Consider the following 288,358-nt stretch of genomic DNA (forward strand, 5'->3'; position numbering starts at 1 on the left):
CGACTGCCCTCAGTGCTGGGTGTCGGGGATCACAGCAACCGAGATTCGGCCTGGGAGCAGACCCAGTGACTGGCTATCCTGCAGCAAGAGGAGTGGCACTCCCGCCTGTGGCCAGATTGACAGCTTGGGCTCTGAGGTGAGGGCCCGTGAGGGAGAGGGAGTGTGTGGACAGCAGGGCTGGGCTCCGGTCCCCCCTCCCCCCTTGCACTGGAAGTTGATTGGGAAGAACAAGAAACAGCAGGTGGAGGAGGCAGATGCCATATAACTAATATGCAGGTTGAGAGTGGACATGGGGCCAGTACCGGTGCTCATCCCGGGCCTTGTGCTTCTCCCCCCCGAGCATCATAACTGTCTGCTCCCTGACCTGCGAGGGATCTGTGACCGCAGTTGAGAAGTGCTAAGTAAATAATCAGTGCAATACCTTAACTAAACACCAGAACCAGAGCACCCCAGAAGATCATCAAAATAAGGATCACATCTACACCAAACAAGCAGCCAAGACATGCTCAGTGGCCATTACGCACTGAGAAGGGAGAGGGAAAAGGAAAACTAACAAGCAATGAAGCAGCACCCACATGATACCAGCCAATGCAAACCAGGGTAGGATTTCCCAAAAACCAACAGCCTGTGGAAGGGATGGGTGACCCACGGCAGGCGGTGGCAAGTAGGGAATATCCCCAGTTTTTAAGTACCACACCCCTGCAAACAGAGACAGTAAATGGAGTGGAAGACGGGAGGGAGAAATCTGAACCCACCATGAGGGTTGGGAAAGTACTCAAAGCAGGACACCAGATGAAGCTTGACAGATACACAGTCCCTAAAGAGCTACTGACCCAGGGCGATGCAATGGATCCACCACTGCAAGCTGCGATTGGCCCCATGGCTGAGCAACACCTACGCTGCAAGACGCAAATGGCTGCTATTCAGGGAGTGCGCTCCGGACTTTAGAGCAAAATCAACATCATAAATTCATAACTTACATTAATTAGGGTGGATCTGAGAAATGTAGGGGCCAAAGTTAAAGACATTGAAACCAAAATGGAGATTGTAGAAACCGAAAATACCTCCCTCAAGACATAAGTGACTGAGTGAAAAAAGGACCACATCAGATCTTGTAGCCCGAATTGAGGATGCTGAGGGCAGATCTAGGCGTATTAACATCCGTATCATTGGTGTGCCCGAAAAATTGGCGGGCCCAGCTACAGATCTCTTTGTGGTGAACTTAATATTAAAGCAACTGCAACCCCATGGCCTATCTAAAAAAATTCAGTTGAAAGGGCACACAGGGTGACGGGAGCCCACCAATGGTCGGGGGCTCCCCCTTACCGATCATAGCACAACAATTTCCGAGATCACAACATGATTTTACAAACAGCCCGAAGTACCCCACCAATACAATAAGAGAATGCGAATGTCATGTTCTTTCCCGACATCACTCTCAAAGTCCAAAAGATGCGTTGCTCCTTTCTAGAGGTAAAAAAATATCAGCTACTCCATTCTCTTCCCAACCCAGCTGAGGGTCATAGCCGAGGGGAGGACGTGTTTTTTTGACTCTGTAGAAGCGGCTGGGAGTGGCTGGAAGGCTGGATAGCAATTTTGGGCCCTAAAGCATGAGAACGGCATGAGAGACAGAGGTGAGAGTGTGAGAATGGTAGACAGTGGTGCCTGGCTGACGAGCTGAATAACCGGGGTGGGTCCCCTCAACCAGATGAAACCTAAATGAAGGATGGACTCTTACATCAGGCAAAAAATAAAATAAGCTGGGCAAGACAACATGAAACTTATAGAGACTGGACAGGGGAATGGGGGCCGCTCCTCCTCACTACAAAGTGAGTGCAAATGTTATACAGTGGGTGGAAGCATATTGGGGTGGTGGGCAGTTTGGAGCTGGCTTTGCAGGGAATCAGGGAGGGGGCACAATGTTGGGAACAAGTTATAGTTTATTGTATTGTTTGGTTTACTGCACAAGACACACCATACAAAGAACACACTCCTTACACCCAACAGCCCACCTCAGAGGACTTGGAATAAAAGCGTGAAACAGCTAATCTACAATAATGGACGAACCAACACAGCAAATGCACCATGCACAGGAACATTCTCTATTAGGGCCAACTGAGAAAGCTAGGCTGCAACTTCTGTTGTGGAAAGTCAATGGCATGGGGGACAAAATTAAAAGGGGAATACAATACCTCAAACATCACGCACCCAATGTCATCCTTCTGCAAGAGACACACATTACTGATGAAAATAGCAAAGCACTAGATAGACGAGGATATAAAATGCTGGAACATGAAAGCCACACATCCGGGTCCCGCGGGACAGGAATAATGGTCAGGAAAACTCTGGCATTCCAAGTAAAATCCTCTCGAATAGTTAAGCAGGGGCCGCTATGTAGCAGCATCGGGGGTCCTGGGAGGGAACGCCCATTAACATCATTAGAATATATAGTACGCCTAAACAACAGGCAGTCACAATGACAGAGCTGAGCGAGGTACTCCTCTCCCTCCCTAACTGAAAATTATGCATGGGGGGGACTTTAAACTCACTCTTGATGATACAATTGACTGATGGCCCCGTAGACATTGCTAGTAAACTTTATAACTGTGATGGGTCTTACTGATGTTTGGAGATCCCAAAATGCCGTGGGACAACAATTTACTTTCCACTCAGGGGAACACAGCTCCCTCTCCAGAATAGATTACTTTCTGACCCTGACCCAAGATTTGTTGCATATCTGAGAGATCCAACACCTGCCCAGAGGCATATCAGATCACACACCTCCATGGGTAGTATACAATGGTTTCCCTGCAAGAAAGTGTCGTGCCATGAGGCTTAACCCCTGGTATCTCAAAGTTCCTACCATTAAAAAGGCATTCAAAGTGTCGACTGACCAATACTTAACAGAAAATTATGCCTCAGTAGCCTCCCCAACAATGCTATGGGAGGCGTTCAAGACCGCCATTAGAGGGGCAGGGAGGCTCACTGGTAGTGGGCTACAAACAAGACAAACAAGCTTAAATAGAAGCAACATACATAGAGCAACTTGAGGAGCAGCTCACAGAAGCAGATAACTCAGAGGTGACCCACAGGTTGAAGCTTAAGAGGCAGCAATATTGTGGACTCATGACAGAGGAAGCCAAGACAAAACATAGGGCGACTATTTACTGTATCTTCGAGACTGGAGACAAAACCAGCAAGCTACTTGCATGGCTAGACAAAAAAGAAAAGGCCAACAAGTGGGTATATCAACTACACTTACACAAGGGCAAACTTACAACAGAAAGAATCAAAACATTTGCCAGATGATTGTAGAGAATTCTTAAAAGATATCCTACACCCGATACTTACTGATGAAGAGAGATCCCTCCTCGAGAATGACTTAACACAAGAGGAGATACTGCAGGCAATCAGAAACTTGAAAATGGGCAAGGCGTCAGGAACAAATGGGTTGCCAGTAGACTTATACAAGCTCAATACTTCAAAATTGGCCCCACGTTTATTAAAGCTTTTTGAAGAATGCATGGAGGAGGAGTACTTCCTAGAGTTCAGTGATTTGCCAGAATTATTACCATATATAAAACAGAGATGCCCCTAGGAGATTGTGCCTCCTACAGACCCAACTCACTCCTAAATGCTGAAAACAAGGTTTTAGCTAAACTATTGGCATCCCAACTAATGCAAGTAATCGCTAGGCTAATACACCCTGACCAATAAGGGTTTATGCCAAGTAGAAGCACGGCGTGAAACCTAAGAAGATTGCATGGAGTAATTAGCGGATTAAAACAAATACAGGAAGACGCTGTCATTCTTTCATTGGATGCCCCTATAGCGTTCAATACAGTTGAGTGGCCATATCTCTTCAAAGTGCTTGCAAAATTGGAGTTTGGACCAAAATTCCTCAGCTGGGTTCTACTTCTCTACTCTGAAACCCCTGGCTCAGGTTGCAGTCAATGGGGAGACCTTGCGCGCCGTCCTACTATGTTGCGGCACCTGACCGGGTGGTCCGCTATCCCCTCTCCTCTTTTCCATTGTGTTGGAACCCTTAGCCGCCTAGATACGAACGGAACCCCTGCTGCGGGGCCTCTGATAGCCAGATCTGTGGGAGGACAGGATATTGCTTTATGCAGACAATATACTTTTATGTTTGGCAGAAACGAAACACTCCCTAGCCAGAGTAATAAACATACTTGACAGCTTTGGACACGTGTCTGGATATACGATCAACTGGATGAAATCACTAATGTATATACTAAGTGGCGACCCATCTAAGATGCCTCAAAATTGTGAGATCTGGGTGGTGGCAGAAGGATTTTAATACCTGGGGATATTAACCACAACCGACACCTCCCTAGCGTATAAAATGAATCTCCTTCCACCTTTAGAGAGGCTAAAAACAGATATACAGCATTGGAAATCACTTCCACTAATACTTTTAGGGACAATAGTGCTCTTTAAGATGATGGCACTCCCTCGCTTCTTGTATGCCCTCCAAAATGCAACATATCCAATACCTGCACAATTCTTTAAAACAATAAACTGTATATTGCTAAAGCTCCTGTGGAAGCGGGGTGCCCTTTACATTGATCCCCTGCTCCGTAGGATTTTAGGCTGCAAGGCTATCAAACCAGTAGTCTGTAGGGGCCATGAGACGAAACTTCTGGCATATGCCGATGATTTGGCCATAATAACTACTAAACCAGCTGCGGCATTGATAGCTCTTACGAGTATGGCTACGGACTATGTAAAGCACTCTGGTTATCACCTGAATGAAAATAAAAGTCAAATAGTTTGCACTAACAATATTGTTAGACAGGATGGGAGGTATGTCGATTCAGCAATTTACTTAGGGATTAGGATAACTCCGGCGATTAATTGAATTACAGAAGAGATTTTTGCCCCATTGGTTGCCTCCATCACACAGGAGCTAAAAAGAATAGATACTATCCATCTATCTATAATAGGTTGAGTTAACGTATTGAAGATGACTATGCTCCCTAAAATTGTGTATCTTTTTCGGTCGATCCCGCTTGAGGATTGGATAAAAAATATAGAATCAACATTTTCGAATTGTATTTGGTCTTACGGCAAAATCAGAAGGTCCCTGAGATATCTATCACTCCCACAAGAAAGAGGTGGGCTGGTAGCCCCTAACATCACATTTTACCAGTGGGCTTGCCTATTGAGCCAGATGGCTATATTATTTGATTCCTCTGTTAACCCCACTCAGTCTGCATATGCGATAGGTAATACTCCATCCATTTTTTAATTACTTGTGGGTAGCAATGCTCAGGGTCTATTGCTGCGTCAAATAGAAAGAGGTTATTACAATAGAACTAAGTATAGGGTACTGGATGGAATCTGGAAAATTTGGAAAGCTGTTCAGAAGGTATTGGCAATTCCTAAAATTAACTATTATACGTCATTATGGAATTCTAGTGTTTTCCCACAATTCAGTAATGATAGGATGGGGAATGTGTGGGAACAACGAGGAATTTGAACAGTGGGGGATATATTTGAAATAGATACTGATAATTTAATGACTTTTACCGCTATCCAAGTTAAATTCGGTATTCCATCCAATCATGGGTTTAAGTATCTTCAGATACATCAAACACTGCACAGGGTTAGACCACTTATCCATCCAGGTGGCAAAGTAAAAATGATTGATTATCTTTTAGTAGGTGGAGTCTGAATTAAAATAATCTATAAAGTCTTAATTGACTTGATACAAGATGATATGGATGAATTTGAAACATCTTGGATGGTGAAACTGGGGGATCCTGACTTTGATATAGACAACACATTACAATTAGCAGGTAAAGTACTTGGTTCTACGAATCTAAGAGCACAACAATATAAAGTTCTTTTTAACCTATACTTTACCCCGGGTAAGCTATTTCAATGGGGTAAAAGGGAGGATGATAAGTGTCCAAGATGTCAGGAGGGACCAGCTGATATGATCCATATGTTTTATCGATGTGGAAAAATGAGGGGAATATGTGCTGAGATTGAGAAGTTCTGGGAGGGGCTGCTAGGTATCCATATTAACCTATCCCCTACCCTTATGATATCAGGCTCCGATAATAATCCTGCCCTCAATAGCGATATGAAGGCCTTTGTGTTTATATGTCTGGCAGTCCTTCGGATCTTGGTGATGGCCAGATGGAAGGATAACACTGCACCTACATTTCAGGTGTGGCTAGCTAGGCTGTTAGGCACTCATAACATCGAGACCGCTCTCTATAAAAGAAGAGGAAGGAGGAGTAGGGAGTGGGGAGTGGGGCCTCATTATCTGGGCTCCCCTTGCTATGTGGAGAGAGACCTCTAGTTAGGTTATCTTTGTGTACATATATATATATATGAATTTGCTTCCCTGATGTTATTCTATTTATTATATTAAGTAATTATCAATTATTAATATATCATGTATTTCTGCCGATTATTGGATGCTTAACTAATCATACTTTTTTGTACTGTATTGATGATATGTAATTTTTTTTATTGAATCAATGTGTTTATTGTAATGTACCAGGTATAAGAATAAAGAAAAAAATAAATAAAAAGAAAAGGAATCGGGGTGCAGCATGAATCGCACTTAAGAAACTTACTCTGGGGTGGTACGAGGGAGGAATTGCCCTGCCTGACATGCAAAAGTACTGCTGGGCATCACAATTAACCACAATCAACCATTATGCTGGAGGATGAACCATCGCTCAGGATGGATCGCCTAATGCGCAGCAGGGCAGTTTCCAACGAGCCCTATATGTGACACATCCAAAACCTAAACAACATAACCCGACAACAGTAACAGTTGCCCTCTGGCACAAGACCCACAGAGCACTGGGATGGCAACACAAACTAACGCGGGCCACCTTTCTATAGGACTCAGTGACCCTAGGTGCATTGTGTAGTCACAATGGATTTGGCAAATGGGACCTAATCGGCATATCTAAAATCGGAGACTGGTGGAATCGGGGATTGTGCATTCTTTCGATAACCTCTGACAATAATATAATCTTGCAAGCACAGAGCTTTATCACTATGTACAGATCAGAAATGTGTTACCGACGAACATCCCGTCCGGGGAAGAACGCCAGACTACACCCCACTAGAAGACCATCTGCTTGATGGATATATGATAAGTAAAACAACATTGCTCACATACCAGAAGAATATTAAAAACACACCCAAAACGCTACAACAATTACGAGCAAAGTGGACAAGTGACTTGGGAGACATAGACAACGGGGAGTGGGCAGAAGAATCACCCTTTTTTAGAGCTCTTGCTGTTAAGGCAGGGTTCAGATTGATTCAATTCAAATTATGACATAGGGCCTATTATGCATGCACTACACTGATAAAAATAGAGAGAACCCCAACTGAAAATTTCCACCGTGCATGCAACCAAAAAGGCAACTTCTTTCATATCATATGGGAATGTCTGCTATATAATCCTATTGGGAGGCAGTAGTTAACAGGACTAACGAAATATGGGACACAGCAGCTACCCGACACCAAAATGATGTCTACTAAATATTTGGGAAGAGTTGAAGGTTACTTCGGGGGGGGGGAAATTTGGATGAAATTGGGTTTGACCATGGCTAAAAGTAATATAACTTGTTGCTGGGGGGCAACGGTGGCACCACACCTTGGCGATAGGGAGAATGACATGTATACAAACATGGTAGCAGAAAAAACAGTTTATACGAATGGGGGATGCCCTAAAAAATGGACTGAAATATGGGGTAGATGGAACGACTCCCATGGAGGAATATGCATTCCACCCTTCCTTAAAGCTGGATCCCAGATTGCCAATTGAGTAGCTGGAGGGTATTACGTGCGTTTTCACATAAAGGGTTGTATTCAGCATGTGTATCATCAATACTAAAATTCGCCACTGTGCTGTATATCTCGTGTTTTACTGTAAGTGATCTTTTGATTTGAATAAAAATAATTTTATAAAATAAAAAACATCAAGTTCGAAAACATAATGTGGGAAAGTGTCCATCAGATCAGATTTTTCAGGGCATTCTTTATCGACAAACAATTGAAAGAATCACACTGAGCCTTACTCTTTTGCAGAGAGTGAGAGTACTGTGAATAAATACAATAGTTCTGATGTACAAAGGTAACTTACTTTCTTGAGTAATTATGCAATTTTGAGTAAGTTTACTACTTTTCGGCATTAACAAATAGTATTTTTGTAGGAACTTACCCTTTTGTATTACCTTACCCTTTAGTAGTAAGTTCAGCACTACACATGGCCAACCCCTAGTACCTCAACACCCTCCTATAGAAAATAACGGAAGTAAAGACTTAAAATAAAATCCTATAGCAACAAATAATGAATTAAAAATTGTAAAATAGTTACAAATATGAATGAATATCAATTATTGTTAAAAAGTATAACAACTCAGATATTTATTATTTAGTTATAAAATATGTAATGGCTTATTTTTAATTTAAAACATAATGCATGTTACATATACAATACTTTTAATTAATTCTACACATCACTTTTAATGCTAGTTAATGCACCTTAAAAATACTTTTTTCTACAACTGGAATTTTTTTTTTAATTTAAACTTCAGAAAAAGAATTTTTATTAAATGTAATATAGTTTCATTAACTAAAGTTTTGAATCATAATTAATTTAATAGTGCTGTAGCATGTTTTCTATTTTGTTCTACATTTAAAGTAAATACATAAAATTAATTTACTTTAACATTTAACATAAAAATATTTTAATATTTATTTGTGAGTTGAATTTCTTTTTATATGTTTTGTAAACTTCACCAAATGGAATCTCTACAGTCAGTTTGGGAGGAGAACGCTGCATGGTAAAGTATAGGGAAACTTTAAAAATGTTCAGTATATTTTAAGCATAGACCTCTTTCTTTCCCATCATGTATTTCTCAGTGCATGAGCCCCATGTGGAGTCTGCAAACAAGGGAAAACGTCACCGCCTGCCTGCTTTTATAGCTCACAGCCAGCTGATGAAGACAATGGAAATAACTTGTAAAATGTATGCATTTGTTTATCTCCTTGCACTGAGAAGACTCAAGTGGACTCTGTTGCGTGTCCTTATAATCAATGATTTAGAAAGGAGTTTTTACCATATATATTAATCATGAAGACCCGCAGTGACACAGCCCTTAATGAGAAGGGGCCTTTACTGAATGCTCCTTCCACACCCACGTCCTCAATTAACCAGATTAAATTAAAGGATAGTCCACAATTGATTGATAACATGACGTTTCACAGTCTGTGAACTGCTTGTGCAGGTTTGTTCAGAGGTTTTCATTTTTATTGATATGATGCCTTTGGCTTTACCAAGATCCAACATTGTTTCTCCTAATGTCTGTTGCTGCTGCCAAAGGAATGTCCATTGCCTGCACAGTCCGTTTTAAGACCAAAATGCTAGAGTATAACTTTGAATTTGAATAATTTTGAATATTTGTTACATTTCTTACAATGCAATTCAGAATGTTCTGTCATTGATGGAAGTATTCAGGAGGTCTGCATTTCAGAACAAATATTGGGCTGTACTTGTTTACGCATTTCATCCCAAACTGAAAATGTAATTAAGAGGCAGCCCCTAAAGCTAGTTTTGGTCGGCAGCAGCTAAATGATAAACCTCCTGAGATGCTTAATCATTTTTATAAACACCATAATATTTCTAATGTGCTGATATATTATATATTTTTATTTCTAGATTACGTGTGCCCTGTACAGTTAGATAGCTGCAAAAGGAGTTCAGGGAAGGCTCCTACTTGCGTCCTGTGTTTTGCTGCTCTGTGCCCTGGAGGAGGCTGGGGAGAGGAGATTGGAAACCCACATTGAACGCAAGCAGGGACTCAAAGTTCCAGGAGTCCCTGCCAGAGCAAACGCACCTGGTCTGACATTCTGCTGACAGCCCCGCCCACCGGTCACCACTCGCAACAAAACTCCTCGCCGCACCCGCATCGCAAAAGGAGTTGAGGGAAGGCTCCTACCTGCGTCCTGTGTTTTGCTGCTTCTGTGCCCTGTAGGAGGCTGGGGGGAGGAGATTGGAAACCCACATTGAACGCGAGCAGGGACTCAAAGTTCCAGGAGTCCCTGCCTGACCAAACACACCTGGTCCGGCATTCTACTGACAGCCCCGTCCACACGTGACATAAAACTGGTTCAAGTACCCGCTGCGCGGGAGCGTCCCGGGAGAAGCACGGGACAAGGGCGGGACCATCCAAGGCCGTCAGAGGCTGGAGGAGGCTGGGCAATCCCCTTTGGCCCTCAGGTTCTGGACCCCTCACCTCGCTTGGTGTGACATTAATCGGTGCCTTAAGAAGGAGTAACAGAGGGACTACCGAACTGAACACTGGACCCTCAAAAACTGTAAGCTATAAGAAGAGGGCTTGTGGGGGTCTGTGGTATACGTGTTAATGTGTGGGGGCTGCAGTACTTTTCGGGGAGTGCTTCAATTATAGAATTTGGGGTAGTCACCTGATTGACGAAATATAGCATGGCTAATAAACCAAACACCCGTGCTGCAAAAGCAAAATCAAATGTCCCCCTCACACCAAGGGTTATTATTCAGGATCCCAACTCATTGCCCCCTCCTAACATCCAACCTCTCGCGATCGATCGAATGTTGCGGAAAGCTCCAGGGGCAGTCTCCAACGAAATAGAGCGCACAGAGAGACGACTATCATTAACGCTATTGATTGATCCTTTTACCCTACCTCAGGACACTATCAATGAGAGAATAGTTGTTTCCCCATGCACTAGCCCTGAGTCACTCACCCAGGATATCACTTGAGCACAGTTGCCCACTGATGCTGTCCAGGTGACATCCTTGCCAGATAAGAAAGTCCCCACCAGCAAGAAAAGGAGAGCATGTCAGAAGAATCCAGGCACTAAGAAAACTAAATTAAGGTCAACTATTCCCCAAACTAGATACATAGAAGAAGAGGGTTCTGAAGTCCAAGGGGCCCAACAGCTAGCACCCCCAAACTGGATGGCTCAGGTGGTATTAGATTTACAAAAATCTTTAGAACTATTTATAGTTAGTCAGATCAAACCACTAGCCAGCAGACTGGACAAAATTATAAATGAGTTACATAAGAGGGGAAGGATACCGGGCAGCCCTGTGAACCACAGTGCTATAGGTAGTATTTCCACATCAGACACTAGCCCAGTTCTTCATTCTGCCATACTTCCTGACTGTACTGTCAGTAATTTACAAAGTGTAACACAGGACCCAACATCCCGAGGTTTTCAGATGCAAAGGAAAACTGTACCCCGCCAGGACGGAGGCACTTGTGCCCTAGATAGAGGGTCCAGTATGCCAACACCACAATTGCAAAATAAAAAGCTGCTGATTAATAAAGCACCAGAAATACAACATCCAAGTCAAGAAACCAACTCAAGACTAATTAATTCCCCACTGAGTATAAATCTTCCACCTGAGGCATGCCCCTATGTAGTGGTACTTGGGGGAGTTCCAGAACTAAAGCCAGATCAGAAGGAGTCATACCCTGAACTTAAAAACAAGATGATAGCTTGGCTGAACACGAGCAGACCACTGGCAGGGAACAATAGTGGTGAAATCCTGCATGTCAGAAGGGTGAATTGGATTGGTAGGAAAAGTAAAGACTTGGCGGGTAATTGCATAATTGTGAACTTTAGCGATGTCAGAGTGGTGGAGCACATACTGGCGAATGGATCTTTCCAACCGGCAAGTAACATAAGAACATTGCCTCTGGGATATTTTTATCCCATGCAATGTGCCCCCTACAACCCAAGACCAAACCAGGGGAGACCGGGATGGGCCAAAATGTCTACGGGGTCCGAAGATATCCCTCAAACGAGGCTCTGGTAAAAGAACTAGATGTTTGCAACTGGGTAAACAGATTTGGTCCCCTTATGTCCCTAGAAGATAATGATTGACCACGAATACTAACAGATCATGTAGTGGAGTCAATCAGGAGTGAGGGTGGTAAAACTAGCTCACGGGACAGGCCAGGAAGAGGGCTGAGGGGTATTAAAAATTATGTCTTGCCACAACCCCCTGCAAGTAAAGCACCTCATTTATCAATAAACCTCAATAGGGAGTTCCCCAAGGAGGCTGAAAGTCAACTTACCCCCCTAACACATAGTACTCGAGAAGAGAAGTTGAGGGTAGGATCAGCCTTGCCATCAACACAGATCCCTGGGACACAAATCACACCCCCAAGTATCGAGGAAGGGCTGGGGGTCCAAAGTCAGAGAGATAAAAACCTAGACAGGGCACCACAAGCAGAGGGGGAGATAAAGATATTATCACGGAACATTGCGGGCCTGGCAGGAAAATGTAATAACAATGAATGGAGACAGCACATAAGTGGGTTTCAGATAATTAGCCTACAAGAGACCTGGGCGGTTGACAGTAACCTCCTCCATATGGCAGGGTACAAACACTTTTTTGTGCCAGCTCAAAAATCAAGGTCAGGAAGAGCAATTGGAGATTTATCACTATGTAAAGACCTAAACCTGGAAGGAGTTTGGACCAGTCCATCTTGGTCATCACACACCATCCAGGCGTTAGGTTTCACTAGTCGCGGGCTAGGGTTGACTCTGTTCAATGTATATAATGTGTGAACCACAAAAGGAAATAATCCCACACTAGATTATAGACTTCACCAGGAATTAGCCCATAGAAAAGGGAATTTAGAAACTACTACATTATTAATGGGTGATTTTAACTGTCATTTGTGTCCAACCTGTTCCCCTTGAACGCAGATTGGTCCCGATGTCCTATTGAGAAGGGCCCACACTTTGAACATTCCCCAGAGGGAATAGCCCTTAGTAATTTTGATTTGGTTTGCCTAGAGGAAGATGGGTCCCTTACTTCAACTTTTAAAAGGAGAGGATGTTCCTCTTATATAGATTATATATTAGCATCCAGGCAAGCAAAAAATTGGATCAGCATGGGTGGATTTACTGAAGTGCATTTAGCGACCATAACCCCCTAACCTAAAAACTAATACAGCGAGCCGATCTTTGACACGCTCCCAGGCGGATTGTGAGTTGAAGGTAACTGACCAGGGAAGGCGGCTCAAATGGTCAATTATTGACAGTGAAGCATTCTACAAGGAATTAATGGTAAAAGGGAAAGAACAGATCGACGAATGCTTAGATCCCACGATAGAGGGGAGTAACTTGGTCAAGGCATTTAAGTCAGTGACCAGATTGGTAGATGGCCTACTGAAGACAAAAGCCCCCACGAGGAAAAACATGCAACCAAGGTGGTTTGACAGCAATTGCTCGGGAGGCTTGAGAGAATTAAAATCCAGTTTAAATCTAACCCCAGGGACAACTTAAGAATAATACAGTGCCGACGGACATAAAAACAGGCCCAGAAATAAAGAAAGAGCACTCTTCAAAATGAAGCTTGGGCAGACCTAAGAAAGGCTGGAGAAAGAAGGGACATGACTCAATTTTGGAGGATTGTAAATAACCCATGCTTTCAGGATAGTAACACCCCTGAGATTGGAACGAACATCTTACCAGAGCAGTGGGTATCACATTTTGAGGGATTGTATAATCACAACCAGGACATAGATCTGGAGAGAGGGTGGGCTGAATATGAGGGTGCAGTTATTGAGTTTTCTCCAGCTGAAATCACACAGGGGATCCAGGGACTCACATGCAACAAAGCTCCAGGCCTGATAGCTCACCACCTGACCTGTATCTGAGCAATGTAGATCTCTGGGCTCCCATTCTTACTAGAGTTTTGAATGCAGCTACCCAGTATGGTTTACCTCGCTCCTGGTCGACTGCTGTCATCGTTCCTATCTTCAAGAAGGGCAATAGGGACAATCCGCAATGCTACAGACCAATCTCCCTGATTGACGTCTCAGCCAAAATCCTGGGGTGGGTAATTTTGCAGCGGCTTATGGAATGGACAGATGACCACCACATAATAATGGATATCCAGTATGGCTTTATAACAGGGAGGTCCACAAGCGACCAATGCCTAAATCTTTATTTGCTGGTTTCAAAATATACCAAAACCAGCAATGAAGCAATGTATCGGGAGTTCATGGACCTAACAGCCGCTTTTGACCATGTGAACAGGAAAAAGCTATGGTGCTTGATGAGGAATATGGGAATTGACCCAGGTCTGATTAACATCCTCAGAGAGTTGCATCCGGACACGAAATGCCAAAGTGTGTTATAACACAGAGGAGGGAATACAGAACCATTCCTTTGTACGAGCGGAGTGAAACAGGGTTGCATTCTTGCCCCTTTCTTGTTCTCGCTCTACATCAACAACCTAGAGCAGGCTCTGATTGATCTAAATACAGATTGCCCAAGACTAGGACCATGCCACATACCAGTGCTTTTATACGCGGGTGATGTGGTCCTGCTTGCCCGCACCCCGAGGGGCCTGCAATGCCTAATCGACGGATTTGTTAAATTTATGGCTACCATGGATCTGTCGGTGAACCTGACCAAGTCCTTCGTGATGTTGGCTGGAACTAAACCCTGCAAGAGATTCTCATATACAATAGGGAACCACACACTAGAAAAGGTCCAGTCTTTCTCTTACCTGGGGTTGTTATTTGACGGAGCACTTAAATTCAGATCCGTAGTGGAGGACCGCTGTACAAAACTAATAGCGGAAAATGGGGCCATAGCAAATTTTGGCAGAAGGCTGGGTCGTTGGTCACCAGAACAGGTCATTAACCTTTATAGCTCGATAGGCTGCTCAAAAGTCCTGTACGATTCAGAAATGTGGGGTTATGTTAATGTGGAGCAATTGCAACTGGAGGAAAATACATTTATGCGAAGGATTTTAAAAGTCCATCAGAGTACCCCAGCCGCAATTGTACATAGGGAATTGGGGAGACCTTTCATAGAGGACCAGGTCAAGTTAAGACCAATCATGGCTTGGTTAAAAATCTGGGTAAACCCTGAGGCGGACCTTAGTAGACAAATTTTGAGGGACTGTCTGCACAGGGAGAAAGGTTTACAAATACCATGGTTAAAGTATATCAAGGCTACCTTGGAGGGTATTGACCGGAAGGACCTTTTTATCAACCCCAGTACTATCTCACCCCCTGATAAATTGAAAATTAAAAGAATGCTGTCTGATCAGTGTTCCTCCTAAGAGCAGAAGGAGAGGTGAGCAAATGCACTGTAGTTGCACATAGTTTAACAAAGAACAATGGGGGCATGGAGCCATACCTGTATTTGATGCACAACGCACAGGATAGGTTTTTAATGACTCGTTTTAGGCTTAATTGATTATCTCACATATTGGCTGATCCGCCAGGTTTTACACTGACAATTGAGCAGAAGGGTGCCTGCGGCTGCGACAACCGGTCTCCGCAGGACACCCTTCATTTTGTACTTTTGTGCTCCTTTTTTAAGTATCCTAGGCGTAAATTTCTAGTGGAGATTTTAAAATAAGAGAAGCTTTGTCATGCTAAAACTGCTTTACTCTTTTTGCAGAGAGCAAACGACCCATGGAAACTCTGCTGTATCATGAATTTTATTAAGATTGCAGTGAGGTTAAGAAACACAAGAGGAGAGGGTTAACGATTTGATCACGGAAGAACATATATTTTTTATCTAATTTTATATGTAATCTAGATGCTGTTCAGATGTAATTTAATTATTTTTTAACTTTGTATATATGTGTACTTTTATGATGTTTTTTAATCATCGAATAAAGAACTACTGAACTAAACTGAGCTGCAAGTCACAATGAAAACTGATCAATTATGGTAAGGTGTAAAATGATACACAAACTAAGACTGGAAAATAAACTCTTAGCAATTTAAGATCTATATAGGGGTAGTAATACACCTCTCAGATATTTTCAAGTACAAAGAAGAATTACAAGGAAAAGTGGCCATGATGAATTGTGTAGGATACGTGACATATGGAAAAGTAAACATTATTACGAGGCGAGCCCCATCAGCATCCTAAGAATACTATAGTGTGCTGTCCTTGTGCGCTCCCTGCACGTGGAAATTCCTCAATGTGTTGTCTCGCGCTGCCCGTTGGCGTGCAAGCCGACCTGTGAGTTGACAGTTGAAAATGTGAACAAGGACAGTTGAACGAAGACAGCGCTGTGCTTGCATGCATGGTTGCGTGCCGTCTGTGGGATCTTTACAACTGTTCTTAAATAAATGTACTTACCGACATCTTTAATTCCTGTCATCACTACATCTTTTCATTGTGACGAGCTAGAAGACAAAAGATCCCACAGAGAACCCTCACCGTGGGTGTGAAATTTTTATTAAAACAGACGATTTCTGGAAGACAGCCATGTTACTCCATCTACTCTGCGTGTTTCTGCAGCTGTACATCTCCACTGCAGGAGTATTAGGGTCTTTGCCCACCCTAAGCTACTACCATTGAGCGTGGCTTTTGGTGTACAGGCATACAGCTGAGGAGACATAGCCCGCTGCGTGTACTTCTACATCAACGTTGTATGCCTTTTCCATGGTTTCCCGTCATTCTTCCAGACAGAGGTTGACCTGGATCTGGTCCTTGAGGAGCACCGCCTTCAAGCTAACGGATTTCCTGCCACTCGGAAGGCAACACTGCTGATGCGTCACTGGTGTAGGTCTTCCCTGTGAGGAATGCCTTCCTTCCTCAACATCAATCGTACCCGTCTTCCTGTGAGCGATGGCTCCAGCATCAACAGACGATTGCAATGGTAGTTGCGTCACAATTGCCTTTCCTTCTCTTCTGAGGTGCAGAATCCAAACAACAGGCCAGCTGTCACTTTTTTCTGGCCAGGTGCTTCCTGTGTGCTGTTTTCTCTCCCACATACGGTACAGGCTCCTTTTGGAGTCTTCTTTTTTACTTCTGTCGCTCTTGCTCAGCAGTGTGTGCATCTTTACATGGTGAAATGCACACCTTACTCCTCAATTCAAGGCAACGGTGTGTGCACTCGATCGTCGGTGACACACACACCTTCAGTGACAAACTATTTTGTTTTCACACGGTGCCACGAACACCTTTGTTTCTCTACGAAGTTGTATTGTGTGTGCACTTGCTTACATGGTGACACGCACACCTTATCTTCCTTGAACAATTTAATATTGTATGTACTCATCCTCTGCAACATATATTCAATTTCAGAATTCATTTAGGTCAATTTAATGCTAAATTTCTTCCACACCATGCATAATTGTATGTGTAACCCAGTGTAGTTGGCATTTTTCTGATTATCCCTCCACTAGTCTTCTTTTTTATATTTTGGGTGTACAGTTATCCTTCACCTATTCACTATGCAAGCGGTTCCCCCACCACCCCTGTTTCTAGACTCACCCGGCGAAACACCCATTAAGTGGCGTCATTGGCTCGATGTTTTAAACCTATTTAGGCGCTATAGGAGCACACAGAGTAAGACCCGAATGATAGAAGGTCTTAGTGTTATATTCCCTGGGATTTGAAGGCAGGGCTACTCTCAAACATTTACCTGGTGTTGTTGGGGAAGAAAATGAGGACCTTGATGAATATCAGAGTACTATTAAAAAGTTAGCCTGCAGATATGATGTCAAGCCAAGTATCATAGTATTAAGGCTCAACTTCTTCAAACGTATGAAGAAGAAAGTTGAGGATGTACACACATACATCACTGCCCTTTGAAAAATGATTGCAGATTGTGAATTCAAAACCTTTAGTGAGCAGTTGGTACGAGACCAGTTTATAAGCCATTGTTTGGATAAAAATATTAGACAAAAACTTCCGTCCTTCGAGAATCCCTCTCTTGACGAGTCCATTCACATTTCCAAAAGCATAGAATTTTTACAAGTCTCAGTGAAGGAACTTGAAAACAAAACAGTTGAGGTTGCTACCCCAGTACGTATTACTAACTACAAAAAACGAGAGAAACCTCTCAGAATAGTTTTTTTCGAAGAACAGACATATGCTTTAGGTGGGGTAACCCTGTCCACTCCAAGAACGGCAGACCTTGTTCTGCAAAAAATGTGGTCTGCCAGTCTTGTGAAAAAGAAGGCTATTTTGATAAAGTATGTCAGGGACACAAAAAAGAAAATGTCAGAATAGGGCATGTCAAAGGCAATAGTGACAGTGACAATAAGGGCCCCTTGTCCGAAATCAAAGATATGATTTGTGTGGACATGGACAGTGAGATCAGAACGGGGGATCCCTCAGAATGTGTAGACCCCTATGCCAATATACTAGTAGGAGAAAATAAGTTGCGCCTTCTCGTGGACTCAGGTGCACGTATCACCATGATTTTTGAGTTCCTTTTTACAGCCAATTAGGGTGAAAGACAGTTACTGCCGGCAGATCGTGCTCCTGTGTCCTACAAAGGGCATAAGATTGACTTCCTAGGATATTTTGAAGACATCATGGAGTTTGAAGGTGGGCGAATTCAAGGAAAAATCTATGTAGCCATACCAGTTTTGAAAATCGTAGGGTGGTTCCACCAAGGTTTGTTTGACATGATGTTGTGTCTTGGTGGCAAAGAACAGGTTTTAGCCATTCGAGATTCCACCCAAGTAGAAGAAGCATTGAACAATTTTCCTAAGTATTCTCAGGTGAACTGGGTAGAATAAAAGGATTCAAACATAAAATAAAAGTGATAGACGGTGCTATACACATAAAACACAAGTGGAGAAGCATACTGTTTAGCATCAGAGAGGATTTTGAGAAAGAACTCATGACATTGTGCAAAAGAGGAGTGATCAAACCCGTTCACTCCTTGGATCGGTTATCTCCTTTAGCCTTAGCGCACAAAAATAACGTCGATCTCAGAATTTGCATTGACTTGCGCAGTATAAACAAAGAAATATGGGTTGACTCTCCCCCTCTACCTAACATCTCTGAAATATTGGGCATGGTTGTGGGAGCAAAGTTTTTTTTCCTAAACTCGACCTTGCTTCCACATGTCACCATGTTGAACTCGACAGAGACTCACGCCATCTTACTGCGTTCAACTCACCTTCAGGCATGTTCCAATTCTGTCGTATGCCATTTGGTCTGGCTTCGGCAGCTTCAGTTTTTAAGCGCCTCAAGGTCAATTTTCTTAAAGGGATCAAAAATGTTGCTATCTTCCAAGATGATGTCCTTATACACGCTGTTGACCAGTCAAAAACATGATGAAACATTGCATCAAGTACTATCTACATTTCAAGAGCATGGGGTTATCCTCAAAAGAGACAAATATGTGTTCTTTAAAAGCACTGTTGAATACCTTGGTCACACAATCTCGAGTGCTGCTGTAACACCAAAACCAAGTCTGGTACAAGCCATTTTGGACTTCTCCTCCCAAAGACATAACGGGAGTGAAGTAATTACCAGGATTGACTGAGTTCAATTCTCGTTCCATTCCTGATTACGCCACGAAAGTACGCCCCATCTCCAACTTTTTTAAAACATGAAACTGTTTTTGCGCGGGATGAAGAACGTAGAAATGCTTTTAAATGGCTAAAAACTCAACTCACAATGGTCAAGGCGTTGAAACCTTTTAACCCCTCTATACATTGCACATTAACGGTTGATGCCAGCTATTACGGTCTTGGTGCTGTCCTGACCCAGCAAGTGGGCACCCAAGAACACACAATAGGCTTTGCATCAAGGGTACTGAGAGACTCTACTTGCATGGTGGTGGACCATTGAAAAATGTAAATGTTACCTATGTGGCAGGAATTTCATCCTACAAACGGACCACAAAACCTCTGGTAGCCATCTTAGGGAACACCAGCTATCGCAACACCACGCCAAGCATAGTCAGACTCTCTTCTAAGCTGTCAATTCTGACATTATTCACATCCCAGGTGGGAAAACTGTACACGCTGATGCTCTTTCACACTTGCCTCCCATTTCTAACATGTCAGAGGTTAGCAAAAATCCCAATAGCGATGATGAACATGAGGACACTGTAGTTGCTGGTGTAGAATTATATCACATTTGTTCTGTAAATGAAAATGATTGGCATGCTGCCATGCACAGATATAAAACATTGAATTGTGTAGAAAAATACATTGCTGAATGTTGGTCCAAAGACAAGAGTTTAGATGTTGATGTACAACCTTATGTAAAAATCTGTGATGAATTATCTGTTGAAGATAGGCTTATCTTCAGGCTAGAAAAAATTGTACCTCCCTTTTAGCTAAGGAAAACACTCTCGACCAAAGCTCACAAAGGACACCTGGGCGCTACACTCACCAAACGTAGAGTTTGTGAATACTTATGGTGGCCCCAGATGGACAAAGACATTGACACCTTGGTGCAAGACTGTACCATTTGTGCTGGTAGTGACAAGACCTTACACATTTCTAACCCTCCCTTTACTCCCATTTCCCTTCCTGACAATCCCTGGGAAAAACAAGGTATCAACGTGTTAAGTCCTTACCACATCTTACGCCATAGTCTTGGTTGATATTACTCAAAATGGCTGAAAGTCAAAATTTATAGCCAAAGTTGACTCCAAAAAATCCTCGACTTCATGAAAGAGGTTATTATGCTGGAGGGATTTCCCAAGACAGTTATTTCTGACAATGGAGTGCAGTTTATATCTGCTGATGTTGAAGAATTTCTCAAAGAATCTTCCATCAACCACCTCAAAAGCTCTCTTTATCATCCTCAAACCAACGGGCTAGTAGAGAGACTTAACAGAGTCATTGGGCACTGTATATGGTGGGCTATTTCTCACAACAAAGCTATACCTACGGCTGTAAGAACCATGCAGTGGTTCTACAGAAACATGCCCCACTCATCCACTTGTGTTTCTAATAACAAATTACTTAAAGGCACGAAGACCAGGTCTGATTTTAGACCTGCATGGATGTCTAAGTGGTTCAGACGTAAGGCTTCTGATCACGAGGTTGATGTATTAGTTAGAAACAAAGTTAGTGACATACAATCCAAACGAAAGACTTACTTGAATCAAGGAAAAATGTCTCATACAATAAGTTTGCTGTAGGTGACATGGTGAGAATAAAGAAACAAGGTTTTGTAGGGAAAGGTGACTCTAGGTTCAGCAAACCTGTTTGCATTGATAACATTTGTGGCAGTGATGTACGTGTCAATCAGCGGAATTGCTGGAACATGAACAAGATTGTTAAAGTCAATGACAAGGTTCTCAATAGATTATCCTGCTGCAAGACACAGTGATTTGGGTGTTGTTAATAACCCTCTTGTTTTCCCCAGGAGGAGTGGCAGAGATGTCAGACTACCGACTAGGTTCAGGTAATTTCCTTCTTTTTCTCTCATAATCTCTTCCTCTCTCCCTCTCTTTCCTTCCTTCCTCTTCCGCTTATCATCTTTTCTTCAAGGGAAAGAGATATATGTAGTGTGCTGTCCTCGTGCGCTCCCCGTGCCTGGAAATTCCTCAGTTTGTTATCTCACACTGCCCGTTGGCACGCGAGCCAACCTGTGAGCTGACAGTTGAAAATGTGAACAATGACAGTTGAACGAAGACAGCGCTGTGCTTGCACACATGGTTGCGTGCCGTCTGTGGGATCTTTACAACTGATCTTTAATAAATGTACTTACCGACATTTTTGATTCCTGTCATCACTAAAAATACATTCTCATACAAGTAGTAATAAAAACATCACTCACTCTTGTGTGCACTTTGCGGCATTCCTTTGTTTATCCAGAGCCAACGAAAGAGCCTTCGCCATCTTGTTCCCTTACATGTAGCCCCCAGTTCGTGACAAAGTCCAGCAGCCATGGTGAGAAGTTGTTTTCTATTGCTGTGGGCTGTTATCTGAGCAGAAGAGAATTTTCTATCTGCCCACTTTGGTGGTAATTAATGTAAGCCGATTGTCTGGGTCATTTCTGTCTGATACACCACTGCAAAAGCAACAAGACATTATACAAGTTTGTTTAAACATGGGGCATATGTACAAGCCCCTATCGCCACCACAGCATCGCTTTTTCTGACGTCGTAGTGGCGATAGGGACCTAGCCTTATTTACAAGGCAGCGTTAAGCCTCTTTATGCTGCTTAAAGCTGCCTTGTGTAAATAAGGCCCGTTTCACACTATGGTTAGCATGAGAGGGGTGGGCAACACCCACTGATTCCGACGCTGCCCCCTCTGTACAAAGGCATAGTACATCAGAGGCAGCACCACAATTAAGACCAGGGAATATCTGGTCTTAAGTTGGTGAAACGAGGAGAAATACATTATTTCTCCTTGTTTTTGCTTTTTTCATGTGTGCTGCCATGTGCAGCACACATGGAAAAAGCAAACAGCCATGGATTGATCATGTACAGGAAGGTCCCCCTTTCTGTACATAAACAATCTTTAAAACAAATGACATTTTGTGGCTTTCATGTGTTCTGCAATAAGCAGCACACATAAAAATCACTAAATTGCATTTTAGGAATGTTTATGTAAGGAAGGGACACCTTCCTACACATAAACAATCCACCCCTGCACGCAGGCACCCTTGCACAATGGTGCAAGGGTGCCTGCGTTGGCGCTCAGTTGCTAAACTTAGCACCATTGCAGGGGGAAACGCAAGGCTGCACCACATCCTTGTAAATATGGTGCAGCGTTTCTGAAGTGGCGGAGTGAGGCACTAAGCCATGACGGCTAAAGCCCCACTCCGCCTCTTCCTCGTATGTCTTGTTACATCAGTTTGGTTCAGTTTGCGACAGAAGATATGTAATGGTTATTTTAAACTATATAAGAGAATATCTCTTTCGAGGTGCAAAGTCTTATTTTACAGCATGGTATTACGTGCCTCTCATCAAAGCATTATCTGGCCGGGGGTGAGACGTTGAGTGAAAACAAACTATTCTTTATTAGAAGGGTAACATTTCTATTCCTGTATGTTTCTGTCATTCATGAAGTTGGCCTAGAACTTGTTTTATAGCTGTAACATCATTTTTAACAGGCAAACACAGCAAGTACGAATTAGTTTTGTCTGGATGCATCTTTGGAAAATAGAAAATGAGCATGGTGTTTTTTTGTGTGACCCACATACTTCACGTGAAAACTGCCTACTCCTGCTGTTTTTTAATTATGACCATCTGTTACTCCAGTTATCTATTTCGAAGCAGAAATGTTAAAATCTGGTCTGGTGTTCTTTCATTTGACACGGCAGTTTGTTACAATAACACCTACATACTTTAGAAAACAGATTCACACTCATTTACTTTTCAGTCTATAGGGGCTCCTTTCCACCGCTGATCGCAGAGTGAAGCAGTGTTTTCTATTATATTGCTGTAATAGTGATGTAGAACCAACACGTGTCGCAACAAACATTCGTAACTATTGTTGGAGGTACTGTCCTCTACTCATTATGTCCACAAAAGGCAGCCACTCTGAAACCTTTTCATCCGTTCTAGCATTCTAACCTTTCCCATCATATCAATCATAAACAGCTACACCGCCCCTAAAAATCCAAACAATCAGAAGCAACAGAGCTCATTCTAAATGGACAGTTTTTTGGGTGTGGCAATATTGCCCTAGGAAATTCAGGTACCACCTGCCGCGGTTTACCTCAAGGTTTCCTACCCATTTTGACTACTGCATCCTAAAATGACGAATAACCCAGCAATATTATGGGCCTTTTTTACAAGGAATTAACGCAGCCTGGGACCGCAAGTTATTTGTCTGCTCTGCGCTGTGTTATTTCCATAGCAAAGTGAGGCGTCATATCTACAATGATATGACGGATCCCTTTGCTCTTCCCTGCGCTGGTGCACAATTAGCTGCCATGCGCCAACGCAAGCACCGTGGTACAAGGGTGCCTGCATGAGGGGGATTGCTTTCGTGCAGGGAGGTACACCTTCCTGCATACAAACAGTCACAAAAGGTGAAATGAAAAAATTTCTCCTCGTTGTCCTACCTATGCCTTCACTGGTGAGGCGTAGCATTCTGATGCATTTCCAGGTTTACGACTTCTTATAAATCTGGAAATGTGGCTGAACCCATGGATGTTGCGTGGGGCACACCAGTCCAGTGACAATGTAAACATAGGGGAGAATTAGCAACTATGAAGAGAACCCCACGACTCAGAGACCAGCTGAATAATTTCTACATGATCCCAATGGAAATTGAATTTTATTACACCACTTTACCTCATAGATTTTTAAAGTTCTAGTCTATTAATTTAGGATATTGCTTTCCATGCGTTTTCAAATGATTCAGAGTCACGTGTTATTTATTTTTACTTGTTGGTGGGCTTCTGCTTACATTGGTTATATAAGACGTTTGTGAACAGTTGTGTTGAAGCGATTACCTAATGCACACACCACTAGCAATTTGTTACTCTAAGTTCATCTATAGTGACTTTAATTCTTCCTATGTCTCTACTACTATGTTGGACATTCCAGCACAAATTTACTAACATCATGGTTGGGTCACTTTTTTGGTGTAGCCACAACATAGAATGTATTTTGGGATTTGCTAAGCCGTACACGTCAAGCGTGGTATTTTACACAAAAAGTGATGCTGCATCTTGAGCTGTGTTGCATTACTTTGCATTGGGGAGGTATTACATGAGTGGAACAAGGGTGTTTGTACGTATATACCCATGTAACTTGATGCAAACCTAGATTTACTAAAGCCAGCAAACCTGTGTTTGTGCCAAAATGACGCTCCTACCCAAGGCTTGAATAATGAATCATGCTGAAAGGAATAAGACTCTAAGGATAGTTTTTGCACAGGAAGATATTCATTCCTATACAATAACTTTTCTGACCACGACATAGGCACCCTGGCATTATGGTGCCTGCGTTGGTGCTGGGCTGCCACAAGTGTGCTAGCACAAGGAGAGAATATGGTGCATTTCTGCTATATCCCTTTCACGTAATGCTGTGCAGCAAGTTCCCCTGCTGCATTGCATTGTTTGGAAATGTAGTCAATTTGGGTCTTTATTGACCCTTGTAATGAGCTTTTAACTGAAAAGCCATTAAAGAGTAACGAAAAAACTGTAGGTTATTCTGGCAACAGAAGGTGAATCTGGCAAGAGTGAGAATAGGAAAACCTGCACATTCACTGCAATTTCACCACAACTGACCAAGTTATGGTGTGAAGAGGGTGGCAAATCCTGCTCTAGCATTGAGACTATGAGAGAAAGTGGAATAAACCATTCCCTACATTGGACATTCTGAGACTTAGAATGTTGCTAACAGATTTTCTGCTAGTTACGCTAATACTGTATAACCCAAATCCCTAGATGAATAAGAATATTATACAAGTTCAACAGACATCCGCTCCAGCCAAACGATACCAGTTAGTCCTCTGAAAGTTCTATAACAGAGAATGCAGAAAATGTGGTCATGCGGAAGGGGTGGGTAGTCAGTCACTTTCTTCTTGGTTGTAGAGATATCTGGAATCCTGTTTGGAATGTTGGGTGGGGGAGGGGAACAAATCCATATTCATCTTTTTCACAAGCAGAATTGGAGTGTCAGAAAATGTCATCACCAATACAGTGTAGTGTGGAATGTGCAGTATCCTGACCAATAAGCCAAATAAGAACACATTTTCCTATTGGAGCAGTCTGGCCTACAGAAGCCTTTAAGGATAGTGTGATTTGGGTATTCACAAGTTTGTGTGGGCAAAGAATAATACATGTGTACATCAGAAGATCCGTTGTCAAAAACAAGAAAAGAAGGAAGATGAATAGTTTGGGTCAGTGACAGAGGTGGAATTGACCAGTGGCGGCTCCTCTGCTGAGGTGGAGGAGTGTAGCTCCACTGCTCTGTGAGCTGGTCAAAAAGGAAAAATAAAATGATAATAATGCATTTTTATTATAATTTTATTTCATTGTCCTGGCTCAGCTGGTTAGGGGCGGGGCCGGGCAGTAACAGAGGAAATGGGGGAGGAGTGGTGGCCCTCTCTTATGTGCACATGCCAGTTTTGCCGGCCGTCTGTGCCCAGCCAAACAGTGTGCGCACTTAGCGTGTTCTCCACCAGGCTGTATTGTACAGCCTGGGTGGAGAACATTCACAACCTCCCAGACCCCGTCAGTGCACTGAACCACAGCAGTCAGACCAATCACAATGCTGCTGTAAGGCAGCATTGTGATTGGCTAGGGGAGTCTGAGAGTCTATGTGCTTCCTGCTTTCTGCTTTCTGCTTCCTGTCCTTGAGGTCCTGGAAGTGCCCAAAGAGAACGGAGAGGCAGCAACTGGCCGGCAGGCAAGTGATTTAAAAAAACTATATTTTCATGCCCTCCTCTACCCCACTCCCCTGCTCCACGACTCACCCCCAGTAAGTAGCAGCCGCCACTTGATACGATTCTTTTTGCAATTATTTCTCACTGGGATTACACTAGTCTGTATCAAAAGGTAGTGGCAACACTCCATTGGTCAAGTGTGAAGCACACATATTGCATTATTAGTGTTACAAATCTTTCATGTTCACACTTTGTTAGGTCTTTCATGAAGAATCACCATGAACACAGTAGTATACTGGAGGATGTGCAACACACTCTACCTCAATGCATCTTCTGCTATTAATTCTTGCCCCTACCTGGGAAACAGGCTCTTTGCAAAAATGTAGTGAATACAAATGTATTGCTTGTCTTGAGGATGACCTCAATCAACATCAAAATTAAGTGGATAAAGGAGGAAACATACTGATCGATTAGTGGCTGCAGCAAACAGAGTACAGAGATGTGTATTCTCACAAAGTAGCATTGAGATATTTTATAGGACATGGCCTTGTCGTAGCTCAAATTCTTCCTCATAGGCTCAGCATTAACCCCATAACTGCTGGGCCTCACCCCCTCCCCTCCAGTGCTGAGCCCTTTTAGACTATTTGGGGTGGTTTGTGACTAGGCCTCCATAACCTTTTCCCCCATAAGATACCAATGACAAATGTGCATACTTTTTTCCAACGTCCTGAGAATTTTTTTAGGTACCCAGGCTTTGTGGATTCCCTTGGAAGGGACTGATAAAAGAGGCAAATATCCCTATATTTTGAGTTTTTTTCGAAAAATTGGAAAAAAGTGCTCCAGATAAAAGTCCCCTTTTCCCCCTAAAAATGGTATCAACAAACGGTTTGCTTTTTAAAGACACCATCTTCCCAGCTCTCAGGAACATGCACAGCTGAATAAAAAAACTATTTTTCTATTTCCAATGAATATGTAGACAGAACCAGCAGGGGCTTTTAGGATGCATGATCACTTTGGGTGCCTGTCTGGGCTACACAGAAATTGGCAAAAAATTATTTTGTTTGACGTTAGCAGAGACAGAGTAAGGTTTTGATGGCTCTGGGACCAATGTATTTTGTGGGCCTCTGTTGGGAACATCTTAAAATGTATGATCTCATTTTATTTACTGTTTTAATGCCTTCTTTGGCTGGGTCACTGACTCTGCACAGGCACACTTGTCCAGACTCTAAGGGCCCCATTCACAAAGGTATTATGAGACGAAAGTCTAACTTTACGACTTTTGGTATTCACAAAGGGCATTTACTACTTGTAAATGCCCGCTGTGAAACCCAAAAGTCATAAAGCTAGACTTTTGTGTCAGTTTACCTATGTGAATTTGCCCTGAATGTGTTTCCAACTAATAATCGGGAATAGTAGTGGTGTGTTTTCAATATTGTAATATATCAGCAGCTCAGTAATATTATTGCAAATAGTCTCTGCAACCCACTGCCATTTCTCATATGTGAGGACCTGGTTTGATCGAAATGGAACTTTTTGTATGGATGTTGCATGGTGTTGAAAAACAAACACCATTTCTTTGCAAAGTATCTGTAATAGGCTGCCACACATCACCCTTATTCAAAATGTATTAAAGGAAAATTATGTTTAAAACAATCTATGTTTAAGAATCATTCAAGGTTATCAGTTCAGGAGTGTGTGGAGAACAGAATTGGATCTATCACGGTCCCCCATTAAAGGATGGGGCCCGGGTCTGATCCTACTTTACGCAAGCCTTAAAACGTCTCTGGTCCTTAGTCCAGAACTAGTAAGAACCCAAGCTCACTGGGGCCGCTATGGGACCCATCCGTATGAAATATTTGAGGGTGAGAATATAACACAACAACAACAACCTACTTTAAGGTTACTACTTGTAGGTCACATAGAGGCGGAAATGTACATATTGAGGTCTGGAATAGAATTTTGGAACACTGGGACTGCAGCTTACTCTCTTGCTATTTGAAAGAGTTTTGTCAAAATAATATGCTATTGTGTTCTTGATTTACTGTATTCTGCATAATCATGTAAAGCACTCTGATACCTTTGGGTCTAGATAGAGCTATATTAAATGTATAAATATAAATATATATATTAACAATGCTACCCACTGGAATATCCTATATTCTAAATTTGCCTATATTCTATCCTATGTTCGCCAACAACAGGTTTTTTTGAATGTGATATAAGTATGAGAGTGGTGTACTTCTGACCAATGCTAAAAGGGGAAGGGAGTCCATGAAAACGGCACAAACATGGAATATCCTGTTGGGCAGTATAATGAATTCAGGCTCCTCCTCAATAGTCAGTTTGCCTCCCAGGTGATGGGTATCTGTAGAATACAGTAGGCTTGGGATCCACTGCTAGGCATGGTTTGGGGGGATCTCAGACCAAGCAGGTGGTACAACACCAGATAATGCAGGCGGGGCTCCCCACCCTCGCCTGTACTAGGATTAACGTCACAGATGAACCATGGCGATGCAGTACCTAATTATCCCACACTAGACTAATGCAGACTAGGGGGAGGAGGGAGGGATGATATGGTTATAGGTTGATATCATAGTGAAACAATGGATGTAACTGTAAACTGCAAGATAGTGCATTAAATTGATGGGCACACAAATGCCAAACTAGATGGAACCACCATTACTGTAATGTATTGCTGATTGTTCATGAGGTAAACTCAATAAAGGTATGTTGCAAAAAAAAAATGGGCGTACATGGACATTTTCTAAACAGTCTTCAGCCAAACATATTATGGTCATTTAAATATAATTTTTAAGTGATTGGAAAAATATGAAAGGTAAAAAGTAATCAGTGTCTGTTAGAATTTTAGCAAATATGAATGATAATGTTCAAAGAGTAAAGGCCCAGAGATATGCAAGATTTTTAAGATTGTAATCTGTGGCTGCAGGCTTGCAGTACATGGGATTTACCCTTGGGAGCATAAGGGAAGTTAGATAAAAACAAAGCAGCAGTCAGTCTCATGTTAGAGTCCCCTTTTCCAAGTAGGTGCAGCCCTTTAGGGTGGGCAGGGATACAGGTATGACAACAGTAAGGCAACATAGCCTAACCGATATTGTCAGTTCATAATGCACATTTTATTAACCCTCAGGAGCATGATTGAGAAACATTCTACCACATGCATCAACACAAGGAATTGTGATTCCTAAATAGCGATTCTTAAGCAATCGCTATTTAGGCATCGCAAAGCCTTATGCATGTAGGAATCACAAAATAAATTGTGATTCCCAAACTTTACCTAATAGCGATTCGCAAATTGTGATAAACAAATTTGCTAATTAAAAGCTTTTGATGCATCAGAAAAGGCCTTTTTCCGGTCACAAACAATCCAATTCTGCGAATCGGCCCATTTATGACCGGAAAATGCTTAATGTATGTGGCCCTTTATGTTTTAAGACAGGCTCTATGACACCATAAAAATGTGTACATATCTTATCATATTTATAGTTGTATATTTTTCTGTCCTTAGAATTTGTTTGAAGGGTATTTTTTGCTTATTTTTGTAATAATTTTTGATGACTGTGGTAGGATATGTAGTGTTATGATTGTGGGCATTTTTCAATGTTTTATAAAACTCTAATTGTAAAGTTGTACTTGGTACTCTTTAGAAATGTCCATGCGCACAGGAAATGACACCATTGGTCTTCTCATTGTCTTCCTGTAGAGGTAAGTGACATCACTGGTTTCCCCCTAAACCATCTTTAAAGAAAAAGTCAATCAAGATATCTTCATTCCTCATTTTCCAGCCTCACAGGAAGTAATATCACTGAATTTCACATTATTCATCTTCAAAGAAAGTGACATAATTTTCTGTGTTTTCCTACTCTTCAGGGCATCTCATTGCCTGGGCTTCTCAACAGAGAGAGTAAACATACAAGGGCTTATGTGGCCAGAAAGGGCCTTGGTCCTGGACCTGTGTTCCCCTGAAACCTACAAGGTAAAATATAAATGTATTTCACCCAGCAGCCCCTACTGGCAATCCCCACAATCACTCCAAGACTTAGTCGAAACAAACACTCACATAGCATTCCAAATGTACACAGACCCTTCCTCGTACACATCCTGCTAACTACCACACACCCTCAAACTACTGAAAACACATTCCAACTCCTACTCATTAACACTCGCTCTGCAGTACTTCACAGATCAGACATCATAGACATCATTACCTATCATAAGCTTGACACCTTCTTCATTGCAGAAGCATGGCTCACTGCGACATCTTACTATATTCTTGACATTCTGATTCCCAAAGGCTACAGTAGGGGTGGGTGTAACAGGCTGTTAGAAATAGGGTCTCTAGTTTGCAAAGGTATGGACCCTGTCCAAGTAGGCCTCACAATCATGGTCAATCAATCAATCAATCAATCAATCAATGCATTTATATAGCGCACTACTCACCCAGAGGGTCTCAAGGCGCTAGGGGAGGGGGTCCGCTACTGCTCGAACAGCCAGGTCTTGAGTTGCTTCCTGAAGGCGAGGTGGTCCTGGGTCAGGCGGAGGTGGGTCAGGAGGGAGTTCCATATCTTGGCGGCGAGGTAAGAGAAGGACCGTCCCCCTGTGGTGGCTCTTCGGATGCGGGGGACGGCAGCGAGGGTGTGGCCGGTCGATCGAAGCTGGCGTTTGGGAGCGTAGAAGTTGAGGCGGCTGTTGAGGTATCCTGGGCCTTGGTTGTGTAGGGCTTTGTGTGCGTGGGTGAGGAGTCGGAAGGTGATTTTCTTGTTGACCGGGAGCCAGTGCAGGTCTCTCAGGAGTCCTGAGATGTGGCTGCGACGGGGGATGTCCAGGATGAGACGTGCTGAGGCGTTCTGGATCCGCTGGAGTCTCTTCTGGAGTTTGGCGGTGGTTCCGGCGTAGAGGGAGTTGCCGTAGTCCAGACGGCTGGTGACGAGGGCCTGGGTGACCGTCTTCCTGGTCTCGGTGGGGATCCACCGGAAGATCTTACGTAGTATGCGCAGGATGTTGAAGCATGACGAGGAGACGGCGTTGACTTGTCTGGTCATGGAGAGCGAGGAGTCCAGGATGAAGCCCAGGTTGCGTGCGTGGTCTGTTAGTTTGGGTGCGCTGCCTAGGGCGGGGGGCCACCAGGAGTCGTCCCAGGCGGAGGGTGAGGATCCCAGGATGAGGACTTCCGTCTTGTCTGAGTTCAGTTTCAGGTCCAGGTAAACTAGATACACATTAAAGATCACCTATGATTACCCTCTGGTAGCTTGACACTGAGCAGTCAAGCTTATCTAAAGAGGCAATGAGTAAAGTATTTGTGCTAAAAACACGCACAGTAACACCAGGAAAACACCACAAAGATACTCCACAGAGGATTGGAAAAAATAGACAATAATTTTATGAATGAAACAAGACCACAATAACAAAAAGCCAGTAGGAAGAACCAGGTTTATGAATTTTTGAAGAACAAATCAAAAGGTAGTACTTAGAAGTCAATAGCACTGAGGAATATGTGATGTTACAACATGATCAAAATGATTGCGATATGTAACATCGCAGTTTTTACAACGCAAGTAGTTACAACGACTTGCCCTGGCGGGCACTGGACTTAGGAGTAGTAAGATTTACTATTCCAAAACCAGTCTACGTAGGGTAGGGAAGGTGTTGGAATAGTAAATCTTACTATTCTTTAGGTTCTAGCGCCCTCCAGTGCAAGTCGATGTCACGCTTGTGTTGTAATGGCAGTGTTCTGAATGCATCGCGGTGTAATCACTGCAATGTATAGGATGCTTCCCAGTGCTGAGGTGTTACTTGAGGGCATGCTGGACCAGGGTAAATCCAAAGTTCAGGCTGACTTTGATGGAGGGCAGTTTAGCTACAGGAATCACGCACGTCCCACTTATGGAATGCCTAGAGAGTCTTTTTAATTTTTGCTTAGTCTGCCAAGTGAAAGTATGCACACAGCGCTGTGCTTCATCCAAACACAGCATATCGAAGATAATTAACAAAGGGTGCAACCTTCGTGCACCCAGCTGTAGCACTGCTGAAATGAGGAAAACGATTCTGTGAAGTACGATTTTTCATCCAAGTAAACCAAATTTATCCAAAGTATACCAAATAATGTGCCTCACTTGTATAATCCTTATCTTTACGCTTTATAGAATCACTCCGGAGACAGCTGTCTTGAACCATCGTATTTTATTCTCACATTTTCATATGCCTTCTGTTGCCCATCCAGGCTTTAACATTAGCATATGCGGTCGACTTTACAGCGGACTCTTAAAAACACCCAATGTATTTTCGAACCACTCAGTTCTTTGTCAGGGGTCACTGTAATAGGTTGAAAAAAATGCTAAGCCAACCACTCATTCCCGGATATAAGACAGAAAAAAACTGTGCCTTTAAAAACAGAAAAGAACCCTAAAACTCTTCCTAGGATAAACTCCCCAATACCATCCTTCTATATCCCCTCATGAATCCATGTGCTAATAGCAGTTAAAAAAGAATAAACTTAACAACCCCTCCACGTTCCAAACACACAAAAAACAAAACTGTGCTCATTCTGTAGAAAACCAAAACCATTCATTTTGCATCCCTCCATATTCAAAAGTCGTCACTATTCCACGTCCCCCCATCTGTTCACATGCCAATCAGAACCAAAGTAAACTTCACAAACTAATTACCTCTTAAGAGCTGTGACTGACAATCTGACCTTATTGTGCCTCCTTACGTGTACAAAAACGCTGCCTTTCAGCTTCACTTGGAATCCCTTTTTATAAGTAACTCCCATACGTGTCACCAATCCCAATACATATATTGCTCGTTGAAACAAGGCCTATGACGTGCTCTAACCCGTGCTTACACTTAGGGGCCCATTAGGATGGCGGGCGGATTGCCCCCACCAGTCTGGCGGTACCCGGCGATCCGCCCGCCATCCGCACCAAAATTCCCCCTGCCATATTAGGATGGCGGGGGGGAGCGCGGCAGACGGAAAGACCGTCCGCCGCTTTTCTGCCCCAGTCGCCTTGCGACCGGGGTGGAAAAGGTTTAATATGGTGGCGGTGTCTAGTAGACACCGCCAGCCATATTACGATGGGCTTGTTTAGATGGAATGCGGTCTTCACTTAATGGCGTCCTATTAAATACCGCCATTAAGGAAGACGCCGTAATCGTTGTCGGGCAGACCGGTAGGCTGTTACCGAGGAGCCATACAAATATTGAAAAATTGGTTACAGTGAAGAGACTTCGAAATTATAGTGTTCACCAGAAACATTTCCTATATCTGCCCAGAGACCTGATTACGACGAATTTACACTAAGCACACGTGGTTAGAAACCTTTATCCTTCATATACAACGTGACAATCCACGGACACCCTAACCGGGTTGGAATTATCACCGGTTGAGGGGGAGTGATCTTCTTGCTTATAATTGAAGTAAGCCCTGAAGAGTCGGAGTGTATTATACTCAGACGAAACACGTGTCGGCTGGCGCTGTCTAGTACGAGTATTAAAGCAATGAGAACAACAGACGTCAACTACTCTTTTCTTATGGATTCACAAATTGACATATTATATGTTTGATTGCATGTGTGTGCACAGGTTTTGGTTTCAGATGCAGATGTTGTTTTGTACAATATCCTTTAAGGGGTTGTGAGGGTCACCCCTTTCCTTGTAGCACTACAAATATTAACTCTTTCTATAGTGAATTGTCAGATATATAGCTGAGCGCAATCATTCCCTGAGACATAGAACCCTGTCCTTTGGCATAAAAAAAAGGATTAGTATATAGGCTTCGTTTTGGTCCAGGATTTTTAATGCGTCATCTGTTATGTGGGTCATGGCTAATTCAGTACTGTGCCCTGCAGGGAAGCCTGATTGGAATTGATCAAGCAGGTTAAAGTGGTCTATGTGGTTGCTAAGCTGCATGTGAACACATTTTTCAAGCAGTTTGGCCAAGGTGGGGATGTTGGATATTCGGCGATATTTATTCATGTCTGCCGGGTCCGCTGATGGCTTCTTTAAATGGCGGATACCTGGCCTACTTTAAGGATGTGTGGGATGGTTCCTTGAAGGAGAGCTGTTTATAATCCTAGTCCATAAAGGCCCTAACAATGGAATGACGTTTTTTACGTAGTTGGCTGGGAGAGGGTCTGTGAAGTGGTTGGCGGCATTTAAGGCTGTGAGCATTTTTAGGATAGTTTCTTCTTTGTAAGTGTTGAAGGAGGATGTGTTGTTTTTGAGGTAAAACTTTGCAGAACAGCTAAGAGGGGTCCCTAGCGGGGTCAGTGAGGAGATCATATAAGGGTCTGTGTGGGATAACAGATCGTTTTGCGTGTCTGTCTTTATGTTTTATGTCTTTGTAATGGAAAAGGAGGCAAATTCCTCGGAATTGGGCAGTGTGTATTAACCTGGGGGGATGTTTTTTTTTAGGATCCTCTTCCAGATTTTCGTTCTCGTGGGTTGGAGTGAGAGTAGTTTAACTGATTCATTGATGTAAAAAGTGATTATGTGATGGTCAGACCAGTCACAAGGGAGGATCGATTCAAGCTGGGTGGAGCCCAATTTGGAAATTACTAGATCAAGGGTTGAGCCTTTATCATGGGTGGATCTTTCACAGATTTGGGACAGGTTTAGGTCGGACAAGAAAGCTTTGAGGCTACTGACCTCTGGGTCATCAGGGTCGTGAGGTGTTCGACGAAGGTGAGGTTATCCCCTGGTGGGTGGTAAAATGAATGTAGTGAACATATTGGTTTGTTATTATGAGTGATGTCTGAACACAAGTATTCACAGGAAGAAATAACCGGGAAGTTGGAGTAGTTCACAGAGAGGCTGTTCCCATGAATGCAAGCAATACCACCACCTGACCTGTCAATTCCATCTAGTCTTGTGATGTGATAGTTTGGGGGTACTAGTATGTCGAGGATGGGCGTGGAAGATTCATTGAGCCATGTTTCAGTTACAATTAGAAGGTAAGGTTCATTAGTTAGTATGAGGTCAGCTATATCATCAGCGTGTCTTGAGGCCGACCTAGAGTTTAGCAGAATATATTTTAGCCGGGATTTGGTAGGAGTAGTTTTGGGTTCATATAGAATGGGTACTCACTTGAGGTTGTTTTCAACTTTACCTCTAGAAATATGTCTTGTAGCTCTAGAGGCATTGGCAGTGATGGATTGGATTAAGGATGATTTCTGTGAGTTATCCGTGTATACAATATTAAGGGGTGGAGACTGGAGATCGTAAGAATGGAGTAGGGAAGTTTAATCATTCGATGATAAAGAGTTTTTTCTCCTGACAGGACAGGATTAGACATTGGGATAAGGTACTGTTCTCCACCTAGGGAGCATCTGTTTCGGAGAGCTTGTGCATAGCTGATGTGAGAGATTTGAGTGGTTGATGTGGCGGTATCTCTTAACTTCTACTTCAGCGTGCATGGAGTTTGGTTGTTGCAGAATCAGGTCATGAAGGGATTGGAGGTCCCGTTTGACTTGTTGTAAAGATAGTAGTATCTCATCCATTGTGGAGCAAGGTGTCGGAGTTAAAATGTTCATAGAATAGACTGTAGTTAAGGGAGGAGGGGTTAATCCTTGTGTGGCATCCTGGAGGGAGACGTGATCTGGATCATTGTGTGGTAGTTTTCAGTGTGGTAATCAGTAGGGGGGAGTGGAAAAGAGACATGGGGGTGTAGATGTGTGCTATAGGTGGGAGAATGGGATTCGTGGTGAGGGGAGGGGGAAAGGTGGGAACGCAGGCTGAGCGAGTGTAGGGGTGTCGGGGAGATTGGAACAGAGTTTGTGTTGGAGTTGCTGGGGGTGGAGTGGGAAGTGGGGAGGACAGTGTTATCTCGAGGATGAGTGGAGGTATGGATGTAGAGTAAGGGAGTGGTGGTGGGGGAAGAGGGGGCATGTGGGAAGACTCGGTGCGGGGAAGTAAAGGCATGGGGTGTGATAGTCACGTTGGAAATTTTGGTGGTGCTAGGGGACGAGACAGACTTGGGGAAATGAATGTAGTCCCCCAGGCTGGTAATAAGTGCATGATGACTTCTAAAATCACTGTGAACTGCTGTTTAAAGTAGCATTTAAAAAACAAAATTGATGTTTTGCTCCTGAGCTAATTTACCCTTGTAAAAGTAAGCCATAGTGCTGAAAGAATATGTTTCATTTAAACAACTCAGTGATGCCAGGAGAATAGGGCAATGTAAGTGACTAAATAGCACATACCTTGTTATGCTCAAGGCTCAGAGCATGCAGGTATGTATGAACTCACTTTAATTATCTTCTAGGTTGAGAATTCCCTATGACTGTCTTCTTCTGTGGTTATATAATTGATTCCATGTACCTTTCTCACTTAACACACTTTTTATCATAAAACTAACTAGGTCTTATTTAATACTTTCATCACCCTTATCCCCATCTCTTGTATATGCCTTTCTTGTATCAGATCTTCCTTACTCCCACAAGATGTTTTAATAGTACATGTGAGCCAAGGCCTGTAATGCAACCTGTGCAGACCAACTGCTGAGGGCTGCTTGCAGTTCGATTGCATAGGATCCTGTTCAGGTAGAGTGCCTTTTCATCTCTGTTTTAGGTGCTGTGATCATGTTCCTTGCTCAAAGTTTAATCCTAACCAAGGAAAAATTATAGCCACTTTGAAACAAATAGGGGAATACACTTTTCTTGGTAGATACATTGCCATTTGTAGGTTTCATCTGCACAATGCTTCTGATATGCTTGTGAAATGTACATTAAAAAAAGGTTTGAAAGGACTTGAGGCCTGCCCATTACTTATTCCTACTTATCATTGACTGGTTCCAATGTTTCTCTTGTTTCTTTGCTTCCTATTGTCAGTGCCTCATCCTTTCCTCTGGGTTCTTCTTTGAGCTTTGCCATTTGTCCCTGCCATGGAGCATGTACTAAGTACTGCTTTCTGTGGCCAGTGTTTTTCCAATGGCCACAGGTACTGCTAGGTATCTTTTTATTTTAACTTTTTTAATTGACGTTTTGGGAGAGAACCAGGTCAGCAGAGCTGCTTTAGATCCAGAGAGCCAGGTCAGCAGAGCAGCTCTAGAGCCATAGAAAGCAGGTCAGCAGAGCTGCTTTAGCGGGAGAGAACCAGGTCAGCAGAGCTGTTTCAGAGCCAGAGAACCAAATCAGCAGAGCTGCTCTAGAGTCGGAGAACCAAGTCAGTACAGCTGCTTTAGAGCCATAAAATCAGGTCAACAGAGCGGCTTTGGAAGCAGAGAACCAGGTCAGCAGAGCTGATTTAGAGGGATAGAACCAGGTCAGCAGAGCTGCTCTAGAGCCAGAGAACCAGGTCAGCAGATCTGCTTTAGAGCCATAGAACCAGGTCAGCAGAGCTGTTTTAGAGCCAGAGAACCAAATCAGCAGAGCTGCTCTAGAGTCGGAGAACCAAGTCAGTACAGCTGCTTTAGAGCCATAAAATCAGGTCAACAGAGCGGCTTTGGAAGCAGAGAACCAGGTCAGCAGAGCTGATTTAGAGGGATAGAACCAGGTCAGCAGAGCTGCTTTAGAGCCAGAGAACTAGGTCATCAGAGCTGCTCTAGAGCCAGAGAACCAGGTCAGCAGATCTGCTTTAGAGCCATAGAACCAGGTCAGCAGAGCTGCTTTAGAGCCAGAGAACCAGGTCAGCAGAGATGCTCAAGAGCCTAGGAACCAGGTCAGCAGAGCTGCTCTATAGCCGGAAAACCAGGTAAGCAGAGCTGCTGTAGAGCCAGAGAAACCAGGTCAGTAGAGCAGTTTTAGAGCAAGAGAACCAGGTCAACAGAGCTGCTTTAGAGCCAAAGGACCAGGTTAGCAGAGCTGCTTTAGAGAGAGAGAACCAGGGCAGCAGAACTGCTTTGGAGCCAGAGAACCAGGCCAGTAGAGCTTCTTTAGAGCCAGAGAACCAGACCAGAAGATCTGCTTTAGAGCCAGAGAACCAGGTCATCAGAGCTGCTTTAGAGCCAGAGAACCAGGTCAGCAGAGCTGCCTTAGAGCCAGAGAACCAGGTCAGCAGAGCTGCTCAGAGCCAGAGAACCAAGTCAGTAGAGCTGCTTTAGAGCCATAGAACCAGGCCAGCAGAGCTGCTTTAGAGCCAGGGAACCAGGTGAGCAGAGCTGCTTTAGAGCCTAAGAACCAAGTCAACAGAGCTGCTCTAGAGCCAGAGAACCAGTTCAGCATAGCTGCTGTAGAGCCAAAGAAACCTGGTCAGTGGAGCTGCTTTAGAGCCAGAGAACCAGGTCAGCAGAGCTGCTTTAGAGCCAAATGACCAGGTTAGCAGAGCTGCTTTAGAGAGAGAGAACCATGGCAGCAGAGCTGCTTTGGGGCCTGAGAACCAGGCCAGTAGAGCTGCTTTAGAGCCAGAGAACCAGACCAGAAGATCTGCTTTAGAGCCAGAGAACCAGGTCATCAGAGCTACTTTAGAGCCAGAGAACCAGGTCAGCAGAGCTGCCTTAGAGCCTGAGAACCAGGTCAGCAGAACTGCTCTAGAGCCAGAGAACCAAGTCAGTAGAGCTGCTTTAGAGCCATAGAACCAGGCCAGCAGAGCTGCTTTAGAGCCGGGGAACCAGGTCAGCAGAGCTGCTCTAGAGGGAGAGAACCATTTCAACAGAGCTGCTCTAGAGCCAGAGAACCGGGTCAGCAGAGATGCTTTATAGCCAGAGAACCAGATCAGCAGAGTTGCTCTGTAGCCTAAGAGCTAGGTCAGCAAAGCTGCTCTAGAGCCAGAAAACCAGGTTAGAAGATCTGCTGTAGAGCCAGAAAAAACAGGTCAGCAGAGCTGCTTTAGAGGGAGGGAACCAGGTCAGCAGAGCTGCTCTAGCTGACACTGACTGACTGACGCTGACTGACTGACACTGACTGATTGGCACTGACTGACGCTGATTGACTGACACTGACTGACTGACTGCCTGACACTGATTGACTGACACTGACTGACTGACACTGATTGACTGACACTGACTGACTGACACTGATTGACTGACAATGACCGACTGACACTGACTGACTGACTAACACTGACTGACACTGATTGACTGCCACTGACTGACTGACACTGACTGACACTGATTGACTGACACTGACTGACACTGATTGACTGACTGGCACTGACTCACACTGACTAACACTGACTGGCTCTAACTGATTGGCACTGACTGACTGACACTGACTGACTCTGATTGACTGACACTGATTGACTGACACTGATTGTCTGACACTGACTGACACTTATTGAACGACACTGACTGACACTGATTGACTGACATTGACTGACTGACTGACACTGACTGACTGACACTGACTGGCACTGACTGACTGACACTGACTGACTACTCTGTACTACTCTACTACTTACTCTCTACTACTCTCTACTACTCACTCTCTACTACTACTCTCTACTACTATCTCTCTACTACTCACTCTCTACTACCCTCTACTATTCACTCTCTATTACTCACTCTCTATTACTCTACTCTCTCTCTACTACCCACTCTCTACTACTCACTCTCTACTACTCTCTCTCTACTACTCACTCTCTACTACTCTACTTCTCACTCTCTACTACTCACTCTCTACTACTTGCTCTCTAGTACTCTTTACTACTCACATTCCACTACTCACTCTCTACAACTCACTCTCTACTACTCTCTACTACTCACTCTCCACTACTCACTCTCTACTACTCTATCTCCACTACTCACTCTACTACTCATTCTCTACTACTCTACTACTCTCTACTACTCTCAATACTACTCACTCTCTACTATACACTCCCTACTACTTGCTCTCTACTACTTGCTCTCTACTACTCACTCTGTTACTCGCTTTCTACTACTCTGTACTACTCACTCTTTACTACTCCACTACTCTCTACTACTCACTCTCTACTACTCACTCTCTACTACTCTACTACTCTCTGATGCTCTCTCTCTACTACTCTCTCTCTACTACACACTCTCTATTACTTGCTTTCTACTACTTGCTCTCTACTGCTCACTGTACTACTCACTCTCTACTTACTCTGTACTACTCACTCTATTACTCACTTTCTACTACTCTCTACTACTCACTCTCTACTACTCCACTACTCTCTACTACTCACTCTCTACTACTCAATCTCTACTACTACTCTCTACTACTATCTCTCTACTACTCACTCTCTACTACCCTCTACTATTCACTCTCTATTACTCACTCTCTACTACTCTCTCTCTACTACTCACTCTCTACTACTCACTCTCTACTACTCTCTCTCTACTACTCACTCTCTACTACTCTACTTCTCACTCTCTACTACTCACTCTCTACTACTTGCTCTCTAGTACTCTTTACTACTCACATTCCACTACTCACTCTCTACAACTCACTCTCTACTACTCTCTACTACTCACTCTCCACTACTCACTCTCTACTACTCTATCTCCACTACTCACTCTACTACTCATTCTCTACTACTCTACTACTCTCTACTACTCTCTCTACTACTCACTCTCTACTATACACTCTCTACTACTTGCTCTCTACTACTTGCTCTCTAGTACTCACTCTATTACTCACTTTCTACTACTCTGTACTACTCACTCTTTACTTCTCCACTACTCTCTACTACTCACTCTCTACTACTCACTCTCTACTACTCTACTACTCTCTGATGCTCTCTCTCTACTACTCTCTCTCTACTACACACTCTCTACTACTTGCTCTCTACTACTTGCTCTCTACTGCTCACTGTACTACTCACTCTCTACTTACTCTGTACTACTCACTCTATTACTCACGTTCTACTACTCTCTACTACTCACTCTCTACTACTCCACTACTCTCTACTACTCACTCTCTACTACTCACTCTCTACTACTACTCGTTACTACTATCTCTCTACTACTCACTCTCTACTAGCCTCTACTATTCACACTCTATTACTCACTCTCTACTACTCACTCTCTACTACTCACTCTCTACTACTCTCTCTCTACTACTCACTCTCTACTACTCTACTTCTCACTCTCTACTACTCACTCTCTACTACTTGCTCTCTAGTACTCTTTACTACTCACATTCCACTGCCCACTCTCTACAACTCACTCTCTACTACTCTCTACTACTCACTCTCCATTACTCACTCTCTACTACTCTATCTCCACTACTCACTCTACTACTCATTCTCTACTACTCTACTACTCTCTACTACTCTCTGATGCTCTCTCTCTACTACTCTCTCTCTACTACACACTCTCTACTACTTGCTCTCTACTACTTGCTCTCTACTGCTCACTGTACTACTCACTCTCTACTTACTCTGTACTACTCACTCTATTACTCACGTTCTACTACTCTCTACTACTCACTCTCTACTACTCCACTACTCTCTACTACTCACTCTCTACTACTCACTCTCTACTACTACTCGTTACTACTATCTCTCTACTACTCACTCTCTACTAGCCTCTACTATTCACACTCTATTACTCACTCTCTACTACTCACTCTCTACTACTCACTCTCTACTACTCTCTCTCTACTACTCACTCTCTACTACTCTACTTCTCACTCTCTACTACTCACTCTCTACTACTTGCTCTCTAGTACTCTTTACTACTCACATTCCACTGCCCACTCTCTACAACTCACTCTCTACTACTCTCTACTACTCACTCTCCATTACTCACTCTCTACTACTCTATCTCCACTACTCACTCTACTACTCATTCTCTACTACTCTACTACTCTCTACTACTCTCTCTACTTCTCACTCTCTACTATACACTCTCTACTACTTGCTCTCTACTACTCACTCTATTACTCACTTTCTACTACTCTGTACTACTCACTCTTTACTACTCCACTACTCTCTACTACTCACTCTCTACTACTCACTCTCTACTACTCTACTACTCTCTTATGCTCTCTCTCTACTACTCTCTCTCTACTACACACTCTCTACTACTTGCTCTCTACTACTTGCTCTCTACTGCTCACTGTACTAATCACTCTCTACTTACTCTGTACTACTCACTCTATTACTCACTTTCTACTACTCTCTACTACTCACTCTCTACTACTCCACTACTCTCTACTACTCACTCCATTCACTCTCTACTAATCACTCCCTACTACTCTCTACTACCCACTCTCTACTACTCAATCTAGTACTCCCTCTCTACTACACTCTACTACTCTCTACTACTCACTCTCTTCTCTCTACTCTCTATTACTCAATCTCTACTCTCAACCTCTCTACCTCTATCTACCTCTCTCTCTCTCTACTACTCTCTACCTCTCTACCTCTACCTCTCTACATCTACACCTCTACTTCTCACTCTCTACAACACACTCTATACTACTCTCTACTCACTCGCTACTGCTCACTCTACTTCTCACTCTATACTACACTCTACTACTCTCTACTACTCACTCTCTACTACTCACTCTCTACTACTCTCTACTACTCACTCTCTAGTACTCCTTTCTACTCATCTCTACTACACACTCTTTACTACTCACTTTACTACTCTCTACTACTTACTCTCTGCTACTCTCTCTACTACTCTCTACTACTTACTCTCTACTCTCAATTACTCACTCTCTACTCTCTACCTCTCTACCTTTCTTTCTACTACTCTCTACCTCTCTACTTCTCTACCTCTACCTCTCTACATCTGCACCTCTACACCTCTATCCTCTCCACCTCTCTTTACCTCTTTCTACACACACATATATGCACATATATATGCATTTAAATCTATGTATGTGTATATATACAAACATATATAAATATATATATAATCTATATATCTATATATATACAAATATAAATGCATGCATACATATACATACACATATACATATATGCATACATGATCCAACAGAAATCCCAAATAAGCGTACTCTCAGAAAAAAGCAAACTCAGCAGTGGTAAAGTGTTCGCCTTCGGGTTTAATCACAACGCATTTCGCTTGTGAACGAAGCTTGGTCACGTGAAAGGCAGCTCCAATAGGAGCATTGATATTGAAACATAAGTCAGAAACATGAAAATAGGACTTACATGCTGTAATCATATTGTGTGATGCAATTCAAATACATTGCTTTAGAATGTCCTCGTTTCGATGCACATAATGAAATCACAATAATGATATTAATACTCTTATTGAATATGTCGAACGTATTGCACAAAAATGAGTAAAAATGAAATCCAACATATTGTACAATAAATAATAATTAACTGCAGGTAACCATCATTTTACCCAAATAAGTGTACGTTAAAAGGGGACATGGAGAAAGTAATTAGTGCTAATAATGCACATTCTCTCCGTGTGTGGACCGTTCGAACAATAAAGTTACAAGAGTCTGATGTGAAAAAAAAACTCTGTTTTTGCTGCGATATTGATCTGACACATCAGTATTAAAGAAAATTAATTCGGTTGCAAAGGATATATATCAAGCTGGAATACTTCAGCGCATCAGACACGTGCTGAATATATACTAAATGAATCTAAGTAGAAACTATATGTAATCAAATAAGTGCAGAGAAAACACCTATTGCCAAGGTGGCATAATAATGTCCAAGCGGATAAGGAAGTACATGTGCCAAAAAGGTTGGTGTTCCACTTTGAGGCATGCTATGTATTTCCTAACATGACGCTTAAATATGTTCAAAACACATTACCCCCAAGGTTATGCAGTGACGAAAATACTCATGTGCACATAGAAGAAGAAAAAGGTAGGTGGTCCATGCTGGTGATACCGGTGAATGGACCCCTTCCTTTCTTCCTCTAAGAGAAAAAGAAAAGAAAGAAAAAGAAAGAAAGAAAGTTTGTTAAAACACGTTGTTATCTTTTTACAGTATTAATTTGAGCATACAAAATTCATTAAAATAAATTCTTCGTCAAAACATGGAACAGGACAAAGGTATGTTCAGAAAAAGGCAGAGTAGTTACAGAATGATTTTAGTGTCTTTAAAACAACCTACTGTCAGTACTAGCACCTATATAAGGAGATCAGAAGAAAAAGAGGGGTGGCAAGACAGGGAGAGAAGGAATGAAAATCTGAAAAATCTGTGTATTCAGGACAGTATGCATGTCTTGCTGATTTGCCCTGCACTCCGTACATTGCGGCTTAGATGGCTAAAACCAATATGTCTCCGTCTTGGTATCTCCAATGTGAACATTTTTCTCCAATCACTATATCGGCCTCCTAATGAAATGTTTTGCTTTCATGTTTTTAACTTTTTTAAAGGTTTTTTAGCTATTTATTAATATGTTACTGGAGCGGTCTGACATTACTTCTTGTCGTAGATCTGACATTGTATGTTTATTATATTTCTTTTTACTTAAATGTGTTATTGCATGTTATTTCGTTTTGTTGTGAATTTTATGTGGCCCTCGTTGAGAGCCAAAACATAATAAAATAAAATTGAAATTGAAAAATCTCATGATCACTATCAACATAGAAAGGAGATTGGCCATAGGACATTATTCCTTAAGATGTATTACCAATTCTTCTTCTTGATTTAGACGCACTGGACTCTTAGTTTGAAAGTCGACAATGTATTTTGACTCTCTCTGTCTGAGGGTCAATGCCCCATCGCCACCTCTAGGTTGTTTTTCAATGTGTTCTAAATGCGGTATCTCATATCCCTGATGTTAGAGACATGTTTATCCCTAAAATGTCTGGCCACTGGCTATTTGGGATCAAAATTGGTGATAGCTCTCCCATGTTCCATTATGAGTTTCTTTGCCATGCATGTCGTGCTGCCAATAAACCATGAATGGCATGTGCATATAATGGCATACACAATGAACATGGTACTGCATGTAAGGATTTGGGTAAGGATCTTATTAAATCCATTGTACTTAACCTGTGTTCTGGATGCACTGTTGTTACATGCCTTACAATGGCCGCAAGGGTAAAAACCCTTGAGGCGATGTTGGTATTTTTGAGGATAGATGATAATGACACTAGGAACCAGCATGTCCCTCAGGTTTCTATTCCTCCTAAAAGGAATACTGGGTCTGTCAGGTATGCTGTTACCTATAACGCTGTCGTTCTTGAGAATATTCCAGTTTTTGACCATGATTTTCCTGATATTGTCTGCATCTGTACTGAAGGTTATGATCATTCTGGTCTGCTCATTCACACTTTTATACTCTTGTGTCTCTTTATCACCAATGGCCAAGGATTTCCAGAAGGAGAAACATGGTTTTTTGAATATATATGTATACATATGCATGTTATGTACATGAAAGTTTGAAAAATACTAATAAAAGCAAAGCTAAAAAGCCACCTAATTATAAACAGAATTGCATTACCTTAAATGAGGGCGAGACCTTTTGCATTTTCAATGCTTGTTAACTTTGGTTCCATCAAGAGGGCATTCAGATGTGTCACACATTTGCCATACATTCTGAATGTTAGCACTCTATTTGCTCATTAGATCACTGTAGTAAAGCTACTGCTCACCAGGGAAGTCTGCTGCCGGAATTCAAAGTGAATGTTTCAGTCTGAATGTTAGAATGTTTTAATGAAATAGAAGAGGATTTGAGAAGTCAAAATGTGGCCTAATTTTTCTTTCTGCAGCACTAATCATAATTTCAATGGCAAAATGAAGCTCCTCATTTTGTTCCTTTGCAAATTAAATGTTTTAAGTGTTACCACTTTATTCCAATCAAGATGGCTTCAGGTGTTCCATATTTTTGTCATAAGTAGGACTGTTAGAGCTCTAGCTGTTCTTTAGAACACTCTGGGACATTCTGTCATTGGGCTATACTTGGGCTACCTCTGGGTGATATGTGTGCTACATTTGGGCTCTTTTGTCTTTGGAGGCCATCTTGGGAGACTTATTTGTTCTGAAGTTTCCTAATTTCCTCATTTACTACAGTCTCCTCGGTAGGAAATACTTTCAGTGTTTTACTTTTGTTCCATCAAGAAGGCGTTCAGATGTGTCAAACAATTGCATGAATTCTGAATGTTAGCCAGTCAGTCAGTCAAAAACCTTATTTCGATTTTGAGAAAAATCATAAAAAGTTATAAAAAATACAGAACAGTAAAAAACTAAGGAAATCCACGTGCTGATTTTCTAAAATAGCGACAATCTCCCTGGAACTTCATGATATAATAATAAATATTTAAAAGTGCAAAAACACCATTTTCACAGACCATTTTAAAATTTCATGTCCACAATTAATATTTGTACAGTAAAGTGCAAGTGCAAAGTGCTAAATAAAAACTACAACACTTAAACAAATAATTGTCAACCAGTCGTTTTTTTTACAGCGTATCACCTAAACCCATCCCAAAAACTTTGCAACGGCGATGACAATGGGACCCTCCAGTGATGATTTCAGGATCCTAAAAGCATCGCTACTAGACCTAGTGCCTAAGGTTAGAGAAATGGGTTTCAGCCATCTAGACCTTGGTTCATAATACAAAGGACATACAAAAAAGATATGTAGCTCTGATTCCTTCATATCCTCACAAAAGGGACAGTTACTGCGATTAGTAGTACACCATTTGTTCATGAAAACGTTTGTTGGTTGTTGGTAGCGATCCCACCCTGAACTGATGGTACAGTTTTCTATCCCTTGTGGAAGTAATTAGATCCTAATAGCTCTCGTAGGAGGCCTCATATTTGGCATCAAGAAATGTGTTAGTTAGTGAGGGTTTAATATTGGATGAGAATCGCTTCGAGGCTAACATGTTCGAGTACGCTGCCATAAGTTCAGATTTGGGAGGAAAAGTGCTATCGGCAGGTGCTGACCAAAGATGACTCAAACCCATCTCACAAAATATATTTTTAGCAGACTTTAGCCAAGGAATTTTCCTGGAGAAATCTAGATCTCTTACTTCAAGTAAGGCCGTTGCATTGCATGATAATTCAGGTGTGACCCAAAGCCTCCTCCAATAGGCTATCGGCCTATAATGAGCCACATCACTGATCAACTGACAACCAAGATCCAAATACAAGGGGAGTAACGGTGTAGATTGCGGAAGGCCAATTATAGACCTAAGAAACTTGTTTTGGGCCAACGCCAAGTTGTCTAGATTCGCATAACCCCACAACTCGGCCCCATAAAGAATTGGAACATTAGATTTAGTGTTATAGATTTGCAACAGGGGAGCAATTGGTTTGGTGTAAGATAACCTATGCTCCTTCAAGAGTGCCCCGGGCAATTGCGCATGCTTAATCATGAGCAAGTCTATTTGGGGCTTCCAGGTGATACTTTTATCAATGGTGACTACTAGATATGACAATGTCTCAGTTTGCTCCAATATTCCCCTGTTAATTTTGACTGTACCTACAAGATTCTTTTTGTTTTGTAGGACCATGTATTTGGTTTTGTCCACATTTACAGTGAGATCATAATCCTCACAAAACTCCTCAAACCTCTTGAGTGTTCTTTGAAGTCCCTCCGTAGTCTTCGAAAGAATGATGGTATTGTCTGCAAACATTAGAAGGGGGATTTTGGAGGCGGCTAGGGTTGGTGCATCTGTGGTGAAATTCTCGAAAAACTTCACCACCCCATTCATATAAACTGAGAAAAGGGTTGTAGACAACGCGCGCTCTTGGCGCACGCCCCTTTCAACTGGAAACATATCTGTTATTTTGCCCCGGGTATTCCATCTGACTTGTGCAAAGTTTTCAGTATGTAGCTTGATTAGTAATGCCAAAATATTCAAGGGCATGCCAATCTTCAAAAAGCAACACCACATTTTGTCGTGAGGGACGAGGTCGAACGCCAACTTTAAGTTGACGAATTTCACCCCTCCCTAACACTACGGTGCAGCAATATATTAGGATCACCCTTAGCACCTGGTCTATTGTGCTCATACATGAACGGAACCCCGGCTGAAGGTGGGATAGAATTTTTCGTTCACCCAACCATACCTGGATTCTACCCAAGAGCAGCCTTGCTGTCACCTTTTGGATACAATCTAAGAGGCTTATTGGTCTATAATTCCCAGGTTGGGATTGGTCACCCTTTTTATAAATGGGTAGGATAATTGCACCTGCCCAAGTATCCATTATAGGTGCTCCATCCGCAATGGCATTAGCTAATAGTTGGATATAAGACACCCACCGATCTATATCAAGGAGAAACAAGTCAGCGGGGATAAAGTTGAGCCCCGGCGCCCTTCCTCTTGGCACTAACAGTAAAGCATCTTCCACTTCTTTCTTACTGAAGTGGGGGTGGTGCCGGGAAGAGGCTATTCAAACTGAACATTTGTTTCTCCAGCACTTGCAAACTGTGCTTTAAAATATGAAACTAACTTATCCGGCTCCACGTGGTTCACGGGCACCCTGCTAGATGACCCACTACCCCACTTTCCCAGGTGCCAAAAATTCATCATATGTCTTTCTGAGCAAGCACTGAGAAATTCTGCCAAGTGGTGTTCATCCCAGGCCTTTTTGGAAGAATATTGATTAGCCTTGTATTTTGCCCTGGCTTTGCAAATTCCCTCCCTATCATTTAACCTGACTGCCGCAGCTAGTTCCCTATAAGCAATACGGCAAAGGGAGTTATAACACGGGACAACTTTAAAGCTAAAATTAGTAGAATTAGTCATGGGTTTCTTGTTATTAGTAGTAAAATAAGCTTTAAGCTTAGTGAAGAGGTCGTCATGGACCTTCACCATGGAAGATTTAGACCCTTCCTGATTTACGCAGCTCTCTAACGTACCCAAAGCTATATCGACCAAATTACCTATTTGTTCCATGTGGTCTGTCTTAACCATGACATTTATCCATTTTACCCGCCTACAATTATTAGACAATTCCACCTCATTAGAATCAGAGGGGGGAACACATGTTACCCCAAGCGGCGAAAACACTGTGCAAATAGTCAACAAAAGTGGGTTATGATCGCCTTCTGGACACTCACAGACCACCATATCAATTATATTAGACTAGAACTCAACAGTGATAAAAAAAGTAAATTCTACTAACACGCTGCCCGAAGTTAAAGGTTGGCATGCCTTGTTTGTCAGAGGCGGTTCTCCCATTGGCCGCCCTAACTCCATGTTCCAGGCAGAAAACTTTCATCTGGAGAGCTGCTCTCATCCATCTTTTTATTACAGGAAGGTCTAATGGTGGGATAGACCACTTGACGTGCTCTTCCTCATTAAAATTAATATCATGAAGATAAAGGGGTTTGAAAGTGCAATTAAAATCCCCAGATATTATTCCATGCTTGTCACCTCCATACTGTGTTAAAAAAAGAATCTAATAGAGGCACAGTAGGGGAAGCATTACCGCTATGTATACCCCTAGAGTAAACATTGATTAACAGCAAGTCTGTAGTATGAGCCCGCTGTAACCTAATTATAAGGATGTCCTCTGAATCAATTGGAATTTTTTCAGGCGTAAACATTTCACATTGCCTTATCCATGTTGTCAAGCCGCCTTTCGGTCTACCGCGCTGCCCCTGGTCCGCTAATTTAGACAAATTTAGGTAGGCTGGGTAAAAATTTGGTCCACTGCCCACGTCTCTTGGAAGAACAATATATCTTGTTCCTCAACAAGCTTAGACCATTCTATAGAGGATATTTTCTGGGGTAGCCCCGCAATATTCCATGACAGTAATTTTGTTGCTTTGATATCACCTCCCATAGAGCCATGGTCTTGATGCTGTCTTAGCCCACTTTGCTCTGGTGGGCGGGTAGCCAATTCTTTTGAATGATTCATTACAGATTCCAGGTAGCAACCCGTACCCCCATTACTCACTATTAGAGATTGAAAATTGTCTACAGTATTGATGTTTGCACCACTAGGAGCTCTTACCGCATCCATTCCAACTGTTGAAGGCAGAATAAGAGCAGGCAGAGGGGATGAGGGGAGTCAATCTGTATCTTCCAGATTGGAAAGGTACTCAAATCTGTTTTGTGTTGGCACCATATAATCATAAGTACCTTGTGCCAAAACAGCATCCGGGCACCCCACCCTACCAGCTGGCTGCATGACATTATTGCAGTAAAAGTTACCTGGTGGCAGTATCCCTACTAAAGTGTAGGACCCCTGCTCTGTCCAGGATTGTTTAACTATCTGCGAAGACCCAAAACTCAATACAACACAGTCGCCTCTACAGGATTTCTGTGAGAACCCTACCCAAGGGATCCTGCGTATCATTTTGAACTCCCAAAATAGGTGGGTACCCAGCCCAGTTCTGGAATTCAGTAGATGTATTGCCTTATTCCTGAGTGAAGTCAAATGCTTCCCCTCCCCTAAAGGGAGTACCAGCACATTGGAGAGTATTATTTTATATGGGGTAGCCTCTGGTGGTCGGTGGAGGGGTGCACTGGTACCATCCTGTTCACCCTGTGGATGCCCCTGGGGCAGTAGCCCTACATGTTCCTTCCTCTGAGCAGGCTTAGATGTTACAGTAGGTGTTTTACATAAATGTAAAGATAGTACTGGAGCTGCTATGCTTGTACTACAGCCCAAAGCAGTAAAGGGATCTGGGGCTGGTGCCTTAGAAATGGGTGCAGGTTCTAATGTACTAACACTTTGTCTACTGGGTCAGGGTATAGTCAGAGTGGTAAGGTGTTGTTCTATTTTAGTCAATCTTGAATCAATACCCGTCAACTGCAAAGTTATGGGAATGAGCAGAGCTGTAAATCTCTCTTCTAGCTTAGCTATGATAGTATCTTCCATACCACTAGGCAACAATCTAATACCAGACGAAACATCACCTCCTGGAGAGCATGGAGAGCTCTGAACTGTACATAAACTAGAACTTCCCTTCTTACCCTAAGTAGAACCTCTAGTCTTAGCCACCTTGGTTGCCTGTTGGGTGGTTTGTGGCAGGGCACACGCATTTAATTTTTTACTAGATTTTACACTTTCCCCAGCCTTTGTTAGCACTGGTCTTTTTTGTCGTGTGACTGCCTTATCTCGAAGAGGGTGTGGCACGGGGGTTGTACTAGCTGGTGTTGTATCTGTCTCTGATAGAGAGGATAAGGGTTCTGTGGCTACAGAAAAAACGTGGGTAGGTGACATAACTTCTATGGATGAGAAACCTGGGGAAGGAGCTCTAGGGGGGACACAGCGGGGTTCTAAGGATAGACGCCGTACAGTAATCTCTATCTCATGATTTAAAACAGACTCAGCACGGGTAAGAAAGACATCCAGAGTACCTACTACCCCCGTCCCAGCACCCCCCTTCTGTGTGCCTATTTTCATAGCAATATAAAATAATCACAGTAGGGGTAATTAGAAAAAAGATAATGTTACAACACAACTGTGACTGAACTATAATGAATGCAACTAACAGCAGAACATGGGAGTCCCTGTTGGCAAACGAAAAGAGGATGGCCCTGCCCTGCCTCCAACGGCCGCTGACGGGCACGGGCAGGCCCACCCTTGGCCCGGGCTTCGCCCGGTCAGCGCCCGGGCACGCCCGCGCGTGTCCCCTGCTGCAGAAGCTTTAATGCGCTTAAAAGCGCTGCCTGACTTCCCCGTGACGCATGATCATGCGCCACATGGGGGAGCTGGGAGTTGGAGTATGTGGCAGGTACGGGCGGGAGCAGCAAGTCCACTGGCGGGAACGGGAGTGGCTGGTCCGGTGTCCTCTATGTTGCGGGCAGCAAAGCAGGCAGGTAGCAAGATAAACAAAATTTGTCTGAATGTTAGCACTATAGTTGCTCATTAGATCACTGTAGTAAAGCTACTGCTCACCAGGGAAGTCTGCTGCTGGTATTGAAATTACATGTGTCAGTCTGCATGTCAGAATTTTTGTTAATGAAATAGAAGAGGATTTGAGAAGTCACTCAAAATGTGCCCTAATTATTCTTTCTTCAGCACTAATCATACTTTCAATGGCAACATAAACCCCCTCATTTTGTTCCTTTTTAAATTAAATGTTTTAAGAGTTACCACTTTATTCCAATCAAGATGGCTTCAGGTGTGCTATACTTTTGCCATAAGTCATAAGGCTGTTAGCACTCTAGTTGGTCTTTGGAACACTCTGGGAAGCTGCAGTAGAACACAAAGGAATCAACTGACAGTCTCTGCCCTTGTTGGATGTACATGTTTTACTGAGAATATCAGACTTCATTCTCACATGACTGAGAAAGATAATGTAAATTTTCAGAAAATATGCTCTCAGTTTAGCTTACAGATCACCTTCCAAACCTCTGTTGGAAAATAATTTTCTCACAAACATGATTCAAGATATTCCAGCAGAAGGCTTTTTCACATGGTAAAATCACCTTACAACTAACCCTGGGCAAAGCACTACGCTATGCTTGCGTAGTTTGCAAAGTTTGCGCTACTTTGCACTACGCAAATTGCTGGTAGCACAGTGCAAATGCAGGTAGCATAGTGTAGCGTAGTGCAGTGGTCATTTTTTGCTTGCTCACGGTCCTCAACATCAAGTTGGCGACCGCGAGCAAGTAAAATGACATCAAGGCGAGACTTTTTCCTCGTTCGCGATCAGGAAAATCAAGTTGCCGATCGCGAGCGTGGAAAATAAACCTCCTGGCGAGCTTCTCAAGCAGGGAGGTCAGGTTTCTAATTGCGAGTGGTCGCGTATGCTCGCGACTGCGCATGATGAGAAACTACCAGTCCGCATTGAGAAAGCTGTAGCTCGAGTAAAAATCCACTTGAACAGCAGTAAAAGGAATCTTGCACTGTACAAGATGCCGTTTTCAATGATTGCACAGTGCAGATAAGCATCCGGCACTGTGCAATCATCGCGAACAGCGTACTACGCAGTTCGTATAGTGCTAAGCGTAGCTCGCATAGTGCAAAGTGCACTTTGCGTAGCTTGGCATAGCGTTACTTTGCAAACTACGCCCAGGGTTACTTAGTACACACCACAATTCCTAAAACGAGTATGGTACCATCAACAAATGATTTATAATGTAACTAAATTCTTAAAACCTTCTATTAACTGCAATGCTTTTTAATAAGGTACTATCAAGTATATTGGTCCCAAGATGGCTGAAAACACTTCTTAGATGAATTGCTGACAGCCAATCAGATCTCACGATGAGATGTGTTGTTAGGCTCCGCCGACATATATATGTATATTTTTCCTTTATTATCTAAAAAACTGCTGAACGAATTTACCCCAAAAGGCATGTGTGTGAACCAAGGACTACCTTGTTGCCAAATTTGGTGTAATTCAGTTCAGCAGTTCAGGCTGTATCTGCGATTAAATGTTCCTATGGAAAATTACATGGGAAAAACACGTGTTAGGATCCCTTTTTTCTCGGCCCCCGCTTGACGAATCACCCCCAAACTTTCAGGATATGAGTGGACCGGTGCGCTCCAAGAGTTTTGCAAACTTCGCAAAGATTCGTCAATGGGCGCCAAAGCTATTGCACATAGAATGTTGCAGATTTCCTATGGAAAATAGGTCCTAATTTTAACTACCTAATGGCGACCGCCAGCCGGTCATATATATATATATATATATATATACATATATATATATATATATATATATATATATATATATATATATATATATATATATATATATATATATATATATATATATATATATATATATACCTACTGGCGGTTGCCAGTAGGTATATATAGTTAGGATTTTTTCTCTATGGGATTTTTGAAAATTCTATGTCTAATAACTTTGGCGTTTGTGGACGGAATTGGCTGAAATTGTCAGGAAAATGGAACATTTTGTTTCTGAGCAGCCCCTGACAATTTGGGGGGGTTTCATCAAGGGGGGGCCGAGAAAAAAGGGGGGTCCCAAAACGCGTTTTTCCCATGTTAATTTCCACAGGGCGGTTGGCCTCACTTTTAGCTCGAACGGCTGAATGGATTTGCACCAAACTTGGCAAAATTGTAGGGACTGTTAGCCCGATGTGCCTTTGCTAGGTCTCAATATATGTGCTCCAGCGGATTTTGAGTAATTTAGGTTAAAAAAAAAGATATATATCTGGGCGGAGCCTAACCACACCTCTGATCTGATTGGCTGTCAGCACTTCATCCAAGAAGTGTTGGCAGCCATCTTGGGACCAATATACATGATAGCACCTCATTAAAAAGCATTGTAGTTAATAGAGCGTTTTAGGACTTTAGTTACATTATAAATCATTTGTTGATGGTACCATACTCATTTTAGGAATTGTGGTGGGTTCTAAGGTGATTTTACCATGTGAAAAAACCTTCTGCTGTGATATCATGAATATTGTTTGAAAGAAAACTAATATCTCATGATTTTTCCACAGTGGTTTGGAAGGGGATCTATAAGCTAAACTGAAAGCATATTTTCTGTAAATTCACATTATCTTTCTCAGTCATGTAAAAATGAAGTCTGACATTCTCAGTAAAACATGTACATCCAACAAGGACAGAGACTGTCAGTTGATTCCTTTGTGTTCTACTGCAGCCTCCTAGAGTGTTCTAAAGAACAACTAGAGCGCTAACAGTCCTACTTATTACAAAGGTATGGCACACCTGAAGCCATCTTGATTGGAATAAAGTGGTAACTCTTAAAACATTTAATGTAAAAAGAAACAACATGAGGGGGTATATTTTGCCATAGAAAGTATGATTAGTGCTGCAGAATGAAAAATTAGGGCACATTTTGAGTGACTTCTCAAATCCTTTTCTATTTCATTAAAACATTCTGACATGCAGTCTCCCAAAATGGCCACCAGAGACAAAAGAGCCCAAATGTAGCCCAAATATCACCCAGATGTAGCCCAAGTATAGCCCAATGACAGAATGTCCCAGAGTTTTCTAACGAACAACTAGAGCGCTAACAGTCCTACTTATTACAAAGGTATGGCACACCTGAAGCCATCTTGATTGGAATAAAGTGGTAACTCTTAAAACATTTAATGTAAAAAAAAACAACATGAGGGGGTATTTTTTGCCATAGAAAGTATGATTAGTGCTGCAGAATGAAAAATTAGGGCACATTTTGAGTGACTTCTCAAATCCTTTTCTATTTCATTAAAACATTCTGACATGCAGTCTCCCAAAATGGCCACCAGAGACAAAAGAGCCCAAATGTAGCCCAAATATCACCCAGATGTAGCCCAAGTATAGCCCAATGACAGAATGTCCCAGAGTGTTCTAAAGAACAACTAGAGCGCTAACAGTCCTACTTATTACAAAGGTATAGCACACCTGGAGCCATCGTGATGGGAATAAAGTGGTAACTCTTAAAACATTTAATTTAAAAAGGAACAAAATGAGGGGGTATATTATGCAATAGAAGGTATTATTAGTTCTGCAGAAAGAAAAATTAGGGCACATTTTGAGTGACTTTTCAAATCCTCTTCTATTTCATTAAAAAATTCTGACATGCAGTCTCCCAAAATGGCCACCAGAGACAAAAGAGCCCAAATGTAGCCCAAATATCACCCAGATGTAGCCCAAGTATAGCCCAATGACAGAATGTCCCAGAGTGTTCTAAAGAACAACTAGAGCGCTAACAGTCCTACTTATTACAAAGGTATGGGACACCTGAAGCCATCTTGATTGGAATAAAGTGGTAACTCTTAAAACATTTAATTTAAAAAGGAACACAATGAGGGGGTATATTTTGCCATATGAATTATGATTAGTGCTGCAGAAAGAAAAATTAGTGCTCATTTTGAGTGACTTCTCAAACCCTCTTCAATTTCATTAAAAAATTCTGACATACAGTCTCCCAAGATGGCCACGAGAGACAAAAGCGCCCTAAATGTAGCCCAAATATCACCCAGATGTACCCCAAGTATAGCCCAATGACAGTATGTCCCAGTGTGTTCTAAAGAACAACTAGAGCGCTAACAGTCTTACTTATGACAAAAGTATGGCACACCAGAAGCCATCTTGATTGGAATGAAGTGGTAAGTCTGAAAACACTCAATTTAAAAAGGAACAACATGAGGGGGTTAATTTTGCCATAGAAAGTATGATTAGTGCTTCAGAAAGAAAAATTAGGGATCATTTTGAGTGACTTCTCAAATCCTCTTCTATTTCATTAAAAAAATTCTGACATGCAGACTGAAACATGCACTTTGAATACCAGCAGCAGACGTCCATGGTGAGCAGTAGCTTTACTACAGTGATCTAATGTGCAACTAGAGTGCTAACATTCAGAATTAATGGCAAATGTGTGACACATCTAAATGCCTTCTTGATGGAACCAAAGTAAACAAGCATTGAAAATGCAATAGATCTCGCCCTCGTTTAAGTTAAAGCCATTCTGTTTTTAATGAGGTGGCTTTTTAGCTTTGCTTTTATTAGTGTTTTTTCAACTTTCATGTAAATAACATGCATCTGTATGCATATAAGTATATGTATGCATGCATTTATGTTTGTATTTATATAGATATACAGATGATATATGTTTATATATGTATGTATATATATATTCACTGAAAAAACCATAGGCTATAGACTATATATAGTTAGGAATTAGCATTTACAAAACCTTGAAAATGCACTGAAAAAACCATAGGTTATAGACCATATATAGTTAGGAATTAGCATTTACAAAACCTTGAAAATTCACTGAAAAAACCATAGGTTATAGACCATATATAGTTAGGAATTCGCATTTACAAAACCTTATTTTACTCACACAAAACCATTGAAATTCCATATATAGTTAGTTGCACTAACTATATATCGCGCACCCGCAATCCACTGCTGATGATGTCACATATTACATCATTCATGACATGGTCAGTGACATCACTGATGACATCACTGATGACATCTCAAATGACATCACTGATGACATCACTGATGACATCACTGATGACATCTCATTTGACATTACTGATCACATCACTGATGAAATCATTCATGTGATAATACAATGAACCTCTTCAGACTCTAATATAACCTTAGCTACAATCAGTGTAAACAGACACTCACAGACTGTCACTCATCCATGGGGTTACTCACACACCTAGTCAGTCATGCAAAGAATCAATCACACCTCCATTTCCTCAACTATACAGTTATACAAACTTTACTTATTCAAACATATACTAACACATATTTACTCTCTTATACAATCCCTGATACAAGTTCACAATGATCCATACAGCCACTCACACATTCACTGGCTCTTATGCACAGTTATTTATATATGTCAACTCTCACATGAACTGTGTTTTACATATGTACTTACTTTGGCATGTAGCACTGAGATATCCATTCACTCACCAATACACTCATGCACACAGTCAACCGCCCATACAGCTGTTTCCACATGCACTTTTGAAACCATGCATCTAGTGAATCAACTGCTCACACATCTATGCACAGAGTCATACACCTCCCAGCCACCCACACACACACTCAGTCTCCCATACAAATACTTGGACAACCAATCAATAACCCATATAGTTACTCATATAGCTACTTATCAACACATGCAACAGTTTACAGAACAACAGACATAATGATGCACAAATTAAGACAGTTTAGTCACTAACCCATGCACTCAGTGAGACACATTTAATCACTCACTCATACAGTCAGTCATGCACCTACTAAATCCTTCATCCAGACACTTATACATCCACTCATTCTTCAATATGTAAGACATATTTTAACTTTACAGAAACATACAGTCACTGGATGTTGTCATCAGTGATGTCATCAGTGATGTCATTTGAGATGTCATCAGTGATGTCATCAGTGATGTCACTGACCATGTCATGAATGATGTAATATGTGACATCATCAGCAGTGGATTGCGGGTGCGCGATATATAGTTAGTGCAACTAACTATATATGGAATTTCAATGGTTTTGTGTGAGTAAAATAAGGTTTTGTAAATGCGAATTCCTAACTATATATGGTCTATAACCTATGGTTTTTTCAGTGAATATATATATATATATATACTAGGTATATTGACTATTTTCTACAGCCGCACATGAAATCCCTGAAATCTTACGTACAGGACTCAAGTGATTTCTTGCGTAAACTAGAGGAGATTGTGTGGACACCAGACTTGCTGCTGGGAACATTGGATGTCAGTTCTTTGTACACATGCATAAAGCATAGGGATGGCCTGCATGCATGTGAGTACTATCTTGGCAGCAGGCCAATGGAATCAGCCCATCATACAAAAATGCTTTTGGAAATGCTGTCATTCTGCCTTGAGAACAATTATTTCATGTTCAATGGACAAATGTTCCAACAGGTTCAGGGTGTGGCCATGGGGGCCAGTTTCTCCCCAAGTTACGCGTGCCTGTTCATGGGGTGGTGGGAGGAACTGGTCCTCAGACATAAATTTGAGCATTATTGTACATCTAATATAATCTCATGGCTCCGTTTTATTGATGATCTTTTTATTGTGTGGCATGGCTCTGAAGAAAGCATTTTAACTTTTATACAGGAAATCAATGTGATTGATTTTAACTTGAATTTTACCTCTAGCATAAGCAAGGAATCGGTGACATTCTTAGATGTGCAGGTTTTTTTAATCAAATAATGTTCTTAGTACTACCCTTTTTAGAAAACCAACGGCGGGGAACACTCTTTTACAAGCAACGAGTGCCCATCCACAGCATTTGATCAAATCTATTCCATATGGTGAGATGCTTCGCATCCGCAGTATCTGTAGCAACAATGAAGATATGGTCATTAAGCAAGAAGAAAGTCTAATGAGATTTGTGGATAGGGGTTATAGTACAAAGATAATACAAACCGCCATAAGGAAATCACGGCTGAAAGCAAGAGGAGAATTGTTAAAATATAACCCTAAACCCAGTATAACACAGAATGGAGATGCCAATCCAGTAAGATTGATAATGACGTACTCAAAGCAGGAAAAAGAACTCAGGAGTATTGTCAGGAGAAATTGGCATTTTGTTCAAGATGACCCACTAATTGGGGAATTGATGCCCACTAACCTGTCGATAACCTACCGTAAAGGCTTGAGTATGGGCACTATTCTTTCCAAAAAGAGCCAGGAACATCTGGGTAAAGAACGATGGTGGCCAATTAGTAGGGGCTTCTACAAGTGCCTGGCATGCAAGGCGTGCCAACATGGTGTGAACACTAAGAAATACACTACTGTAATTCCAAAGACTACTAGGGAAATTAAACAACATCTTACCTGTAGGACTGAGTATTGTGTTTACATCTTGGAATGTGATTGTCAACTGAAGTATGCAGGAAGTAGTAAGCTGCAGATCCATAAGAGGATTTTGCAGCACCTACGCACCATAACGAACAAAGATCAAAGCTATCCGGTTGCAAGGCACTTTGAGGCATGTCACAATAGTAGACCTCAGTGCTTAAAATATTATGCAATTGAATCTGGCCCAGCCACAAAAAGAGGGGGTGACAGAGAGGCTTGCATGCGTAGGTTGGAGACTAAATACATTCTGGAGTTCAACTCCAAATGGCCTGGAGGCCTTAATACCACAGAGGACCTCCATACTTACTTATGAATTAGGCCAGGCACACTGTAGTGAGATACATGGTAAATAGACATATATTAACAGCACTTTAGTCAGACCGGAAAGAGGAATTGGACTAATACATTGCACAATTTGCACACTTTGTATTTATACATATTTATATTGTGTAAATCATATTGTTTTTGTTGAAAACATATTTACAATTGCGATGTATACGATAGACATAATTGATTTTAGCCGTCTTTTAGATATTAGGGTAGTTTTATCCAAGTGTCTTTTATGATTGCTGGTTTTAGTTATATCACTGATATCCTTTTTATATTAGGTCGATTTTATAGTGTTGTTGTAATTCGTTTTAACGGCATGATTAATTGGATGCCGGTCTAATGAATTTTAATATACTGTCTATCACACTAAGTACTGTATGAATTTAGTTCATAAAATTAAAATAGATTCTACTGACACTTATGAAAATGTCTTTTTCCTTCTCCCCTAGTCGTTCATCTCCTCATTTTTCCCTCGCTGTCAAGTTTCTGAAATCTCTATGGACCAGTCACTTTGAATAAATTGCACTATAGCACGAGGTCACTTTATAAGCTACTCAATGTATGCTACCCTCGTGGTAATGCATGATATGCAAAATAGGTATATGAGCAAAATACGGTTATATGATGAATGTTGAGATAATGATGATCGTTTAGAATATGCATTGTCAAGTATACCTAGTGACTGGATAACAATTTATAATTGAACATATCTTATGTATAAGTTGATCACTTTATGATTTCATTTATTTAAATGTAACAATAGAATATACTAGTTTTTTTCTTAGTTATGATTTTGAGCACGTATTGGTGAGCACGTATTTTAGTTTGGATTCTAAGATATGTAGTGTCAGAAGGATGAGGATAAAATAACTTAGATATGTTTTGGAGTTTGGAACCAGCATTCATGCAGGTATTATGTAATAGCGCTATGTGATTGTAACACGCTATTTTTTATTCCAAAACACTCTATAGACATTTTTAGTTATAATATGTAAAAATGTCTAAAATTAATATGAAGTTTTTTTGTATTTATACAGCTAGTAATGTAACTATAATTACAAAGCATATGTATTTATACTGATAGTATTTCCTCTATATCCATCAAATGACATGTGACTGCATTTTGCACTTTAAATAGGGCTGAGCATATTGTAACGCCATGTGACCAAGGCTGCTGGGACGGCCGAAACGAGTCATGGCAATCTGTCTGTTTGACAATAAATAATGTATGTTGTTACAAGTTGGTACTTGCCTCGTAATTCACCAAGGTGAGCGCAGCTGCAAGGTATTGCAGATATATATATATTCACTGAAAAAACCATAGGTTTCACACCAGTTATAGTTAGCTGGAAATTTTACTGATATAAAACCATTGAAATTCCCACGTTATAGTTAGATGGACTCACTATAACTTGCGCGTGCAATGCACTGCTGATGACATCACATATTACATCACTCATGACATGGTCAGTGACATCACTCATGACATCACTGATGACACCATCCAGTGAATGTGTGTCTTTCTGAAAAATAAATATATTTTATATATGTATATGTAAAAGTTGATGGAAGAATAAATGTTTAAATAAGTGTCTAAATGGATGGTTTTTAAAAATTGATTGGTTAACTGGCTTAATAAGACATCATCAGCAGTGCATTGCACGCGCAAGTTATAGTGAGTCCATCTAACTATAACATGGGAATTTCAATGGTTTTATATCAGTAAAATTTCCAGCTAACTATAACTGGTGTGAAACCTATGGTTTTTTCAGTGAATTTAATAGGTTTTTTAAATGCTAATTCCTAACTATAACTGGTGTGAAACCTATGGTTTTTTCAGTGAATTTCATAGGTTTTTTAAATGCTAATTCCTTTGTATATCGAGTTTCTAACCTTTTTTTTTTTTTACAATTTGCTGTTTTTTTTAAAGTATTCATGTTTTTTTATATAATTTTTTTCTTTTGCGCTCTGGGTGCGCGCTCCGGGAAGCTTTCATCTAAGCTCTCCGGTAAGCTTTTCCGTGAGCTCATCTGAAAGCGCACCCAGAGCGCAACTGTCGTTCGTGAAAAAAAATATGAATGAAAAGTTAATACTAATGCAAAACATTTCGTACCATACAAATAAAATTAGTTTTTTTTAATAAGGAAAATGATTATGCATTTCTATAAAAGATTGATGACGTCACTTCGGCGCGCAACGTAAGTGCCCTCGGAAGCGCCTACGTTCGCGATGCATAAACGCACGCAAAAGCGCCTATGATCGCGCCACGTTTGCGCCCCGGAAGCGCCTACGATCGCGCTGCGTAACGACACCGGAAGTGCTCCGGAGCGCGCAGCGTAAACACGTCGGGTCATGTGACCCTAAAATAACACTTTTCATTGGTTGCTAACAGTTTTTTTTTACAATGAATGAAATCCCCACCCATTTCCTTCACTTCTTCTTTCACTTTTGTGACTGAAAGACCTGCCTTTTTTGCTGTTCCATATTCCTTGATTAATCATGGCTGCCAGACCATCCAGCAGTGAAGATGACTCCAATGATTTCATTGATGAAGAGCCTCCTCAGCCGAAGGTCAAAGAACATTTCATCTGGAAATTTTTTAAGTTTCCAGCAGACCAGAAGAAGGTGAATGCACCAAAAGTAGAGTGCAGGATCTGCAAACAGGTCCTGTCACGGGGTAACCCCCAAAAAAAATACTCTTTTGGCAACTTCACCATGATTCGCCATGTGGAGAGGAGGCACCCCCAGAATTTTGCCCGGGAAAGTGTCAGGGCTCTGGCACAAGAGGTTCCCAGAGATGGGGCCTCTACATCAACAGGAGGAGCAACTTCTTCTGGGAGAGAACAATCGCAGGAGCAGGTAGCAAACATACAACCTGCATTTAACCATGGGGTCGTCAAATGCAGATACTGCAATCAACTCCTCACCTATGGGGAGCAAAGTGTCCTGCTCATGGTTCGAGCATTGGAGAACCATCGCTGCCCTTCCCACCCCTAATTTTTTTCTTTTCTTTTTGCTCCTGTTGAGCAGTTTCCATTCCCTGTTTTTGTTCCTGTTCAGTTAAAAGAAGAAAACCAAAAGTTCTTTTCAGAACTACCTCCAATTCTCATCAAAGAGCTATATTCTTAAAAAAATGAAGAGTAAGTGAAATATAGTGCATTGATAATTGAAAGGAGAATGAGTAAGAAAGAACAGGATGGTATGAGAGGTGAAAGGAAGTGAAGTAGGAGGAATGAAAGAAGGTGAGTGTTAGAAAAGAAAGTTATGACACAGTGAATAAACTGGAGGCCTCATTTCTGAAAAGTGACGCATCGCTACGTGAAAACAGCGGTGCGTCACTTTTCTGGACGCACTCCTTATGACATTCCAGATATGTCATATTTAATATATGACTAATCAATTCGCAAGGAGTTACAGATATGTCAGTATTTCTGACGTATCTGTAAACACAAAAGTAACGCATTGCAGGAGTGCGTCACAAAAGTGACGCAACTCTAGTAATGTGTCCTTTCACATGGAAAAAGCACCATGTGAAAGGTTTGCTGTGAAGCAGGCGCACGATTTTGGCGCAACAGCATCCTAAAAGTGACGCACTGCGTCATTATTACCAAGCTTTTTGCAAGGAACACCCCCTCTGCATGCATTATACCTGACACTATTTTTTAAAAAGTGACGCATCTAGGTACATGGGTCACTTTTTAAAACTCTGCGCCACATTATATCTGCATCAGGTATAATGTATGCAGAGGGGGCAATCCCTCGCAAAAAGCTTGGTAATAACGACGTACTGAAATCTATGAGATTTCTCTGCATCACTTTTAGGATGCTGTTGCGTCAAAATCTTGCGCCTGCCTCGCGTCACTTTCATGTTTACAGATATGTGAGAAATACTGACGTATCTGTAACTCCTTGCAACATGATTCATCATACATTAAATATGACACATCTGGAATGTCATAAGGACTGTGGACAGAAAAGTGACGCATCACACCAGCAGTGTAATAAAATGTGCCTCGTTGCACTATATTTAAAGGATGCAACAGCATCCTAAAAGTGACGCAGTGAAATCTCAAACATTTCACTGCGTCGCTATTACAAAGCTTTTTGTGGGGGAACACCCCCTCTGCATGCATTATACCTCACGCAGATATAATGTGGCGCTTGATTTTAAAAAGTGACCCATCTACCTAGATACGTCACTTTTTAAATATAACGCAACCATGCACATTTTTTTACACCACTGGTGCGATGCGTCACTTTTCTGTGCGCACTCCTTATGACATTCCAAGTAACGCATTGCTGGAGTGCGTCACAAAAGTGACGCAACTCCAGTAATGCGTCCTTTCAAATGGGGAAAGCAGCATGTGAAAGGTCTTGCCTCAGTCTAACACCTGCTGTAAAGCAGGCACAAGATTTTGACGCAACAGCATCCTAAAAGTGACGCAGTGAAATCTCAAAGATTTCACTGCATCGCTATTACAAAGCTTTTTGCGGGAGAACACCCCCTCTGCATGCATTATACCTGACGCTATTTTTAAAAAGTGACGCATCTAGGTACATGGGTCACTTTTTAAAACTCTGCGCCACATTATATCTGCGTCAGGTATAATGTATGCAAAGGGGGCATTCCCCCGCAAAAAGCTTGGTAATAACGACGTACTGAAATCTATAAGATTTCTCTGCGTCACTTTTAGGATGCTGTTGCGTCAAAATCTTGCACCTGCCTCGCATCACTTTTATGTTTACAGATATGTCAGAAATACTGACGTATCTGTAACTCCTTGCAACATGATTCGTCATACATTAAATATGACACATCTGGAATGTCATAAGGAATGCGCACAGAAAAGTGACGCATAACACCAGCAGTGTAATAAAATGTGCCTCGTTGCACTATATTTAAAAAGTGACGCATCTAGATAGATGCGTCACTTTTTAAATATTGCATAACAATGCGCATTTTTTTACACCGCTGGTGCGTCACAAAAATTGACGCACAGGAGGCGCAAAACTAGCAGCGCAAGGCCTTCATAAATATGGTCCTGGATTTTCCCCGTGCTTCGCCGGTGCGCGTACCATTGCGCTTCCCCCGCGCAAAACGAAAAAAAAAATTTAATGCCCTGCAGGACCCTATTTTAGTCCCTACATAAAACCTAGGGGGTCAGAGGGGGTCTACTCTTCCCCCTTATGGTCATTTGCCCCTTTTTTTTTCAAACCCCTTGTGTCTCGATTTTACCGAGACACAAGATGGCGGCCGCTCCAGACTGTTTAGAATGTTTACAGACACCCAAGAGCCAATCAGCTTTCTGCGCGCAAGTCCCGTGTCGCGCCAGGAGCGCACTCCGGTGCGCGCACCGGAGAGCGCCTATAGATATATATATTTTTTTGAACCTAAATTACTCAAAATCCACTGGAGCACATATCTTGAGACATAGCAAAGGCACATCGGGCTACCAGTCCCTACAATTTTGCCAAGTTTGGTGTAAATCCATTCAGCCGTTCGGGCTAAAAGTGAAATCGACCGCCCTATGGAAATTAACATGGGGAAAATGCGTTTTGGGACCCCCCTTTTATCTCGGCCCCCGCTTGACGTATCCCCCCCAAACTTTCAGGGAAGGACCGGAGATTGACGAGGCCATTTTCAGGAAATTTTCAGGCAGATTCGTCAACCGGTGCCAAAGTTATTCCAAATAGAATTTTGAGATTTAACATTGAAAAAAATCCTAACTATAACTACCTACTGGCGACCGCCAGTAGGTAATATATATATATATATATATATATATATATATATATATATATATATATATATATATATATATATATATATATATATATATATACCTATATACATATCTATCTATATTACCGACTGGCGGTCGCCAGTAGGTATATATAGTTAGGACCTAGTTTCCATAGGAAATCTGCAACATTCTATTGGGAATAACGTTGGCGCCGCTTGTTGAATCTTCGCGAATTTCTCAAAGAAGATGGCCCCTTCTGCTCCGCTTCTTCCCTGAAAGTCTCGGGTAGATTCGTCAAGCGGGGGCCGAGAAAAAAGGGGGGTCCCAAAACGTGTTTTCCCATGTTAATTTCAATAGGACCTTTAGACACAGCTACAGCCGGAACCGCTGAACGGAATTACACCAAATTTGGCAAAATGGTAGAGTCTGATTCGCAGATCACACTTTTGCTTAAATGGTGTAAATCCCTCCAGTAGTTCCTGAGAAAATCAAAAGAGAAAAAATATATATCTATAAGTGCGCACCGTGCGCGCACCTTCCCGTGCACGAGCTGTATGCTGATTGGCTGCCACTGTCTGTCAACACTCCAAAACAGAAATTGATGGCAGCCATCTTGTACCTCGGTAGACTGAGGCACAAGAAAGCAGAAAAACAAACTTGTAGAACTCAAAAGGGGGCAGGGTAGAAGCACCCTGACCCCCTAGGCCTGCTCAGGGGGTCCCACAGCAACAACAACAAAAAAATAATAATTTTCGAAAATTGCGGGGTACGCACACCATGCGCGCACCCCACGATTTTCCCCTAAAAAAAAAAAAAAATGCCTGGGGGGTCCTTGTGGGACCCCCTGAGCAGGCCCAGGGGGTCAGGGTGCTTCTACCTTGCCCCCTTTTTGAGTTCTAAAACTTTCTGAGCAGGAGCTGCATGCTCATTGACTTTCATCACTTCAAACCAGGAAGTGTTGGCAGCCATCTTGTGCTCGGTAGACTGAGGCACAAGAAAGCAGAAAAACAAATGTGTAGAACACAAAAAGGGGGCAGGGTAGAAACACCCTGACCCCCTAGGCCTGCCCAAGTGGTCCCAAAAGGACCCCAAGGCCATTTTTTTTAAACCCTTTTTTTTTCTTCAAATTACCCCCGGGGGGGACAAAATTGCAGGGGCATAGTGATAAAGAAGTGTGGGGGGCCCCAATCCCCCCTACATGCCCCGGGGACCGCTGCCCCCTGGGGAAAAGCAACGCAGCCCCCAGGCGCATAATGGAGGATCATGGTGGGCTAGTTGGCCCCCAATTTAGAACACTCTACGAGGCGCGTTTGCACAGTTTAAGTTGGGGAATTAATTCCTGTTCAATTCAGAGGTCCCCTAGAGGGAACTAGTCCAACAGGTATCTCCAGTAAGCGCCATGGAGCTGCGCTGCAGAGTGTTGGAAAAAGGGAGCGTGCCCTCTGAACACCTGCCTGCAAAAATGTAGTAAATCAGTATAAAAAAATAACAATTAATACATTTAAAAATTGTCATTTAAAAAACCTTTGAAATTCAATGAAAAAACCATAGGTTTCAGGCCTAATATAGTTAGGAATTAGCATTTAAAAAACCATTGAAATTCACAGAAAAAAACATAGGTTTCAGGCCTTATATAGTTAGGATTTAGCATTTAAAAAACCTTTGAAATTCACTGAAAAAACATAGGTTTCAGGCCTTATATAGTTAGGAATTAGCATTTAAAAAAACTTGCAAATTCACTGAAAAAGCCATAGGTTTTAGGCCTTATATAGTTATGAATTAGCATTTAAAAAACCTTTGAAATTCACTGAAAAAACCATAGGTTTCAGGCCTTATATAATTAGGAATTAGCATTTGAAAAACCTTTAAAATTCACTCAAAAAGCTATAAGTTTTAGGGGTGTTATAGTTAGCTGGACATTTCACTCATACAAAACCATTGAAATTGCTCCTATATAGTTAGTTGTACTAACTATATTTCGTGCACCCGCAATCCACTGCTGATGATGTCACATATTACATCATTCATGACATGGTCAGTGACACCACTGATGACATCTCAAATGGCATCACTGATGACATTATACAAACATATTTACTGTTCAAAATCGTATCATTAATAAATAAATATACATATCAGATAGACATTAAAATGGCAAAAGGAGCAACATTCATAACTTCACGAAAGGGAAAACTTTTTCTGTACTACATGGGCTACTCCGATACACAAGAAAAAGTAACTGGAAACAAAACCCATTGGGAATGCAGTAAATATTTATCAAATTATTGCTATGGGAGAGTCACTACAGTAGTAATAAATGTAGTTAATGTCAAAGAACACAACCATCCCCCAATGTGACTGAAATGGAGGTCAGGGATGCTCTAGAAACAATCAGAGCAGCAAGTACCAGCACCCATCAGACCAGTATCCAAACACTAAAAAGCATGGTAACTAGGGTTTCCGTATGTGTCACAGGACAACTACCATCCATCCCCGCTCTAAAAATATTAATCCCCAGAACTAAAAGAGTTACAGATAAAACATCATCCACCCCCCAAAGATTTGCAGAATATAAATATTACTGGAATACACCATCACCCACAAAGATGAAAAATTCTTTCTTCATGACAACAAAAGTCATGAAAAACAAACAACAACTTACAAAAACTCAAATGTGCGAAACGTTGATGGTGGATGGCACATTCAGAATTTGTCCCAAACCTATTTACTAACTATATACCATCCATGGCGAATATGAAGACACTAACATCCCCTTCATATACACACTACTCCCTTATAAACAACACACTACCTACATAGAACTTCTGACAATACTAAAACAAAACACCAACAACTACTTTCCTCAAACAACAATCATTGACTTTGAACAAACAATGATTTAGTCAAATTAAAAAAAATATACCCACACACTGCAATACATGGTTGCTATCACCACTTCAACCAAACTATCTGGAGACACCTCCAAAAATCTACTCTAAGAGGCTCATTATGATGGCAGTGTGTGGCACATCTGCAGTGCTGGCGTTGGCGGCAAATGTCATTTTCCGCACTCCTGCGGCGGTCCCCGAATCTGCCATATTACAAAGGGCAAAGATAGCCCCTTTCCCACCTGCTGCTGACTTTCCGGACCCGCCAGAAATTTCCTTCTGCAACGGTAGCAGAGGGAGCCAATAGAGAAAGACCGCTGTGCAGAATGACGTTACAAACGCTAGACAAATCAGGATGCCTCAAACAGCCCATCAGAGCTCAGTGGAGAAACCATCCACTCGGAGACAGTGGAAGCACTACTGCAGAGAGAGACACTTGAATACCGGGCACCTCCACACGTTCCTGACCACTATGGATCCAGCTCTTAAAGCCCTTCTGCTGCTGTACCGGATCCACTACCAGCATAAAAGACGTTGCCGCGGTCAACACTGCTGGTACATAAATAACACATCTCTGCATGCAACCACAACACACAACTCTTGTCCTAAAATACGGTTCCTGTCTACATCAGATACTCTGGTGGAGACAGGAACATATCTTCCAGTGTACTCACACATGTCCTGCTTTCTAGAAATTGACACCTCCGCATCGGGGTCACCCATCACCTTAGAAATCACTGCAATATCCCTGTCATGTCACCGCAGTGGTGAAGACATGAGAAAAACTGAGCAGAATGTAGTAGACTGGGTCAGTGTCAGGCAAGGGCAGTGTGGGTAGCTGCCCAGAACCCTGCCTTCAACCTACCCACATGGTAACCCAAATCAGTTGGTCACAGCCCACAGCACACTTCCCACATCCATTTCTGCCCAAGCTGTGTGCCCCTGGTGTGCCCCCCTCAATGCACTATTTAGCAGCCAGATATGGCTCAAACTCACAACTCACACATCAAAGGGCAAGGTAAATTGACTAGGAAGGTGGGGTGAAGATGAACACCCTTTATAGAAGGTCAGGGGATGGACAACCCTCCTCCTCACACATGCCTTCCACTCATGTGAATCAAACTGAGTAAATTAAGAAATGAAGAGTCACTACATTTTAACAACAACTGAACTGTTCACACTGAATGTCAAGTCCCTCAGACAGATCCCACACTGAAAGTCTGCCACGTACACATACCACAGGTCAACAGCAATGTATGACAGTATATTGCCTAGCCCAAAGTGGTGGGCTCAGTGCTGGAAACCATGGAGTAAGCCACAAAGCATTTTTACATGACATGCAAGAGGAGAAACATATCACAGTACCCTTAGGATATCAAATTAGACATGGGCGGCACAGTGATTGAAATTAAACTAAAGTTACATCTGTGCAATATCTTAGGGATAGAGCAATGCAAGCTATGCATAGGCACAGGAATGATAGGAAGTGTCAGTAGCCAAACAATGACCAGCCCAACATCTGTGTTAACTACTGTGACGTATATGCCACCAGCACAACACACATGGCTCATTGTCCAGACCCCCCAGGATATAGCGGCATGGATTAGCAAATTTAGCGGCACAAAAATGGAAATTTAGCGGCACAAATATGGAAATTTAGCAGCAATTTTGCGGCATTTTATGTGGCCATTTTTCCTACAACAAACACAGATATCTTCGTTTTTTTAGTTATTTAACAACATGAAGCTATGTATATTTGGTTTCTTTACAATGTAGACACTTTGGGGCAGATTTACAAGCCCCTTGCGCTGCTTTTACGCCGCCGTTGCGCCACTTTTGTGACGCAGCGGCGGCGCAAAAGATGCACCATGGTGCGGGGTATTTACTACGTGACGCATCTCCCAGATGCGTCACGTTGCAAAGCCCTGCGCCAGAAGAGGCGTACCATTGCAGGTCAGTTTGTGTCTTGCAATAGCCTTAGAGCTTGGTGCCACTGTACCTGCTGCACTAATGATGGCTATACCTATCGCCCCTTTTATTAGTAAGCACGTTAAATAGTACAGTGTATTTTGAACACGACCTGATATCCCACCGGATGCCCGTTCGACAGACCTAACCCTTAGCGAAAGAGCAGTCAAAACCGCCAAGTGGTCACTTGTTAAACAGCAATGAACTGCATGTTGGTACTTGTAGTTTCGTTGCAAAATGTCAGCCTGCAAATCGTCTCCGATTTAAAAGCGGGGACTGGTTGAAGTTGACACCCATGACATGGGGCCACTTGACGCCCGTGTTAAATTTCTCGCCTCTAGGATTTTTCCCATGGCTCACTCCCAGGGGGAAATGGTCTGCAATAGGTGAGCTCAACCCTCTGACTTCATCCCTTGTCCAGCGCACCTCTGCAGATACCCCGTCCCGTGTGCGCCTCAGCTCTCTCGGCTGAGTGGTTCTGTCTGTTTATCTTGAGGGACAGACATCTCTGCACGGCGCTCCGTCTTCAAGCCAGCGAATAGGGTGACCAACTGGCATTGGTGCAAATTCAGGACGGTGAGTGTAAAAATTCAGGACAAAAGGACAAAATTCAGGACACAAATTCAGGACAGGAGCTCAAAATTCAGGACAAAACTTCAGGACAATAGGTACGTTTTACAGACACATCAGAGGTCGCGCAATAGTATATAAGTAAGCCCAGCCATTTCCAAACATATTCAACCGTTTGCAAACCTATCCATCATGTATCCTTCCATCTATCATTTCACTCATCCATCCCTTCATCCATCCCCTCATCCATCCTTTCACTCATCTCCATTATCCATCCACCCTTTCACCCTATCCATCTGTACACTTATCCATCCACTCTTCATCCCATCCATCCATTCACTCATCCATTCAGCCATTTACCCGTTCACCAATCCAGCCATCCTTTCACTTACTAATCCTTCCACCCATCCACTATTTTAGTCATCCATCCATCCTCCCTTTCTCTCTCCATCGACCCTTTCACTTAGCCATCCTTCCTTCTATCCATCCTTTCACCCACTTATCATCCATCCATCCATCCATCCATCTGTCCTTCCCCTCATCCATCCATCCTTCCCCTCATCCATCCTTCCTTTCATCCATCATCTATCCTTCCCCTCACCCATCCATCCATCCATCCATCCATACTTCTCCTCATCCATCCATCCTTCATCTCCATCCATCCATCCTTCCCCTCATCCATCCATCCTTCCCCTCCATCCATCCATCCATCTCCTCATCCATCATCCTACCCCTCATCCATCTTTCCCCTCATCCATCATCCAGCTACCCTTCCACCCATACATCCAGCTATTTACATTTTCTCTCCATCCTTCCCCTCTCATCAATCCATCAATCCTCTCTCATTATCCATTTATTCAATCTTTCATTCATCCATTCACCCTTTCACTAATTCATCCAGCCATTCACCCATCCCTTCACTTACTTACTCGCCGACCTTTCCATATTAATTTTGAGCTGAGCCCTTTTGAGAAGAGGCCTATCAAGAACTTCTGGGACTGGGACAGAAGCCACCCAGGGCGGAGACAGGATCCACCACAGGGGGGGGACAAGAGCCATCACAGGTGTAGGTGGACTGGAGCCACAACATGAGGGGACAGGAGCCATCACAGGCGGGGGGTGGACTGGAGCCACCACATGGGGGGACAGGAGCCATCACTGAGGGGAGGGCAGGAGCCATCACAGGAGAGGGAACAGGATCCACCAGGGTGGGCACAGGGGTGGGCATGCAGTATTCTAGTATCATCTTGGGCTCCTCGCCCCCTCCTGCACAAGACAACGAGAAGACAGGCTCTCTGTCCAAAATGCCATCCCCACTGTGATGTACAGTACTTACAGGAGATACTCTAAGAGAACTGATTGAACTGATTGTCCTCCATACTCTGTTAATCAGTGTGGGTGCGATTGTGCCATTTCTGTATTTTCTTAAATTATAGACTGCATGTTTGAAGAACTGAGTTTTGCTTACAATTTAGTGACACTAATTACGCTCTGTGAAGAGAACCACGTGCTGCCTCGGTGTAATCAGGGGTGTAATCTGGCCGAGTCTCGGATGTTTGGGGCCCTGGGTAGAAATGGAATGTGTGAGCCCCCCTCTAAATAGCAGAGACATGACACATTCAGGGCTGTTTGCATGTGAATAGATGTCGCAGCTCCTGAACCTGCAGCCCCTCCCTCTCAGTCACCTTCGAAGCACCTCTTAACAGGTCATCAAGGGCTGGAGGTGTGAGGTTTGCCATCCCGCTCTGACGCTTCAATGCTGCTGAGTATCTGAGGAGCTTTGGTGCAGCATCGGAGACAGAGGCACAGGCGATAGCCACATAAAGCAGACCCCCCAGGATATAGCGAAAAATGACGCGATTTCTACAAAAATGCCAATTTCGCCGGCATTTTTGTAAAAATCGCTGCATTTTTTAAAAAGTGCCGATTTTGCGGCAAATCGCGAAATCGCGATATCCTGGAGGGTCTGATTGTCACACTCCCTGACTGTCAAACCCAAGTAGGACCTTCACACACACCCATCATCTATCCATCTCACACCTCCACATGTGTATGCCACCAGAACAACACACATGGCTCATTGTCACACTTCCTGACTGTCAAAACCAAGTAGGACCTTCACACAAACCCCTCATCTATCAACTTCACACCTCCAGTACTCAACACATTTGAGAAACACACATAAAAGTGCAAATAAGGTCTTGTGAGTTTTCTGACAACCAATGACACACACTGGTATGTATCTACAAATGTCAGAATTCCACTCAGGGATGTCTGAACCAATGCTGATCAAAAACCAATAGCCAAACACAAATATCACAAACAACATCCAAAGAAGTCCAACAAGCTCAGCCCTGTGCAGGCAAACAGTGAAAAGGCAATGTGACCCTAGACCGAACAGGAATACACATAATTTTCACTCTGGACAAATGTACAGACACCATACCCCATCCCAATCAAAAATTACACTATCAAATGCCAATCATGAATACCAACTGTGATCAATAGGACAAATCAGCTAACACAGACATAGACACCACACCAGTTATCAAGTGAGTATGGTGTCAATGTGAAACAGAAGCATGCACATGGATAATCCTAACAAGTGACAGGTAAAATATAGGAGGATATAGCACAAATGTGCACTCAAAAGAAGCTCATGAACAAGAATCCACATTGCTGCATGTTATATTCACACAAGAAATGCACACTACACATTCAACACACATCTGAAAGTATTATAATGCACAAACTACTCTCACATAATGTCATGCAAATAGAACATCACATACACATGCGCCTGTCAGTAGAAATAGCCAACACAGGCAAAACACTGCATCCATCAATAAAAAAAACACAACATATATAGAAATCAAAAAAGGTTCCCAGGGTTCCCACTGATACTTGGTCCTTTTAAACCAACAAAGAAGAAATTGGCACTGAAGCTGAAATATAAAAGTTACATCTTTATTAACCTCAAATGAGTGAGACTACATCACACAGAAGCCTTAGCAACTGAATGAGGCAGTCTGAGGAGTACAGAAAACAGAGGCCTTATATATGCTTAGGGTTGCATAGTAAGCATATGACCAAGGGGCAGTCCTGGCTCATGTAAGCATGCAGAATGACTAATATAGGTATACAATATCGACTTGCTCAACAAAGTGGGAGGAGAACTACTTTTCCATAAAGCAGCAAAAATAGCCTGCCAGTTATACTACAGAAGCAGGTGCATTCTTCTAGTAAGGCCCTTCTGGGAACGTGCGAAGGTGGAAGATGCTGAATATAGTTTGTCACTGGGCAGATTTCAAGAACAATTCACAGAAAGGTAGGACAGAGCACATGGCAAACAAAATGGTTGCCAGAAATACAAAATGGCTTTCACAAAACCGATAAGATAACTTCTAAATACAGGATGGCTTCTGCTAATGCTTACCCATTGCTGCCAATTTACAACTGACGACCGTTTTAGCATTAGCTGAAGACATTCCTATAATCCAGTAGGAACATAGAAAATATGTGCTCATTAATTTTCATAAATTTATCAATATCCTAATTCATTGCTAGGTGGGCATTTTCCATTCTAAACATTTCATTAAGCGGGTACATGGACGAAATAAGCAGGAATATAAAGAGAACACTTCATTGGGTCATAATTAACATACGAATTTCAGGAGAGAGTAATAACCACTATTACAATAGGAATTATCATTTTTCACAATCCTAAGCAAAAGCAAATCCTAAAATCATCTAATAAACATTTTCAGGGCTCCTATGCATCTCAGTGAATATCAATTTCAGTTTCAGAATAGCTAATAGGACATCTCTAATAAAAATGTATTCACTAGACTGTTCCATTTTCGTTTTATGAGAGCTAGAACATCAATTTAATACATTCAAGGAAAGGACAAAGTCACATTTTTCAATTGCTCAGAAAAATGTTTTTCGTGCATAATTAGTATAACTAATGCAAATATTAAAGCGACTAAACATATTGTTACAAAAACAATCCTGGCTCCAAGGGACCAGGAGGACAACACAGGGCTATAGAAATTAGAAAGAAGGGCTGCAAAGGGCTGCTCCTCCTCAAAAATTGTAAAATAAAGGGATACATCATTGACAAGAAAATGAAGAAATCCTTGGGGAAATTGAAGCTGCTGTACAACCAAGCCAGAGGGGAATGTTCTCCCTGTGTCTGTTTGAGCCACACAGGCAGGCTCCAGTTGTTTCACAGTCCAGTTTCAAGGAAAAAGTCTCTTCTTTAAGGATAGGGCAGTCACCCACCAGACAAATGCTCTTAGCGATCCTGCCCAGTGTCTCAGGCACTGCACCCGTTTTCTTCACCTCAATCTAACAGGCACCAGAGACACAGCACCTGTACCCTAATTTCAAGTCCTTCCCTAACTCCTGTATTGCTCTGCTGGCGCACTGCTCCCTCGTTGGGGCAAAACATTGCATTCAGTGTGCTCAGGCACCTCTTGACCAACAAACAAAGGAGCAAACTTGTATTCACTTTGGGACCAGGATTCAAAGGCCTGATGCTAAGATCTCAGAAGCAACCCTTGTTATGAAAAGGGTCACCTCAAGCAAAGCTTCCTCACCATTCTGGTCAGTCTGTTACTCTAGGCTGGGCATCAAATACAATTTCTCTTTTCTGATTTGTGACTCCGTCTTTCGCCCAAGACAGTGGCTTCTGCCTTCACTGAGGTCCTATTTGCCAGCAATGCCCGTGCTGGTTACCTTCATTTTAGCTTCAAGCTGGACTGATGCTGACGCTGACTCCCCAGGCTGAATCCAATGTCCGGGCCCTTCTGGCAATGGTTGTAAAGCAGCAAATAACTATTGGTAGACAGAATAAAAGGTCTTTAGACAAGGCACAGAAACAGTCTATCAACAGAGAGGATAGTTAGAAAATTCTTCCTAGTCTTTGGACGCCCCATATAAGCAAGGCACCCAAGAACCACTGTCATCTATCTATAAGAGAGTAAAAAAAAACACAGCCTTGACCTATTGGCAAGTATAAAAGGAACTCTTTGGTGAACTAACAAGATTAATACATCACCCAATCTCAAGCAGCCAAGGAAGTCTGTATTCATTTTCTAAATTCAGAGTAAAAGAGAAAAAAAACACAGACCTACTCTAAATCCTTACATTGGTGTACTCCTGTGTACTAATCTGAAAACCTTCAAAAAAGGAAATGTTCTACACTTTTGCTAATAAACTTTACATTACCCATCTGTTTTCCCTCTAACTCCCTCTCCTGGCCTTGACTCTCTTCTCCACAGCGCGGGGACACGCCGGGATGGCGTCACCAGGCGCTTTACAAGCCCCTTTATTATTATTATTATTGTACAGGACTGAAGACACTTTTAAAATGATTCTTCTTAATAAAAGCAATTACATACCTACATTGTATGCTTAGGACCATGCTCTCATGTTATAGGAGCAGCAGGAAAATCTATCTAAAACTGCTACTTTAACAGGAGTTCTTATCCATAAAACAACATATTCTTCAAAAAAAAAAAATTCTAACGATCACATGGGCATCTTCCCTGCGATCTACTTTTCATGATCCAAACTTTCAACATCAGCTCTAATAAGGACTGTCAGTTTATTTACACAGACTAGCTAATAAAAAACTAGCAATGCCCTTGCAAAACTACAATATTGGTGTTATCACCTAAGACTTGTAGAACAAAACTACCCACATCTAATTCCCCTTAAAGATCAAAAATAAGGGAACAGCAATCTAGACTACTGATCCTGTCATAATTTCATCAAACAGGATGGGCAGTAATATAACCTATATATTTATTCATTTTATTAATGCTAATAATGTTTAAACAGTATTACTGAATAGCCAATTAAATGTCTCATTGCTATCTCACAGACAATTTAGACAGGCTAAAAAAAATGAGAAAAGAAGAGAGCAACATACATATTACCTAGCCTAATTGGGCATAAACACAGTTATAGGAGGTACATAGCACTTTTGAGAGGGCTAAAAATCCTTTTAGCAAATGTACAAATTTCATTGCCTCGGCTTTTAAGCATTAGTGCTGTAGAAATATGGCAAAGCTTATTTGTTAATCAAAGTTCACATATACCATTATATCATAACCATTATAACATATCCCCCAGTGTACTCACACATGTCCTGCTTGCTAGAAATTGACACCTCTGCTTCGGGGTCACCCATCACCTTAGAAATCACTGCAATATCCCTGTCATGTCACTGCAGTGGGGAAGACATGGAAAAACCTGAGCAGAATGTAGTAGGCAGGGCCAGTGCCAGGCAAAGGCAGTGTGGGTAGCTGCCCAGGGCCCTGCCTTCAACCTACCCACATGGTAACCCAAATCAGTCGGTCTCAGCCCACAGCATGCTTCCCACATCAATTTCTGCCCAAGCTGTGTGCCCCTGATGTGCCCCCCTCAATGCACTATTTAGCAGCAAGATATGACTAAAATTCACAACTCACACATCAAAGGGCAAGGTAAATTGACTAGGAAGGTGGTGGTGAAGATGAACACCTTTTATAGAAGGTCAGGGGATGGACAACCCTCCTCCTCACACATGCCTTCCACTCATGTGAATAAAACTGAGTAAATTAAGAAATGAAGAGTTACTACATTTAACAACCACTGAACTGTTCACACTGCATGCCAAGTCCCTCAGACGGATCCCACACTGAAAGTCTGCCACATACACATACCACAGGTCAACAGCAATGTATGACAATATATTGACTAGCCCAAAGTGGCGTGCACAGTGCTGGAAACCATGGAGTAAGCCACATAGCATTTTTACATGACATGCAAGAGGAGAAACATATCACAGTACCCTTAGGACATCAAATCAGACATGGGCGGCACAGTGATTGAAATTCAACTAAAGTGACATCTGTGCAATATACTAGGGATACAGCAATGCAAGCTATGCATAGGCACAGGAATGACAGGAAGTGTCAGTAGCCAAACAGTGACCATCCCAACATCTGTGGTAACTACTGTGACCTGTATGCCACCAGCACAACACACATGGCTCATTGTCACACTCCCTGACTGTCAAACCCAAGTAGAACCTTCACACACACCCCTCATCTATCCACCTCACACCTCCAGTACTCAACACATTTGAGAAACACACATAAAAGTGCAAATAAGGTCTTGTGAGTTTTCTGACAACCAATGACACACACTGGTATGTATCTACAAATGTCAGAATCCCACTCAGGGATGTCTGAACCAATGCTGATCAAAAACCAATAGCCAAACACAAATATCACAAACAGAATCCAAAGAAGTCCAACAAGCTCAGCCATGTGCAGGCAAACAGTGGATAGGCAATGTGACCCTAGACAGAACAGGAATACACATAATTTTCACTCTGGACAAATGTACAGACACCATTTCCCATCCAAATCAAAAATTACATTATCAAATGCCAATCATGAATACCGACTGTGATCAATAGGACAAATCAGCTAACACAGACATAGACACCACATCAGTTATCCAGTGAGTATGGTGTCAATGTGAAGCACAAGCATGCACATGGATAATCCTGACAAGTGACAGGTAAAATATAGGAGGATATAGCACAAATGTGCACTCAAAAGAAGCTCGTGAACAAGAATCAACATTGCTGCATGTTATATTCACACAAGAAATGCACACTACACATTCAACACACATCTGAAAGTATTATAATGCACAAACTAGTCTCACATAATGTCATGCAAATAGAACATCACACACACATGCGCCTGTCAGTAGAAAGAGCCAACACAGGCAAAACACTGCATCCATCAATAAAAAAAACATATGTAGAAAATCAAAAAAGGTTCCCCGGGGTCCCACTGATACTTGGTCCTTTTAAACCAACAAACAAGAAATTGTCACAGAAGCTGAAATATAAAAGTTACATCTTTATTAACCTCAAATGAGTGAGACTATGTCACACAGAAGCCTTAGCAATTGAATGAGGCAGTCTGAGGAGTACAGAAAACAGAGGCCATATATATGCTTAGGGTTACATAGTAAGCATATGACCAAGGGGCAGTCCTGGCTCATGTAAGCATGCAGAATGACTAATATAGGTATACAAGATCTACTTGCTCAACAAAGTGGGTGGAAAATTACTTTTCCATAAAGCAGCAAAAATAGCCTGACAGTTATACTAGAGAAGCAGGTGTATTCTACTAGCTATGGCCCTCCTGGGATTGTGCGAAGGTGGAAGATGCTGAATATAGTTTGTCTCTAGGCAGATTTCAAGAGCAGTTCACAGAAAGGTAGGACAGAGCACATGGCGAGCACATGGCAAACAAAATGGTTGCAAGAAATACAAAATGGCTTTCACAAAACCGATAAGATAACTTCTAAATACAGGATGGCTTCTGCTAATGCTTACCCATTGTTGCCAATTTACAACTGACGACCGTTTTAGCATTAGCTGAAGACATTCCTATGATCCAGTAAGAACATAAAAAATATGTGCTCATTAATTTTTTCATAAATTTATCAATATCCTAATTCATTGCTAGGTGGGCATTTTCCATTCTAAACATTTCATTAAGCGGGTACATGGACGGAATAAGCAGGAATATAAAGAGAACACATCATTGGGTCATAATTAACATACGAATTGCAGAAGAGAGTAATAACCACTATTACCAAAAGAATTATCATTTTTCACAATCCTAAGCAAAAGCAAATCCTAAAATCATCTAGTAAACATTTTCAGGGCTCCTATGCATTTCAGTGAATATCAATTTCAGTTTCAGAATAGCTAATAGGACATCTCTAATAAAAATGTATTCACTAGACTGTTCCATTTTCTTTTTATGAGAGCTAGAACATCAATTTAATACATTCAAGGAAAGGGCGAAGTCACATTTTTCAATTGCTCAGAAAAATGTTTTTCGTGCATAATAAGTATAACTAATGCAAATATTAAAGCGACTAAACATATTATTACAAAACAATCCTGGCACCAAGGGACCAGGAGGACCACACAGGGCCATAGAAATTAGAAAGAAGGGCTGCAAAGGGCTGCTCCTCCTCAAAAATGGGACGACTAAAGGGATACATCATTGACAAGAAAAATAATAAATGCTTGGGGAAATTGAAGCTGCAGTACAACCAAGCCAGTGGGGAATTTTCTCCAGGTGTCCGTTTGAGCCTCACAGGCAGGCTCTTGTTGTTTCACAGTCCAGTTTCAAGGAAAAAGTCTCTTCTTTCAGGATAGGGCAGTCACCCACCAGGCAAATGCTCTTAGTGATCCTGTCCAGTGTCTCAAGCAGTGCACTTGTTTTCTTCACTTCAATCTAACAGGCACCAGAGACACAGCACATGTACCCTAATTTCAAGTCCTTCTCTAACTCCTGTATTGCTCTGCTGGCGCACTGCTCCTTCATTGGGGCAAAACATTGCATCCAGTGTGCTCAGGCACCTCTTGACCAACAAACAAAGGAGCAAACATGTATTCACTTTGGGACCAGGATTCAAAGGCCTGATGCTAGGATCTCAGAAGCAACCCTTGTTATGAAAGGGGTCACCTCAAGCAAAGCTTCCTCGCCATTCTGGTCAGTCTGTGACTCTCAGCTGGGCATCAAATACAATTTCTCTTTTCTGATTTGTGACCCCGTCTTTCGCCCAAGACAGTGGCTTCTGCCTTCCCTGAGGTCCTAGTTGCCAGCAATGCCCGTGCTGGTTACCTTCATTTTGGCTTCAAGCTGTACTGATGCTGATGCTGACTCCCCAGGCTGAATCCAATGTCCGGGCCCTTCTGGCAATGGTTGTAAAGCAGCAAATAACTATTGATAGACAGAATAAAAGGTCTTTAGACAAGGCACAGAAACAGTCTATCAACAGAGAGGATAGTTAGAAAATACTTCCTAGTCTTGGGACGCCCCACATATTAGCAAGGCACCCAAGAACCACTGTCATCTATCTATGAGAGAGTTAAAAAAACACAGCCTGGACCTATTGGCAAGTATAAAAGGAACTCTTTGGTGAACTAACAAGATTAATACATCACCCAATCTCAAGCAGCCAAGGAAGTCTGTATTCATTTTCTAAATTCAGAGTAAAAGAGAAAAACAACACAGACATACTCTAAATCCTTACATTGGTGTACTCCTGTGTACTAATCTGAAAACCTTCAAAAAAGGAAATGTTCTACACTTTTGCTCATAAACTTTACATTACTTGTACATGACTGAACACACTTTTAAAATGATTTTTCTTAATAAAAGAACTTACATACCTACATTGTATGCTTAGGACCATGCTCTCATGTTATAGGAGCAGCAGGAAAATCTAAAACTGCTACTTTAACAGGAGTTCTTATCTATAAAACAACATATTCTTCAAAACTTTTTTTTTCTAATGATACATGGGCATCTTCTCTGCGTTCTACTTTTCATGATCCAAACTTTGCAACATCAGCTCTAATAAGGACTGTCAGTTTATTTACACAGACTCACTAATAAAAAACTAGCAATGCCCTTGCAAAACTACAATAATGGTGTTATCACCTAAGACTTGTAGAACAAAACTACCCACATCTAATTCCCCTTAAAAATCAAAAATAAAGGAACAGCAATCTAGACCACTGATCCCATCATAATTTCATCAAACAGGATGGGCAGTAATATAACCTATATATTTATTCATTTCATTAATGCTAATAATGTTTAAAACAGTATTACTGAATAGCCAATTAAATGTCTCATTGCTATTTCACAGACAATTTAGACAGGCTACAAAAAATGAAAAAAGAAAAGAGCAACATACATATTACCTAGCCTTAATTGGGCATAAACAAAGTTATAGGAGGTACATAGCACTTTTGAGAGGGCTAAAAATCCTTTTAGCAAATGTACAAATTTCATTGCCTCTGCTTTTGAGCATTAGTACTGTAGAAATATGGCAAAGCGTATTTGTTAATCAAAGTTCACATATACCATTATATCCTTTTCTATCACATGAGTGCATAAAGTGCTTGTTTTTTGCCCAAAAAGGTAAAACTTCTCCTTTTCCCCAGTCCTCTTTCATTACATTTCAGAGGTCAAAATGGTAACGCAGACCTTGCTCTGGGGGCCATGCTATGCTCCTAAATATAGAGCTTACATTTAACTCTTCCCAGCTGTCCTATTCTGTGTGCGAATGCAGCTTTCCCTAATTCAATGTCACAGTTAAAGCAGAAAATTGACCCAGTCCCCTGTTTGTCAGTTCAATAACTTCTTCTGGGTTTTTTATACATATTTTCAACTATAAGCAGTGTGCAGTATACTTTTGCCGTAATATAAAGGTCAGCTAAATGTTTTATACCTAAATGTATGCATTTACTGAAGCCTAAGGCACTTTAAAAGCTACTGTAAATGGAAACAATGCTGTTTAAATAGTGCATTTTACCCAATTTCGACTCTGATATTTGGGGCACTTGAAAATGAATACCCTATAATTTCTTTGCATAATATTCATTATCAGAATGTTCATTACATAGCCCAGGAGTTAGAAATTGAAAATAATCATTTATACCTTTATAAAAATGAGTTTTTTACACCTGCACAGAGTGAAATTCCATATGCAAATATCCTCATTATGCGGTACAACACAACTTAAAATAAATTTTAATGCTAGGATGTCACAGTATGAGTATTAATTTTTATAAATACTTAAAAACGAATTTGAAAACACTTATTTTTTTTAATAATATTTTTTTCATAATTAACCTCTTGCCTGCTAAGGCATTATTAGGGTTCTTATTTAATTTCCATTGAAATCAATGGAAAGTCCATGACGAGTTACCCTTGTCATTAGCAGCCAAGAGGTTAATAAAAACATTTTTTTAAATAAAACCAATCATTTTGATAATTCCTCTTAGAAAAGCAAGCTGCATCCCTTCCCTGTCATATTTATATGCATTCATTCACAAGCCTAAGCACAGAAGCCTAACTTGAAACTTGACAAATATTTGCGCCACTTTTTAAAAGGTCAATTATTTTAACATCAGAACCAGGAATATGCTTATAAAAAAGCTTTAAGAAAAGGAAATCCTTAATTGAAATGTTTTCCTGGTATCTAAAATAATGAACCTAATAGTTGCAACTTTTTAAAACAGCATTCTGAAATGCAGGATTTTACCCCGTGTTGAACTGGCAAAGTCCTGGTTGAGGCAACATTCCTGTTTTTCTCTGGCCTACAATCAAAACATCAGCTGCTGCTAACCAGCAGTTAAAACACACCTGAGTAAAGCTTTTTTTTTAGTGTTGAAATATAAGCACAGTGAGAGTCTATTTAAAACTGAGACATTTCTAGTTCTAAAATGTGTGTGCAGTTCAGCAACATCCAATTTAGTCAGATGATGTGTTTGCCTGTTAATATCTAATACAATGTATCTAAGAAAAATGCTGTAAGTTTATTTATTGCAAAACACAGAATTTTGTTTTAGAGGCCCATTTTATTCCTATTGAATGTGAATTCTAATTTTATCTTTTAAGCATTGGCAGCTTGCACATGTGCATAATTGCTTACTCTATAAATTAAATAGTAACATATAATTATTTAGCATATCATATGGTACATTTCTGGATGTTTATTTAATTTTTATTTAATATCAATTAAATTACATTTTGCATAACAGACTGATGACAACAAAAAAAACACAAACACACATTGAGCTAATTTCAGACATATACAGAAAGGGTCATACACTCAGGACACATAATACAGCACGCTTAAGGCTAGCAATCCTTACACAAAGCGCAATCGCTATTTACCGTCAGAAGTTGCAATGTAACACCACGAACCACATAGACATTTAAACACACAGTTAACCCACAGGTCAACACTTAGGACAGAAACAAAGGACAGCCCACAGACTGTACTTAAACCAAACCATTTGTAAATACTAGCTGTAAGTCATATTTACAAGAAGCGCTTCAAAAGACTGCAAAAACAGCCCAACAAACTGTTTTATTTCCAAGAAGCCAAAATACACTCAATTCACTAGCTTTGGCTGGCAGAAAACCAAAGAATCGCTCCGCATAACTCCATTCATAACATTGCGCAGAAAAAGGATCCTTGTTTGTATTATGTCCATATTTGAATTCCCTGGGGCTACAGAATCACCAAGGAAGAAATATGTTTTTATACCTAAACCTATCTAGCTATTACCTCAAGGGAGCCAACTTATTTAATTAACATCTCACTATGGTACCTCCAAGAAGCAACACATTCTTCGATGTGTGCTTGAAACAGGCATGCCAAAAATATTGCAAATCATGCAAATAATATATAATCAAAGTAGCGCTTAAGGTACTCTTCGTACGTTGCGCCATTCAAACAAAATCAAACAGAGAAAAATCTCATTACCTCCCTACATAAATTGCAATTTACATATTACATACATATCAATCAAAAGTTGGCCAACGCAAATCTAAGCCAGAGTAAGTGTTATTAAACTACCTTACCAAACAAAGGCATCAAAACCAACAGCAAGTGCCGCAGAACGACTTTTACCAAACACATGGTTGTCCAAATTCTAATTGCCAAGTTCTGAATGACCTAACAGTCTTTTTTAGAATACTCACGCCAAAAAGTGGTGACATCATGTGGAGGATCAAAATCAGGAAAATCAGAAATATACTGGGCTGCAGAGACAGAGAATCCTCAGAATCTCCGTGCACAGAGTACCTCCTTAGTAGAGTCCTGTCCTGTCCTCCTCAGTAGATTTCTGTCTCCTGACAAGATCACTCCCTCAGATAGCCACTTCTCTGATGAGGTCCACGTTTGAGCGCAATTTGATGAAATCAAAAAAGGTTCCTAGGGGTCCTACTGATACTTGGTCCTTTTAAACCAACATAAAAGAAATTGGTACAGAAGCTGAAATATAAACGTTACAGCTTTATTAACCTCAAATGAGTGAGAAGACGTCACACAGATGCCTTAGCAACTGAATGAGGCAATCTGAGGAGTACAGAAAACAGAGGCCTTATATATGCTTAGGGTTACATAGTAAGTATATGATCAATGGGCAGTCCTGGCTCATGTAAGCAAGCAAAATGACTAATATGAGTATACAAGATCTACTTGCTCAACAAAGTGGGAGGAGAGTTACTTCTCCATAAAGCAGCAAAAATAGCCTGACAGTTATACCAGAGAAGCAGGTGCATTCTACTACCTAGGCCCTTCTGGGCATGTGCGAAGGTGGAAAATGCTGAATATAGGTTGTCTCTAGGCAGATTTCAAGAGCAGTTAACAGAAAGGTAGGACAGAACACATGGCGAGCACATGCCAAACAAAATGGCTGCCAGAAATACAAAATGGCTTTCACAAAACGGATAAGATACCTTCTAAATACAGGATGGCTTCTGCTAATGCTAACCCATTGCTGCCAATTTAAAATGCATATGCACATACCAATTCATCACATAGCCAACCCAGCTGGACATCAGGGGGATGCGCACCAGGCAAGTACAAGGCAACATATACTGACAGCAGTGCATGCACAGTAAGCAGTGTGTGAACACCAACGAAACCAGTAGCACATAAATCTGAGTGCTCCACCATGAACTTCCACACCACAAATCATCACAGCACGCAGATCAAATCACACTCAGGAGAGTAGCAGTACATCAGCAAACAGACATACAGCTTAGCCATCACCCATAGCTGCACAACTCAGGAAAACCCATATACATACAACATGACTAGAGGACTGTGCTGCTCAAACATATGCACTGCACCTGAGCAACCATGACAGCAATCAAGTAGAAGAAAATATCACATAACTAATTGTGAAACAGTCCTGAGTGGCACATTGGTCCTGTACACAGATCATCCTCCCACAGTATAGTGTCACACTGTGAAGTGGTGGGGAGGGTGGCAAGGCATGGGGTGGAAAACATGAGACAGTAGTGGTGTGTACATCAGTATTGGACAGTTGAGGTGTGTACAGTGCAAAAACACTAAGAGGAGTAACTCACAATGTGCAGGCATCAGAAGTACCTGTAGGGGATGGTATGACTCTTCATACCACATACTATATTTGTCCCAAAAATGAGCCAAGTTACAGCAATCTATAAGAACTCACAAATAATGTCAGTGTGGCTGAGCAGGTCAGCACAGTGAGCACAAATTTAAACAAGACCCATGGCTGATCAACAAAACACAACACAGACACACTCTGCATACTCACAACTGCCAGCGACAACAAGTAGGTGTGTTGGATCTGGAATAATAATAATAAGAAATAATACCACAAATACAAGTCAAGTTTAAATACTTTATTCGACAACATTGTCATAAAAGCATATATCCCTAATCTAAACAGAATAAATACTAATCTAGAATAGTTAAAAAACATATTAAATTCCATACAGTTTGTATTTTGTTGACGAATACCACAATAAAATGTACATTTTATAAAATAGGGTCACAGCACAAAGTTTAAAAAAATGTAAGAATTGATAATCAGATAATTCATTAGAGTTTTAAAGTGCGCGTGCGTATTATCCATGCCCACCCCATATATTTAGCTACAGCAATTGCAAGGTTAGGGGCACTATTTGATTTTAAAATCCTTAAGGCCTCTAGATATTTCCTTGTCCCCAAATTTCTACATGCTGGCTTCAACCATCTATTCCTTGGGGCAGCATATAAAGGGCATACAAATAGAAAATGTGGGATATCCTCTACATGTGTTTTACAGTAAAGACAAGTATTTACATTATCAGGAGACCATTTGACCGTGAAAGCATTTAGGGGTAGAGAGCCAATTCTAAGTTGAAAATACAATTTCCTATCTAGAGGCTTAGAAATCAAGTCCCAGTACTGTTCAAGATTTGGGATCGTTTTAACTTCCAGAAACTGGGATGTCAGCACGGATGGTTGATTAGAAGCCAATGCAGCGTTATTTATCATGTCCCAGTACAATTTTTTCAATGTAGTCTTTGATGGGAAATCATCTGGGTCTGCTGCAGACCACAAGTGTTCAAGATGCAGTTTTTGGAGTAGTTTCCTCACTTCTTTAAGCCAGAGTACTTTATGGAAAGTATCAGAGTTATCAACGTCCGAAAGGGCAGCTGCGTAATGACTCAACTCAGGAGTAGTTTTTATGCGCCTCCAATGTAGGAGGGGACGCAGTCTGACCATATCCTCGCTCTTTTTCCTCCCAAGATCGTAATGAAGTGGGGTCGAGGGGGTACTCTGTGGGACACCAATTATGCGCTGAAGAAATTTATTTTCTGCAACTTTTAAAGTGTTCAAATTGGTGAAGCCCCATAATTCTGATCCATAAAGACATGCACCCAGCACTTTCATACCGTAAATCTCCATTATAGGCTGGATTGGTTTTGTAAATGAAGATTTGTGCTTTTGGGCTATTGCCCCTGCCAGCTGGTTAAATTTTAACACTACAGAATCCATGTGGGATCTCCAGTTCATGTTAGCATTTAGGGAGATCCCTAGGTAGGTAAAAGCATCCACTTCTTCCTAAAAAGCCCCGTTGTGGATAATTTTCCTCTTGAATTTCTTAGTGGGATTCAGATTCATAAATTTAGTCTTTGATGTATTGATTTCCAAGCCCCGAATCCGACAGAAGTCACCAAAAGCGTTTATTGTCTTTTGTAAACCGCTGGGGGTCCGCGAGACCAGCAAGGTGTCATCTGCGAACATTAGTACTGGAACACGCTTCCCATCTAATAGTGGAGCATCCATCGGAAATTGCTTCAAAAAGTCCACTATGCCATTGATGTAGAGAGAGAATAAGGTGGGGGCCAGGACACAGCCCTGTCTCACTCCTCTCTCGACAGGGAAGGATTCCGTAACATCTCCCTGGGCACCCCACCTAATCCGGGCATAGTTGTTCTCATGCATCCTTACAAGCAAAGTTAATAGTTCAGGGCTTATTCCGAGATCCCTTAAAACAACCCAAAGTTTTTGCCGGGGAACTAGATCGAAGGCTGACTTCAGGTCAACGAAAACAGCAAACAGAGGTCCATTTAGCAGGGTTACGTTTTTCCAGTATATAGTTAAAAAGTGGAACACCTGATCGACAGAGCTAGTTAGAGGGCGGAAACCAGCTTGGTACGGGGAGAGGATGTCCTTATCAACTATCCAGGCTTGTATTTTGTTTTGTACCATCCTGCCCATCAGTTTTTGGGCGCAATCGATAAGGCTGATGGGCCTGTAATTACTTGGTAGAGCCTTATACAGTTCTCTGTCAGAACAAAAGATAGCAGAATTTATTGGAGACCGACAAACAATGTAAAGACTGCGCGGCACGGGGACAGACAGCCAGATACTAAATGTCCAATGATGTGACATTTATGACAGCTTTTATAGGCCAAAACCGCAAAGGATGCAGCATCTTAACATACTTAGTACAAATTAACCATAGTTCATTTGACCAATTAGCAAAGACCTAGGCTGTGCTATACTATTTAAGGTCCGAAATATACTGTTGCTAACTACGTGTCCCAATTGGGCAGCTTTTAGGACATTCCACTGTAATGAAATGTATCAGCCTTGGTACCTTTCCAGTTAATGATTGCAACATAATAGAAAGGACCAGAAATATAGCAAAATGTAATATGCTGAAATGTCTGAGCGAGCATCTTCCTTTGTCACGTATCTGTCTTGAGCAAGCCTTGCATTACTAAAGCTGTTTCTCTTAAGCCAAAGAAAGGTACAAGCATCCTGTGTAGTGATTTTTATGTCAACTTAACAGGGCCTAGAAGGTTACAGCATTTGGTATCACATAAAAAGATGGCTTCTACAGGTGTCCCCCAGGAGTGCAAAGACACACCGACATACAGCACAGTGCTCAACCTACAACTCCTACATGTGCCCACAATCTGAAGCACATGTCTGATTATGTAAAAAAACAGGCACTCATTACCCGTATCATACATGTGTGTAGGTGGCATGTGCAAGGTCATATACACTTCAACACTACTGATAATAACAGGCCAATCATACTGTATCAATACTCAAGTGCACACATTCAAATGTACCCATGTGACTATGAAGACAGGCCTACACAAGATGCGTACACATCAACACTGCTGTTCACACATCAAGAAAGATCCCACAAATTTGACGGACCCTGTCCACCCTCCAAGTTATTCTGTGGATAGAAATCACCTCTGTTGTGGTACTGCATCCTAATATGACGTGTGTACAATTTAGCAAACCTGACTATAGAATGATTAGGATAAGAGTAGATCATCCCAAACAACCATCATTGCACCCTCAAGCCTCAGAGTCAAGAAGAACAAATGTGCCTGTCACTTCTGGAAACCTCTGAAAAAGTAAATCAATTAATTGCCAATGTGAAAGTGGCATACAGAGTATGTGTCGCATGAACATATACCCATACATTAAACTTTTTATTTAGCAAGGCCTGCGACAAAGCAGACAACATGATTAACAGTCTTTATTACAATATATCCAGATAGGCATCAAAAGTGCAAAACATCAAGGCCATTCGCCAGTACAAATTTCCAGTATGCACATGTGTGCATGACAAACTGCACAGTAAATGGGCATCAAAAGTACAAAAGAGCAAGGCCATAGGCCAGTACAAATTACTAGTCCACATATGTGTGCATGAGAAACTGCACAGGAAATAGGCATCAGTCAAAAAAGTCAAAATCACCTCAGGATCAAGTCTGTGCGCTGGAGAACATGGCGGCCAGCGAGTAGTTGGTTGCGGGAGCTCCCGTGAGTCAGGAGCAAATACGGAGCCGAAACAGAATTGAAAGCCTTCAGGTAAAATGTGATGGTGGATTTGAATAATGATTAAACACTAATTCTGCAAAGATGCCAAAAATAAACAGGCGAGTGATTTAGAGAAAAGGGGAAAACGCTTACCGGGTTCTGTTGAATTTAGAATCAGGCAGCAGTTCGTGGACTCAATGCGCTGTGTCTTTTTATTCTGGACGGCGTTTGGTCATTTGCTTTCAGCCAGAGGGCCGGTCGCGGCGGAGGTGGCGAGAATACCTGAAACACCGAAGGCAGATGCTACCCGGAGTCAGTCTTGGGAGCCTCTGGAAGTGCAGGACTCATTGTGGTCCAGCGCTGCCCGGGAGATAGGACGCGGCCGGAAATCCACAGCAAAGCTCACAATCCAGGACGGTAGAGGCACGAGCAGCACAGTTGCTGCTCCTGAGCGACATACGAAGCAAGAAAATTTGCTTAAGACAGAGGAGCCGGTGTTGGGGAATGTCACTCATGGACTTGGACCTGAATTGGCTGATGAAGTAAGTATAAATGTAAATCTGGATAATGAGCTGGGGGAACAGGCTTAGCACAGGGGGAATCGGGCAGTCTGGATATTAAAATTGGAGGCAGACCTTCGGATTTGATATCAAGGGGCCAGAATAGGCACACATTTAGAAGTACAAGTTTGAGCTCTGTTAAAGAGGATAATCAAATTCGAGATAGTATAAGGAAACAGCATCCCACTATTGTTAAAAAGGTCCTACCTCCACAAGAAACAGTTGCAACTAGGGGCTGGGTTGTGGCAAATAACAGAAAAACCAAGAAAGTAAAACATCCCCTTCAGAAGCAACATAACCCAAAACGTACCCCCCTCATTAAGGACTTATTTCAATGTTGCACTGAACACATTGCCATAAAAAATCAATAGTCGAAGCACCTATGGCCATCTATGTGCAACCTATGAGCAACCCTACAAAGTTACTTGAATTTCCAGAAGGCCTATTAAGTCTTAACAGGTTCCAAGTACTAGAGAGAAACCTGGACTTACCAACATTACCAGAGGAGCTAATCATAGTACAGTCGATGATGGTGGATGACGCCAATGACGTACAAGAGGATATGCCCTCTTTAAGTGAAAGTCTGGCCTCCCCAGCGAGTCAGCAGATTTATAGCCAGCCTGTGGAGCTGGCCCAAAGGTAGGGGAGCCTCAAAAAGAACGTTCAGTTTCTGATTTTTGGCATATGCTGAATAAAGAAGTTAGAGATATGTTTAAAGTTTCAGGGAAACATCACACGGACATTAAAATGTCCTGTGAAACGATGGAACTTAAGTTGGATTCTTTGGCAGCGAGCACCGCAGCTTTGGAACTTACAGTAGCTGAGTTAGTTTTGCAGACGGATGAAAAACGTAAAAGATATACGGCTAATGAAAGAGAAGGAATTGGGTTTTAAGGATAAATTAGAATTTCTCAAAAACTCTCAAAGGAGGATTCATATCTGTCTGTTAAAAGTTCTGGAGGGAACAGAGGGAGGGAATCTTAAGGAGTTTATTGCAAAGCTAATTAAACAAGCCACCGACATTGATACTTCGGACCAAGATCTGATTGCTGATATACAGCGGGTACATAGAGATCCGTTCAGACTGAACCCTCGGAAAATCTGAGTTTATTTTCAAACCTACAGTTTAAAAGATGAAATTCTAAACAAGGCACTCCAGAAGAACACGTTAAATGCTGACGGAATAATGTTTAAAATAAGATCCGATGTTTCCTCGATAACAGCACCCAGACAGTGGGAGCTGGGAAAATTATTAAAACCTCTCAGAAAACTGGGTGCTACAGCTCAGCTGACATTTCCGGCCTTTTTGAAAGTAATGTATAATAATAAAATGCAGTCATTTAGACGAGTAGAGGATGCAGAGAATGTTCTGCAGTCTATTCATTGGGCACTGAGGTAGTAAGAGATTAATAAGGAAACCCATACATCGTCTCACCTCCACCGCCATACTTTATCAAAGGCTTAAAGGAGTAGATAAAATGAATAGAAGTGCTATATATAAAAGTTTATTTATTTAATGTTTTCCCCCTGTTTTTTCTAAGATCCTATTTAGTAAAAGATGTTTCAATTCCTGACTCAAGGAGGGGGAGCTTCCGAAGGTCAGGGTAGGGCCATAGGAAAGGGAATGTAAATTGATACTTGTATAGCGCACTACTCACCCGCAAGGGTCTCAAGGCGCTTGTACCAATACCGCTGTGGAACCCATCCAGGCTTTCCCTGTGAGGCGTCCACTCCTGGGGACCCCCAAGGTGGAGGCCCGGCATCCTTAGCGTTGAGGGGGCCGTTGTGGAGATTAAGCAAGCTATTGCCCAGAGTTGCAGAGTGGGACTCCATGATTGTAATAGGCACCAAGGCGAGAATTATCAGATCCGTGGAATTTTTGAGCCCAAGACCCGCCGAGGCAGGGAATTGAACCCTGGTCCCGGGCTAGACCTCTGCATCAGGGTCTGCCGCTCTAATCATTGAGCCACACTTCTCCAAGCAGGGGTTCTCCAGGGAAGGGGACACAGGGGAATGAAGGGAGGGTGAGGGCAAGGGCGGGGAACACAGGGTGGGGTGCAGTGGGAGAAAACAAAAAAAATGTCCGATTCGCCAAAGTAAAGCTTTGAAAAGGATTTGTATTTTAGATTTTTAGTTATGGCCCTGATAAGAGAGGAGCATAATATTTTGCTAAAAGTTCTCTCTTGGAACTTAAATGGGTTAAGATCTAAATAGAGGATGGAAAAGATTCTCCAATATTTTAGAGACTCCCCAGAACATATCTTTATACTTCAGGAGAATCATTTCATGGAGAATGAGATGAGATCACTGTGTAAAACCAGGATTTGGGATCAGGAGGTGATATATACTACACAACAAACCCCAACTAAAGGAATGGCAATAATCTTTACAAAAAATCTGTCTATCTCCCTTGAGGGAAGTAAAGTGGATAAGATGGGGAGATGGTCTATATCTAAAATTAAATATCATGCTTACAAATTCACTGTTTCAGGATATTATGGACCAAACATTGATGATCCAGCCCCTTTTAGAGATCTTCTTCCTGAATTATTAACCTCTTGCGTGCTTCCGTCGGCCGTTGGCTGATGGGAGCACTACCTAGCTAGTGCTGCCATCGGCCAACGGCTGATGGGGCCCCGCCCATTTTGAGGAAGTGCCGCACTGCCGCAAATTTGCGGCCACGGCAAAGGGGTTAATGTTTCCAGATCCGTTATTCTTTGCAGGGGACTTCAATGTGGTTTTAGACCCAGCCTTAGACAGGTCAGTGAAAAGCAGAGCAGTTCAGAATAATAAAATAAGATTAACAATTAAAAGCGCTATAAAGCAGCTAGCTTGGTCTGACATTTTGAGAGAAAAGATGGGGAAAAGGAGGGAATTTACTTTCCACAATAAGAAATATGGTCCTAAATCTAGATTAGATCTCTTCTTAGTGAGCCTGGAGGTGAAAAGATGGTTACAAGGTATAAAGCACCTGGGGGACATCTTTCTGACCGATCAGTATATCTAGTTCTCAAGGTCCCACTAAAATTGCCTAACAGAAGATGGACCTTAGACCGTGCCACTCTGTTAGAGCAAGACATAATTGAGGCCTTAATTGCAGAGTCAAAAGCTTTTTTCTCTAATAATATGAAAACTTCCCCATTAGAAGCAGTGTGGGATACCTAAAAAGTCTTATTGGGAGGCCACTTATCATGTTACAGACTGCTAAACAGGAAAAATATAGAGCTGAGGTGGGGTAGATAGAGGGGGAGATTCAGAAGTTAGAACAAAACAATATTGCTCCAAGTAGCTATATGATAGACGATAAAGTCTCAGCAAAGTTGCAATCTTTATAATCTGATTTGGCTGAGGTTATGGACTCAAGGTTAACCACTTCCGTGCCCCGGGCGGCCAGCACTCCCTCCCTGGTGCTACGAACAACTGTTTGGTTGTCGCTGCCCCGCTCACCCATTAGAACGCTGGCACCACAGCGGAATTGCCGCCGCGGTTAAGGCGTTAAAAAAAGATGACAAGCTAGCAGACTTGTCTATTTTGAGTATGGGGAAAGTTGTGGCAAGCTTCTGGCTTGGAAGACCAAGTAAGATATTGCTAGAGGGAACATCAAAGAAGTCAACTCTGATGGGGTGCTTTTAAAGAAACCCACATATATTGAAGAGGCTTTCCAAAAATACTTTGAAGGTGTTTATTGGGAAGATCTAACCGTTCAGGAGTAAACAATCAGGGCCTGGCTAGGTCAAGACCACACAAATAAACTCACAGAGAATGAAGCACTTAATTTAAATAGCCCGATAACTACTAACAAGATTAAAAGAGCACTGGCAGCAGATAAATCTGGTAAAGCTGCTGGGCCAGATAGCCTGCCTGTAGAGCTTCACAACGGTACAAAAGGGGGTGGTGATGGACGGAGCATCTGTACCAATCAAACACTCACACCCAGTCAACAGATCTGGGTTTAATCCATCACCGTTCTTTAGCCCACTCTGCCACCCGAGTTCAGACATGGCCATATGCAAATCAGTCCGACCCTGTGCCTCATGGGAACAGTCCTGCCCGTAACTGCCAAGCCATGCCTTCCCTGGACCGGATTCAAGCTTCCTAGTACCGGTTTCTGGCATTACAGCCATCGTCAGTCAGGCTTGCTTGAATCCAGTGGCAAAGTGAGCAAGGGACTCACGTCTGAGCATACCTTGCCAACTTATGGCAAACAAAGCGGTACAAAAGGGGGTGGTGATGGACGGAGCATCTGAACCAATCAAACACTCACACCCAGTCAACAGCATCACCACCCCCTTTTGGCAAGCCTGGCTGAAGATGGCTGTAATGCCAGAAACCGGTCCTAGGAAGCTTGTTTCCGGTCCAGGGAAGGCATGGCTTGGCAGTTCGGGTTGGACTGTTCCCATGAGGCACAGGGTCAGACTGATTTGCATATGGCCATGTCTGAACTGGGGTGGCAGAGTGGGCTAAAGAACGGTGATGGATTAAACCCAGGTCTGTTGACTGGGTGTGAGTGTTTGATTGGTTCAGATGCTCCGTCCATCACCACCCCCTTTTGTACCGCTTTGTAGAGCTTCATAAGGCACTCATGGAGATTCTTATCTCTGTGATGGAGGAATTATTTTCATATATTTTTTAAAATGGCGGGAACATGCCACGATCCTGGAATGAGGCCACGGGATCAGTGATCCTTAAAACTGCAAAGTCCCCTAGTTTATGTGATTCATATCGCCCCATTTCTCTACTTAAGGTAGATTATAAGATTTTTGTGAAGATTCTAGCAGAGAGGTTAAATCGGGTGATTGGGGGGTTATTGCACAAGGATCAAAAAGGTTTTGTCTGGGGTAGGGGAATTCAAGATCTTATCAATAGCTTGATAGGGGCAATTGACTTAGCAATACTTTATGAAGTACCCCTAGCCATCATCAACTCATATGCCACTAAGGCATTCAATAGAGTTAATTGGGCCTATTTAATATATATGTTGAAAGCATTCAATTTGGGGCAGAATTTCTTTAGAGTAGTTATTTGATTTACCAAACCCCTGTTTCTAGAATATTAGTGAATAGAAACCTGTCTGCGCCCGTAAAAATTCAGTGAGGGACAAGGCAAGGTTACCCACTGTCCCGGCTACTTTTTAATTTATACATTGAGCCACTAGCAGGAAAGATCAGAAGCAACCTTTAAATATCCCCTTTCAAATATTAATCCCGGGAAAGGAAGGTGGCTTTGTATGCTGACGACTTAATAATATAGACAGCAGATCTAAACAACGCAATACCATTAATCTATAAGGAAGCGCAAAAGTTTGGCCATATCTCAGGGTACAAAGGTAATGCAGCCAAGACCGAATGTATGGCCTGGAATTTAGATATTACCTCCTATTCATTGAAAATGAAAATAAGATATTTGGGTATTATGATCACACATAACATTGAAGATATCTTAGATATGAATTTGCACAAAGTTAGCAAAGATATATACAATTTCTTGGTAAATTGGGCTTACCTCCCTTTAATGCTTAGAGGCAGAATTAATTTACTTAAAATGATGGTGTTACCTAAGCTTTTTGTTTTTTTTTCAAAATATCCCCTGGCATTCAAAGAAGAGGGATTAAAAAGACTCCAGGCCAAAATAAAAAAGAACTACAAGGGAGTGTTATCCCTGCCAAATTTAGTTTTTTATGCGTGGATCTTTTCTATAAGGGCCAGCAAAAATACTCTTGAATGAATCAGACAGTTAGGATATTGTTTAATGTTTAAAGCAATGTTGTTAGAGTTAGAGGGAGGAAACCAAGGATATTTATACAAGTTTGGAGACCCAAGATTTTTTTTAAAGGTTCGCCTACGAATCCCAATGAGTTTAGCATCAACATGGTTTAAAGTTAGGAAGCTTCTAAAGATAAGCTACTTCATTGCGATGGCACCCATCTGAGGTGCTCCAGGTTTACCTGAGTGGACCAAAGACGCTCTAGCAATTTCGCTAAATTCTGTGGGTCTACTGAGATGGAAAAAACTTGTACCGGATGGCCTTCTACTTTCTTGGGATTCATTGAAGATATTTACTAACAATAAGTTATCCAGATTTAAATACATGCAAATCAAGAGCTGGCATCAGTCGCTGAGTATGACTGTTGGTAGGTCGAACGAACCAGAATCGAATTTGAGCAAGAAAATCACGAAAAAGAAATAGGCGGTGGCCCTATATTGGGTATTGGTGGACCTGGCTGACAGAGAATTTCAACTTCCAACAGACCTGTGGGGAAAGTTCTTGCCTGGCGTTCAAGTAAAAGATTTATGGCAAGTATCTTGTAGCACAAAGAGGGTACAAAGTTCCCCGGGAAGAGTGACGGAAGAGAGGTGTTTGTGTGCTAGTAAGAGGGGGGAAGTATCTTGTAACATTCTGCATTCTACAGGACATCCTGCAAACCTAAAATGAAATCATATTTTTTGACTTTACAAGGTATACTGGTCTTCCCTTAAATTATCTAAATTTGCGAAGGGTCCAACTCCAACATGCCTGAAATGCCTCCAGCCTAAGGTAGATGTGGTCCATATGTGTTTAAGTTGTCCTATGCTTCACCTCTTTTGGACATCCATAATTAGAGGTATGGAATTAATGTTTGGGTCTGGTATTCAGTTGTGTACAACTGGTATTTTTTGGTTTGTCACCATTTTATGAGTTAATGTCTATAGATAAGAATATATTTTTTTAAATTTTATTAGCACAGAGAGAAATTTGTAAATTTTGGGTTAAGAAAACATCTCCGTCATTAACAGATTGGCTATTATCTATTAAATACAAAATGAATCTCGACAGAGTCTTACTAAAAAAGAAGAGCAAGCAAAAAGATTTTTGGTTACTTTGTACTGCTTGGAGGGGTAACATCTAAAAATAGGGAAAATCTTTCCTTGGACTACGCCTTTATACTGTGATACTCCACCCCTCTGGTTGTTCTGTCGGGCGTCTCAAGAGTGGATCAGAACAAACTAGACATGGGAAAGAGAGGTTCTGTAGTAGAGCACTCTAGCTGGTGCCAATCAAAAGGGGGGCTGCAGAGAAATCTAAATTGCTCTGGTGGTATCTGATGGCGAATGCATACCAAAAATAAAAAAGATTTAAAAAAAAGGAAATGGCCATCAAAAGTACCAAACAGCAAGGCCATTGGCCAGTCCACATTTCTAATCCACACATTTGTGCATGAGAAACTGCACAGGAAATGGCCATCAAAAGTACCAAACAGCAAGGTCATTGGCAAGTCTATATTTCTAGTCTGCACATGTGTGCATGAGAACTTGCACATCAAATGGGTAACACCATCCACTGCTATGGGAATCACCACAGCTCAGGGGTTACATATGGGCAGTTCAGGTACCGCTGTGGGAGGAATGGTGTTGGTAGGAAGACAGGGCTCAATCTTTGGCTTTAAGTTGAACTTGGAGGGGGCTGATTGTCAGGCCAGTTGGAGGACTGGACATGGGAGAAAGAGAACCGGCTGAGGTAGAGGCATCCTTGGCTGTGGGAGCCTGAGGGCTGCTTGGACCAGGTGGAGTGGAGCCACGGGGAGGTGGAGACATGCTGCGTGGAAGCACAGAGGTTGAGGGTAAATGTTGAGGGCTGGGTCTCAACTGTAGGGGATCCCATAGTCTAGTGTCTTGGCTGGAGTGGGAAGTGAGGTGGGCACAACAGCCTCACTCTCCACCAAAGGTGCATCAGGTGCAGGTGGCTCTCCCCGTGAAGATTTTCTGGACCTGGTGGTACGTTTGGTGTGTCCTTGCCTCTTACCCTGCATCCCCTGGGGTCATGGTAAACCCCCCACTTTGCTCTTTTGACTCTGCTTCACAGGGGTGTGGGTGGGAGTTGGCGTTTCAGGTGAATCTGCCTTTGAAATGTGTTTTGGCTTAGTTGTTGCAGGCCCCAGGTTCACAACAGACAGGGCAAGTGTTTGTGGGTCTTTGGGAGCAGGTGTGGGGATGGGAGTGACCTTGGATGATGGTGATTTTGATTAATGTGATGTTGATGCCTGCTTCTAGGCCTGAAGCCCCTGAGTGTCACGTGGTTGGCTTTTGCACTCATGTGTGCCCGTTTTTTTTTGTGGCGATGGTGTCTGTGGTCTGGTATGCTTAGAGTGCTGCTGTTGTGTGCTGCGTGGGGAGGGCTATGGCATGTTGGCACTCTCGTCAGGTGATGCCACTGGCAGAGTCATTGATGAAGGTAAAGGAGCTGGACTGGGAGCTTGTGACTGCTGAATGTCTGCAGTCACTGTGGAGGACAAAGATTGGACAGTTCTGTGCAGGCCACCCACGTCAGAATGAATGCCCTCCATGAATGCAACTACCTGTGCCAACTTCTTGTCATGATCCTGGAAGGCATACAGGAGAGCAGACTGACCCACACACAGCTGGCACAAAATGTCTACAGCCTCCACACTGAGGGCAGCGGGGGAGACAGGGGCACAGGCAGCAGTGCCTAGGGGAAGGAGACTCTACCCTTCCTAGGGCTGCATGATCAGACAGCACTTGTGGGAGCATCCGGGAGGGAGGGCACTTGACGAGGTATGGCGGAAGAAGGGGCAGATCTGGAACTTCCTGTGCCCGCCAACATCGAGGAGTAACCGCTGTTGTGAATCATCCAGGGCACTCCTGTTCCCCTCTGAGGCGCTGGTCCCCTCAGTGTAAGTGAACTCATGTGTAGCAGTCATGCCAGTAGTTTCCCCCCTGGTGTCAGTCCCACGTCCTTCCCTACCCTCAGTAGATGCTGCAAGAGACTCAGACATATGTTCAGTACAGTGCCATACTCACAAAAAACATATGCAAGCAAAGCACAAAACTTTATAATGATACTCCCATGTTGAACTCCTCCATGTACATTCAGCATGTGCTACATGTATGCAATCATCAGGTGATGCATGGAAACATGCATAATTGATAGTAATGCTCCAGGTGGCATTGCCACAGCCAAATAGCTGGCCCTTTGCCTCCTTGTAACCACACATACTATTGTTTGTCAGCATACCAACGTACCTGTAGGTGAGATAGCTATACATCTAACCTTGTTGTCTCTGTCAAACATGGAATCTCTTTAGGGCAACACCACAGATACAAACTCCAAAAAGTCCTTTCATAATGGTTATATCCACCATATTGTGCTTTGCAGCACAACTACAGTTGTACATTGGTGTCAGCTGTGTAGATGTCACAATGTATCTGTTTTACACCGCACACATCTATGAATGCACACTAACATGATGCTCACTGCTGTTCACTGCCAGGTGATGTTTATGACACTCATACTGCAGCATGTCACAAGGCCACATCTCATCTGTCAATGACAAGGGTCATGGTTTTAAACACATGAGAAACCACATGTTGTACAAATGCAGAACAGCTGCACTCAACACTGAGGACACTTAGAAGCCATTGCATCACGCTAGAGACATCACAGAGTTTCGCACTGGCTCACATGTGGGATTCATGCAGTCACTCACACCCAAAGTCACACTTCACACAATACTCACCCCCAACCTGCTGCTGATGGGCCCTCAAGCGTCTATCCAGCTCTGGCCGTGTCACTGCCAAGATGCGGGCCATTAGTGGTCTCATGCTCCTGCGCGCCAACCTGCCACTCCAAGGGAGTACCCCCTGCGTCATCTCTGCCATGTTTTTTGCTCAGCAGGCTGATGTCATCCCACCTCTTGTGACAGTGTGTTTGCCATTGGTTGGAGACACCGAGAACTCGCACCTTGCGTGCAATGGCCCTCCATGTCGCCTTACGCTGATGTACCTGAAGCTGGAGGCATGGGAGTAAAGAAGAGGCAGTTTCAGTGATGCTGTTTTATGTACCACTGTTTGACAGTAAAAGAGCATGAAAATACATAGTAAACTAATACATAAATGTTGAGCAGAGGCCATACAGCATGACACGTAGTACACTTGCATCCAATAATCTCATAGAAATGTATTAATGTATGATGATGGGCACAGTACATGGCCATCTCATAAACATGCAGAATACCAGCACAGTAACCAATGTTAAAATGGCCCTAATCTGTGCTGCGGTATGTGAGTGAGCATGACATACAATACATTGGAAATGATGTGTTGTGGCAGACTCACTAGGTCCAACACTGCACACCCCTCAATGTCCTTGACCAGTGCATGGCTACATGTGTCATGGTGGTCACATTTAGGGCCATGATCTTACATTCTCACACTCTTCTCACAAGGTGTAGTCCTGTCTTGTGCAATCCTCAGGCCTAAGATAGCTCATTGAGAAATAGGGTGGTGGACAGCACATATGTTTCATTCAGTCCATTTAGTGATGGATCCTTGTAACATTGGGCAGTTACTGTGCATGCCAGAGGGACTCACACTGGGGTTAAACGTGAGCCATCAGAGAAATCACATGCATGTACAATATGAGAGGGTAAACAGTGCCTACACATGTGAGATTGAACACATCATGGAATCAATAGAAGGATGACATGACCAGCTCACATGTATCTGATGTGTCATAGGTGAATTACCATGTAGAGTGTTGCACTTTTCTGCATAATGCACATATCATCATAGGGGCAATTTGAAAACTGTACACACATCATTCAGTATCTTCTGGAGAAAATATATTTGTAATGTCACAAATTAGCATGTGAAGACCTAATGGACTATGACATCACATAGCACAGGCAATGTTTGTTCAGACTTCGATTGTCTCAAACCAGCAGTTTAACTGTATGTCTGCTAAAACACTGCATGTTATTCCCATCCTTCAATGCAGTTATAGATCTGTGGAAATACGGCTACACACCACATTGACATGAAGTCAGCATGCTAGCCAGTGTAGCACACATGTACAATACCCAGTCTCTGACCAATGTGTGTTTAATTTTTCTTCAGAAGAGCTGTAGATGTATCCATCTTGCCATCCTTTCCACATACTCAAATGCAATACTTAATAGGCCATGTAGGGAGCATGCTTTAGGCAAAATATGGATGCATGCACATTGACTTGCACTCACAGGCACATACTACTGCAGAGCAACATCATGTGAGCATTCAGAGCACTCTCAAACCTTTACTCAGACACAAACCAGTACATCTGGTGCACCATATAGCCTGCCATACTGTGAAAGTTCCTCGCCCACCAGGACCTCCAGCTCCTCTGTGGTGAAGGGATGGGCCCTGATGTTTTCAGTTTTCGTCATCACAGGGTCAAGAATACAGGAACAGCAGCAGTTGGTGGTGATGAATGGCAGGCAGCAGTGTCTGAATGCAAGTGAAATATGTGGCTCCCTTACAGACATTTATAGACCCCTGGGGTTGTTTCAGTGGTACTCTACTGCTGCAAATGATGTGCCTGATTAGAATTTTTCGATTGTATCAAATAACCGGGACAGTGGTAGCAGACCACGCCTACCGCGAGTTTCAAAATTGTATTGCACTACCGCGATCGCAGTTTCCATTGGCTGCAATGGCATTGGCATAGGTGGTGTCACACTGCGGGGGGGCGGCGGTCACTACCGCAATCCTGCATCTTTCAATTGTACCCAAGCACCAGGCCAGCGGTAGCAGACACGCCTACCGCAGGTTTCAAAATTATATTTCACTAACGCAATTGCGGTTCCCATTGGCTGTAATGCCATTTTCATTGGCGGTGTACCACCGCAGGGTCCTGATGGTCGCTACAGCAATCGTGCAGCTTTCAGTTGTACCCAATGTATGGGCAAGCAATAGCAGAGCACGCCTACCGCGGGCTTCAAAACAGTATGGCACTACCGCAATCACCATTCCTATTGGCTGCAATGGCAGGACATTGGCGGTGGCCAGGCGGTCGCTACCACGATTTGGCATTTTTCAATTGTGGCCAATGACCATGAAGGTGTGGCAGGTACAGCAGCTACATATAAGTCAACTGTGCTGCTGTTGCTAACATGTGCTGTATCACCTATTCCCAGGGCTTGTGACAAAAGTAGGAGTATACAATTTTCCATTCACATAGTCAGATTCTGTTTTGGAAGTAGTCAGTAAGTACATATTGACCACATGTACGACGACATGAGATCAAGGTGTTTTTGCATGTGACTTGTGCATTAAGCAGTTGTTACAGTCCAGTCATTGTTGGCACTGTGTCAGTTAAGATGTAATATGTTTAACACATCTCATAGGGGGAATTAAATTGACATGTGTCCCCTTTCAAATTATGTAGGAGACAACCAAATGTGCATTGTCCATTACAACTGCTGGCGAACATGGAGGATGAGGACTTCATAAGGAAATTCCGTCTGGATTGCCTTACCCTTCAATACCTATGTGCCCAGTTGGAGCCCAATCTGAGGCCTCACAGAACCTATCCAACAGCTTTGACACCAACTGTGAAGGTGATGGCGGCCCTGCATTTTTTTGCAACTGGTTCATTTCAGTACACAGTGGCCGTTGCAGGTCGGATGTCCCAAGCTATGTTCAGCATGGTGTTACGTGATGTCCAGTACGCATTGTTGACCTACAAGGACTGCTACATCCACTTTCCAAGGAGACATGAATTGGCAGATGTGAAGGGTGATTTTTATGATCATGGACACATATCTAATGTAGTTGGAGCCGTTGACTGCACACACGTTGGTCTAGTTCCACCACAGTCACGTTAACACATTTTACCAGAACAGGAAGCAGTTACATTCCATTAATGTGCAAGTGGTATGCCAAGAAGAAATGATTATCTCCCATGTGTGTGGCAAATTCCCCAGTTCTGCACATGACTCCTACATACTGCATAACAGCATCATCACACAATTGATGGCAAATATGCATCCAGAGCGTGCGTGGCTTGTTGGTGAGTATGCACAGTCAAGTAGTGTGCTGTATGTGTGACATGCTGTTCTCAGCTACTGTTTATATTACAAAACTGCTCTGTGTATCTCCCACCTAGGTGACAGTGCGTATCCCAACCATCTTTTGTTGCTGAGCCCACTGAGGAATCCAAGGACCCTGGGTGAAGTCCGCTACAATGATGCATATGGGAGGACACGTTGTGTGGCGGAGCATACTTTTGGGCTTCCGATGTCTAGATTCGGGTGTCTGGACAAGAGCGAAGGAGCACTACTATACTCTCCCTAGAAGGTGTGTCAGATCATAGTTGCATGCTGCATATGCCACAACCTGCTCCTGGATGATGATTAGCAGCAGATGCCCCCTGCAAATCCACACATGCCCCGTGACAATAATGGTGGAGACGATGAAGGTGTTGACGTGTGTCAACAGCTCATTGACAACTACTTCCCTTGTGTATAAGTGACATTGTACAACAGTGACATTGTCTGTTGGCTTTGATGGAGGTGGCAAGTCATAGATTAACTTTTTGACTGCTGGCTGTTGTTGGTCTGTGCTAATGGCTGATGTGTGTGGCACAGGGTATTGTTTTCCATGTATATCATGCCTATGTTGATGTTGTTGCTCATTGTTATGTGAGCTGGTTTTTGTACGGTGTTGACTAGTGGTGTGTTTTTGCTGTGATGGAATCACCTGACAAGTAAATTTCATTCTCTTGTGTCTTTCTAGGTTCCTTCACCCTAACAATGCCACGTCATAATTAGAGCGTGTGGTACATTGGAATCTGAGTTGACATTGTACATACTTTGATAAACATGGAGCTGACACAAAAATATTAGTGTGTAAAGAGTGTTTATTTACAATAAGTATTTGTGACAGAGAAGTGATGGTTTTAAAATTGTGCAAAGTGAATTTCTAAGTTGTCAATGATGGTAAATGAGACAAATAGAGTAGTCGCCACATTGATGTAGTCACACAGTCCAACAGACTCCCGCCATCAACATTGCAATTGGGTAAGGATAGTGAAAAATGTCAATGTTAAGGGGAACACAAGTCCCATCATGGCTGGCTCAGCGACTTGCCTTTGGATGGTGCATTGCCACATGATCCTCCTGCGATGTTTCTTGGATGTCCCCTCCTACGTTTGGTGGGGGGCTCTGCTGCCGGCTCAGCAGTATCTAAGGAGTCATTTTGTTGCAGCTCTGTGGCCACAGCTGAGGTGGTGGGAGTATCAGCAGGTGGGCCACTTGAGGGGGCTTAAGCTGTCATTTGGGCTACATGTCTGTCCATCAGAACACCCACAAGCTGGCCCATGAGGTCCACAAGTTGTCCCATACATGTGCCATGGACCTCAGCAGCAGGCAAGCTCACACAATTCTTCCACAACCTGGCTCATATGTCCCTGGTTCTGTTCATATGCCCCAAGGACTCTTGCGATGATGGCCAGGGCTTCAGTCTCAGTGTCCTTCTGTATTTGTCCCCCAGTTGCCTGCCCTGCTGACACAGACCTGTGGCATGGTCTCTTGATGTACCCACATACTCACCCTGGCATCCTCTGGTTGTGGTGTTGGTAATCACTGCGGCAGAGAGAGTGTTGCAGGCAGCAGTGGGGATGATGGTGGTGGCTGCCGTACAGGTCATTGTAGCAGGGGTCGGCGCTGTTGTTGTTGCTGTGGTGTTGGGTATGGTGGTGGTGGGGACAATGAGGGCCTGAGACTTAGTGTGACCTGGCAGTCCAGAGGGGTAAGATTGTTGCTCTTCATCTGAGAAACGTAGGGAGTCTGCATCTGAGAGTTCATGTTCCAGAGGGAGACAGACTCTGCAGGTTGGTGGGGTTTTCTGCTGCAGTTGCTTGTGGATCTCCTGTTGAACAGAGGTTAAATGGTCATTGAAGTACACTCCACAAGCTTGGTGTTAGACTTTTGGATGTTAGATTTGATACACCAAACACTTTACATTGCAATCACTTGGTATGGCTGAAAGATACTGATTATCATGAAATGATGTTGAGGTACATACATTACTTGTCCATGGTGTGATATGTAAATTGAAACCATGTGCCACGTACATATTGTTTGATTAGAGGGACATGTCATCATCTATCCAACTTGCTGCGCATCGATGTTTGATGATGCATCTTTTTTTGTTTACTCTTCATGGAATCAATTTCAGCAAAGCAAGAACTAGCCATTATAATGTTATACATACCTTTTTCATATTATGTTCTTTACTTTGTTTGCCAGATTGACCATGCATGTTTTGTGTTTATATGGGCATTCATGCTCTGACACCATGGCACTTACACATTGCATTCTGTGCTATGCACAATTGTGCCCTGAATTTCATTCACAAGTGACTTGGTGAATCAAAGTTTTATTTCTGTGACAGTTAAATGCGCTTAGCTGTCTGTACACTAGATATGGCTTTTGGATCTATGCCAAGTTGGCTGACACGTGAGGGCTGGTGTAGTCATATGGCTCCATACATTTTGAAAAGAATGGCAGGATGCATGCATTGACTACCTACCTTTTCGGTGACACAGTGGAGGAAAATTGCTTAAACATGATTATGATTGGGAGAGTGATCCATCCTGCTCAGCTATGGGTCAAGGGGGCCTGGTGGGAGTAGTAGTGCAGGCTTCCCACCCACAAACATCCCTCCCTGTTAAGAAGTCTACCTACCTGTTAGGTGAAGGAGAGCAATGCAATGGCTTCCACATGGTTGTGGGTGGAGGGAGTACTCCATCCTGCTTACCTGAAGGACAAGGGGGCCTGGTGGGAGTTGTAGTGCAGGCTTCCCACCCCAAAACACCCCTCCCTGTTAAGTAAAGGTGAGCAATGCTATGGCTGCCACATGGTTCTGGGTATGGGGAGTGCTCCATCCTGCTCAGCTGTTAGACAAGGAGGCCTGATGAGAGTTATGGTATAGGCTTCCCACTGACATACCCCCCTCCCTGTTACGATGGCTACCTACCTGTTAGGTGAAAGCAAGCAATGAAATGGCTACCACATGGTTGTGGGTGGGGGAGTGCTCCATCCTGCTCAGCTGTGGGACACGGGGGCCTGGTTGGAGTTGTGGTGTAGGCTTCCCACCCACATACCCCCCTCCCTGTTAAGAAGGCTACTTACCTGTTAGGTGCACCTGAGCAGTTCAATGGCTGCCACATGGTTGTGGGTGGGGGAGTGATCCATCCTGTTCAGCCATGGGACAAGGTGCCTGGTGGGAGTTGTAGTACAGGCTTCCCACTCATAAACACCCTACCCTGTTAAGATGGCTACCTACCTGTTAGATGAAGGTGAGCAATGCAATGGCTGCCACAACGTTCTGGTTGTGGGGAGTGCTCCATCCTGCTCAGCTGTGGGACAAGGGGGCCTGGTGGGAGTTCTGGTGCAGGTTTCCCACCCACTAACACACCTCCCTGATAAGATGTTTACCTACCTGTTAGGTGAAGGTGAACAATGCAATGGCAGCCACGTGGTTGTAGATGTGGTGAGTGCTACATCCTGCTCAGCTGTGGGACAAGGGGGCCTAGTGGGAATTGTGGTGCAGGTTTCCCACCCTCATAACCTCTCCCTGTTAGGATGGCTTTCTACCTGTTAGATGAAGGTGCGCAATGCAATGGCTGCCACATGGTTGTGGGTGCTGTTAGGTTTGAAATTCTTATTCCTGCAATGCACTTGTTCCATGCTCCATTCGGTTAGCAGTTTGTGTCTAAATAGATGCCATTTGTATTTGCAACCCACTGAGTTATCCACGTAATGTGCAGGCTTCAGTTAGCAAGTGTGACTCAATTTTGCATTTCGGAATCCCAATTACACTGCTTAGTCAGTGCCTGAACTAGGCCTCATTACTCGTATTGTTTGCCTCAGCAGAACACTGTATTTCATTATTATTTTCTCTTTCTGTTCAATGCTGTTTCTTGACTAACTAATGAATAGGCCATTCTGCTCTTGCATACCTATCAGAGTGTGTAGCTCTGCTCCCACGTTAAGAGATGCTGAGGCCCAGCACAGCAACCTTGAGTTGGCAATAACATGTACCCATATGGAAGGTGGTAGCGTATCCCTCTGTGCCCTCTTTGTTCATGTTTGGCCCAGACTGGTAACTTTCCACTGTGGGCGTGGTTGGAGGCTGTGTGGAAGATTCATTACATGTTGTAGTCCGTTGGAGCGCTAGTCCCTCGGCAGACATCTTAGGGTGCAGGTCAGGATAGACTCCTCTGCAGAGTAATGCTAATAAAATGTATGTTTGTATTCTCTACTGTCTGACCGACTCTTCATTCTTGGGAAGGCAGAGCAGGTGGTTGTAAGTTCGTACCCGAACAGGGACCGCGCAAGGGGACTCCACTCACACAAAAATGGGTTGCAGGGTCGGGTTGCATGCGGTCGGTCGGGCAGATTGGGGTACACCACATGATTGAGCTTGGTTCTCGCAGCCCATCTAATCTGGCAACTCCTTATCTATTGGTCACTGGCTGGGATCCTGAGAAGGCGAAACCTTCGTTAGTGGAGAATAATTTGACTCAACCTGAGTCCACCAGGTGAGCGATTTGATTCTTGGAAAAATGGCGTCATTCTTGAAAAGCACAAGCCTACAGGCTGTGTCCTGATGCAGTCTCCTGGCTGTCTTGGTGCAGTTTTCAGACTGTCTTGCTAGAATGGCACAAGCCGGCGGCAGTCTCTTGGTACGGTCTTTTGGGCTGTCTTGATTTGAAATTGGTGGGTCTGCAGACCCTTTTAAAAGACAGAGTGTTTGCAAACAATCTGCCAGGCCAATTAAAAATGTGGTCTTCTCTTGGAAAGGTCTGGTGCTAGAGCCTGTCTTCTTGAACTTGGTACAGTCTCCGGATTGTCTTCTTGTCTTGGTGCAGTCCTGGGACTGTTTTGTTCTGATGCAGTCTCCAGGCTAACTTATGGTTTGATTGTTGTGTTTGGGTGCTATGAGGTTTGTGGACCGACATCGGTGGTGGTGCTTGTGTAATTTGTGTTTGAATGAGTAGCAACTGTGCTCTGCGTGTGGAGGTAAGGATGCCTTGCCTCAGCAAGCTTTGTTGTGAGGGTTTTGTTTGACACGGTATGAGGGCCATCTTTGGGAAAAGTACTTGCAATCCTTTTGCCAGGCAAAATGATGAGTGTGGCCCCTTCTTTGAAATGTCTGGAATTAGCTTTATTTGGTCTCTTGTTGTCATTGTGCTCTGCAAATGCCAGTTGAAAGGAGGTTACCTGGCGCCTCCTGACGACACTTTAAATTTTGAAGCATGAAAAAACAATAAATAAATAAAAATCTGGTTTGATCAGAACTACTAGCAAGAATGTACATTTGTTTTGACATAGGAAGAATACAACATGAGATGAATGTAAGGAAGGGATGTGCATTAAGGGGCTGATTCCGATCTCGCTGGGAGAAGGCTCCGTCCGACTCGGATCTGGAGGGCTTTCTGACTGACTCGTGCTCGGGGGCTCGGAGCGCTCAAGTGTGATGCAAACAAGCGCTGATGGACACGGGTCGCTCGGAGTCCCATTGAAGTTGATGGGAGCCTGTTGTACGACGCGTACATAAGCTCCCATTGACGAAAAAGGTACTTTGCACACAGTGGCGCTCCCTGTAGTGGGGACGTGTCTGTGCCACCCACACCATACATGCATGTGTAGGGAGACTCTTGGCTCCCCCCTGTGACTGACTCGTATGACTATGGGTGAAGTGGTATTTGGCGCAGACCACCCAAAGTCCGCTTCCCGGAGCCTTTAGGTGTCGGAGGCTCAGACTCGATCCGGCTGTCCAAATCATGTATCGTACTGGCTAGGTCGGAATCTGCCTCCATTGCATGGCATGGCTTCCAAACGAGACGTAAGGAGAGGTTCGGACCCGGAAACGATTCAGTCGGCATTTTCGCATTTCTCGCATTGTACTTCCTCGCTCGCACAGCTGTACGAGTCGGTCAGAAAACACACTTATGGCTCGTACTTTTTCCAGCCAGATCACGTTCAGCGCGCTTCTGAGTGAGATCAGAATCAGCCCCTTAGTGTTGGGACGATTCAAGGTAATGTATATTTATGCTGAACAGACACGCATTCTAAAGGTGAAATAAGGAGATGTGAAATACACGCTCATAATTCAGTAGCACTGAATGTGTTTGGTATTTCTCCATGGAAAGGGGGGAGGCGGGAGTTCTGGAAAGGAAAAAGTGCTGCAAGGAAGCAGACAGAGACGTAGAAAGATGGGAGAGGCAGTCTATGTTAGATTTCTTTTTTTTTAAAACATGGCTGACGGAGGTTCACAGAGGCGTAATATGATGGAAAGGAATTTGGGCTTGTTGGGATGTTTCAGTCTGATGATGCTCAATTATTTAATTATTGATCAATTTGTGTATATGGAGGTGGATTTGACTTCATTACAGAATGTGCCTTAATTTGAAGAAGAATGTGTTGTGACAATTTAAAGTGGTGTATGTTTGTGCTACTAGGAATAAAATACCCGTTCATGATTTATATGCATAAGGTTTGCTGTTTGGTCTTGAAGATATAAACAGAATTTCTCTAGCTGGCAGGATTATACAGCCTCATCTGGTTTGGGCTGGATATACAGAGCAACAGACAGAGCTATGAGACGCGAAGGAAATAAGTTTGAAAGTCATATGGATTTAGAAGGGTTTGCTTAGAAAAGGAGTTCACAGGGAAGGAAAGAGAGTTACAATGTGTTGTTTCACAAGCAGAAATACAAGGTGTATTATCAAAGTTGTTAGGGTTTTAAAAGGAAAAATTACGAAATAAGTTTTAGAAAGGGTTGCAGCAACAATTGTTTGTGACTCAGGCCTGAAAGGAAAATATTTGTTTTGCAAATTAAAAGGAGTATATTGGCTTTTACTGTTACATATTTAACATAGCACAGTGTTACGAGTGTTCTGGTAGGTTTTTCAGAACATTAGTTGTAGCATATGTTTTGCACTCTCTTGCTCTGATTATTGGTTCTTTTTACAGTGGATTTCTGTTCTAGTTAATGTTTAATTGTGGTGAGCATGTGATGGGTTTGGCATCCTACTACTTCTGCTCTCAGCCAGGTGAATATGTGATCATGGGCCTTAATCTAAGTAGTGAATGGTGTTTGCCCCCCCCCCCAGTTTGTGGGCAATAGGCGATGTAGTGCTGGGATTCCTAAAAATGTCACTGGCCTTGTTGTGAATATTACAGGATTTGGTTGAGAAAGGTGTTGGTGAACAGATGGCTGGTAGATAGTAATAGTCCAATTCTTAAAATTCTGTGATTGGTTGGTTGGTTGGTGCGAAGTTCATAAAAAGTTGGTTTTCCCACATTCTGCCATTCTAACCATTGATATGCCTTGGTAATGGTTCCTTCTGCTGCTCAATGTTTTTCTGTCACAATACATTCTTTGGAGGTACGAATTATTTCAATAATAGGTCTTTGCCTTGATTTCATATAGACTGGCATGGTTTTAGCTGACTTTTTGCCTCTACCTACTATGTTTTTGATGCTGGCTGGATTTAGTTTTTGCTGGTTCAGATGCTTTAGGCATTTTGCCACTGCTGATCAGTGTCACAGTGCAAGTACTTTCTGTGTAAATGGATATTGTGTTCGGTTCTCCCAGATTGGCATATTTGCTTTACTGATATATCCTAGTGAAGTGCATTGATTGTGCCTTGGCTGGTAAATAAATAGCTACCAGTAGGCTTGCGGCGGTGATTGTGCCACCCACATGATTAGTCTGGAAAAGATGCCTCAGGTCTCCCACTGCAGTGCCTGTATGCAGTTTGTACATAGGACACCCCTATGGTAGGTCCATGGTACCATCCTAGGCAGGGTGCAGCGTATGTGACAGGTAGGATATGTACTGGTGTCTGTAACATGCCCTTATAGTGACATAGTGCCCATTTTGTTTTTCACTATTAAAATGCTATCTTGCTAATAGGACAGAATGGAAAACGTGGTGTAAAATTTTACAAGCATATCCTCCCATAGGGATAAGGTAGACAATTGGAGTCTGGTATCTCTGGACTCAGAATTTGATAACACATATTTTAGTAAGGATGGGTTTTAGAGTCTGTGTATGCAACAGGCACTTTAAGGAAGTGGCTATTTTTTATTTTTTCAATATTTGTGTGTTTTCTGCCTGATTGTGGATTGACTGTTTGGGTTCAGTGTGACAGAAACTGAGGATGTGCATTTGGTGTTGTGTCTTTTTGTGGTGTTTTTTGCTGTGCACTGTAAGTGTTGAATATAAATACTTGACACATTGTCTTTGCGATAAGACTATTCGCTCGTGCCCAGCTCCAAAAGGGGGTGAGTAGGTGTCATCTAAAGTGTGTGTTCAACTTATGCTGACTGGAGGAAAGGGTCCCTATTTGGACAAAGGTACCTACCTTTGCCCACTAGAGACATTTGTTTTAACAAATTGTTCTTATCTTTATTTTTGACTGACCAGGGAGTTTTGTTTTTTAAAGGGGTAAGTATTTTCAACAGGAGGTTTCCTTCTCTGATCACCTACTGTCGAAAGGCGGGTAGGAGATTAGCTCCTTGGCAACTAGGGGACTAACATATTAAATGGGGTGCCTGGGGTGCATGAGCCTTAACTCTGAATGCCTAACACTTGAAACTGCATTTTTCGTCTTTGGCTCCTGTGCTTGGTACATATATTGCTGTATGCTGTTTTGTGTTGTAAGTACACAAGACAGCTTGCTGTGCGCTTTCTGTCTTTTAAGCTGGCCCGAGCTGTCTAGGAACGGTCATGACAGTGGCCATTTCCATAAGACATTCGTTTGGACTCACTTTAGCCACTAATTTCACAGATATGGTACTCCATGTTGTGAACATGCCCTTGAATAAATAGAACAAAAAGGAGAACAAGGGAGACCCTACTCACAAAGGAACCAGGGTAATGTGTTTATCCAGAAAACAATGGTTCCTGTGGCATATTACTTGTACAATACTTAATAAGTACAAAGCTCAATAGCAATTCAATTATTAGAGGGAGGACGGCAAAGAGAGAAACACACTTGTACCACTTTGTAACAATTTCTTTGTATTTCAAAAAAACAGGTAATACTGCAATTATATCTGCGACGTACACACAGTATGGAAAAGGTGCAATGTGTCCCAAGTGATATTGTGAGCGAAACAAAGAAAACGTTTAACAGTAAGTGGTATATACAAGTTTCAGCTGTAAATATTTACAAAAGGAAGGAAATTGACCAAGAACAATGATAGAAACAGTTATTAATCAGTGGCTATCTACAATCATAGACACTGTGTTGTATAGTTAATTTCCTATGGCGTTGACGTCGTTTCGACCCGTAAAATAGGGGTCACGTCAGCACTGGACAGTGGGGGACATCTTGCAATGTGTTTCATTCCATAACACAACCCATGCATAAAAAAAGTAAATTTAATTTACTTACAGTGAACCCAGGCAGGCACACTGTAGATGGTAGAAATCAGTGGTAGTCCTATATTGAATGTGGCGGTCGATGCCGTCAGTGCGAGGGATAGCCAGGAAAATGCCTGCTCGCTGATTATGTGAGCTCAATCGCATCCGTCTGAACGTCTGTATCGGCAGAAAGACACAAACAAACTTTTTGGTCAATTTCCTTCCTTTTGTAAATATTCCCTCTAATAATTGAATTGCTATTAAGCTTTGTACTTATTAAGTATTGTACAAGTAATATGCCACAGGAACACTTGAATGAATAGAGACCTCACCAGTGCAAGTCTAACTGGCTATAAAAATGTACTGTTCGGAAACATTGTCATGAATAGAAATGTGTCACCTTGAAGTCAGCCATGTTACAGCCACTCTTTTCTGTAAATTAATGGGATTGAATTGAAAGGAAGATGAAAGGACAGATAGACTAGATTGATGTTCTCTTATCTGATACTAAAGAGGAACTATATATTGATGGTTCCTGTTTAAATTCCCAGGTGACACCACCACTATTGCTCATGTTACCGCAACACTACATACAGTCACAGAGACATCACAAGTTCCTTGTCAGTTAGCCTGTGTAATTGAGCTGACAGCCCTTACTAGAATTGTGCACCTTACATTTTAGTGGGCAACAGTTTGAAGAGCACATAGCTCTACAGGAGTTTGTTTGGAACAAAATGGTTTGCTGGAGAATTCATGTACTTGCTACATTATGCTTAATTTGTTAGTTATATATATCATCAGGATCTCTGTTAAATTAGCAATTTTGTATTTTCATGCCACAACTATAACTTGAGAGCATGGTCATCAATGCAATACTTATGTTGGCTCAGTTGGAAAAATAATTCTAGAGGTGTACAGCAGCAAAGGTTCAAAAAGTAGAAGCTGTATTGTGATCTCAATGACTTATTAAACACAAGCTTGCTAAGACAAGAAAAACAAAAACACACCATTGCTTTGAAATTCCCTTTTGTATATCCGGATTCATCTTTCATAACTTAGTAATTGAATTAAGGCTTACCCCGCTACTTGGTATTGGGAGAGAAAATAATGTATTGTATAACGTTTATCCTTGCCAGTGTTAATTAAAACTCTGCATTCTATCCACTAAAATGTCTGGGACACCCTACAGTCATCAGACAGACCCCAGACGTGACGCACAGCCTGGCTGCTTATTATGAAACATTCATGAATATGATTAAGGTGGAACGGCAGAGCTAAGAAGTGCTGGGCAAGGTAGTACCACCGAAAAACAAAAAAGAGAGAGGGGCTATCCAGGAGCCCCAGCCTGCTGGTCCACCTGTGCTTGAGTACTAGCCCATTCATGGAAACCGTCCGCCATGGTAGGATTTTTCAAGCAGTGCATACTAATCTGACCGCCGGTTCTGCCGGAATACATATGGATAGTTATTTTCCTCTACCACGGTGATCGGAATACATTTCTAACCCCCATCATAATCGAACCCTAAGTATAGATTACACCATCAAAAGCAACTATGCCTACCAAATAAAAAATTAATTGGCCCTGGCCTATATACCAACAACTGAAGTAACCACCCATTATACCATACTTCTTGAAAGCCCTCTCTATCAAGCAAACAAAACTAAACTAACTCCTTTCCTAGACTACTTTGAAGACCCTCGGGTATGAAGGCTACATAGTTCAGGGCACCGTAGAAAACCAAAATTCCAAATCCCCTGGTGGAATGTCTACAATAGCACTCAAAAAGCAACAACACAGAGGAAGAATGGCATAATGCCTTCCAAGACACAAAAGGAAGAGGACAACCAACCCCACCACAAACTAATAGAATCGATAAAAAAAGAACAGAGCTGCTATCAAGAGCCAAGCATAGAGCAATCCCTAACTAAAATCAGTCCAAAACTCAGTAAACAAACAAAACCAATGTATGAATACCTACAACACAAAGCTCGACTATTCCAAAAAACACCAAATGCCTAGACATGATTGCTAAATATATACTTTACATAAAAAAGCAATGTGAAACATCAAAAGCATTTTAAAATGACAAAACATTTAAACAACATAATTCTACTTTTTTTTAAATTAATGATTATATTTATGTCATGTACAATTTAAGAATGAACACAAAAATATATGACATAATATAATTATTAAAATAAAAAAGAAACAAACAAACCAATGTAACCAAACACATTTCCCACCCAAAATATTAAAAAATAACTTAGTTATTTTGCAGTAGACGAGCCTCGAAAACGAATAAATCCATAGTAGATACATTAAAAGACGAATCCATTTGAAAATAAAGGCCAAAAAAATTGAAAAATACAACTGTAGAAAAAAGGCTCCAACGATGTAATAACTAAACCCTCAAAAACTTGCAAATGAGTTAAAATAAAACGCTAAAAATGAAATATTTAAAACAGGCTTAAATAACCCAATCCTCTTAATATTGGAACCCTCAAATACCTGAAAAGTAGCTAAAAAAACGCTCCAACAAACCCAAAAAAAGGAAATGTAAATTAACTTGTTTTAAAAAAACATATTCCTTTTAAAAAAGAAAAAATGTGTCTTAAGCACCATCTGGTCATGAAACGTAAAACCTGTACAGAAAAAAACCCAACACCCTCCCACATAACATTTACAAACCCACACACATCAATATCAACATTGAGTACAGGATAACAGAATTAAACAACAGATAACTAACACTACAAAGCACTTTCATTTTATCCAACAGTATGTCAAACACATAAAATACCAAACTTCCAAAACAACACCTACCTACTACAAAAATGAACAAATAATGTCCTATCAAACCTATTTACACTACTACTACCTCACGCCTAAACTAAAACTACCTTAAACACAGCTCCTAACCGCGGGGTTCCGTCTTCCAAAATGATCTAAAAACAAAAGAGATTGACAGAAAAGTGAGGAGATGAGAAATAAATGGCCACTGAAAAAAATAAAAAAAGACAGACTCCCCAAAGACAAGCATGGTGAAATAAAAAAAAAATCCAAAGACAAAATGTATACGTTTATTTATTGTAAATAAAATCAAATGTAAAAAAAAACATTTGTAAAATATATATTAAATATTATATTACCAAAAAACAAAAATATATAATATTTAAAACATATTAAAATGTATGCTTCATTCATGCACTGTAAATGTGCAAACAATATGAAAATGTTGAATAAAAGAAATGCTAAAAAATATATTTGTACAAATATTGTAAAGTTTTTTAATGTATTAAATATTATTTTATTATGAATAATATGCAATATGCTAAATAATACAATATACAAAATGTAAATCTGTAAATCACATATTATATAATTATAGAAAAAATATATATATAATATATTACGAAAATGTAAAATAAAATGTATACAAATGTTAAACTTTTGTCAAAGAAAATGATAAACAATAAAACTCAAACTGGGCCCGATTCACAGAATGAACTTAAGACTAAATCCTAAACTTACTACTATTTTGGTATTCACAGAATGCACTTACTACTTTTGGCGTTCACAGAATAAAATTACTACTTTCGGGATTCACAGAATGAACGTACTACTTTCGGTATTCACAGAATAAACTTACGACTACTAACTTTACGTCCGCAATTTCCGGAAAAGTGCCGGAATTTACGATTCCGGGACGGAAATTCTGATTCTGGGCCGGAAGATACAAATTTTGGCAGTTGATAATGTTAGCCAAGGGTAAACGCATGTTCAAGTGCCTACCATCCCCCAACATTGATCAGCTGACACACTGCAGCCAAGCCCAGCCCAACAATATGGATAAATGCAGAGCAGACACAAACAAACCTTTTCAGGATGTCACTGAATGTGTTCGTAGCACTGCCCCTTGCCATGCTGCAAAACTACTTGAGGAGGAGGAGGAGAGCAGAGAGGATTTTCAGGCACAGGATCAACCTATTTGGAATGACCAGCCAAGATGTAAGGGCCAGGTACCGTTTCCCACCAGAAGTCATCTTGGATATGGTCTATGAGTGGGAGCAGGAACTTGATTCTGTGACCTGCTGCTCACATGCAATACCAGCATATCTCAAGATCCTTTCTGCTCTTCACTTCTTTGCCAATGGGTCTTTCCAAAGGGTCACCAGTGACCTTGTGGGCATTTCCCAGGCGAGACAGTCGCAGTGCACATACAAATGCCACATACACTGGCCATGAGACAAACGGCAGCAAGAGATTTTTATCTCCTTGCACAATTCCCACGTGTGCTGGGTGCAATTGACTGCACCCATGTGACCCTTCAGCCACAGACACAGATGGTATTCCATCAATGTGCAAGCTGTCTGGGATGCCAGTGGGATGTTCATCGATGTGCATGCAGTGTTCCCAGGCAGTACGTATGACAGCTTCATATCCCGCATGTCACTTCTTGCCCGGCACATGGCTGCAGGAGAATTTGGCAACATGTGGCTACTGTGTTAGTACCATGCACTAAAAATGAGTGATATGTGTCATTGAAATGTCTGAATGCCCCCCAATATTAACCATTGTACAATGAGACTCATGGCCCAACAGACACTGCATCTACGAATGTATAGATCATGTTCTGTGCAATTCAAAAAGGGAAATGTTAACGACTGCCCTTTCTTCCCTCCTCAGGCGACACTGGCTATGCACTCTCCCCACATCTCCTCACCCCTTACAAGTGTGCAAACACTATACCTCAGCGTAGGTACAATAGGGCACACATGTGGACTTGAGCCATCATAGAGCGCACTTTTGGGCTGTTGAAGTCGCGATTCAGATGTCTCCACCGTACAGGGGTGTGCTGCAGTACTCCCCAGAAGTCGTGTGCAAGATTATATTAGCCTGTTGTGTTTTGCACAACATTGCTTTCACGCATGGCTTACACATGCCTCTGGAACCTCGACTAGCTCTGAATATGGGAAACTGGGCCATTGCACATGATGACCGATGGCAGGGCGTGCAAGTCCATGATAAGCTCGTTGCCACATTTTTCACATGAGCAACCTGTAGTGTCATGGACAAAATGCGGCTTGCTATTCATGATGAAACTTGGATGGACACAACAGTGTCAATAAATCCCACCCTGAGACGACTTTGCAAGCCACACTAACTGCATGCAAATCACACCCACTGACAGTAGTCAAAAGGTGGAGTGTGCCTCAGGTCATGTGCCCGTGTCAGCGATCAGTGAAGTGGACATCCCTAAAACCAACTATTCACACTGATGACAAACAATACATGTCCTGAGAGACATACCTGGACCTCATAAGGATGGGTCACCAATTCACAAAAGGCCTACATACTTAGGCCTGTGACCTTAACAGATTTGACTCCACCACAAATGATGGGCCCTGAATGTGAGTGATGATGTCATGGGAGAATCAGGCACCATGGGGGAGATTTACAATAACTGGTGCATCCCTGCATATCAGCAGGGATGCCCCAGTTGTTGTGCCTCACAGGAGACACCCTTAACGCCATCATGGATGCTCTGCATTTACAATGCGGCGTGCCATGGGGCAAGTATAGACAGAAGCATGACAAATATGCTGCCATAAAGTGAAGCACTGCTGGAGTTGTGTTGCAAGCACAACGCAGCTCCAGCAAGGCAAGAGATGACCCTATAACATGCTGCGTAAATCCTTATCCCTTCAACAAGCAGGCGCAGGGTTCTGACACAGCATGGCCATTAAAATGACTGAGTAAAATCTTTTAGATTTACCTCTGCCACTTTTAGGAGGCGTTCCTGTGCTGGACCCCCCCTGGGCAGAGACGCGCAACTGTAGCGCAGGGCCTTGCAACATGACACATTTCCCAGATGTGTCACGTTGAAAACAACCCACATCATGGCGTTGGCTTTGCGCTGCCGCTGCGTTACAAAAGTGATGCAACTGTGGCGCAAATGTGGCATACAGGGCTCGTAAATCTGCCCCCATGTGTCTGTGACACATCCGGTACACAGTCAAAATATCGAGTTGACAATATCGAAGTACCATATTATCGAGTCCTAAAAGTCGATGGTAAGAAATATCGACAACCAAAATATCGTTGTAGAAAATATCGATTTATGTGTGTGTCAATATTATTGAAGACATGAATTTCGAAATATGTAATATCGAAGTTTAAAATATCGATAGGCAAAAATATCGATATTTAAAAGTGATGTATTAAAGTATGTTAAGTAATGATATAGTAAAATGTTGTCTATATATAAGGTAATTTATACATATAATTTCAATAATTGTAGTTATGTGTAGGAGCGGGATGTAGAGTTTATAAGGGATAAGGGTGGGTAGTGTTTTAAAAAAGTATAGTGTAATTATGGAATTAATAAATTTCGATTTTTAAGGAAAATTTAAAAATTTCGAAATTTGAAATAAATATTTGTAAAAGGCGAAATTTTATAGAAATGTATGGAGTATTGTTAAATTTATTGTAGTTTGCTTTTGTGTATGTAGTAAAAATTTTTGAAAATATATATATTTTTTTAAATATTTACGAAATAATTGTATAATAATTTTAGGAGCGGGATGTAGAGTTTATAGGGGAAAAGGGTGGGTAGTGTTTTAAAAAAGTATAGTGTAATTATAAAAATAAAAATTTCGAATTTTCATTGAAATTTCAAAATTTCGAAAATAGAAATAAATATTTGAAGAAGTCGAAATTTTTTCGAGATTTATGGAGTATATTAAAACATTTTTTAGTTTGCTTTTGTGTATGTACTAAAATGTATAGCAAATATAAAAACATTAATATATTTTTAACAAATATTTGTATAATAATTTTAGGAGCGGGATGTAGAGTTTATAGGGGATAAGGGTGGGTAGTGTTTTAAAATATATAGTGTAATTATAGAATTAAAAATTTCGATTTTTAATTTCAATTTCTAAATTTCGAAAATAGAAATTAATATTTGAACAAGTCGAAATTATATCAAAATTTATGGAGTATAGCACATCATTTTAGAGTTTGCTTTTGTGTATGTACTAAAAAGAATAGTAAATATAAAATTATTATTATATATTAAATAAATATTTGTATAATAATTTTAGGAGTGGGATGTGGAGTTTCTAGGGGATAAGGGTGGGTAGTGTATTAAAAAAGTATACTGTAATAATAGAAGAATACATTTCGTATTTTAAAAAATTATTTCTACATTTCGAAATTTTTAATATATATTTCTTAAATGCGAATTTTTATACACAATCATTTGATTTATTTTCTTTTTTGGGCTTTTGTGTATGTAGTAAAAAGTATTATAAATATATATTTTCGTAGATATTTCATTAAGACATTTATTATAATTTTAGGAGCGGGATGTCGAGTTTATAGTGGATAAGGGTGGGTAGTGTTTTACAAGGGGTATTTTTACGTTGCAGGGTCAGTTTTTAGTTTTTGGGTAAAGGGGTACTGTTAGGGTTCAGGGTCAGTTTTTAGTTTTTGGGTAAAGGGTTTTTTTTTTGGGTTCAGGGTCAGTTTTTAGTTTGTGGGTAAAGGGGTATTTTTAGGGTTCAGGTTCAGTTTTTAGTTTTTGGGTAAAGGGGTATTGTTAGGGTTCAGGGTCAGTTTTTAGTTTGTGGGTAAAGGGGTATTGTTAGGGTTCAGGGTCAGTTTTTAGTTTGTGGGCAAAGGGGTATTGTTAGGGTTCAGGGTCAGTTTTTAGTTTGTGGGTAAAGGGGTATTTTTAGGGTTCAGGGTCAGTTTTTAGTTTTTGGGTAAAGGGGTATTGTTAGGGTTCGGGTCAGTTTTTAGTTTGTGGGTAAAGGGGTATTGTTAGGGTTCAGGGTCAGTTTTTAGTTTTTGGGCAAAGGGGTATTGTTAGGGTTCAGGGTCAGTTTTTAGTTTGTGGGTAAAGGGGTATTTTTAGGTTTCAGGGTCAGTTTTTAGTTTGTGGGTAAAGGGGAATTTTTAGGTTTTAGGGTCAGTTTTTAGTTTGTGGGTAAAGGGGTATTTTTAGGTTTCAGAGTCAGTATTTAGTTTTTGGGTAAAGGGTTTTTTTTAGGGTTCAGAGTCAGTTTTTAGTTTGTGGGTAAAGGGGTATTTTTAGGTTTCAGGGTCAGTTTCTAGTTTGTGGGTAAAGGTGTTTTTTTAGGGTTCAGGCTCAGTTTTTAGTTTGTGGGTAAAGGGGTATTTTTAGGTTTCAGGGTCAGTTTTTAGTTTGTGGGTAAAGGGGTACAGGGAAAAAATAAATTAACATTCATTTTAAATTAAATTAATTAAATGAAATTAAATTAATTTATATTACATTAATTATTTTTAATTACAATTAAATTACGATAGTAATTTATTATGAATTAATCTCCTGCACTTACTCTAATTAATTGGTGATTGGAGTTGGAATAGTAAATTAAATAGGTTCTGTGTCCAGCACTTACCCTAATTAAATGATGATTGCAGTTGTAATAGTAAATTATTTAAGTTTTTTGACAAGCAATTACCTAAAGTAAATGGTGATTGGAGTAGGAATATTAAAATTATTAATTATGTGTCCTTCAAATATTGATATTATATGTATATGGGTGTATGAATAATAACTTTTATAGGTTCAGTGTATAGTATGTACTATAATTACATGTGGTATATAGAAATAGATAGAACATTACAGTTATAATACATTTGCAAAAAGACATAAAAATGATTTGTAATAGGTAATAGAAAATAATTACACAATTTTTGTTGAGAATAATTTTATTTATTCAACAATTGAAAAATAAGATCACAAATCAAATGCAATGGGAATCGTATTAAAGATAAAGGTGAATTTCGGGAGGATAGAAATTTTTACAATGTTAACCCTCCCATAAATTGATAATCTAAGACCTACCCAGGATCTTAAAAGGGCCCTACACTCTTTGGCAACCAAGTCTAGGTTTGATTTTGCTAAGTCGTCTATTTCTTGTGTGATTTTAACTCCAAGATAACGTATTGCGTGTGTTGAGGGCGTCACCCCCACACCTGGATTGGCAATATTCCATGTCATCAACTCGGTCTTTTCAGCGTTAATATCGTAGCCTGAGATACCTCCAAATTCTTTGGCTTTTTCGACCACTACGGGGAAAGCATTTGCAGGGTCACTGGTGTATATTACGATGTCGTCGGCATATAGCCCAACTTTCCTTTCCCACCCTCCGAATTTAAATGAGGGAATTCTTGAGGCGTCCCTAAAGGATTGTGCTAGTGGCTCAATGTATATATTAAATAGTAAAGGGGACAGGGGGCAGCCCTGTCTTGTCCCCCTAGTGATCTGAAAGGGCTGAGTACTCACACCATTCACCATGATACTTGCACTGGGATTTTGATATAAGAGTCCAATTGATCTTCGGAAATTTGGACCAAGTGCAAATTTCTTTATAGTTTCTGCTAGGTATGTCCAATTTACCCGGTCAAACGCTTTAGTTGCTTCAAGGGTCATAATCGCCAAGGGAAGGGAAAAAGTAGAGGCAATGTCCACTGCCCCGATCAAATCGTATGTTAGGTCCGAAAGTTGTCTTTTTAAAGTATTGTAACTAAAAATTAAAGGTAGTCCTTTGTTATTTAGGGGTTGGCAATTAAAGTATGACTATTTACATATAATGGAGTGGACTCAATACGTATTTCCGTTATCGAGTTTTTGGGCCATTTTAAGTAGTTGGAGTTAATGAGTATGTTGTATGATTTAATTTAAATTTAAACAAATAGGAATGTTATGTTTATATATTATGGTATACTCGTTAGTGTTATGTCGGTGGGATTGTTTTGCATTTTTTTGACTCGTATTTTGAAACAGTTATTTCCGTTTCCGATTGTTTTTTTTTTTTGGGAAAGGAAGTGTGTTTCAGTTGTTAGAACGGAGATGTATAACATTCTTCCTTTATTTTTTGAGTTCTCAGAAATATTTATCACTGTTTAAGATAACAGTCGTCATTTTCAATGGCATTTAAAGAGTCGTTTTATTTGGCTGATGGATAGTTTTTGCACAGTTAATAGAAAAATATTTAATGATTTGTTGTATTAAGTCTTTGAGATTTACACACTGTATTGTCGGTAAAGGATTAATGTTTATGATGTTGTATTTAAAGGTAAGTTATTCATTTTTTATATTTTGTTTGGATGGAAACAGTATTTAAAAAAATTTTTGGGATATAATCACATATTTATTTAGTCTTTTTATAATAGTGTAAAAAAATAAATTAGACTAAATAAATATTGATTTATTATATTAGAATATGTGTGTTATCATATTAAGGATATTGTTTGATGTTTATCCATTGATTTACTTATTGCAATTAGTTTAATGTTTTGGCTATCATTTTTAGATATTCCAGTCCTCTTGTTGTAGGATATAGTTGGACTTGCTGTTGAAGATATAGATACATTTGAGCAGTTTGTCTAGAGATTTTTGGTTTAAGATGTATGACAGATTGCTCCATACGTAGTTCCTGAAAGCTTTGCTCTTTTTGTATAGCTGTGAGTAGCTTGTGTAATGTGGGTGTTGTACGTCCTGTAGAAGAGAGGAAGGCATTGTTCCAACCTTCAACAGTATTGTTCGTTTTTGCCTCTTGGTTCAGCGTTGGTAGATATACATTCCACCAGGGAATACAAAATTTAGGCTGGCGTCTGTGGCCTGACCTATGTAGTCTTCCTACCCAATTGTCCTCAAAGTAATCTAAAAGTGGGGCAAGTCTTTGTTCATTTAGGGTGTAGAAAGGACTTTCAATTAATAGATTGTAATGTTCTGCCACATCAGTTACTGGTACATATGCCAGAGCAATGAGATGTTTGATTTGGTATGCAAATGTTATATGTGTTGCATACTCAACACTAAGGGCAGATTTCTGTAAATGTCTCCAGAGACATTGATTGAAATGAAAATAACATCCTTGAATGGATGTGTGTGGGTAACTTTTCAAAATAGAATTAATCATAGCTTGTTCGAAGTCTATGATGATTTTCATTGGGAAGTAGTCAGAAGTTTGTTCTTTTATTTTTTGCAAAATTTCTGAGTAAGTTGTGGCTTGTTTGTTCGGTAATAAACATTATATGAAGGGGATACAGGTATTATGATATTGCCCATGAATTGTGTATAATTGGTAGAAAGGTTTTGGGCATATAGAAAAAGTTCGATCCATCATCCAAGTAGCACTTTCTGTCAATTTTTTCATATTGTTATTAGTTGCAAACATGATTATTCTTTTGTCCTTGCTATGATTATCATAAAAAATAAATGGCTCGTCATTATGAGTGATTACAAGCTCAGGCGGAATTATGACTTCCTCAAAAGTTTTAGGAGTTGGTATATTGGGTCTACTTGCTTTCTTTGTCCTTGCTATTGTTCTTTTAATGGAAGCAATAGATGGTAGCTGACCTCTTGCTTCTCTGGGAACTTTAGGTAGTAATTCTTTCAGAATTACGTTGGTAGGTAATTCTGATCTGCTACTTAATTCTTTGATATTCTCGAGAGTGGATCTCACTTCGATTTCCGAGATGTTAGGTGGGTGATTATGTTCAGTGGTATTAATAACACTAGTTTCCCTTGTTGTAGCACGGCCATAGCATTTATTGGAGTAATATTTCGTACATTTCCAATTTACTTTAAGGTCTTTTTGTTTCTCCTGAATATAAATGTAGCCCATATTGCATAACAAAAATTTGCCTTTCTGAGATGTAATAAATGTTGCATCATCAGTCATTCTTGAGTTCTGGTATCTAGAAAAGTTAATATACAAATATTAACAAAATGTGAAATGTATACAAGATTTTAAATAAAGCAAGTACTATTTCTAGTAATTTACTTACCAGCAATATTGTTCTATGTATCGAAAGTAGGTGCTTGTTCAGTCTGATGTTGTGTTCCTATTGCCAAGGTCTGTTGAAAAAAAATTAAGTATTTTATAGGAAAAGTTACAATTTTTATTTTGGTTACATTTTTGGTAGTTTATAACGTCTCTAAAAATACTTTAGTTTATTTGGATTTGAAAAGAGACATTTCCAAGATAATACTAACAGAAGCATAAAAAGAGTCTTTTTTTGTTCGAGTATATTCTATAGAGTTTATAAAGACTTGTTATGTTTTATTTCTGAACTTACCAAGAGAATTATAGTAGTAGCAGAATGTTTGTTCTTTGATGTGAAATATCTGTTTTCTGTAGCTTTGAGGTCTGTTTAAGAGAAAGTTTATGAAAATTACCAATGCGTTTATATGTTCCATAAACAATACACACTTGTTATAAAGCATTGTAACTTATTTGGTGAAAAGAACCTGGGATGACACATGTATTATGAGTTAAAGCAAAAGAAACATATTTAAGAAAAGGAATAAATAGTTTTTAACACAGCATTGTAACGTTTTTTTCCCTAAACATTCTGGCTTCACAATATGTATTAAGAGTTTGACATTAGAACACTAATTGTCTAATCACGTTAAGTAAATACTAAAAATATGTAGATACCTTTTTAAAATTTAAAATGTCCAGTATCTTGAAGTTGAAGTATAACTTGATTTGTTTGTAGAGTCTGTTTAAAGGCAAAGTACATAAAGAAACAACAATTTAGGTTAAAAATCTTGGTCTATAAGTAATAGTAAAAAAACATTAGAAGTTATTAACAGAGCTATATGATTACTTACTTGTAGTTTCAGGAAGAATTTTCTTGCACAGAAGAATATAGATGGTGCTCCCAAAATTGGCAGTATGTGGTCACGAAGAATATTCCCTGCAAGTTGTATGGCTGTTTGTGACTGGTTTATATAGTCTATGTGTAATTAATTTTGCTATCTGATTGGTCAGATATGTAAAGACGAGTTACTATTGGTTAGTTTGAATTTTTTTTAACTTAAACATTTAAGATATATCTTTTTATATTGTTTATCTAGAGGAACAGAAATGATATATTTATGTTATAAAAAACTCTTGTAATAAATATAGAATATGTACAATGAGTACTAAGTATAAAAAAAGTATGTTTACAATGAGTTTATATCCAAATATTGTTAGTGCGCAAAAACACAATTTTCTATAGTAAATGTTACTTAATAATTTGAAAATAAATTAGTGAAGTCTTTTAAAATGTGTGTATTACTAAGAGAACAGATTTATTGGTGTTATATATTAAAAATTGTGTATTATTTAGCAATCGATATTTTTATATAGACGAAAATAATGCTATCGAAATTTTAGTATTCGATATTATTGTAGTGTGCTATATGTAGTATTGAGTGTCGATATTATGGTAGTCGAAAATAATGTTAACGATATTTGTGTAAACGATATTTTTGTGCATCGATATAGTTTGATCGATATTTTTGTCATTTTCATGTTAAGTATAGGGTGTCGATATTAGTGAGATCGATGTTTGAGACTCGATGTTATAGTAGGTCGATTTTTGTTACATCGAAATTCGACACATCCACACTGCTCCACACCAATGTTACTTAACACATCACACAACTCTGATACTGAGCACTTAATATGGACTACATGTCCCATAATGCAAAGTATGAGAAAATGAAACTGGGGTCTGATGTTGTGTCAGGCTCCCCCTGCCTGTGCAGAATTGTCATGAAATGATCTGTTCCCCCTTTAGATACATATTCATGATTCACACCTGCACTGTCATTTAACTTTTTACTACAACAGAACAACAGGATGGCAATGGATTTGATAACTGATTGTGGATGGACCATGATGAATTTAAAATGGCTGCCAATTCCTTCCTGTGATGTATTTCCTGTCTCCCACTTCCTGTATAACATCTCCTGTAAGATATAATGTGTTCTGGGTCATTTTCGGAGGTTACGGCGCAAAATCGTAAGTTCCGGTGTCGCTGCGTAATGCGCCTGCACGTAAAGGAAGCGCCAGATCCGGAAATTGCGTTTTCGGCCGCAAATTCCGAAAATAAACCGGAACACAACATTTCATACAGGCAATGTTATATAGGAAGTGGGAGACAGGAAATACATCACAGGAAGTAGTTGGCAGCCATTTTGTGTTCATTCTGAGTCATCCTCTATCACTGATAAGATCCTCAGGCATCCTGCTGCTCTCATCAAACTTATTTCCCCATAATGGCTGAGGAGTATGAGGAGAGGGCACCCTCTTTCACAGAAAGGGAATTGGACAGCTTAGTGGAGGGGGTGCGGGAGATATTTCCTCAGCTATATGGGGACCCTGAGCATCAGCTCAGCACTGCAGCCCGGGCCAGGCCATGGGCCAACATCGCCGAGCGCTGCAGTACAGTGGGAGTGTCTACCTAGAGTGCTAGGGTGTGCCGCAAGCGCTGGGAGGACCTAAAGCGCTGGGCTCGTCACAAGGCTACGGAGCTGGCTGGCCTGTCTTCCCAGCACCATGTGCATCATCCTCGCCTCTCCCCTCTGTACAGGAGGGTCCTGCGAGCAGCTTGGCCGACCCTCCATGCTCAGCTGGAGGAGCATGTGCATCAGAGACCTAGTAGGTGCATCATATGCAATATGTGTCTGGGAGTATGATGTGAGTGAAACAGTGCTGTACCATTGTGTGTCCCATGCCTACATTCACCAATTCTGTGTCCAAGCAGCAGTCACCAAGATTAAAGAAGCACACTGTGGCATATGCACTGTACAGGGCAGAGTGCATTTTGGAAGTTTTAGTTACTTAATGACAACTGGGTAAATGAGCCACACTCATGCATTCATATTGAATTCTGCTCTGCCAGCACCACTACCATTGAAACAAGTAAATCATAACTGATGTGTGCATTGGATGAGCTATGGTACAGAGACTGTCCAGTGTGCGCATGGCAGGCCATAGGGTATTGGATGTTGTAATTCGCATTGCACCTGTAGAGTTGGGATCCAATTGAGACAGATCATAATGTGCCATGGAGTCAAGACAGACTTTGAGATCCTTGCATCGCTATTAAATGTTCCTAAATTTGCAAGGTGTGTCCACTGACAGATGTCTCACCCTCAGTGGCCTGTATGGCATTTTACATGTACAGGTAGCTGTCACAACCTCCCACCACTGTTCACCGGTGTACTGCACTACCTTTTAAGTCAACAAAGCCAATATGTGGCACTGGATTGTCCGATGATGTGTGGGGATGGCAAAAGGCTAGACTCAAAATGTAGCTAGATGAGTAGTCCAGACCCTATGTGGATTTGTGACCCACATCGGCTTGTCTCATACAGTGCTCCAAAGCAGATGACACTTGTCCAGACGTTAAATAGCTGCAAATCCATATCAATGACCAGAATATATTAAATCTGGACTCTTCATGTTCTCGTTTGGTGGACTGTTTATTGAACATGCACATGTAGCAGTGACACAACACACAGATCACAAGAATGCCAAGGTTGAGGTTTGGCCAATACAGTTGCGTAAGCCACAATAATACACATGAGATTGTCATGTCAAACTCAATTCAGTATATGACAGTGAACAAAAAATGAATGTAAGTTCATACACAGAATGGGGGTTGGGAGCACACTGCCTCACAGTCCCAGCACAGTTTGCCCCTTTGCATCCTGGTAAATGCAGTACACAGTTCAAACTTACTTCTAAATTATCTGGAGTCATTCACCAAAGTTGGTGCTAACATTGATGTATATCTCTAGACATGTGTTTCTGTATTGAGCACTTTATCAGTAGAGAGAGGCAGTTTTAGAGAGCCTTGAAAAATCATCTGGGGTTGCTGTGTGTCTGTGAGTGGTACTGTGACCTGCGAGTAACTTGGCAGCATTTCCAGCAACCACAGATGATTTTGAAATAAGTTTGAACTGTGTACTGCATTTACCAGGATGCAAAGGGGCGAACAGTGCTGGGACTGTGAGGCAGTGTGCTCCCAACACCCATTAAGTCCATAAAGACTGAGGGGCAGATTTACAAGGCACTTGCGCCTCTTTTACACCGCCATTGGGTCACTTTTGTGATGCAGCGACGGAGCAAACAAAGCGCCATGCTACTGGGTAATTACAATGTGACACATCCGGTGCAGGAACGCCTCCTAAAAGTGGCTGAGTGAAATCTACAAGATTTCACTCAGTCACTTTTAGGGCCATGCTGCGTCAAAACTCTGCGCCTCTGCGCCTCTGCTTTCCATTCACATTCTTCCTCTGTGGGCTCGTAAACTGCATTGATCAGTTCACTACGCTTGTCAAATAAGGGTTGATAAAGAGCAGCACATTTTCGTTCGAACTCGTGAACCTCTTCATAGAATTTTGCTTCGATCTTTGCACATTTTACTTGAAGATTCTTCAGGGCATTTACACGCCTTTTGACTACTTTAGGCAAGCTTTCTATGTATCCTGTTGACGTGCCTACTAGACCATCCAATCGTTCTTGAAGGGCTGTAAGAATCTGGGGGATTTTGCATCATCTGTACAAAGCTGACGAGCTTTGCTCTTTGCATCTTCACCAGTTTCTTCATCTTCTACTTCCTCAACGTCTTCCATGTCTTGTTGGTAAAGCTCAGCCTGCTCTTTGTTGTCTAGGTCTGCCATGTTGATGTTCTTAACACCTGAAAAATGTGGCAGCTAAAGCCGGGCGAGCTGCGCAGTGACTCAGGGCGGCAGCGCGCAAGAGACAAGAGGGGCCCCCCTCAGATGGCGGCAAAAAAAAGCAGGAGTCATTTTTTCATACCCATTTGCAATGTTTGCGACTCTGTAGAAGTAAGCGTTCATGGTTCTAGGGTAATATTTAGAACTATAATAACTGAAGTTATCCTGTTATCGCAATCACTGATGCACTTTATAATCAGGTTTCAAAATGGAATTTCTACTTATTGAACTTTGTCACTTTATTATGCAATGATCTAGCCCATGTCCAACAGATATGATAATTCTTTCTGGGCTTGGCAAGATGGCATCCGTGAGCTCGGACGTGTGAGCTGGCTACACCCGGGCTCCCCGCACGTGCACTTGTTTGATAATGTCATGGTGAAGGAGAAAAGAAGTTAAGGCGTAACTATAAGGAAAGGAAAAGTGTTAAACTCATGGAGGCGGGCTCGCTGCTTTTCAAGCTTCTCACATTTATACCGGATTGAGCCTAATACTGTTATGGGGAAGGAGGAGGAACGATAAAGCTGAGGACGCTGAGACAGTGCAGGGCCTAACGAATGGGAGACCATAAAACTTACGGAGGCTTGTCTGCTGTAGGTCCTCATCCTCAGGGCATGTTTGGTACTGTGGTTACGGCAGCATCAGCAGGGCTACGGCAACTTCAGAAAAGTTACTGGAGTGCACCTTGGTGTTGGCATTGGAGGTCTATTTGCTACTGCGGCAACTACACTCTACGGCGGCCGACGAGAGGAGAGCTACACGGTCGTGACAATGCCTCCCAAGACTGGGAAAGGGAGGGCTTGCCCTCTGATTGATCCGGCTGAGGCTGGAGCAGGAGCTGGAGCGGTGAACATCAGGAACTCTTCCAGTACTATTGTGTGTAGTAAAATTGTTAAAGTGGATACAGCTTTACCAGATGAGAAATTGGTCACAGACATCATGGGTAAGCGCACTATTCCTCTTTTATTCTCTGGGACAAAGAAAAGGAAGAAAATTGTACACTCCCCTCAATCTGAGGTACCTCTGCAGGGGACAGTTGGATTGAAGATCTCGGAAGTGGGGCACTGTGCTGGGGATGTAGACTTTGTTACTGTCCATACAAATGTAGGCCATGTTGACTTGGGAGCAACAATAATATCATTATCCAGTGCAACTTCACTGATTGAAGATACCGTAAGCAGGGGCAATCAGCATATTAATGCATGTAGCATTTCTACTTCTGAAGGAGCACCAAGTGTAGTGCGTTGGAAACAAACCAAACGCCAAACATTGAAAATTCAAGTACTGGCATGAAGAAGGATGTACAAAGTGCAGATACCTACTCTAAGGAAGTAGGTGATTTTTTTTCCCTGTCAGATCATTCAGATTCTTTCAGTGATGACCTAGAATCAATTTTAAAGTCTCATGTGAAGACCGGTGCGCACGGAGCCGGTGCCTGCTATCTCAGTAGCACATACCCGGGGATACACCCAATGACAGACCTAGGGCAGTGCAAAGTAACCCAGATGCTAGAGAAGGAGCTAAGCAGGTGGATAACAGAAACGCTTTACAGTGGGATTACTCCTTCCCAACCAAGATCAGTACTAGCACCGAGGCAGTCATAGAAATTGCTTTTTGTAATGGCAAAAACCCAGGCAGACTTCAAACACAAAAGCTGGCTAAATAGTAGAAAACACAAATATGAATGTGTACTGGATAAAAAGTAATGCAATGAACTGAAATGATATCAAAAATAATTGAAATTTAATAGATAATACACTCTTCACATAAAATACATAAAAAACATGTGGCTATTATTTAAGTATACATTAGAAGCACATCATGATACATAAAAAAAGGAATTTGTTGTTTTCCTTTTTACGAAGATTAGGGCTGTGTGTCAACGCGTTTCGACAAAGTCTTTTGTCTTCATCAGGACTAGTAGATAGTCAGCCACTCTCTCTCTAAACAGAATAAAAACGTATTTAGGTGACTATTAAAAAAACAGTTCATTGCATAAATGTTTCCTTTGTAGACACAGGGTGTTCTCAAATTGGTAGAGAGCTTTCTATTTGCCAGACTTATATTGTAATATAGACAGCAAGTAAGAGATATACAGTTGGAAAATCAATACATTGAATGAGAGAAACATATTCTACATACTTACACATTAATATACATATACAATATGCACATAATTTCAATAGATAGCTATACCTATATAACCTTACAATCATAGACCTAAATAAAAATTTGTTTGATGGAGATTAGCGTAACATCTAGGGGACTCAAAACAAGATGGTAGGGCAGTATAACTTGAAAGTTGATTATTTAGTTCCAATGGAAAGGTTGGGCAAGAATGACTTTTAAAGATGACCATTTAGTTACATTGCAAGGGTGGAGAAAGGTAACTTTAAACTGACCATTTAAACTAAAAAGTGAATCATGTCTATACTATTCATGTGGTTTTTTATGGCTAATAATTATTCAAATTTCCTAACCTATCTATATTCTTAAATATATGGATGGACTTTAGTTTTATTCAAATTGGATGAACCTTTTAACAGCTCAAATGCTTACCTAAAGAAATCTTTTTGGTCAAAGTAGTTCAGTGTGGATGAAATAAGGCACTTTCGTTTTTATTTGTTCGTTTCAGTCTGTATTGTAGCTATTTTTAAAAAAGATATATGTTAGGGCATTATAATGATATAATATCCTTATAAACATTTCTGGCCGTTAATCCGCTCACCTGTTCAGATAGTGTCTAACAGCGGCCTTCCTTTTTTCTCTTTCTTTCACCTATTACTTGACATTTCTTTAAAAGGTGAGAAGGGATCCCAGGATACGTTAATTCATATAGCAGCAAGATATTCTGAGCGATATACTACGTTATTGGTCCGTTTCACTGGTAAAGAAGGACATAAAAAGATTTCTATCAGGGTGGTTGGTTTAGCATGTAAGGTTACCAAAGTCTACTCTCTTTTTAAATGTTTACCTTGCGCGCTTCTTTCTCCTTTTCAAAGGATGCAAGAGGCAGTTCCTGGAAAGGCTCTTCGTAGCCTGAGAGCGATTCAAGGGACGCGGTGTGTGTTGGTTAAAAAGCGCGCCAGCACCGTGATGTAGGCACTAAGCGAGGAAGAAAACTTTTCGGTTACATACGTAATCAGCGGATTCAGGCGGGAATTTTGGCGAGAATTTTTAAATGCTTAATTAAGCATGTAAGGTTTACCTAAAACAAATTTCATTACCAATATTTACCTTAAACGCTTGTATCTCTTTTTCAAAAAAATGCCGTGATGCGGTTCCTGGAGAAGCTCTTTGTAGCTTGGGGGCGAGTCGAGGGATTTGACATATGCTGATTTTAGAAGCGCGCGGTAAAAGCGATACAGGCACTAAACAAGGGAAAAAACCCTTCGGTTACAAGCGTAGTCAGAGGGTTTAGGCGGGAGATTTAAATGCTCGTCCAAAACGTGCCAAGGATGGAGCATCGAGAATAAAACCCCCCCCCAGCGTAGGGTATGCTGAAACAGTTTCATGCTCTTACCGGTATGATAGATGTGCTACTGCTCGAAAAGAACTTCCTCCTTCAGCGGTTCCGGATAGACGAATGGCGTTTGTACATAGTCCTTCTACCCTTGCTATTTATACAGGTGCGTCCCGCCTCTATTTAAAGCGGTAGGGTCTTCACAACTGCCATACTCTTTAAAAGGTTTTTCAATGGGAGGCATTCTAGCTTATATTTGCAAAGATTAGGATTGCAGACATAATGACTTAGAATGAACAAATATCGACTGTTGACGGTATGTCAACATAGTGTAAAATATTGTCTGTCATGACGACCGTGCAAATATATCCTATGGATGACATAATTAGGTTATATATAAAAAACTATATGGCCAAATTATATAATTGCATTTTCCCAGGGTAATTCTTGGTTTAAACCATGTTCAAAAGTCCCGAGGGTAAATATCCAAAAGACTTCTCTTTTTCTACGGATTGCATCCCCTCCCTGATTTTTTTGCAAATTGATTCTCTCTAAGATGCGCCATCTCAGGTCCTCAGGCTTATGTTTATATTCCGTAAAATGATTCACTAGGGGTGCTGTGGTCTTCAGGGTCTTAATGGCGGACCTGTGTTCGGTTAGCCTGGTTTTGATAGCGCGGGATGTTTCACCCACGTATCCAAGATTACAGGGACAAACGAGTAAATATACAACATTTTTAGTATTACAGGTCCAGAGTTCCTTTGCTTGAATTTTAATTTTATTGAATTCCATTGTTTCACCTGCTATGATTGTATCACAGGATTGACAAGAGCCACAGCGAGAGGTACCCTTGATGGCATTTGATCCGGTGATTGATTTCTGGAAAAAGGGGATGTCCTTACTTTTTATTTTGTGTCGGGAGTGCACTATTTGGTCTTTTAAATTTTTATTTCGTTTGTGGGCGAACATAGGTTTCTGCAATTTGGGTTCATCATCTTGGACATTTAAAAGATGCCAATTAGAATTTATTATTTGTCTGACTGTTGAGTCCATAGTAGAATGTTTAGTGATGCACACTAATTTAGGGTCTGCCTTTTGTTTTTGTGAATATAATAGGGTGTCACGATCATAAAATCGTGCTCTCTTATAGGCTACTCTCACCAAACGGTGGGGATACCCTCTTTCGATAAATTTAAGTTTCATTTTCTCTGCCTGTGTGTCAAAATCTTTTATGTTAGTGCAGTTCCGCCTTACTCTCAAAAATTGAGAGAAGGGGATGCTGTCTCTTTGGCAGCGCGGATGGTAGCTCTTAAAATGCAAAAGGGTGTTTCGCGCAGTGGGCTTCGTAAATAGTTCTACTTCGAGTATGCCTTCTCTGTTTCGAATATTAATGTCTAGGAACTCAACTTTATTTTCATTCATATGTGCAGTGAATCTTAAATTTTCATCTGTGAGATTCAACCACAATAAAAATTCATGTAGAGTCTGTCTCCCATTGGTCCATATAAAAAATATGTCGTCAATATAACGATACCAATGAGAGACAGACTCAAAAAATGGTGCCACTTCATTATAAATGAATTTATTTTCGAACATAATCATGTAGATGTTTGCAATCGATGGGGCCATAGAAGCCCCCATGCTTACTCCCTTGATTTGTAAATACAAATCCTCTCCAAATTCGAAAAAATTTTCCTTTAGAACTAGGGTTAGGCAGTCTCTAATAAACGATTTTGAGCAGGGAATTTTATGGAGATCGATGAACCACATTGTAGCCTCAATCGCTTCTGCTTGCGGTATATTACTATATAAAGACTCCACATCAAGAGTCACCAAGATGTCATTGCCCTCATTAAAAGCCAGATTCTCTACTTTCGTAATCATGTCACCGGTGTCCTTCACATATGACTTCGATAGAGAGATATATGGACGTAAGACCTGATCTAAATATTTAGACAGGGCCTCTAGAGGTGTTCCAATCGTAGAAACGATAGGGCGATATGGTGGATTTAGTAGGTCCTTATGGACCTTAGGAAGACCATAAATGCAGGATACCTTCCTTTCAGATTTATTGAGAAAATCGTATTCTTTTTTATTTATTATACCTTCGTTTACAGCTTTCGTGGTTAGTCTATCGATTGTTTTGACTATCCTCTCTGTTGGGTTAGTCTTGATTTTCTTATAGAAAATAGGGTTATTCAACATTTGAGTCATATTTTTTTCATATGTATTGCAGTCGATCACCACTATACCTCCACCCTTATCGCTATTTTTAATCACCAAAGTCTCATTGTGTCTGAATCTTTCAAGGGATTCATATTCTCCTTTAGAGATATTATATCTGGGTTTCGGTATGAATCTCAGGGCTTGATCCAATCGTTTTAATACAACCCTTTCAAATATGCCGACTTCCGGTCCTACTTGATTTAAGGAGGGGGTGAAGGTAGATGGTAAGGCCACAATATTGTTACTCATGTTATCTAAGTCCATTGGGTCATTTTGTAAAAAGAATTTTTTTAATCTAACTTTCCTCAGAAAGGAGTGAATATCCTGGTAAAGTTCAAAGATGTTAACTTTAGCATGCGGGACAAAGGATAAGCCTTTTGAAAGGAGAGACAGGTCTGAAGATTCGAGGGTATAGGAGGATAGGTTGAAGATGGGGATTACATCCCGTTCCTCCAATACTGCTTGTTCCTCGTTTCTAAGTATTGCTGAGGTTGTTGGGCATATTGATTGGACTGGTAATTGCCCCTGGTCTGGTTTTGAAAACGGACTCTCGGGCGTCCTCCCCTCCCCCCTCGGTGACCTAAAAAAGGTTGGCGTACATTCCTTTGGTCATTTCGAGGTTCAAAGGGTCTGTCATCTTGATAACCCATATTTTCTTCGCCTTCAGACTCGGAATTGGAGGCTGAAGAATGGGAGAAGTTGTTAACCCTATGTTGGAAAGTATGGTTACTTGTTCCTGATTGTGTGTCAGCTTTATAAAAACCATCCACTATATAAGGATATGTTTTCTCTATTGAGTAAAATCTTTTATCCTTAACGAATTTGTCTTCCTTTCTTTCTTTTAAGTATTCAGAGAAAGATAGTATATCTTTTTTGATTATTTCTAGTTGTTTCTCTGCTTCCTCTGCAGTTGTAGATTTTTTCAGCTTATCTTCAAGTTCCTCTATTTCTTTTTTTATCTCAATCACTAATTCTTTAGATGTGGAGATGATCAACATCATAAGATCTCGTGAGCACCGACTCGCGATCATACTCCATTTTATTAGAAAATCCTTAATGTCTACGAACAGACCCGGAATATTCCGAATCCTTAAACCCATGGGGATTATGCCGTCTTTCAGATAATTTAACATAAACTCCCCATGAGCCTGTACTCTAATTAATTTCTTTTGTAGGTTAACTAGTTTATTATGGTCACTATTATTTTGTGGATTACTAGTTTGGTTAGTGCCAAATTCTACATTAGTTCCTACCAGCGTGGCAAAATCCTCATCTGAGAATCCAAACGTTTTAAAGTTAGACATTTCTTCTTCTAAGGTTTGCTAAGATGATTCAGGACAATGTTACGCTAATTCCTCTAGCTTCTAGAGACTCAAACAGACATGCTTTTCAAACACAGGATAGTTTCCAACTAGAACAAGATAGAAATTGAGGAAAAAAGGTCCCACACGGATCAACCGTGGGTAATTCTTGTAGATAACAAGGACCCCCTGATATGGATATGACTCCTGGGTCAGGGACAACAGTTTTTTGTAATGGCAAAAACCCAGGCAGACTTCAAACACAAAAGCTGGCTAAATAGTAGAAAACACAAATATGAATGTGTACTGGATAAAAAGTAATGCAATGAACTGAAATGATATCAAAAATAATTGAAATGTAATAGATAATACACTCTTCACATAAAATACATAAAAAACATGTGGCTATTATTTAAGTATACATTAGAAGCACATCATGATACATAAAAAAAGGAATTTGTTGTTTTCCTTTTTACGAAGATTAGGGCTGTGTGTCAACGCGTTTCGACAAAGTCTTTTGTCTTCATCAGGACTAGTAGATAGTCAGCCACTCTCTCTCTAAACAGAATAAAAACGTATTTAGGTGACTATTAAAAAAACAGTTCATTGCATAAATGTTTCCTTTGTAGACACAGGGTGTTCTCAAATTGGTAGAGAGCTTTCTATTTGCCAGACTTATATTGTAATATAGACAGCAAGTAAGAGATATACAGTTGGAAAATCAATACATTGAATGAGAGAAACATATTCTACATACTTACACATTAATATACATATACAATATGCACATAATTTCAATAGATAGCTATACCTATATAACCTTACAATCATAGACCTAAATAAAAATTTCAATGGTTTTTCAATGGGAGGCATTCTAGCTTATATTTGCAAAGATTAGGATTGCAGACATAATGACTTAGAATGAACAAATATCGACTGTTGACGGTATGTCAACATAGTGTAAAATATTGTCTGTCATGACGACCGTGCAAATATATCCTATGGATGACATAATTAGGTTATATATAAAAAACTATATGGCCAAATTATATAATTGCATTTTCCCAGGGTAATTCTTGGTTTAAACCATGTTCAAAAGTCCCGAGGGTAAATATCCAAAAGACTTCTCTTTTTCTACGGATTGCATCCCCTCCCTGATTTTTTTGCAAATTGATTCTCTCTAAGATGCGCCATCTCAGGTCCTCAGGCTTATGTTTATATTCCGTAAAATGATTCACTAGGGGTGCTGTGGTCTTCAGGGTCTTAATGGCGGACCTGTGTTCGGTTAGCCTGGTTTTGATAGCGCGGGATGTTTCACCCACGTATCCAAGATTACAGGGACAAACGAGTAAATATACAACATTTTTAGTATTACAGGTCCAGAGTTCCTTTGCTTGAATTTTAATTTTATTGAATTCCATTGTTTCACCTGCTATGATTGTATCACAGGATTGACAAGAGCCACAGCGAGAGGTACCCTTGATGGCATTTGATCCGGTGATTGATTTCTGGATAAAGGGGATGTCCTTACTTTTTATTTTGTGTCGGGAGTGCTCTATTTGGTCTTTTAAATTTTTATTTCGTTTGTGGGCGAACATAGGTTTCTGCAATTTGGGTTCATCATCTTGGACATTTAAAAGATGCCAATTAGAATTTATTATTTGTCTGACTGTTGAGTCCATAGTAGAATGTTTAGTGATGCACACTAATTTAGGGTCTGCCTTTTGTTTTTGTGAATATAACTAAATAATCAACTTTCAAGTTATACTGCCCTACCATCTTGTTTTGAGTCCCCTAGATGTTACGCTAATCTCCATCAAACAAATTTTTATTTAGGTCTATGATTGTAAGGTTATATAGGTATAGCTATCTATTGAAATTATGTGCATATTGTATATGTATATTAATGTGTAAGTATGTAGAATATGTTTCTCTCATTCAATGTATTGATTTTCCAACTGTATATCTCTTACTTGCTGTCTATATTACAATATAAGTCTGGCAAATAGAAAGCTCTCTACCAATTTGAGAACACCCTGTGTCTACAAAGGAAACATTTATGCAATGAACTGTTTTTTTAATAGTCACCTAAATACGTTTTTATTCTGTTTAGAGAGAGAGTGGCTGACTATCTACTAGTCCTGATGAAGACAAAAGACTTTGTCGAAACGCGTTGACACACAGCCCTAATCTTCGTAAAAAGGAAAACAACAAATTCCTTTTTTTATGTATCATGATGTGCTTCTAATGTATACTTAAATAATAGCCACATGTTTTTTATGTATTTTATGTGAAGAGTGTATTATCTATTAAATTTCAACTATTTTTGATATCATTTCAGTTCATTGCATTACTTTTTATCCAGTACACATTCATATTTGTGTTTTCTACTATTTAGCCAGCTTTTGTGTTTGAAGTCTGCCTGGGTTTTTGCCATTACAAAAAACTGTTGTCCCTGACCCAGGAGTCATATCCATATCAGGGGGTCCTTGTTATCTACAAGAGTCATAGAAATTGCACCAGGTCCATCTGCAGAAGTCTCAATTGCTTTGATTTATTAAACTTTAATGACTCATAGGGAGGAGACACGAGGTGGAGAGTCAGAGAGTGCAAACCTCATGCTGCAAATTGCAGAACTCAGTGCGACATATAGCCAAGACCTTCTCGGAATTTAGAACCAGGTTTAACGAAGCAGAAGCTCTGATTTCCTGTTTAAAAGATGAACTGGCTGCCCAGAAGGCTATGACCGAGACCATGCGCTCCCTAAAGGACGATACTCAGTGGAAGTTGGCTGATTTAGAAAATGGCTCTGGTAGGAACAATCTCAGAATTCTGCAGATTCCTGAGGGCATGGAAGGTCAAGATCCTTGCAAGTTTATTATTGACCTGTTTACAGAGGCCTTCCCTGATCTCACATAGTGGGATTGGCAGAGAGAGGTGCAGAGCGCGCATCGCTTCCAGTTTTCCAGCCTGTCTGGATCTGGTCAAGCAGTAGCTAGACTCAGAGCGATCTTAATATCCGATAATATTTTTCTCGCACGGGAAGGCATATATGATCTGGCCCATCCTGACAGAAAGAGGGCATGGAAAGGGATGGAGTTTTTCATCCACCCTGATTTCTATCATCACACTGTAGAAAAGCACTGGCAGCTTCGTCAGCTTATTTCACTTTTTCAGGCCAAAGGGGCACATGCTTTTCTACTTAATCCAACACAATTAAAAGTGCTGTATAAATATTGTATTAAATTCTTTTCATCTGAGGTCCAAGCCAAAGAGTTCTTACAGTCTTTGTAATGTTAATTGTGAAAAGAGTGGCCATAGTCTGTACTTGTGCTGTCCTTATTTAGGATTTGCATTTAGTGTGGGGCAGGCAGTTTCAGTTGGCCCACCTCCCCCTCCTCTCTTTGTCTTAGTCTCAGTGTGCATTTCGGGGTATGCTTACATGTAAAAATACATTTATTCATGGCATTTGCAATACTTATGTGCTATGTTGAGTACTTTTCTTTCAAATTAATGTGTCTTTCTATGCACAGGGTGGTATATTAGTGTGGTGGGGGTCACTCGAGTAGCAGGAGCTTGTCAATACAGGGACATTGGGTCCTATTGTCATTTTGAAGGGTGGGGGATTGGGTGGCGTGGGTTGGGTTTAGGGGAAGGGTGGGGTGGGAGAGTGTGGGTAAAATAAGGAAATTAATCCAAAGTATCGTTAAGTTGGTGAAATCTAGAATGTTGAGGGTTTCTAATATGAGATTTGAGCAAGGAATAGCACCCATGTCTATTCAATGGCTAGGTAAGGGCTTAGAATCTGTTCTTTGAATGTCTGTGGGCTAAATAACTATAATAAGAGACTAAGAGTGGCTGCAGAGCTTCGTATGATTCAACCTGATCTAGTATGCTTTTAAGAGACACATACCCTGGAGAAAGCATATTATGCTGTCAGAATTGGGGTATGCAGTCTTAGCAGCCTTACAGCAAACAACAATGACTTATGGGGTGACAGTGTTAGCCAAATCAAATATAGAAACATCAGGATACAACTTAGTAGATAGCCATGGACGGTGGGCTATTTTGGAAAGTGTCTTGGGGGGCTCTAAATTCACGTTGTGTATAGTATATGGCTCTAATTTTGATGAGGCCCTTGTTGTTGAGTATTTAAATCTCGAGCTTGCTACATGGCCCACCCCACTTGTGCTATGTGGGGATTTCAATAATAATCTTGTAGGAAGGGAATTACAATTAGGTATTCATAGCTATAAACGTTGGAAACCAAATGTTTTTAAAGCATTATTTAATTTTCTCTCTGATCCTGGTTTGATAAATATTTGGGGTATGTTTCATAAGCCGGATTCAGTGCATACATTTTATTTCCACGACATGGTAAATTAGTACGGCTTCATTATTTTTTTGTATCCCCTCAATAAGTCACAGGAGCTCAGATACAAGTCCTCCCTAGAATCACCTCTGACCATGCTCCAGTGGTGTTGGATATCCCCATACTTGGTATCAATACTACTCCAAGGATGTTTACTTTCAATAGGAAGCTTCTTTTGGATAACAATTTTTTTGATCATATGAGGAATTGGGATAGGTATTGTTTTCAAAACAATCCTCACTCTATGAGGTGTGGGTTTGTTTGGGATATATTTAAAGCTTGTTTTTAGAGGGGAAGTCCTTAGTTATGGAATGTATAAACAAAGGCAGGCTACAAGTATGAATCAGGAATTATATAATAAACTTAAGGCTGCTGAAGAAAATCTTGTATGTGGGATCCTGCCTGGGAATAACACTATGGAGCTGCAAACTAATGTGGCCAGGTGTAAGGCTAATATTAATCTGGAAAAGAAATCGCCCTAAAATATCAGCTGTATAAAAACAAAATGTTATGAGCATGGTGAGGCTACAGGGCGCTGTCTAGCTCAAAGAATGCGCTCCAAGGAGGCGGCACAAAGAATAGATGGTATGAAGAATGCATCGGGCAGTTTGCTTCATGATCCCCAAGAGATTCTAGAGGTCTTTTATAATTTTTACAAAGAGCTTTATGCAGAATAGGATAGCCCTATTACTATTGATTAATTGGAGCAGGCCATTAATAGTAATGACGATCGGCAAGGTGGCGGGTCCAGATAGACTTCTTTCTGAGGTCTTTCATACCTTTTTTCAGGATCTCAAAATGGATCTGTTGACCACTTTTCAAGCAGCTCAAATGGATGGTGTACCACAATCATGGGATGAGGCTAACATTGTGGTATTTAGGAAGAAGGACAAACCATCAGATCTTCCAGGGTATTATCGTCTGATCTCACATACTAATTGCGATGGTAATATCTACGCTAAAATTCTTGCTAACCGATCAATCAAGTCACTTGTAAAGCGCACTATACACCCATGTGGGTCTCAAGGCGCTAGTGGAGGGGGTCTAAGGTCATATCCTCATTGTTTTCCCTAAGACAACACAGGTTTACACCCGGTAGGGGGATGGTCAATCACATTGCCAGAGTAGTGACTCTGCTTGATAATGCTCAGGCTGAATCCAGGGATTTAAGACTCATATTGCTCGATGCCGAAAAGGCATTCGACCGTGTGGCATGGGACTTCCTTTGGGGGATCCTACAGCACATGGGATTTGGCCTGGGGTATATTCAGGATTTGCAGGTCCTCTATCGATCTACCTTAGCCAGGATCTGCTCAATGGGATTGTCATCTGAACCTGTGCAGATCTCTAGAGGCACAGGGCAGGGGTGTCCCTGCTCCCCTCTGCTGTTTGTTTTGTATAGCAACCCTTTTTCGGATATGATAGAGAGGAGTGCCAAGATAAAGCTGTTTTGTGTTCGCAGGATCAGTTCTGTGTCTTCACATATGGGGGTGATATAGCCATTATAACATCTGACCCTATAACAGCTTTACCTGAAATTGAACATCTGGCATATGAATTTGGAAGCGTGTCAGGCTATAAGCTTAATACATCTAAAATGCAGATTCTCTGTACTAAACAAATCTTATTTAATGACTCTCAAATCATTAATTAGGTTACATATTTGGGTATTAAGATATGGGTGTGTCTGAAAGAGTTGGTGGAGGTCAATTGGGGGCCTATTATTGGAAATATTAACAAGCACTGGAGATATCTCTGCCCATCTCAAAGACCTGCACTGGCTCCCCGTCAGCAAGAGGATCACGTTCAGACTCCTCACCCACGCAAACAAGGCTCTCCACGACATGGGCCCAAAATACCTCAACAGACGCCTCACATTCTACACAGCCACCCGCCAGCTCCGATCCGCCAGCCTCGCCCTCGCTGCCGTCCCACGAATTCGCAAATCCAAGGCCAGAGGAAGATCCTTCTCCCACCTGGCGGCCAAGACGTGGAACTCCCTCCCCACCCACCTACAGCTGACCCAGGACCATCTCTCCTTCAGGAAACAACTCAAGACCTGGCTGTTCGAGCAGTAGCGACTGCCCCCCCCCTACAGCGCCTTGAGACCCTAGCGGGTGAGCAGCACGCTTTACACATTTTTTTGATTGATTGATTGATTGATTGATTGATTGATTTACATCTTTCTCTGGTAGGCAGAGCTAATGTTCTTACGTTGAATATTCTTCTGAAAGTGCTATACTTTTTTAGAGCGGTGCCTTTGGAACTATCTCATGTGCTACTCCAACAGTTACAATCTCTCTGTGATAGATTACTTTGGGTCCAGGGAAAAGCACGTAGAGCCACACGTTTTTGCCTCTCCCCTGGGATAGAGTTGGGTGGTTAGTTCCCAACTTTGTATTATATTATTATGCTTGTATTCTATCGAATATACTGGTATTACTGACTGGAGAAGAAGGGGACAATCTCACCAAGGCCCATCAATCTATCAAATGTTTAAAAGAATAGATGGAAGCTATTATAAAAAAAACTCACTTTAAAATCTTAAGTGCGCTCTATAAGGTTTGGAAGACCGGGCGGAAAAGCCAGCAGATCAAAAGGATATCATTCAATACACCCGCGTCTGCAGTAGGCATTCTCCCATTGATATTTCAGGATTATGTGGCAGGAAAGTGGAGACTTTTGGGTATCAAGCAAATAGGTCAATTCTAGGAGGCTGGGGGGCTATGTTCTTCTTTTTTAACCTTGCCAGACAAGTATCATTTACCAAGGAGTCCATTTTTTACGTTTTTGCAAATTCGGAACTTCCTAGGTAAACATGCAACTATTATAAAACAGCATAAAATAGAAGACGTCATCAGACGCCGGGAAAAATCAGTGCTCTTTATAAAGTGCTGCAAGCCTCTAAAGTGGACAATTAAGAGAAATACCATCCTAAATGGGTGAATTCTTTGGGAGAACAGTCTGTGTCCTTAGAAAATTCGATCGATGTAGCTGAAAATATTCTTTTGGCTGCTAATTTAAAAGCACAGTATTATAAAACATTATTTAATCTGTACCACACTCCTGCAAAGAAGAAGAAATGGGGGTGGGGGGGTGAATGACGGTAAATGTTTCCGATGTGGTGCAGTTAATGCTGACATTCTTCATTTTTTTTATTCATGTACTAAGCTGGCTGTGTTTATAGGACATATTGAAAGGTTTCTATCAGAGGTTACAGGAGTTGCTCTAAAAGTCTCAGCCTCAATATTGTTAATTGGGACTGGGGAACACCTACGGCAAGGGATGGCGATGTACAAATATAGGTATTTTATTTTTGTCGCACGGTTGTGTTTAGCTTCTGCATGGCTACACCCTTATGCACCATCTTTTGAAATGTGGCGTGCTAGGTTCTACTGTACATATAATTTATAGTTCAGTCTGTATTTGGTTAAAGGGCCAGAAAGCGAAAGCGTGGTATGTATATTTTGGGGGCTATGATCAATCATCTGACCTGTTGAAATTTAAATGGTATACTTAAGAGGAGAATGAATTGCAATCATATGCTGATTTATGATTTATATGTATTAAGTTATTGTTGATACTGTGGATTTTTATAAAAAAGATTATATTTATATTCTTTCTGTTAGCATGATGTTCACTGAACTTGATTGGTTTTGTAATAAAATTATGAATGTTTTATAAATTATTAATAATATCTGTGGTACAAGTTTTTAGATATGTGCGATTTCGAATGATATTTGAAAATGCAATGATTTTTCTTAATCAAGCAATAAAGAATGTATTATTTGTATTACTTTACTGGTGTATACATTGGAGGAGTAAGATACCAGAAAATGAGCCAGTCCAAGCCTAAAGCTACTCAGTTAAAACCTCTTGTTGCCTGGAACCCTTAGCAAGTCAGGTTCATTGGTTGGTGTTTCACTCTGTGGATGATATGATGCAACTAATTTTTTCTTCATGTCAGTCTCCACCCTTTTGTCTAATATGAAATGGCAAAAAAAACTGCGAGTTCGCGGATTTTCCCGCAAACTCAGTGATTTTTTTTGCCATTCGCACAAATAATGTGATATGTATGTCTGTAACTTTGCCACCGCACCGAAAGGTACCGCAGGTTCCTCGAGTGACCTGTCCATCATAGTGAGGAAAGGGCGGGAAGACGTTGCATACCCTAGTGTGTGTGTGGCGGGGCCAAACGGGCAGGCTTCTATGCAAGTTCACATGCCTCTTCTTTATAAAGGGTCAGAGACCGATCAGAGCAGCAGATAAGAAGAAAGCCGCCTCCTGGTTACAGAAAGTACACAGGGATTGCGCTTGAGAAACTCGTGGATGCAAAGGCCTCCATCAAGGATTACATCTAATTGTAGGCGGTAGATATGGGGAGGAAGCACACCTGCCTAGTCTCGACCGTGCTCACTAGTTGTTTGGGCTGATTATAATGCGCGACTGAGTTAGAGCTTCAACTCGGGCATCTGCTCATATCTGTAAGTGCTTCCTCTTGAGGTTTAATTTTTGTGACAGAAGCATCATGCCAGAATGAATCCTGCCTGCATATTTATCCACGATGATGCCACCGGTTGTGCCATACCGCTACTCAACTGGAGTATTTTCTACTGGCTATCAGTAAGTGCTACCTCGCTGGATAAATGTATAGTGCTTTTGCTACACTACAGCTGCGTAAAGGGCAAGAAGAGTTGTCTCAAGTGACCATGTGTGTCCGTAACTTTGCCACCATGCCGAAAGGCGCTGAGGTCCTGCTAGTGAGCTGCCCATCATAGTGAGGAAAGTGTGGGGAGACTTTGCATACCCTAGTGTGTGTGTGGCGGGGCCAAACAGGCGCGGCTTCTGTGCGAGTTCACATGCCTCTTCTTTAAAAAGGGTCAGAGACCGATCCGAGTAGCAGATAAGAAGAAAGCAGCCTCCTGGTTACAGAAAGTACACAGGGATTGCGCTCGAGAAACTAGTGGATGCAAAGACCTCCATCAATGATTACATCTAATTGTAGGCGGTTGATATGGGGAGGAAGCACACCTGGACCATGCTCACTAGTTGTTTGGGCTGATTATAATGCGCGACTGAATTAGAGCTTCAACTCGGGCACCTGCGTTTATCTGTAAGTGCTTCCTGTTGAGGTTTCATTTTTGTGACAGAAGCATCGTGCCAGAATGAATCCTGCCCGCATATTTATCCACGATGATGCCACCGGTTGTGCCATACCTCTACTCAACTGGAGTACTTTCTACTGGCTAAACAGTAAGTGCTACCTCGTTGGGTAAATGTATAGTGCTTTTCCTACACTGCACCTGCGTAAAGGGCCAGAAGATTTACCTCCAGTGACTGTGTGCGCCTGTAACTTTGGTCCCTTGAGTGAGCTGGCCATAAAAAAAAAGTAATAATCCGGTGCGAGCGAATTTGCGAATTTTTCGGCAATTTCGCGAGATTCGCAAATTGTGAAATTGCGGAAAATTCAAAAATTTCGCAAGCGGAACGGATTTTGTGCCTATAATTAGTTAGCAGCTTATCAAACAAATTGCTTCTGTCAATAGCATGAAGATCGTCACTAATGTGTGTGAGCCATTTGATATTGCTGACTCTTGACAATTTAAGGCAGTCTGAGATTACAGAGTGTCAGGGATGGTTCAGGCCCAGACCAAACTGATAGCCATAAAAGTGGGGATGCCAGCCTCAGTGTATCCCCCAACTATTTCAGGCCTATTTCTTCATGCACTAGTAGAGATGGAACAGCATTAGGAAGGGATAAAATTCTGAAAGGCACATATAACAATTTCTGTAGCATTAGGGTTCTATATCTGGACTACGGGACCAATTGTGACTGGGACGGTAAGGGTATCTGGTATATCTGAAGCAGTAGAGTTATTCAGGCATATAGTGTGACTAAGTACACAAGTTCCTGAATTTCCTAGTGTTGCATTCTGGTTCCAATTTGCAAGGGTATGTCCCACAGCTTTAGTGCATGTATTTATTGCTGCAGTAGCAAGCTCCAAATTGCCATTAATCATTAAACTTCCATCTTTCCTCACTCATGTTTTTTTTATATGGATGTGGATGCTCAGGCAGCAAAACATTTAAAAAATCATCACTGCAATCACTTTCATCAGTTTCAGCTCCCCCATTAACTTCCTTCTACGCACCGCCTCTCATTTTCTTTTGCTTTAATTTCCAAACTCTTCATTTATTAATGCTGGATTTAACTTAGCTCCTGCTATCATATCCTTCCTCCACCTTTTCTGTTTTGCAACCCGTCTCACATTTGCATACGTATGTACTGTCCTCCCATCTCCATCCTTGAAACCTCTCTTTATTTCTAGTGTGCGCAGCTCGTTCCCACACATCAAGTGCCTCACACCGTGCAGGTCTGGGCAGTGGCTTCATTTCATGCCAACTTCATCTCAGATTTTCAATGATTCGTATATTAAATGTACCATAGTGAGGACACGCTAATATACCTTCCTTTCCTGTGACCTGGTGCCATTGTTTAAGCCAATCGCAAGTGTGACGTCCTATATTTATCCCCATATAATGACTTGCCATATCCTCAGGTGGTGTCTCATTTTCCACTCTTAAAGGAATAGACACATCCCTCTAACCAAGTCCTGTATCACTTTAAACAATTCAGTTTGTAATACAATACATCAAAAGCCCAACCAATATTATTCTATTCAACAAAAAAACTATTTTATCTTCAGAATCTGCAACTAATACCAGCTTGGCACAATGTGGCGTGATCAACCAATAACAGTGCAGCTTCATACTAACTGAGAAATACCAGTGCAGTCTTGCAGTCTCACACATCCATCCAAATACAATTGTTTAATTTGCTAAAAAGACCCCCCGTCGATGCAGACCCCCTCTTCGAACCAGAGTGCCCCCCTTATCACAGAACATGCTGTACCCCCTTCACGTTGTTTGGCCATTGTTGTGCGATCCAACTCATCCAACTACCACTCGATCCCTCTTCTAGACGGTGCAGGGAAAATTCTGGGGAAAGTTCTGCTCAACCGCCTTCAGGAGTGGGTCGATGCTCACAACATCTTGACTGAAGTGTTAGCTTAATTTAGGCTGTGCATTGGGAGCAATGTTCTGGCTCGCAGGTTGTATATGATCTCCTACAAGTTTACATAAGTGAGGAAGACATTGAAATACCTCATATTTGTGGACTTGAAAGCATCCTTTGATTTACTAGACAAAGAGAAGCTGTGGTGATCACTGGTGGACTTGGGTGTTGACTACTTGTTAGTAATGGTCATACAGGTACTGCATACTAATAACACAGCCAAAATATGGTATGGGCTTGGGGGGATTGAACTGCAGCCGTTCTCGTTGAAAAAGGAGTGGTGTGTTTTGGCTCCCTTGCTCTTTAGCCTATTTTTAAATGATTCAGTGGACCATTTAATGGAAGACCCCATAGATATTATAGCTGGTAAGCAGGTGCCAATACTAATGTAAGTGAATGATGCAGTACTGATGGCATGAACAGAAAATGCCACCCATAGGCCACTACATTGTGTGGAGTATTGTGACAAGAAGTCATTAACCATCAATGGTAGTAAAACAAAATGTCTTTTATTGAGGCCCTCCCCTTGTTTTAAGCAAAAGCCTTTGATTACAGGTATCCCCATGGATATTGTCAACCAGTTTGACCATTTGTATATTCTATTTACAGAGAATTTCTGACTGGGCAGCCAAATACAGAAGACCACTCTAGTTTTGAGACAATTAGATAGACCAGTTTTAAAGTTTAGAGATCAGGCCAGTGCCAGAAGTAGTAGTGTTATTTTACAAATATATAAGCAAACGGCAGTGGCTGCCACACTGTATGGTGTGGAACTATGGGGGTTTAGGAATGTCCGCACACTCCAAGTAGTTGAAAATAGTTTCCACCATAATTTGCTGGGGCTTGGGCCAGGAACCTCTAGAGCGCCATTATGCCTTGAGCTTAATTTTATTCCTCTAGCAGATTCTATTCCACTCAGGCCAATTCTTTATTGGGTGAGACTGGGGAGAAACCCTAAAACCACAGTCTTTTTATAAATCGTTGAGGAAGTCACAGCTAGTTTCTCCTGACGAGGCCCTACATGGTCGTCACATGTACAAAAAATGTTAAGGGATTTACAGTTGATTTCTCTGTGGGAAGCTCCTGGAAGTGTTAAACAGGATGCTGCAGCTCTGATTAAAGAACAGTATAATGAATATATGCATATGAAAAAACTCTGTGAGCTATGAGTACTCTTATGAGTAATTACTTCAATAACACCTATGGCCTTTCATGCCCAGAATACCTGGACATGCTATCCCTGGATTAAAGCTAACATTATCCCTAAGATTCCAGCTAGGTATGCTCCCAACCAGGGATTTCCTTATACGTATACATATGTTTGATGGCCAATCGAATTGCTGTCATTGTAGTGCTGGCGGTCAGGATAATCTAATACATTTTATGCTTTTTTGTACTATGAGGTCAGATGTGTTGAACCAGCAATGACGCTATGTATTAACCCGGATGCCATGAATGTGGTTACCTCTGTAGCGTCATATTTATGGGTTACGTGGCCCTGCCTGAAAGAGTTGCCCTCCACTTTAGCATTATGTTTAGGTAGGCAAGCTTTATGAACCTGGCTGTTTCCTATTGCGGAACACACTTTTGCTTTATGCATAAGTTGAACATCTTTGCACTACTTCTATGCACTGCACTTTTACTCCCAAGGTAAGTTGACAAACTGTTTACAACTCAAAAGAAGACTATTCCCAACTGTTTATATGTTTTTTATTTAAAAGAGATGCACATGTTTTTTTAATCAGGAGGCAGCCTCTGATGTTAATATGTACGTTTCCCATTGCACTTGCACTTTACTGTATCTGAAAAATTCAAACATGCTCTCCTTGTCAGGTTGTATGCCTTTGATGAAAAGACACTTTTACTAGCATTTTATTGTCTTTGTATTTTATTTTTGCTTAATGAATTTATTGATAGTTTGCTGTACTCATATTCTTATTGTATAGTAACTAGTTTGTTTTTTAAACAAAAATATCGTAAGGCTGTCAGCCGAAACAATAAATAAATAAATAAACAAAAAAGGCTAAAAAGATCAACAGATTTCTGTCACACAAGAAAATCTTGTCAAGCACACATTCAATAAAAACCTAACCTGCGAAGAATCACCTTGATAAATACAGCATTCCACTGCACCAATGGTCCACTGTACAAATAGCATTCCTCAATCGCACAAAAATAATGTCCCTATTTTAATTGGGCTGCCTACTATGTCTCACGACAAATCCAACAAAATTCTAGCAGACAATTTAATACAGTGTCTTCTCCACATTTTACAGCTAGCCCAGGATCTTAGGCCATGTCAGACCCATTAACAAATTTACCACGTTAAACACCACATTTACACCTCCACCAGACATCAAACAACCTTTACAACAACGCAAGCTATGTGTATGTCATACACACACAACCCTATGATACTCACTCCTTTTGCTGCTATTACGCCACCACCAGGCACTAGAACTGTGCCAATCTGCAAAATTGAATCATGAACTGCAGGACCTAACCTGGAGCAATAACTGTCTTCACCAAAACAACTTACCCCCATTTCAAGAACCTAACTATCCTATGGGATTTGGGTCCTTTTTGTCCCCTTCAATTCTGATGTTTTTAGGGAGCTTGAGGACGGTGGCAGTATCTTCACACCGCTTGCTTGCTTGCTGGACGAGAAGGAAATCTGTAGGTTGACAGACAGCGCATTTTCCAACATTGCCGCATTTTAATTCAGTGTCATTTTTAAAAACGTTTGGTGCGCGTTTTTTAGCGATTAGCGCTTTGCACCACAGCAATAGTTTAATACTCTTTTAAATCCTTACTGGAGTGCTGGTCTCGATTCTACTTCCTGCCCGCCTCGGTCCGACTCGGTAATTCATTACCGTTGTGCGGAGGGCGGACAGGTGAGGGCCAGGCACTTCCGGGAGCGGTCAGCGCTCTAGCTGTCAGCAGGGGGCTATTTAGCCATCGCCTCACAGGAAGCGCGCAGCGATTGCGCGCAGCCTCATCACAGCCGAAGACCAGCCAAAGAGCTGCCCGTCTGCGCCCGTCCGCGACAGGACGAGGCGACGGGGCGGTATTTTTACATCATGCCGCCTCTCGGCGCTACCAAACACATCAGGTATGAGTCTAGCTTTCTGAATTCATTGAGGCAACTTTCCTCCCCGTGTTATTCTGAGGACAATAGACCCTGTTTTGATGGCCCGTTCTCGTGTAACAAATGCCATTATTCCTCAATGCACTTTAATAACTCACACGAACCTTGTAAATCATTTAATGATCTGCAATGCATCCTCATGAATGTTCGTTCGATGCCCAAACACCAAACCGAGATCTGGGACTTAATACATTCCCTGTCCCCAGATCTATGTTTCATTACTGAAACTTGGTTAAAACCCCATACGGTATCTGCCATCACCTTGGGAGTACCTATGGGTTACAAACTCCATCACTCTGATCGCCCCGATAAAATTGGTGGCGGCATCGCCATAATTTATAAAGAGTTTATTAAATTAGACATTTCAGATAAACAATGTTGCAGAGAAATGGAAACAATGGTTTTCAGAATTACCTTCCCCAACAGAAAGACTAGCAAAGGTGCACTCGTATACAGACCACCTCTTCCATGCCCCAGTTTTTCCACATCTCTTTTAGAGATGCTTGGCCCTTATATGCGGGCCAATGAAGATTTCCTTCTCCTTGGAGATTTTAATATTCACACTGACCAATTTGAATCCACAGGGACCAAAAGTTTGTCAACTGATATGACAACCATCGGTCTCACACAAAAGAATCAGGATCCCACCCATGAAGGTGGACACTGCATCGACCTGATATACACCAACTTCGACAATATACTGTGTCATAAACCTACCCAAGTCTATTGGTCAGATCATTTTTTACTACAATTTACTATTTTTAAAGTTAATAAAGGTCCCCAAAAAAGCTCCCTACCCTCCACTATACGTAGACAGTGGCACAAACTCACGCTGGAGACGTTAGAAAAGGCGTGGGAAAAACCCGAGATTAGAGATACTGATGAAGTAGAACATAAGTTAACTATGTTTCAGCAATCTCTGACTGCAGCCATTGATAAAATTGCCCCCTTGAAAACATTTAGACAGTTCCCTGTGGCTAAACAGGAAAAATGGTACACCGAAGCTCTCAGGAAAGAGAAGCAAGAATGTAGAAGGATAGAGAAGAGATGGAGGAAATCACACTCTGAGGATAAAAAAAAGGCACATCGTGCAGCTCAAGCCAACTACTATAAACATATCAAGGCTGCCCGTAAAAACAACATTGCTCAACAGCTCATGGAAGCCGATAATTCCCCCAGAGAACTGTACAGGATTCTTGAAACATTTGTAAAACCTACGGCCTGTATAAGTCCAGATGACTTTTCACAAAGTCTATGTGAAGAAGTCTCATCCTACTTTGAGAACAAAATAGAATCCATCTATGGAAAAATCTTAGTATCCCAACCAAATGGTGATTCCTTAATTGTTCCCTCCCCCAATGAAAATACCAACCTTACACTAACTACATTCCCTCCTATTAACACTGAAGAGCTTGATTCAATAATGACCCAAGTAAAATCTGGATCGCCGGATGACCTTATTCCTGTTAAAACCTTAACCCCTCTCCGTACCTTGTTAGCCCCCTACATTCAGGATATTATCAACCAGTCTCTTAAAGAGGGAAAAGTACCAACTGAATGGAAAAGAGCAGTGGTGAACCCTATCCGCAAGAATGCGGCTCTCCCATCGACAGAGCTTTCCAACCTCCGCCCTATCTCCCTTCTGCCTTCCTATAGCAAGATGGTCGAGAAACATGTTAACGCACACCTGTCCAATTACATCGAGGCAGCGGGCGGCCTAGACCACTCGCAATCTGGTTTTAGGCCCAACCATAGCACCAAATCAGCCCTCTTGTCAGTGACAGATAACATCAGAATGTCACTTGACAGAGGGAGCTCAGTGATTCTGGTGCTATTGGATTTGTCCGCTGCCTTCGACACGGTGTCGCACAAAATTCTTCTCGACCGTCTGAAGGGAGTAGGAGTAAAGGGAACCGCTCTTGCGTGGCTGGAAATCTTTCTTGAAGACAGACAACAAGGTGTTAAACTAGGCTCCCATAAATCTGTCTGCAGGAAGCTTACCAAGGGTGTGCCACAGGGCTCATGTCTGAGCCCCACGTTATTCAACGTATATGTGGCCCCCTTGGCAGAGATTATAAGATCTCACGGGTTCTCACCAATCTCTTACGCTGACGATACTCAGCTGCTGTTTCCTTTTCAAACCATTACACCTGCAGTCATGCAATCTTTCCAAGACGGCATGAGAGCGGTGGCAGGCTGGATGGCCCAAAACTTCCTCCAATGCAACGTGGCCAAAACGGAGGTCATGTTGTTTGGAGGGGCAACCCTGCTCTGGTCCCCGGAATGGTGGCCAACTGAGCTTGGACCTGTCCCAGCGCCCAAACAAACCATCAAAAACCTGGGGGTACGCCTAGACCAAACTCTGATTATGAAAGATCACGTCAGCCAGGTCACGGGAACGTGTTTCTGTACAATTGGTCTTCTACGGCGTATCTTCCCTTTCCTACCTAACATCTATAGGAAAACGCTGGTTCAGGCACTAGTCCTCGGACGGGTTGACTATTGTAACAGTCTACTCATTTCCGCCAACCAGGAACAACTGCGCAGACTGCAGGTGGTGCAGAACACCGCGGCAAGGCTCATCCTGAATGCCCCTTCCCGTACCCCCTCCCGTCCTCTTCTTTCCCACCTTCACTGGCTTCCAGTGCAACAGCGGGTAAATTTTAAACTCTGCTGCATCATGCATAAATGCATCTATGGGTCTGGTCCCAAATATCTGAAAGACATTTTCTTTCCCTACTCTCCCGGACGCACTCTACGCTCCAGCAACACTATGCTGCTATATGTACCTAAAGTCACCAGAGCGAGACAGGGTGGTCGAGCCCCCTCCCTTAAAGGTCCCTTGCTGTGGAATTCCCTCCCTCCCCAGCTAAGACAAACTCCCAAACTTTTTAACTTTAGGAAGAAACTAAAAACTTACTTGTTCACACAAGATTAACTTAGCCTTCCCTCTGTCACTCCTCAACTATAGTTTGTCTAACTCATACAGAAGCCACGCGCGGAGATACCCCTTCGGGGCTGATTCAGGCGCGATACAAGACTATAAATAAATAAATAAATAAATGAAGGAGTTCAATTCCAATTCAAATTAAAAAAATACAGTGCACCCCATTTGGCTACACAGTAAAGCTCTAAGTAGGGTAGACAGGTTAAACATGGATTTGTTACAAACTCAAAACCAGTGAAATATAAACCAGTCTCAGAAACATTGCATGGAAATGCAGAATTATCAAAAGACTTCTAACTCTGCGAACAGAATTACATCTCAATAGTAAATAACTAACGAGAACCTCAGTAGTGATGGCACAAAAAAACAGAAACACAGCAGAATGAGAAGATTGGAACGTCTTATCCTCCTATCTACGATGCATTATGGTTTCAAGTTCCCATATTAAACTACACTAAAAATGCTAAATAAGCTTCAATTAGATCCATAAGATAACGAGAACGGTGTCAGCATGAAACTTCAGTAGAAGTTTCAAAAGAAAAGTATTGCACAGCACGAAGCAATACAATGAATATAAAGCATAGAAATGTAAGGCACAGATAGGTCTAAACCTCTCCTATCCTAAATAAGCCTCAGCCTAGTGTGCTTTCAAAGCCACACGCATTGCCTAGATATTCTCTCAAAGATTCTACCAAATCGTTGTTATAGACCCAATTAAAAACCCTCTTCAAGCAATACTCACTTTAGCAGGGCCCAGTCTAATTCCTTATTGTTTGATGTATGTTTCAAAACACGTCAATAACTCGTTATTTCACATATCGCAAGACGACCTTGAATGTATGCCTTCATTCCACACAGACAATAAGCCTACCATATTTCCGTATTGTCTTTCATACTTGGCTCCCTTCTTGCTTCCTTATCTGGCACCTGGAGATGGGAGAAAAACACTCCATCCAAGAAAACATACACACTTAAAGTTAGAGTTTGTGAAACACAAGTACTTATGGTCTTTGGTCAAGTTTACTAATTAAAACTTTAATACAGGTTATGACTGAATAAATGCTAATACACGAACAGTCACGTTATAAAAGTAAATGCATTTCTCATGTATTCATACTCCATTAAATAGCAAAAGCAAAGCATCTTCTTATAAATGCTTACAAACTATAGCTCGTTGTTACTGAAAAAAAAGCATTAGCGTACACACAGATTTATAAATATCATGATTACATAGCATGTGCACTTCACATGAAGTTTTAAGTGACTTTTCTATTGCAGATTGCATTACATCTTATGAATACATAAGGCCTCAATATACATATGTGGCCTATTCAATTATAAATAGGGTGTGGCCAATGTTATGCTGCTCCAGTATCAACAAACCTATTTCAAATTTCAATGCTCCCACAAACTAACATGGTAGAACACTGTTTCAGAAGTGTGAACACTCGTTCTGCCTAACGTCACAACTGACCATCCCAGTTCAGCTCACTAGGGTCTTCTTTGTACCACCAATTATTCTAGTTTTCTTATAGGATGTGGCAGTAGTGAGATTGGGCAGGTTCAAGATTTGTATATTTAATGTTCTAGAAATTGCACTTGAAACTCAGAAACACCATTTGTTAACCCTCCCCCATTTCTCCTCTGACTCAATGACTTGTTTGTGGCTAGTGCTTTCAAAGTGGCACATAACAAGCCCAGCTTCACAAAAGGTATGAATAAGGTTATCTCAATGAGGAAATATAAATTTTATGGTCAAGTTGTGTTCCCTAGCGCGTACCCCACCGTCTCCATGTACCGGCTTAAAGTGCATGTAACTTCCCTCCTGTGCCAGCTATGAAGACGCAAATACATTTGCGTCCAACGTTAACATGTCCTCTTTCAGACCCACCCTGAATGGGTTAAATAGTCCGTTCCTAAGTATGCTATGCCAACGTCTTTTTGTAGTGTACTTTACAAGTTTTTCCAGCTCTGGCAAAGTAGGCCTGAATTTCTGCCATCGAGCCTTTTTTCTGGCTTCTGACTCTGAAAGCCTCAGCCCAGGCTGCCTCTGTACCCGTGAACTCTGACTTACTTCCAGCGCGGCCCACCGCGCTCAGCTCAGCCTGCTGCCTGCCAAGACTGACTATAACCTTCGAGTTATCTGTTCCGCTCCTCGAAAATACATTCCTGCGTACTAGCTTCAGTAAACATCCTCCTCAGCTGCAGAGCCAAAGGGCCGACCTGTCTCAGTGCAAGTAATTCATAGCCTCTGTTACCATGCTCCCATGGAAGGCCCCGTGCCCCCACGCTTCTCATGCAGACACTTAGGCGCATATACACGCACTCACAGTCAGTATAGAATAGCTTCTGCCCCAGAGACCTTTCCGTCCAGATAATATGGTTCCCAAACATCAGATATCAGATATGATAGAAGTACGAGTTGATCTGACATGCCAGGCTTCTGTCTCTTTCCGTTAGTGTAAATGTCAAGCCCCCTGCACCCTCCAGGTTTCACGTCAATCACACGTCATGCAGCTGCGCGCGCATCCAAGCTTCCGATTTCTGCTGACATTGCAACTTTCTGCTTAGTGCCACCCCTTTGTGACACCTACCTGTGACGTTTCTAGCACACACCTCTAGTTCACGCCTAGTCCACGCCTTCTGATTACGTACTAGTAACACGTGGATGCTGTTATCTTGTCTTCTCTCAGCTGTTACGCCTACTGTATTGCTTCCTATGACATGAATTGAGTATATAAGCTATGTATTGTCAATAAAATGTAGCGCGCTCTATCCCTTCTTCCACCCCTGTGGTGGGAAGAACATGATATTCAGGCCTTGACCATTCCTTTTTAAGGAATAAAACCCCTAAGAACTCTAACACCACGGACTCTGGTTTTTTCTTTCCGACTTGAGTTATTATTGATTAAGTACTTACCTGCATAGAAATTACGACGGTAAATTATATATTTACATCATTTTGGCGCCCGAAGAGGGACCCCTCCCCCACCTCACGCGCCGGTTGGTGCGTTGCAAGCTCTGTCCCCTGCCATCAGTTAGATGGAAACTACGCGTACCGGCAGGATTTCCTGCATCTCCCTCTGACCCACGGAGGTGACGAAGACTGCGATCAGTACCCAGACGAGGCGGTGAGGAGTGCGGAGGATCCCGACCAGAGCCTAGCCGAAAGAAGCAAGGTCCGAGGTGTCAAGAGGCCCACCAGTTTTCCGAAGTTTTCCGAAGTTTTCCGAAGTGTCGAGTCGAGTCCAGTCGAGTTTTCCGAGGCCTTCTGTTTCCGTGCTTCCCGGTGAGTACCATTGCTGGGACGTATCTAGACGGGTTTGGGTACACAAGTCCGGTCTGCACTGTTTTTAGGCAGTGTATCTGTACTGTTTAGCAGTATATCTAGCATTCTGAATTTCTGCACTGTTTCACCAGTGTATCTGTACTGTTTAGCAGTACATCCAGTATAGGGGGTAGTCATATATGTCTCAAATGTCTTTTCATGTGATCAATGTCGTGGTATGAATGTGACCGTTTTTAATGTGCATTATTGTGTTCTTGTACAACTAGCTGTATCCAGTATTAAGTAGTTAGGATTGAGCATTCAGTACCAGGTAAACAAGATGCCGTTTTTCAACAAGTTAAAGCAGATAGGAACTAGGAAAGGGATACTAGAGGAAGAAATTCCTATCCCCCCTAGGGACACTCCTGGAAACTTTATGTATCACAAGCATGGCATAGATGCCATATTATATCTAGATTTATGGGCCGACTACACTAAGCACCTAGACGAAAGACACAGGTGGCCCGTTACCGGAACATGGGATGCCGAGTGCATCATGAAGGTAGAGGAAGCACTATGGAAAAAGAAAGCCAGACAATCTCAGAAAGACGCCATAGAGTTTTGGCGTAAGGAATCACACAAGCGTGCTGAAAAAGCACTACGTAAAGAAAACAGACTTAAAGAATCAGACGAGGCCCAAGAAAACGAGTTAGTTACCGAGGGGATCCGAGTAAAATCAGAGCAAGTAGACCGCGCACGAAATAACCTCGTAAACGGTATGTACCTCGCGGCCGAGGGTTCGCCTGAAGCCATTTCTGAAATGCCGAAAAATCTGCCGCCACCATTAGTTCCAACTAAAGTAATGCATAAGACTACTAAAGACATATTCCTGAATTCCTATCTAGAGGATGTAGCACCCGCTTACACCAACCTCCCTGTCCGCACCCTGCCCAACGACAGGGACGGGGGTGGTAACCCGCCCCAAAATCATGTTCCGCCAGTACCACAACAGAATGCTCCTGCTCCACCACCCCCACCACTTCCCGTTCCTAAAGTTGATCTACCGAAACCACTTCTACCTGATCCTACTAAAAGACAAATTCAAGCTCAGATACAGACTCCGCCTAGAGATAATGCCCAAGCTTCCGCCTCAGGGGGTGCGGCAGGAGGTCTTCACACACCGCCGTTAACGCGCAGGTTACAGCTCGGGGATTTGCGGCATCCTTTTTCGTTCAAGTCACCCCGCCTTGACGCATTCAAGGAAAACCTTTCAGTTTGCAGATATGATCCAGTACCCGGCAAAAACGATATAATGATGATGGCATCACTACGGTTAAGATCTGCTACTGATTTCCTGCTGTGCTATGCAGGAATGAAGGAGCGCCTAGATAGAATATATGAGTTTGTTCAGACGGGGAAAGACCCTGACAGTATTTAGGAGGCCATGGAGCGTCAGAAAGTTGACGTTCAAGCACAGATACTACGTTTTTTCATAAATTGCCTAATAAGAGAACGAGACAGGCCTGGAACAGATCAGAGTGAATTAGATGCACTAAACAAGTGAGGTCAAAATATATCTGAAGGAAAACATGATAAGGGGACTTGTATAGCCAGTATGTACAAGAAAATTAGAAAAGCAGTAATAGAAATACACCAAAAAGAGAAAGAAAAGGCTTCCCCTGAGGAGGAAGAAGAACTTGAAGAACCAGAAGAAGCTACAGATACTATAGCGTATGTAGGTAAGGGAACTTACCTTAGGAAAGGAATCCGTCCGGAAAGCAAGAGAGTTTTTCTCTCTGCCTTAACAAACCCGAATTCTGCGGAACACCAGTTCCAAGAGACTGATAAAAGACTCCGAGACCGAGTGGGGTACCACATACTCAATTCGATGGATGAACAAGAATTAGCCCGGTCAGCCATATTATGGGCTGAAAATCCGGATATGTATAATGATGACACAGTAGCACAGACATTTCTGAACCTCTCCCCAGACGAGCAGAAATTAGCAGGTGTATACATGATTCAGCACCTCCTCACGAAATACAGAAACCAACATTCTGATCCAGGTCCCTTACATGAAACATTAGAAGCACTACTCATGGATAGATGGAGAGGTCTCAGTACCAAGTTAATACAAATAATTCTAGAACAACGACATAGATATAACACTTTCATAAGCTCTGAATATGTTCCCGCTCCGCCCCCAGAAAGGAAAACGTATCACATGCAACGCCTGAGTGGCATTGAAAGTCAGAACCCCTTACGAGAAGTACACCCCGTTATGGGTGCGGATCATCTCTTGAAACGTGTATATGTACACACGCCACTGACCAAGTTAGAACTGTTAGAAATGAAGAAACTAGTCCCGAGCCATGATAAAGACCCTGCAGGTTTTCACAGAGAGCTTAAAGACATGTTACTAATGGGGGATTACACTTATGAAGATATCATGAAAATGTTAAAGGTACTGCTGCCCACGGGCATCTACGAGAAACTGAAGGAAAAGGAATGGGAGGTGGGAGATAAAAAGATTGTATGGGCAGAAATAGAAGACGAAGTGAGCAAACGTATCCCGGGGGTAGGCCTTGGGGACAAAACTAAAGCATTACCAGGTTTGATAGTACAGGTTCTGCCAAGATTATTGACAACTAGAAAAGAAGACTGGGATGCAATCTCAGCATGTAAACAGAAACCCGACGAAGATACTAGTGACTTTTATTCAAGATTCGAGAAATGTTTTATTATCAATAGTGGTCTTAAACCAAGTAGCGAGTCGTACCCGCATCTTTTTGTATCAAAGTTAGTTGAGAATTCCCTGGTAGCAGTCAAAAATCGTGTATACAAGGTTGAGAGTACATGGCAAGCAAATACGCCATCCCAGATGTTACAAATGTTACAATACCATCAGAATAGAATTAGAGAAGAACAAGATCAGGAACAGAAACGTATGAAAGACACGAAAATGAAAATGTTAGTAGCCCAGTCGGTCCATACCGACGGAAACAGAAAGGGTACGAACCAGACAGGTCACGCCGCAGGTCCCGTTAAAGGGACATGCAATTATTGCAAGCAGCCAGGTCACTACGTACATGAATGTCCAGTTCTGAAACATAACATAGCCACAGGTAAAACTAAAGAGAGACCGCATCCACCAAGACAAGATCAGGTCCAGCAAAAGACTTCACAGAATGTACAGCCCATGCAGAACACACGGCCTATGCATACTACATCTCATACAGCACAGACAGTAGCGGTACCACAGCCCATTGCCTCGACTCAACAAGTTTCCCAACAGATGTACCAGTATGCCCAATCTGCTTACCCCGAGTATCAACGATACACATGAAACAGCCTAGAGAGGGAATTTGGCTTGCCTCTTATTGAAATTCCTGTAGATCAAGAAGGTCCTTATGTACACAGTCAAGTATTGGGAAAAGACAGAAAGTTTTTAATTGACACAGGGGCAAGCCGCACAACAATCAGCCATAACGAAGTCCCAGGGGCACCCCTCTCAGGCTCACAGAATGTTTCCCTTGGTTTTTCAGGACAGCCCATTGTGAATGAAGTATCAGAACCAGTACCCTTGGCTGTGGGTCCATTGTCACGAATTACAGACTTGTTACTTACGAAATCATGTCCAGAAAATCTGTTAGGAATTAAAACATTGAAGGCTCTAGGAGCTATAATCTGCTGTTCCCCGGAGGGAGTTAGACTCTTTCTACGGGATTTTAAGGGTCATTATGTGATGCGTGATTTCGATGTCAGATTGAAAAATGTACCAGATCACCTGTGGGCAAAAGGCCCAACTGATGTAGGTTGTATGCATATCACTCCATACCGTGTTACACTCAAGACAGGAGTTGTTCTACCACGAATCAGACAATACAAGTTACCTCCCGATGCTGTAGTGGCTTTACTGGAAATCATTGAAGAGCTCATAGCCCAAGGAGTGGTCGTAGAGACCGACTCCAATATCTGTAATTCACCCATCATTCCAATTCTTAAACGTACTGACCCCAATGCACCGCCAGTATATCGGCTGGTGATTGATCTTCGAGAGCTGAATAAATGTATTGTGCCACAGTACCCTGTGGTCCCCGATATCTCTTCCCTATTGACTGCTATTGATTCAGAAGCAACGTTCATTACTGTAATTGATCTCAAGAACGCTTTCTTCAGTGTACCTATTGATCCGGAGAGCCAATATCTCTTCGGATTCAGTTTAAATGGACGAAGTTTCAAATTTTCCCGCGCACCTCAAGGATTCACAGAAAGCCCCAGCATCTATAGTCAAGCACTGAAAAGACAACTAGATTGTATTCAAATGCCAGTTAACACCGCTTTACTGCAATACGTCGATGATCTATTGATCACCGCACGAAGTGAGTCCGAATGTGAACAAGCATCATTAACAGTTTTGCATTTTCTGGCCGACAAGGGACACAAGGTGTCTCCTTCGAAGCTTCAATTCTGTGTTCAGCAAGTTGTGTACTTGGGTCACTTGCTGTCCAAAGTGGGGAGACAGCTCACTCCCGATCGCATTCAGTTAATTGTAAATATGCCACGACCCCAGACACAAAAGGAAGTGCGGGCCTTCATAGGCCTCACCTCGTACTGCAGACAATGGATTCCTCAATATGCATTTCTAGCTAAACCACTCATCCAGTTAACGACGCAGGAGGCAGCGACTTCGACTGTCCTCCCTTGGACTCAGGAACATGCACAAGCCTTTGAGGAATTAAAGAAAGCATTATGCCGAGCACCAGTTTTAGCAACACCATGCTACAGCAAACCGTTTACACTTTTTGTTACAGAACGTGATGGCACAGCATTGTCTGTCCTCACTCAAGACCAAGCAGGTTCACATAAGCCTTGCGCTTATTTTTCAAGTACATTGGATTCAGTAGCCCAGGCACTCCCTGCGTGCTTAAAGTCAGTAGCAGCAACAGCGTTAGCAATGAGACAGAGCGATTCAATTGTTTTAGGACATCAGTTAACAGTACAGGTTCCACACTCTGTAGAGGTTCTGTTAAACAGAACCCAGACTCAACACTTGACTATAGCACGACTGACAGGTTACGAATTAACACTATTCCAGCCACACATAGAAATCAGACGCTGCAGCATTCTGAACCCCGCAACACTGTTACCTACAATTATGACAGATCCAGCCCCGCATGATTGCATAGAGATCATTAATGCAGTAACAAAGCCCCGACGAGACTTAACAGATGTTCCATTGACAAATCCAGACATGACACTTTATGTAGATGGTTCATGTATGCGAACAAGTACAGGAGAATTAGTGGCCGCATATGCCGTGACCACTGAAACCGAAGTAAAAGAAACACATCGTATTGACACACTGTCTGCTCAAGCGGCAGAGCTTATTGCTCTGACCCGAGCCTGTATTCTAGCCAAGAACAGAAATGTCAACATATACACAGATTCCCGTTATGCGTTCGGAGTTGTACACGACTTCGGCATGTTATGGCAAGAACGAGGTTTCCTGACCTCTCATGGTGCCAAGATCCAACACGGTCCCCTCATTCAAGCACTGTTAGAAGCAATACATCTGCCTTCAGGAATATCCGTCATGAAGTGTAAAGCACATACTAAAGTTACAGATTCTGTTTCCCAGGGTAACGACCTGGCAGACCAGACAGCAAAACATACAGCATTGATTCACACTCAAACAACTGATACGACAAAGACAATAGGACCGACAAATTGCATGACAGTTAGGGATCCCACACTAGATGTTATCGATATTCAGACACATGCTACCCCAGAAGAAATAAAGAAATGGATTGAACTAGGAGGGATCCAGACAGATCAAGGTTGGATGACTAAGGGAAAATCTACATGGTTTCTCCCTGACTCTATGGTTCAAGTCATAATTAATACAGCACATAGTCCAGCACATCTAGGAGAAAAAGCGATGTTAGACAGTTTACAAAATCTTTGGAGCAATAAACACTTACGAGCAGCAGCAAAACAGAAAGTGCGTACTTGCATGATCTGTTGTCAGTTCAATCCAGGTAAAAGCGTCCCTGTAGAGCAAGGTGGATTTCATCCTCCCGATCACCCTTTTGAAGTCCTCCAGATGGATTATATCCAGATGGACCGTTGTCGAGGATTCAAATATGTCCTCGTAATTGTTTGTGCTCTGTCCCGTTGGACCGAAGCATACCCAGTCCCAGATTACACTGCTCCGACCACTGCCAGACAGTTGGTTCGTGAATTCTTCCCACGGTACGGCATGCCCCGTGTCGTGTATTCAGATAACGGTCAGCCATTCTCATCCGAATTAATGAAGCAGGTTTCCTTACTGCTAGGATATCAATGGAGATTCCATTGTGTCCGACATCCCGAAGCAGCAGGCCTTGTAGAAAGGCATAATCAGACATTAAAGACACGCCTTGCTAAAATATGTCATGAGAAAGGGGTCGACTGGATAGTCGCCCTGCCAGTGGCACTGTTCTATATGAGAATGGTTGCCCATTCGAGATCAGGACTATCCCCGTACGAGGTGGTTTTTGGTAGACCACCGAATATGTGGGGGACGCCCATTCCTAAGAAAATTACTGATGTTGATTGCAATGTGTTGACAGATTACCTTGCCTCCTTGATGTCTGCACTCCAATCATGTCGTTCACAGGTTGCCGCAGCCTTCTCTGACAACACTGATGTAAAGCCGCATGATGTCCGTCCAGGGGATCTGATTCTCATAAGGAATTTCGATCGGAAAAGTCCGTTGGAGCCCCGCTGGAAATCGCCGAAGACCATTCTACTCACTACAAGGACAGCTGTGAAGGTTGAGGGCAGGAAGGGGTGGATCCACATGAGCCATGTTAAACTGTGTAATGAACTGAAATCCGACCCAGGCTCATCCACCCCTTCCAAAGACTGTATCGAGACCAGTGACTTTAAGGTTTCCGAACGAGAGAAAACCCCCCAAGAGGAATACAGACTCAAGCTCCGATCTAGCAAGTCAGACAGTTTAATTGTTTAAGTCCTCCCCTAGGTGAATCGGTTAAATAGTTTCTGACATGTATCCCCTAGATCGAGATAGAGAGAGAGAGAGACAAGTTAAGAAACGTATATACTGCAAATCACTGCGTAGTCACTGTATAGTGACATTGTTAATAATGTTTTTCCTAAGTCTTCTGATAATAGTTGCCAGTGTACTTCTCCCTATCTACTACCCTATTTTCAAGCGTGAACAATCTGCTTACAATGTTTCTGCTGAACACACTTTTAGCGAGTTACCTCCACATGAACTCTCCTACAGACTTGCGCTGCGCAACAACACTTTCATTAGTATGCTTCATCATTCCCATCAGACTAATAATGCTACAAACTGCTGGATATGTGGCCGACTCCCTCCCTACCAGAATTACAAGGGAGCTCTGCCCCTCTTTCCGTACCCGTTCACTCACAATGGCTCCTGTGGTGCATGGTTTAAAATAATTAACTCCTTAGATCCTGACATTGCTGTTTTCGATGGGGGCTGGGTTTGGGGAAACCTGAACTTGGTCCTGCTCGACGTCTGTTATCCTGATAAAGAGGGACTCCCCACTAGAATAGGAACCGATCTAGAAAATGAAGTATATGGATTAGGTAATTACACAATTAGCCTTATGATTCTTACTGTTGAATCCGAAGCTACACCAGTTCTGCCCGTTATGTCAGTACTACCAGTCACTGGTGAATTATGTGTCAGGAAGAAAGGTTCAGTACACTTAGGTCATAGTAAATGTACTACTGTGGTCGAATTCAGTGATCATGGTAAATCGTCCTTTAAAGCTATTCGTCATTCCTATTTTGTTTGTGGTCATACCGCATACATACGCCTACCTCCAGATTGGGATGGTACCTGTTATATTGCATTCCTTCTGCCACCTGTTTTTCTAGCTCCTCCTGATTACCACAGAAATACCAATCTAGTAAAGAATAGACTCAGAAGAGATATCCCACTTGTCGACTACACAGAAACGGCATGGGAACAGTACACCGATTTTAATAAAGGATTCTTTTTCTTTTTAGGTCCTGTTCAAAATAGTAAACTAATACGCAGATTAACTAGAACACTTGAAGCAGTAGTAAATGAAACTGCCTCCGCCCTAGGTAACCTAACAGAAGAGCAGTCCGCCATGCGGGTTGTTGTCCTTCAGAATCGTCTTGTTATTGACGTCATCTTGGCAGATAGAGGTGGAGCCTGTAAGGTCATCGGGTCAAGTTGCTGTGTTTTCATTCCACAAAACGCGCCATCTGTATACAAAGCTATTACACGACTTCATAAAATTGCTAATCTGATACATCAGACTCCAGGCACCTGGACTTGGTCCGGTTGGTTCTGGACAACGTTAACAGCTTGGGGATGGAAGATCCTATCCTTCCTAGGCATTGGCCTAGTCCTAGTATTCAGTTGCTGCCTGTGCCTGCAGTGTGGGCCAGCGATTTGTGGACTGTGTGCCACGTCATGTATTGAACATTCCAGTTTCCTTTCAAAACGCAAAAGAAAGAAAGAGGAGCAAATGATGTTACAAGAACAAACTGATTGATTCATGAGGATCGATATATCATGAAGGGTCCCTAGGGAACAAGGAGGGAATGAGGAAATATAAATGTTATGGTCAAGTTGTGTTCCCTAGCGCGTACCCCACCGTCTCCATGTACCGGCTTAAAGTGCATGTAACTTCCCTCCTGTGCCAGCTATGAAGACGCAAATACATTTGCGTCCAACGTTAACATGTCCTCTTTCAGACCCACCCTGAATGGGTTAAATAGTCCGTTCCTAAGTATGCTATGCCAACGTCTTTTTGTAGTGTACTTTACAAGTTTTTCCAGCTCTGGCAAAGTAGGCCTGAATTTCTGCCATCGAGCCTTTTTTCTGGCTTCTGACTCTGAAAGCCTCAGCCCAGGCTGCCTCTGTACCCGTGAACTCTGACTTACTTCCAGCGCGGCCCACCGCGCTCAGCTCAGCCTGCTGCCTGCCAAGACTGACTTTAACCTTCGAGTTATCTGTTCCGCTCCTCGAAAATACATTCCTGCCTACTAGCTTCAGTAAACATCCTCCTCAGCTGCAGAGCCAAAGGGCCGACCTGTCTCAGTGCAAGTAATTCATAGCCTCTGTTACCATGCTCCCATGGAAGGCCCCGTGCCCCCACGCTTCTCATGCAGACACTTAGGCGCATATACACGCACTCACAGTCAGTATAGAATAGCTTCTGCCCCAGAGACCTTTCCGTCCAGATAATATGGTTCCCAAACATCAGATATCAGATATGATAGAAGTACGAGTTGATCTGACATGCCAGACTTCTGTCTCTTTCCGTTAGTGTAAATGTCAAGCCCCCTGCACCCTCCAGGTTTCACGTCAATCACACGTCATGCAGCTGCGCGCGCATCCAAGCTTCCGATTTCTGCTGACATTGCAACTTTCTGCTTAGTGCCACCCCTTTGTGACACCTACCTGTGACGTTTCTAGCACACACCTCTAGTTCACGCCTAGTCCACGCCTTCTGATTACGTACTAGTAACACGTGGATGCTGTTATCTTGTCTTCTCTCAGCTGTTACGCCTACTGTATTGCTTCCTATGACATGAATTGAGTATATAAGCTATGTATTGTCAATAAAATGTAGCGCGCTCTATCCCTTCTTCCACCCCTGTGGTGGGAAGAACATGATATTCATGCCTTGACCATTCCTTTTTAAGGAATAAAACCCCTAAGAACTCTAACACCACGGACTCTGGTTTTTTCTTTCCGACTTGAGTTATTATTGATTAAGTACTTACCTGCATAGAAATTACGACGGTAAATTATATATTTAGAACACTGTTTCAGAAGTGTGAACACTCGTTCTGCCTAACGTCACAACTGACCATCCCAGTTCAGCTCACTAGGGTCTTCTTTGTACCACCAATTATTCTAGTTTTCTTATAGGATGTGGCAGTAGTGAGATTGGGCAGGTTCAAGATTTGTATATTTAATGTTCTAGAAATTGCACTTGAAACTCAGAAACACCATTTGTTAACCCTCCCCCATTTCTCCTCTGACTCAATGACTTGTTTGTGGCTAGTGCTTTCAAAGTGGCACATAACAAGCCCAGCTTCACAAAAGGTATGAATAAGGTTATCTCAAACACAGATATATTTGTCTTCAAAACACACTCAATTAACTGGTCTAATGCAGAAAATACAACTGTGTTCCCTAGTAACAGAAGCTTTAACTGTAACAAAAACCTAAAGTTTTCAGAAGTGTGAACACTCGTTCTGCCTAACGTCACAACTGACCATCCCAGTTCAGCTCACTAGGGTCTTCTTTGTACCACCAATTATTCTAGTTTTCTTATAGGATGTGGCAGTAGTGAGATTGGGCAGGTTCAAGATTTGTATATTTAATGTTCTAGAAATTGCACTTGAAACTCAGAAACACCATTTGTTAACCCTCCCCCATTTCTCCTCTGACTCAATGACTTGTTTGTGGCTAGTGCTTTCAAAGTGGCACATAACAAGCCCAGCTTCACAAAAGGTATGAATAAGGTTATCTCAAACACAGATATATTTGTCTTCAAAACACACTCAATTAACTGGTCTAATGCAGAAAATACAACTGTGTTCCCTAGTAACAGAAGCTTTAACTGTAACAAAAACCTAAAGTTACTACTTGTTTTTAGGTAAGTATATTTTGGGGGAGACTATGGCCTGCAGCACAGGACTCCAGGGGAAATTTCAAAATGTAGCAAAAATTATGTTTTAGGTGTAAGTTGAAAAAACATATTTCTTCCCTTCACCTTATATCAGCTCTCTGTACAATTAACTGTAGAGTTCTGCCATACAGATACTTGACCTATAAGAGGGAAAGTAATGGCAATTTGGAAATAAAATGCTCATATTTTCAAAGAGCATACATATTTCCTACGGTCTTTTTATTACTTGCTCATAGGCCTGAGATGTTCACATTTTAGGAGCACGGGCTTTTCAATAAAAAAAAGACTTATATAGCACAGCTTATCACCCTTGAGGGTATCCGGGGACTGAGGATCTTGCTGCAGAGGCTCAGCCAAATAGCCATGTCTTGAGTCCTTTCCTAAATTCTGATGGAGAGGGTGAGGTCCGGAGGTCCAGGATCTGGCCACAAGGTAGGAAAAGGAATGACCACCGCTGTGGCTTTGAACGATGCGAGGAGTGTGAGCAAGGTGAAGTGAGGTAAAATGTATCTGTCTGGAGCATTGGTGGAAGTTCAGGCGATGGTTGTTGTAAGCTGGTCCTTGGTTGTGCAGGGTCTTGTATGTGTAGATGAGCACCCTGAAGTGACATCTCTTTAGAATGGGGAACCAGTGGAGTGTCCTGAGGTAAGGGGTGATGAGGTCGAGGATGAGTCTGGCCACCAGGTTCTGTATCATCTGTAGTGTCCTCAGGAGGTGTGTGATGATTTATGAAAAGATTGTGATGCCTTGGTCCAGCTTGGTGGTGACTAAGGCTTGGGGGATGGCTTGTCTGGCATTGATCTGGAGCCACTTGAAGATTTTGAGGAGCATGCGAAGAGTGAGTCAGCAGGCAGAGGAGACTGCGTTTATCTGAATTTTGATGGTGAGCTTGCAGTCCAGGATGATGGTGAGGTTGCAGGCATGGTCAGTTGGCATGGGTGAGGGTCCAAGTTTGGAAGGCCACACTGAGTAGTTCCATGGGGAGGTGTTGCTGCCGAAGATCAGTGTGTCCTCCTTTCACACTTTTCTTATGCCTACACACTTGACTAGTTTTCTCTTGTGAGTGACTAAAAACAAAACACACACACAAAATTCCACATTCCATTAAAAATTTTAATTCATTCTACTGAGAAGGGAACACAGCAATCAAATTTCATTCCTTACATAAGCTGGGTAGAAAGATAATAAGGTCATACAATTATATCACTATACATAACTGCCATTCTATCCCAATGGGGCTCTGAAACCAATTGGACTCAACAGGGCACTGCACACATGCAAAGGATGGGTCATCTCTGAATGACATAGGATTTGAATGTGTGGGGACCTATGCTGGTTGACCCCAATCAATTCATGTAGTTTCTTACCAACTGCTGTAATGGAACTACTACCTAAGTAAGTTGTTGGCATCTGAGGTAAATTTCTCACTTTAAAATAAAATGTAATACCTCCTGGACGGCGATGCCGAGTAATCAGGTCAGTTGAGGTAAATTAACATCAACTTTATTTCACTTGAATAGAAAGGATCTTGGCACCTCTAAACCCTCTCTTTTAATCAGTGTTAAGATTGCACATTCTCATTGTAATTTTCATTTCAATTTACATTCGAGACACATTTCTATTGGCCTTAAGTTTATAAGGAATACATATATCGTGTAATGCCTCCACAGGAGCCATAGACTAATAATAAAACCAACGTAACAGGCAGCAATAGCATTCCTCAGTATGCGGGCACTTATCCCTCAACTTCATCTTGCTGTCAACTGAAAGTACCCAACATATTTACTACAAATACTAACTTTTCTTTTAACAGGTTCGACAATGCCATTTGCCATTTTCTTAAATGAAAGTTTCTCCATTATTCACAGTTGTCATAAAGATAGCTCAACTATCAGCATTACTTGGGGGCATCTGATATTGATACTTGTACATTTCTATCATAATCATTTTTTTTGGGAGTTTGAAAGCTTTATTGGAGTAAAATCAGAAATTGCAAGAAGGTGACATCAGTAAAATATAAGAAAAAAGGCTAAAGGATGGGATAAATTAAACATAAGCAACCAATATCACAATGAAAAGCAAAGCATTTTGAAGTAGTTTACGGGGGGGAGGGGAAGGGAGGGGAGGGAGGGAAATAAGAAGCATGTTAATATCATAGAGAATGAATAAAAATAGAAAATACAATGGATGGTATTCAAAAAGTACAGTAAAATACACAATATTTAGCAATTACTTGAAATAAGAACTTTAAGCAAAAAGGAAACATGTATAAAGCCAAAACATTCACAATAGTGAAATTGAAAACTATCATAAACTACAGGCAAGAGTACATGGGTTCAAAGAGGCTAGAAATTATCCGAGGAAAGTGGAGAGTATGTCTTTTTGGCAGATTGATCTAAATATAAAGTGAGAGGTAACCAGTAAAGTTCAACATTCCGGGAGGGTTTGCAGGAGGAGGCAAAGGCAACATCAAGTCTGTGTGATTGACATACTAAATTCCACCAACAATTTAGAGACAAAGTGTTCAAGGATTTCCAGTTAGAGACAATGTGCTGCAGTGCAAGGGCTAGCATAAGATCAAAAAGACCGTGAGAATGTGGAGGGAGATCCAGTTCATCTGAAAGGCTACCAAGAAATACAAAAGAGGTAGAAAAGTGAATAGAGATGTTGAAAATACGTGAGAGGCGAGAGCATATCTGAGACCAAAATATGCGAACAGAGGGACAAAGGAAGAAAAGGTGTAGAAGATCTGCATTGGGAGCACTACAGGTCCAACAGTTAGATACAAAGTTGGATTGAAAGTGAGATATAGAAAGAGGAGAAAGGTAAAGTCTGTGATAAAAATAAAATAGGGATTGAGTAAGAGAGGCAGTACGGGAAATCTTCAAAGATCTAGCCCATCTTTTGTCCCAAAGAGAAGTTGACCAAGAGGAATCCAAATCTTTCTCCCAAGACAATTCCACTTTTGATTTGAGACGGTTCGGATCGGGGGCTGAAAAGTACCGATAAATAAGGGAAGCTTTAGGAGTAATTGAGAGGACGGTGAGTAGGGATGGAGACGGGGCCGGTATGTTTCCAGATGGAAGAGAATAATAACGATCTAGTATGATTTCCATAAGGATGAGGAATTTCTTAGCAAAAGAAGAAGGGCAATGGAATCTAGATTGGAAGTTAGGAAACGAGCATCGGGATGAGCCATCAAAAAGATGACGTACCCAGATGATACCTTTCGCTCTCCGTGAGGGCCATGCAATAGGTCTGTTATTTATTAATATGAGTGAATTATACCAAATAGGTAATAATAGGAAGGATTCCTGAGAGACCGAAGTAGAGGAGACTAAAGGCCATAGAAGAGAAGAGGTATGTTTAAATAGAAGAGGGTTAAGACATGGGGCTTTAGAAGTGAAGCGAATTACCTCTTGTAAAGAGTAAGGGAGCAATAACTCTTGTTCGACAGAAAGCCAGAGGGGAGAAAAAGGGGAAGTTTCCTGAGATAACCAGCGGGAGGCTTGTCGAAGTGCGAAGGACTTGTGGTAAAGGCGAAAGTCTGGAAAGTTGGTTCCACCATTAAGTTTAGATTTACGAAGGTGTATGAGGGATATCCGAGCCTTTTTCTGTTTCCAGAGAAATTTGGACAAAACAGAATCAATGCGGCGGAAAAATGAATTTGGGATACGAATTGGGAGCATGGATAACAAGTAGATCAAAATCGGGGCAATCATCATTCTGATGGAATCCAGACGACCCCACCAGGAGAGAAATAAAGGGTTCCAAGAGGCGAGCAGTGAGTCTATTCTGGAGATGACCGCGTTCATGTTAAGCTGAACAGAAGAGGAAATAGAATTAGAAAAAAGAACACAGAGATATTTAATTTTCTTAGAATTCCAAGCAAAGCCGGTGGCTGTGAAGAGGTGGGGAAGGCAGAATTTGGTTAAGGGAAGAATTTCTGTTTTGTCAGAATTTATTTTATAGCCTGAAACCAAAGAGAATTTTTCAAATTCATTTAATAAAGAGGGAACAGAGGTGACCGGATCTGAAATAAATAAAAGAATATCATCCGCATATGCAGATAGTTTAAGATGTTGGTTACCATACGGGAATCCAGAAATGGAGGGATTATTACGTATGGAAGTAAGGAAGGGTTTGAGCGCCAAAATAAATAAAAGAGGTGATAAAGGACAGCCCTGACGAACTCCGCGTTGAAGCATGAAGGGGGAAGTGAGTTGGCCATTGACGAGAACAGAGGCCTTGGGCATAGAATAGATCAAAGAGATATAAGATATAAATTTAGGACTGAAGCCATGCCATTTTAAGGAAGCCATGAGAAAAGACCAGTCAACCCGATCAAAGGCTTTCTCAGCATCTACTGAAATGGCTGCAATGGGGATTGATAGTGAGGGGGCTTTACTTAAAACATTAAGGAAGAGTCTGGAGTTATCTGAGGTAAGGCGGCCCTTAAGAAAACCACATTGTTCTTTCCCTATGAGATGTGGTAGGAGCGGGTCGAGGCGAAGAGCTAATAATTTTGCAAAAATTTTATAGTCCACATTAACTAAAGATATAGGTCGATAATTTTTACAAAACTGAGGGTCTCTACCATCTTTAGGGATAAGGCATATGGTAGCGTCTTGAAACGAGCCTTGGGCTGATCCAGTAGAACAAAAAGATTGAAAAAGAGATAAAAGTTTAGGTAAGAGGAGGTCTGAGAAATGTAGGTAAAATTCGACTGGAAAGCCGTCGGGTCCTGGAGTCTTGCCTTTAGTGAGGGAGGATAGAGCAGTGGATAACTCTGAAATAGTGAGATCAGAATCAACAGCAGAAAAATTAAGGTGGGAGGTATCTGGTTGAGGGATGTTATCAAAATAAGATTGGATAAGCTCTGGGGTGGGGGGATTTTCAGGAGTGTATAGAGTCTCATAAAAAGAGTGAAATTGTTCCAAAATTTCCGCATCTGTATGGAGAAGAATATTAGAGGGGGAATAGATAGAGTCAATATTAGTTCGTTCTTTACGCGATTTTAGATAGTTAGCCAATAATTTACCTGATTTATTGCGACCTCCATAATATCGTGCGCTACTCCGGAGGAGAAAAGAGGAAGCTGAATCAGTAGTAAGCTTGTTAAAAGCAATCTTAGCCTTAAGGAGTTCGGGAGACATATGCTTAGTAGAGGAAGTATAGAATTGATGTTCCAGTGATTTAATGTGTGCAAGGGTAAGTTTACATTTTTGAAGGAATTTTTTCTTCTTTTTAGAGACAAAATCAATAATAAAACCTCGGGCTGTGGCCTTGAAGGAATCCCAAAGAATATGAGGAGGGATATCAGGTGTAGAGTTGAGTTGAAAAAATTCAGAAGCAAAAGAACGAAAAGAAGAAGAGAACAGAGGATCAGCAAGAAGAGAAGGGTTGAAGCGCCAATGAGAAGATTTAGGAGTAGGAGGAAGAAGGTCAAAAGTAGTAACAATAGGAGCATGGTCAGAGATAACAATAGGCTCAATAGAGGAAGATATAAGGTGTTGAGATAGAGATGAAGATAGAAAAATGTAGTCTAAACGAGAGAAAGAAGCATGAGGAGGAGAGAAAAAGGAAAAATCCATAACATCTGGGTGAGTAAGTCTCCATGAGTCCACAAGATGAGTTTGAGTGATAGTATCAAGGAATTGCTTATGTGGTTTGTGAGAGGAAAAACGAACAGAGGATCTACGGTCTAAAAAGGGGTCAATAATCTGATTACAGTCTCCACCTAATAAAAAAGAGTCGTCCTTATATTGAACACATCTTGCTGTAATAGAGGGCCAAAAAGAGGAGTTAAAACATGTAGGGCCATAAACATTGAAAACCATAATTGGGATAGCATTAATGAGTAGTTTAGCCAAAATCCAACGCCCCTCATCATCTTTTTCTTCTAGTAATACTTTACATTGAAGGCGTTTATGAATCAAAATAGCCACCCCATTCTTTTTTTGAGATGCAGGAGAGAATAAAACAGTTCCAACCCACAATCGCTTTATCTTTAAGGATTCAATATCTGAGAGGTGAGTTTCTTGGATAAGGACAATATCCGGATTGTAAGAGGAGAGGTGTGAGAGTACTCTTTGCCTTTTGATAGGGTGATTAAATCCTTTCACATTCCATGAAACAACTTTGAAGGTGAAAAAGTATTAAACTGATCAAAATTGAAAAATGCAAAAACGTACTGTACAATGAATAATTCAAACTTTAGAAATGTAATAACCATAAAGTTCATCAAAAAGATAGAAGGAAGGATAGGTAGAGGATGAAAAAGAAAAGGGCAAGAGGAGAGGGGTAGCAAAAGGAAAAGAGGAAGAGCAAAATAGGAGGAAGGGAGAAAAGAGAAAAGGCAGAGGAGACAGTACAAATCCAAAAGGATGACTGTAATGAACATACCTGGGAGGGGAAGTACACACAGGGGGGAGGTGGGGAAGTGGTGATGCGTTACAAGACGGATGCGTCAGGATCAGGAGCAGAACCACACCGAGACCTCACATAAAGGAACAAGGGGTGAGACAAGATGGTGAAGGGAACGTCCAATACACATATTCGTCTGGGGAAAAGAAAAAAAAGAAATTGTTAACATATGGAACATGCTACATACGATAGAGAACCAGAATGTAGAAAAAGAAAGTAAGTATATATAAGACATGCAAAGAAGAAGAGATATGAAGAGAGAAGAGAAGCACGATAAGAAAAAATTAAGATGAAGATAAAGAGTATAGATAAGCACATGAACTTAGAAAAACGCTAGTAAAAGACAGAACATGAAGAGGACAAAAACTAGAGATCAGCCACTATTTGGAGTGGAAGAGGAGGCGTCCATCCCCTCTTCACTCTGCAAAGAGAGAAAATTTCTTAGTTCACCAGGATCCTGAAATGACCAAGTCTTATTCCGGTAAGTGACTCTGAGAGTACAAGGGTGGAACAGGCCATATCTTGCACCTAGAGAGCGTAGAGAGGGACGCATAGCTAGAAATTCTTTACATCTGGAAGCAGTAGCATTGGAGACATCTTGAGATAAATAAACTCGTTGACCTTGCCAAGTCACTTGTTTCTTGTTCCTTGCTGCTGAAAGAATTAAAAGGAGGTCTGTGTACTTCAAAAATAGGATGATGACTCCACGAGGTTTAGAAGAAGAATCTGCTCTTGTGCCTAATCTATGAGCTCTCTGTATACTGATGGATGTAGAGGGGGGCAAGTCCAAAAGTTTCGGCAGGAAAGTGGTAAAGAAAGTCACTGGGTTGTCCCCCTCAAGATTTTCCGGCAAATTGTAAATACGGAGGTTGTTCCTCCTATTGCGATTTTCCAAATCTTCTGTGTGGTTTTGTAGAGAGAGGACAGTCTTTTCTAATGCAACAATACGTTGTGTGTTGGATTGAAGCACAGGGATGTGTTGTTCGACTGTAGAAAGTCGGGCATCCATGTTCTCCCACTTGTCCTTCAGAAGCTGCATATCCGTACTCGTTTTCTCAACAAAAGGACGCATTGCTCGCAGTTCCTCTAAAATTTGATCGGTAGAAGAGATTGAAGGGTTATCTTCTGGTGTAGGAGAATTTTGCTTGAGGCGTTTGCCCGATGTAGCCGGCGGAGAAGGCTTACTGGCAGGTGTATGAGCCAAGGACGACTTTTGAGAAGTCATTTTTGTAGAACACTTCGATTTATTTGCACCAGATGAGGAGCCCACCAAAGTATTCACCGAGGGTGTAAAGACAAATTGAGGCTTACGTAGTCTCACCATAGAAATGACTTCTTATGTCAATAATTATGCTCAATTCCCCGAGAGGCAAGGTCCGAAAAGGACACCGGAAGGTTTAAACAGGTCCCAGCATGTTCCGGCGAAGAATTCCGACGGGGATGGAGAGAAAAATCTCCCTTTACCGTCAGGAAAGTAGCAAGAGGTGTTATGGCATGGAGGAGCTCCGTACCTAGCCGTCCATCCTGCGCGGCATCCAAGCCACGCCCCCCTATCATAATCATTTTAATGTTAGGAATACAGGCATTGCCTTAGACTTGGAACATGCTTTGTCTAGTCATATTGATGAGATCAAAACGGATTTCATAGTGATGGGGGGAGGTGATTTCAACTGTAAACTATGCCCTCTTTCAAAACAGGGGGTCTGCCATCTGGTACCTGGGAATACAGAGGATAGTTGTCATTTTAATCATAATCCATGAGGGAATATTTTTCATTCAATATTATCCAAATGTTCCCTTTTTCTTACTGTGGAGCTATTGGATTCGTCTGATATGTCAACATATAATGGGAGAGGTCAGGGCACATTAATTGATTTTATCGCTCTCTGGTTTTTACTATTCACAAAATGTATTATAGCGATCACTATCCCATCTCTTTTGAGATGGTGACTGAAACTGATGTGCTATCCGCACTTATTAGATCAGATTCACTAATTTTCGATAACAATAAAGGGCTACTCAGGAAGTGGTCCACTATTAATCCTGATCGGGTTCTACATCATATTATAACAGCAAACTTGACTGATGTCCTAGCTTGCCTTGAAGATACTATAAACCCATCAGTTATGGTAACATCGTTCATGGCAATAATTCAGACTGTCAATGCCACTTTAACTACGAATTTTAAGCCTAGTACACGGAATAACAAAAGATGGTTTAATGCCGATTGCACTCGCTGCCATAACAAATTAATTAAGACTTTGAAGAAATTAAAACAAAATCCAATAGTGGTAAAACAGTTACGCATTGACTATAAGCAGGCTTTACAGAAACGCAAGCAAGAAATTAGACAGGAAGCTTGGGGACAACTACACATATCCTGTCAGACCAAAGACTCTAAAGTCTTCTGGCAAACTGTTAACCAGGATTATTTCAATGCGAACAACGGGGGCAAAATTGATGCAGCAAATATGCCTGAGACTTGGGTGGAGCATTTCTCAAATTTATACAAAACCACTAGTGATCCTGTTTTTAGCATTAATTTTAATTCTGGGGTTTTAAGTATGGCACCTCCGACACTTGACGAGGTAGAAAGGGCCTTAAACCAGACAGTGAGGAACAAGGCCTCTGGCCCTGATGGCATACCCGCAGATTTGTTCCTGGCCAATACATCGCTCTGGCTTCCACTATTAACAAATATTTTAGGTTTTTATGCAGCTCAAGGACCCCCTGACTCCTGGAGAACTGTGACAATAGTCCCCATCTTTAAAAAGGGTAATAGGGCTGACCCAAAATTCTACCGGCCAATATCTTTGATTCACTGCACCTGTAAGATCATGGGCAGAGTAATCATAGAAATATTGGAGGCCTGGGTAACAGAGAATGGTAAGCACTCTGATATTCAATATGGATTTAGGAGAGGCCTGGGGACGGTCGAACAGTGCCTTAATCTGCACCTGGTCATAGGCAAATGTACCTTAGCTAAGCCGGGTTCCCTTTACTTAGGGTTCATGGACCTGACATCTGCCTTTGACTGAGTGCAGAGAGGAATGCTCCGGGAGAAGATGTTGGAGATGGGCATAGAACCACCAATTGTGCATTTAATAGCTGCTATGCATTTGGAGGTCTCTGGGAGGTCCGATATGGATTAGGCGGGGAGCTCACTGCTTCAATTAAAATGAGTTGTGGAGTCCGCCAGGGCTGTGTGCTTGCCCATTTTTATTTTGTTTGTAGATAAATGATCGGGAAACCTCTATTATAAATGGGCACGTGGATGCACCCCAGATAGGCTGTAGGTTATTACCAGCTTTATTATATGCGGATGACTGTGTTTTAATGTCTCGAACCGGGGTGGGGCTGCAAAGACTTTTAATTGGTTTTAACAATTTTATGAGTGACCTTGGCCTCAAGACTGATGTTGCAAAATCTCAGGTTATGGGGCTGGGTAAACACCCTACCATTGAAAAGACATTTTTATAGGCTTATAGGCAGTGAGAAATTGTTTCAGGTGCCCACTTTTTCCTACTTAGGAGTCATCTTTGACTCAAAAAGCACATGGCTGCAGTTAATGGAGACAAGGATTAGGGGTTTTAATCAAAGCCTGGAAGCTATTTTTAGATTTAGTGAAAAGTTAGGCTCACGTCCTGTAAATGCAATATTAGAGATCTATAAAGCTCGCACATGTGCTGCCGCTTTACATGCCGCAGGAGTTTGGGGCCCCTGCAATACTTTAGGTCTTCAGGGAGCATAAAACTCATTTTTAAAATGCCTACTGACCCTTCCACTGAGCACCCCTGCCACCATGTGCCGTAGCGAACTCGGTATGATCCCCCTATCCTTTCGAACGCAACTAGCACCTCTCTTACTGTGGCACAATATCTGGGCAAAAGAAGAAACAGTCCTGAATCGTGCCATTATTGTAGATTGCTTAAAACTAGAGTGGGCAAGCAAAATCCCTTGGCTCTCCTGTGTCAAAGCCCAACGGAGGAACCTGGATTTGTCAGATTGTTTCGACAATCCAGCAAAAAATGCTAAAATTCCAAGGGCCAAGTTAAAGAAAGAATACATGGAGTATCTGTACTTGGAAAGAGATATTCAGGAGATGGGTAAAAGAAGGGTTCTTGACCACTCACTTTTGGTTTGCTCAATGGGGACTGCGCCATACTTTTCTTTTTATTTTAATCATGTCAAATTATATCACCTTATAAGGTTTAGGTTTGGAAGCTCACATCTGTTGGGTTCATATCCACGAAACGCTTACACAGATGCCCAGCTGTATGTCTGCCCATGTGATTCAAAATCGAAGCAGAGCACGTTGCACTTTATGTTCTTTTGCAATCTTTATATTACTCCAAGGCACACTTTTTTAATACCACTTTTAAAACATTTGAAAATAAAAGGTGTCAGGCAGCTTTGCACTATCTCCAGATTTTAAAGGGTGAATGTATCTGTCTGATGATTTATAGATATATCTCCTCTTCAGTCCGATTTAGAAATATTGTTGGGAAATGACATTATATTGCACTTTATCAATGCACTATATATATATACTGTTGTCATAAAATTGTTAGGAATGTAGATTCTTTTCTGTTTCTGTATAATTATTGTTGTGTCTAGGGCGGTGATATGAATTGTCTCTTTTTTTCTTTTCAAGAAATATTGTTTATATTGTTTATTTTTCTCAATTAGAAATCTTTGTTTTTATAATGTATTCTTTTATGGCTTGGAACACAGCCGAATAAAGATTTCTGAATGAATATCAGCATTACTTGGGGGCATTGGTGTCGGTCAACTGGGTACGCCTGTTGAATGAAGTGAGTAAACAATTGGAAAGGTCAGTGCCATTGGAGATTTCTTGTGTTAATCTTGAATTATTACAATCTATTTGCGCTAGATTTTTATGGGCTCAGGGCTATTATGTCTGTATATTGCAGCATATGAATATATTACTAACTGGGGCAGAACCGACTTGCATGACCGAAGCTCCTTCTATCTATCAAATGTTGTTGGGCAGTGATGCTAAAAATCGATTGTTTATTAACCGCAATATGAGTTACTATAAGAGAACTAGATTTAAGGTTCCTAATGCGGCTTACAAAGTATGGAAGGCTGTTAAAAAGAAGAATAAGGTTGAAAGGATATCATGGTATACTCCGTTAACTGCTACCACCCTTCTCCCATCGATATTCTGGGATCGAGTGGTTGATAGTTGGCAGGCAAAAGGGGTTTATTATATTGGAGACTTATTCATTAATGGGGATTTGATGTCTTTTGATATGTAAAAGGAGCAATTTCATCTATCTCGCTCTGATTTTTTCAAATATCTGCAAATCCGTGAATATTTGTTTAAAGCCCGATGGAAAATCGCAGTTAACCCCCTCAATGAGGCTGTGAGGAAATGTGCACGGATAGGTACACTCTATACTCTATTGTTGGATACCCTGGGTAATGATCTAGAGGCTCAAAATTTTAAATGGAATAATAGGCTAGGGTGCCTCGGCACTCAGGTCGAAACCTCTATCGAACTGGCTGAGAGATTGTTTATGTCAGCTAATCTCTTTGCACAGCACTACAAGACGGTTTTTAATCTATACTATACCCCAGCTAAAATTTTTAAATGGGGGGATCTAATGATGGAAAGTGTTTTCGTTGTGGGTCCGGCGATACTGATTTGGTACAGGTTCTTAATACTTGTGGGCATTTAAAAATGTTTTTGATCATATAGAGAAATTCTTAGGGGAGATTCTGGGTGGGCTTGTTCAACTATTAGTAGCACATGTATTGCTGGGGGTTGATGATGTATCGGGTGAGGATCATCTGCTCCATAAATACCGGTATTTGATTTTCTTAGCTACAGCTGTGGCTAGACTCTGTATTGCCTCAATGTGGTTGCAAAAGGACGCTCTTTCCTTTGAAATTTGGAGGGCTAGATTCCTATCAATGTTTAATACAGAATTCAGTCTATATGCTTTGAAAGGTAGACGGAAAAAGAAACTGGGCTGTGAGATCTGGGGCCCAGTGGATGTTTATATGGATGGATAAAGCCCCTTCGTAGTTTCTTTTCCCTTTTTGTCTGTTACTGTATCATGTATGTATCTGACTTAATATGAAAATATGGTTTAATGTATTGTATTATGACTGTTTCTTATTTTGTTTATGTGCCTCTTGTGCCTCTTGTGTGATCATGGATTATGAATAAAAAAAACTTTAAAAAAAAAACTATCAGCATTACTAGCTCCAATGTATATCTACCTGAAGTCAATAAATAGAGTACTATTAAATATACCGCCATTTAGATTTTTTAATTATTGCTTTTACTTTTGGCTCCCAAGGGGTCATGCTTCATCACAACACCATCCCATGTCCTGTTACAGCTTTGAATTTCCTGTTACTGATGTAATTTGCCAGAAAGCCTTTCATATCCTGAGGTTCAATCTTGCATGTCCATGAATGACCAAAATATGCTGTGTGTCAGCCCACCAATCAGGACAGTAGTTCATGTTGATCTAGCTCTTTCCCCGTCGCGATATACAAGCAAATATAACTTTCTAAAGAGGACAAAACCCAGTAATACGAAAATAAAGTCTATGCTTAAACTAGAAGGCAATCACCCGAGCAAAACATCTGCCCACCTAAATAGAAGTCTAAACTACTTTTTAAAGGCAGTCTTGTCATTTTTCAATCTGCAGTTCAAGACAAGTCAGGTCATGCGACTTTGTACTTGCCCTCCAGAGGGTTCAGCTCCTTTGGAAAGTAGGAGAGACCAACACATTGTCTCTGCCTCCTTTGATAAATGGAATGTTTGGTGCATGTGTTTATAAAGCTCCGCGGTTTGCTCACATCTTCTTTCAGAATATGGTGCACCCCATTCATCACCAAATCTAGAATCTCATACTGCTAGTATTGGAAATTGAGGTTTGGAATTCTACCAGCAAGTCAAGAAAAACAATATAAATGGATGCGCTCGCCCAAATATGCTTCTTAAATTAGATTGACCAGTCATACTTTATTATAACTGTACAACTGTGTGAAGGTAGGGTATAACAAAACAGTGGACGCAAATAGTTGAAGGGTTTCTCATACTGTGTGAACGTAATGGCCTTCATGTCCATATATTTTTGTCCATCCCTGGGTACCAACCTAAAGTTACGCCCTTGATAACCTGTGGTTTGTTTGCTGGCTGATGTGCATCATGTTGCATTCCCTTTCGCTTTTCTCGTTCATTTGAAAGTGCACCAGTTTTTCATGTCTCCCTCATTGATCAAGTGCTCTATTTAGTTTCCGCACTGCTTCCACCAGTTTTGATAGATGGTACTCCATATTATGAGGTTTAAGAGTGTTGGTTGTTTTGTGGCTGGCAACAAAATTCAACAACTTGGAAGGGTGCTAATGCTTATGAAACCGTCTGGGAACAGACAACATTTGGGTGTGAAACATGCTTAGTTTGTGCATTTTACTGCCGTTTCCTCTTTATGTTGGCAGCTCCGGAGTTTGCACCATGTGGCATTTCTTTTGTAGAACAGAAGTGAAGACTTTACTATGCAGCATACAGCAGGATTATGGTCATACATCACATGGACAGTCTGGCACAGTCTCATTGGAAAGAATATGAAACATGGACTGCATTTTCTTGTCAGTAACGGGGTCCTTGAGAGGTGTTGTGTAAGTTGTTAGTCCCAAATCAAGTGTACCAGTGAGAAAACCATACCATCATGGGCACCCATATCAGACAGGTAAATGGTTCTTCCTCCAAGGAACCTGTTGCTTGAAGAAGAGTACCGCCTCTGATTGATAGCAGGGATTTCTGGAACAGTAAAAAGTGGAATAGCATAACATATAGTAATCCCTGTTTGTGATTGCCTGGCAACCTGGCATCTTACTTGGTGTGACTATGGGCATGCTGGGATGACATGCATAAGACATGCCTCACTATTTTGATTTTTCTCTTTTCTGGACCTCCTCCTGTTCCAACCTGTGCTATCATGGTATATGAATCCTTTCCAGTGTGTAGCTTTGGTATGTCATGACTCCTAGGAAATATCATTAAGTCGAGGATTCCAGTGAGTGACATTATAATTCAACGTGTTTTTCTTTGCTGTGCTGTTTTAATTTGCAGTTGTGCACTCTACTACTCCTTTTCTTCATACTAGATTCCAAGAAAGGGTCACTGAGCCAAAAGTGTTGCTTCTGGAAAATTATTTGGAGAAAGTGAGGGATTTGCAATTGTTTCATACCACTGATGACTCTAGCATCCACATAACACGATAAGGTTAATGCATTTATTTCCATCTTCAAATAGAATTCCCAAATCGTATCTTTTCTGTCGGTACCTTTTAGACCTCGAAGATGGGATCATAAAAAAAGGCAAAATGACACATGAGCACAGCATTTACAAGCTGGTGTTGGAGCAATAGGAAGGGGAGAATGTTCTTCTGAGGGAGACTGAGAAGGAACGCATTTTCATCATCGTGCAGACTTAAGGATTGAATCAGAATCAAAAACAATACCTTCTCTTTGCTTCCGTGTTAGGGTATCCTCATAACCAGTGGCATCTTGAAGGGACTGGTGGGAGATGTACTAGGCTGATGAGTAAAATGTTTTGTACTTTGGCAGAGCCAACTGTGCTACATACAATTCAGAATGTGCATTAGGCAATCAGTGATTTGAGAGATGTACCAGAAAATATCCCATTATTTTAATGTGTAATTGTCTTAAGTGGACTCTGTTGTAATCTAAAAGACTGATTATGAGCCTAAATGTGACACCACCCTACATGTTTTGGTGACTATGAGAGGATAGATTTCTGGAACCTTTTACCACGCTATACAACATTTTTAGACATTTTGTAGATTATTTAAAAAAAAATAGCTTTTAATAGATTTACTGATAAGAATTTGTTTCAGAACTTTTAACCGAGAAACTACATTTTTTCGAACAGTGGGTTATTCCTGATGGGAGGGTGAGAACTGTTTTCGGATCTCAAACCCATCAGTCATTGGATGGTTTTTATCTGCCCCTCTTCAACTCTACACTATAGAAAATGCATTTTAAAGTAGAAATCAAACAATGAGACAGCAGAAGTATTTACACGTGCTGGTCACAGTCTTAAATATGAGATGTCGTGAAAAAGGGGCATTAAACGTTCTGGTTTGAAAGCACATGATATAAACTTGAGCAGGTATTCTTCAGAATTGTGCCCTGACGATCTCGCATATGTTATAACTTGAACAGTGGACCCAGCATGACAACAATCCCCTCCTTGTTTACACACCTAGACTGAGCACAGCAGGGGTTGCAAAATTGCTATATGCACATTAATAGACACTCAGAGAAGACGCAGGGGCATATTACCAAGCAATAGCGATAATTATCGCTATTGCTTGGTTAGAGACAAACATTTACCGCTGAGCTGCTGCGATTTTTACCTCAAATAAACCTTGGTATTACCAAGGTTTATCGCAAATGCGATAAAAATCGCCGCAATGCATGAATATCGCTGAAAAGTCAGCGATATTCATGCATTACCGAGCTAATGCTCTTAGCCATGTTATCCACCTCCCATTGGATAACATGGCTAAGAACTGCTCAGGGCAGGTGTTAGCTTTTGGAGATATTCGCGCTTAGCGCGAATATCTCCAAAAGTTGGTAATAGGAGATAGCGATGTTAGCGACTGTTTTCAGTCGCTAACATCTTGGCACGCCCACTTTGCATGTCATTAGTGAAAAATATCACTGAAATGCAAAGTGGGGCCCAAGATGGTCACTATCTCCTACTAGCTGTCGCTAACTGGTGTTAGCGACAGCTAGGTAATAGGGAGATAATTTTATCTCCGCTTTCTTGGCTTTTAAAGCCAAAAAAGCAGAGATAAACCCCCTTGATAATATACCCCATTATTCCACATTACAGTCGAACTTGTGTTAGATAACTCTGCAACAGTTTTTACAATATGAAACAATGGCTCTTATGGAATAATACAATGATTTTAATAATGTACTTTAATAAGTCACGCTGAGTACAGCAGTCACAGAATTCAAGCTAAGGGGCATAATTATGTGTGTTTCCAGATGAATGAAGAAAGTGATACATGGCAGGCTCCATAAGAATATAATTACATAATTGGTTTAGGTTACAGATGGAACAAGTCACTTAATGAAAGTACTTTTCAAGAACTGTAAAGAATTTCATGATAATTTACTTGGGAAGTCTGCTATTGCACAAATGCACCTTGTGTGTCTCATGGTGCATATTATTGTTGAAGAATAATTTCCCTTTCCCAAAGTTCACATTATTCACAGTAAGTTGTTGAAAGTGAATTCGCAACTAATAATCGATAAATTAAGTGTGTGTATTTTAATTTTCCAGGAATATTTCATTTCAATTGTTTTTTATATAAGCTTGACATTTTGAGTGCAGTAATGGGATAAAGAAATATTTTGTGGAAACCTCTGTTTCATTTTAGAATATTAATAATAGTTCAGCGATTATACAAATATATTTTATTACCGTACAATGAAAGGCGATTTTTGGTGAATTTAATAAAGAACTTGTATGAACATCTAGGACGACATTAAATTTAAAGGTAAAGAAAATTAAACAACTCCAGAACAACAGAATATTTTACAATAACACGAATTTACAATGGGACAATAGCAGTAAAAGACAACAACACCATAGCATAACACAACAATCAAAAAGCAAAACAATATTAATTCTATATCATGTGGTGGATTCACATTATCATAATTTAACATTTACTGTGGCACTAGACAAGGTTTACCTCTTTCTCCATTATTGTTATTATTGTCTCTGAAACCTCTAGCTATAGACATAAGAGCTTATGCCGATATTAAGGATATCACTCTACCACTGGGGAATTTAGAGCCTTTTACTATGTGGATGATATAATTTTGACCCTCTGCCATCCAAAAAAATCAGCAAATGCTCTAATTTCGCAATTAAATATATTTTCAAAATTATCTGGTTATAAAATGAATTGGATGGTTTTTATTTGCCCCTCTTCAACTCTACACTATAGAAAATGCATTTTAAAGTAGAAATCAAACAATGAGACAGCAGAAGTATTTACACGTGCTGGTCACAGTCTTAAATATGAGATGTCGTGAAAAAGGGGCATTAAACGTTCTGGTTTGAAAGCACATGATATAAACTTGAGCAGGTATTCTTCAGAATTGTGCCCTGACGATCTCGCATATGTTATAACTGAACCGTGGACCCAGCATGACAACAATCCCCTCCTTGTTTACACACCTAGACTGAGCACAGCAGGGGTTGCAAAATTGCTATATGCACATTAATAGACGCTCAGAGAAGACGCAGGGGCATATTACCAAGCAATAGCGATAATTATCGCTATTGCTTGGTTAGAGACAAAAATTTACCGCTGAGCTGCTGCGAATTTTACCTCAAATAAACCTTGGTATTACCAAGGTTTATCGCAAATGCGATAAAAATCGCCTCAATGCATGAATATCGCTGAAAAGTCAGCGATATTCATGCATTACCGAGCTAATGCTCTTAGATATGTTATCCACCTCCCATTGGATAACATGGCTAAGAACTGCTCAGGGCAGGTGTTAGCTTTTGGAGATATTCGCGCTTAGCGCGAATATCTCCAAAAGTTGGTAATAGGAGATAGCGATGTTAGCGACTGTTTTCAGTCGCTAACATCTTGGCACGCCCACTTTGCATGTCATTAGTGATAAATATCACTGAAATGCAAAGTGGGGCCCAAAATGGTCGCTATCTCCTACTAGCTGTCGCTAACTGGTGTTAGCGACAGCTAGGTAATAGGGAGATAATTTTATCTCTGCTTTCTTGGCTTTTAAAGCCAAAAAAGCGGAGATAAACCCCCTTGATAATATACCCCATTATTCCACATTACTGTTGAACTTGTGTTAGATAACTCTGCAACCGTTTTTACAATATGAAACAATGGCTGTTATGGAATAATACAATGATTTTAATAATGTACTTTAATAAGTCACGCTGAGTACAGCAGTCACAGAATTCAAGCTAAGGGGCATAATTATGTGTGTTTCCAGATGAATGAAGAAAGTGATACATGGCAGGCTCCATAAGAATATAATTACATAATTGGTTTAGGTTACAGATGGAACAAGTCACTTAATGAAAGTACTTTTCAAGAACTGTAAAGAATTTCATGATAATTTACTTGGGAAGTCTGCTATTGCACAAATGCACCTTGTGTGTCTCATGGTGCATATTATTGTTGAAGAATAATTTCCCTTTCCCAAAGTTCACATTATTCACAGTAAGTTGTTGAAAGTGAATTCGCAACTAATAATCGATAAATTAAGTGTGTGTATTTTAATTTTCCAGGAATATTTCATTTCAATTGTTTTTTATATAAGCTTGACATTTTGAGTGCAGTAATGGGATAAAGAAATATTTTGTGGAAACCTCTGTTTCATTTTAGAATATTAATAATAGTTCAGCGATTATACAAATACATTTTATTACCGTACAATGAAAGGCGATTTTTGGTGAATTTAATAAAGAACTTGTATGAACATCTAGGACGACATTAAATTTAAAGGTAAAGAAAATTAAACAACTCCAGAACAACAGAATATTTTACAATAACACAAATTTACAATGGGACAATAGCAGTAAAAGACAACAACACCATAGCATAACACAACAATCAAAAAGCAAAACAATATTAATTCTATATCATGTGGTGGATTCACATTATCATAATTTAACATTTACTGTGGCACTAGACAAGGTTTACCTCTTTCTCCATTATTGTTATTATTGTCTCTGAAACCTCTAGCTATAGACATAAGAGCTTATGCCGATATTAAGGATATCACTCTACCACTGGGGAATTTAGAGCCTTTTACTATGTGGATGATATAATGTTGACCCTCTGCCATCCAAAAAAATCAGCAAATGCTCTAATTTCGCAATTAAATAGATTTTCTAAATTATCTGGTTATAAAATGAATTGGAGTACGTGCGAAGCTTTACCACTGATCCCTGTTACTACCACAACCACCATTAAGGGCCTCCCATTTAAATTGCTACATTAAAAATTAAACTATTTAGGAATTTTCCTTAATGGTGGCCTAATGGACATGATTACTGATAATTTAAGTCCCTTAATTGCCTAAACCAAAAGATTTTTAGCGATGCTCACTTTTAATCTTATCCTTATGGGGAAGGATACATATTATATAAATGAATTTGACTCCCAAATGTAACTATTTTTTTTAATGAATCCACTCTCCATTCCGGGATCTAGCTTTAAATCATTAACATCAATGAAATCCCATTTTGTATGGGGTGGTAACAGACCTTGTTTAATTGGTTCCAATATACACTACTCATCAGAGAAGGAGGGCCTTCATCTTCCTCAATTAGATTTTTATTGGATTGTACTATGTTTGGCTCACTATATTTACATGTTACCCATTCACAGGAATACACCGTTATGGATTACGATGGAACGATCCATTCTTCGATCTGATTTGTATTTAGCAATCTATTACACCCAAAGACTGAAGTTTATGAATTCCACCAATTCAATTATTTATTCTTCGCAACTAGCATGGCAGAAAGCACGTAAGCTCACAAATACTCATCCCAGTCTATACTATGGGATAATACTGACATTCTATAGAAGGGATCTCAACTCATTTGGAATTTTATTGGATTGCACAATGTTTGGCTCACTATATTTACATGTTACCCACTTACAGGAATACCCCGTTATATATTACGATGGAACGATCCATTCTTAGATCTGATTTGTATTTAGAAATCTATTACACCAGTCCAGAAGCCCTGAGATGGTCCTTGGAAGTTTGGAGTACGTCCAAGATGGCGGAGTGAGGACGCGGACAAGCGGCAGCTAAACCTGGAGGCTCCCTACCCCCTCTGATGAGAAACCAGGGAAACAATGTAACATGATATAATGTCGGTGAAACCCTGAAAACCCTTGAATAGAAACGTACAAATCGAATTCTTACCGATGCTTTGGCTCCTGAACTTTTCACGGACTATCAGGCACACGATCTGCAGCCTGCTCGCTGGTTCGGGGTTTGGCTGGTCAGGTCTTCAACCCGCTGCTCGTGCTTGGGGGTTAGACAAAATGTCACCGAAGAATCCGCCTCGCACTACCCGAAACACCAAAAATACCATAGGGGTTGCTGCTGCTCCCCCACTCTCCGCTACGGGCGTGACGACAATGGCAGCTTTGGCACCCCCCCCTCCACGACAGGAGCTGGCAGGCTCAATTTGCTTCATCTGTAGCAGTAACAGCGGAAGTCACAGGAGCTGTAGCAGAATCACAACCCGGCAACAAAGTTTCAGCTCCGATTCAGACACATTCTCTTACAAGCTTAAACTCTAACTTGATACTATCTACAGAAGTATTAACTATAGCTAAAGAGGGCTTGGCGGCTGATGGTGCCTTAAACTCAGATACAAATGGAGACTCAAAAGATTTAGCAATGGTCCGAGTTTTGGGAAAAACAAACGAAATGACAAATGAAGAAATAAGTAACATGGTTCTTAACGAGGGCAAGATGCATGATGCGAATCCTGGTTCTACAAAACTTACAGAACCACCATCAAGTCGTGACCCCGGATTGGCTGCAGACGTAGTAGTTAGTGATACTGGCTACCTAACAAAGAGATACTGCTGCTTGTCACACTTCTGAAGAGGTGGAAGAGGAGAGCGCTAACCTTGGCTCTTATGAAGAATATGAAGTGGAGACGGAAGAAGAGATGGGCGACCCGCCTGACAACACAATGAAGTCTTTGGCGACTAGAAGGCGCAAACTTAAAACTAAATCCAAAGCTAAAAGAGGGGGGAAAGCTGATACCACTCTAAATTGGTTGATCGCAAATAATATCTCGACCGCTAAGAAAATCCTTATCGATAAAAGCCCTCTCAGAAAATGGATTGAGGCGAAGGGGCTTGGAGGCGACCGTACGCCTCTGGTCTTCTTGGTTGCTTTACTCCTCCAGAGAACAACACTTCAAGTGCACTCCTTAATGTACCATCAACTGCAGCTCCCGAACATGAGACGGTGTCTCTGTTAGAGCCCAGACCAGCAATCTTATCATTTAATGGCTTGACGGTGACTACCAACTCAAAGCCGTTAGCCACAGACGGGAAAGGGGGGAATAACACCAACAATATGACTGCCAACAATAATACTTTAACCTTGCATATTGCCTCAACCTCAGCAACTTTTGCCACTTCTATGATTGATAAAAGCATCTTACCTCAAGAACTCGAAGATGAAGATAAACAAGAGTCCAATTCTTCCCAACTGGATATTATACTTCAAATACTAACTAACCAACGCGCAGAAGCGCAAGAACACTATCTACAGTTGCAGGAGGATAATAACAAACTGCAGACCTCTCTACAAGAACTGACCTCTAATTATAGCGGGGTTTCACAGGATATCGAAGAGCTAGAGCACCGGGTGTAGGCGTAGAGGAGGTAGCTTCACGTATGAATATTGTAGTAAATAAACATGACACTCAGATGACGTCTCTTCAACTGAAAGTTGAGGATTTGGAAAACCGGCAGAGAAGATCAAACCTGAGACTTTTTGGGGTACCAGAAGGATCTGAAGGCTCAGATCCGAGGGCCTTCCTTGTTGGTTTATTACAAAAAGCTTTCCCAGACCTAGCAGATAGGGACTGGGACTCTCAAATTCAGCGGGCACACCATTTACCCTTAGTTTAAAAGAACAAAGAGAGTAAATTCCCACGTCCTTTTCTCATTTTCTTTGTCAACTTTTTACTGCGACAGGCTGTTTGGCATAAGCACAACCTAATGCCCCTATAACTATAATTTCTCTTGGTTTGTTCGCTCTGATCTTAGTAAAGCCACTATGGACAGACAATGGGAACTAAGTAAATTGATCGAACCAAATAAATCCATGGGAGGGCAGGTTTTTCTCCAGGAACCTGCTCGTCTTAAAGTTATTAAGGGGGGCTCACACATTTCTTTAATGATACAAGAGAAGACGAGCAATTTCTATCCAGCTTAAGTAAGAGTTAGACTCTAACTACTAGAACAACTGATTAGTTAGAACTATAACTATGTTGATACAATAGTTAGGGAGACTAAGTTTAAAAAAAATTTTTTAGGGGGTCACGGGTATTATTCTTCCTTCTGGTCCTCAGGAACAATTATTCTTAGGCAATTTTTTTCTTTTTGTTCTCAGAGGGGGTGGTGGGGTCGTTCCAGGCGCTCTGCCGCAGATGCTGCCTCTACAGCGGCAGCAGAAGCTGAAGGGTGGTCCCTCCCCGGTGGGGGTGGGAGACAGGGGGGTGGAGGGAGGGAGTTCTCTGTTCTCCGCAGGATGGGGGGATTTGGGGGGTAAAAACTTGAAAAAATGTATTTTCAATCTGATGGAGAGATATGCGATTAAAAGGACAAAACTATGAGTAAATATTTACTTTTGTGTGGTTTGAAGATAGAAATTTCCACTTGGTTTATTGCTATGTTGTTTGCTTTGCTTTTAAATGCATAAAATAAAATGTCTTGCATGGAACGTCGCAGGGCTAAACAGTAAAAATAAGAGACGTCTTGTGTCGGAAGAGTTGAGAGTACATAATCCTCACCTTGTGTTGCTATCCGAAACGCATGTATCCAACAAGGACAAAAAACTGCTTTGTCAATTAGGATATGATATTGTAATTTACTCCACTCTTGGGGCTTCAATTAGAGAGGTTGCAATTCTTAAGGATAAACGATTCAGGGTAGAAATTTTGCAAACTGCTCACAATAAGGATGGTAGTTGGGTCATTGCTCAGATGAGCATTGAAAACTATAAATACATCCTCTGTGTGGTGTACGGCTCAAACCAAGATGAGCCTAGGGTTTTTGGCCATCTAAATGTAAAACTCTTAGACTGGGAGGGGGAGCTCATCATAATGAGGGACTTTAACTGCATTATGGACTGTCAACTAGCTACTACTAGGCTCGGGAGTTTCCAGCGGATGCGCAAAACCAGAGCTTCTATCTTAGATATATGCCGCACTCATAATATTAGAGACGCTTGGCAGTATCTACACTTATACACTCCTGGGTACACATATTATTCTGCACCCCACAAACTATGCTCTCGGTTGGACATGGCTTTAGCTAATGTTAACTTACTGAATACTAGTCAAATGGAGGTATGCCCTCGAATTTCCTCAGATCACAACCCCATAATGTTGATATTTGATACTCCACATACTCGTACATGTCCTAGACCATTCTCTTTTCCCAGATATTTAGCATCAGATTTTGTCTACATCTCACTGTTAAAAACTCATCTTACTGATTTTATAGAAATCAATCAGAATTCTGCCACATGTAATTCAGTCTGGGACGCCTGTAAGGCAAGCATTCGGGGATTCACGCAGGAATACGTGTTTAGGCAAATATCTGAGCGTCGAAAACTTAGTGAATCCCTGATTTCTAGCATTGCCGCCCAGGAAGCACAGTTGGCTTCAGCGCTAAGGTTAAACTTGCCAACGGTAGCAGAAATAGGTCTTAAACTAGGCCAATTAAAATCTGAAACCAAAGCAAAGTTTATTAAAAAAAATAGCGCCAATATACACAAATTCAAGATTGCACAATACGAGGGCGGGATAAAATTGGCAAAATCCTGGCGTACAAAGTGGCAGAAGATAGAGCTAGCACCATGATCACTAATATCCGAGGCTCTGATAACAAGCTATATGACCATCCGCATGATATATTGGAACAATTCGTGGATTTTTACAGGTCTTTGTATACTCCGGAATTTAACCCGGGTGCAGCTACAATACAGAATTATTTAGATGAGAACTCAATAACTTTAGATGATACTTCAGAAATAGATCTACTGTCTGAAGATATCACAGGGCAAGAACTACATCAAGCTATTGCTGCCTTACCTGCAGGGAAAGCTGCAGGGGAAGATACCATCCCACTCGAGATCTATAAAATCTGTTTAGAGGAACTAGTACCCTTACTACTACAGGTTATACAATCTATTGGGGTAACTGGAAAGGCTCCCAACTCGTGGAATAGGGCTAAAATAATATTCTTTCTTAAAAAAGGTAAACCAAAGGTGGAGAGGGGGTCATATAGACCTATCTCTCTGATTAACACCGGCGCAAAAATATTTGCAAAAATTTTAGCAACTAGGTTGGCTCCCCTTATGCCTAAAATAGTTAACCCGCAGCAACACAGGTTCGTGACTGGGAGAGACACTACCACTCACGTTAATATGGCCATAACGGCGTTCGACGTGGCCGAGACTGAGTCCACCACACTCGGCATGATCTTGCTGGATGCCGAGAAGTCTTTTGACCGAGTGGGGTGGGACTATCTCTGGCATGTTATGACAAAAATGGGGTTTTGTGTGCATTTTTTAAAGTGGATACAGGCACTATATGATAATCCCTCAGCCCGCATTAGCTATGAGGGACTGACCTCTTCAGATTTTATGATTTCCCGGGGCACCAGTCAAGGCTGCCCCCTATAACCCTTATTATTTGCCCACTCACTTGAACCATTTCTACATGTTCTTCAGGCACAACTCCGAATTGCACCTTTCAGGTCTAATGTACAGGTATTGAAAATCACGGCATATGCCCACGATATTGCCATCTACTCTCCTGATATTATTAAGGCATTACAAGGGATCACCACTGAGGCTTGTAAGTTCAGCAAAGTATCTGGTTACAAGCTAAATATAAACAAAACACAAATTATAGCCAATCATGTACCAGTGGCAAAGGTCCCTGAGATTTGCAAAATCGCTACATATCTAGGTGTTAAAATTACATCTAAAATACGGGAAATAAATAATATTAACTATAATGAATTAATTAAATCTACTACCTTATTGCTAAAAAGTGGCACAGATTGCCCCTGAATCTAATTGGCAGAATTAATTTAATCAAAATAAAGGCACTACCTAAATTCTTGTATCTTTTTCGCTCCATCCCACTAGCACTAAATAACTCTTTTTTCAAGCAATTCGATGGAATATTTAGCAGCTTTATCTGGGGGTACAAAAAAGCTAGACGATCGCTGAAACTCCTTAAAAATAGTACGGATAAGGGTGGTCTAAACTTCCCCGATGTTAAGATATATTTTTGGTCCTCATTTGTTAGGCGCCTCCGGTCTTTGTTAAATAACGAAGACACATTCTTCTTTCATTTCTTTTTGCTAAAATCTGACTCAAATATGTTTTTACTCCATGTTAACGATCCTAATTACTACAAGAGGGTGAAATTTAAGACTGCCAAAGATTTTGTTAGGATATGGGCTAATATATTAGCTTATTGTAATACTTCCTTTTACCATCCAAAACTGCAGCTATGGGGCAACCCTGGTCTTCCGGGGATCTTCAACGATGGCATGGCCCTTAGATGGTCTGCTCAGGGAATTAATGTTTTGGGAGACTTATACAGCGCACAAAGGTTTTTAGACTTTCACACACTTCAAATCTTATATGACTTGCCGGAAACAATGAGATTCAAATATTTACAAATACATGACTTTCTGATAAGGAAAAATCAAATTTATAACTTTTTAGATTGTGATATTTGAAATTGTTTATACGCTACCAAAAATAAATCAGTTATAAGTGAGGCTTATAGGCATTGTGGTGCTGTCAAAACCGACGACTGTCTAAAATTAGCAGAAAAATGGAGCAGGAAAATGGGCCTAAATATAATACCCAAACAGATAACATGCTCTCTATCTAATATTAACAACTCCGTACGATCATCCAGCCTAAGGTTGCAACAGTTTCGAACAACCTGTATGTTATATTATACACCGGAAAAGATTTCCAAGTGCTCCCTTAATAATATCCAAGGCGATCGCACAAAATGTCCCAAATGCTTAGCTGATGCAGCAGATTTGGAAAACATGTTGTTCTCTTGCCCAACTCTGAAGGATTTCTGGGGGGAAGTACATAAAGTTCTGGAAATTAAGAAGATCTTTCTACCCTCTATCACTGCTTCAATAGTACTACTTGATATACATCCTGCTTCCCTTCCCCGGCCTGCTCTGGTGACGATTCTTATATCTTGTGCTAAACTCACATTGGCTAGAGCTTGGATCTGTCCCAAAGCCCCTAACATCTGGGAATGGTGGTCACTAATTAATGAAATTCACTCTATGGAGCTAGCTCTGGCAAAACTTAGAGGAGTTCGTTCATTAAAAAAATTTGAGAAAATTTGGGGTAATTTTATTTGAAGGCTTTGTACTTACCGTAATATTATCTACTCGGTAGACACTTTGATTTTGTATACAATTATATTCTTGCTGTTTTGCTTTCTGTATGAGCAAAATAAATTACGTTGCAACGTGTTCCACAGTACAACTGAAACTCGGATTTACTGAGCAATCACAAACTGCAACGTGTTCCAAGTGGAAATTGAAACAAGTTCTCGTTTGGGAACGAGTTACATTTATTTTGTAAACAATGTTTTTTTTATTATATGTACATGGGTATTTCTTCCTCATCAGTTTATCAATACAAAAAATAAAAAAATAAATTAAAAAAAGCAATCTATTACACCAAAAGACTGCAGTTTATGAATTCCACCAATTCAATTATTTATTCTTCGCAACTAGCATGGCAGAAAGCACATAAGCTCACGAATACTCATCCCAGTCTATACAATGAAGCTCCACTATGGGATAATACTGACATTAATACACATATAGAAGGAATCTCAATTCAGTTGGTCTCCCTGGATTAAACGTAAAATACATAGGATATCAGATGTTTTTATGTCGTTTCACTCCATCAAATCATTTTCCAGTTTACAGCAGAGATTTCATTTGCCTTCATCGCAATTTAACAGGTATATTTAACTTAATTCAGCCCTTACTGTACGTATCACAAAAAGTCATAACTTAACTTCTCAGGGGCATATTCTCAAGGACTTATCACCAAGGTATTGGCACTTTATCGCACCCAAAGTGGCGATAAATTTATCACCCCATTCTCAAGCTGGTGCTAACAGCCCATATCACCAGTTTACCTGCGCTAACAGCCGCATAAAACAGCGCCACAGATGAACCCAGCAACTATTGTTAATTAGATGCAGAGTAGGATTTCCCGTGCAAAAAGCTGCGACAACACCACTCCACAACATTCTCAATGCCCAGCCGGATAGGCGATAAGATCCCAAAACAGGCGGTAAGGTGCGTTAGCAGCAGGAATTTAACACCTGCTCTCACCTGGTGTAAAGTCGGACAACAATCTGCACCAAAAAAGAAGGCCCAGCCCAGAGTTACACCTGAAGAACAACAGATGCCAAGGAGCTACTGATCGTGCAGCTCAGAGCCCCAAGAGGGCCACAGCACCCACCGCCACCACCCCCAGGCCCGCCACCCCCGGGACCCAGCATCCCAGACCACCACAGAGGCAGCACAGAGAAATACAGCGGACCTTCAGAAAATGCACTAGCCTCACAGACCTAACAGCAAATTATGTCATTGCCCACTACAGGCTCAAATGGACAACCATCCTCCACATGCTGAACATTATTGCCCACAGGGTGATGGTACCAACACAGCGGAGAACCAACATCCAACCGCAGACAAAGCTGCTGGCTATGTTGCATCTGTTGGCCTCTGGTACCTTCCAACCAACAACTCCCAGAGTTGGAGGAGTCTCACAGTCAGCCCTATTGAAGTTCCTCCCAACTGTCTTGGATGCCATCATCAGCTTGGTACCACAGTACCTTTACTTCCCCCACAATGCGCAGGAACAGCTGGAGACCAAGCAAGGCTTCTATGACATAGCTGGCTTCCGACACGTGTTGGAGGCAATTGACTGCAGACATGTCCTACTTGTGCCCCCTGCTAAAACTGCACACAATTACCGCAACATAAAGCACAAGCATTCCATCAATGTGCAGGCAATAGTGGACCACCGGGGACTCTTTTCCAATGTGTCTCCAACTACCCAGGCAGTGTGCATGATTCCTACATCTTTCAACAGTCCATCCGACCGGCGCTTCCAGGATGGCACCTACAGAAATGCTCTGCTCATTGGTAAGTACCAAATGAACACACCACACACCCCAACTCCATAATCTTGCAACTCACAACTCTGGGAATGCACATGTCACAAACTCACATACAACAGGCCAAAGAGGTGGGAACCAGGCATGTGCGAAGGGGGCAAGTGACCCATGAATGAGAAGGTACACAATGCCAAGTGTGGAGTGGAAGTGCTGGCCGGACCGCAGTATGCATACCACAGACATATCCATGTCGACATACACTGCTGGGGTTTGGAATGTAGTGGACAGTGGATGCAACCATGTCACCCCAGCCAGTGGGGAAGATCGCGGAAATGTAGCTTGTTACGTCTCCCATGTAAGCATCAGCGCAGTGGGATGGCCCGCCGTATGCCAGGCCAGCGTAGGATTGTGCATAAAAGCAAGTAGCCCTGGATGTGGTTCTCTTCCAGAATGGCCAACGTGTCTGACAGGGCAGCACCTCTCACTCCTCCACAAGGCCGACGTAGTCACCTTGAGTGGCGTTGCCTGCAATCCTGTGTGCCTGCTGCACCCCGGGCCGTGGGTCCCAGAACCCGTCTTGGCCACCCCTGCGCACCCAGGCCTCACTGCTCACCTGCCGACACCGGCGTCTGTCAAAGAGGGCCTACCACATGCAGGCGCAAGCTCCAAGCCGAGGCATGCAACCTTGGCAGCCTCCTTAGACCATCACGGCCTCCACGACACAGGCCCGCAGTACTCCTTTCTCGTTGACTTACTACACCGTTGCCTCCGGCCTACACTACGGTCAATTAGGTCACATTTTTGAAACTGAGTCTTGATATCCTGATGGCCAAGTTCATATGTTCATGGGACTTTTGATATCACTGTATTTCCTTGGATGTGGTGCCACCAAGTCTGTTTGTATCATTCCAACCACACATGTCTGTGGTCCCTCGCTGACTACTGCCTTTGGCCCACACTGCGGTCCAGTAGGTCACACATTTGGAACTGAGTCTTGATTTCTCAATGGCAGAGTTCATATCATTGCCCACTAAGAGAGATGTAAGAGGAAGACACAGTTCAGTCTGGAGGATAAAAGGATCATCCTTATGGAGGCGACCGTATGCTACCAACAACTGACCAAGTGTCACTAACTCTGTGCATCGCTAGCCAACGACACGTGGCTGTGTGCCCCTGCTGTCCGCTGCCTCCGGACAGCACTGTGGTTGAGTAGGTCACACATTTGGAAATGAGTCTTGATTTGTTTATGGCAGAGTTTATATCATTAAACAGGCCTCATCACGGACTGCATCCACTTTCAGCCCTGGTGCCACTAACTCTGTGCCCAGCAATTCATGGACACCCTCTAGTTGAACTTTGGTGGCATCTGAGTCTATGGCCTGAGGGTTGTCTTCCTCATCATGTAGGTGATACTGACCTGGTTGCAAAAATGAGTCTTTAGCATTTCACTCCTCCATTTGCCTGTTTCTGCTGGCTTCTGCCCTCTGCATCATGACCAGGAGACACCTTCCACTGTCCACCGAAACACTCAGCAACATTCTCCTCGGACATCAATGAGGACCCGCTCAGCTCGTGTGGCCCTACCTCAGTGCAACGCAAGTCAATGTCCCATGGCTGTGTGCCTGTGCCGGCTGCAGTGCATCCGGGGCCACTAACTCTGTCCTGCTCAAGTAATGGACCCTTGCTGTTTGTACTTTGAACGTCTGATCACTGTAGTAGTTGTTGCCAGCACCAACCAGCCCCTGAGGGGTGACTTACACTCACCCACACCCATCCAGCACAGGCGTCACTGGACATGTGATCCTGGCAATCAAAGGGGCTGGACGCACGTGCCCTTAGCCACTTCCCCAAACTATCTAAGCATGTCTGTGTGGTCAGTATGTTTGCATGAGGGCCCCGGGCACTGCCACATTACATTGTGTTGTGTAAAGCGGATGCAAACATGTCACCTCAGGTGGTGGGGTAGACCTGGGCCATGTAGCTGTGTCATACCCCCCTGTGAGCGTAAGAAGAGCGGGCTAGTGTACGCAAGTCCAGCGTAGGTGTGTGGTTTATCAACCTGGGACTCTGGGCAGGGTTGATTTAGGTCTTGCCAAGTAAGTAAATAATGTGTGTGTCTCTGTTATAGTGTCGGCACCACCCGTTACGCATTATACAATGTTACTATGTAGCATGCCCCCGAAGTGCGGGCCCAGCCGAAGGGGTAAATGAGGGAGTGCAAGCCTGCTCTGGGTCAGGGAACATATATGACAACTGTTGTGTGTGTCGCTATTACCGCAGCATAAGCCAAAGGTCTACCCTCAAACGCATGGCGAGTTCAGCCAGGCCTGAACTCTACATCTGTGTCCGCCCTATCCTTACCATAGGCCTACACACATGTGGCTGCACACCTTCAGCGCACAACATCACACTGTCGATATTAGGCTTGTGGACATGCGCAGACATGCATGACAACAGTGTACCGTGGGAGTGCAAGTGATACAACTGCGCTATGCACAATTGTAAAAATGCCCGCGGGATGTTGGACCAGAAATGAAGCTTCGTAATACGCATTGATGCTGTACATTTGCAGGCCTGTTGCTGGTTATCGCTGAATTTTGTATAACTGGTTGGGACATCCCCACTTTATTTCCGTTTCGCATTTTTGCAGAATTACATTGATTTTAACGTGATCATTAAAAGCGTTATCGTGCGAATATTGCATGGTACCGCCATGTTGAGAATACGTTAACACAGTGTTATTTACACTCAATAGATTGCAATGCGAAGAGTTGCGTTAGGCTAATTTTGCGGTAATTATCACAAGTTCTTGAGAATATGCCCCTCAGTTTCCAATTGCACATTATGTTCATACTTGGACATTTTTTTAAGGGTAGTCTCCAGTTTATATGCCATTATAATTGATTCATCCTTATCTACTGAAACTTCCCATAATTTAAAGTCATGTTGGTCCAACTAATTGAATATAGAATTTGAAGATGAGGAATGGGATAATATTCTAAGCAGTTGCAACAAATGATTGAGGGACTCCCACCTTATTTTACAATACTACATCGTTTTCATTGGTCCCAGTCTAAGGTACATTCAGCTAAACTAAGGCCTGACTCTCTTTGTTGGCGATGTGGAACTTCATTTTTGACTTAAAGATATGTTTGATGTGGTTACCTTTGAGTAAATGAGTTATAAATTGAATGATAATTTGGTTCATTTGAACCATGTCTGGGGTTCTTTTATAACTCTACACTTGATTTTGATTAGGTTTTATTCTTTTGATTACCTTGGGTTTACACTAGGGATTTTAGTCTTGAATGTACATATTTCTATATTTCTTGTGATTATGCATTTTTTGTTTTTGTCAAATTATTCACCTTATCATTGCTTAAAGTTTGTTGATTTTTTTATTATTGCATATTATATTCGTGAACTAAATGTTTTTCTGTTTTTGGATTGCTTTGTGTAAATTATTCAATATTTATGTACTTTTGAAAGAAAAATGTAATAAAGAATTGTGGTACAAATGAATAAGCATGGCCGAAATTTTAGAATTCGCGGTCCACGAATAGGCGCGAAAGCGAATTCGCGATCCGCAAAATTCGCGAATTCGTGCGAATTTGCGGATTTTTTTGCGTGTTCTTGGGGTTTTTTGCGTATTCGCGGGCCGCTTGCAGCGCACCGACCGCGATGTTACCCATGCGGTCATACATGGGCGCGGCCATCTTGTGCGCGTTGCGTATTTCTGTTTCCGGGCGCTATTGACAATCTTGCGTTTGTGTGCGGCGCGGTATTATGAGTTCGCTTGTGTTTTTGCGTACTCGCGGGGGAAATTTTGCGCGAACTTACCCACGCAGTCCTCATTAGGAGCGGCCATCTTGTTTTTCATTCATTGCTATGGTTCTGGGCATTCTTTTTCTATTCATTTTCAATCTTTGCCATCCTTTGTTTGTTTGAAGTTTTTTTTGATCTTTTTTACTTATTATCTATCCCTCTATTTTTCTAGATCTATATTTTGTGTTTTCTTCTACTTTTGGTTACTTTAAAACTACTTTTTTTACCTCTTCCTTTATTTACTTTTTCCCTATTCTCTTTCCTATTTATTATTTCCATTGCTGTCCAGGACCATGGCAAAGGGAGCCGGGAAGGAGAAGGGGAAGGGTCCCGCACCCCATACCCGGCTCCCATGCGGGCGATTGAGGGGGGAGCAAGTCACAGCCCGGGAGATCTTCAGTGCCGAGGAGGTGGCCGCACTGGTTTATTATGTGCAGCGCCGCCTCCCCAAGATCATCGCAGCAGGCGGCAGGATCACTAGTGGGTACTGGCTCCGGGCACGTCGGAAGCTGTGGGAGAAGGTGTGCCGGGCCATGTATAAACACTCTCGGGTCTGGCGCACCTACAACCAGGCCATGCACCGGTGGTCCGACCTCCTGGACCATGAACACGACCTGCTCGACCTGCTAGGCGTCGAGATCCCCGGGCTTGGTGAGTAGTAGTAGCTATTTAATCACTACTCTGTTTTCTCCTGCTCTATGTGTTATCATATTGCAAATTTTTGTTTTTTCCGAAGAGCAATAATGCTGCCGATTACATTGTAGGTAAATTATGTTTCAAAATCTTCTGTGATTGCATTTCAGGTGCACTGCTCTCCTGCTCAGTGGCGGTGCTACTATGCTTATTTGTTTTCGATTTTGTGCTCATTTCATTGGCCTGAGTAATTATGTATGAGTGTACTTTACAGAACTGCGTAATTCTAGACACTAAGGGGCAGATTTACAATTACTGGCGCATCTCTCCAAATTAGCAGGGATGCGCCAGTCATTGTGCGCCATGCCTCCACCACCCATGGTGCGCTGCATTTACAATGCAGCACACCATGGGGCAAAAACGACACAGAAGCGTAACGCATCTGTGCCCTAAAGGAGGCGCATTGCTGGAGTTGCGTCGCAACCACGACGCAGCTCCAGCAATGCTCTGGGGTGCCCTATCTCCCCAATGCTGCGTCAAGCCGTACATCTGCTTCAAGCAGGCGCAGGTTTTTGAGTGCCGCAGCATTGGCCTAAAAGTGACTGAGTGAAATCTTGTAGATTTCACTCAGCCACTTTTAGGATGCGTTCCTGCGCAGGAACGCCCTCCCTTGTGCCGGAACACCCCCTGATGGCGCAGGGCTTTACAACGTGATGCATTTCCCAGATGCGTCACGTTGTTAATATTCCCCGCACTATGGCGCCTCTTTTGCGCTGCCGCTGCATCACAAAAGTCACACAACAACGGAGCAAAAGAGCCGTAAGGGACTTGTAAATCTGCCCCTAGAGACTCAAGTCCAGTCCTTCCTTTGTACACCTGCCACTAAGAAGAGATAGTGGTGGTGGTTTGATAGTTTGAGTATTTTAATGACTGGGTATGTAGTAGGAAACTTACTTTTTAGTTTTCTCACTGGTCTGCAATCACGATGGACTTTGTCTGTCACTTCGCGTGCTGCGGAGTGCTGCCTGCCAGTCCTAGTTGAACCATTTTGGAGTTGGTTTAGTGAGTTACATAACTTTCCAAGTTGACGGTCCGCGAATCCAGCAATACTAATATCCTAGTAGACCACATCAGAAAGGTCAATAAATGTAGTGCAATTTGTTATTGTTCTTTTGAAATGTTTGATTTGGTTGACAACAATCATCCATGTTTGGGTCTTTCTTTCATGTTGTATATCAGCTCCCCCCAGTGGCAAGAGGACAGAGGAGGAGGTAGGGGCGCCGGTGGAGCAGGAACAGGAAAAGGCCAGGATCGGTCCGGCGAGGGCTCCTCTGCTGGCCCCAGTAAGTTTTCATGTTAATATTAATAATTATACTTCTTATCTTTTAGAATACCTATTTTTTACTAACGTTCCTCATTCGATTTTTTCTAAATCGTCTTTGATCTTCTTGTAGACTGTTTCTAAATTCTTATCCTGCCTCTACTATGACTCCCTGTGGTACTACTAGATTATTATTATTAGTCTGTCTGTGTAGCTAACTTAACTTGCACAGTTGGCAAAAGGTGTTAAACGAAACTCCCATTCTATTCAGCAATAGCTCTATGCACTGAGTGCAGTCCTCTGGGTTGTCCATGATGTCTTTTGAAGTCTTCCAAATGTTTATGCTTTGACAATTCCCAACAATAAAATGTCAATGACCACCAAGAAAGAATAAGATACTAGTTTACTTTTTGATTGGATAGAAGGACAATCCATACTACTATTGTTGCAGGGACAATTCTGCACAAACAGAACTATGGAAACTAAATAGTGCATTGTTTATCAATTATAATAGGCGCAGTTAGACTTTCCACATACCTCAGTCATAACAGAATTTGAACCCCCAATCTCCTTACTGACTAGCTACTGTGGCAGAGTCATTTAGCTCCCTAATTCATCGATGATTGATGCCCAATGATGAATATCCAACCCAGGACATACGACGTCAGAGTCCAGAACTGTCAGAGCCACGGACTCATGCTTGCAAATTGCAAACCCTTTCGCTCACTCACTCATGACCAAAAACCACAGAAAATGGAAAAGTGCTTAATGATTTCACACATTAATTGTGGGCGAGCCCGCACCTGGTTTGAACTTCAAATCTTCTTTGTGGTGCTGAATCGTTGCTGACTCCGTCCTAGTGATGATGATTTGATCTTGCTCTTGTTCTTAGAAGGGAAGCTTCTGTCTGTTATGAGAAAAATGGTGCGTGTTAAAAAGCAAGCATTCATCAGTTGTGCCAAAAAGTGTAGCAATACAACACCCTTCCCTGAAAATAGGGCAATTTTTAGTTTTGACTAGACAGTCACAAATTATTACATTTGTTTGTGTAGTCGTAGTGACATTTTTTCATTCCTAGACAAAATACTAGGGAGTGGTGTATATGGCATCTAAGAATCTGAAATGTATTTTCTAGGCGGAACATCGGCACAACAATCCACCGGTGCCGGGGCCAGCGCGGAGGTGGGCACTCCTGGGGCGGAGGCGGTGCAACAGCCATCGGAAACTGCTGTGAGAGATGCCACGGTAGTGGCGGACAGGGGTAAGCTATTATATTCTTTACTTATTGAGATTGCAGACTGCAGAGTGTGCTCTCTGCACGGGTGTATATGTTGTACAGTACAAGTATACTATACTGTTAAGAAGACTTACAAATTTAGAACTAAGTTTTTATCAACCAGAAGTAGCATCCTCTAAATTGACTTCAACTCAGCTGTGAAAGTTTTTTCGAGAATCCAAGTCAGATCAGAGATGAACTTGATGGATGGGATGAACAAAAAGGGAAAGAATGGTGTAAGTAAGTGTGGAAGGACGAGCGAGTTAAAAGTAATGATGACTGGCAAAGAATGATACATGTTTGATTGCTGTCCGAGGTGGATGGGAATATGATGCATGGCCGGTTGAAGGATGAAGCAAGGATGGGTGGAAGGAGAAAGGGAAGTGGACTGCCTGGGTGGGTGAAACAGAAACTGTATGTGTGCGGAATATATCCTTTGGTTGAAATTCAAATGCAATTCAAGCTCAGATGCAAGGCTTGCGGTTTCCAAAATAAAATGAAGGGAAGGGAACTGAGGTGGCCATCTTAGAGTGGCGAAAGTGGTCGGGTTCCGGGATTGAACGACCTCATAGCATGATGGGGGGCGCAGAAAGGTAATGGGGCGCTACAAAAGATCGGGGGGGGTGAAAAATACTAAAGAAAAAGGATATTCGAGCAGGAAGCTTTGAGAACAGAGGAAATTTGGAGCAAAAAATGCTTCCAAGTAGATCACATACAGTGTTATTAGTGAGAAATTGTGCGTGGTGTCTGTCAGTGGGCAGGGTGACCTAAGCAAGTGCTGTTTAGTACTAGGTTCCTGCATGAGAATGATAGGCCATAATGGGGGACTCAGATTCCAGAAGGCCCTTGTCTGCAAGATACTGCACAGAGAAAAGCGAGGTTAAGGTTTACAGTAATGCATTGGCCCACGGGCATTCCTCGTTAAGACCCTTTTCCAAACTGTTAAGAAAAAAGATCCAAAAGACCTCTCGTTTTTTTCTCCACAGTGTGGTCCTATCTAGGAACCCTCAGAACCTACCTGGACCTCGAACCATCGGTCCCCATGTTATCCACAACCATCATCGCTTGGTGCTGTTTGATCTGAGAATGAATGCTGTATGAATGTTGATGATATGCTAGAGCGGAATCTGAACCACTATTCATACTTATTTTTTATTGTGTCTATTTATTACGGTGTAGGTTAACCCACGAAACATATTTATGTATCAGCCAAAAAAAAGGCAGTCTCCAAAATAAATTTACTCCTGAAAAATAAATTTTGATACAAAACGAATAAATCTGTCTGTGTGGTGTAATTTGCCTGGGCTCAGGTGTCTCTATATTAATACACTTGGACCTCTCCTAGGCCTTTCTGTCCAAATCTATAGGGCAGGTACCCGTTCTGCTTTTGATATTCATGTGTGGCCTATCAGTGTTCACTCAATAAAAAACAAAGCACCTAAAGTGATCCCATATGTAAGCAAATACATATCCTGTCAAGGGATAGATAATCATATTATTTATCTTCTTCATTTTCCTTTTCTAGTAGTCATTGGCACCTTAGGGTGAAAGTTAAATTAATAAAGCAGTAGCCCTTGTAACAGAGTATTCTCAGTGCCACCCTTAATAGAAAAGTAAGAGTTTCACCACCTGCATGTACTGGACTGGTACAGTAACGCAAGCTTGTTTCATCATGGCGTGCGACTGTTTTTCTCTGGTGCAAGTTGACTGCGCTGGCATTATGCTGGCTTCCAGAAGTTTACGTACCAATTTCACTAAGCAAGAGAGAAGAAGAAGAATAAGACTGGTGTACGGTCATAGTCGACTCTAATGTAGTGAGTCCACAGTGCTCGTAGAATTGATACCTGAGACTCCCACTAATGTTAGAGCAAAGCTGAAAAAGTGGGAGGTTAGATAGATACAGGCCACAAATGTTATGTACTGTGCTTGAATGTTGCTAGTTCTACTGTGACACAACTTTCTGCTGAATTATTTTGTGTTAATCTTAAAGAGCATTGGTTACAGACTATGTCTTTCTTTCTTCATATAGATGCTCCTTCAAAACTCTAACGGAAGGAGCTGGCTACACGGGCCCGCCAACAGAAGCTGGAGGCGACTGTCGCCGAATATCGGCGGCTGGTGGCCCAGGAGGAGGAGGACACGCAGTCGACCTCCACAACATCCACAGCGACAGCTGCATCCTCCTCGCGCTCCCTTGGTCAGCCAGTCAGGGCAAGCCTCCAGTGGTACGGAGCCGTGGTACCGCAGCCACCCACCACCACCAAGCAGCCAAAAAATCAGCTGCCCCCCACAGCACTTCAAAGGCACGGTTGCACCACCTAACCCTCAGGGTGTCCTACCTTGAGCAGGAGCAGAAGAAAATGAAAATCCTGCTCAAGAACTTCCGCAAGGAGCATGACCACCTGGCCAAAAAAGTACACCACCGGCGGCATTAGAGGAGGAGAGACTGTTCCTTGCCCATTTTTTAAAGACTTTTGGGGGTGGGAATTGGGAGATGGGTTTTTTGGACTTTGAGGACTTTTTATTTCACGGACATTCTTTGGGCTTAGGGAGGGGGGTGGGTCGGGTCTTGCAAGATAGTTTTGTTTTTGTTAGGGATATAAATAATTATTACTTTCAACTTAAACATAGCATACGTGTTTTTACTGCAGTTGAGGCTGGGGGGTTTTAACTGTAAGTTTGTTTTCCTGAAACTTAAGTGGCTTCTTGATTCAAATTGTGTAATTATTTGCCCAAATGTTTACAAAACTAAGTGCCTCTCACAGAATTAGTGAATTCAATTGTCCTAGGACTTTACTAGTACCACCGTCAGTCTCTCGTCTCTCCTACTACTCCATTATTCTTCTTACCCCCAAACGCTTATCTTACCTGTAATTCGTGTTTGAAAATAGGGCTAGGCGCAGGTTGGCTGAATGGCAAATGGCGATTAAGGTTGGCAATCCTGGGCAGATGAAATGCATCATTGCGGTGGTACTAGTGGGGGTACACAGTGGCAGTTGCAGCATATGAAAAAAAAGAAAATGAAACCTTGATTGGCCTGAGTGGAGCATTAGAACGGTACAATAGATACTATAGCACCTGACAGTACACTAGAACAGTGCCATAATGTAGCCTTACAAATGCTAAAGTATTGAAAGTATAACTACTACTTGCGTGGAATTTGACATTGGCTACTACTACAAGAAATAGTACTGAAGGTGAAGGATACAGCAGCGTAATCATTTGCCACGTGTAGGAGGAGGATGTTCTTGATGATCAATCCAGTTGATGGCACCCATGAAAATCTGCTTTGATTTGCCAATAGTCATGGGTCTGTGTCAAGCTGAGTAAGAATATATCCTCAGATTCCTTCACCAGCCTTGAAATGTAATTCATTTTCTGTGGCTATGACCTTATCCTCCCAAGCAAGTGTGTGGAATTATTGCTGTCATTTACTCACACATCTATGAAAACCACACAGCCCGGGGGAAGACGGTTAGGGTTTGGACATTGGATGGGAATGGGGTTTTTTGGGAAAGTTTTGTTGAGAGAAGAAAAAAAAGCACAGCATGAACAAACAACAAATGAAGATAAACAAATCTTTGGATACGAAGCTATCCATAAATCTTTTAAGTGATATAAAGGAAGTGCATGCACTACTGCATGCATCAAGTTGCTTGCTACATGGATAGGTTACTGAAAAGTAAGTAGTACTTTCTACAACGTACTAACTATGAATGAAAGAATGCGACAGTACAGGGCTGCATTTTACCTTGCCTATCGCTTCACTCAGAGAAACACTTCTTACATTAAATTAGTTTGAAAAATAGCAAATTAAAACCTATACAATGGCTAGAGGGATGAATTTAGAAGCAGAGAGCAAAGAAATGCAGAGTCACACTCATAGAAGTTCACAGCAATAACATTACTTAAAAGAGAAGTAGAAATGAATGGATACTGTTACTGTATGTTGTTGTAGTTGTCCTGTTGAATTTGGGAAGTTGCATGCATCCAGCCATTCCTCTTATTTGCGGTACTCCTCCATTCCATCTGACGCTCTGTCGATCAATGTTGGTGACCAGAAGACACCCTGTCCACTGCCTGCCTGGCGGATGCTGAATTGCGGCTAGCTAATGTGATGCCTGACTTCATCCTTTTTTCCATTGCACAGGTGAAAGCCGCCCTGTAAATGTTGATGGAAAAACAGGAAGTGATATTAAAACACCACTGAGAAAAAAATATAAGGTACGTAAGCTGTGTAGTGCAAAAAGTCACACTTTCAGTTTCAGAATCGACAGTACAATAGTTTTGAAAGGGCGTACTCTGAGTCTCCTTTTGAAGGATAAATAAGTATGGGCGAATATTGCGGATCTTTCCCCTCAAGCTAGGTGTACTGTAAACTGCGATTTTAGAACAAAATTAGACCTTCCCAGCAGTGCTCCCAGACCCTTAAACCCAGTCGCAAAATTGTAGAAGACCCCCAATCAGACCCCAAAAAACGTGCAATACTGCTACCTGTCTGAGGCCTAATGGAAAATGGTGACAAAACGTACTTTGAAAGTAAAGTAGGCCCAAATCCCCCCTTTTCCACCATGGATTTTCTTCAAACCCTTGCAACCAAAATTGGACATTTCTCAACAAGTGCTCCAAGAGTAGACCCCAGAACCCAGTTGCCAAAATCTCGAACACCCCCAAACACATGCAATACTGCTAAACCTAACGAGCCCTAAGTTAAAAATAGTGTCAAACGCTTTCTTCTACTAGGCCAAGTCGCCCCTTTCCCACCATGGATTTTCTTCAAACCACTTGCAGCCAAAACTAGGCACGCCGAGAATTGCTCCAAGACCCCACAAACCCCCTCCAAACACCAGGACCCCCCAAGAAGCTCCCTGAAAACACAAAAGTGAGCAAAATCGCTGAAAAGTGGAAAACTTTTTCACCATGGATTTTCTCCAAAACACTTTTATCCGGTATTAGACCTACCCAGCAATGTGCCAGACCCGTCAACCCAGGAGAAAACAAGTTTAACACCCCCAAACATCCAAAAAGCAAAAACGGAAAAAGTGACACACAATAATTAGGCCTCATTCCCAAATCACTCCATGCGCGCTCTGCAGCTAGGCCCTAACTCCCCTTTGTCACCATGGATTTTCTTCAAACCAGTTGCAATCAAAACTTTCCATACCCAGCGTTGCTCCAAGACCCCCCAACCCCCCCCAAACACCAGGAACCACCCAAGCAGGCCCCCGAAAACACGAAAGTGAGCGAAAACTCTGAAAAGTGAAAAACTTTTTCACCATGGATTTTCTCCAAAACACTTTTATCCGGTATTAGACCTTCCCAGCAATGCCCTCAGACCCGTCAACACAGGCAAAAACAATTTTAACATCCCCAAACAGCCAAAAAGCAAAAACGGAAAAAGTGAGAGAATAATTTAGGCCTCATTCCCAAATCACTCCATGCGCGCTCCGCAGCTAGGCCCTAACTCCCCTTTGCCACCATGGATTTTCTTCAAACCACTTGCAATCAAAACTACCCATACCCAGCATTGCTCAAAGACAACCCAACCCCCCCAAACACCAGGAACCCCCCCAAGCAGGCCCCCGAAATCACAAAAATGAGCGAAAACTCTGAAAAGTGAAAAACCTTTTCACTATGGATTTTCTCCAAAACACTTTTATCCGGTATTAGACCTTCCCAGCAATGCCCCAGACCCGTCAACCGAGGCGAAAACAAGTTTAACACCCCCAAACAGCCAAAAAGCAAAACCGGAAAAAGTGACACACAATAAAGGCCTCATTCTCAAATCACTCCATGCGCGCTCTGCAGCTAGGCCCTAACTCCCCTTTGCCACCATGGATTTTCTTCAAACCAGTTGCAATCAAAACTATCCATACCAGCATTGCTCCAAGACCCCCCAACCCCCCCAAACACCAGGAACCACCCAAGCAGCCCTCAAAAACACAAAAGTGAGTGAAAACTCTGAAAAGTGAAAAACTTTTTCACCATGGATTTTCTCAAAACACTTTTATCCGGTATTAGACCTTCCCAGCAATGCCCTCAGACCCGTCAACACAGGCAAAAACAAGTTTAACATCCCCAAACAGCCAAAAAGCAAAAACGGAAAAAGTGAGAGAATAATTTAGGCCTCATTCCCAAATCACTCCATGCGCGCTCCGCAGCTAGACCCTAACTCCCCTTTGCCACCATGGATTTTCTTCAAACCACTTGCAATCAAAGCTACCCATACCCAGCGTTGATCAAAGACAACCCAACCCCCCCAAACACCAGGAACGCCCCAAGCAGGCCCCCAAAATCATAAAAATGAGCGAAAACTCTGAAAAGTGAAAAACTTTTTCACCATGGATTTTCTCCAAAACACTTTTATCCGGTATTAGACCTTCCCAGCAATGCCCCCAGACCCGTCAACCCAGGCGAAAAAAAGTTTAACAACCCCAAACAGCCAAAAAGCAAAACCGGAAAAAGTGACACACAATAATTAGGCCTCAATCCCAAATCACTTCATGCGCGCTCTGCAGCTAGGCCCTAACTCCCTTTTGCCACCATGGATTTTCTTCAAACCACTTGCAATCAAAACTATCCATACCCAGCGTTGCTCTAAGACCCCCCAACCCCCCCCCCAAACACCAGGAACCCCCCAAGTAGGCCCCCGAAAACACGAAAGTGAGCGAAAACTCTGAAAAGTGAAAAACTTTTTCACCATGGATTTTCTCCAAAACACTTTTATCCGGTATTAGACCTTCCCAGCAATGCCCTCAGACCCGTCAACACAGGCGAAAACAAGTTTAACATCCCCAAACAGCCAAAAAACAAAAACGGAAAAAGTGAGAGAATAATTTAGGCCTCATTCCTAAATCACTCCATGCGCGCTCCACAGCTAGGCCCTAACTCCCCTTTGCCACCATGGATTTTCTTCAAACCACTTGCAATCAAAACTATCCATACCCAGTGTTGCTCAAAGACAACCCAGCCCCCCCAAACACCAGGAACCCCCCCCCAAGCAGGCCCCCGACAACACCAAAAATGAGCGAAAACTCTGAAAAGTGAAAAACTTTTTCACCATGGATTTCCTCCAAAACACTTTTATCCGGTATTAGACCTTCCCAGCAATGCCTCCAGACCCGTCAACCCAGGCGAAAACAAGTTTAACAACCCCAAACAGCCAAAAAGCAAAACCGGAAAAAGTGACACACAATAATTAGGCCTCATTCCCAAATCACTCCATTCGCGCTCTGCAGCTAGGCCCTAACTCCCCTTTGCCAACATGGATTTTCTTCAAACCACTTGCAATCAAAACTATCCATACCCAGCGTTGCTCCAAGACCCCCAACCCCCCCCCAACACCAGGAACCCCCCAAGCAGGCCCCCAAAAACACAAAAGTGAGCGAAAACTCTGAACAGTGAAAAACTTTTTCACCATGGATTTTCTCCAAAATACTTTTGTCCGGTATTGGACCTTCCCAGCAATGCCCCCAGACCCGTCTACCCAGGAGAAAACAAGTTTAACACCCTCAAACAGCCAAAAAGCAAAACTGGAAAAAGTGACACTTAAAATAATTAGGCCTCATTCCCAAATCACTCCATGCGCACTCTGCAGCTAAGCCCTAACTCCCCTTTGCCACCATGGATTTTCTTCAAACCACTTGCAATCAAAACTATCCATACGCAGCGTTCCTCCAAGACCCCCAACCTCCACCAAACACCAGGAACCCCCCAAACAGCCCCCCGAAAACAAGGAAGTGAGCAAAAATGGAAAAACATTTTCACCACGGATTTGGTCCAAAACACTTGATTCCAATATTAGACTTTCCGAGCTATGCCCCCAGACCCCTGCAGCCATCCGCAAAAAAGCAGAACACCCCCAAACAGGCAAAAAGCAAAAATGCAAAAACTCATACTTAGAAAATGTTCAGCCAACCAGTCAACATCGGTCCAAACGCGCTCTGCAGCTAAGCCCTAACTCCTCTTTCCCACCTTGGATTTTCTTCAAATCACTTGCAATCAAAATTATTCTATCCCAGCAGTGCTCCCAGACCCCAGACCCTCCCCCGCAAATCTAGAACACCCCCAAACAGCCCACCAAAAACAAGCAATACTGCTCGGCCTCAGTTTAAATTGCGCCAAAACGCTGTCTGCAACTAGGCCCAAACCCCCCTTTTCCACCATGGATTTTCTCAAAACACTTTTATCCGGTATTAGACCTTCCCAGCAATGCCCTCAGACCCGTCAACACAGGCGAAAACAAGTTTAACTCCCCAAACAGCCAAAAAGCAAAAACGGAAAAAGTGAGAGAATAATTTAGGCCTCATTCCCAAATCACTCCATGCGCGCTCCGCAGCTAGGCCCTAACTCGCCTTTGCCACCATGGATTTTCTTCAAACCACTTGCAATCAAAACTATCCATACGCAGCGTTCCTCCAAGACCCCCAACCTCCACCAAACACCAGGAACCCCCCAAACAGCCCCCCGAAAACAAGGAAGTGAGCAAAAATGGAAAAACATTTTCACCACGGATTTGGTCCAAAACACTTGATTCCAATATTAGACTTTCCGAGCTATGCCCCCAGACCCCTGCAGCCATCCGCAAAAAAGCAGAACACCCCCAAACAGGCAAAAAGCAAAAATGCAAAAACTCATACTTAGAAAATGTTCAGCCAACCAGTCAACATCGGTCCAAACGCGCTCTGCAGCTAAGCCCTAACTCCTCTTTCCCACCTTGGATTTTCTTCAAATCACTTGCAATCAAAATTATTCTATCCCAGCAGTGCTCCCAGACCCCAGACCCTCCCCCGCAAATCTAGAACACCCCCAAACAGCCCACCAAAAACAAGCAATACTGCTCGGCCTCAGTTTAAATTGCGCCAAAACGCTGTCTGCAACTAGGCCCAAACCCCCCTTTTCCACCATGGATTTTCTCAAAACACTTTTATCCGGTATTAGACCTTCCCAGCAATGCCCTCAGACCCGTCAACACAGGCGAAAACAAGTTTAACTCCCCAAACAGCCAAAAAGCAAAAACGGAAAAAGTGAGAGAATAATTTAGGCCTCATTCCCAAATCACTCCATGCGCGCTCCGCAGCTAGGCCCTAACTCGCCTTTGCCACCATGGATTTTCTTCAAACCACTTGCAATCAAAACTATCCATACCCAGCGTTGCTCCAAGACCCCCCAACGCCCCCCCCAAACACCAGGAACCCCCCAAGTAGGCCCCCGAAAACACGAAAGTGAGCGAAAACTCTGAAAAGTGAAAAACTTTTTCACCATGGATTTTCTCCAAAACACTTTTATCCGGTATTAGACCTTCCCAGCAATGCCCTCAGACCCGTCAACACAGGCGAAAACAAGTTTACCATCCCCAAACAGCCAAAAAACAAAAACGGAAAAAGTGAGAGAATAATTTAGGCCTCATTCCTAAATCACTCCATGCGCGCTCCACAGCTAGGCCCTAACTCCCCTTTGCCACCATGGATTTTCTTCAAACCACTTGCAATCAAAACTATCCATACCCAGTGTTGCTCAAAGACAACCCAGCCCCCCCAAACACCAGGAACCCCCCCCCCAAGCAGGCCCCCGACAACACCAAAAATGAGCGAAAACTCTGAAAAGTGAAAAACTTTTTCACCATGGATTTTCTCCAAAACACTTTTATCCGGTATTGGACCTTCCCAGCAATGCCTCCAGACCTGTCAACCCAGGCGAAAACAAGTTTAACAACCCCAAACAGCCAAAAAGCAAAACCGGAAAAAGTGACACACAATAATTAGGCCTCATTCCCAAATCACTCCATTCGCGCTCTGCAGCTAGGCCCTAACTCCCCTTTGCCAACATGGATTTTCTTCAAACCACTTGCAATCAAAACTATCCATACCCAGCGTTGCTCCAAGACCCCCAACCCCCCCCCCCCCAAACACCAGGAACCCCCCCAAGCAGGCCCCCAAAAACACAAAAGTGAGCGAAAACTCTGAACAGTGAAAAACTTTTTCACCATGAATTTTCTCCAAAATACTTTTGTCCGGTATTGGGCCTTCCCAGCAATGCCCCCAGACCCGTCAACCCAGGAGAAAACAAGTTTAACACCCTCAAACAGCCAAAAAGCAAAACTGGAAAAAGTGACACTTAAAATAATTAGGCCTCATTCTCAAATCACTCCATGCGCACTCTGCAGCTAAGCCCTAACTCCCCTTTGCCACCATGGATTTTCTTCAAACCACTTGCAATCAAAACTATCCATACGCAGCGTTCCTCCAAGACCCCCAACCTCCACCAAACACCAGGAACCCCCCAAACAGCCCCCCGAAAACAAGGAAGTGAGCAAAAATGGAAAAACATTTTCACCACGGATTTGGTCCAAAACACTTGATTCCAATATTAGACTTTCCGAGCTATGCCCCCAGACCCCTGCAGCCATCCGCAAAAAAGCAGAACACCCCCAAACAGGCAAAAAGCAAAAATGCAAAAACTCATACTTAGAAAATGTTCAGCCAACCAGTCAACATCGGTCCAAACGCGCTCTGCAGCTAAGCCCTAACTCCTCTTTCCCACCTTGGATTTTCTTCAAATCACTTGCAATCAAAATTATTCTATCCCAGCAGTGCTCCCAGACCCCAGACCCTCCCCCGCAAATCTAGAACACCCCCAAACAGCCCACCAAAAACAAGCAATACTGCTCGGCCTCAGTTTAAATTGCGCCAAAACGCTGTCTGCAACTAGGCCCAAACCCCCCTTTTCCACCATGGATTTTCTCAAAACACTTTTATCCGGTATTAGACCTTCCCAGCAATGCCCTCAGACCCGTCAACACAGGCGAAAACAAGTTTAACTCCCCAAACAGCCAAAAAGCAAAAACGGAAAAAGTGAGAGAATAATTTAGGCCTCATTCCCAAATCACTCCATGCGCGCTCCGCAGCTAGGCCCTAACTCGACTTTGCCACTATGGATTTTCTTCAAACCACTTGCAATCAAAACTATCCATACCCAGTGTTGCTCAAAGACAACCCAGCCCCCCCAAACACCAGGAACCCCCCCCAAGCAGGCCCCCGACAACACAAAAATGAGCGAAAACTCTGAAAAGTGAAAAACTTTTTCACCATGGATTTACTCCAAAACACTTTTATCCGGTATTAGACCTTCCCAGCAATGCCTCCAGACCCGTCAACTCAGGCGAAAACAAGTTTAACAACCCCAAACAGCCAAAAAGCAAAACCGGAGAAAGTGACACACAATAATTAGGCCTCATTCCCAAATCACTCCATTCGCGCTCTGCAGCTAGGCCCTAACTCCCCTTTGCCAACATGGATTTTCTTCAAACCACTTGCAATCAAAACTATCCATACCCAGCGTTGCTCCAAGACCCCCAACCCCCCCCCCCAAACACCAGGAACCCCCCCAAGCAGGCCCCCAAAAACACAAAAGTGAGCGAAAACTCTGAACAGTGAAAAACTTTTTCACCTTGGATTTTCTCCAAAATACTTTTGTCCGGTATTGGACCTTCCCAGCAATGCTCCCAGACCCGTCAACCCAGGAGAAAACAAGTTTAACACCCTCAAACAGCCAAAAAGCAAAACTGGAAAAAGTGACACTTAAAATAATTAGGCCTCATTCCCAAATCACTCCATGCGCACGTTGCAGCTAAGCCCTAACTCCCCTTTGCCACCATGGATTTTCTTCAAACCACTTGCAATCAAAACTATCCATACGCAGCGTTCCTCCAAGACCTCCAACCTCCACCAAACACCAGGAACCCCCCAAACAGCCCCCCGAAAACAAGGAAGTGAGCAAAAATGGAAAAACATTTTCACCACGGATTTGGTCCAAAACACTTGATTCCGATATTAGACTTTCCGAGCTATGCCCCCAGACCCCTGCAGCCATCCGCAAAAAAGCAGAACACCCCCAAACAGGCAAAAAGCAAAAATGCAAAAACTCATACTTAGAAAATGTTCAGCCAACCAGTCAACATCGGTCCAAACGCGCTCTGCAGCTAAGCCCTAACTCCTCTTTCCCACCTTGGATTTTCTTCAAATCACTTGCAATCAAAATTATTCTATCCCAGCAGTGCTCCCAGACCCCAGACCCTCCCCCGCAAATCTAGAACACCCCCAAACAGCCCACCAAAAACAAGCAATACTGCTCGGCCTCAGTTTAAATTGCGCCAAAACGCTGTCTGCAACTAGGCCCAAACCCCCCTTTTCCACCATGGATTTTCTCAAAACACTTTTATCCGGTATTAGACCTTCCCAGCAATGCCCTCAGACCCGTCAACACAGGCGAAAACAAGTTTAACTCCCCAAACAGCCAAAAAGCAATAACGGAAAAAGTGAGAGAATAATTTAGGCCTCATTCCCAAATCACTCCATGCGCGCTCCGCAGCTAGACCCTAACTCCCCTTTGCCACCATGGATTTTCTTCAAACCACTTGCAATCAAAACTACCCATACCCAGCGTTGCTCAAAGACAACCCAACCCCCCCAAACACCAGGAACCCCCCCGAAGCAGGCTCCCGAAATCATAAAAATGAGCGAAAACTCTGAAAAGTGAAAAACTTTTTCACCATGGATTTTCACCAAAACACTTTTATCCGGTATTAGACCTTCCCAGCCATGCCCCCAGACCCTTCAACCCAGGCGAAAAAAAGTTTAACAACCCCAAACAGCCAAAAAGCAAAACCGGAAAAAGTGACACACAATAATTAGGCCTCATTCCCAAATCACTTCATGCGCGCTCTGCAGCTAGGCCCTAACTCCCTTTTGCCACCATGGATTTTCTTCAAACCACTTGCAATCAAAACTATCCATACCCAGCGTTGCTCCAAGACCCCCCAACCCCCCAAACACCAGGAACCCCCCAAGTAGGCCCCCGAAAACACGAAAGTGAGCGAAAACTCTGAAAAGTGAAAAACTGTTTCACCATAGATTTTCTCCAAAACACTTTTATCCGGTATTAGACCTTCCCAGCAATGCCCTCAGACCCGTCAACACAGGCGAAAACAAGTTTAACATCCCCAAACAGCCAAAAAACAAAAACAGAAAAAGTGAGAGAATAATTTAGGCCTCATTCCCAAATCACTCCATGCGCGCTCCGCAGCTAGGCCCTAACTCCCCTTTGCCACCATGGATTTTCTTCAAACCACTTGCAATCAAAACTATCCATACCCAGTGTTGCTCAAAGACAACCCAGCCCCCCCAAACACCAGGAACCCCCCCAAGCAGGCCCCCGAAAACACAAAAATGAGCGAAAACTCTGAAAAGTGAAAAACTTTTTCACCATGGATTTTCTCCAAAACACTTTTATCCGGTATTAGACCTTCCCAGCAATGCCCCCAGACCCGTCAACCCAGGCGAAAACAAGTTTAACAACCCCAAACAGCCAAAAAGCAAAACCGGAAAACGTGACACTTAAAATAATCAGGCCTCATTCCCAAATCACTCCATGCGCGCTCTGCAGCTAAGCCCTAACTCCCCTTTGCCACCATGGATTTTCTTCAAACCACTTGCAATCAAAACTATCCATACCCAGAGTTCCTCCAAGACCCCCAACCTCCCGCAAAGACCAGGAACCCCCCCAAACAGCCCCCCGAAAACAAGGAAGTGAGCAAAAATGGAAAAACATTTTCACCACGGATTTGGTCCAAAACACTTGATTCCGATATTAGACCTTCCGAGCTATGCCCCCAGACCCCTACAGCCATCCGCAAAAAAGCAGAACACCCCCAAACAGGCAAAAACCAAAAATGCAAAAACTCATACTTAGAAAATGTTCGGCCAACCAGTCAACATCGGTCCAAACGCGCTCTGCTGCTAAGCCCTAACTCCTCTTTCCCACCTTGGATTTTCTTCAAATCACTTGCAATCAAAATTATTCTATCCCAGTAGTGCTCCCAGACCCCAGACCCTCGCCCGCAAATCTAGAACACCCCCAAACAGCCCACCAAAAACAAGCAATACTGCTCGGCCTCAATTTAAATTGCGCCAAAACGCTGTCTGCAACTAGGCCCAAACCCCCTTTTGCACCATGGATTTTCTTCAAACCACTCGCAATCAAAATTAGACTATCCCAGCAGTGCTCCCAGCCCCCCTGACCCACCCCTACAAATCTAGAACACCCACCAAACAGCCCCCCAAAAACATGCAATACTGGTATATTCAAAACATGGCAAATTGCGCTGTTCACAAAATATTGCTGTTTTCAGCACTTCCACTACTTCGATCCTCTTGAAACTTACCTGGACAGTCACTTGTTCCAGCGATTCACAAGAATCTCAGCAAGGCAGAACAAAATCGAACCACTGCGCTCTTTGAAGAAGAAGAAGAAGAAGAAGAAGAAGTTCTACGACTAGTTTTCACCCTAACACACGTGCCCGCAAAACACCCAAAAAGGCAAAAATTCTGCCAATTCTGGACCAAAGAACACCAAGCCCCCCTAAAACCTTGCCAACATCATTATGAACGAGCCTGCATTGGGCCCCGAGCCCTAGACTCAGCGTGAACCATACCAACTTAAACCCAAAAACCCTAGTAAATTGCACTGAACCCTAAACCCTAGATATGCTTCGGCTGTCTGTGTCAAAGAGCCTAGGTATGCTACATCAGGAGGATGCTTTACTTAGTGGTGCCTGCCTTGACCGTCTGCATGGCCCTGCCGCAAGCATGGGCCAAAAATCCGTTCCGCTCAAGAATTTGCGTTTTTTCTGTAATTTCGCGAGATTTGCGAAAAACAGCAAATTTTGCAAACATAACGGATGTTTGGCCCAAGCTTGAGGCAGTGCCATGCAGACGGTCAAGGCAGGCACCACTGAGTGAAGCAAACTGATGTATCATACCTAGGCTCTTTGTCAGACAGACAAAGCATATCAAATTGTATGCAGCAAGTCACTTAGCCCCAATTTTACATGAACTGCTGTCTGGAGTGGACTCTGCCTGGCATAACAACAGTACACTGCCTCACCCTCGACCACTACATACCACGAATAGACAGACATGTAGTTCTGCTGTAGTAGTTGTTGTAGACTGGTTTACCTGTTTGCCACTCACCAATTGGCCATAGTTGTTCCATAAACCCAACCGAAGCTGATAATCCATCCATCCCAGAAAAAAGATATATTATTTAATCAATCAACATGGTATATTGGAAAGTGAGTCCGCTCCAAGGACATGTTGCATATTGTGAAATGCAACATAGTGGCCCCTGAATTTGACGTACAATTTGAATTAAACAAGGTAAAAAAAACAGAGTAGTTGACATGAGTTACAATTACTGTTTAAAAAATTAAATAAGAACTAAGACAAGTCATATGATTCATCATTTCATGCACAAAAAACAAACAGCAATTGGTTTCATCAGAGCCAGACAGCCATTGCTGTCCACTGCAAGCCATCTTCTCAATTATTCATTACCTGTTCTACATTTTGTCCGCATCTTCTTCGGAAAGTGAGGGCCCACAGGGCAGCCTCTCCTGTCAATGTCAGAAGTAAGTCTGTCAGCAATCAGCAAGCATGTAGTCAGTCAGTAATTTCAGTCCCACTTGAGGGTACTCATGTTAATCCATCCATCTGCCTTGAGGGAAATGGATAGGAAGAGTCTGGAGAAGGAGTATAGAGGAGCATGATTGAGTTGTGAACTTGTGAACCTCAGGAATGCAGACTGCGGCACCTTCAAATCAATAAGGAATATGAGATGAAGACAGTGCTGCTGATGGACTTGTTGTGATTAGGTGATTAGAGTTTTGTTGTGGTAAAAGTTGTAAAACAAAGAAAGACACACAGGAATAAAAGTGAATAAGGACGAAAAAAAGGAAGTCATTTTCAGGGCTCGGTGTCAGGGAAGTAGAGCTTGTCCTCAAACTCCTTGAATTGAGACGGGAGTAGGTCAGGTAACAGAGAAGAACTTCCGTCACCTAAGTTGGTGTCCTCTTCTTCCTGCGTGCATTCACGTACTTTGTAATCTGGTGGTATGAAGTGCTGATTCATCTTGATCAGTGTCAACCTCTCCACATTTTTGTCCGAGAGGCAGGTCCTTTTTGAAGTTACAATGGCACCAGCAGCACTGAAAACACGTTCAGAAGACATGCTTGCGAGTAAGCAAGACAAATAATTTAGAGCCAGGTTGGTGATCAGTGGCCATAGAGCCATTTTCTTGTACCAATACAGCAATGGGTTCTTATTAACAAATACCTCTGTTGGGTCATCCAGGTAGGCCTGCACCATCGAATCAAGGTTCTCCACTGTTGCTCCACTTTGCGTACCATCTGTGGCCTTTGCAGCACTGGAACGAGCAAACCCTTGATGAGTTAGCCAATCCGCTTCCGACAATATTATGGCTGGGCCTGGTGCAGGTGAGGATGATGATACGGTTGCTGCTGGTGTCGTTAACGGCTGTGAGGGAAAGTGACTCCCTTCGCCCACAGATTCAGAAGTGGAACTTGACGCCGGATGGCCGGCTGATTCAGTTGGACTTCTGCCAGCTCCTTGAATTTTCTGCCGATCTTTTTTGAACCGAGTGGCTGACACAGCTAGCCAATGTTTGTACTTTGAAACATCTGCTTCATAAAAAGGAATGAATGCTTTGCTAGCCACTGCCTTTTTGTACCGTGGATCCAGAATAGTGGCACAAATGTAATGTTGTTCAGTATGTATGTTTTTAAGCCTTTCATTGGCAACTAGGCGGCTTAATAAACTCTCCGCCAACTGATATTCGTCTTGCTTTTCACCAGCATCTCTGAACGTTGAAGACACCGCCTTCAGTTGGTGCTCTAGCATGACCAACAATGGGATAGCTTTGCCCAAAGAACAGTCCTCCCTGCTGACTTCACGCTTGAAGACCTCAAAAGGACGAAGCATGTCTGTCTGGCTTTTAACTAGCTTCCATTCCTCCAACTCTAGCCTCATGTCTTTCATAGTAGAACCTAGTCGAAAGACATACTCATTGATTACCATGGCCTGCTCAGACAGACGCTCAAGCATGTAAAAGGTTGAGTTCCAACGTGTTGCCACCTCCTGGATGAGTCCTTTGACTGGCACTTTACATTCATGTTGAATGCCCCTCAGCTGCTTCCGGGCCTTAAAAGAATGGCTGAAATGTGTGCAGATTCTTCGGCAGGTGGTCAGTAAATTCCTGACTGTGTTTTAATTTTTCAAGAAATCTTGCACCACAATGTTAATACTGTGCGCCAAACACGGCACTCTGAAATAGTCACCTTGCTGCATGGCCTTAACTATATTAATGCCATTATCCATGGAAAAATAATCAACTATGCGATTTCTTGGATGCAGCCATTCAGAGACCTTACTGTTAAACTCCTCCAAAATGTTTTTTGCAGTATGAGATTTCTCCATGGCAAACATGGCTAATGTTGCGTGTTTCCGAGTAGCTTGCAAAAGTGTGTCCAGGTCAACAACTACACTTGACTTGTCTCTGACCCCTGCAAAAGAGACCCAGTGTGCAGTGATGCACATGTAATCAAGGGCTTGGCGACTGGTCCACATGTCTGTTGTCAAGTGGATAGTGTGAACAGCACTCTTCTGCAAAGCTGCCCCCATCACCTCCAGCACATTTTGATGTAGTGCTGGAACCACAACACTGGCAAAATAGGACCGGCTAGGAACCTTCCATTTAGGGCAGACTATTGCCACTAATTCTAGAAACCCCACCCCTTCCACGCAAGAAAAAGGGAGAAGGTCCAGCGCTAGCATTTTAGCCAGCTTTGCGTTATACAGACGTACCGTTGGGTGGTTGCATTCAAATGGCGCCTCCGACCAAGACATGCTTCTAATGGTGGGATGGACCATTTTATGTGATGATGATGATGATGATGATGATGCAGACTTCAAACCAGTTAGGCTCATTGATGGACTTTTTTGCATTGGTGTCTGTCCCAGACTCCTAGTGTGCCTCATACATGTTTCAGGGGTAGAGGGTATGGGTGCTACCACTCCATTGCTGCTGCCAGGGGTACTGGGTGTACCAGAAAAAATGTCGCTCGATTCTTGACTTCCCCCCTGCACAATCAGCCCCTCGTCTGCATCAGATGCAATGAAAATGGATACATTTGGATCAGTTCTACTTTGTTGGGCTTCCTCGATCTTACTTAGGTGCGAATACCACTGGATAGGGTGTTGTTGTTTGAGATGACCTCTCTGGCCTCCGGTACCATGGTTGGTACCAAGCTTACCCCGACTAACGGATACTTTACAAATCGAACAAACAACCATGTTTTCCGCCTTTGAGCTAACAGTAAAGAAGTCCCAAACTGGGGACTAGCGATGTCTGCTGGTGGTGGAGGTGCTACTTTGACTTTCAATGCCAGATGAAGTGGAGGATGGGCGTGACTGAATTTGTTTCTGTTGTTCACTTACAGCACCACTATTTGAGGTCGAGCTCGATGGAGGTCCCTGCCGGCCCTTCTGACTAAAAAAGATGGAAGCAGGAGGTCGTGTTGGTGTTGTAGTTAACTGCGTTGGTGGTGGTACCAGTGCCACGCCGCCCACATCCCGCTCAGCAGCCATATAGCAGCGGGATAGGGTCAAAATGTCTGTCTGCTGCATGCCTGCTGGGGCTGGAGTGACGACTGGGATGACTGGGTCGTCGTCAGACTGTTCATCAGCAACAGAAGACACCACTTCTTGTTCGTCGTCATCACACATAAATCGAAGCCTTGCGGGAACCTTCTTTTTAGGCTGAGCTACCTTTGTTGGCTCATGTTGTGCCTCACTCTCAGACTGCATTTGTGGGTTCCAATCAGGATCAAGGTCATCAGAACGAAGGGGGCTTGAAGAAGAACTTGTAGTAGTAGTAGCCCTCCTTGACCTTTGTCTTGCTGGGTATCTAGAAGACAATGGATCCTCCTCAGGAGGAGTGGCTTCCTCGGATGATAACGCTTGAATATCAGTTTCCTGATGTGCCCCTACTTCTGGAGGAACAAGCGTTGTAGGCAGTTGTGCTGCTCCATGAACCTCTAGTTGCACCTCTCCATGCACCTGTCCATGCGCCTCTCCTTGCGCCTCTCCTTGCGGCTCTCCTTGCGGCTCTCCTTGCGCCTCTCCTTGAACCTCTCCTTGCCCATGTACCTGCTCTTGTACTAGTTGCACTTGTCATTGTCGTTGCGGCTGTGGTTGTTGAACACTCGTCAGCTGAGTTACACCCGGCGTTGATTGGATGGTACTTTCTTGTGATGAGCCAAGATCACTGGTCGATGGTGATTGAACAACCAAAGTGGCTGGCGCAGCAGCACTCATGTTCTTGGACCTAACTTGACGTGGTGGCACTGAGCCCAATGAAGCGGAGGTGCTGCTTCCAGCTTGGTCCCCGGCGGACACCGCTGCTGCTGCAGGCGTAGTTTTTTTCCCAAAAAATGGTGTCGGTGGGCACACCAGTCTCCTTGGTAGGTGGTGCCACTTGCTTCTTCTGCTCCTTCTTACTGGTAGTGGAACTGGCAACTTTATTCGCTGAGGCGCTACTGCCACCTTTCTTTGGGGCCATCTTCCTCAGATGTCAGAACAGCAGGCCGCAGTTGCACAAGTTGCAGAGTTGTCTTGTCTGTGGCCACACGTGACGTTGTGCTGCACACACCGCTGCAGGACTTCTTACTGGCACTGGTGGTTCTCTTGTGCGCCTAAAAGCAATGGAAGCCAGAGGAACATCAGTTATACACCCCAAAAAGTCGAAAAACAAATAAAATCACCACAATCGAATGCCATCCATGCCCTCAATGATGTTTAAATTCAAGGCACCCCACAGAAAGACTAGGTTCATGCACCACTGAGTACCCCTGGGCATACTGGTTGAAAGCAAGGCAAACTGGATGCAGGCCTGAGCACACTGCCTGGCTTCAAAATGGCCCCTTGACCCCCACCACATGGCCAGGCCCTGCCTGTCCCAGGCCTCAAAATTGCCCCCACCCACATGACCAGGCCCCAACAACGCCCCAAAAAGTTGAAAAACACTCAGAAATCACCACAATCCAATGCCATCCATGCCCTCAATGATGTTTAAATTCAAGACACCCCACAGAAAGACTAGGCCCATGCACCACTGAGTACCCCTGGGCATAATGGTTGAAAGCAAGGCAAACTGGGTGTAGGCCTGAGCACTCTGCCTGGCTTCAAAATGGCCCCTTGACCCCCACCACATGGACAGGCCCTGCCTGTCCCAGGCCTCAAAATGGACCCCACCCACATGGCCAGGCCTCAAAAACACCCCAAAAAGTTGAAAAACACACAAAAATCACCACAATCCAATGCAATCCATGCTCTCAATGATGTTTAAATTCAAGACACCCCACAGAAAGACTAGGCCCATGCACCACTGAGTACCCCTGGGCATAATGGTTGAAAGCAAGGCAAACTGGGTGCAGGCCTGAGCACCCTGCCTGGCTTCAAAATGGGCCCTTGACCCCCACCACATGGCCAGGCCCTGCCTGTCCCAAGCTTCAAAATGCCCCCCCCCCACATGGCCAGGCCCCAACAACGCCCAAAAAATTCGAAAAACACTCAAAAATCACCACAATCCAATGCCATCCATGCCCTAAATGATGGTTAAATTGAAGACACCCCACAGAAAGACTAGGCCCATGCACCACTGAGTACCCCAGGGCAGAATGGTTGAAAGCAAGGCAAACTGGGTGCAGGCCTGAGCACACTGCCTGGCTTCAAAATGGCCCCTTGACCCCCACCGCATGGCCAGGCCCTGCTTGTGCCAGGCCTCAAAATGGCCCCCACCCACATGGCCAGGCCCCAACACCACCCCAAAAAGTCGAGAAACACAAAAATCACCACAATACAATGCCATCCATGCCCTCAATGATGTTTAAATTCAAGACACCGCATAGAAAGACTAGGTCCATGCACCACTCACTACACCTGGGCCTACTTGCTTGTGAGGCTTTACAGGCACCCCAAAATTAAAAAAAAAATCAACATATACTGTGAGCTAAAATTCCATGACATAAATGAGAATTAAGCTAAAAAATAAATCACAGAAACAGTTGTTTCATGCACCCATGACTAACCCTGGGCCTACTGGATACTGTGGCTACCAACAATATATATTTTGTTAAAGTTGTGAAAAAAGTTTTCGAACTGTAGTTGCCTCAACTGCAATGCCCCAAACAAACAACACCAACTTACTTGTAACATCTCAAGTCCAAAAGTGATCCAAACTCTAAAGTCCAAAAAGTCCTCAAATACAAATATCCAGCAGCAGCCACAAAAAGTAATCCTTCCAGCTCCAGATCCAAATCAAAAGTGACCAGGACATGGACAAAGCACTGGGAGGAGCCTGCTGGACAGGAACAGGAAGTTGGAGACTCTGGGGCACTTCCTTACTCCCACCCCTCCCCAAAAAACAGACTCCTGCACCAAAAAGTGCAGCCAAATGTCAATCTGAGGAGTTATTCTGATCAAAATCATCATTTTCACAAGGTTTATGCTTCCTGCGGTGGATTTCTTGTGCAGAATTGCAATTTTTGCAATTTTGGGATCGCGAGTTGTTCAAATCTCCCGCCGGAAGTCAGCTGCGCGCCGCATCTACGTGTTCGGCATTGTTTACTCCCGCAATGCGTGATCGCGGGCCTTTATGACGTATTCGTGTTGTCAAACTCTCGCTGTGCAAGATGGCAAGCCGCGATAACGTAATTGCGTTCGAAAAACTCTTGCGCAATCACGCAGCAAGATCGAAAATGGCGCAGTACACGCAAACCGGGAGAAAAACAACTCGGCGGACTCAGAATCACGGTAAGTCAACGCCGCGCGCACGATATTGTATTTTTTAAGTGAGACCAAGCAAAATAATTCGTAGCTTGCGAATTTGCGGATTTTTGGGCAAATTTGCGCGATTCGCGGATCACGAAATTGCCAAAAATCCGCAAATTAGCCAGTGAAACAGATTTTACGCCCATACTTACAAATGAAACAATATTTATACAGGACAATAAGTAATATACAACAAACTACAACAGATCAACATAAACATACTATATGATTACAGATGCATTTCCCCATACAACAATACACACTGACTGATACACTACACTCAGAAAAACATCAACTCAACAAAAGCTCACCCTGGATTATACAACACACAATAACATACCAACAAAATACACCACAATGAAAGAAGACGAACATGATACAAAAAAACATTCCAACAACATATCTACACAACAAATTAAATAAAAAAAAATATAGGAAACTAATACCAACACAGCATATTAATAGAACAATACAAATGAACCACAACAGAACAACAAGATATCATAATATACGCAACACTGGGTGGTGGTTACATTAAGACAGACTTGGAGGCAGCTGGCATTCCAACATGGGCTGCTGTTAGGTGATTGGCCCTCCACCTCACCCTACAACTCTCTGTGAGATTAGTTTCCATTTCGAAGGCGAGGAAAATCAAGACTGTGTGACACCGCCGCACACTTCGGAGGGACACAGCGGGAAATAGCAGGCCACAGAGACTCAGCAGCAAAGCAGGGCACCGAGAACACAGCAAGATGTGCATGCATAATGAGGCCGAAATGAGCCTGCATCGCACAATAAAACTTAGCAGGGCATGGCAGGGACCAGCAAGACTTCACCGTTCAGCATAGCAGGAGCCCAGCGAGACACCGCAGAGAAACATGGCCGAGACAGAACCATACTGCACTGCACAGTGAGGCACAGCGGGGAGCCGCAGTGGTCTCAGGAGAATACAATTGAGCCATGCGATGTGCTGTGGCAGTTTTATAGAGGTCTACCCTTCGTCGTGCAGTTATGCTGTGGCTCCCAGGCCTATTGAGGAGAAGTGCTGGTCTTAATTTGAAAAGTCAACAGCTGAAAAGATATCATTGGGTTTATTTTTGATTAGCAATCTTGTGCCTTTGTCTGCCCTTATGCGTGGACATAATATTAGGGGCTGGGGAGAAACTCCAGGTTTCATGCCAGGGGTAGATACCTTGGGAAGTCAACATTTAAAAGGTGTCCTCGTCTTGGGTCACTGGCTGGGTTTCCCTCTCCCCTATCTCAACTTGAGGGTGAAATAGGTGAAGTCAGCAGCTTAACACAATGGTAAAGAATTTGAAAATGTCAAAAAATGGACACTGCTGTGGCTTTCAAAACCAAAACACAAACAGCCCAAAGTCTCAAGCCCTCTGAGCTTGGAGAAAGATATATTGGATCCTGAAACTAAGGCTGGAAGTACAGGGTTGGCTATGGAGGGAATCCCACAAGGGTGGTCAGCAGGGGGAGGAGGGCTTGCAGAAGAGACACCGAATATTTCTAAAGAGAATTGCCAGGCATTAGATGATAAAGAGAAGGGGTCAAGTGAAAAGGTCAAAGAAGAAGAAAAAAGTCCTCCATCGGTGGATATCAATGAAGGCTGCATTAGCTTGACCCAAGGGAAGTCAAATGAGTACCCACTCTTTACAAAAGTGACAACAACACTAACGGCCCCACAGGGGTCTTCCCCTGATATCAAATTTGGGCTTCCTTTCTGTGCCAAAAGCAGATGGTTCAATCGAAAGACAACGTTACTCAGAACTTTCCTGTGTTACCGAGTAAAGATATGATGGCCTTGTTGCATCAGCCTCCCATAGCAGTAGAAGTAGCAGATATGGGCCAGCGAGACCAGGCGCATGTGGAGCCAGATGGGTTCTCAGAGAAGCAGTTTTCAAAGAAGATGCAAGAAGAGGAGGCTATTGTGCAATGGGATATAAAGACCATGCCGAACCTTACCTTGGATGAGATAAGAGAATTGCGATTCTCCTAATACCATTACAAGAGAATATGGATTTTATTAAAGAAACGGAGGCTAACATTATGCATATTTCTTTTAATGCTAACTCCAAGCAGCCACTTAGAAACAGTACATCATAAAGTCAAACAATTCTAGAACTAAATCTTCTTCATGTATCATAGCCATGAGCATTGAACAGTCTGCCTCTTTTAGCTGCAATGAAATAGTGTGAGAATTGATTAAGTAACTTTCTTTACATTTTCTTCTTCTTTCTCATTTTTTGTTTTGTATTCCAAATGGAGATGAGCAATGAATATTGAATAAAAGTGTCTCTATTTATTTTTTTCTGGACATCTTACTTCTGAAAAGCTGATGACGCAAGACAAAATATTTATGTTGAGTTATCTAAAATGAAAAACAGTATGAGTCTTCTGTTGATATATAAAAGAATAAGTTGAGACATTTAAGGAGAGGCAATGGTACGTGAAGTCTTTGTTAATACAATAAAGGTTGTATAGGATTTTCAACAATACTATCAAAAAAGGTTGAAATAAAACATATCTCTTGTTTCTTAATTTAATTTCCAACGATTTGGAGGAACAGAGTGGGATAATGTTAGCCTCCGTGCCTTTAAGGAAATCCAGATTCTCTTCTCATGGTATTAGGAGAATCGCAATTTCATAACAAGACTGGAGCCTACCATTATGCCTGTTGGTAGCTTTGTAAAACCAAATCTTACATACGTTTGATTGCTTTATATTGGTGTTTTGCAAATGTGCATTTGACCAGACAGCTGCCTTAAGGAAGTCATCTAATTTACCACCTGTTCAGAAGGATTTACTTGCCATGGCTCTTCTAACGGAGAGTGCTGGGAATTTCTTTAGATCAATACCAACTAATTGCATGGTACATTTAACCCATTTTGCTATCAAGGCTGAAGTTATAGCTTTAAAAGTTTTCACATAGGATATGAGTAGTTGATTCATACAATTCGTATGATGTTTGCTCATACTATACTTGTATTCTTTCATGCAATCTACAACACACAGTTTTTTGCAAGTATCAAACCTTGGGTAGAAAATTGTGTCTGAGATAGTTTTAGTGTTCCTGGTAATCTTGAATATTACGCCAAACATATGATAAACTCGATTACTGACCTCTAAAGCTTTACCATGTGAAACTCTACAGCAGGAGATTAGCCAAATGAGTGATGCAAGTTTAATGGATAGTCTCTTTTTGTCTAGATGTTTGTTATCAGGCCAAGTTGTGAACAAGTCCAGAATTAGTTTGACATCCCAGTGTCGTATTTAGATTTAAGGGGTTTCCTTAGTCCAGTACTTTTTAAGACTCTACGTACTATGATGTTCTTACCTACCAATTTTCTCTTTTACTAAAGCGTGACCTGCTGAAATGGCTGATCAGTAACTGTTAATTGATCTGTAACCAAGACTCGTTCCAAACCTTTCTGCAAGAAACTTTACTACGTGTCCCCAGGCACCAACGTACCAATTTTCTCCAAATGCTTTTTTATCTATAGTGGGTGCTGGGAGCCCATGATTCTCTGAGGAGAACTGCAGCTCTTCTCAACATGCCAGTGATTTAGTTAGATCTCCTGGCACTCTCCAAGCAAGAAGGTTCAAAGTCCCTGCCTGTACTAGAGGATTTTCTCTTCCGACTATGTCTCTTCGGAGCCCTTTCTGGCTGAAAGATGTAAGGGAATGTCACAAGCTAACTTCAATGTCGTAGGGCCTCATGCCTGGGATGCCAGAAAGGTGTTACTAGTACTAGGGAGCATTGTTCCTGTCTCACGTTATGGAGGACTCTCTGTATCATGGCAATGGGGATAAAGACATAAGCTTGAATTTCTTTCCAGGGTTTTAGGAAAGGGTTTACTGCTAGATCACCTCGGTGAGGCATCCATCTGCAGTAATTCTTTAAATGTAAGATCAGTCTATTTGCAAACAGATCTGTCTCTACAGGGCCCCATATTTGATGGAGATCTCTGAATGCTTTCACATTGAGTTTCCAATCTCTGTGGTCTAAGAGGAACCTCAAGTTCCAACATGCAGAGACTTTGTTTTTCCTGGTGGTATTCTGTTTTTTACAAGATTTTGTGTTCTAGGCAGAATATCCAGAGTGGTTTGACTATGTTCAAAAGTTCTACTGATTTGGCACCCTAATCAATTTATATAGGCAACCGCTGATATATTGGCCATTTTCATAATAACGGATCTCCCTTGAAGGGATTGCCTGAAGCTCATCAAGGCGTAAAATCCTGCTGTCAACTCTAGATAGTTTATGTGATGTGAGCTTTCAGCATGTGACAATACACCACCCGTGCTCTGAGCGAGTAGGCAAGCCCCCCAGCCATGAAGGCTCACATCTGATTCCAGTAAGAATTCTGCTGAGCTCCCAAAAATGGCTCTGCCATTGCAAGCATCTGGATTCTCTAGCTACCAAACCAGTTCCTATTTGGTTTTATGATCTAGGTGTATCTGATCTCTGTACCATAGACCTGATCTTAGTGCTCTCTATTTTACTCTTTGGAGAGCTCTGTAGTTCACAGATCCCAGAAAAATTGCTTGTATCGAGGAGAAGAGAAGGCCCAGGCATCCAGCTCATTCCCTTATGGCTAGGGTTTCTTGTTTTAATACAAACCTTATTTCTTTCTGTATTTTTGTTATCGTCTTTTGTGGTTGTAAGAGAAACCATTTAATTGTGTCTACAGTGAATTCTAAGAATTCTGAAGATCTGGAGGGCATCAGTATAGATTTCTCTTTGTCTATTATGAATATCCTAAGCTTTCTATGAGGTTTATTACTACATTCAGATCTTGTAAGATCTAAGAATGGTGTTGGGACATAATAAGGATAACGTCCATATAGACAGTCAATCGTATTCCTCTTTCTCTTAGGAATGACGCAATAGTTCCTGTTACTTTTCTGAGGCACCAGGGGGAAGATGACAAACCAAAGAGGAGAGCCTGAAATATGAGTAAGTGATGGTTCCATATGAATTGGAGGTAGGTTTGATGCTTTTTTGCCATGGGGATGGTGAAGTAAGCGTCTTTTAGGTATAGTTTCACTAGCCAGTTTTTCTCTAATAACATAGCCATCAAAAGATGGATGCCTTCCATCTTGAAGTGTCTGTATACTGGGAATTGGTTTAGTTTTCTGAGATTCATAACAGGACTCCATCCTTTGTCTTTTTTCTGAACAAGAAAAAGGGTTCTTACAAATATCTTGCATTCCCATGGGACTTCTATAACTGCCCCTTTGTGTAGCATGGAGGTCACTTCCTCCTTCACTATTCTTCATTGTTTTTTTGTCAGGGATAGACTTTCAGTTGTAAAGTATGTTTTGGGGGAAATGAGAAATCTATTTTGAAACCTTAGATGGTTTGAAAGACCCAGGGGTCTTGTGTGATTGTTTTCCAAACCTGTGAACAAAATCTGACTCTGCATCCCAACTTTTCTAGGGAAAAAGAAGAATGGAGGGTGAAGGTAATCACTTTGGAAGTTGTTTGGGGGTTGTCCACAAGGTCTAAAATCTCTGTAAAGGGATGCTCTTCCTCTCTGGGGATAGAACAGTGGAGGGTTGGTTGCTTGGTAGGGTCTATCGAATCCCCTGCATAGAGCCTTTGGTTGAAATGGCCGGTCGAAAGGCCCCTTCTTCCAGCCTGTCCAAAAAATTATTCGCATTGAAATATGTCTCATGGTATTTTGGGCTTTGTCGATGGCTGTGAAGGTCGCCATGTATTTTCACAGAGTTTTAATCATGTCTTCAACAAATTGCAGGCCCTGAGGGTTTTGAGAGAGTTCTTTGTGAGACATGTCATTTAACTTAGGTTAATTTTGATGAGGACCACTCTTCTTCTTTCTGCATTTGTGGAGTTCTGTTGATATGGCTTTCCTCCACCATGTCGATTAATCTGGCCAAAGGGGCTAAGTGTGTCAAGTAGGCAGTCCTGGCAAGCTTTTAGTGATCTCTCCATACCTTTTCTGGGATCTGTTATAAGTTTGAAGAGGAACTTAATTCATTCAGGTTTGGGAGTCTGGCAACCTTTATCTTGAATGGCAGATCTAGAGCATTCTGCTCTCAGGATATTCTGTATTTCTCTTGCTAGTGGGTTTCTGAGCCATATTTTAATGAACTTGGCCACGTGGTCTTGAGGCCACCATTCCGAGCTTCTTAGGTGTTTAATGTTATATGGAGAGAACATCTCCTCACCTAAGGGGTTAGTTATGATTTTGTTTGAGGATGATGAGAATTCTTCCTCTGTAATTTGACTGTCAAACTCTAAATCATGCTAATCGAATTCAAGTAAATATTCATCCATTACATTGGTGTTGATATCCCCTTCTTCCTCCATTTCATTATTTTGTATATTGTAATGACCACTTAGATGATTTGTGCAGCTTTGGACACCGTGATAAATTGTGCTGCTTGGGACAACTGATGTATTTGAGGTGTGAAGTACTACTTTAAAGGTTGAGGTGCTTAGACCTCCCATTTTATTTGAAGTGCTAGGACCTCCCAGTGTGCTCAGTGGGCTTAGATCTTCTATATTCTTAGTTTTCTTTAGCCTTTCCCCCATTTTATTAAGATTATTATTATTGATATACTAATTTTTTTAGGAAATTCTGGATTTCAGTTATGTTGTCTTCAACTACAGATAGTGTTCTTTTATTTGGCATAACATAATGTAGGGTCTCAATCATGCAGAAACGCATTTCCTTTTGAATAACTCCTTTAAAGGCATCATTATTCATTCTGGGGATATGTGCCTCTGCCTCATCTGATTCCACATCAGACATTATATTATTTATAACTTAACATTTTTTTTTTAGCTTCACTAGTTAGAGTATAAACAGCTCAGTATGGCTCAGATTCTTCACTAGCTAGGGTAAGAGTGGCACAGAATGACTCAGACGCTTAGGGTTCAGATGGCTCAGAGTGAGAAAGGGTAGATAAATTCAAGTTTGTTTATGAAGAGATTAAAAATGTAATTGTAGTCATTATGCAGCAGCTGATCGTCAAGACGATTGAGCTGACGTTGAAATTGCTAATGCGATCAGCTGCTGCTGTATGTTTCCAAGGAAACCTCGTAAACATAGTTCACGCAGGCATGCCTCTGTTTAGCCCTTTTTTTAGATGTATTAATCCTTGGCTACAGGTCTACGTCATGCACTGATGAGACCGTTGCAGAGGTTCTTTTCGCTATGTTGTTATGGACCTGAAAAAGGATCGGGCCGAGGCAGAGCAGACGTTTGGCCCTTGCTGAACGTTTAGGTAATATGTAATCATAAGGAAGGGAGGGAGGGAGCATTCCTAGAACACAGCAGTTGGGAGCGAGTTCGGATAGAGAGCCCTTAGACCCAGAGGCCATGCAGAGAGTTGAAGCGGTGCCAGGAAGGTTCCTCAAGCATGGAACTCAGAATGATAGAATTGGGGTGAGAGTACCAAATTTGGAAGGGTGGGAGGGGGCAGGGAATGGCTGGATGATGAGTTGATCTCTATAAATTGGAGGTCAGATAGTTGTGAATAAGCCTTACAAAGTGGTTATGAGTAGGAGCAAAAAAAAACCATTGAAATGAAAAAACAATAACTCAATTGTTGTCTTAAGAAATGTCATAGACAAGGAATAGGCGTAAAATAGTACTTATCTGCCTGGAGCTGCATTAAAAAGAGGCAAACTGTTTTATGCCCATGGTTATTATACATGAAGAATATTCTGTTCTGGAACTGTTTCACTTTTTGATGTATTGCTTCTAAGTTGGTGCTTGGAGTTAGCATTAAAAGAAAGATGCTTGATGATCTGCATAAACGTTTATCTAAAATTGAAGAAGCAGTGGACAGCTTTCCCATTAGAATGCAGGAATCTGAGTCCAGGATCTCAGCAGCTAGAGGATCAGATGAACGTCATGCAGCAACAAGTCAGCTAGCAAGGAAGGAGAACTCTTTATTAGAAAACAAGATCGATGAGTTGGAAAACCACTCACGTCACTCCAACCTAAGCTTGGTTGGAGTTCTGGAAGGATGTGAAGGGGCCATTGTTCTTAAATGGGTCGAGACATTCATCAAGAAAAATGTACTACTGATTATCCAGGAGACCTTACAATCACATAGGTACTCAACTGGTTCACCTCCTTTTTAAAGGACCACCAGCAAACAGTATGGGCTCCACCTTTTGCTGCCCCAATCCCACCCCTTGAGGTGGGTGTGCCCCAGGGCTCTATTTTGAGCCCCATCCTCTTTAATCTGTACATGACACCCCTCGCAACTCTGGCTGAGAACCACGGTGCAAAAATCGTATTGTATGCCAACGGAAGCCGCTCTTTACCAGCGGAAAAGACAAGGACTTCAAGGGCGACACGATTAACAACTGCCTTACAAAGGCATTATCCTGGCTCCAGCACAACCAGCTTAAATGCAATCCTAGTAAATCGGAGATTATCTTCTTCAGGCACCGCCCCAGCAACCTCTGGCGCAGTTGGTGGCCCGCTGACATTTCCCCTCCCACGTCTCCTGTAAAGACAGTGAAAAATCAAGGGGTGAAGCTCGATGAAAATCTCTCGATGCAGGCACAGATCCAATCTGTGACTGGGTTGTGTTTTGGTCTGCTTAAGATGCTGAAACAGTTCCTGCCCCTCTTATCTATCACCCACAGAAAAACAGTGGTCAAGGCATGAATAATCTCCAGGTTGGATTACGTGAATATACTCTATCTGGGTCTGCCCGAGTATCTACTGACTAGACTACAGGTGAACGCCGCAGCCAGAGCAATACTCATGTTGGGTCCCAGAGCCCGTATGGCTGCACAGTTGAAGTCTCTTTATTGGCTCCCTGTCCGCAAGAGGATTCATTTTAAAGCCATGGTCCTAGCTTGTAAGGCCCTCCACGGCTTAGGTGCTGGGTACATTACAAAAATAGTTGTTAGGAATACTTAGGGATCAGGATCTGAAATAGTACATGTATTTATTTGGCTTTTACAGAACATTGTATTCAGTAAATATTTACTTTTGCATTTAGCAATGCTTGTTCTTCATTTGTAAACTGTGCTCCAAGGATCTGAAGCGCTTATGAATATTCATGTTAACTTCACGTGGAAGCCTTGTTCAAACCGAACTTTTGCAACACGTGAATATTTAAATGCACGTTTTTACACGCATTTCCAAAAACTATATAAATCGCTGCCTAACTCGCAGAAGACGCTTCGCTTTGTGATTGCTGCATCTTCCACGAGCGTTCCAGTCTACGGAGTCCTTGCCCTTTGCCCCTTCTCTCTCCCTTCTCCTCTCCCGCTCCCACTTACCTGACTCGGCTCCTGTTCCCTCATCTTCGCGGAGTTGCAGAGAGACTTTCACCGGCCTTGCTGAAAGGCTTCCATCGGCATTCCTGAGTTCCGAGGCCTCGGCTTCCAGCATCGCACGAACTTCCTGTTTCTTGGCGGTACGATTCAGAGACCGGACCTTGTCCCACGGAGATCCTGGCTCCGGAGCAGTTCCTCTTCCGGCAACCTGGAAAGAAAGTAAGAACAGTTAATGACTGAGCTAATCTAACAAACCTTGGCAAATTCAATTTTGAAGGTAATGAACATAATTGCAACCAAAAACCTTTGAAAGACTTTAAAAAGACAGCGTTTTGAACAATACTTTGAAATATCATTATTCAAGACTTGGGATAATTTTTTAAAGGTTTAAGCACCAGAATTTATCTAAAAGGTGTATTTGTGAGTAATCTGCAGTGAATTGTAACTGCACTGTCAAGTACCGATTTAATGTACCAATTGCTAAGGTCCTTCATGTATAAGACATTATAGGTGTAGTGTGCTGCCTTGTTCTTTCTTGTCTTCAGTTGTTTTACAGATCTCCAAGTCACTGCTTAGAAATTATTAAGCAAGGTAAGAGAGGTTAAATTGAGTGATGTTGGTTAACCAAGTTTTACTAACATAATAACCGGTTTGAATCTGATATTATCTTTTGAACCAAGCATTTACCAATTTTATATTTGCATTTGAAGGTGCAATTACTATTGTTTCAAGTTGTGTCGTACCCTTGCACTTAAGAAGTATAGGACTGGGCTAACCTATCTCTGGTATGTATTAAAATGAATGTATAATATTGCAGTGAAGAAACTTTGATGGTAGATCTGTTTTAGTGACAATCCTGTTATAATTTAATAGAAAAGCTATCAGAGTGTCGCAACAAACTACAAGCAGCCCAGAATACTTCAAAGAGAAACGACAAGCATCTCAAGAAGAGATCCTGTGTTTATTTGTTTGTTTCTCTCTCCACTTCCTCTTCCCTTTAGGGACTAACAAGTAGTGACTAAAGTCTCATTCTTGTCAAGCTGGTTAGTGCATAATCTTCGTGAAATTTTCAACACTGGTGGGGGCGCTCTGGTCCACTCCTATCCTGGAAGTCTTGGGGAGATTCGTGAAGCGAGGGCCGAGAAAAAGGGGGTCCCAAAACGTGTTTTCCCCATGCAATTTTCCATATGAACCATTCATCGCGGCTACAGCCCGAACTGCTGAATGGAATTACACCACATTTGGCAAAAAGGTAGATCTTTGTTCAGACTCGTGCCTTTTACCTAAATGATGTAAATACGTTCAGTAGTTCCTGAGAAAATCAAAATCACATATATATCTATGGCTGCTCTGGATCCGTGCACCCTAAGCGCACCCTGCCGTGCACAAGCTGTATTCTAAATGGCTGTCAATACTCCAAATCAGGAAGTGTTGGCAGCCATCTTGTGCCACGGTAGAACCGAAGCACAATAAACCTAATAAAAAAACACAAAAAACGCAAAAAGGGGGCAGGGTAGCAACACCCTGACCCCCTAGGCCTGCTCAGGGGGTCCCACAAGGACCCCCAAGGCCCCAAAAATTATTCTTTATTTTTAAACTCTGCAAAATCCGCTCTGGGTGCGCGGATCCTGCTGATCAAAAAAAGAACGAAGCGCGGGCTCCCGCGCTTTAATGCTAATTAGCCCTCGGGGGCCAAATCCCGGGGGCATGTTCACTCGAAGAGGGATCATGAGTGCAGTAAAGAGGTTTTCGGAATCTGGCCTCGGGGGACAAATAAAAGGGCGGGCCTGGAGTGAATCAACCAGCGCCGCTCTGCACTGTCCTGCAGCCCGCACGGCTGGCGGGGGTGCGTGTCGGTTCCTTTCCCTTTCTCGCAGCGCACAATAGACGTGATTTTTTCCCCTACAAGGGGTGAGCTGGGAGATACCTGTGGAGGGGAGATAAAGTCTGCCGCTGCCTTGAACTCCTCACTGCAGAGAGGGCTAATCTGGGCGGGGGCAGCTGGTAGTGCAGGCCTCCCCCAGCCGCAGCCTCCCTTTTATCCCAGCCTGGATGGAGGTGCTCATTTACAAGCCTATCACTTTGTAAGCCAATCAATGCCTATCAAAATTGTCACATCAAACAAATGTATTATTGTGGCCCGCCCCCCCCCCCTTTAATCTCCCTGTGAGATAATCCGCCTGACAGGTCAGGCCGGCGAAAGGAAAAGCCCGGCCAGGAATCCTTGGGGGAGCCGGCGCACCAGGTGTGGGTTTATTTCACACACACTCCTGGACGCTGTAGTCTGAACTGTCCCGGTGACTCTGGTTCACCTTGTTTCCCGGAGCAGTGGTGCCAAGGTGATCCTTAGGCAGTAAATAATACCCAGTGGGCAATAAACACAGATCCACCTGCGACCCAACCGGCCTCCTCCCCGAGGCATCTCACCGCTTATAGTGCTTCTGAAGAAAGAAAAGCACTGCCTAGTTTCAAGTAGCCCTGGCTGTTCTGTGGAAGTGGTGGGGGCCTACAGATGGGAGGGGGCCCCAGTGACCTACGCTGCAGCGCACAGAAGTGGCCATGCATTCCTTTTATCTGCCCGCCTTCCGCCATGCACTTACAGTACAGCACTTGTGAATAGTCTCTAGTCGAATAAGGCACATGTTCTCCCAGTAACTTTAACTTTGGAAATTTTGTGATAATGTGTTAAATTGCGAATTTTTTCCCTACTGCTTCCGCGGAGTCCCGCTAGTGGGTAGAGCGTTGCCGCTTTCCTTTCGGCACATTGTGACCCTTTTCCAAAAATATTCCAACACGTTAAGTTGTTTCGGGAAATCCACAAAACGTACCATTCTCCGGCCAGATGCAGCGGGCTTTTTCGAACCCTGGTTTCATTTTTATTCTGTCACTGTTAGCATTGTGTTGAATGAAGTTGGGTGGTGTTTGTGGGGTTCGCTGTATTTCTGAGGTAAATAAGCTTAATTATACCACGGTAGGGGCCAGGGGAAGGCAGGTGACATGACACCCGTGTTTATTTCGGCGTGTGAACCCTTTAGGTAGATTCGGAAGGCCAGTCGGGTGAAGAGGTATTTTCATAGGACAATTTTTCAGCTGCCGCCTACAGCTCCAACAACTGAGGAGCGCGCTTTGTGGCGCAGACCTCGATATGCGCATCTCAGTTGCAGAACTCACCATAATCGCGATTGACAAACCTCTCAGATACTTCTCAGAGCAATGTAAGGATGCAAACACTTGCAATAAGAGTGTGTGCGTGCAGTTCACACACACCCTGCTACCACAATGATCAATGCAAGTGCATCGCGAGATTTGATTGTTAAAAATTACCAAATGATTATTAAAACCAGGTGAACTAAATCGAACTTTAAAGAACATGGGCGCGCTTGGAGTCAAAGCGCCACAAACACTTCAAGCCTTGTCACTGTCTCGCAGCACGTTGTGCACTAATTAAAATATCGACACCTTCCATTTGCACCCCTGTCTCAGACAGGCTCGTGCGTGATGCAGTATTGGGTTTGCGATTATATCATATTTCACCCCTCTGTTTATCAGCAGTGGGCGCCTCCGCTATAAATCATCTGCTGGAAGTGCCGTAAAAAGTGCCGAACGATCTATAATGATGTAATATATACATTAAAAGGGTGTGCTGATCAGAGTTTTGCTAAAAATGTAAAAGGGCTTTTTGATTGATAAAGCGTTGCTGTGTTTTTCTGCACTGCCTGTCAAGGGCTGACACAATGCTTAAGTTATTAGGGCAGAGAAGGGCAGCCATACATTTCCAACGTCAGGCAAAAAACCTGCCTTTATTGTCTGCATACTGGATGAGCTTCTGTACGAGACACCAAATACTTCGTATCACCCTTAAATGGGAGCACATTTTTTTGGGCCATAATTCATGTTTTTTAAATAGAAAGTTTGAAATGCCTGCCTATTTTTCACCCTGCTGACATATTTATGAAGCGCGCCCTGCATGCAAATATAATTATTGAAGGCGGCGGGGTGACATATGGTTTCGAACGGCTCTGAACGCTGCTCCAGGAGTGACTTTTTTAATTCCTTAATTTGTAGAGGGAGAAATCCCGAGGCTTGTGTGCTCTGATCAATAAAGTCGAAGGTGAAATTCGAGTGGTTCCGTCACCATCACATCCGCGCTCCACGCAAACTCGCCAGGAAGTGACTTTTGTTTAGCAACTCTAATTTATCTTAATGAAGCGAGCGTTCATTTCCCCCTACTGTCTTCTTTCTTCAACTAGTAGGGGACACAGATCCCAGGGCTAGTCTGAAACACCCCCCCCCCCCCCCCCCCCCCCGTTTTACTTCACAAATGCTTTCCCGGAATTATTTCAAACAGGCCAGGTTCTAGCGGGTGGGCCGGGTGGGCCAGGCCCACCCAAAGATGAGCCTGGCCCACCCAAACAGGAGCCTTGGCCCTCGCAGTGAGGGCTTGAAGGCAGGCGTGCAATCGTGTGTGTCAGCCCGGGGAGACAGCTTCCCGGGCGCACACACACATGGACAGTTTAAGATGATCGCAGCCGCACCAAAGTACTTAACAGGTCTTTAAAAGACCATTTACATGTTAAGGAGGTTTTGCTTCGTTTTTTACCCCTTCATCTCTGCATGGTGAAAGGGGACAAATCCTTTCTTTGACGAAGGTAACCTTTGTTAACCTTTGCCTATGGCCCGGCTGCGTTGATATTTCTTTTTCTGTGCAGCACAGGGGAAAAGTGGTCTGTTTATTCCTAGTCACCCCCTGACCCCTGCAGCTGCTTATCACATAAGACTGTGACACAAAGTATGACTAATGGAGTAGGTAAGAGAATGTGTTACAAAAAAAATTATTTTTAAAATCTGACACCCCAGCAGGACACATACTTCGTATGTGCTTCATTTAAACAGTTTTTATCATTTCATCATAGCCATGCAGGTCAACAATAAAACAATACAAAATGCCCAGATAAAGCTGGTGATTAATGATCCTGCTTTAGAGCGGTCGTTTGTCTGTTAGTATTTTTTAAATGCAGATGCACTGTATTTTATGTGGATAGCTCAGTGGGTTACTGCCTTTGTCATAGAGATCCTTGTGTTACTTCAGAAGTTACAATCCTAACAAAAGGCAGTGAACAATGAACTGTTTGAAACCCATCTTTTTAAAATATAATACGCATCATCTACAAACAGCAATGACACTAGTGTTTAACCTAGAGTCCCCAGATGTATGCTTTTATGTGGCTACTTATATTTTAAAATGTATCTCTGCAAGAAAATCAATTATTATATATATTTCTCCAGCTGCTAAATGTACTATGCACTTTAAATTAGATGCTGCTGAATTACGTACTTGTATTTTGCACACATATGCTTGTTGGACTAATTGCTGCTACTGTATTATATTTATCGTAGGATTGGCTTATCACTTGCACTTTGTCTCATTTATCATTGTTTTTAGTTAATAGACAGTCTAGGTGCTGTTAATTGCATATGCACTTTAGAATTGCCAATTTGCACATATACTAATATAGAGACAATATTTAGCACTTTAAATTGCATATTTGCACATAATTAAAGGTTGTAGGATTGTTAAAATCTTAGCCAAACTTGAATGACCTAATGACTATGCACTATTGATACTGTTAAATGTTTCTATCATGAGCGCTATTGTGTAAGATTGTTTTTTGTGATAGCTTATTTTAGTATTGTGTTAAATTTCTTTTTATGTGTATGTTGCTATATGGTTGTATTTTTTTTTACAAACCGAATAAAGCACCTTTTGAATTTGAATTTGAATTTGAACTGTCATCAAAGAGCTGCAAACAAACATGAATGGTATAATTAGAACTTCGCTTTGTTTGTTTTGTGATATAGTTAGAACTTCCCAAGGCTTTTCATTATTCTAATGTTGCTACAGTGAGTATGTTTGGGCAGATATACATTTTTATCAGTAAAGCTGACCCCCATGGAATACTCTTTAAATCCTAAGGTTGTGTTTCCCCAGATCAAACCCTCTTAAAATATACTGCCCACCAGGATGGATGACATATGATTCCTACACCTTGTAATCCTCATTGGCTTATGTGACATTCCCTGTAGACTGATTTACATACTTGCATGATCCATTGTCTCTGTAAGTGTGTGCGTGGTGTACAGTACTGACACACACTACCTTGATATGAGCAGCGCCATACAACAAATTAAATGCATATGAGAGAGGGGATACGTAAACATGAGGGCCGCTGGTGGAGGGTGGCAGTGAGGGAATCTGAGGAGGTGGTAGTGGGAGGGGCTATGGAGCGATGAGGGGCACTGTTGGAGGGTGGCAGTGAGGGAATCCGAGGAAGAGGTCATGGGGTGGAGGGAGGAGCTAGGGAGAGATGAGGGGCACTGATGGAGGGTGGTAGTGAGGGAGTCTGAGGAGGATGGGCTACAGAGAGATAAGGGGCACTGGTGGAGTGTGGCAGTGAGGGAGTCTGATGAGGAGGTCATGAGGGGAGGGGCTACAGAGAGACTGGGGCACTGGGGGAGGGTGGCAGTGAGGGAATCCGAGGAGGAGGTCATAAAGGGGAGGGGCTATGGGGAGATGAGGGGCACTTGTGGCATGTGGCAGTGAGGGAATCCGAGGAAGAGGTCAATAGGGGGGGCCATGGATGGATGAGGTACACTGTTGGAAGGTGGTAGTAAAGGTATTTACGGTGAAAGAGGTTTTTGGTGCAGCGCCAAAAAAGACTTTTGCATCAGCGCTGAAGCCTGCCCTGTCATGGCCTTTTTGTTTTTGTTTATTTAATTAGCAGTCGGGCCATAAGGACCACTGTGGAACATACTTTAAAGTGCGTGCTAATTATATTTATTGCTCTATTCAATGTTTTAAGTATGAAGGTGATTTTACTAATGTTTTTACCGGGAGATGGTGCCTGATATGGGGCGGGGCCCAAGGTCATCTGTGAGATAAGGGGCACTGGAGAGGAATAGTGACTAATCAAGCTTGTAAGGGAGTGCGTTGAAGAGTCCATGGTCAGGTGGAGGTAGTAATGAAGAGGGTTTCTCCCTGAAGGCTCGCACAAAGGGAGCCCGAGAAGTGTCACTTGCCTGATACTCCCACCTCAGAAACCTCCTCTTCCCATCAAAGGAACATTACATGGAAAAAACACTTTTTGTGAGTGATAATATTAAAAAGAGATTTGGAAAAGAGTGAGTTTTACTGGGCCTTGTAAGACTAAGAAGAGATAAAGGAGGGCCCTTAAGCAGGCCTGCCTAGACATATATGCGACAAATCGAGCCCGCAGTGGCCCACCCAAATGCGTCCTTGGCCCACCCAATTAAAAATTCCTGGAGCCGGGCCTGATTTCAAAGGGCAGAAAATAGGGTTTGAGGCGTTCTGGCTTTATATACAAAAAAAAAATAACAGAGAAAAGGAAACCGAACAATGTCCCAAGGCATTGCCTGGGAGAAGTGGCAAGTAACAGTAATTAATGACGAGACGGAGGAGTCGGTTGAACAAACCAGAATATCGCCCCTTGTAGTGCACTACTGCGGTGGTTTGTGGGTTTGTATTTTTGCAATTGTTGGTGTTTGCCAAGGTAAATATCACAGACATAACGACCTCTGGCGCGAGCTCAGAGAGAGGAAAAACGCTGATGCATACATTGGCACAGCATGGTTGCACTCGCTGCATGCACTTGCGCAAATTCTCTAAGATGCTGCAAAACATTCACTTGCCAGGAAATAATTGGCCTGCATGCAAATCATACGTGCCATGGAAGATGCCAGGCTGTGCACGAATTACCAACTTTGCCCTTTAGGAACAAAAATAAAAATGCATATTTTCCTCAGAAAGGAACACGTATCTGTTCATTTTTTTAACTAATGTTGTTGGAAGAAAGAGATGGTGTCAAGCGCAGGCAGAAGACAGTGTGAATTTGGGATGGAGGGCGAGGGGTGGGAGAAAAGAAGACCGAGGTTGTTCTGAGTGTGGAAAAGGCCGCTTTATTAGGAAACAGGTGCACATTACAAATATCAAACCTTGGCAACGCCTTACAAAACTATACCTCACTAAATAAATAATTAACTACAAACCCCGCCCCCCCACCCCCTCCCCTAAAACTCTTTGACCCCTCCCCCACCCAACAATACAGCATTAAAACATTACAACAACATTATAAACATCACATCATCAATAAAACATTACGTCATTAATCAAATCATTACGTCATCATTTATAACCTTTATTCATCAAAACCCCAAACACATATTGAAAGCCAGGCCCTCTATAACCATAAACCCTGCCTGACCCTTCACTCCTGCCAATACCCCCAAAACCTGAATGGTCAAACAATGACCAACATTCCCCTGAACCTGTCAATCAAGAATCGATCCAATACTCATCAAACAATCTACCATAAACTGCACCGATACAACCAAAACCCCGCACAGCACCTGTTCCTAGCGACAATACAAATACAAGAAGAACCCCTGCACACCTATATCCAAGAAAACAGCCTTTAATCAAAAATGAAAAATAAAAATGAAAAGGAGAGAGAAAAAACCCTACTAACAAAATAGGGGAAGAAAACCCCCAGAAAAAAGGAAATGATAAAAGGGAGGGAGGGTGGGACAAAAAACGCTACCAGCCCTCCTAGCCACCAGGTCACCAAACCTAAAATGGTGGCTAGGAGGCGGGAACAGGGAGATTTATAATTGGGCTGGCCAGTCCTACTAGGCCAGCCCAAATGCCAGAACATTCCGGCAACTTCTGGATGAAAACCCCTCGCAGCCCTCCCAAACCGCCCGGGGGAGGGGACCTCCCTGCGGTCAGCTCCCTCCCCCAAGCCCCCCTTGGGAGGGAGGGCGAGGGGTGGGAGAAAAGAAGACCGAGATTGTTCTGAGTGTGGAAAAGGCCGCTTTATTAGGAAACAGGTGCACATTACAAATATCAAACCTTGGCAACGCCTTACAAAACTATACCTCACTAAATAAATAATTAACTACAAACCCCGCCCCCCCACCCCCTCCCCTAAAACTCTTTGACCCCTCCCCCACCCAACAATACAGCATTAAAACATTACAACAACATTATAAACATCACATCATCAATAAAACATTACGTCATTAATCAAATCATTACGTCATCATTTATAACCTTTATTCATCAAAACCCCAAACACATATTGAAAGCCAGGCCCTCTATAACCATAAACCCTGCCTGACCCTTCACTCCTGCCAATACCCCCCAAAACCTGAACGGTCAAACAATGACCAACATTCCCCTGAACCTGTCAATCAAGAATCGATCCAATACTCATCAAAAAATCTACCATAAACTGCACCGATACAACCAAAACCCCGCCACCCAGAAAGGTAGGGGGGGGAGAGAAACTACACCACCTCCCTTTCTGCCCCTCCCCAACCAGAAAACTAGAGACAGAAACAAACCAGTATTAACGCTGCATAGCAAGCGAACGCGCCAAAACCTCACGTAACTCTAACAAGTATAGGTCCATTCCCACTCTGGACAGGTGAACACCATCATCTCTGAAAAATTCCACCGTCTCAAATTTAATTTCCCTATGGGAAATTCTGCTAAAACCCAGACCACGGCAGCAGCGAGAAACTTCAGAGTTTACCTTCTTCCTGGCCCTGTCAACAGCCCTGGGATTGACTGCCCCTCTCCAGATCCTACGCGGTATCAATTCAGTCCAAAAGACATGGCACCCAGCCCAAAGCTCCTTAATGAGGCCCAAGTCCCTCTTAATAGCTCTAAGTAACACCACACCTTTGGTAGCACAGAGATCGTTCTCCCCCAGATGGATGACCAAAATATCAGGACATAGCCCGCCCACCATATTATTGTTAAGACAAGGGATTAGCTCTCTCCAGAGCATCCCACCTTTCCCTTTCCAAACGACATTAAACATACAAGCGTTAAAACCAAGAAATTCTCCAAAGTAACTCTGTGCCGCCTGGACTCGGGCCCACTTCACGAAGGAATGCCCAACTATCCAGACCGTCACCACAGGAGAACGAGGCCCAGCAACCGATCCTACAAAAGAAAACAGAGTTAGAGCTCATGGGAAGGAAGATGACGCATGCGACTCCTCCGCTGGACTCCGCACGTAGCGCTGAAAGCAGTTTGAAGACCAACGCCCCAATCTCATGATATCTCTTTCAGTCCAACCTCTGTTGAAGGCTTCAGTTGCAGCACCAATCCTGAAAGAATGTGTCCCATATAATTTCCCATCCAGGCCTAACAGCTGCAAAGCCTTGCGCAAAACCATGCGGAATTGGTATGTTGTAACAGGGGTGCCATCAATGTGTTGAAACACAAGCGCATCATCACCACCCCCACACAGTGAACGCCAGCGCCGCGCCAACAGTAAAGGGCAAGTAAGCCTTGGAGCACGCGCCTGCAACCACACACCCTTCCCTTTCCTTGTCTGATCCGTTTTGGAGCTGGCCAACCATATATGCACCCCTTCATCAGAACAAAACACATCCCGCCAAAATAGGCCACACTTGTATTTCGAACCCAACAACTCCGAAACCCTAAAAGCTCCAAAAAACATGAATGCCATTAACATGGAAAATAAACATGACTCAAGGTCATCTGAACAAACAGAAGGTAGAATGGTTATCAACCGGGCCAGGATCTGCCAAGATAAAGGAGCCCTGAGTCTACTAGTATGCCCTTGCTCTCTGGCCCAACCCTCAAGCATCCTTCTGCCAATTTTCCCCGCTGTCGGAGAATAACCCCACAACAACTTACCCATGAAAGCTATCCCTGCCAATTTACCTGCAATGGTTACCTTGGTCAACCCTCTATCCATGAGGTCTAAAATGAAGTTCACCACATCCTCAGACCGACGCCAAACTTCCTCTCGCCTAGAAGCACCGGACTCCAGAAACTCCCTCCAGGCCAGAGAATAAGCAGTACGCGTAGACACAGACAAAGAACCTACCACCAGTTGTACGACCCGACATTGCCTACGTGCCACAGATGAATCGGCATCGGGGTCGGTGTTCTGTCTGCTTCCCTCGCCAGTCCACGGAATCTCCCTCACTGTGACCGAGACAGAGCATCCGCAATGTCATTGTCCACACCAGGGATGTGCAAAGCACGAAAGTAAATGTCGTGTTTCAAACAACCCAGCACGAAGACTCTCATGAGCTTCAAAACCTGTTCATCCCTGGCAGACTGTTGGTTAACGATCTCCACTACAGCCATATTATCCACACGAAAAAGCACCCTCTTGTGTGCCAATTCCTCCCCCCAAAGGGTCAAAGCCACCAGCAAAGGGAAAAGCTCCAAAAAAGTAATGCTGCGACCGCCATTCAACCACTCATCCGGCCAACGTTCAGCACACCATCTTCCATTCCAATACAGTCCAAAACCATCACTGCCAGCAGCATCCGAGAACATTTGCACATCCCACTGGAAGTCAACGTCCCGTACCAAAGGAACACCATTAAAGAAAGAGAGAAAAAATTTCCACATTCTCAAGTCCTCCTTGACACCAGCAGACAAACGAACCCGATGGTGAGGCAACTGTTGACCTGCAAGAGCCCTGCCCAATCTGCGACAAAAAGTCCTGCCTGCTCTCACCACCCTACATGCAAAATTGAGATGGCCTAGTAGCACCTGAACATCTTTCACCAACACTTTCTTTTTTGATAACATGGCTTCAAGTAACTCCAACATTTTCACTTTTTTATCCTCAGGCAGGCGAGCACACATTGCCACAGAATCAATCTCAATACCTAAAAAGGACAAAACAGTGGCAGGACCCATCGTTTTCTCGGGAGCCAAAGGAACTCCCAGATCCTCAATGAGCCCTTGGAAAGTGTCCAGAGCAGACTGGCACTCCGTGGAGCCCGGGGATCCGACAAAGAAAAAGTCATCTAGGTAGTGCGTTACCAGTGAGTGACAGGACTGCTGAGTAAAGTACCATTGTAGAAAAGTACTAAAACACTCAAAAAGAGCACATGAAATGGAGCAACCCATCGGCAGAGCCTTGTCCACATACCATTGTCCTGCAAAATGTATACCCAGGAGACACCAGTCATCCGGGTGGACAGGCAACAGCCGGAAAGCAGACTTTATATCACACTTGGCCATCTCAGCAGCTGCGCCCGCGGTCACAACAAGTGACATGGCCACGTCAACCGATGAATAAGAGACTGAAACAGCCTCTGGGTCAATAAAATCATTGACAGACGACCCTTCTGGCCATGATAAGTGCTAAATAAGCCTGAATTGTCCTGGATCTTTCTTCGGGACCACTCCAACAGGTGACATAATTAAATTAATGATCGGCCAATCGTGAAAAGGGCCAGCCATCCTTCCTTCATGTACCTCTTTATTCAGCTTTTCTTGCACCACCGCGCCATGATCAGATGCTGATTTTAAATTAGCAGACCATCTCCTTTCCCTTGAGCCCATGTAACCCAGCCGGAAACCAAATTCAAAACCATCCAACAATTTTTTCTTTACTGCCTCATCCTCATAGTCTTGAAGCGCCAGGCGCAACCTTTCCAACTTAACCGGTGTATGAGCCCTTGGACCCAACACCCTTAGAAACTCTGGCTCCCCTACCCCCTGAAAATTGTGGGGGTGTCCCTGAACCACCTGCACTCGCCTGTTTCCCCTGTTGGCTGCCTGCTGGCTGGTTATCCCAGCATCTGGAAAATGGGTGTCTCCTACCACAGCCAGAGCATTCGTGTTTAAACTTACAATATTCTCTGGTACAAGATCCCTTGTTAAACTCCCAGCATGTGCCAGTCCCTGACTGCGTGGTTGAAGTAGCTCCCACCCCTCCCCGGGTGGGCTTGCCCTGAAAGGGCCGGTAAACTAAAGGAAATCCACTCGCTGTAAAAATAGTCTTCCCCCCTGACGCAGAGCCCATGGTATGCTGCCATAAGTCGAGGTCGAGCTCTCCCCACTTGGCCTCCGGATCCCAAGCCATCCTGGCCCTGAACACCTCATCATACTGGGACCAGGCAAACCCCCCTCCAGTAATCTGCGCCTTGCGTATAACATCCATGTATTTAAAAAGGGACACGCTGCGCTCTGGGAACTTTTCACAGTATACACTCGCATAAATAAGGAATGCAGCTGTCCAATTTTCAATGTTTAAGGGGACTCTAGGCCGTTTGGCCAACTCAAACTCCTCTTCTTTAGACCCATCTTTGGACCGGACTTCCCGGTGTAGCAGCTTAAGAAGTTCCACATACTCACCGTTCCAAATACGTTCTTTTGTAGTTAACATCAAATGAGCCCCCAAAGGCTTCGTGACCCCCATATAAGGTAACTTTTTGATTTTCAATTCTTTACTGGCCAATGGCTCTTTAACAGTACTGGAAGCACCAGTGGAAGTACCACTCTCCACTTTACCCGTGACTTCCACAACATCATCAGTACCAACAGCAGTGTCTTTGACGTAACGTCCTTTGAGCAATCTCCCTTCACCAATAACAACATCAGTTTCCCCTCCTGTGCCCACAGACACCATAGTAGGTCTGGCCTGTGCAGCTAACTGCTCACCTGGCAACAGAGAGACCACTCTCGAAGGCTCCGCCCGTGGCGCTGAAGTCAATGTGTCTTGTCTGCGAGGCGCCCTGACCGATGGGCCGTGCTCTCTTCTCACTTGCACTTGACTCTGAACCACTGGAGCCTGAAAAACACTATCAGAGACATGAGAGGGCACCCCCCCCTCCCCATCCCGCAATTCTCCTTCCTCAGGACTATCTTCGTCATAGTCCAGGACCACTGAATCCAAACCAGTAGGCAACACATCACCACGGGTCTTACCCAACCCGGTATCAACAATATTACATTTAAATGTTTTTGAAGAACCTCCAGGGGGGGAGCAGACTGTACACGCCTGTAGCTCCCCTTGCGTTGACTCTGCGGCTCCATAGCCGCCGGCAAGGTAGGACACCTATACCTGCTACTCATTGGGGCCAGCGGGGTCACGCCAGACCCTCGTGTGCTGGCCGCGGCGGGTTCCCTCGGTGGAACAGAGAGGGCCGCACTAGGCATTCTCCTTGCGTCCCCTTGGCGAAAGTGGACTGGACCGCGCCCTGCCAAGTCTGGACCGCCGCACCTACTCCTATCCTGAAAAGAAAATGTTTGGACTGGTGTGCTAGGGTCCCTGAATACAACACCTGAAACAGACCTTGTCCTCTGCAAAGTAGCATCAACAACCGTCCCTTGAAACCTATCCAAAGAACGCCCCCTAATACAGCCCCTCAAAGGCACTCCCCTGGTCGGAGAGTCGCCTATCACCTCTTCATCATCACTCTCATCCAAGTTATCGCCCGCCACCGCTGAAGAAGAGGCCTGAAGAGGGGCCCCCGCACTTCAAACTTGGCCCTCACCATCCTTCTGAAAACCACGCTGCGCCAAACCTGCAGTACCAAAATGCTCCCAACCAGGAGAACCAAACATAAAATGTGGACCTCTTGCATCTCCAGTCCAACTTGGGACCGCATCCCTAACCCCGTGAACAGGCCCACCACTCACTTGCTTGAAAAACCCCTCACGCCCCAAAAACGTGCCCGGGAAACCCACAGCCCCTGCACACCTCACACCAGGTTGGGAAAACCTTACAAAATCATCCACACCTGCCCTTCCAAGCCCCGCCAACCCTGGGCCAGGCGCAGGCCCTGCCCCACGAATCTCACAAGAAAATGCTCCATGACCCACCTGTGACACCCTCCTGCCATCCCTCTGCAAATGGTCATCCACCTCCTGAAAACCAGGAAACACAAAACCCCCTGACCGTGAAACCTCCTGGCCCAAAGCAACACCAGACATAGAACCACTTTCGCCCATCTGAGCCCACTCACCCTCCCCCCTGGAAACCCCCCAACAGACAAAGCAGCACCCACAGAAGAACCAGGGGTAGAGAATAATAAAGGGCTGCCCACATTACTTTGCAAATCCCCCTGCGCAGTACCAACATCATGTGAAGAAAAAACCTGGCCAGCAATAGGCTCCAAACCCACCTGTCTTTCCATCCCACCTGATACAGACTGGCTGAAAACCCTATTATCAGCAACATTTAGCCCTGGTACAGAAAGATTAGAAGGGGTTAACAACATTCTGGCGCCTGCGTCAACATTAAGCTGAGTCTCTGCCACAAAACGCTCTGACACATGTAAATCCGGCATATCGTGCTGCTGAGCTGCCCCATGACTAACAACAAATTGCACAGAGCCCCTGCGAGCCCCTCGCGCAGGCACAACGAGCTCAGGCTCCACGCGGCGCTCACAGAGAGAGTCAGATGCGGAGCGTTTCTTACTCCCTCTCCGCCGCCCCCCTCCCCCGCTTGGCCGCTACAACAGAGTCTGAAGCAAACGATTCCACATTCAAACCCTGACCCGCCCGCACCTCCGAGGAAACCAAACGCGCACCTGCCGCCTCGCCCGACTGCCTGGGAACCTTGCGAGCTGCCGCCGGAGCACCCCCCGCCCCAACCGGCAACCAAGGGCGCCCCACAGGGGCCGGTCGCGCGTCACCAGCGCAAACCATAGGAGCGCCTAAATCCACCGGAGCTCCCCCCCTCCCCCGCCGCCACACGCGCCTGCAAGGAAGGGGCCGGTTTCCTCGTACCGGACCGGCCCCTTTCGCTTACCTGGCCTGAACGCCTCTTCTTAGGCGAGGAACACGCCAGCACAGCAGCGGACACACCGGCGGAGGCCTGGCGCTGGGGGCGCGCCGGCCCCCCTCCCACCACCAAGTCCATGCGACCTGCTTCCGACAGCAGTCTCATGGCCTCCAAAACGCGATAGTCCTCCATCACAGCAAATAAACAGCCACAGGAAACGAATGAAAATACCTAAAAGCACCTAATAAATCTCTACACACAAAAAACGCTACCAGCCCTCCTAGCCACCAGGTCACCAAACCTAAAATGGTGGCTAGGAGGCGGGAACAGGGAGATTTATAATTGGGCTGGCCAGTCCTACTAGGCCAGCCCAAATGCCAGAACATTCCGGCAACTTCTGGATGAAAACCCCTTGCAGCCCTCCCAAACCGCCCGGGGAGGGGACCTCCCTGCGGTCAGCTCCCTCCCCCAAGCCCCCCTTCTCACAGTGCCTGGCACTGGGTCACCCAGGGGTTCATAACACACGCTCATACAATCCTTGACCTCTCTGCAGAGTGCACAGAGGTGATGTATGCCAATTGGAATTGCGGTTTTATTGAAAAGTGTGAGAAAGACACAAACAGCTGTCAAAATAGGGACAGAGTGAAAGTTAAAGCAAATATTGTGCTTATAAGTGAGTGGGCGCCTCGTATGTGTGCGGAAGGGACGGAGATGCGAGGAAGTAGGTGCAGGGTTGAGTGAAAAGCTGGCTCTGAAGAGGAAAGAGGCGAGGTGCAAAATATACATTATTTCAGAAAAGATAGGAGGAGAAATGGAGCTAAATGTCTAACCAAGAGACTGCAGGACAGAGCGCTGTGAAGACAACGAAAGTGGTTGAGGCTTCGAAGGCCTTGGCCATACTGAGGTGGAATTCACAGTCTGCTAAAATATAAATTTGTGTGTGCGCATGCGTGTGTAACACACACACACGTGTATATTTTAGCAGATTATGAATTAAACCTTAGTAAACAGAGCATCAATCACGTGTGTGTGTGTGTGTGTTTGTGAGGGTGTGTGTGTGTGAGTATAAATATATATATATTACCTACTGGCGGTCGACAGTAGGTAGTTATAGTTAGGACCTATTTTCCATAGGAACTCCACAACGTTCTACTTAGAATACCTTTGACGCTGGTTGACGAATGTTCGCGAAATTGTAAAACTTAATGGCCAGGTCCGCTCTGCTCCTATCATAAAAGTTTCGAGTTGATATGTGAAGCAGGGGCCGAGAAAAAACGGGGGGTCCTAAAATGTGTTTTCCCATTGCAAATTTCCATAGGAACCTTTAGCTGCAGTTACAGCCCGAACTGCTGAACAGAATTACAACAAATTTGGCAAAGAGGTAGTCCTTAGTTCAGACTCGTGCCTTATGCTTAAATGGTGTAAATCTGTTCAGTAGCTTTTTAGATATGAAAGGAAAAAAATACATATATATCTGGGCGGAATCTAACAACACATCTCATCGTGAGATCTGATTAGCTGTCGGCACTTCATCCAACAAGTGTATGCAGCCATCTTGGGAACAATATTCATGATAGCACCTCATTAAAAAGCAATGCAGTTAATAGAAGGTTTTAAGACTTTAGTTACATTATAAATCATTTGTTGATGGTACCATACTTATTTTAGGAATAATGGTATGTTTTAAGGTGATTTTACCATGTGAAAAAGCCTTCTGCTGGGATATCATGAATCATGTTTGAGAGAAAACTATGAGGGGGTTTATGTTGTCATAGAAATTATGGTTAGTTCTGTAGAAAGAAAAATTAGGACATGTTTTAAGTGAGATCTCAAATATATTCCTGTTATATTTCAACAGGAGCAGCCTGGCAGTTGATTCCTTTGTGTTCTACTGCAGCTTCCCAAAGTGTTCTAAAGAACAGCTAGAGTGCTAACAGTCTTACTTATGGCAAAATGATGGCACACCTGAAGCCATCTTGATTGGAATAAACTGGTAACATTCAAAACATTTATTTTAAAAAGGAACAAAATGAGGGGGTCCATTTTGTCATAGAAATTATGGTTAGTTTCGTAGAAATAAAAATTAGGGCATGTTTTAAGAGAGATCTCTAATTCTCTTCTATTTAATTTGAAAATTCTGACATGCAGACTGAACAATCACTTTCAATACCAGCAGTAGACTTCCAGTTAACTCTACGGTGAGCACTACCCCCTACACCACCCAAACACCACTGCACTTCCCTAAACCCCAAAACCCTACCCCCAGCACGAGCCCCTACACTACACAAACACCACTGCACTAACCCTAAACCCTAAAACACTACCCCCACAGTACACAAACACCACTGTGCTTCCCTAAACCTTAAAACACTACCCCCAGCATGATCCCCTATACGACCCTAATACCACTGTGCTACCCTAAACAGTAAAACACTACCCCAACACGACCCCCTACACTACCCATACACATCTGTACTACCCTAAACCCTAATACATTACCACAGCATGACCCCTTACACTGCCCAAACACCACTGCACTACCCTAAACCCTAAATCTACCCCCAGCACAACCCCCTACACTACCCAAACACCACTGTGCTATACTAAACCCTAAAACATTACCCCTACACTACACAAACACCACTGCACTACCCTTAACCGTAAAACACTACCCCCAGAAAGACCCCTACACTACACAATTACCACTGCACTACCCTAAACCCTAAAACACTACCCCCAGCATGACCCCCTACACAACACAAACACCACTGTACTACCCTAAACCCTAAATCACTACCCCCAGCACAAATCCACAAACACGACACAAACACCACTGCACTACCCAAAAACCCAAATCTACCCCCAGCACGACCCCTACACTACCCAAACACCACTGCACTACCCTAAAAATGAAATCTACCCCCAGCACGACCCCTAAACTACACAAACACCTCTGCACTACCCTAAACCCTAAAACACTACCCCCTACACTACACAAACACCAATGCACTACCCTAAACCCTACATTTACCTCCAGCACGGCCCCCTACACTACCCAAACATCACTGCGCTACCCTAAACCCTACAATACTACCCTATTCACTACACAAGTACCACTGCACTATACTTAACCCTAAAACACTACCCCCACCATGCCCCTACACTATCAAAACACCACTGCACTACCCTAAACCCCAAAACACTACCCCCAGCACGAACCCCTACACTACCCAAACACCACTGCGCTACCCTAAACCCTAAAACTCTACCCCCAGCACGACCCCCTACACTACGCAAACACCACTGCGATATCCTAAACCCTAAACACTACCCCAGCAAGACCCCCCTATACTACCCAAACACCTCTGCACTACCCTAAACCATAAAACACTACCCCAGCACAACACCCTACAGTACCCAAACACCACTGCATTACCCTAAACCCTAAATCTACCCCAGCACAACCCCCTACACTACCCTAACACCACTGCACTACCGTAAACCTTAAAACACAACCCCTTACACTACACAAACACCACTGCACTACACTTAATCCTAAAACACTACCCCGCATGACCCCATTCACTATACAAACAGCACTGCAATATCCTAAACCATAAAACACTATCCCCTACACTACACAAACACTACTGCAGTACCCTAAACCCTAAAACACTACTCCAGCATGACCCCCTATACTACAAAAACACCACTGTAGTACCTTAAACCCTATAACACTACCCCAGCATGAACCTGCAAACACTACACAAACACCACTGCACTACCATAAACCCTAAAACACTACCCCAGCACGACCCCCTACATGATAAGGAATTTATGCAGTGCCTAGTTTCGAATCCTCCTGTACAAACATGTCAGTTTCGCTTTTCAGCATAGTTTGTTTCCGTGCCTCTAGACTGAGAAAAAGTATTTCACTAGAGCGATGTCACAAAATTGAGCCCCCCATTCAGACCTAAGAAAGTGCCTTAGTCCTTTTTCAAAGGTTTGTCAAGGATATTTCTGCAGGCAGTTTGTGCAAATGTAAAAATGATTCAGAACCTGCTAAGCAGTAACACAGTTGAACTCTGATAGATCGCTCGCCACTTAAATGGTAAGGCAGGTGTATAAAGGGGCGTGGCTTCAGACCACCTCTCTACAACGTAGCTCTGTGGCGCTTACTGGAGGTACCTGGTGGGCTAGTTGGACCCCAGGGACCCTGAAGATTAAAGGGGACTTAATCCCCCTACTTAAAATGCGCCACGGGCGCCTTTGCACAGTGGTGAAGGAAGGGGGCTGGGGCTGAAGTGACATCATGTAGATCTAAGAAGCAGTGAGAGAGTATGTAGTAACTCGTATTGATGTGTATGGTTTCAAAAATTATAGTCTTTATTTTAGAGAGGGTGAATCCAAGGTTCCGTTAGCTTGTGAGGAGGTGCATCACATTTTCAGAAGGATGATGTCATCAGTGATGTACAAGTGATGATGTCATCAGTGATGTCATTTGAGATGGCGAGCGCTGTTGGGGAAGCTGTCACTAGCGTGGAGGACGCCCTGGGGAGGACCTGCTGCATTACCCTGTTGCCGTGAGGGGAACGGCAGTTGACACAAGAGCGCCAGCATCCTGACCGCCGCGAGGGCAAGGGACTACATCCCCCAGGTGCCCCGGCGGTCGGGTGACATCAGCGGAGCGCTCGGAGGCGCGGGTAAAAGTCAGGAGAGCCGAGCGCTGCTGGCGAGCGCTGTTGGGGAAGCTGTCACTAGCGTGGAGGACGCTCTGGGGAGGACCTGCTGCATTACCCTGTTGCCGTGAGGGGAACGGCTGTTGACACAAGAGCGCCAGCATCCTGACCGCCGCGAGGGCAAGGGACTACATCCCCCAGGTGCCCCGGCGGTCGGGTGACGTCAGCGGAGCGCTCGGAGGCGCGGGTAAAAGTCAGGAGAGCCGAGCGCTGCTGGCGAGCGCTGTTGGGGAAGCTGTCACTAGCATGGAGGACGCCCTGGGGAGGACCTGCTGCATTACCCTGTTGCCGTGAGGGGAACGGCTGTTGACACAAGAGCGCCAGCATCCTGACCGCCGCGAGGGCAAGGGACTACATCCCCCAGGTGCCCCGGCGTTTGGGTGACGTCAGCGGAGCGCCCGGAGGCGCGGGTAAAAGTCAGGAGAGCCGAGCGCTGCTGGCGAGCGCTGTTGGGGAAGCTGTCACTAGCGTGGAGGACGCCCTGGGGAGGACCTGCTGCATTACCCTGTTGCCGTGAGGGGAACGGCTGTTGACACAAGAGCGCCAGCATCCTGACCGCCGCGAGGGCAAGGGACTACATCCCCCAGGTGCCCCGGCGTTTGGGTGACGTCAGCGGAGCGCCCGGAGGCGCGGGTAAAAGTCAGGAGAGCCGAGCGCTGCTGGCGAGCGCTGTTGGGGAAGCTGTCACTAGCGTGGAGGACGCCCTGGGGAGGACCTGCTGCATTACCCTGTTGCCGTGAGGGGAACGGCTGTTGACACAAGAGCGCCAGCATCCTGACCGCCGCGAGGGCAAGGGACTACTTCCCCCAGGTGCCCCGGCGGTCAAGTGACATCAGCGGAGCGCCCGGAGGCGCGGGTAAAAGTCAGGAGAGCCGAGCGCTGCTGGCGAGCGCTGTTGGGGAAGCTGTCACTAGCGTGGAGGACGCCCTGGGGAAGACCTGCTGCATTACCCTGTTGCCGTGAGGGGAACGGCTGTTGACACAAGAGCGCCAGCATCCTGACCCCCGCGAGGGCAAGGGACTACATCCCCCAGGTGTCCCGGCGGTCGGGTGACGTCAGCGGAGCGCCCGTAGGCGCGGGTAAAAGTCAGGAGAACTTCTCGCATCGCGAGTCGCGCGTGGGAGCGCCCGGGCTAAGCCCGGGACAAGGGCGGGACCATCTAAGGCCATCATAGGCCAGAAGAGTACGGGACGGGCCACCCCCCCTGGCCACGCAACTAAAAGAGGTAAAAGAACTTGTCTGAAGTCATTCCCAGTCCCTGTAGGTGCCTGTTGCTACTTATGCCATGTCTTTTAAGGGGGGCCGGAAAATTCCTACTTTGACAAGGGTCATGGCTAAGGGGACGATGGCCCACTACTTAATCAATACAACACCACCTACTGTCCAACAACCCGTAAGAATAGAACGAGAACGATTGTCTATTTACTGTTCCAATAGTGTTTTCACTCCCCCACAGTCAGCCGCCGTATCACCAAATCTATCATTTCTGGAGGAACTTAATAGTCTATGCAAATCCAACTATGCTGCTGTTAAGTCTACATCAGAGCACATTAATGCATCCTTTTGTCCTACAGTCATCACAAGCCCCCAGCCCAGTATATTATCCCCGCCCTATGGAAACCTCCTGGGTACTTCCCTCTGTCCACCTGAAACAGGTAACACGAACCCCATTATGTCTCTCCAGGACCTTTCTGGTAAAAGAAAACGACCAGTGGATAAATACACAGGCACCCAAGCAAAGCAGAAAAAACTGTCTGCACCCCCAACCTCACCAACCCTGTTGGCCCAGCTACAAACTATGATTAACTCTGCGATACACCCTTTAATAGAAAGAATGAACAATCTTGGGGATAGGATCGTGGCAATAGAGGAAATGACCAAGACAAATCTGCTACTCCTAAAAAGTATGGCAGGTCCCAATTATTTACAGCCGTTACGCGACACTGTAACGCCTTTAATAACTCCCCAAAGTAATATCCATCAACATCGGCAGGCAGTCCCAGGTATGCTAACGCCACCCATCGAGAAAGTTCCAGCCAAACTAATAACAACACATAGTTGTTCCCTTGAAACGGGGCTGAAGAAAGTAACCATACTGCCCAAAGGGCAACTTCCCAATACAGGGAACATGCCACGAAAATCAAATCACATCCATTTACCACCGGAGGCTGCCCCATTTGTGTGTGTCCTTCCTGGTGTGCCTGAGCTCACAAATGGAAAAACTGAAAGTCAACAGGAGCTAAGAAATAAGGCACTGTTTTGGTTAACAAAGAATAGACCCCTGCCCCCTGACATCGACGGTAGAATACAATGTGTTAGAAGGGTGGGATGGTTAGGTCCGCTTCAAAAAGAGAGACCTGGCGATCTGGTGCTGATAAAGTTTATAAATAGCAATGTTGTCCCATACCTACAGACTTGGAAACCACAGATAGGAGATGGACCTATACACGCCTGGGGACTATCTGACTTTTATCCCAGAGAATCACTCCACCCCCATACAAGATTAATGAAGAGAGTAACTTTTGGTTGGGCTGAAACGGCTCCGGGGTGAGGGGCATTAACATCTAGACTGACTTGATATACTATCGATTTGGTACCTGACCTCTTTTAAAGATTTTATGCTATAATGTTATTTACTGTGATATGAATTGAAATGTAACGGTGTATATATTTTGCAATGTGCTTTTATGATTTTATACCTAAAAATCGAATAAAGCTATTTCTACTACTACGAGATGGCATCAGTGATGTCACTAGTGATATCACTGCCCATGTCATGAGTGATGTAATGTGTGATGTCATCAGCAGTGCATTGCGGGGCACGAGTTATAGTTAGCTCAACTAACTATAACAGCCACATTTCTCTGGTTTTGTATGAGTGAAATGTCAGCCTAACTATAACGTCCCTTAAACCTTTGGTTTTTCAGTGAATTTCAAAGGTTTTTCAAATGCTAATTCCTAACTATAACTTCCCTGAAACCTATGATATTTTCAGTTAATTTCAAAGGTTTTTCAAATGCTAATTTCTAACTATAACGTCCCTGAAACCTATGTTTTTTTCTGTGTATGTCTAAGGTTCTTCAATTTGTCATTCTTAAGTACAATTTTTTTTCTAACCTTACCTTTTTTACAATGTTTGTTAGTGCTTTTTCAAAGTGCTTTTATTTAAAACTGATTGGAACTAGATTTTAATTCTTTTTTAAATATACTTTTCTACAATCTTCTTCAACACTTAAAATCACTCTTTTAAAATATCTATATCATACACTACTAAAAATATACTTTATATGTACAACTTACATTTAAATTTTCAAAAAATAATGCTTTTAATACTGTGAAAGTTGTTTTGTTTTCTTCTTTTTTCTTTTTACAAATGAGTCCTGCACCCTACATGAACCTACTCGATGGGTGTGCTATTTAGGGTGCGGAAACCCTACTGGCACATATTTCCAGAGTTGCGCTGGAGTCACGAATTTATACAAAAGTATGATATATCATTGTAGAAATCATAAATATAACTTTTGGGTAAAGACTTTCACTAATATAATTTAGAGAAAAATGTATAAACAATATTTTTTACTTTACTATGAACTGTACGAAATTTCACGAGTGCGCAACGTATGCGCATAGGGTGAGTGACCTATCCCGGCATGTATATCCGGCAACGTGCAGGGGTCGCGACTTCAGCGTAATTTTGAAAGTGTAAATATAACTATACAAAGTTTAAATATCAGTTTTGCTTGAACACTTTCACTAATATACTTTTTAGAATATTTTATGAATACCTACTTATACTTTATAATTATGTATACTGAATTTTACTGGTGCGAGACTTGTGCACGACGGGTGTGCGCACCCTATACGACTCGATGCGACCTGAAAAGAAAGCTTCTGGTTGGTTTAAATCATTCGCATTCTGTAAGAGGGAGGATCCAACACTTGTTTTATTCCTCTTATTATTTCTCTGTCTTCCTGACAAGACCTGCTTCTTCCACCTTCCTACATTTTTCTACTTTTGAGTGTTTCTTGACTTTTAATTTATACAATGGCATCTAGTCATCCTGATGTTGACCCTCTGAAACTTGAAGATGATGACATCATGGAGCCGGTAAAGAAAAGAAAGGAAAGTGTGGTTTGGGCCGTCTTCAGTGTACTGGAGGGAGAAATAAAGAGCAAGTCAAGGTAAGTTACCTGTAGCATTTGTAAATGAGTAATCCCGAGAGGCTCATGTGGAACGTCACCCATGAAAATCATTTGGAGACAATTCACCCCTTGCATCTGGCGAGAGAAGTTACCGGAGGGAGAAGAAAGAAGTGGCAAGACAAGATCCAAATGCACCTCCAACATCCTCACATAGACTTCTACCAACACCGAGGAGTTCATGGATACTGCCTAGGTGATTGGAGGAGTGCAAGGGTAGTACCTGGCTGATTGGAGGAGTGCATAGGTTATGTATGGACGATTGCATTAGTGTAGGGGCAATGTATGGGTGATTGGAGGAGTGTTTAGCTAATGCATGGGGGATTGCATGACTGCAGGGGTAATGTCTCAGTGATTGGAGGAGTGCATGGATTGTTCTTGGGTGATTGAAGGAGTGCAAGAGGACTGCCTAGGTTTATTGCATGACTGCATAGGTAGTGCCTGGGTGATTGCATGAGTATAAGGGTAGTGCCTCAGTGGCTACAGGAGTGAACGGGTACTGCCTGGTTGATTATATAAGTGCAGGAATTGTGCCTAGGTGATGTGCATGGGTAATGCCTAGGTTATTGCACGTGTGCAAGGGTAAGGTCTAGGTGATTGGAGGAGTGCTTGAGTAATATGTATGTGATTTCATGAGTGCAGGGGTAATGTCTGGGTGGCTGCATGAGTGTAGTGGTAGTGCCTAGGTGATCGGACTAGTGCATAAGTAATGTCTGGATAATTTTATAGGTGCATGGGTACTGGCTCGGTGATTGGAGGAGTACAGAGATAGTACCTGCATGATTGGAGGAGTGCAATGGTAGTTCCCGTGTGATTATATTAGTGTATGGGTATTGCCTGGGTGATTGAAGGAGTGCATGGGTAATGCCTGGGATATTGCATGAGTGCAGAGATGATGTGTGGATGATTGCAGAAATGCATGGGTACTGTCTGAGTGCTTGAAGAAGTGCATGACCAATCCTTGGTGAGTGCATCTGTGCAGGGGTAATGTTTGGATGTTTGGAGGAGAGCATGCATACTGCATGGGTGATTGGAGGAGTGCAAGGGTAGTGCCTGGGTGATTGGAAGAGTGCAAGGCTAATGCATGGGTGATTGCATTAGTGCAGGGGTAATGTCTGGGTGATATTATAAGTGTATGGGCACTGGCTAGGTGATTGGTGAAGTTCATGGATTTTGCCTCGGTGATTGGTGGGAACAGTGCCTAACTGTATACATGAGTGTATGGGTATTGTTTGAAAGAAATGGATGAGTGAAGTAAAAGTGTCTTTGAACATTATTTCACATTATCATGCTTATTACATTATTTCAGCTTACCTTTTTTACTAATGTAGATAAAAAACTCAGTGGAACAATTTTACAGCAGTTTTGTTGTAAACTGAATTTAAAATCTTTTCAAACTTCACCATTACCTTCTGTAAAAAAGAAGAAAAACTGTTATTGAATATAATATTAAGGTTTGAGAACACAACATAATTTTAGAATTACATACACATTTTCAGTTTCCCTTTTTTGCTGTTCTCAGATTGTACTGAATTTTGCCATACACAGTGATTTCGATGTTGATCATCATACAGCAATGGTAAAAAAAATTCTATGAGATTGTAATAAAAGACAATCACAGTTTAGCATTATTTAGAACAAGTATAACTATCTGTGTACCTATCTACAGTTTCTAAGTTACATTTTTCAACTACATTAAGCTTTTTTATTTCTCTCCAGTACATTTTGTAAAATATCTAATAAAAGAGAGAGGGACCCCAGGGCCAAAGGGACGGGGTTCCGTGAACAACTATCAATCAATCAATCAATCAGTGACACTTATAAAGCGCGCTACATACCCGTGGGGTCTCAAGGCGCTGGGGGGGGGGGGAGCTGCTACTGCTCGAACAGCCAGGTCTTCAGCTTCTTCCTGAAGGAGAGGTGGTCTTGGGTCAGGCGCAGGTCGGTCGGGAGGGAGTTCCAGGTCTTGGCGGCCAGGTGGGAGAAGGACCTTCCTCCTGTAGTCGCTCTTCGGATGCGGGGGACGGCGGCGAGGGCGTGGTTGGCTGATCGGAGGTGGCGTTTGGGAGCGTAGAAGTTGACTCGGCTGTTGAGGTAGCTCGGGCCTTGGTCGTGTAGGGCTTTGTGTGCGTGGGTGAGGAGGCGGAAGGTGATTCTTTTGTTGACGGGGAGCCAGTGAAGGTCTAGCAGATGTCCGGAGATGTGGCTGGTTCGTGGGATGTCGAGGATGAGTCTGGCTGAGGCGTTCTGGATCCGCTGGAGTCTCTTCTGGAGCTTGGCGGTGGTCCCGGCGTAGAGGGCGTTGCCGTAGTCCAGTCGGCTGGTGACGAGGGCCTGGGTGACGGTCTTCCTAGTCTCGGTGGGGATCCACCAGAAGATCTTCCGTAGCATGCGTAGGATGTTGAAGCATGCCGAGGAGACGTTGTTGACTTGCCTGGTCATGGAGAGGGAGGAATCCAGGATGAAGCCCAGGTTGCGTGCATGGTCTGTCGGTTTGGGTGCGGTGCCCAGGGCGGGGGGCCACCAGGAGTCGTCCCAGGCGGAGGGAGAGGGGCCCAGGATGAGGACCTCCGTCTTGTCCGAGTTCAGTTTCAGGCGGCTGGTCGTCATCCACTCGGCTACCTCTTTCATCCCTTCGTGCAGGTTGGCTCTGGCGGCGGCGGGGTCGTTGGTCAGGGAGAGGATCAGCTGGGTGTCGTCGGCGTAGGAGATTATGCTGAGGTTGTGTTTGCGTACGATGGCCGCGAGGGGGCTCATGTAGACGTTGAAGAGGGTGGGGCTCAGAGATGATCCTTGGGGGACGCCGCAGATGACTTCGGTGGCCTCTGACTTGTACGGTGGTAGGCGGACTCTCTGTGTTCTCCCGTCGAGGAAGGAGGTGATCCACTCCAGTGCCTTGTCCTGGATTCCGACGTTGCTGAGGCGCCGTACTAGGGTGCGGTGGCAGACCGTGTCGAATGCCGCGGAGAGGTCTAGGAGGATGAGGGCCGCTGTTTCTCCATTGTCCATCAGGGCTCGGATGTCGTCGGTGGCGGCGATGAGGGCGGTCTCGGTGCTGTGGTTGGCTCGGAAGCCGGACTGTGAGGGGTCGAGGGATCCGTTCGTCTCGAGGAAAGCGGCCATCTGCTTGTTGACGGTCTTCTCGATGACTTTGGCTGGAAACGGGAGGAGCGAGATGGGGCGGTAGTTCTTGAGGTCGGTGGGGTCCGCTGTTGGTTTCTTGAGTAGGGCGCTGAGTTCGGCGTGTTTCCAGCTCTCGGGGAAGATGGTGGTGTCGAGGGATGTGTTGATGATGTCTCGCAGGTGGGGTGCGATGACAGCGTCGGCTTTGTTGAAGACGTGGTGAGGGCAGGGGTCGGTCGGTGATCCGGAGTGGATGGAGTTCATCGTGCGGATGGTGTCTTCGGTGCTGATCGGGGTCCAGGCGTGGAGGGTGGTGGTGGGGGGTGGTTGTTCGGTCATGGTGTGCGTTGGTTGGTTGTTGAAGCTGTTGTGTATGTCCGCGATCTTGTTGTGGAAGTATGAAGCCAGGGAGTTGCAGAGGTCTTGCGATGGGGTGATGTCGTTGTTTCCTGCGCTGGGGTTGGAAAGCTCTTTGACGATGTTGAAGAGTTCCTTGCAGTTGTGTGCGTTGTTGTCCAACCGGTCCTTGAATGCTGTTTTCTTGGCGGCGCGGATCAGCTGGTGGTGTTTCCGGGTGGCAAGTTTGAAGGAGGTCCTGTTGTCCGGTGTCGGTTCCCTTCTCCAGACTTTCTCGAGGGCTCGGCAGTTCTTCTTGGAGCTCTTGAGTTCGTCGGTGAACCATGGGGCTTTCTTGCTGCCGGGTCTGCTGGGCGGGGTCCTCAGTGGGGCGAGTTCGTCCGCGCAGTTGCTGATCCACTTCGTGAGGTTGTCGGCGGCCTGGCTGGGGTTCGCTGAGCTGGCAGGAGGGTGCTGGCTCAGGGAGGTGGCGAGCTGGTCTGCTGTGATCTTGTTCCAGCTTCTGCGGGCGGTCTGTTGCTGGTGGTGGTGGGTCGTTGTTTTCTTGAAGGTGAAGTGGACGCAGCTGTGGTCCGTCCATTGAAGCTCTGTGGTGTGGCTGAAGTTGATGTCCTTGCTGGATGAGAAGACAGCGTCGAGTGTGTGTCCGGCGAGGTGGGTGGGGGTGGACACCAGTTGCTTGAGTCCCAGGTTGGTGAGGTTGTCGAGCAGGGTGCTGGTGTTGCGGTCGTTGTTGTTCTCCAGATGGAAGTTGAGGTCTCCCAGGAGGATGTAGTCAGCGGAGGGGAGGGCATGTGGGCTGACGAAGTCGGCGATGTCCTCGCTGAATTGTGTGCGTGGTCCAGGGGGTCGGTAGATCAGGGTGCCTCTGAGGGTGGTGTTCGGGTTGGTGTGGATCTGGAAATGCAGGTGTTCGGCGGTGGTCAGGGAGTTGTCGGTGCTGGTCGTGAGACGGATGGTGCTCCTGTGGATGATGGCGATGCCTCCTCCCATCTGGTTGGCGTTTCGGTCCCTCCGGACGATCTTGTAGCCCTCTGGGATGGCGATGGCGATGTCGGGAGCTGAAGAGGCGTTCATCCAGGTCTCCGTGAGGAAGGCAACGTCTGGAGCTGTGGTGTCGAGGAGGTTCCAGAGTTCGATGGCATGTCTGTGGATGGAGCGGGTGTTGAGCAGGATGCACTTGAGGTGGGTACTGCTGGTGTTCGGCTTGGTGGGTGCTGGTGCGAGGCAGGTCCGGATGCAGGTGAACTTGCAGGCGTGGCAGCTGAAGGGTCCGTGGGTACGTCGTGGAGAGGCTTGATGGCATTCTGGGAGTCGGCCGGTGTTGAGAGCGGTGAGGGTGGCGGCGGAGTACGTCAGGCGGGTCGGTCGGGGTCTTCGGGGGCCAGGGGTCCTGGCGCTGGTCGCGATCCGGTCGCGGACGGGCGTAGACGGGCTTACCTTTGGCGCGCCTTCGGCGCACAATCGGCGCGCCCGCTGCGCGTGACCGCTGCGCGTCCGCACGGTCGCCATTTAAGGCGAAGTGCGCGGGTGGGCGGAGCAGCTGGGAGGCGGGAGCGGGGAGGGAACAGAAGAGAAAAAGGGGCGGGGCCAATGTCGGTGGCTGGAAGCGAGAGCGGAGGGCGGCGAGGTAGGCGGCCAATCAGGAAGGAAACTGGACACGGCACAGGGGATACAAAGAAATTAACAGGCACAAATTTAGGGCAAAACAAATAAAAACAGCAAAATACGCGAGCAGACGGCAGAAACAGACAAGCACAAATTTAGGGCAAAACAAATAAAAACAGCAAAATACGCGAGCAGACGGCAGAAACAGACAAGCACAAATTTAGGGCAAAACAAATAAAAACAGCAAAATACGCGAGCAGACGGCAGAAACAGACAAGCACAAATTTAGGGCAAAACAAGGAAAAACAGCAAAATACGCGAGCAGACGGCAGAAACAGACAAGCACAAATTTAGGGCAAAACAACTGGGAAACCAGAGGGGAGCGACCACGGCGTCAGCGAGGCCGGCGGCGAGGCAGAAGGCAGGCAGAGGGGAACACACGCAGCAGCTGGTGGCCGTGCGGCGCGGGGGTGTCCCACAAGTGGGTCACACTCACCTGCGCTGCACGGTCGCCATTTAAGGCCAAGTGCGCGGGTGGGCGGAGCAGCTGGGAGGCGGGAGCGGGGAGGGAACAGAAGAGAAAAAGGGGCGGGGCCAATGTCGGTGGCGGGAAGCGAGAGCGGAGGGCGGCGAGGTAGGCGGCCAATCAGGAAGGAAACTGGACACGGCACAGGGGATACAAAGAAATTAACAGGCACAAATTTAGGGCAAAACAAATAAAAACAGCAAAATACGCGAGCAGACGGCAGAAACAGACAAGCACAAATTTAGGGCAAAACAAATAAAAACAGCAAAATACGCGAGCAGACGGCAGAAACAGACAAGCACAAATTTAGGGCAAAACAAATAAAAACAGCAAAATACGCGAGCAGACGGCAGAAACAGACAAGCACAAATTTAGGGCAAAACAAGGAAAAACAGCAAAATACGCGAGCAGACGGCAGAAACAGACAAGCACAAATTTAGGGCAAAACAACTGGGAAACCAGAGGGGAGCGACCACGGCGTCAGCGAGGCCGGCGGCGAGGCAGAAGGCAGGCAGAGGGGAACACACGCAGCAGCTGGTGGCCGTGCGGCGCGGGGGTGTACCACTATAAGTCAAAAAGGAAATTCCCTTTGGACGAATGAACATAGAACAACTAGTTCTTACGGACCAAACAAATAAAAATACATCAATACAATACACATGGACAAGCAGGAAGCAATATGAACAGAATTAAAAACAAGTGAAAAAACACTCTAGTAAAATTAATCTAAACAGTTTATTAGTGTACACTATATTTGTTAAAAAATGGGAAACAGACAGGACGGAAATCATATACAGTCAATCATTAAAACATTCCAGTAAAAAAAGGAGGTACAGGTTGAGGATTAAATTCACACAGTGATACAGAATTTTCCTCTATTTCTTGACCATGTATTACTCCTTAAGCATCGACCCGTTTCGGTGGTGAGAAAGAAGTTTTTACCACCTTCATCAGGACAGTTGAGATTGTTTCCCAATAATTCTCGATAAACCCTTAGGGTCGTAAATAGGGGGTACTCAGCCTCCTTTCCACACAAGGCAGAAGATATTCGTCCAGCGAAATATCTTCACACTTTCAAAAAAGTGTCACAGTAATTAAATATTGTCAGTCTTGACACGCGGTATACATAGCTCAAATATAAAAGATTTTAAAAAGTTAGTGTTAGGTGAACCCGGCAGAAGGGAGTCTCTGTGTTTAAATTTTTTTTCCTGACTTCCTTTACGGGCAAAGTAGGTTTGAAGACAAGTGCATAAGAAGCCTTCAATAGTTGGAACCTTCAATAATTGGAACCCGCCGTAGTTCAAACGTGCGTTCCCTATTCGCGCCGCCGGATAAAGCGTCCCGGATAAAGCGTCCCGCGTGTCTGTAGCTTGGGGTCCTCAGCAACAAACCTTGTTGGAAAGGAGGCTGAGTACCCCCTATTTACGACCCTAAGGGTTTATCGAGAATTATTGGGAAACAATCTCAACTGTCCTGATGAAGGTGGTAAAAACTTCTTTCTCACCACCGAAACGCGTCGATGCTTAAGGAGTAATACATGGTCAAGAAATAGAGGAAAATTCTGTATCACTGTGTGAATTTAATCCTCAACCTGTACCTCCTTTTTTTACTGGAATGTTTTAATGATTGACTGTATATGATTTCCGTCCTGTCTGTTTCCCATTTTTTAACAAATATAGTGTACACTAATAAACTGTTTAGATTAATTTTACTAGAGTGTTTTTTCACTTGTTTTTAATTCTGTTCATATTGCTTCCTGCTTGTCCATGTGTATTGTATTGATGTATTTTTATTTGATTGGTCCGTAAGAACTAGTTGTTCTATGTTCATTTTGTAAAATATACACTCTCATTTACATTGCAAATAATATTAAGTTCAAATAAATAAACTACTTCTTTCAAACACAATTTTCCAGATGCAATATCAATTAGCACAAACAATAATTCAAACACTAATTGTTCACATCTTCCCAATAGGCAGAATAATGTTTCCAAATCCATTTGCATTGAAAATATACAAAATAAACTTGTTATTTTGTGTTCACCTCTTCCCAATAGGCCGAATGATGTTTTCAAAACTTTGGCATAAAAAATACGAGATATGAATTTTGCAATTCATAAGGTAACCTACATTTGAATTCCAAATGAACATCATTGCAGTGTGCCCATCCTTCATTGCACTTTAAATACACAGTATAGTGTCTAGATGTTGTAGTAGGTCCATCATGGAAAATAATAGCCACTGCGTTAAAATTTCTACCTGAAATTGATACTTGACTTGCCACAACATTTTTAATTTTGGTTTCCAATTTTGTTCCATTTACTCTAAAACATTGTAGCATTAAAATGGCATATTTTCCATATCTTTCTATATATAATGTTGTCAGCATTTCTGATTTACAATGAGAACATTTCATATCTTGATGAGCTGTTTTTACTAATTTGTTAAAAGACATTGATTTGCAATCTGGTTTCATCAAGTATATGAATTGGTCAATCTCTATTTCAGTAGTAGAAGAAAACTAACACTTTTCACATTTATGATCCCATTTGTAACTTAGTCCAAATATATTTTCAATTTCTATTCCTTCATCTTCCAATACCCCAAGCATAAACATAAAACATTCTTGTGCATCTTGTTGTATATTTATTGTAAATGTCAATGAAGCAGTACATATATCCAAAAGATGCCGAATGCCAGAAGGAGTATGGATTTTAGTTCTATCAGTTACCAACATTTGAAAAATATAATGCAGTAAAGAATAGAATCCTTTTTCTCGATTTTTCATAATTTCATGATGACGATCCTCTAGATAAAAAGACAACATTTATAATTACATTAGCCTATCAGTTGATACCTGAACTAATTTCTAACTGGTGTCCTTCAATATCATTAACAGTGTCCATTTTAATTTTCTTTGCTCTTTCTTCATTCTCTTGAATCGTTTTCTTTTTTTGAATCTCAGTAGAAAATTTATCATATTTGACTATATCAATGAGGACACTGTTCCGTGGTAATGGGTGCATGTATGTCACCCAAGTAAGCGAGAGAGGGAGAAAAGAAAAGTTATAGAGAGGTTGGGGAGAGAATCAGAGGGAGAGCGAAGAAAAGGAAGAGAAGAGAGGCAGTTGTTTATCCCCGGTTTCAGGGATCCAATCCCGAAAGGGAAGTTTAAAAATACCTAGGGACATCCACTATAGGGTTTCTTTTCTTGTGGTGTCCTTAGTAATCTAAAAAAAAACGAAAGGTTAGTGAGTTACGTGGGGATTTAATGTGCCAGTGTAACTAGACACAAGGTTGATATGTTTCACGCTTATGGTGTCTAAAAGATCAGTCGCGTTTCTTCAGGACCTAGAAATAAAGAGTGTGGAAAGTGCATGTCAATCTATAAAAGAAGAGATGGGTTTCAGGCTGATGACCCTGTTAGGGCCGTGGTCTACCCTCGTAGGTAGTTCCGAGAGTGGTAGTTTGATCTGTATTCATAGTCTTGTTTCCGAGGCTAAGCAGCGCTGGTTGTGCAAGCATCCAGGTATAGGTTGTAGCCCCAAGCTCCAGCCTCCGCACCTACCCCTTCCAGCAGCTGCCTGGTGAGGCAGGGTCACCAGCCTGAAATCCATCTCTTCTTTTATAGATCAACGTGCACTTTCCACACTCTTTATTTCTAGGTCCTGAAGAAAGGCGACTGATCTTTTAGACACCACAAGCATGAAAACATGTCGACCTTGTGTCTAGTTACACTGGCAACTTTTTTAAACTTCACCTGCACGCACCACACCACTTCTCCCACAAAGAATCCGAGCCTCTGACTTGTCTTGCCCCCACACCTGCACGCACTTTACGCCGTATTCTCTTTTAAAGATCTCCGCTAAATAGACCCTTCGGGGGCCCGTCAGACATTGCAGCGCCAGTCTGACGAGGAGCACCAAAAGACTGATGATAAAGCATGACATCCTTTGGGGTTTGTGAGGCCAAATGAGAGGCAAGTCTTGGACTTCTCCTTCAGGATAGGATCCTTGAAACCGGGGAAAAACAACTGCCTCTTTTCTCTTCCTTTTCTTCGCTCTCCCTCTGATTCTCTCCCTCTACCCTCTATCTCTCTCCCCAACCTCTCTCTATATTTTCATTTTGGACACACTACATGTTTCTCAAACACAGGATATTCACCTAAATTAGGAGCATAAAGTCTTCTTAACCCTGTGTACTCTTTTATACAATTTACATCACCACTTATCTTTTTATCATCAAAATCAATTAAATACAAACAAGATCATTTTCTTACTCGAGACAATGCAACATATGCCATACTCTCTTTAAACACTGTATTTCCAATATTTACAAAATCACTGTCTACACTTACAGCTCAAGATTTATGAATGGTTACTGCATATACTAAAGAAAGAGGAAACTTTTTTCAACGAACTTACAAGTCTTTTACAAGCAAGAAATGAACAGCACAACGTCCAATCTGTTTTACCTCTTCAATCTGATCAAATTTAATCTTCAAAAATTCAATTCCATCTCTGTTCTGAAAATGTACAAAATCAAAAACTTTTCCCATTACACCGTTTATGGAACCCTCTTCTACATTTAAATGACACTGTGAAATTACCCAACAGTTTACACATACATATAAAGTCTTTTCTAAACCTGCAGTCTTAGACACCATCTTTTCCAAAGAATCAAATTTTGACTGTAATTTCTCTGAGAGAAGAATGGTAACTCCTTCATTTTCCATTTTATCAATAGCTTCATTTTTACTATTGGTTGTTTTTCAATTTCAAAAGTTCTTGATTCAATGTAGAACACTTTTGCAGTGCTGGCATTAGGCAACTATAGACTTCCTTTCTCCAGTTTTCTTGTATATTATTTCACGTGAAATGTTATCGTTTGCAAACAAGTTTGTTAAAAGCAGACTTTGTAAAGCTTCTTTGCCATGTTTTGTCAAAACACCAATTCTTATATCTTCAATAATTTTTCCATAATGTTCATCACTCACTTGTCGCATATTCTTAATAAGTTCTTTATATTCAAAATGAGACCAAATGTTGACATTTCCAATACTTCCCAAAGATTTCCTAGTGTCTTCATGGAAAAGTGTTTTAAACATTGGTTGCCCTTTCACTGGAATAAGTTGTAGTAGGTCACCAAATATAATTACATGTTTCCTCCAACTAGAATATCATAATCTGTTTTTAAAATCTTTTGCATTCTTAAATGTACAAAGGCAAGTATTAAGTTTGAGATCATGTACACCTCATCAATGATTAGAAGTTTCATTTTCTTCAGCACTCTTGACACCTCATAACAAGCTTCTCCCGATAGCTTGTGATATTCCAATTTATTTTCATGTTCAACTGGTAGCATGAGTAATCTATGTAAAGTAATCCCTTTAATGTTGCGTGCTGCTAATCCAGTTGGAGCTGTTGCAATGCAAGATAAATGGCATTCAGTAGTTTTATGTAGATAACTGCTGAAAACTTTAATTAAAAAACATTTTCATGTTCCATCTTGACCACTGATGTACATTCAAAGATTTTTAAATGATGTACATGGCATTCTTTTTTTTTCATGTAGCAAACCATGCTGTATCTGTAGTGTCACTTGCTCATATATTTCTTTTTGTTCAATGTTTAGTAGTTCTTCCAACTTTCTCAAATCAATAATATCCTGTTGTGCTTGTTGCATTGTCATTTCTACTCCATTCATGGCTATTGCTGCTTCATTTTCAATAATTGGTTGTCCTAGTGGATCTTAATGTAGTGGAGCAGAACTCTGACTATCTTGAGTGTCTCTAGCTAATGTCCATACAATACTTTGCAGAAACTTGTAAGATGAACTCCTGTTTTTAATAAGTGATTCACTGCATATTAAAGTCCATACAAATCACGTTCAAATAGAAGATGAAGTATATATGGAATGCACTGTTGAAATCTGGGATCTTCTGAGTACAAGCTAGTCATCCAGTATTCTGAAGCTGGAATCTGTACAGCTCGTTCATCATATCGTCCACCTTCTCTAGTGAGGAACAGCTTGAGCTTCTAAACTTTTAGTAGAGGTCGTCCTTAGACCCTTGCTATATTGGCATCGTCTATGTAGCACCCCTGAACCATCTGTGTACAGAGAGGAACTGAGGGAAGTTGCAAACCCCAGGGGATCAAGCAAAATGTCATGGCTGGCCCACATTAAGAACTCGCTAATTTGCATGGGAATGGGTGATTTATGGGCTAGTGCTGAAGACAGTTTTCCGTCAACTCCCAGGAATTCTCTGTCAAAGATGTACAAGGAATACAATCTTACCTTATTACAGGGGAGTTAAGGGAACAGCACACTGACAAAGCATGATTACATTGCATGATTACACAGCATGTAAAGAGCTTTCCATTGTGACCACTGGGGCAAAATCTGAATTGACTCCTTCAATTTGATTGTCATTTTCGCAATTTTATTTCAATACGCACTAAGCGTATTTTAAGTCATGAGCAGGAGAATTAAGGATATGCATTTGCAGCAGTCCTCGTCTCTCAGACACAATTGCATTAATGTCTGTTTACAATGGTAACCATTCTGTAACCATGATGCGTATCCATTGGGTTACACCTCGGGGTGCCACGAGGCAAATTTGAGGACATTTTCAGGCAGATTCCTCAACCGGCGCCAAAGTTATTCACAATAGAATGTTGAGATTTTGTATTGAAAATAATCCTAACTATAACTACCTACAGGCGACCGCCAGTAGGTAATATATATTACCTACTGGCGGTCGCCAGTAGGTATATATAGTTAGGATTTTTTCTCTATGTAACTTTTGAAAATTCTATGTCCAATAACTTTGGCGTTTGTGGACGGAATTGGCTGAAATTTTCAGGAAAATGGCACATTGTGTTTCTGAGCAGCCCCTGATAATTTGGGGGGGTTTCATCAAAGGGGGGCCGAGAAAAAAGGGGGGTCCCAAAACACGTTTTTAACATTGAGTTTTCCATAGGGCGTTTGGCCTCACTTTTAGCTCGAACGGCTGAATGGATTTGCACGAAACTTGGCAAAATTGTAGGGACTGGTAGCCCGATGTGCTTTTGCTGGGTCTCAATATATGTGCTCCAGTGGATTTTGAGAAATTAACGTTTTAAAAAATTTATATATCTGTGACAGCGTCCCGGGTAGCGATCCGGTTCGCGTACTTTTCGCGTTACCGAACTTTGCGTAGCGAAGCTGATTGGCTCTCTGGTGTCTGTCAACATTCTAAACAGTCCGGAGCGGCCGCCATCTTGTCTCTCGGTAGGATCGAGAGACAAGAGGAGGAGAAAAACGAAGGGGGAATTTAATTAAAGGGGGCAAGGTAGACCCTTCTTGACCCCCTAGGAATGATGTTGGGGTTATTAAAGGGTCCCGTGGGGCAAATAAAAAAATATTGATTTTTTGCGGTAGAAGCGCTTTCCGGTTCGCGAACCAGGTCGCGAACAGGTAGCAAAACGGGAATTCGCCATTTTGTGTTTCGTTTTAATTAAATTACAAGATGGAGGAAAAACTATGTGTGACATTGATCCACATTCAGTCCATCACCTGTTTTGTTTGGAAAAACTATGTGTGAAATGGGTATAAGGGGGTACGGGAGACGTATCCTGACCCCCTATGTTTTCTGAGGGTGGCTGAGGAGGCTCATATATGTTGATACTTGTCTTCCAGCGGCTGCGTGTGAGCGTTTTTTTTGGTTTTTTTGCTGCGTGACGTCTGTTAACGTTCGATTCGAAGGAAATCAGGAAGTGTTGACCGCCATTTTGACACTGCGAGTAAATATATTGTTAAAAATAATTGTTATAAATTAATCTGTATTGATAAACATTGTCTGCACCATCTTGCTTTTTTTCCAATGCCACACTTTTGTCGTGCACGGCAGCCATTTTAGATGCCTTGACCAGACCCACTCTCTGCACGCCGCCGATCGTGACGTCTGTTAACGTTCGATTCGAAGGAAATCAGGAAGTTTTGACCGCCATTTTGTCACTGCGAGTAAATATATTGTTAAAAATAATTGTTATAAATTATTCGTATTGATAAACATTGTCTGCGCCATCTTGCTTTTTTCCAATGTTACACTTTTGTCATGCACGGCAGCCATTTTAGATGCCTTGACCAGACCCACTCTCTGCACGCTGCCGATCCTCAGCATGGCTCCCCACCCTCGCAAGCATCTCCCCCACGCACTGGTCACCCCCGCTCTCTGTCTTATGCATGGGCCATAAACCTCCCCCCATCTGCGCTGCTCTTCCCTGAGAATCACACCCTGTGCCCGCCTGACACCTCCCTTTCACCCTATTCACTACCGCACCCTCTGACATTCCTCTTCCTTTGTGTCTGATTGTCCAGGCCGGTCCCAGGCTATCACGTAGCCCTGCGGATGTAGTTTATGGCCTCAACTGTAAAGAATCACCCCTCTTCAAAGGAGTTACAGTAGATCAAGGCCCCTACCCGATGAGATCCGTCACACCACACGCGTTCCTACTATCTGATAACCATTCTGTATTGTGATTGGGGAGGGGATTCTCACTGTGAGGGTGTGTGGGACCGAGCCTGAAGCGGAAGATTCCAGGGATGCCTTTTTTTACATCAAAGTCTTCACAATTATGTGTCACATTAAAAATATATAGCACTCCAACAAAGTAGTAGGATTATAACACTTTAATAACTTATAAATATATACATCGCAACAAAAACAGTAAACACCTTAAACATTTTTTTTTAAAAATATAGTGCAACATACACAGCACCTGGGGTGTCAAGAGTGAACAGGTCCTAGCTGCTTAACCAATGACTGACAAATGCTATATTAAACACTTACTGTGTATAATACTTGCGTTCACAATAGTTTTACTTTACAAAACAGAACAAAAGATGTCCCCTGTAAGTAAACCCATATTAGCTGTTTCAGTTATTGAACATCCTAAGGTTTTATGACATGGGGAACAGTAGTGATATCCTGGGCGGGTGATGGAACTGGGATTGTTAATGGAAAAACATCTACAGAGAAAACTATTGGTGAATTATACTTCTCCGGAAATTTAAAACTCACAAATGTTTCATTTGTGTAATCGTTTTATAAACATGTACATTAAAAAACTAAATACGCTCCACTGTTTTAGAAAATCTTTACAGCTTGCTAGATCACCCTTTAAAGTTACAATTACGAAAACCTACTTACTTAAGCTGTTGAATTCGGCTTCAAATGTAAAGCATAAATTCAAGCTAGCATATCATATGTCTAAAAGGTTAAACATAATTGATATGCAAATTTAAATACTACCCTTTCTTAATGGTGACACCTTATCTCTCCTATATCCCACAATTTCCATGAGCAAAGCAAAAGAAATTCTGAGGCCCTGAAGAAATAAGGCTTACTGTGGGGTTCAACTCAATCTGGTGTTTGGGCGCTTCCATGGGAATACTCCTAAAAGAAAAGAGGAGGGGGGGGGGGGCAGCGTTCAAAGCACATCAGCGTGCATAAATACGAAAATGTTTTTACCTACCACGTACTTGACATTTTACAGCTTTTCATATTTGCTATTAAAAAACCATTGAAATTCACTGAAAAAACCATAGGTTATAGACCATATATAGTTAGGAATTAGCATTTACAAAACCTTAATTTACTCGCACAAAACCATAGAAATTCGCATATATAGTTAGTTGCAATAACTATATATCCCGCACCCGCAATCCACTGCTGATGATGTCACATATTACATCATTCATGACACTGTTTTTTTCAGTGAATATATATATCTATCTATATATATATCTATATATATATATATATATATATATATATATATATATATATATATATATATATATATATATATATATATATATATATATATATTCACTGAAAAAACCATAGGTTATAGACCATATATAGTTAGGAATTCGCATTTACAAAACCTTATTTTACTCACACAAAACCATTGAAATTCCATATATAGTTAGTTGCACTAACTATATATCGCGCACCCGCAATCCACTGCTGATGATGTCACATATTACATCATTCATGACATGGTCAGTGACATCACTGATGACATCACTGATGACATCTCAAATGACATCACTGATGACATCTCAAATGACATCACTGATGACATCTCATTTGACATTACTGATCACATCACTGATGATATCATTCATGTGATAATACGATGAACCTCTTCAGACTCTAATATAACCTTAGATACAATCAGTGTAAACAGACACTCAGAGACTGTCACTCATCCATGGAGTTACTCACACACCTAGTCAGTCAATCAAAGAATCAATCACACCTCCATTTTCTCAACTATACAGTTATACAAACTTTACTTATTCAAACATATACTAACACATATTAACTCTCCTATACAATCCCTGCTACAAGTTCACAATGATCCATACAGCCACTCACACATTCACTGGCTCTTATGCACAGTTATTTATATATGTCAACTCTCAGATGTACTGTGTTTTACATATGTACTTACTTTGACATGTAGCACTGAGATATCCATTCACTCACCAATACACTCATGCACACAGTCAACCGCCCATACAGCTGTTTCCACATGCACTTTTGAAACCATACATCTAGTGAATCAACTGCTCACACATCTATGCACAGAGTCATACACCTCCCAGCCACCCACACACACACTCAGTATCCCATACAAATACTTGGGCAACCAATCAATAACCCATATAGTTACTCATATAGCTACTTATCAACACATGCAACAGTTTACCGAACAACAGACATAATGATGCACAAATTAAGACAGTTTAGTCACTAACCCATGCACTCAGTGAGACACATTTAATCACTCACTCATACAGTCAGTCATGCACCTACTAAATCCTTCATCCAGACACTTATACATCCACTCATTCTTCAATATGTAAGACATATTTTAACTTTACAGAAACATACAGTCACTGGATGTTGTCATCAGTGATGTCATCAGTGATGTCATTTGAGATGTCATCAGTGATGTCATCAGTGATGTCACTGACCATGTCATGAATGATGTAATATGTGACATCATCAGCAGTGGATTGCGGGTGCGCGATATATAGTTAGTGCAACTAACTATATATGGAATTTCAATGGTTTTGTGTGAGTAAAATAAGGTTTTGTAAATGCGAATTCCTAACTATATATGGTCTATAACCTATGGTTTTTTCAGTGAATTTTCAAGGTTTTGTAAATGCTAATTCCTAACTATATATGGTCTATAACCTACGGTTTTTTCAGTGAATTTTCAAGGTTTTGTAAATGCTAATTCCTAACTATATATGGTCTATAGCCTATGGTTTTTTCAGTGAATATATATATATACATACATATATAAACATATATCATCTGTATATCTACATATAAATACAAACATAAATGCATGCATACATATACTTATATGCATTTTAGGGTTGTTAGGGCGTTTTCGTGTGTATTATGTTGCTTTTTTAGGGCTTTTGGGTCAATTAAGTAGGGTTCCCGGAGCCTAGGGCTGAGGGGCCGGTTCAGTTTCGTGCGTATTGGTGTTGGCAAGGTTTTGAGGGATTTTGGCGGTTTTTGGTCGAGATTTGGCCGTTTTATGGCTTTTTTATGTGTTTGCGGGTGGCGCGTATTCGGGTTGAAATTCGTCCCCGTTCCAGTGGATGGATTGGGCTGATTTTTGGTGAGATGTTAGGGAATCGCTGGAACTAGTGTCCAGCCAAGTTTGAAGCGGATCGGAGCAGTGGAAGTGCTTTAAAGAGCAATTTTTGTGCGGAGTAGCGAATTGTCATGTTATTCAATGGGAGTTTTTGGTGCGCATGGAGAAGGTGAATTTGGGGTGTTCCAGTTGCGCTAGAGGGACGGGGCTTGGGTGAGCTGTAGGGAGAGTGGATCGGCAGGTGTGCCGAATTTTTGGGATTTGTTGGCGGAAGGGTGTGCTTGGGCAAAGTCGATTTGGTGAAAACGGTGCGTTATTTACATGAAAGTTGAAAAAACACTAATAAAAGCAAAGCTAAAAAGCCACCTCATTACAAACAGAATGGCTTTAACTTAAATGAGGGCGAGATCTATTGCATTTTCAATGCTTGTTTACTTTGGTTCCATCAAGAAGGCATTCAGATGTGTCACACATTTGCCATAAATTCTGAATGTTAGCACTCTAGTTGCACATTAGATCACTGTAGTAAAGCTACTGCTCACCAGGGACGTCTGCTGCTGGTATTCAAAGTGCATGTTTCAGTCTGCATGTCAGAATTTTTTTAATGAAATAGAAGAGGATTTGAGAAGTCACTCAAAATGATCCCTAATTTTTCTTTCTGAAGCACTAATCATACTTTCTATGGCAAAATTAACCCCCTCATGTTGTTGCTTTTTAAATTGAGTGTTTTCAGACTTACCACTTCATTCCAATCAAGATGGCTTCTGGTGTGCCATACTTTTGTCATAAGTAAGACTGTTAGCGCTCTAGTTGTTCTTTAGAACACTCTGGGACATTCTGTCATTGGGCTATACTTGGGGTACATCTGGGTGATATTTGGGCTACATTTAGGCTCTTTTGTCTCTGGTGGCCATCTTGCGAGACTATGTCAGAATTTTTTAATGAAATTGAAGAGGGTTTGAGAAGTCACTCAAAATGTGCCCTAATTTTTCTTTCTGCAGCACTAATCATAATTCATATGGCAAAATATACCCCCTCATTTTGTTCCTTTTTAAATTAAATGTTTTAAGAGTTACCACTTTATTCCAATCAAGATGGCTTCAGGTGTGCCATACCTTTGTAATAAGTAGGACTGTTAGCGCTCTAGTTGTTCTTTAGAACACTCTGGGACATTCTGTCATTGGGCTATACTTGGGCTACATCTGGGTGATATTTGGGCTACATTTGGGCTCTTTTGTCTCTGGTGGCCATTTTGGGAGACTGCATGTCAGAATTTTTTAATGAAATAGAAGAGGATTTGAAAAGTCACTCAAAATGTGCCCTAATTTTTCTTTCTGCAGCACTAATAATACCTTCTATTGCATAATATACCCCCTCATTTTGTTCCTTTTTAAATTAAATGTCTTAAGAGTTACCACTTTATTCCCATCACGATGGCTCCAGGTGTGCTATACCTTTGTAATAAGTAGGACTGTTAGCGCTCTAGTTGTTCTTTAGAACACTCTGGGACATTCTGTCATTGGGCTATACTTGGGCTACATCTGGGTGATATTTGGGCTATATTTGGGCTCTTTTGTCTCTGGTGGCCATTTTGGGAGACTGCATGTCAGAATGTTTTAATGAAATAGAAAAGGATTTGAGAAGTCACTCAAAATGTGCCCTAATTTTTCATTCTGCAGCACTAATCATACTTTCTATGGCAAAATATACCCCCTCATGTTGTTTCTTTTTAAATTAAATGTTTTAAGAGTTACCACTTTATTCCAATCAAGATGGCTTCAGGTGTGCCATACCTTTGTAATAAGTAGGACTGTTAGCGCTCTAGTTGTTCTTTAGAACACTCTGGGACATTCTGTCATTGGGCTATACTTGGGCTACATCTGGGTGATATTTGGGCTACATTTGGGCTCTTTTGTCTCTGGTGGCCATTTTGGGAGACTGCATGTCAGAATGTTTTAATGAAATAGAAAAGGATTTGAGAAGTCACTCAAAATGTGCCCTAATTTTTCATTCTGCAGCACTAATCATACTTTCTATGGCAAAATATACCCCTTCATGTTGTTTCTTTTTAAATTAAATGTTTTAAGAGTTACCACTTTATTCCAATCAAGATGGCTTCAGGTGTGCCATACCTTTGTAATAAGTAGGACTGTTAGCGCTCTAGTTGTTCTTTAGAACACTCTAGGAGGCTGCAGTAGAACACAAAGGAATCAACTGACAGTCTCTGTCCTTGTTGGATGTACATGTTTTACTGAGAATGTCAGACTTCATTTTCACATGACTGAGAAAGATAATGTGAATTTACAGAAAATATGCTTTTAGTTTAGCTTATAGATCCCCTTCCAAACCACTGTGGGAAAATCATGAGATATTAGTTTTCTTTCAAACTATATTCATGATATCACAACAGAAGGTTTTTTCACATGGTAAAATCACCTTAGAACCCACCACAATTCCTAAAACGAGTATGGTACCATCAACAAATGATTGATAATGTAACTAAAGTCCTAAAACCCTCTATTAACTACAATGCTTTTTAATGAGGTGCTATCATGTATATTGGTCCCAAGATGGCTGCCAACACTTCTTGGATGAAGTGCTGACAGCCAATCAGATCAGATGTGTGGTTAGGCTCCGCCCAGATATATATATTTTTTTGAACCTAAATTACTCAAAATCCACTGGAGCACATATATTGAGACCTAGCAAAGGCACATCAGGCTAACAGTCCCTACAATTTTGCCAAGTTTCGTGCAAATCCATTCAGCCGTTCGAGCTAAAAGTGAGGCCAACCGCCCTATGGAAATTAACATGGGAAAAATGCGTTTTGGGACCCCCCTTTTTTCTCGGCCCCCCCTTGATGAAACCCCCCCAAATTGTCAGGGGCTGCTCAGAAACAAAATGTTCCATTTTCCTGAAAATTTCAGCCAATTCCGTCCACAAACGCCAAAGTTATTAGACATAGAATTTTCAAAAATCCCATAGAGAAAAAATCCTAACTATATATACCTACTGGCGACCGCCAGTAGGTAATATATATATATATATATATATATATATATATATATATATATATATATTACATACTGGCGGTCGCCAGTAGGTAGTTATAGTTAGGATCTACTTTCCATAGGAAATCCGCAACATTCTATTGAGAATAACTTTGGCGCCTGTGGACTAATCTTCGCGAATTTCTCAAAGTAGGTGGCCCGCTCCTTCCCTGAAAATGTGGGGGGATTCGTCAAGCGGGGGCCAAGATAAAAGGGGGGTCCCAAAACGTGTTTTCTCCATGTTAATTTCCATAGGGCGGTCGAACTCACTTTTAGCCCGAACGGCTGAATGGATTTCCACCAAACTTGGCAAAATTGTAGGGACTGGTAGCCCGATGTGCCTTTGCTATGTCTCAAGATATGTGCTCCAGTGGATTTTGAGTAATTAGGTTAAAAAAAAATATATATATCTATAGGCGCGCCCCAGTACGCGCCCCGGTACGCGCACCGGGCACGCTACGCGACTTGCGCATGGAAAGCTGATTGGCTCACGGGTGTCTGTAAACATTCGAAACAGTCCGGAGCGGCCACCATCTTGTGTCTTGGTAAGATCGAGACACAAGAGGTGGCAAAACAAAGGGGGAAATGACCATAAGGGGGCAGGGTAGACCTCCCCTGACCCCCTAGGTTTGATGTGGGGGCCATAAAAGGGCCCGCGGGGAAAAAAAAAAATTCGATTTTCGCGGGGGGAGCGCCCGGTACACGCACCGGTGAGCGCACCGGGGAGCGTACCATGAGGAAAAAGAATGACAGTTTAAAAAAAAAGTAGCTGTTTAAAAAAAAATGTTCTTTTTGTTGTTGTTTTTTTAAATTGTATTTAAGTACCTACATGTAGGTACCAATGCAGAGTCTTAAATTTAATGTACACCGCCTCCTCTGTAGATATCTTGCATGTTGTTATAGAACTTATTGTGGTATGTGGAATTCACACCATAGTGTGTCAGGAAAGCAGAAACAGATATTTTAAGCAATCCCTGAGAAGTCCTAGGGGATCATGGGTAATCTATCCTGTTCCCTTATGATGAAAAAGAGATGTAAAATACACATTGGAGATAATATAGTGGGAGAAAGGTAGTAACTATGAGTAAACTTACTATGTAACACAAAAAAGCTGCATAGTATACTATAAGTCTCACTTTATAATATAAACATTTTGGTACTACTTCATGAAATACATATTAAAATGAATAATGTCTCAAACAATTTTTAATTATTAAATATACATTTATTCTTCTGATTCTTTTTCAAAATGTAATAAAACTTCTAACATAGTATTGTCCGAAATTTGCTCATAATCATTAGTACATGATTCTATTTGTTCCAGAGATTCTAGTAACTGTTGTTCGAAAGAGTCATCCTTGAAATTAAATTCATCTTTTTGTTCTTCTGGATTTTCCACCTTTACTTCAAAAGAAATAACAGTTGATTGTTTTTCTCCTTCCATTTGTTTGCTGTAAATTGCATAAAAAATAAATATATCAGTAGAGTTAGGGCACTGTTGGGTTTAAGTTCAGACAGGTACTTTTGAGTTTTTAACAGTGAAGTTATCTTTTGGGCAGTGTATGGTTTCAAGCAGGAAGTAGAACTATTAAAAAGTGCATGTGATGAAGCCTAAGTAAATTCATAATTATACCAGAGAAGCCTAACTCAATACATAATAATAACAGAGAAGTCTATCTCAATCTCTAGCTCTTACAGAGGGACAGTATATAACTATCAGAAAACGTTTTCCCAAATTAACTTAAAGTGCATAACATAGTTCTCCTTTCATATTAACAACTTACCTTTTTCAAAGTAGTTGAAGTTTTCTGTCAAAATTCTTTCCAAATGTACCTTAGGTAGTATTAGTCAAAATGGCTGTTTCCCTCTCATTTTTCATATATATTCATGTACTTAACCAATCAAATGTCAGCAAAAAAAAAGTACAAAATGTAAGTAACATTTTAATTGGTTGAAAATTCAAACAGTTTCCTATGTGTTTTTGTCATGTAATTTACCTCAGGATATTTAGACAGGGCTACAGCCCAAATGGCTCAATGGAATTCCACCAAATTTGGGTAAATGGTAGGGACTGCTATGTAGTAGGGCCTATTCTATATTTGGTGTAAGTGTCTCCAGTGGTTTTCATGTAAATTACTTTCCCACATTTTTTTAGGGAGCGCTTACCGGAGCGCGCCCCGGTACGCGTACCAGAGGCGCTACGGGAGTCCGCCATTTTGTTTTTCTGTCGAATTGAGACACAAGATGGAGGACAAACAACGTTAGGAATGGGTAGAAGGGGGCACGGTAGACATTTCCTGACACTCTAGGTTTTCTGAGGGGGGTTTAGGAGGCCCATTTATGTCCCCCCAAAAAAACATTTTTAAATTTGTTGGATTTCAGTTTGAAAACAGTTCTGGTGTCAACTGCTATGCTAATGTAGTGGTTAATGTTGTTTTTTTTCTTCAAACTTTACAAGAAGAGATTGTTGAAAATCGGGATCAAAGATTGTGCGGTTTATTGAATTCTGTGTTTGAGAAATGTAGCAGTGATAGAGCAAAAATAGAAAGTGTAACAGAAATTCAAAATATTTAAGACATGTGTTCTGGTCAAGATAAATTTTCACAGAACATTCAGCAGGATTGTCTGGAATTTTTAATGTATACGTTTGGTGTTTTGGAAGATGAAGGTGTAGATGTAGGAAATCTTTTTAGCCTTTCTTATCAATGGCAGCATGACTGCGACAATTGTAGTTTATCAGGTACTACTAGAATAGACTCTGAAAGATTATATATTTGACTTTACCAGACTGCAAATCAGTGTCATTTAATAATCTAGTTAAAGCCGCTGATCATAATATGATGTGTACCCAATGTAAGTGTCCAATGCTGTCCACATTATTTATACAAACTTATGGTCAGTATGTCATTTTAGTTTTCCAACGATGTAGACCTGATGGAACTAAATTGACAACTTGTATCAAAAATGTTGTGGCTTCTCAGTTATCAATTTCAGGAAGAACCTTTACAACTGTAGCTATTATTTATCATGACAGTCCTTCGACAACATCAGGACATTATACATGCTACTTAAAATGTCAAAAAAGTTGGAGTTACTGCAATGATTCTCATTTGACTTATAAACAACGTTTGCCTTTTGACTTAAAAAATTGTTACTTAGTGTTTTTAAAACCAAAGTTTTATTAAAGGTAATTGGCCTATGAAGACGGGAGCAGTTAATAAAACTTAGTTAGTTAGTTAGTCTAATGTTTAAAATTATTTATCTCATATAGGTACTGTAAGTGGATCTCATAGTAAGTGATATCAGTATTATAGGAAATGTTGAACATGAGTGATCAAAAAAGGGAATATGAATTTTTAAACATTGTGAAAATGTCATATGAGCTTTTCTTTGAAAGCTTCGGGGAAAACGGTAATTTCATTGTTTTATTAGAGAAATTTCAAAATATACTCATATATCTGACACTATTTGGCCCTAAGGATAGTTGAAGGTATGAGCAATAAATCATAACTTAACACAAGGAGGAAAATGAAAACGTTGACAATTATTTCAGATGATCTTAGAGCCTTTTGTATAGAAAGTCGATGAAATGGAAGTTTTAGAGAACAGCAGAGTATTTCCCTGCGAAAAGGACCTTCTCTATCTATTATTTGGCCTCAAGGAAAAGTAAGTGAATCAAAGATTAGTGTACATATATGATTTGTAAGTTTATATGGGTTTTTAAAACAAAATCTTTTAGATTGTGTTTTTTTTCCCGCTGTTATATGATGAAGAGTTTGAACTCACTGTTTTTAGTGAAATTCAATATATTCTGAGAACAGCAAAAATAAACTATGTAACATGTTGTAGAAGTTATTCTATAGTTTATTTTGTGTAATTTATATTGTATTCCCATTGTCTCACACTCATTTTCCTTTTTCCACCCTTTTTCAGCTCTCTTTACTCACTTACACTGCCTTTCTTTCACTTTGTTTCATCGCTGTTCCTTTACTCCACTTCTTTCACAACCCCTCAATCCAATTTCAACTGTCTGCATTTCCTCTGTCCCTTGCACCACTTTTCAGCTTTCTCACATTCTCTCAGTACCACTGCTTTAGTTCTCTTCCCCTCTCTTTCCTTCTTTTGCTCCTTTACTCTTCTTCCTTTCTTCACTCATTGTACTGCACTTCACTCAGTTCTTCCCTTAGTCTTTCGGTGTACTTACTTCCTCACTCCTTTTTCCTCTATCGTTCTATATTAACCTATATTGCCCAGAAAGATACCACCAAGCCTGCCCAGAAAGATACCACCAAGTTCTGGAGACTGGTCAAGTCTCTGTATCAACCGAATAATAGCGGTAATAAAATAGAATTGGCTATAACAGGTGACAGATGGTTGAAACATTTTAGGCAGTTATATAGGGACATAAAGCCAGCAGACACTATTACATCGACAGGGCTGGTCCCAAATGCCCCACGACCTAAAGATAGTAGTAACGAGATCCTTCCCCGTGTCTGTCCTTTCCCGATTGACATGACATTTACCATAGGGGAAATGCAGGATGCAATCAGGGACAGTGCATCAGGCAAAGCACCAGGGCCAGACTGTACCCCAGTAGATGTCTACAAGGCTGAACCAGATTTCTGGGCCCCTTTGCTCACAAATGTGTTGAATAAGAGCAACCAAACTGGGTTCATAGAAAGCTGGTCGGATGCAATAGTGGTCCCCATTTTTAAAAAGGGCAGGCGAGATGATCCAACCTGCTATAGGCCAATATCTCTTTTAGATGGCCTTATGAAATTAGCAGGGAGGATTATTTTAAAGAGACTACAGGAGTGGGAGGAGGAACACAATGTAGTCTCACATCTCCAATATGGTTTTAGGAAGGGTATAGGGACTGCTGAGCAGTGCTTAAACTTGGCCCTTTTATGTGCTAAATACACGCAGGCTAGAGGTGGGTCACTTTTTATAACTTTTGTTGATTTGAGTTGTGCTTTTGATTGCGTGGATCATTCTTTGTTATGGTCGACATTGGCCGAGATGGGAATTGATGCACGCCTAATCACTTTCATCAGAGAACTGTATCACAATTGTGGGGCAAGAGTGAGATTTGGTAAGCAGGGCGAATGTACTGTCAAATTCGCCCTGTTAAGGGGGGTTAGGCAAGGATGCATCCTAGCCCCCAGGCTATTTACCTACTACATAAACTCAGTGGGCCAATACCTCTCTCTCTTCCAAAACGATTACCCCACCGTGAAAGGCTTACCAGTGCCAATCCTCTTGTACGCCGATGACGCGGCCATAATGTCTCAGACTCAGGTGGGTTTGCAGAGGGCAGTGACTAAATTTGCAGGTTTTATGGAAAATAAAGGGCTGAAAGTAAACATCTCGAAGACTTTTACCATGCCGTGTACTAACAAGCGCAGTAGGGTGCCATGTAACGTGTTCCTGAACAAGCAGAATATTGCCATCGTTGATAAGTTCTGCTACCTTGGCATACTCTTTGACAGGAAATGTCGTTGGAAACAGGCAATTGAAGCGAGGAAGCTGACCTTTATCCGTACTATAGGTGCCCTGCACGCTTTTTCCAACAGAGTGGGTGGTAGACCAATTAAAGAACTTGCACAAATATACCAGGCGAAGTGTGTGTCCACAGCCACCTACGGGGCGGGACTTTGGGGCATTGAGAAGGATCAAACTTTGCAGAGCTGTGAGAATCAATTCATCAGCTACCTTCTGGGTGTCCCAAAGTCCACATCCTCATTTATGACACACATAGAGGCCGGAGTTAAGCATATGGGGGACACAATTAGGATGGCCCCAATTCTCCTATGGCACAAGGTATGGACAACCAGGGAGGCCAGTTTTAACAGGGACCTTCTGGAGGATTGCTTGGCCCTAGATGGGGTTGCAAATCTCCGCTGGCTGTCGTACGTAAGATCTGTACTCAGTGAGATGGGCCTCCTAGATTATTATGCAAATCCTGGTACCTTGGAGGGCGTATCCAGATCAGTTCTTAAAAAAACACTAATCTCCCATCTGGAAACCTTGAGATGGAATGTTGAAAAGAACAAACAATCCATCTTAAATTTTCAAGAAATTACCACCAAGGAAGGCATGCAAATGTATCTAAAAATGGACCCCAGCCCTTATCATAGAATGCTCCTGACTCGTCTCCGTCTTGGGATTTTCTTTCGTATGGTTTCTGTACCAAAGATCAACAACTGGTCTCCACTGAATCTAACATGTCAGTGTGATAATACTGCATTCCAATCCAATTTGCATTTAATGTTATTTTGCTCCTTCTATAGTACCCCCAGAAAACTTTATTTAAAACCTTTGTTAAAGCGTTGGGGTGTAAGAAATTGCAGACCTGCTTTTTCAAGACTGTTAAAACTCGAAGATGAGCATGTGATTTTTGCGGTATCCTGTTTTTTAAGATCCGTTATGTTGTTGCGGAAAACCATGTTGTAAAACAATCCCGCTTGGGTCTCCCTATTGTGTTGGTCAGCACTAATTTCAATCCATTCTGTACTGTATTTTGAATGTTTTTCTTAAGATTGAGTATTACAATTGTCGTTTTTAATTGCTAAATTTTATACTTAAACATATCATTTGTGATGTTTTTATATGTATGTATTGTGCTTTTATGATTTCGAAGAAAATCGAATAAAGCTTATATATTATTATTATTATTAACCTCATTCCCTTCATCCCTTCACTCTGTGACTCCTCTTCACTCACTCTCAGTTATCTTCCATTCCTCTTTCTTGTAAATGGATCCTCATTTAGACTCCTTTCCCTTTCACTCAAATTCAAATTCAAATTCAAAAGATACTTTATTCGGTTTTAAATCACAAAAACCATAAAAGTGCACAAGCATAAAAAAGGTCCATAAGTCACCAAGCTGCATAATATAAGAACACAACATGAAAAGACAGGGAGTACCCAATAGAATATACAATACATGGTGGCAAGAGTTTAAAAACAGCAGCATAAACATTAATCAGGTGATTAAAAAAATTCATACAAAGGTTAACATTTATGGAAAATCAACTAAGACCAAGCGATCTTTTTGCTGAGTCTCATCGCTATGGTTAAGAATTTAGCCACATTGTAGATTACCCATATTTCCGTCAAGAGTTGAAGGTACAACAAAGCTGGCTTCACTTGCCTTAAGCCTTTTCCTTTTAACAATGGTATGATAAACTTTGTCCTAATGCCCTTAAAATAGTCGCAAAAAAACAGAAAATGGGCAGTGTCCATAATTGAGCAACCATCACATTTGCAAAGATCTAAGTCCATGCCCCTGGTCCAGCCAGGGCGGCCAGAAATTAAAAGATGAATTTTATTCAGTCGGAACTTCGTTAGCAGATACCTATGATTGGCATCGTTAACAACTTTAAGATAAAGTTCCGGTTCATGGCCAGAGGAAACAATCAGCTGATGAGTTCTAACAGAGGGCTTTGATAGATCCCTGCCCTCTCTGTCCATTCCTCTGTTCAGCAAGAAAGTGTTTTTAGCCCATTTATAGTTGCCTTTCACCAAACTAGTGGGTATATCGAACAATTCGGGCCGGCCCAGCTTTTCACACATTTGTTGCACGTATTTCAGCCAGGGGATCTTTTCCCAATGATCTAGCAATAAACAGTCTTTTAGAATTTCATGGTTCACTTCAAGCTCTGGATTTAGCCAAACTGCTAACCATTTTAGTAGAGGGGCCATAGCAATTTTATCCTCCAGGTAGTCCACGCCGCATTCCTGATGGACTATAAAGCTTGCAGTGGATCTTGGAAGGGAAAGAAGCGTTTTAAAAAAATTGTCTTCTATGACCTGAAGCGATGTCACAGGCCTAAAGCCCCACAAATCGGCCCGTACATGGCGATGGCAGTACATTTGGCTGCATATACTTTTAGCACTGCCTCAATGGGCTTCACCCCTAGTTTACGGGAGAAGCTTAACACTGCAGAAATCGAGCGTGCCAATGCTGTTTTTTTCTGTACCATTTGAGGATGCCACGTGGAACCTTCATCAAAAACAACCCCCAGGTAGGGAAATCTGGGGACTCGTGACAGTTTATGTCCATTACAAAATAGTGACATCACATTTTTTTTGGTCTTAGCTTTGTGACCCACTACCATGACATGAGATTTGCCAAAGTTAACACTCAGATCAAGATTATTCATAAAAACATAAAAAGAGTTCAACAGGCATTGAAGTCCTACTGCAGTTCTAGCCAGGAGGGCAGCGTCATCCACATACAGTAAGGCCGGCAGTAAATATTTCCCTGCCTTCGGGATGTCCTTACAAGCTACACCCAAAACTCTACCTAGGACCTTGATATATAGTGTAAAAAGCAGGGGAGCAAGAATGCAACCCTGCCTCACACCATTGATAATGCTAATTTTTTCTGTGCAGTGCCCCTTTCTATCGTAACGGACCGTTGCAGTGAGGTCCCTATGGAGGTCTGCTAGGAAATATACTATGTTAGGGTCTATTCCGATGTTAAGGAGCTGACCCCACAATTTGGATCTGTTTACTCGGTCAAATGCCGAGGACAGATCCATAAAAGCAATAAACAATGACCCTTGCTTAGCTAAGGTGTACTTCCCGATAAGCAATTGTAAGTTTAGGCTTTGGTCAATAGTACTGCGCCCCTTTCGAAAACCGTACTGTAGAGGGGAAAGTGTATCAGTCTCCTCTAACCAATTAGTCAATTTACCTAAGACCACTCTTCCTAAAACCTTGACTGCAGAATCGATGAGGGATATAGGTCGGTAATTGCCGGGATCCCCCCGATCCCCTTTTTTATAAATGGGTACAATAACCGACTGTGTCCATGACTCCGGAATGCCTGTCTTAGAAACTCTGTTAAAAACATTAGCTAAAACTTTGGACCAAAATAAAATGTCAACTTTAAAAAGATCAGAGGGAACGCCATCTGGTCCAGGAGCTTTATTACTGGTCATCATACCGATGGCCACTGCCACCTCCTCCTCATTTACAATTAAAGTGTAAGGCAATTGAGGGAAGGCAGTCATGCCTTCTGCCGCCCTGGTCTCTTGTTCATAAACGGACCTAAAATGCGAGTGCCATCTGTCTTCTTGGATTCCACAGTCCAATTCATTATTACTGGAATCCGAGAAATAAGGTTGGTTGACCACCGCCCAGAACTTGGCGCTACTTTTTAAAACATCTAATGAGGTCAGATCGGCCCAAGCGTCCTCTCTAATTTCACGCCGCCTTCTTTCAATTGCGGTCTTATATTTTTTCCTGAGGGTAGCCACGAGCCGTCTGTCTACTGGGTTGGACTTAAGTGCAACCTTAAGTTTATGGTTAGCTGCTGAGCAATTTTTGTCAAACCAACCTTCCTTCCCTTGTGTTCTGCCTTTGCCCTGGCGAGTCAGGTTGGTGAGAATGTCGAGGCAAACCTTTTTATACGCCTCCATTACTTCACTGTCCCCAGCCAGATCATCCATGCACAACTTTAGGTCCTCCCTGCTGCTAAGACAAAGTTTACAAAAAAACTCTTCTGGGATTAGCTTGCACCATTTGATTCTGCGTGCTTGGTCTGTCAACCGCATATCATGTTTGTCTACCAAATTTGGGCAGCTATCCTTAATGACAAATATGTTCTTTGCTTTTAATACAACATGGTTATGATTGCTAAAGTGGGACCCTAAAACTGAGTAACTACTAATTTGGACTCCACAAGTACTACTGAGGAATATATAATCA

This window comes from Lissotriton vulgaris, chromosome 2_1, assembly GCF_964263255.1.
Source record: "Lissotriton vulgaris chromosome 2_1, aLisVul1.2, whole genome shotgun sequence".
In the NCBI taxonomy this organism is placed as follows: Eukaryota; Metazoa; Chordata; class Amphibia; order Caudata; family Salamandridae; genus Lissotriton; species Lissotriton vulgaris.